The 272,879-nt window shown below is 50.6% G+C and overlaps 4 protein-coding genes and 1 long non-coding RNA gene across 10 annotated transcripts; 2 read left to right on the forward strand and 3 right to left on the reverse strand.

Moving 5' to 3' along the window:
• Positions 1 to 5,203: 5,203 nt before the first annotated feature.
• LOC118669931 lies at positions 5,204 to 18,301 on the reverse strand. Its single transcript, XR_004972179.1, has 3 exons — positions 18,050 to 18,301; positions 13,783 to 13,954; positions 5,204 to 5,387 (listed from the first exon to the last, which is right to left on the reverse strand). It is a non-coding gene; the product is annotated as an uncharacterized LOC118669931 (long non-coding RNA).
• A 2,259-nt stretch (positions 18,302 to 20,560) lies between these two features.
• Positions 20,561 to 155,458, forward strand: CRTAC1 (cartilage acidic protein 1). 3 transcript variants are annotated; one of them, XM_036336409.1, is made up of 15 exons: positions 20,561 to 20,800; positions 37,286 to 37,485; positions 99,610 to 99,806; positions 114,294 to 114,430; positions 119,474 to 119,630; positions 128,635 to 128,769; positions 131,974 to 132,119; positions 134,549 to 134,685; positions 139,375 to 139,457; positions 140,200 to 140,300; positions 140,784 to 140,952; positions 149,945 to 150,090; positions 151,774 to 151,816; positions 154,135 to 154,278; positions 154,739 to 155,457. In XM_036336409.1, exons 2-15 carry the CDS (start codon positions 37,286 to 37,288, stop codon positions 154,855 to 154,857), a joined length of 1,914 nt encoding a protein of 637 aa, XP_036192302.1. In that variant the 5' UTR covers positions 20,561 to 20,800; the 3' UTR covers positions 154,858 to 155,457. The 3 variants fall into 3 exon arrangements, with proteins under 3 accessions (XP_036192302.1, XP_036192301.1, XP_036192300.1); XM_036336408.1 differs by lacking the exon at positions 20,561 to 20,800 and adding an exon at positions 21,328 to 21,507 and having other exon boundaries at positions 154,739 to 155,455; XM_036336407.1 differs by lacking the exon at positions 20,561 to 20,800 and adding an exon at positions 35,646 to 35,882 and having other exon boundaries at positions 154,739 to 155,458.
• Positions 155,459 to 165,367: 9,909 nt separating this feature from the next.
• On the reverse strand, positions 165,368 to 196,519 carry GOLGA7B (golgin A7 family member B). Of its 2 annotated transcripts, XM_036336411.1 has the most exons (6): positions 196,408 to 196,519; positions 178,907 to 179,196; positions 171,897 to 172,022; positions 169,226 to 169,378; positions 169,042 to 169,143; positions 165,368 to 167,322 (listed from the first exon to the last, which is right to left on the reverse strand). In XM_036336411.1, the coding sequence occupies exons 2-6, from the start codon at positions 178,916 to 178,918 to the stop codon at positions 167,209 to 167,211; spliced, it is 507 nt and encodes a 168-aa protein (XP_036192304.1). In that variant the 5' UTR covers positions 178,919 to 179,196; positions 196,408 to 196,519; the 3' UTR covers positions 165,368 to 167,208. The 2 variants fall into 2 exon arrangements, with proteins under 2 accessions (XP_036192304.1, XP_036192303.1); XM_036336410.1 differs by lacking the exon at positions 196,408 to 196,519 and having other exon boundaries at positions 178,907 to 179,374.
• A 43,482-nt stretch (positions 196,520 to 240,001) lies between these two features.
• On the forward strand, positions 240,002 to 246,915 carry SFRP5 (secreted frizzled related protein 5). Its single transcript, XM_036336415.1, has 3 exons — positions 240,002 to 240,645; positions 242,641 to 242,718; positions 244,767 to 246,915. The coding sequence occupies exons 1-3, from the start codon at positions 240,123 to 240,125 to the stop codon at positions 245,111 to 245,113; spliced, it is 948 nt and encodes a 315-aa protein (XP_036192308.1). The 5' UTR covers positions 240,002 to 240,122; the 3' UTR covers positions 245,114 to 246,915.
• ZFYVE27 (zinc finger FYVE-type containing 27) lies at positions 244,872 to 270,388 on the reverse strand. 3 transcript variants are annotated; one of them, XR_004972166.1, is made up of 14 exons: positions 270,250 to 270,387; positions 269,948 to 270,157; positions 265,538 to 265,608; positions 263,209 to 263,395; positions 260,124 to 260,219; positions 258,685 to 258,797; positions 257,865 to 258,004; positions 257,192 to 257,263; positions 255,794 to 255,814; positions 255,492 to 255,636; positions 254,937 to 254,983; positions 254,674 to 254,755; positions 253,498 to 253,677; positions 244,872 to 245,007 (listed from the first exon to the last, which is right to left on the reverse strand). XR_004972166.1 is itself a non-coding variant. In XM_036336413.1 (13 exons), the coding sequence occupies exons 1-13, from the start codon at positions 270,285 to 270,287 to the stop codon at positions 253,613 to 253,615; spliced, it is 1,287 nt and encodes a 428-aa protein (XP_036192306.1). In that variant the 5' UTR covers positions 270,288 to 270,387; the 3' UTR covers positions 252,084 to 253,612. The 3 variants fall into 3 exon arrangements, 2 of the variants coding, with proteins under 2 accessions (XP_036192306.1, XP_036192307.1); XM_036336413.1 differs by lacking the exon at positions 244,872 to 245,007 and having other exon boundaries at positions 252,084 to 253,677; XM_036336414.1 differs by lacking the exons at positions 244,872 to 245,007; positions 255,794 to 255,814 and having other exon boundaries at positions 252,084 to 253,677; positions 270,250 to 270,388.
• Positions 270,389 to 272,879: the final 2,491 nt, after the last annotated feature.

Genomic DNA, 272,879 nt, shown 5'->3' on the forward strand with positions numbered 1-272,879 from the left:
GGCTCAGAGAGGTCATCTAACTTGTCCAAAGCCACACAGTAAGTGCATGGCAGAGCAGGGATTCAGACTCAGTTCTGATTTCAAACTCTTCTTTTCACTGACTTCTGTGGCCTGGAAAGAGGTAGCCCAGCCTCTCAGAGCAGGTGGTGACAACTCCGGGCGTGAGCTGCCTCCTGATTCTCCCAGCGATCTGCCTCCCCGAGGGTAGGAGGCTGGCACCAGGATCGGGGGAAGGAGGCATTTTGGTGAAGCGATCCTCCCAGGGATTCCTTCAAATTGCATCTCTTTAGGTGACTCCCTGAGTTTGCCCACAAAACTGGGCCGCAGCACCCGAGGTGAAGGTATAGGGAAGGTGAAGGGAATGGGAGGGTTTTAGATTCATCAAAAATACTTCACAGCATGCCTGGCCAGTGTGGCTCAGTGGTCGAGTGTTGACCGATGAACCGGGAAGTCACAGTTTGACTGCTGGTCAGGGCACATGCCCGAGTTGAGGGTTCAATCCCCAGTGTGGGGAGTGCAGAAGGCAACCAATCAATGATTCTCTCTCATCATTTATGTTTCTATCTCTCTCCCCCTCTCTCTTCCTTTCTGAAATCAATAAAAATATATTTTAAAAAATACTTCACAACATCAGAACCCAATACTTGCTCAGGTTCTGCCCAGTCTCCATAAGTCATCAGTGCTTTGAGAGAACTAAGTGGGCACTCGTCAGAATGACACAGCAAAAGGACATGCCGGTGCCTCTTGCGGGGTGACCCTTGCCCAGGATATCCCAACCCCCACCCTACAGGTGAGAGGTGGTCAGAGGAAAAGGACGAAAAGAAAAATGGGAGATGCAGAAGCCAGGATCCGGTTACAGAAAATAAGGGAGGAAAAGAGAGATAGGGAGAGCAATAGAGATCAGCAATGCAGCAAAAAGAGCTTTTAGTGATAATTAATAATTAACATTTCTAATGATGTCCCGGCGACAGGAAGAGGCCAGCACAGGGCTCTGGGGTACTCGGGGTGACAGTGACCTCCAGGAGGAGTGGTAGCCTGAGCCTCATTAACCTTCATGACCACCCCCCCCCCCCCCGCCACTCCCATGCAGCCCTGGTGGGCCGCCCACTGCTGCTATGGCCACTGTCATGATGAGTCCAGGGGAAGGGGGAGGCTGGGGGAGTGACTTAGGGGCGATCGGCTTCTGTTAGGAGACAATTGTTGGGAATTCCTTTTCTGGGCTCCCAGAGCCAGCTCCTACGAAAGTCAGGTGTTTGGTTTCCCTGGGCCAAGGCAAACAACGGAGGGAAGCATGTTCAAAGAGCTAGGACACAAAGAGGGAGCAGCAACACGCTAAGAGCCCAAGGAAGCGGGGAGAGCAGTGGAAGGGGGGAAAGGCGGGAGGCTGTCTGGGGTGGTGGAGGAGCTGTCCCTGGAGGAGGCAGGTATGGCTGAAGCCAAAGCTGAGAGCAGGAGGGACTGGTTACATGGTTATAGCTGCGATGGTGGCAGTCAGACTGGCTGGCAGATGGTGCCCTCAAAACGCACATGTTGAAGCCCTCACCTCACAGAGGTAATTAAGGTTAAACAAAGCCGCAGGAGTGAGGCCCTACCCTGATGGCATAGGTGTCCACATAAGAGAGGAGACACCGGGAGTCCCTTCCTTCCCTCCCACCCGCGCGCACACAGAAGAAAGGCCACGTGGGAACACGGACAGAAGGTGGCTGTCTGCAGCAGGCGAGCTCTCCCTTGGATCCTGGACTTCCCAGCCTCCAGAACGGGGAGAAAATAAACGGTTGTCTCAACTACCTACTCTCTGGTGTTTCTCAGAGCAGCCAGCGCAGACTAGCATGGTGGCGAGTGAAGTGACTGTGGCAATGAAAGCACTGGTAATAGGCTCTAGGGCAGCGGTTCTCAACCTGTGGGTCGCGACCCCTTTGGCAGTCGAACGACCCTTTCACAGGGGTCGCCTAAGACCATCCTGCATATCAGATATTTACATATGTAAATGTCATAATAGCAGCGACACTACAGTTATGAAGTAGCAACGAAAATAATTTTATGGTTGGGTCACAGCATGAGGAACTGTATTAAAGGGCCAGAAGGTTGAGAACCGCTGGTCTAGGGTGACCAACGGCCCCCACCTGCCCAGAGCTGAGGGGTTTCCTGGCAGGCAGGGCTTTCGGCCCTAAAATTGGGACAGTCTCAGGCACCTGAGACGGCTGATCACCCGAGCTGGTGGCAGTAACAGCAGCAGCCGCAGCTGTAATTAGCTGGTGCTTTCTATCACATTTATATCATATTTATTCACTTTTAAGCTGCCTCATGCCTAAAGGATGCTTTAAGCCATAAGGTGCTTTATGGATACAAAGCGTTTCACAAACACATCTGTCCTGCCAAACTTGAGCCAGCCCTTTGCCCGCCAAACTCAAGCTTGGCCCATTTTACCCAAAAGGCCAGTGTGGACTCAACCAGCTAGAGGGTCTCTCTCCTGCCAAAGGCCCCGTGGCCCCGGGGAGGCCTGGCCCCGTCACTAGGTGCCAAGCAGATGCCTAGGCCGCCCCCTTGGAGCGCTGACTCCTTTGCGCAGGGGGAGGCCGGGGCCTTGGCAGGCTTAGAAAACTCTCCGGGGGCTGCTGGGAGCGAACAGCGCTCCAAGCGTGCAGCAGCCGCTCTGTCTATGCTACATAAGTTAATTTGATTTGTCGTGACTTTTTATTCTGAAATAATGCCAAATTTACAGAAAAGTTTCAAGAACTTTATTTTAAAAACCTCTCAAATCCCCTTAGTCAGATTCACCAATTGTTCATGTTTTATCTCTTTGCTTAATATATTTTTTTAATCTAAAAAAATAAAACAGAAATTAAGCTGTCCTAGTGTGATTGACAGCAGGACATATGTAACATATAAATCAATGGGTTCACATATTTTGGCAGCTCAACACCTGCTTCCTAAGAGAGAAGGGCCATCATCACCTTCAGTGGCACAGATGATTGCCTGGGGCTGAGGGTGAAGGGGTTGACTAGGATGAGGGACAAGGAAGCTTTGGGGGATAATGGAAACATTTTATATCCTGACTGTGGTGGTTACACACGGATATAAATGTGTCTGAACTCATCCATCTGAATGTGTACTTACAATAGGTAATGTTATTACAATTTATACTTCAATAAAGTTGATTTTTAAAATGTGTCCATATATATATATTATCTATATATATATCTATATATCTATATATCTATCTATATATCTATATATCTATATATATATATATACACATTTTTTAATTGACATAGAGAGGAAGGGAGAAGGAGAGAGAGAGATCATGATGAGAGAGAATTGTTGATTGGCTGTCTCCTGCACACCCCCTACCAGACATTAAGCCTGCAACCCAGGAATCGAACCATAACCTCCTGGTTCATAGGTTAATGCTCAACCACTGAGCCACACTGGTTGGGCCAGAATATGTCTTTTTTTTTAACTAAGTTTAGTGGCCTCTGTTGTGAAGGACCCAGCAGATAAAAACGAATTCCTGAAGAAGTATGGATTTTATGCCCTTAATTATCATACATTTATATGGCACTTATATGTCAGGCTTTGCTCCAAGCACTTTACAAAAACTCACTTGATCCTGGCAACAAGCCTGTGAAAGGGCTATCATGGCCCCCATTTTACCGATCAGAAGAGAGGTCCGCTAGTAGCCCGCGATGGCACAGCTAAAAAGCAGCAAAACATGGCTTTGCACCCAGGCAGGCTGGCATCGGAGCTCCTGCTCTTTGACACTGTGCTCAGCTGCTTCATTATGTGATCGTGAGAAGCCAGGTTTGTCTAAACGTGGACTGTCCGCTCCACAGCAGAGGGACCCCCTGACCACCTGGGACCAGCCACCGGGCAGAGCAAAGCTGAATGTCCTTGGGCTTTAGGGGCAGCCACCAGACTTCCCCCCACTTTCCCATCCTGGACCCTCCCTGGGTCGCTGTTCCCTTCTCGAGGGCTTTCTAATTGCCCAGTGTTAGGAAGCCGGCAGAGAGGCCTCTCAGCCTAGGGCTGGAGACAGAGTTGGTCATTTGAGCCACTCTGTCTGTCTCCAAGAGATATTAACAGAAAACAAATGCCAGCGTGTGATTTCCTGAAGTTCTGGATTTCAGGAGCCGGGGCTGGTTTCCTGGCGACAGTGTAATTCCCGTAAGTCAGGGCTCTGCGGGGAGAGAACGCTGGACCAGACCTCGGGAGAGCTGGTTCAAGCGTCGGCTTCGCTACTGAACTGCTGTGTGATGTAGGGCAAGTCACTTCCCTTCTCTGGGTGTCAGTTTTCTCACCTAAAATAACAGGAGGGTTGATCAGATCCGAGGTTCTTGGCCTGTGGATCCCTAGGGAATCCATGGATGGCCTTCAAATGTTCTAGGAATCTCCCCAAATTGTATGTGGTGTTTTAGACGTGTAGTTAAAGGGGGAACATAGATTCATCTGGTTTTCAAAGGGATCCACTGTTCCTGTGTAATTTCCACACTCGCCTGCCAAGGTCCTTTCTAGTTCTAAAATTCTAAGATTCTATATCTTAATCTAAGTCTTTGTACTGCACCTCGGCCTGGAGCCTTCACTTACAGAGAATGACAAAGGAGAGCCAGGACATTCATCAAAGCAAGGACCAGTACGTGAATCTCCTGATGTGATCCAGTCTTTTACATTCATGTATACATTCAATCGTGCATTCATTCATTGTAATAATTATATGACATTCAAATAACTTTTGACCAGTAATTCCACAAATGCCCAGAGTCTCAACAATGCCCCAGGGTCCAAAACAATACCTAGCACACAGTAGGCATTCTCTATGTATTTGGTGACTAAAACAGTGAACTGGGAAGCTGACTACATGCTGGGAGTGGGACTACGGAGAGAAGAGGCTAACCCTCGCATCAGGAGACCCGAGTTTTTGCCTCAGCATGGCTCCACACACAGCCTCTTCCCCTTTGGACACTCCTCTTTTATCTGTGAAGTGAGGGAACTAGACTAGCCAAGCTCCCAGGCCCCTTCTGGACTTAATATACCAGGATGTCAAGACTATTCCAGGTCACGCAGTGGGTTCTGGGAAAGAGCAGTGCCTGGGGGTTCCCTGTCTCAGGGAGTTCTCTTGAGAAGTATATTATTAGTTTTCTATTGTTGTGCAACAAAGTAGCCTACATATTAGCAATTTACAACAATAAGTGTTTCTTACTTCACACAGTTCCTGAGGGTCTGGATCTGGGTAGTTCTGGCCAGGGTGGCAGTCATCTGAAGGCTCGACAGGGGCTGGAAGTTCTGCTTCCAAGCTACTCACATGGCTGTTGACTGGAGGCCTCCGTTCCTTGGGTTTCCTCCCAGTGATGTTCATGCCACGGCAGCTGGCTTCCCCCAGAGCAAGTGGCCTGAGAGAGAGAGAGAGAGTCACCAAGGTGAAAGCTGCAACATCCTTTTATCACCCAAGCTAGGAAGTAACATACTATCCTTTAAGTTGTATTTTACTGGTTGTATAGATCAATCCTGGTATAATGTATGTGGGAACTACACAGGGCATGAATGTTGGGGGGTGGGGAGCGTTGAGGGCCATCTGGGGGGCTGGTTACCACACCCAGGCCAAATCCCACAAGGCCCCCATTTAGACAAGGCCACTGTGCATAACTTTTCGGAGGGTGGGTCTCAATGGGACGAGTTTGGGCATAAGCCAGCCAGTATCATCAGTGCAGTGTCCTACCCACACCTTTCCAAAGCAAGCCCAGGAATTCTGCAAGGCTCCTCACTGAAACCCCCTGTCCAGCGCAGCCCTGCAAGGGTGAGGTCAGGGCAGTGCAGGAGGCTCACAGGACCACCCTAAACAACCCAGCAAAACCTCAGTTAACCAGAGCAAAGGGAGCCAGGACCATCACTTCATCATATTTTTTTATTCAACTTCCCCACGCTGATAAATAAGCCTGAATACTATGGTGGATGATAAAGAGACAAATGGCAGGCAAGTATGTTGCTATGAAAGATGTAAAGAATCCATTGATGGTTCTATATCTACAAGCTTGTATACTCTCTATGTCTGAAATATCGCAAGATCCTGCAAGATCCAGAAAGATCAATGAATGATCTGTTATCTTACTTTGTTCACTAAGGCAGAAAAATGAAGTCAAACATTTCAGGAAGTTTTTAAAAAATCAACATTTTAACAATACAGGCATTTTGCTGAATATTCATCTAATTAGGAAATGAAATTAACCAGACCATTTCACTTCCTCTGTAAATGGGGTTGAATTTCTTGTGGCAGCGACTCAGACTCCATTCTCCATTTCCCCGACATATCCAGCACTTCCACCCCGCCCTTCATTCCTCCTCAGCCTGGAATTCTTGGTGAACCCAAATGTGGGTTCCAGTTTCTGTTCCTTCTCTTACATTCGAGGCATTTAGCCTCTCTGAGCTCCTTTCTCCCCACTTAGAAAAGGAGATTAAAGGCCCTAGAGTAGTGGTTCTCAACCTTCCTAATGCTGCAACCCTTTAATACAGTTCCTCATGTTGTGGTGAACCCCAACCATAAAATTATTTTCGTTGCTACTTCATAACTGTAATTTTGCTACTGATATGAATCGTAATGTAAATATCTGATATGCAGGATATATTTGCATTGTTACAAATTGAACATAATTAAAGCATAGTGATTGATCACAAAAACAATATGTAATTATATGTGTGTTTTTTTAAAAAACATATTTTATTGATTTTTTACAGAGAGGAAGGGAGAGAGATAGAGAGCCAGAAACATCGATGAGAGAGAAACATCGATCAGCCGCCTCCTGCACATCCCCCACTGGGGATATGCCCGCAACCCAGGTACATGCCCTTGACCGGAATCGAACCTGGGACCCTTCAGTCCGCAGGCCAACGCTCCACCCACTGAGCCAAACCGGTTTCGGCTATATATGTGTTTTTTGATGGTCTTAGGCGACCCCTGGTGAAAGGGTCGTTTGACCCCCAAAGGGGTAGTGACCCACAGGTTGAGAACCGCTGCCCTAGAGGGCCCTAGCCAGTTTGGCTCAGGGGATAGGGAGTCAGTCTGGGGACTAACGGGTCCCAGGTTCAATTCCGGCCAAGGGCACATGCCCGGGTTGAGAGGGCATGCAGGAGGCAGCTGATCAATGATTCTCTCCTATCACTGATATTTCTATCTCTCTCTCCCTCTCCCTTCCTCTCTGAAATCAAAAATATATTAAAAATGAATCAATAATTTTTTTTAAAAAGGCCATAGCGGGTTTGGCTCAGTGGATAGAGCGTTAGCCTGCAGACTGAAGGGTCCCAGGGCACATGCCTGGGTCAAGGGCACATGCCTGGGTCGTGAGCTCGGTCTCCAGTGGGGGGCGTGGAGGAAACAGCCGATCAATGATTCTCTCTCATCACTGATGTTTCTATCTCTCTCTTCCTCTCCCTTCCTCTCTGAAATCAATAAAAAATATTTTTAAAAATAATAAATAAATAAAAGGAGATTAAAGTACGTGATGCTTTGGGTCCCTTTCACCCTAACATTCTAGGGCCCCTTACATGGCCCATTCTCTCCGTCATCACTTTCTGAAATCCAACTGTTGGTTTGTTTTCAGGATGCAAGTAAAACACTATCACCACCAGAGAGCCTCTCTTATCTCTGTGGACAGAATTTCTCCCTTCTTTATGATCCTGCAACTAATAGGTTGTTATATGTATTATGCAACAAGATACTAAGCTCGTTGAGGACAGAGGCCTGGTCCTTCTCATCCTTATATCCCTTAGCACTGCACCTAGCACACAGTAGGTGCTCATCCTGTGGTTTGAAAGAAGACCAAAAAGTGTTGTGATTTTGCTGCACACTGCTGTAGTGGCTGCCCTCAGCCAGCAGGGGGAGCACTTTGCTCCTTCAAAGAAAAAGCCAATTCTGAACCTGTGAGGAGCTGATGGATGGATTTACCTGTGAGGATGAGAAAGGCCCCTGGGCCTAGGATGAAGGCCGGGATGAGAGAGAGATTGTTCTTTCTGACTAAGAAACCACCATTTATTTTGCAACTTGGTAAACAGAGTAACATCTCAAGAACAGAGAGCAACCTTCATGATAAATTCAGAGCACTTCCTATCTCTAAGGCCTTCATGGAGTTACAATGCGGATACATTCTTGATTAAACACTGTGTAACTTGGGGCATTAAGTCTGTGATAAATTGGGAGGTAGAGGCCTGCAACCTCATTATTTTTAAGAATATTTAATTACAAAATTTTGTAACAAAATTACAGCCTTATTAAAACGGTTTTTCACCAAAGAAGGGGGTCTCAAAGGGTGAGATAATGCCAATAGGATAGGTTCTGTGCCTTTTGGGTTTTCTAGGAGCTCCCCTGTGCCACTGAACTTGGTTCAGATAGAGGAAAGAGGCTATAAATAGTTCCCTTCAGAACACAGCCCCTTGGGGAAGGCGGCCTCTCTCTTTACCTGCCACCACGGATCCTGGAGTGCCAGTCAGCTAGGATTCTAATAGAGAGAGCTGTTTGGTGGATAAACCAGCTTCTCTTCAAAAGAACAAACATCTTCATGTAATGGGTGGCTCGTTAGTCACTCACACCTTAGTATGAATTACAACATGGGGGGGATTGTTTAGCCTGAGAATGGTCAATTTAATTGTATATTAAAATAAGTCATAATTTTGGAGCACAGAATACTCTGCAGGAGGGAGACCAGAGTGATGAGCCTTTGCAGGGGGGCTTTGGGCAGCCAGAGAGTGGTGTGGTGGACATGGAACAGAGGGGAACTGAGAGGTGAATAACAATGCCAAGACCACACTGATAGCCACAGCCCCTGGACTGTTCATAGAGCCAGCTCCTCCTCACCAGTCAATGCATCAGACCACAGGCCCTAATTGTTCACTCAGAAAACATGGCTCCTGGCTTTTCTGGGAGTTAACAGCTTCTTTGCCATCTAGAAGCAGAAATGTGGCAATCCTGGTGGTTTGACCTTGGGGTACTTGTTTCAACTCTCAAAAATTGAGCCCTGATCTCCTCAACAGGCAAACAGGGAGAGGCATCTTACTCCCCTCCTAGGAGGTCCGCTGGTGAGGACATTACTCTGCCTGGTGCACAGTGAGGCCTCCGCTATTGCTGCTGCTGCTGCTGCTGTTGCTTTACTATTGTTGCTGTTGTTGTCAGTCTCTGGCACGTGAGAGGCCCTCGGTAAACCCTGGCTGGTATAATTACACAGTCATTCTGTGTCCTGCATCCAGGGTCGGCCTGTGACACAAGGTCTGCTGCTCATTACTTACATCCACGTTAGCATCTCACCCCTGAGCTGCCTAATTAGGAGCTAGAGAACGGTGTCGAAATAAACCAAGAAATCTGACAACCCCGGCTGTGTCCCCCCCCCCCCCCCCCCCCCCCCGTCACTGTGCAGACCAAGCAGTGCCCCTTAGGAGGTGAGTGCTACTTCTAGGAATTAGATACTCGGGAGCCCTGGTAGAGATGGTGTGTCAGTGCCAGGTGCCTCGTGGCAAAGCTCCGTCACGTTCTAGCAATGCCACTTTAGGCGTATCACTTAACCCCCTTTTTATTCCTTCTCATCTGCAAAACAGAGACCGTGTCAGTGAGGACCTGATGTCGAGGAAGAATTCAATCAACGTTAGCTTCCTTTCCGCCAGCCCCTTCCCCTCTCCCCCACCCTCCAGGAAAGGCCTAGAACATCAGAGCTGCAGGGAATCTGAAAGGCCAGCCAGCTCTGCCTTGTTTTCCCGGGTGAAGAAAGGACATACAGCGGGACAGAGGTAAGCCCAGATGAGAGGTCAGGTGGCCCCCTCCAAGTCCACGCTCACCCCCCAGTGCTGCTCTGCCTCCCTATCACCATGGTGGGGCTGCTGGCACAGAGCTCAATTTTCCTGGTCTGTTTAATTGGGGCTGTGGCTCTCCTCATTCTCTGACATTACATCAGTGGAGCTCTAATGACCATTAGCCACTGTGGTTTCTCCCTTCCGAGGCTGCTCATGTCTTTGGCCATAAACTCATCTGTAAGCATTTGTACTTTGCTCGTATTCGCAGCCCATCTTAGGAACGGTGCCTGGGTCTGGGCTTCTCCTTACAAGCACAGGACTCTATTCAAGTTCACAGGCCCGCGTCTGCTTCCTGGAGCACATCCAAGTGTGGGTGAGTGAGAACAGGCAGTTTATAATCCCGAGATGCTAATCTACCTTTCCAGGTCCTGAATGTGGTGGCGGAAGTAATAAAGTTGGAGAACAGAATAGGTTCCAGGCCTGAATGAACAATTAAGTCTCTTTTTAAATGACCAAGAGCAATATGTATTAGGTACAAACTAATTACACGAATTAACAGCAGCCGCTACCAAAAAACCCCAGACACTTCAACTATATCAAACGCGGAGGACAAGGAATAGAAAGCATCTTATTTTTCGTGCATCCTGTTATCTTAATGCCTACCTGTCCAATTAAACCAAGTCCTAGCTCTGGCCTCAGTTTACCTCTGGTCCAGGATGTATAGGGGAGTGGTCCAAAGAGGAAGGAGGCAAGGGTGGATAAGAAGACCTCTGAGTTTTCATGCATAACATGCTAGTCCAAGGGCCTCTTCTCCCCTGCCACTCCAATCATTCATCCAGTAAATCTTTACTTAGTAACTCTTCACAAGCATTGTACTAGGTACTGGGGAGGTAGCAGTCCCTGCCCCCACAGCGCTGACACGCCCAGTGGGGAATATAGATACCAAGCAAGCACACAACAAATAAATAAGCTCATCGCAGAGAGCGGTAAGCCCTGAGAAGGCAACGCAGTGAGTTAATGGGACAGTGAAGAGCTGGGCTTGCATGGGAGCACCTTGGATGGATGGCTGGCATCGATAGCATCTTTGAGGAGGTGACCTCTGTGAGCTGAGACCCGTGTCATGAGCAGCCAGTGATGAGCTGCGGGATGAGATGGGAGAGGCAGGCAGTGGCCCAATGGTATAAGGCATGGGGAGGCAGGGTGAGGAGTGGTGAAGTAGAAACAGCTCCTGGGGTCAGACAAACCCAGACTTTACACTCAGCTTTGAGACTTAACAGCAGTGTGACCTTGAGCAGGCTACTTCACCTCTGAGCCTCCTCTTTGAAATGGGGATGATGATAACAGGACCAATCTCACATGGCTAATGCGAGGAATAAATGAGAGAAGCCATTCAAAGCACTTAGTGGAGCACGAGCGTACGGTCAGTAAGTTATAGCTTCTATTGTGAACTTCATGTCATGGACTCCCAAGGCCAGTGCGCACAGGCCCTGGGCCCAGTTTCAGCCACCACCACAGAGGAAGCCACCAGGTGGCAGTCTTTCCAGCTTTTCCAGTTGCATCAGTGCCTGGTCATGACTGTTTCTTCCTTGTTTTTTTTCATCTAATAGGAGAATACAAAGACCCGATCCTCTGAAGACTGGTTGGGTACGGGGTTACTGGAAACATACAGGAATAGTTTCTGATTTCAGCAACAACATGTCATGGAGAGAATACCAGGCTAAGAGTCAGACCTGGATTCTAGTCACCACTTTGCCATAGAGCTTGGCAACGCATTTGGTCCATCTGGGCCCCAATTTCCCCATCTACCTACCCCATGGTATCATCGTGAGGCCCAACTGAGGTCCTGTGTGTGGCATGGCTAGAGGCTGTCCAGAGTGTGCGTGAGTGACTTGCTTTCTGTTCACTTAACCTTGGCTTTTTCATCTATAGAATGGACATAATAACAGAATCATCGGCTTGTGGGGATGACTGAAGAAGTTAAAGCAAGTGAACAGCATGCAGCACATGTAATTGCTGCCTAGGTGTGTGCTGTTACCATTTGCAAACATCGTTCAGGTGGGTCAGCTTGTGAACACAGGCCTTGGTGGCTTTAGTTGGGTGGCTGCTGGGGAACTGGAGAGAAAAGAGAATGGTTGACAGAGGATGACTCCTCAGGAATCATGATTAAGCAGAGAAAGGAGAGAGTCCCACATAGAGATGGAGATGATGGAGATGGAGAGGGAGAGGGGATGGTCACAGTAACCAAGTCAGGGAGCCATCTCCTGCCCCTGCCCCTGTTCCCAGGCGGAGAGTATAGGATGCAGGGGGGCATCACCTGCTGGCCCCATGGCCCCAGCCCGTTCCTATTCCTCCCTCTTTCTGACGAGTTGGGCATCGATTCCCTGCTGTACGGTACGCTCCTTGGAGGCAGAAAAGCTCTTATTCGTCGTCGTTCCCCCACTGGCCTAACACAGAGCCCGCACCTAACAAGCCCCGGACAAATGCTGGCTGGTGACCCATCTATCCTTGGCCATGCTGAGAACTGATCGCATTCCCGACGCCCCTGGGCTGTGCACTGAGCCAGAACTCTGCCAGCCCCAATCTGCCCGTGACCTGCAGAGGCTGGCGACCGTGCTAATGTCCTTATCTGTACATGTGTGCGGAGCATGTCAAAATCACAGGCAGGAAAACGGTACGGCACCGGCTGCATCTCCTAGGCTTCCCACCTGCCCTGGACCTGTCCCTCCCGCCTTGAAGGCTCTTAGGAGGGAGCACATGACAATGAGTGCCGTGCAAGGGAAGGGAACACGTGTGGGGAAGAACTGCAGTCACGGGGAAGGGCGGCAGGCACAATGGAATTGGCCCAGCGTGGGAAAAAGGGCACCCGCGTCCCTAATCCTGTTTTGCCACCTGTGAGTCTTGTTGCCAGGGAGGGAGCACGCCATCTTGGGCCTGTTTCCTCAACTCCACTAGAGGGAAAATGTAAACACCCACTTCTGTGTTACCAAGGACATCGCGCCTGACCCACAAAAAGCGCTTACCTGCTGTTGAATGACCGGACGAGACAGTGCATGAGACAATGCTTTGTAAATTCGAAAGCACTCCTGGTGAAACTTTTTCTACTCAGATACTCTAAAAGCCACAGAAAGGGCCATCACACACGCCCATCTTTTCAAAGCTCACGCTTTGTCTAAAACACGCATGCACGATTTTGCATTCGACTCCATGAAATATCCAGAATTATTGAAATGAAACGTGCATTTTCCATTTCTTATCTGTGAAATTACCTGCCACTCCTCCTCTTGCCCCCATTCCTAGCACATCTAGTAAAAATGGATACTCCAGGAAGATGTGGCACTTTTATCTGGGGTAATTCATGGACCTGGAGTCCTCCCCTAACACCCTGTTTAAGGAACATGGTGAAAGAGAGTTCTTCAGGTTCAGTTATTTGTATTTAATATTTGGGTGGGCCAGCTCTTTTGCCTTTAGGTCCCACCGACCCCTGAGGGTCCAGAATGAGCTCCTTGCCTCCACGCTGCAGGCTTAGCAGCCCCAGCCGGCAGGCAGCAATGGAACAGATCAGGCAACAGCCTGCGGGGCTCTCCACTCAGAACTCTGTTCTTGCTTCCTGACCTGACACGCACCCCATCCCCGTCCCCCCCCCCCCATCCCTGGGGCCTGCCCTCCCCTCCCTGCCCCACGCCCTGGCCCTGCCTTGGAGCCCTTGCCTGCCTCCCAAGGCATCTAACCCCTCCTCCCTGCTGCCTGTGCCCCAGCTCCACACTCACAGCCATCACATCCACCTCTCGCTGAAAAGCGAATTGTGCTCCAGCTCTTAAAGACCTCCAGGGGAGCAGTTTCTACAACCTCTGCAGGAATCTCGTTCTAACATCTCACAACTCGCACAGAGAAGAAAGCCTTCTTTTCATGAAATCTCAATTCCTTTCTGTTGCTATGAGCATGGAGCTGCTTTTATCCTCAACTAGTTTGAGCTACACTTAAACAACCATAATTCCTCGTGATTTTCTCCCTGCTTACCCGAGGGTGGAATGTTGGCTCTGCGCTGGTCAGCCCTCATTTACTGCGTGCACAGCCGTGGGGCAGGGCTGGGTCCTGCCTCAGACGCCCGAGCAGAGAGATGCTGAAGCCGGTGGACCCTTCCAGCAGAGGTGGGGCTGAGCCAAGGGTGACCCCGCAGTTCTTTGGGTGCCTGGAAGAAATGAATCAATTGACAGTGGCTGAGGGCCTCCTGTGAGCCAGACCCTAACGGTGTTTATGGGAAATATAAGGCCAGGCCTTTATCCTCAAGAATATCACTATGAAAGAAGCAATTATTCGACTCTGTGGGCAGTGGGCAATGCCCAAGACACTTGAATTTATGTCCCAGCTCTGCCTTTTATTAGCTGTGCCTCGTTAGACAAGCCACTTCACCTTCCTGAGCCTGCACTTAGGATCTTTTTTGTTCTGTTGAATGCTACACAAATGAAAGGAATACCATAGAGCTGGGTGAGGAGAAGATGAAGGCAGAGGCACCTACAGATCTGCCATCGTAGGAATACAACTTCCAGGGGCTAGAGGTCTGGGAGTAAAGAGAAAGCGATGAAAGTGAGCGACATTTCAAAGGAAGGACAGGCAGGCGGAGGTGACAGGCTGGAAACCGAGATTGGAAGACAGAGAAGAATGGCAATGGTTATCGTGTGCGGAGCGCTCACTACGCACCGGGCGCTCTGCTGAGTGCTTTGCATATATCATCTCACGTGCTTCTTAGAAAAGCCCCGAAATTAGTTCTATCATCCTCATTTTACCCTTGCATCTGGCAGGTTATAACAATACCTCCAGACCCTGAAGCTGAACCTGTGAGAAATCCCTTCTATCTTTAATGGAATTTGGTGTCAAGATGAGGGTGGAGTTTAGGACAAATCAGGGAAGAACCAAGAGGTTCAGAGTTAGGTGGTGGGGAAAGGGAGTGCTCAACAATCCCTGATTGACAAAATCCCTGGCCATTTTCAAACATGGGTCCCTTTTCCCAGAGGCCATCAATTCTTGCCCATCTGTTCTCATTAGCCCTCCACTTCTACCCTACTTACTCTCTGGATAGTCTATCTTCTCATTCCTCCTTCTCTCTTTTCCCTATGTCTGTCTGCCTACCTGTTTATCTGTCTGCCCGCCCCCACCCCCCAAACACACATACGCCCTGGCTCAATTATCCTTTCCATCTTCTTTTATGTCAATGCTTGACTCTTTGTTGATGAGAAGAATCTTCATGCTCAGCTCAGATATTCAATTCAGACTAGAAACATTCTCTCCACCCCCTTTGCTTCTTTCCCTAACATCCTCCCTTCCCTTTCTCTACTGATTCTTTCCCTCTCTTTATTTACTTCTTCCTGTTCACTTCCTCTCCTGTTCACTTTTCACCCTTTCCCCTCTCCCCTTAGGTTGAAACTGGCCAAGGCACCCCTAGACCAGGAGCTCCCTGGCATTTGCTGCAACTGCCTTATGCCAGCTTCTGCCTCATGCCAGCTACCACTCACCCCCCCCCCCCCCCCCCCCCCCCGCTACAGGGTTTTTCCCTTCGTCTTCTTTAAGCCACGACTGTGAGCCCATGGCTGTCAGAAACCTGGCTGGGCTGGTAGCTGGATATGCCAGACCACGAGGGGCTGGAACCTGGATCAAGACCTATCCACCAAGCAGGGCCAAGATCTGGGGAGGTCCTGGCAGCTGCAAGTGGTAGGAAGGGAGGCCAGGCTGGGGGCATGTCAAAGGAAGCTGGCATGAGGCAGCTGGCAGAGGCTCAAGAAGACAGTTGATATCAGGAATGTGAGGCAGCAGGTGGTAGAAGACTCAGCCACGGGGAGGAAAGTAGAATATCTGGACCCCAGACTCTTAGTCCCCAAGCGCCTGGATCCTAGAGGGTAGCAGGATAGGAAAATGATACAGACACCCAGTCATTGGAACTGGGGGTACCAGACAGAGCATTCTGTCAGAAGAGGAAGGTAAGAGCATGCACTAGGACTTTGGAACAAAGCAAAGCAGGTCCGAAACCAGCAACAGGGAGAGCCTTCAGATTCAAGTGAAGCTTCCCTGCTGTTGACCTTGGACCCCAGGGAGCCCCCTGACCGTGGAGAGTCTTGCTGACCGAGCACCGTAAGCAGGCAGAGAGAGCCAAGTAGTTAGGGGTTCACTGTGGCTTTCCTTTCACTGTCCTCCTCCTTCCTATCAAAGCCACCCCATCCAGTGTGGGAGAACCTCAAAGCACCCAAGCCCTCTAGACACAGATGAACACAATGAGAAGACATCCACTTGCAAGGCCGCCCCAGACTCCCAGCCCCAAGAAGTGCCGACTTTTCCAACCAGACTTTTCTGGGATTCCATCACGTCCTCCTTTGCTTAGCCTCCTTTTCCAGGCCGGCCCTCCCTCTGCCCGGAGAAGTTCGCCTGTAGCAAGCGCTCCGCATTCAAGCTTTTCTGAACTCCTTCTCACCACAGGGAAGTCCACCATGGCTTGTGGCTTCCCTGCAGGAGCTTCTGTCGTCTTCACCCCCACCTGCTCCCTCAGAAGTCCGCTCCTTATGTCTGCCACTTCTAAGCCACTGTTAACACAAGGGCACCTGAAACTCACAGCCATGTGACACACATGTGCTCCTTAGGAAAAAAAAACAAAACACAACTACAACCCAATGCAACTTGGCTAGAGAACAGTGATTTGCTCGTACCCCCTTAAACTCCCTACTTCGTTCACAGTTTATGACTTCTCATTTGTTACTACTGCTGCTTTTCCACACCCTCACAAAACAGCCATTTCTTTAGGGACAACCAAGCCTAAAATGCCATTCCCCAGTCCCTTCTCCGTAATTCTCAAATTCCCAAATCTCTGAAAACCAGAAGGTGGATTGTGAGGCTTTTTTGTTGGTTCGTTTTTGGTTTTTTTTGCAAGCGTAGTGCCCAAACTCACCTGGCGACAAATGCCAGACCTAAACTGATGTGAAGGTACTTGAGCCGCGTAGTGTGAACATTCATATATTTTACTGCAGAAATATTAACGTGGCTGATTACGAGATACTGCCCAAAACCTTGCAGGGGATGTTTCAGAATATATGGCACCTTCCAAATTCTAAAACACCTCTGGCTTCAAGCCTGGAGGGACTGTACCAACTTTTCTTTTGCAACTGATCTGTTGGAACAGAAGTATCTCAAAGATCCGAGCTTCCCCACCCTTCCCTCTCCATCTGGAGAGAGAAGATAGCCAAGCGGGAACCAAGGGTAGCGTGGCTTCTGATTTGGAGACTTTGTGTGACTCAGCAATTTGTGACGCCCCTCTGGCCTGGGTTATAGGAGAACTAGTTCCTGAGGGCCCCTCTCCAACAGGCTTTCGGGATGCCTGGAATGGCACACACAGAATGACTTGAGCTTTTAGAACATGAAGTGGCTACGTAACCTTTTTAGAATTTTTTTTTTTTTGAGGAGTACATTTGTTTAACTGTGTGTTCCCCCTGTTTCATGCTGGGTTCTGTAAGGTTGCCACTGTATAAGCTACAAACTCTGGACTTAAAGGGGCTTTCATTCTGACAGGAAGGCCAAGTTTTATGTGTAAGACACAATTAGGGAGAAAACAGAATAATATCCATAATATGCTGGCATGTGGCACACCTGCCGGAGATCTGAGGTGGCGAAGCTCTCTGGCTAGAGCAGTTTTGGAAAGTGGCGTGAGAGGTGAGACTTAGTTTGGGTATCAAAAGATGAAAAACACATTTTAGGAGAGTGTGCCAGAATCAATAAGGTCTGACTTCACAGGCGTGAAAAAGGCTGGAGTCAAAGTATCGGGAGGAGACTGAACACGCTGGCTGGGTAAGGAGTGTGCTGGAAATGCATATCTTCCCGCTGGGGCTGCCATAACAAAACACCACCTCTCCATGTCCTCACATGCCTTTTCTTCTTGTGCGCACAGACAGAGGGAGATTCCTAGTCTTTCTTTTCTTATGAGGCTACTAATCCTGAGGATTAGGGTCCTACCCTCTTGACCTCATTTAAACTTCATTGACTCCGTAAAGGCTCTCTCTCTAAGTACGGTCACATGGGGACAGTGCCCTCCGCAGTCCCGGTCTGCCTCTTGCTTCAACCGTGTTTGGACAGAACAGACACACTCCCCTGCATCTTCTCCAGCCACCAACTTCAGAACCACCTCCGGACCAGCCAACAAACTATTGTTGTGTTTTCTACCATAACTCCTTATTGCGAACAACCATGAGCTCCCAAATCCACCAGAATTATTCCACCGAGGTCGAGGCTGCGGGCCCCATACACCTACCTCTCTCTCGGCTTCTATTTCGACCACGACGATGTAGCTCTCCAGGGCGCGGGCCACTTCTTGCCTGAGTTGGTGGAGAAGAAACGCTTGGGCGCTAAGCAGCTCTTAAAGTTGCAAAACCAGCGCGGTGGCCACATTCTCTCCAGGACGTGCTGAAGCCTCCCCAAGATGAGGGGGCAAAACTCAGGACGTCATGGAAGCCGCCAGGTCCTTGGAGAGGAACCTGACCAGGCCCCTGTGGGAGCTGCAGGCCCTGGGTTCTTCCCACAGACCCTCAGCTCTGTGACTTCCTGGAGAAGCACTTCCAGGTGAGGAGGTGAAACGCATCAAGAAGATGGGCGACACCTGATTCACCTCTGCAGGCTGCCCGGCCCCCAGGCTGGGCTGGGCGAATATCCTTGGAAAGGCTCACCCTCCAGCTAGGAGCCTGGAGCCCAGAGGCCTTTGAGAGGCCCCTCTACATCCCTTGGTGTCTGGCTTTTACTTGAGCCTCTCCCCAAAACTGCTAGCCATTCTTTTAACCACCCTCTCCCATGCATTGGACCAAACGAAACAATAAAGCTTTTGGCAGCAAAAATAAATAAATACATACATACAGTCACATTGGAGTTAAGGCTTCAACATATAAGTCTGGAGGAGGGAGACACAATTCAGTTTATAGAGTGTTCATGTGCCCTGAGCAAGCAGGGCGTGTCTGTGCAGTTGTGAGGGTAAGACCTCTTCCATGAGATGGGCAGGGCAGGGCTGGAGCTTCAAGTGGACAGACATGAGCTGAACACGTGGGCGTGGAGGACATTAGAGAAATTAGAAATTATAGGACCAGGATAGCCTGGCTTAACCCTCACAATTTCAAGTGCAAAAACCAGATTCCATTTCCTGGAGAACTTCGAGGAGAGAATGTCTCCGTCATTCCCAGCACTTCTCTGTCCTTCCCCCGCACCTCTGGCCTGTTGCACCCTTCCTTGGCTAGCTGCAGGCAAGCGTGAGATCATTACAAAGCTGTTTTGTGCAGAGGGCCTATTCACATCTGGATGGCTAATACTGACCATTACCGTGCTCGTTATGAAATCCATCAGGTTTAGGTGAGGCGAGGCTCCACAGCTGGGGCTGCTGCTCACAGCTTCGCCCTCAGAAAGAGAGGTGAGAACAAAAACCAGGAAAGGTGTGCTCAGATGCTTGGGACTGAGTGAAGCTGGTTAATTACCAATCACTTGCTGTCACCCTGAGTTGGAGTTTCTGGGTACGGAACACTCACAGATCAGACAGAACATGACAACCTGCAACTTATTTTCACACAAAGAGGGTGGTGGGGACCAAGATGCAGAGGCAAGTGTGGAGATGGTCTCTCAGGTGCCAGGGCCATCACCACAGGACTCAGGTGCCCTCAGGCAGGGTGGGACATGACGCAGCAGGTGCAGGGCTGCCGAACTCTTTATGGAGGGAGCCCTTAGTGCCGAGTCTGTCTGCTGCGAGGTTTAATCTGGGGACCCTGGGTTAAGCTTTAAAGGATCCATAAACCCCTGAGAATTATATGTCAACATGTATGATTGAGCATTTTTTTTTCCCCCTGAGAAGCAGACTCATAACATTAATCAGATTCTTGAATGGCTCAAAAGGGTTCTAGGATCCCCCAAAGAAGGGCAATTATAAACTACTGCCTTCAACCCCTAGAGAAACAGGTTTACATCAGGCAGAGAGAGTTCTAAGACAGACTTGGGGTCCCTAATGATCCTGAAATTATACTCCAGGGGTGTGTGTGTGTGTGTGTGTGTAAATGTGTGTGTATTTTTCTAAAGAAAGGATTCAATAGTTTTTGCCAGATTCTCAAAAGGGCCCATAACCTTCAAAGGGTTAAGAACCTGAGCTAGATCCAAGGCCCCCCCAAAACTAGGATTGCCTGTGCTTACTTCTTTCCAGAGGACAATCACAGAGACCTCAAAACAGGGCCAAAGTAGGCCCTGGAGGCTCTGCGGTCAGGGGCTGGCAGGCCCTCCATAAAAATACATTGGAGTCATTTTAATAGCGACGTGTCCTGATGCCAGGGTGATGACGACAAAGCCGTCAATAGATGGGAAACAGTCCTCACTCCCTCCCTCCTCTAATGACTTACTACCAGGTCTTTCTCTTCCAAAGCCCTGTCCTTGCCCCAACTTACAGAGACCCAAAGACCTTGCTTACAGAAGCTCAACATTCATTCAGTAAACGCTTCCTGGGCGCCTATTAAGTGCCAGGCCCTATTCTAGGCGCGAAGTAAAGGAATGAAGTGTTATCGACCTAGGCTCCTTTCCTGCGGGCACCCGGGCATTTTGGGCACTGCTGACCAAGAGCGCTCTTCCCAAGCTTCGTCCCCAGGACCCGGGCCCGAGAAGCAGAGACCATCCTGCCCGTTGCAGCGGCTGGGGGTGAGGAGGGGGCAGCAGTACCTGTGCGCAAAGCGGCGAGGGACCCGAGCGGGTGGGCCGGGGGCTGGCGGGGTGGGGTGGGGGCGCAGCGGGCGGGCGGGGGACTAGGGGAGGAGACGCTGCCGCGGACGCCGCCGCTGCCGCGCCAGATCTCCGAGCCGTGCTCGCCGGCTCCCCGCCCTCCGGGGCCGTCGCGAAGCTCCGCGCTCCATACTGAGCAGTCCCCGGGAGGCGCTCGGACACGTTCCCCGCCGATAAAGATCGGCTCGGCGCTCGCTCTCTCCGCAGCGCGAAATCTCGCCATCTGCGTGGCTCGAGCGGCCGCTCCGGCCCGGCCCGGAGACGCCAGGTCGCTCCCTGGGGGGGGAAACGCGACAGCGCCGCCGCTCCCGCCGCCACCCTCGGCCCTGCGCGCGGGGGTGGCCGCGGGGCCCGGGGAGGGGTCGCCGCCCTTCCTTCCCCTCCCCCTCGCCTTCCTTCCCAGCGCTTCCTCCCGAGGGACCCCAGCTTCCCGCGGGCCCGGGGTCCCCAGCGTCCTGCGGGGCGCCCTCGCTCCCCTTGCCCGGCCCCGCTGCCTCCTGAAGGTTACGCGCCGCAGCAGCGGGGAGCAGGGGACCCCCGCCCTCGCCGCCGCCTGCGCCGCCGCCCACCCCAGCGCCGGCCGTGGGGCCCGGCCGGGCCGGCCGTGCTGCCGGCTGCTGCCACCGCAATCCCGACTCCTAAATCAGCGCGGGGCGGCGCGCCCTCCCCCACCCGGCTCCCCGGCTCCCCGGCTCCGATTGGCCGCGCGGGCGCCCCCCACCCGCGGGCCGCGAGCCCCAGCCGCAGCGCCATTGGCTGCGGGGCTCCGCCAGGCTTTACATAAGCCCGGCGCGCTCGAGTGGAGTTGTATAAAGCGGGCGGGCGACGTCGGGGCGGGAGGCTCGAGGCCAGCCCGGGACCCGCTGGGCGCAGGCAGGCGGCGGCGGCAGAGGCGGCAGCGGACGCCCGCGCTCCGACGCCCCGAGGCGGTGGGGGTGAGAGAGCCGGAGGAGGACTCGCAGCGCTGGCCGCCGCGTGAGTACCCGCTCCGGGCCCCCACCCCGTCAGGCCCCTCAGGCGGAGAAAGTTTCTCCCGCCCGAGGCTCCCCTCCCGATCTGCCCGCGGCGGTGGCGGGGATGCCGCCCGGAACCGGGAAGAGAGAGACCGCCAAGGTGGCAACGGCTTTGCTGCCAACTTGCCGAGAGGCTCCGGACTCGACTGGCGCGCAGAGCCTCCCCCGCGGGCCGGGGGCGAGGCGGGAACTGGGCCGGAGGTGGTGGAGAGGTGGGAGCGAAGGTGTGGGGCTACAGCGCTCCCAACTGGGGGCACACTGGAGGTCAGCGGTCCGGGGAGGGGGCGTTGGGGCCAGGAGGGGGCGGAGCAGGTGAGGAGGGATGTGCTGGGGGTGCTGGGAATCACCCAGCCAGGCAGGCTCCGCTCTGGGCCGGGGGAGCTCCTGTGCCCGAGCTTCCAGCGTGGGAAAGAACCGGGGGGCGGGCGCTTCTTCCCCGGGGAAGCCCCTCTCCCCGGCACGGCGCTGGCTGGCAGAGAGCTCCCGGAGCCAGCCCTGCTCGCCTCGCCGGGAGCTGCCTTTGCTGGACAGAGGTGTGGTCTCCTGGCGTTCAGGCTGTCTCAGGCAAGCCAGGTCCAGGCATTGCCCTGGAGCCGGAGGTCCTCCTTTAGCCCCGCGGGGACACATGGAGGCTTTGAGGGGTAAGCAGGCCAGGCTTGGGGGCATGCCCAGCAATGCAGCGCACTTCTCCACAGGACAGTGGTTGGGAGCCCTGGTTCGTCCCAGTTCTGCAGAAACCAACTCAAGAATCCAAAGTCATCCCAGCCTGGATGGGAGGCTCTGAGGGTGGCTGGGCAATGTTCCCGGGGCTGCGGGGCGCGCTCGCCCCTTCCTCTGGGCATGACTAATGGGTATTGCTGCTGCTGCTGCTGCTGCTGGTAGGGTGTGCACCTGAGGGGGAGGGGGGGGGGCTTCCGTGTGTCTCAGGAGGTGCTTGAGCCCTCCAGACAGGACACATTCCTGAGTCACACTTGAAATGTTTTCTGGGATGGGGTGTAGGACTTCCCAAGTGGAGCCATGTGGAAAGGAAGGGAAGAGGGCAGCTCGGTGGTGCTGGCTCCAGTCAGGAGAGAACAAGTGTAGGAAGAGAAGCGCTGTTGGCTTTTTCACCCTGATGACTCGGGGCTGGAGACACCCAAGACTGAATTAGATCCAATTCCGAGTCGCACTGTACCTCACTCTCAGCCACGAGGAAGGGGAGATGGAAGGTGGGAAGGTGGGAACATGGTGGTTGATCCAATATGGCCTTTGAGGAAGCATTTTCTCACCCTCTGACTTGATTAAAAACATCCTTCTGGCAGCAGGTCCTAAAGTTAATTTAAGAGGCAACGAAGAGAGTTGAGGGTCTTGATGCTGACAGTGGAACACGGTTTGAACATTCCGGTTTCCAGTTGGTACTAATGGTCTCCGGAGAAGGTCAAAGGGCGGGCTGCTCAGTTGGAGCTGTAGCTTTCCCCTGTACCCCATCCCTGAATATGGGGTTGGGGGGGGGGGGTTGAACTCCTACAGTAGCTACTTCAGCCTGGAGATCTTTTATGGGGCTATAATCCATATCCCCAAACCCAGCTATCCTGTGCTACAGTCAACATTTTCCTGCTGCATTTCCCAAGACTTTTTTTCCCCACTGGGGATTTGTACAGCAAAATACCTGCTTGTTACTCTTTCTTCCCCTTTCTCCATCTGGGCTGCACCTGGTGTTTTGAACCCTGATGCTTATTATCTGGCACCTTAATGTCTGATTAAGAGGTCCTGTCGCTGCACAGGAGTGCCCCTGTGCATGTGTGGGCCAATGGCCAGTGTAATTCTGAGTAGTGGAACATAGACTTTCATGGAGAGAGGACCACGAACCAGGAAGGTTGTCCTTTTAAAAGAGCTGTGACAGTCTCCTCCTGTTCTCTCAGTCTTCCTTGCCTCTGCTAATGTGAATGAAGCTGTCCTGCGGGCTCATTGGTCTCCAGTAGGGGGCGCCAAAGGCACCCACCTCAGGGCAAGGGACTCACTTCTTGCCCTTCACTGGCCATAGTAACTTAATGTTCCAAGCATGCTCAGGCCACAGCCCCCAACGGTCACCTTCAGGATTGAAACTCTTCTACCACATGCTTCCTGGACCTCAGGTGGTCCTGTGATCTCGGGTGCAATGGGGCAGATGCAAATACAACATTCCAAGGAAACAGCTGATCCTCAGCCCCACCCGCCCTCTGAGATCCTTCAGGCATGCTTGGTGTTGGTGTGTTCTTTGAACTCATTAAGAGCTCACAAAGCCAAGGAACATTAGAGCTAGAAGAGAGAAATCTTGAAGAGCATCTAGTCCAACCTCACTTCATCTCCTACACGCACATGCACACTTAATTTACAGATGACAAAACCGAAACCCAATAAGGGCAAGTATCATGTAGCTATTTCGTGTAGAGATAGGACTGGATCCTAGGGATTCCTAGTCCTCTACTCAGAGCTCTTTCCACCCCGTGACCTGCTTCCTCTTTACTATGGAGATGGACATGTGTTCCCTGCACAGTAGGTACTCATAATTCTGATCAGAAATAGGTCAATTATTGAATGTAGTAATTTGGGGAAATTTCCTTTGAACCTGTTATATAGAATGAGGAGGTGAGCAGCAGATAAAGTTCTTATAATGTACGTATACAGGCAACAGAAATTCCTAATTATTATTTCCCCTTTCTCCATTATCTTATCTCATTATTCCAAGTGGGTTTTTTAGGCAAAAGAAGTGCACTCCAGTTTCTGTTCCTACATTTAGGAATCAGAAGTGCCCACTGCCTCACAGTGTCTTGAAACCCAGGCCTGCAGCTCTTCCTTTCTTTCGTTAAGGTGTGCTGGGGTGGGGTCTCTCTGTCTTGCAGTCACATCGCAGCCTGTGGGACCTCCGGTACTCAGATCCCTGGGTGAAGTGGAGAGTTTCCGACCAGTATTTGCCCATTTCCCCAGTCTTGCCGCTCCCAGCTCAAGGTCAGAGTGCTAGGATGTTCTATTTTTGCAAAATCCTTGTGTTGGGACTTCTTGGGTGACTTGGAAGATACTACCATTTCCATTGCCCTTTTTCTGTTCTGTGAACCTGGCTGTCGACATCTGAGCTGGGCCTGGGAAGGAGGTTTGCTGAGTGGTCTGTGGGCTGCCCTCTCCGCTTCCCCTTCCACCCTGCTCCTTTGCACACTGTGTGACGTTCCCCTCGGACGTGGCAGTGACCCCCAGGAGGAACCAGTGCTGCCACACAGAATGCCAAGGGGTGGATCCTTTTCTGCCCCTAAGGCTTACCTAGGGGATGATTGTTGCCAGGGGAGATGCTTGAGTCTCCTCATCTCCTTCAGGCTCACAGAAAAGTTGGGTCTTTACCTTCAGGAGGAGGAGGGAGGCAGTAGGATAATGTGAACCACCAGGGAGCAACAGTTCCTCCTCTAAAGTGGGGTCTGAGAGGCTGTGCTTGAGATCCGGGCCAGCTCCCAGCTCTAGCTAAAGAGCTGTGCCAGCATTCCCAAAGCTTGGTCTGGGTCTGGACAAGGCCTGAGGAATATCTATAATAATAAAAGTGTAATATGCTAATTAGACCAGATGTCCTCCCAGACACAGCCGCTGTGGTCGGGGCCAAGGCAAAGGTGGCAGAGGCCCCTGCCCCCCCCCCCAACCCCACCACCACCACAGCGGCGGCAGGCAGGGGCTGGGGCCAAAACCCTTGCGTGAATTTCGTGCATCAGGCCTCTAGTAATTACATAAAAGGCAACTATAGCACAGGATCTCTGTTTTTTGGTTTGAATGGGGGAGAGGATTTAGAGTTTGAGACGTGGCATTAGACACCGAGAAAACAAGAAGTCGCCTCTTTCTTGAGCCCCACTAGAGAATTACCCGTACCCCACTCTCCCTGAGCAGACAGCCCAGTGTAGTGGGGAGGATACAGGCTTAGAATCTGGCTCCCCGGCTTACTGGCTTAGAGACCTAGACAAACTGCTCAACCCCTGCATGTCTGTTTCCTCCTCTGCAAAATGCTGAAGCTGGCGACCCTGGGATGAGGGTAGGATGGTGAAGATCAAGGAAGACAGTCTTCCACACGCCTCTGCCCTTGGTTAAATATGCAGAGGTATCGGCTGGGAGGAGATATTCTTGCAGGACCACTGGAAACCACATTGGGTCTCTTCCCAGCAAATGAGGCCGAGTGTCCAGGTTTGTACATCAGCCTCTGCTCACAGCAACATTTGGGCTGACGGACAAGGCCTTCTTGGCAGGGCTCCTTCCTTGCTGTCTTCCCTCCCCCGCCGTGGGGCTTTCATTTTGGGGTTTTGCCATGCTTGGGGAAAATAAATTTTACAAGTCCCAGGATAATTCTGAATGTGATGGAAGGCCCTGAGCTATTGATTCCTAGGGAAGGATCTTTGTGCTGGGAGAAGCCTTCCTCGGAGCCCAGTGATTTAAGAGTGCTGACAAATCCGTGTTCACCGAGCCTCCTGCAGGCTGCAGATACAGGCTTCCAGGCCAGCTGGGGCTCTGCAAGGGACTTCTGGGGAGCCTGGCTGGTTGTTTTGGGGACGTAAACCTATGAACTCTCTTTAGGAGGAAATATGAAATCAATTGGCTCATTATCACACCAAACGCACGCTGGACCACTTAGGGCATTTAAGAAATAGGAAGCAGCAAAGGGCTGGGAGGTTGTGTTTAGAAAGTGTGTGTAAAGGTGTAAAGGGGTTGCGGAAGAGAAAGGGCAGGAAGATGTTTTCCCACTAAATCACTCAAGATCTTGACCTTACTGAAGTCCTTGGGCAGTGACTTTAGGGGTTGCTTTGCATCCCAGACATTTGGCAATTTCTGGGGACATTTTTGGTTGTCACTACTTGGGTAGGGAGGGCTACTGGCATGTAGTGGGTAGAGGTCAGGGATGAGGCGAAATATCCTACAGTGCACAGGACTGCCCTCCAACAAAGAAATGTCTGGCCTAAAATGCCAGTAGTAACAAGGTTGGGAAACCTGGGGCCAGAAGTATTGCAGCACAGAATCAGAGCACGTGAGAGGCAGGAGGGGTCTGAGAAGTATTCTCATCCAACTGCCCCACTTCACAGCTGAGGACCCTGAGATCCAGACAGGTGAAGGCACTAGCCAGGGTCACACAGCAAGCAAGCAGCAAAGCTGGTCTGGAACTCGGATCTGCTGTGTCCTGAGATGGACTTCCCCCAAAATTGTTATGAAGATTAAATGGGAGCTGTGAAAACACTTAGAAATGGATACAGAGACTATTAATATTGCTATTATTAAGAATTGGGGAGTTTGCAAAGTTCTGGCTATGCCACTGACTCATTGCAGACTATTGGGTGCATCGTTCCCGCACCCCCATGCCTCTCTGTGAGTGTGTGTTCCGAGGCGGGGTGGGGGGGGGCAGGTGGTCTTAGCAAACGATAAGTATATCATAATCACTATCTTTAGAGAAAAGTCCAAAGATTTGCCCTTCAAAAACCCTAGGCGCTTAAAAGATAAAATTTTCCTTGAAAGAAATCATGTTGACTTGGTAAGAAGTACAGCATTTGCTTCTTGGAAAAGTTCCAGGACCCTAGCCTTGTAAGATGGTTCCAGCCCAGGAAATCTGATCAACATCCGGAGGAGAAACTGATAGCTCCACAAATGACTAGCCACTAGATTTGTCCCCACTCCTCCGGGAGGGGAGGTGGCGGCTCCTCTTCCACCCTTTCCTGCTCAACACTCTCGGCAGCGGGGAGTTCTGCAAGGAACGTCAAGGAGGGATGGCAAGGAGTGTTTGTTAATTAGTAAAACCTTATTTACTTAACAGGCATATACTTAAAGATCTCTTCCAAGGGACATCTAGACATATTACTTTAATTAGCCACAGAAGAATCGCAAGTGCAGAGAGTATAAAATGACCCTTGCTGTTGTTTCCAGTTACTCTTATCTTTGTTTGCACCCGACATGTACAGTGACAAGGTTGCAGGGATCACTGTTGAGCTCAGGGTGTCCCACTGACCAGGGGAGGGACTGCAGGACTCCCTTCCCTGCCAGCAGCCTCCACCCACCAGGAGAGCAGTCCCAAGTGGAGGTGTCTTGTTGGCACCCCTGCCCTGACCTCCTTTGGTAGACACATCATGACGTGCAAATCCAGACACAGCTCTCAGGAGGGACCACAGGCTGGGACCCCGAATCCTCCCCGCCCCCACATGGGAAGGGGGGGCGCTTGTAGAATTGGTGGGAACAGCCTCTGTGGGTGTTTTCATAGAAGGCCTATCCCTGGTCTTGCCCTCCTTGCACTCAGGAATGGATGTAGGGAGTCACTTGAGACTCACCTTAGAGGACCAAGGTTATACCGCTCCTTTCCCAAATTGGGGGTTGGAGGTCACTCCATAGATCTCCTTCCTGTTTCTCCATGAATGTTCTGCATGTCCGGGGCAGGCCCTTTGGCCTCGGGAGGCCAGTCCTTGTAATCAGAGGAGTTGGGCAGGAAGCCCTTTCATCACCAGCAGTCTCGGCTTTGAACTGTAGTCATGCACCTCACGTCTGAGAAGCTATGTATATCCAGGTGGGGAAATGAGAGTCCCCGAGGGGGAGGTGCAGCCATGTAAGTAGTGTGGGGGGAAGCACTGTGTCTCTGTTCTCAGCTGTAACTTCAGTGCCTAGCACGGTGCTCAGCATATGAAGGGGCTCCCTGGGTGCTCAGCGGGTGAACAAATGCATAAGTGAGCGCAGGTGGCCATTCTGGGGCAGAGGTGGTTCTTGGTATTAAAGCGGGTCTTCAAGCTAGACTGGGTCAGTGAGGCCAGTTTTCCTTCTGGCTCCTTCTCCCCAGAGCTAGCACTTGGCATCAGGGCTCTATGAACCTTCAAAAGTCCCACTGATCAAGCAGGACCCATCCCACGAGCTGGTGGCCAGCTCTTAGCCTTGAGCACAGCCAGGCTTCTCTTCCTCTTCACCATGCTCTGGATGCTTATTCCACTCCCTCTCCAACCCCCGCTCCTTCCCACCAGGCTGCCGCAAGGGGCTGAGTGCAGGTTCCCTGGCTCTAAGCAGATACATAGATGGTCATTTGGATTTCCACTGAAGACAGAAGACGGAGTAGATCACTGCTTTACAAAACGATTCTGGGCGGATGCTTTTAAATAGCAAAGTCCACAATGCATTTTAAATGATTTCGGAAACAATCTGACTCGTAGACATGCAGGCCTGGAAGAGAACTTTGGAGGTCATTCCCACGCCCTGCCCCACCCCCACCCCAGGATGTCCAGATCTCGCTCCCTTTCCAGAAACTCGGCCAGCCTGGTCGTCCTGCACACTGCTGCCCCAGATCTAAAATGCCCTTTCTTAAAATGCAAGTCCGATCATGTTTTGGCCCAACTTCAAAACCTCCCCACTGGCATGACTCCAGGCTTGGTACCTTGGCAAAGCAGGCTCCCCAGGCCCCAACGGCTGCCTCCATGCAAGACTGTCTCTGTCTTCTCCTGCATCCCACCTTCTTTCCCACTTCATACCCACTCCCCCATCCCAACACTGCATTACAGCAGCAACAACTGCATTTATGGCATGCACCAGTAACACACTGTCACAGCCATGCCTTGGATCCGTAGGTCTCCAGCACCGGGGATGCAGCTCCCATTGGAATCTCTGTTCCCCTTCTCCAGGAGCCCTTTCTACATGCCCGTCCCACCCACCTCACTAGTTCATGCCTCCTTCCTATGGCCTCCGTCTGGCCTTTGTACCTGTTCCTACAATGAACTTCTCCCCCTTGTGTTGTGACTCACTCCTGGTAGACTGCAGGCTCGTTGGTTTCAGAAGCCATGTCTTATTTATCATTTCCAACCTGGCCCACAGGCACCTACAAAATGCTTGAAGAATGAATGTGTATATTACAGTAAACTGAGGGGTTCCTCATTTGAAAAGCAGTATTTTGAAAGTCAAAGAACTCCACTAGGTTCCTAGACAAATTAGAAACAGAAGTAAGCCTATTCTTCAAAGTCTTACAGGCCCTTGCGTTCCATTCAGCATTTGGCAGCTACTCCTGGAAGGGGAGCACCTGGTGGGCCTGGACTCCACCTCCTGAGATGCCTTCATTCATTCAACCAACATTGATTAGCTGTAGTAATAGTCTGATTGTTGATGCTGCTGCTGCCTACCATGTATGGGCTTTCTGTTTGCCAGGCACTGTGCTCCGCACTTAACACTGTCTCATTTCATTTCCCCTGTTACAGACGAGGAAGGCTGAGCAGTTAATAATACTTATTAAGGACCTGCTATGCCTGTGCATAAGGCTAGGAGACTGCATTTGTCCTCTCGCTTTCAGAAATGCCATTTCATTAGCCTGCTGGTCTCTGTGGCACCTCCTAGCCTGGGTCCCTTGAGTTTTCATCTGCCTTTTCTGGAGCAGGACCAAGTCTCCTCTCTGTCTGAGTGTAGCTGCAGGCAGCGCCTGGAGCTCTCTCCAGGTAGAGGGGAAGAGAAGGCAGCCTGTATTTCCTTGGTGCTGGGAAGATGCATGGGTCATGGTGCCTCTGGGAGGTGGGAAGGTGCAGAAGGTCTAGCATTTGTCTTCCAGGCTGGCAATGCAGAGGATCAGGATGGGGACAGGATGGAGAAACACCAGTGACTAATGCCAGCAATTGAGACATTAGAATGTACACTCCCCGGGGGCAAGGACTTAATTTTATTCTTGCTGTTTTCCCAGCATTCAGAACAGTGTCTGGCATAGAGTAGGTACACAAGAATATGGAATGAATGAATGAGTGAGTAAGTGAGTGAATGACTGAATGGCAGCCTCCAGCTGTCTCTCCCACTTGAGCCAAGGCATTTGCTTCCAGTCCCATCCCTTTGGCCTTGTTCACACCCTTCTGCTACAATGTTCTTTCCTACACACCACTCTTGCCAGGTCATTCTCTAACCCTTCTGGCTCCTGTCTCTCTTGAGGCCTCCACAGTCCTTCCCAGCCTCCTAAGCCACACTCCTTCCACCAGTTGTCCTGCCCCCATCGCATGCTCCAGCTGCACAGAGCCTCATAGAATCACACAATCCTGCTCAGCCACTGTGCACATACTGGCCCCTCAGCCTGGAACACTTTCTCCACCTTATCCCTCTGGCCAGCTCACCACCGCCTCTCTCTTAGGCCTTCCCCTGCTGCCCCAAGCAGAGGTGCTTGCTTCTTCCACTGTCTTCCCATCTCACATGGTTTAAGACAAGGTTAGGGTAGTGAGCGAGACTGTTTAGTGTCCTAGAATACCAATCCTAGAGCCAAATGGCTTAGGCACAAACCCTGGCCCCACCATGTACTAGCTGTGTGACCTTGAGCAAGTTACTTAACCTCTCTGTGCCTTCGTTTTCTCTAATACAAAATGAGGACAATAGTAGTACCTACCTCATAAGGCTACTATGAAGATAAAATCTATATGAAGGGTTACAGTGTTATCTGGCACATATGGCAGGTGTTATTACTACTACCCATTCCTCACATAGTATGGTACTTGTCACATGAACTATTCCTCATATAGACTTGTTACATGAAATTGCAGTAAAAATTCCCGTTTGTCTTGTGTACAGGGTCCCATGAGTTAGGCTAAAGAGCGGCACAATCAGCTCTGAGATTTGGGAAGGGAGCTCTGATAGCCATGTGGAAGTGAGGTGAGAGGAGGGGGGAAGCAGTTGGCAAGTATTGCTGTTGTCGGGTGAAAGAAAGACAGAGGGGCAAATCCCTGGCAGTGGGGACAGAAAGACAGGGCAGTTTTGAGAGAGATTCGTGAAGCACAATTAACTCAGTGAGCCAGTGGTTGCAAAGAATGAGGAAGAAGAAAGTGCCAAATATGACACCAGATTTCCAACCTGAGTGGCAGTGTTGGGATTTGAAGGGGCCCAGGGAATAGCATCCCACTTCCCTTCAGAATCAGGATCAATGGAGAGAGAGAAAGGGGGAGGGAGAAGGGAGGAGAGAGGAGGGGCTCGGGCAGATGGAGATTAAAATGCATCATTACAGATACAGCTGTTTGAAAGACCAGGCTCTGGAGTGGGGTCCATGGGGCCTGCGGCTGGGCCTGCACCTCCAGCTGCAATGCTCCTGGTGGGTGGGGGCGGGGCTGACCCTGCTTGGCCAGGCTCAGCACATGGCAGAGAGTGGTCTGCAGGGAGGCAGGTGCCGAAAGGGCTCTCCATGCCCACTTCTTCCACACTGGCCAGTCTGATGAGTTCCTGCTCCTGCCCTGGGGAGGAGAGTGGAAGGGGAGGAAGGAGGCCAGAACATTGCACTCATCCAGGTCCCTCAATCTTGACATTTTGGGCTGGATAATCCTTCGTTGTGGGGCTGTCCTGTGCCTTGTAGGATGTTTGGCAGCCTCCCTGGCCTCCACCCACTAGATCCAGTGGCTCCCCCCATTCCCTGGCTGTGGAAACCAAAAGTGTCTCCAGATATTGACAGATGTTTGGGGTCGGGAGGGACGGGGAGCAAAGTTGCTCTCGGTTGAGAACCACTGCTCTGGTCTAATGGAAGTCCCTCCGGATGGAGACCTGAGGAGTGGGAAATGAACGCTTCCCCCTCACTCTCCTCCCAGGAATCAGGGCCTTTCAATAGGCAGAGCTAGAAGGGCTCATTGGGGTGACAGCTGGCTCCTCAGACCTTTGAGGAGTCTGCTCCCTGTCTTCTCTTCCTTCTCCTCTCCTCCGCCTGCCTTTCCTGTCCAGCTAACTTCTGAGCATCCTTTGAGGTTTAGCTGCACCCCTGCCTGGAGGAAGCCTCTCCCAGCTAATTTAGATATCCATGTTCCCGCCTCCACAGCACCCCTCACCCCATATTGCAAATGTTGGCCAGCTTTCTCCCTGTGACCCCGTGCTGCTGAGCACAATCCCGGCTCATCGAGGGTCCCCAGGAAGTGAGCTGTGAGCAACTGAGCCAGGGCAGCTTCGCGTAGCTCCTCTCCTGCGATGCCTTCGTTCTGGGCCTTCCTCTGTGGGTCTCTGTGCAGATCCGGAGGCCGGCACGTGCAGGGTGGGCTGCCCCTGCAGCTGCCCCTCTCCCGCCAGCCCCTGCCCTCCTGCAGCGTCTGGAAAGGCTCTGTGCCCCCTGCTCATTCCCAGTATCTGAAGCATTCAGGGCTGTTGCCTTTGTGAGAGCTCAAGGTGGTGTCCTTGGCTCTTTCGATAATTGCTAAATAACTGCTTGCCCTGGAAATTGCCCTGGAAGCCTCTCCCCACAGCTGCCTGGCCCCACATCAGAGACCTAGGTTGCTTGGTTACCAGTTTTCAGACCCAATTCAGGAAAGTCCCGAGGCCACAGAAAACTGAGTTTGGCTGCATGTGACCCATGGCCAGTGTCTAAAGGCTCTCTAACCTTAGCACAATCTGTGGAAGGAGAGGAGGCACGCAGTGAGCGCCGTCTTGCCTGCCCCCCCTGAGGCCTTCACTAGCTCACTTAACCCTAGGAACCGTGGTACATCAGAGGGTTCCCATGTTACAGATAAGGACACTGGAGATCAAAACGATGAAGAAACATACCCAGGGTCACCAGAGAGTTTCTGGTGGAGTTAAGATCCAAACTCGGGTCCCTGACTCCAGCCTTTGGGTTTTATTTTTTCTCTCTCCATCCCACTGAGGCGTGTTCAAGAAGTTTGCTTAGAGAGCATTTTTAAGAAATTATTACTACAAAGCAGTTCTTCTCACTGCCTGAAACACAAGTCCTACCATCTCTCGCCTTTGTTGAGGTCCCTCTTTGTCCCCTCCCCCATCTCCCCTGCAGGAGCAGACCACTTTCCTTACTGGGGCGCTGGCACGCTGGCCCTGCACCCCTCTGCCCACGCTCTGGATGTGTAGCCTCGCCCCCTGCAGGCCGCTCTGCCCTGGATGTCCGCCCCGTACACTTACACTCCTTACTACGCCGGTGCCTGCGAGCACCACTCACCACGCTCTGATGCAGGTGCTTGACACACATGCATTCAGGAAAACAAAGTTCAGTCCAACCTACTTTTTAATTCTATTTTTAACCTTTCTCCCGAAAGACTCAGATGTTCACAGGGATGTGAGAGGAGGTTCCCTGAGCCAGCCGTGTAAAAGGAGAGGTCACTTGGGGTGCCCACTGCCCCGTACTGCCTCAGGCAGCACCCTCCTGCGCTGCTTTCTTCCCCAAACTCCCCATTCCGCCTCCTCCTTGGACGCTCTCTAGCTAAATAGATTTTCTTCATATACTTCAACAAGCTGGTGATGAATTTTAGTAGCAGAAACATTTTTCACTTCAAATCAGATTGCAACTTACACTCCCATCTGGGGACCATGCGTCTGGGGCAGTGGCTCTCAGCCCCAGGCTGCCCATCAACATCATCTAGGAAGTTTCTAAAAATGGGCAGCACTCACCCCCCTCCCCCCCACACACTCCCGCCCTCCCCCCAATTAAGTCTGAAGGACCTGGGCAGCAGCATATTTCTAAATACTCCCCAGGTGGTTCTGTTGGGCAGCTCAGGTATAGAACCGTTGGTCTAGCCTTGCTGCTGCGAGTGAAGCCTGCAGACCAGCAGCCTGGGCATCGCTGGGCAGCTTGCTAGAATGCAGAATCTCGGGCCCCACCCCAGACCTACCAAGTCAGAATCTGCATTTTACGGGTGCTCTTCCTCCCAAGAGTATGTGTCTCCTAAACTCTAAGGGTCCCCATGAGACTTGCAACCAGGGGAGCAATGGGCAGTGGCAGCTTGTCCCAGGCTGACCCCTGAACCTGTCTCCAAGACCCCCTTTTCCCTGACTTCCCAGTGAGCCAGAGCAGTCCCGTCTGCGCTCATTCTTTCCCATAACTCTTCTAGGGAACCGAAGCAGAGCAGCACCGAGGCCCTCTCCCGTCGCTATCCTAAGCCCTTCCTGGTTTCACTGTCCCCAGCTTTCATAAATGTAAAAATAAAACATTTGCATTTTACCAAGATCCTCTGGTGATTTGTAAGCATGTTACACTTTGAGAAGCATTGTTTTAAGCAAAGAACAGTTTTTAAATAACTGTATGACACGTTGCATTTGAATCACCTGAAATCTTATTAAAACGCATATTCTGATTTAGTAGGTCTGGGGTGAGGCCCAAGACTCGGCATTTGAACAGACTCCCTGATGCGGGTGTGAGGACCGTTCTCAGCAGCCAGGACGCTGAGTTGCGTTTCAATGAGTTCCTTCATCTGAGCCCTGAAAGCAGAGGGTAGATATTTACAGACCTTTCCCTAAATTTCCTCACCATCACTGTTTCCTGATCCACCATCAGCGCCAGCCCACGGCTTACCCTCTAACGAGCCAGCGCTGAGCAGCCCCGGTGGGTGCATCGGTGCCTCTGTCAGGGCAGAGGGTAGAAATGCAAAGTGTATGCCCACCCTGCCGACCCTCGCCCACCCCCTCGGGGGAGGCCATGCATGCTCTGCCCAGGACAGGTGACTTCAGGTTCCACAGAAATGGTGGTTGGTTCCTCTCTGGCCTTGGCCCCCAGGAGGGAACTACTGAAAAGCCATTGAATTGAAAATATGTCTAATATGCTCAGATTTGTAGAGCTGAAAAGGAACTTCAGAGATCTAGTCCCAAACTTTCATTTTGGAGAAGAAAGCTGGGACCCGATGAGACTGTGGCTTGCTCTCAAGGTCACCAAGCAAAATAGGGGTCAGCCCATGGGTGTAGGATTTCTTTTTTTATCTTGCTTTAGGTTGTTTTTCTAGAAATGGATAGGAGTAGTTACTTCCTTCAGACGGCTCCTTTAATTAAGAGCTCTACTTTTCACAGAAAAGATAAATATCCAGAGGCTAGGTCATGGTTCTCGCCCCTCGTGTCCTTCAATAAAAAATTTCTAAGTTACTGGTGTCACCCTTTTCGGGGCCTGCCTCCCGGGGGGCAGTGACCCAAATTGCAGGTACGGTGCCCGGAAGGAACGAACTAGCTTCCGGAAGGCCTACCTGAGGCCACTCTTGTCTTTCATGCCCATTGCAGAGCTGTAAGCTGATCACAGTTCTCTTTCAAGCCACTGCCAATCAATTGGATTTGGATCTCGAGTTGAAACACTTTTGCCATCCCTACAATAGAGGTCATACCTTGAAAAGCCGAGTGACCTTCAGATCCTCACTACATTGCAGCATGTCTGCACGGGTTCGTAAAGACTCTAGCTTCTCATTTCCGACCCCTCCAGCTGCTCATTAATCCAATTATGAGTTTCCTTTATCCAACCAAACTTCCTGCCGAGTTGCAAACTCTCCCAGCGACGCGTTTGCCTCTGGTAATTAGCCAGCCCGGTAGAAGATGCTGTCTTGTTCAGACGTTTCTGTAATTTGGACTGACCTCACTCTGATCATGCAACAGCAACATGTGCCGTATGAGGACACTCCAGGAGCCTCCTTCCCACGAAGGCTCGCCGAGGTTAGCTTCTGCCCTGCTGCTGGAACCCTGCCCCTGTCTCTCTCAAGCCTCTCCCACGAGGTGGTAAGGAGGCTCCTGAGTCATGTTAGCTCTGAAGTGCGTGGACCCTTCATGTTGATCTCTGAGTCCCGAACCGGAGCAAGCTTATTTGCTGGCAGGCGCGTCCGTCTCCATAATGGGGAGTCAGTCTTCAGATCTTCTCTTCATTAAGACATCAGCCACACTCAGCCTTGCTCTCGGCTGCCAGACGCACTGACAAGGCAGCAGGAAAAGTTCCATCAGGAAGGGGTTTGCTGCCTCCGGAAGGCAGGGAGGCACCGCCTTGCCTGCGGGAGTGGACCAGCTCGGCCTGTGCGGGCCTCGTGCCAGCAGAGCCTTCTCAACAACACTCTGTGATTCTGATTCGAAGCCTGCGGGCAGAGTCTCAGGGTGGTGCCATCTGTAGCGTTCTGAGTGTCTCCCTTGCCAGTGAGGAGGGGGTGGAGTCCTTCCAACTCCTTGGCCATTCTCATCTGTCTCCTGGGCGTGTGCCACAGGCTCCCATGGCCCCAGGCTGCTTGGCAACACCCTGAGTTATGTTAGCGATATAATAATGAATTATACAATGGATTATACATAATTAATTTATAATAAAGCACGCACGCAACGCTTTAATTTCCCCAAGTGAATGATGTGCTGCCCGCCAGGTCCTGCTGGGATGCATTCCCTAACTGCCTCCTTGCTGGTCTGGAGGCCATGGCCAGCTGTCTAGGGAGGGTCCGTGGCCAGGGAAACCTGCTAAGTCAGGTTCCCTCCAGACTACCTCTGGGGTATGGGCCACAGAAGATAATCCTTCACGCCTCACTGTTGTTCTACACCTGGACACTCGTGGGAGTCTCACCCCACCCCTGGACCACTTAGAAGCTGTTATTTTCTTCATTCTCCCAATCCTCCTTCCAGAGTATGGGAGGTGCCAGTGTATTTATACTCTACATTCCCTCCCTTCATTCACCCACTCAACAAATACCTATTAAGGGCCTATTATGTATCAGATGCTGTCCTTGGCTTAGGGTACATGAGTGAACAAAACAGACGAAGATCCTTGCCCTAGTGGCACTTACATGCTAGCAGAGGGAGACAGACAACAAATAATAGACACGACGAATAAATGTGTTACACAGTGTGTCATATAGTGATAGGTGCTGTAGGAAAAGAAAAGGCGGGGCAGGGTAAGGGTGACCAGGCGTGATGGGGGCAGGATGCACGTTTAAAGAGGGAGGTCAGAGCAGTCTTGTGGAGAAGTGGCAGTCTAGGCATCGCCAGGCCCTCCGTGAACAGGGGAGAAAGGCACTTCTGGGTCTACCGGGGTTAGATTTTCCTGGGCTGCTTTGACTGTTTCAGTAACGTGTCACTTTTGGTTTCAGATGTTCAGGATGTTTCCTTTCCTGCTGCTGCTGTGGTTTCTAGCCCCCACCGAGGGGTCCCAGCGAGCTGAACCGATGTTCACGGCAGTCACCAATTCGGTTCTGCCCCCTGACTATGACAGCAACCCCACCCAGCTCAACTATGGAGTGGCAGTTACTGATGTGGACGATGACGGGGACTTTGAGATCGTCGTGGCAGGGTAAGTGCCTCCCACCTTGAGTCTGATAGATACATCAGTCAGCTTTTACTGTGATGAGGCTGAGTGACAACTCCCAAATCCAACGGCTTGCAACAACACACATTCTCACTCATGAGTCCTAGCTGGACTCAGTGGATGCTGGTATGCTACTTCTTTGCCTTTTGTTATAGCAGGGGGCGGGGGGCGGGGGAGGGGGGAGGGTAGATCCAAGAAAGGTGTTCATTCCACGCGCTTTCCAGAGAGAAAATTTGAATGCTTTGCTTCAAGGTGCTCTCTTCATATCCTTAGTTATGCAGGTGTAGTTACTTCCTTATCAGTGGAATTCTAGAATCTCTGTAGGAGGGGCTTCATGGTGACAATTAAGAGATGGGGATGCTCAGTCAGCCTTTGCACAGCATTTCACATAACACTAAGGAAACATTAATTGTCCATTTCAAAGAAGGGAGGAAGATGGAATTAGGAGGGATAGCTAAACTTCCTCTAAGACATGCCCTCGTCCCACTGCTCCCTTCTCTCCTGAGAAGCAACAGTGTGTAGCCAGAAGAGCATAGGATTTGGAGTCCAAATAACTTGAGTTCATGCCCTAGATCTACAGCTTTCTGGTGGCATGGTTTTGATCACTCCCTTATTTGCTGAGATTCAGATCATCTGGGGACTGTAATGCCTTCTCGCCCGGAAGCCTCCCTAGTAGGCCATTTATTGCATGGGACAGTGCATTATAAATTCTGCCAATTACATTAATAATTACTATGTACTGAGCACTAATACGTACCAGGCTCTGTGCTGAGTCTTTCACACGCATGGCCTTATTTACTCTTCCTGACAACACTATAAAGTAAGTTACTATCATCCCTATTTAGAGAAGAGGAGATTTGGGTTCAAAGACGATGAGTGGCATGCCTTCTGTCAAGGAAATGGCAAGTAGACGAGTCAGGATTTGAACCCCAAGGCTCCCCAACCCAACAGCTGCTAAAATACATTGTACAAAGTTTAGTTATCACTTCAAAAATCATCTTAATAATAAAAGGCTAATATGCAAATGGTCATCATGCTGTGATGCCATATTGACCCATCAGCAGGGACCTGAGGCTGCATGGTGCTGGGTGGGGCCGGGACCTGAGGCTGCATCCTCCTGCTCCGGCACCAGGGCTGGGGGACCTGAAACTGCGTCCCCTGCCCAGCAGGGCTTGTGGCGGGGGGGGCGGGGGGAGGCGGGGAGGGCGGCCAAGTCTTGGTGTCGCCCAATGGGGGTGGGGCTGGCTGGACACTTCTATTATACAGAAAATATAGCAATATTAAAATATTTCCTCTAATTAATTCCCTTTTAATGTGCATGAATTTTATGCACCAGGCCACTAGTTTAATCAATTAAAAAACACTACAGGGAGCTGTCAGCCTTCTTGTGGGAGGCCTGAGCTTTTATGGCAGCACTGACCAAAGTAACTGTCAGGTAACATCATTGTAGCAGTTGCAGGTACCAGTAGAAAGCATTGACCTTAGAAATGGAAGGCCTGGTTTTCATTCTAACCATATCATCCAGTAGCTGTGAGCCTTGTGCAAAGTACTTAGCTATGTAGTTCCCACAGGGTATGGCTGGAGGAGAGGCTGACCTTCCCTACCTTATCGCCTGATAGCCCACAGATGGGCCCTTTGGAACATGTTGAAATCCCCCGCCTACACACAGGACAGTGGTGAAGATCAGTAGTGATGCTGTATAAAAGAGATACTTTATAAAGTGTATTTCTTCTTTCTGTTCCCTTTTCCACCCTGTGAAGAGTGGAGGGGACTGCATTCTAGACCTAAAAGTCTGGATTAGCAAACCGTCCAGCAGAACTTTGTGTGATGATGTAGTTGTTCTGTGTTGGTACTGCCCAATATGGTACCCACTGGACACCTGTGATGGTTGAGCACCTGAAATGTGGCTGCTGTGACTGAGGAACTGCATTGTGAATTTTATTTCATTTTAATTATTCAGCCACCTTTAAATCAGCACAGGTCTGGGCTTTCAGAAGGAAAAACTAAAGAGCAGAGTGTGGTGGAAAAAGGAAAAATGGAAAAGGTTATAATGACCCTATGGCCTGAGGTGACCTGAGGAGGGTTGAGGCCAAGCAGCTTGTCTGTGTTCCTGTGACTGTCCAGTCACTCTCTGAATCAGAGAGAAGTGCTCCTGACCCAGTCCTGCCTCCTGCAGCCATGTACCACTCTGCCAGAGTCTCTGGTTAAAGTACTTCAATGCATTCGAGATGTTCTGGTTGGCCCTGCTTCCTACTAGGTAACACCAGCCTCCCCTTGTAGAGCCTAGGGCCTGACAGAGGACAGAGAACAGTGGGTAACCATCTGCCCCCTCCTCCTGGGCCCACAAGTTACTACTGTGAGCATGCTCTCCTTTCTCCGTGGACAGGGGGCTTTGAGCGCAGGTCTCCATCCCACCATCCTTAGATGAGCACCCGACCGCCACAGCTGCCATGTGGGCAGCTGCCATGTGGGCAGCTTCTTTCTTTCCAAACACGAGGCATTCGTTTCATCTTCCTTTTCAACTAAGTCTTTTGCTCTTTCTCTCCAGAAATTGGCTTTTGTGTCCTCTAAGGTAGAGAAGTTAGGCCATCATTTGTAACCAGCCTAGAGTAGATGTCTGTGTCCAGCTTGCTGCTTACTGTGGGTCGGGTAGCCCTTTGGATCCATCCTCTGGCAACCAGAAACAGACCATCTTGGGTTTTGATCCTGCATCATCCTGAGGTCAGGGAAAGACCCTGTCTCTTCTCCCAGGGCCAGGGTGATGTGGGCAGCCCCTGTCTGAGAAAGCCTGGGTTGCAGGGTGTTCTTCTGAAAGATGATACTGCTCACCCCAGCAAAGAAGAAGAGTTACATGGAGGACAAGATGGCAAAATTGGGCAGCCTCCCAGCTCCAGGTCAGGCCTTCTTTGTGACTATTATGAAGCATTGTGAGTTCTCAGGGCATCGGAAAGTCACGTTCTAATTTAAGTACCAAAATACACTCCAACGGCAAATATAACTTTTTATTATCTCCAGCTCAGGATGATTTGTCACTGTCTTCCTCTTTGGGCCGGATAACCACGGGTTGACTATACAGACGTATTTAAATCAGGACCTTGGGAGGTCATTCGGTTCACCCCTGCCTTGCCTTCCAGTTAGGCCACACCTATAGTTTTTGGAGGCTCCCTGCAGGTAGTTAGAGCCTTCCATAAGAATGTGTGCAATCTCTTTGTCATCCAGCTCAATTACTTATGTCAAGACTCTATTCGACTAATCTGATCCCTCATAGTAGAGCTTCGTAAGCCATTTCTTTTAACTTTAGTTTTGCTGTTGCCTTTGAAGATATAAACCAGAGGCCACCATCCTCTCAATAATGGCAGTGAGGATCACTGCCCTGCCTCTCATTCCCTATGCACTCCTTGGCCACATTTCTGGCTGATTTGTATTCTATTTCATCTACTCTACACCCACATTTAACTCTGTTTCTTCTCTGTTTGATTATAGACTCTCTGTTTAAGAATCACCTAGCAGGGATTGAAATTTTAAAAAATTGAATGTGAATGCTTTTACCTGGGGCACCTGCAGTCCAGCTCAATAGAGGCTCACTCTCTATTATCTTACAGACCTTCCCATTCGCTGGCCCCAGAAGGCATTTACGTTTTCCTCCTGGGATAATGTCCAGCTCTTCCGCTTACAAGGTGCCCACACTTGAACTTGTCTTGGGTTTGTTGACCTTGTAGTGTGTCTGATTTAAGCCCTGTTGCTTGGAGTATTTACTCTTTGAATAGGTTTGTTTTGTTTTGCTTTTTCGGTAGCCTCGTTCTGGGTATTGACGGCATTGATTCTGAGCATGCTGTGGGTGAGTTGTATTGTGTTTCTGATTCTTAAGTTAATTGTGATGGACGGTGTGTGCATACATCTGGCTCTGGGAGGAGCAGAAAATGACCGCCCTTTGTTCTGTGGGGAGGCGGGGAGGGAATGGGTCAGCTCTGCTCCCCGAACCTCAGCTGGGCGAGTGTCACTGCATGTGGAGAGCTTACCCATTGACCGGCAGGTGCGTGATTGCAATCTGTTTACAGTCTCCACCCTGCAGAGTCAGGGGAGGGTTTGGTCACCCCCAGAGAAATGTGCACATGCACAGACTGTTGAGGATCTTCAGGACTGGTTCCCCTTTTCTCGGTGGAACTAAACGCCCAACCTTCAGTTTCATGTCGTCTGGAAAGGAATTCCTGTTGGTGTCAACCTTGCACAATTCCTTTAGAGGAGCTTTTGTTTCCTGGGATATCCCCAGAGGTCTGTCTGAGGTAACCCCCCAAACCCTCCCTACCCTGTCAGTTTCCAACAGGAGTTTTGCTCAAATGGAAAGATTGTAGTGGTTGTAAACTTTAAATCACAATTTAGATCTTTTTTTTTCCCCCCAAAGAGCATTCATTTGATATAATCTTAATGCATTCTTCACACTTGGAAGGATTTCATTTAAAGGGATGCTACGTATCGGAAAGCTGGGTTTCATTTTTTTTCTTAATTTTGCAACTATGTCAGAAAACTTTTTTAATTTGCTGAAGTTAATTGAATTATTTAAAAGGAAAATTGTACTCAATTACCAGATTAATCATAATTACATAGGAGATATTTTTCCATGATACATAATAAAAACAGTGATAAAGAATAAGATATTTGCCTGTGATTTAACCAAAGCAGCATTTGCACATTTTATTATAAGTATATATAGGTAGATGAAACATATGTAGATATAACATATATAGTATGTATGTAGTAGATAGATGTAACATCCATATAAATATATTTAGATATATGTAGTATAGATGTACATATACACATATATACACACACTTCTAACGAAATGGGAGAAATCATTTTGAACTTCCAGTTCTAACTGCTGCTTTGTGAAATATAACATTTTAATAGATTTGATCACCAATTTCTAGAGCTTAAAATGTTATATTATTTCATTTAATTTATCTTTCTTTTTAAAGAAAATATATTTAAAATATATTTTATATTTGATAGCACTTAAATACATTTTATTGCAAAAAAATGCACACTGTATAGATAAAAGTAAAAATCTATCTTTACTAATCCCGACCCCTACTCTAAGCCTATCCCTGTCCTCTTCCAGAAGAACAACTGTTTTCAGTTTGGTGTTTATACTTCTAGAAATGTCTATGTAACATATATATATTTATAAAATATATTATTTTTGGAGGAATCAAACTGATGCATATTGTTCCAAACTTGCTTTTCTCACTGTATAATATGTTCATGATTCAAACATATAGCTGTGGCTTATTTGTTGCTCTGTGTGAATGTACCACATTCATTTTACCCCTCCTCAAGTAACATTTAAACTGTCTCTAATCTGTGACTATTACAAACATGGCTGTATGTCCATCCTTACACACATCTGCAACTATTTCTCTGGGATCAATAAGTGGAAAGGCCGGGAATGACATGTATGTTTCAAATCTTAGTACATATGGTCAAATTTTTTTCCAGTCTTAATCTTTTTCTGTTTATTCATAACCTAGAAATAAAAGGTGAGCTTTGGGATTATTGAATTCAACTGCTGCTCAAGCACCTACTGTGTGTACAGCCACATCTGCTCCAGGGCCTGACCTGCATCAATTTAGATCCAATAGTTCAAGAAGCAGGTAGGGACGAGGACCCCATTCTACATCTGCAAAAGGAGCTGCTTCTGTTAACTGGATTGAGGAGCTTCAATACTTTCTAATTTAAACTGCTAGAAGAACTTCCTCTAAAGCCTCCTCTACAAAAATATATTTCAAAAATATATTTCTTTAACCCTGGAATTCATTGTTGTCGGTATCATGGAAGAATGAAAGTTGGGGGCGAGTGCCAGTTCTTCTGCTTGGTTAGGCAGGGACTGCCCCTGATTTTGAATACTATTAAGACATGAGCTGGAGCAGGAGCCAGGGCTTTTTAACCCATTCTTAAAACTTCTAAAAAGGTTACTAAACAATGCATGGCTGGTTTTCCACCCTTTCTCCAGCCCTGGGCAACCATAAGCAATGGACAAAAATTCCACCCCCACCCTAAGTCACAGACAGCTCAAAGGCCTGAGGCCTCTATGTCATTACCCTAGCCACACACGCATGCTCAGAGCAAGGTGTGGTGATCAGAATATTGGTCTTCCAAAGATGCCATGTTCTGATCCCAGAACCAATGAGTATGTTACCTTGCCTGGCAAGAGAGACTTTGCAGACATAGTTAAGTTAAGGACCTTGAGATGGAGATGGGGAGATGATCCTGGATTAGCCCAGTGGGACCAATGTAATCACAGGATCCTTAAAGCGGAAAAGGGGGTCATAGTGATGCAATGTGAGGAAGACTCAACCCACCATTCCTGGCTGTAAAGGTAGAGGAAGGGGCCACAAGCCAGGGGATGTGGGTGACCTCTAAAACCTAAGGAAGGTAAAGAAACAGATTTACTCCTACGGCCTAGAGCAGGGGTGGGCAAACTTTTTGACTCGAGGGCCACAATGGGTTCTTAAACTGGACCGGAGGGCCGGAACAAAAGCATGGATGGAGTGTTTGTGTGAACTAATAATATAAATTCAAAGTAAACATCATTACATAAAAGGGTACGGTCTTTTATTTCAATAGTTTTATTCATTTCAAACGGGCCAGGTCCGGCCCGCGGGCCGTAGTTTGCCCACGGCTGGCCTAGAGCCTCTAGAACACAACCTGGATCTCAGCACAGTGAAGCCACAGTTGGCCTTCTAATATGCAGAACTGTAAAATAATCCATTTGTATCCTTTTATGCCTCTAAGCCCAGGGTCATTTGTTACAGCAGCAATAAGAAACTAATATAGTCGGGAAAGGTTGGGTGCTTGGTGTCATTTTTCAGAGAGGTGATGGCCATTACCTCAGAGAATTTAATAATATTATTTTAATAACTTCGCAGCGGTAACATAAATAAACCACCCACAGCATATTATTTAAAAGAATATATTTAAGATTAATAAACCACCAACTCAAGTATTATTTTTAACCAATGGCAATCCCCTGTCTTAGGAACATGTGAAGTTTGGGGAAGAATCCCTAAAATCACCCTTTATTCCTTGCTGACCACCGGTATCAATGCACCCTGCCGCTCACTGTGTGACACCCGATGCGGTGGATGGTTGGAGGTGGGAGAGTGATTCGGAGCTTTTAAAGCTCTCGCTGCCCCTGGTGGGAAAACACAGCCACATCGGATGAGGGCCATGAGGACGGCCTCGGAAGGACGGTGGCCTCTCTCCAGGTCAGGGAGACCTGTAGGCTTATTTGGATTTTGTGTTTGTTTTAAATTATTATTTTTTAAATAACATTTTTAAAAAACGGATTTTCACAAAGTAGTGAAGAGTATTTATAAAAAGCCATTCCAAAATAGTAATACAATTAAGACTAAAATTACCTCTGCTGAAAACGCAAAGCTGCTTTTGGTAGTCTGATTTTGTCATCCATTCAGAAAGTGGATGTATGCCCTGTCTCCAGTAACTTTCCTTTAAGTCTCTCTTCTCCTCATTTTTTTTAAAAGTCGTGAGCTGGCTGGGAGACCTTCCTTGTCCCCTGAGTCCCTCTTCAGGCTCCCAACGAAGGCACAGGCACACAGTAGGCTGGAGAATAGGCCGACCTTCCCCACCTTGTAGTCTTATAGCCCGCAGGCCTCCTTCCCACCTCCTTCCCTTCATCCCCTGCCCCACCGCAAGCACACCTCATAGTTCTCTTTGGAGCACATGCCATTTCCATTCCCAGGATCACTTCAATATTATTGATTTCAGAGATGAAGGGAGAGGGAGAGAGAGAGAGAGAGAAACATCAATGATGAGAGGGAATCATTGATGGGCTGCCTCCTGCATGCCCCCAATTGGGGATCGAGCCTGCAACCCTGGCATGTGCCCTGACGAGGAATCGAACCATGACCTCCTGGTTCACAGGTCGACACTGAACCACTGAGTCACACCAGCTGGGCAGATCATTTCTGCTTTGGGTGGCCAATCTGACCCAGCCTCCCTTTCTTGCATTTCCCCTCACATACCCCTTCTTCCCTGTCTCCTCCTGACCTGGTGAGTCACTTTCTTTCAAGAATGCTGTAGTTATGACAGTTTTCCCTCTGAGGAAGAAGTTACTTTGGTGGTGCAGGTGTCTAGGAAAACATGCTATGATATGAAGAAGCTAAAACAAACATTCCCCACTTCAGATTTTTACCATGCATTCCCTCGTGTACCTGTTTGCAGACTAAAGTTATAAAGGGACAGAGGGCAAAAGAACATATGTCTCGTATTTTATTTACATCATCTCATTTTAAACTATCACAGCAGCCCATACGGTATGTAGTATTTCGTTAAATCTAAATTATACATTTTTTCACATTTTAACATCACTAAAATTGAGATGTGACCTACACTTGGCAGCTTGCATTTAATTGTGTGTGTTTTTCCTTAGCGGTATGAAAAATAATGTTGAGTCTTATCAACGATGACACCTCAGATTTGATGAAAACATTGTAGATAGTGTTGTCCCCATTTTGCAGTTGGGGGAATTGAGGCCCAGAGACCTGCTGAAGGTTCCAGAGATGGTGAGAGGTAACTGTTATTCTGTATAATATGCCTGCTAAGTTTGTTAATTGTGTTGTTCAGGCCATAATCTTTGTTAATATTTTTCTTCCTATAAATAACGAAGAGACTTGTTTTGAAATATCCTACTGTGGTAGTGCGTGCTTGCTTTTTAAAGAAATTGATTGGTTGAGGGGCTTTTTTAGGAGGGGGGTGTTAAAGAAGATTCTTGTTTTCTAAATCCCACTTTTTGCCTCTATCTTTGTTCTGAAATCGTTATTTGTAAGGATATATCACAAAACCACCCTGGGTCTATCCATGTCTTTTACCCACGAGGAACCTGAGAGAATGGGAATGGTATCCATAAATAAGTAGTGGAGAGGATCCTGGAGGCATCAAAGCCATGGCTCCTGTCCCTGACGTCCCCAGACCTACAGGTCTCCTGCAGCTCTTCTTTAGTGCTGGGAGCACTTGGCATGCTCTAAAAAATCCTCCCACCCCCTCTTTTTTCTAGAGCTACTTTTCTCATCTAATGCCCAAAGTAATGACTTGTAAATTTAGGCAAAGGCAGCCCCTTTGTAGGCCAGAGCAACCACCCTATCTGGTGTGTGTTGCAGACCAGAACATAACTATACCTAGGCCCAGAGGAGATTCTGTGGCTGTCTAGTCACAGAATCTAGTCACAGATTCTTAAGAATATGTAAGAGCAGTTGACGATCTGTAATTAGTGTTAACCTGTGTTTCTGGAGGAGTTTTGCTAGCTAGGTACTATTTGGGAGGGGGGACCTCAAAACCAAAGAAATATCATAATGTTATTTAATTAAACAGTAAACTTCCTACATACACACATTGACCAAGAATTATTTCAGAAATTTCCCCTCTCACATTAGCTTGCAGACTCCTAAAGGTAGGAACTTTCTCCTAACCTGTGCACATAGTCAGTATTCAGTGAATGAATGAAATTAAATAGGCCAGAGTCTTATGGATGGATGGAGGATCTTAGGTTATTTTAAAAATTAAGCATTAGCTATACTCAGAAGGGATTGTTTCAAGAGCCTTAGGTTTGAGGGCAGCACCAATCAATTCAGTAAATAAATCCTACATCCCTACCTGCATGTGCATAGCTACGTGCTCAGTGCTTTGGCAGATACAAGAATACATTCCCTTCCTTCAAGCCATCTTAGTCAGGAGAGCGATAAGGCACATGTGGAAATAACAGAGCAGAATGTCATAGGAGCTATAGAGGAGATGCTCACTTCACGGTCAGCACACTTATCAGGTTCATTACCCAGTGAATATTCCAGTTTCTTATAAACACTGCATTTCATCGGAGATTGTGGCAATAGGCTTTTTTCGCCTTGTATGGAATTTCTCTATGAGGTTACAGGTCTGATCTTCTCTTATCTCTGTGTTCATTTCCCTTTCATGAAACCACAATCATTGCTTGCTGACTGAGTAGTCCCAAGGAACTGCCGTCATTGAGCCTCCAGTCCTGGTTCGTCCTGGTTCCTCTTTAACACCTCAGAGAGGCAGTGAAATGCTCCACGATGCACCACTACCCAGCCTTTTAAAAATTATACTTTTCCATCAGTCATCTATTGTTCATATCCTCCCCTCCAAGCTAAAGCAAAGTATGGAAGAAGAGGCGGGGGGAGAAATCTAGCCATTTCCTCTAACCCCCTCCAAATAAGATAGACCATAATTGTAGTCACTCCAGCATCTTTGCAAGTTGCTTCCCGAGTCTGGGAAGCTGCAGCCGCCCCAGCCTATAGAGTGGCTGCACTCCCCCAACTCCCCATGGGCCACTACTCCATCTGGCTGGCCTGGGAGGGCCTTGGTTAAAGATTTCAGCACCTGCTTCCTGGACAGCACCAGATAGATCTACGGACTAGGGGCCTAGGCACAGAGGCTGAACCCTGTCCTTCCCACCTTTAATACCAACATGCAAACCATTTTGCTTCCACAAATTAGGAAGACTTTGAAAAGTATGGCAAATATCATTATAAACGTTTCCTTTCCAGACAGTTTGTTAATGTCAAAAGGCAAGAACTAGTGACATAACAGATATCTCCAATTTCCAAGGACATTTCTAAAATCTACGTCAGCGCTGCCTGGTGTACTCTGTTGTTTGGAACACCATCCCATACATGGAAAGGTCATGGTTTTGATTCCCGGTCAGGGCACATACCCAGGTTGCGGGTTCAATCCCCAGTCGGTCAGGGTGTGTTGGGGAGGAGGCAACTGATCGATGTTTATCTCTCTGTCTCTCTTCCCCTTCCTCTCTAAAATCAAATTTTTAAAAATTATTTAAAATCTATAAGTCTTTCAAACATATCTAACATTTTATGGGAAAATAAATATTTAATTAAAAAATTTGGAAGTAAAAAAAAAGACAAGTTTATGCATGGTTCAAAAATTTAGAGAGCTAGCCCTGGCCAGGTTGCTCAATTGGCTGGTGTGTTGTCCGTGCACCAAAAGGTTGCAGGTTTGATTCCTGGTCAGGACACATACCTAGGTTGTGGGTTCAATACCAGTCTGGGTGTGTATGGGAGGCAACAGATTGATGTTTCTCTCTCACATCGATGCTTCTCTCTCTTAAAAATAAGTTTTTAAAAGCACCTAACATTTTCTTTTAATCTAGAGCGTTAAAGAAATTTTCAGGGACACTAGTTACTTTCTTATGTTGATTAAAGAATAATACCTCCTAGGTTGTGGTGAAGACAAATGAGATAAGGCAGGTAAATTGTTTATCACAGCACGTGGCACATACTAAATGCTCATTTGTTAGTGTGTTGAAGGTGATTATATTTATGTAATGCCTAACATAACAGTAACAATTTACCTGGACCAACCCTCATCTTAGAAAACCCAGTGTCTCTCCCTCTGTCCCCTTTTCCATCAATGAAGTAATATGGCACTGTGGAACATTTTTTGTTTCTTAATTAGAACTACATATCATCTGTTGTTAATTTTTAGCACAGTCACTTAAACATTTTTATATTGTATTGTCTGCGGACATGCAATTTTAAAATAAGTTGTCTTGTATTTTACTTGGTTTCCTGTAAATCAATGTCCCACCTCAGAGGAAGCTTATTTACCCCTATTATGTTAGTCAGCTCTTATTCATTCATTCCACAATTTTTTATTAAGCTACCATTTGCCAGGCACCTTGCTGAGCCCTGGAGGTCAGTAGTGAACAACAGCAAATCCTGCCTTCACGGTGCTCAGAGAGAATCAATATGCCTGATGAATTAAAGAAATTCATACTTTGGGAAAGAATTCAACTTCCTCTAACCAAATCTTTTTTCAGAATTCAGAATTTGTAACCAGGATCATTTCTCATTCCCACTGTCCATTCTTGCCAAAAGACGCTAATAAGAAATGGAATAATAAAACAAATGAGATAGAAAAAAGAAGGACATGACTGGGGCAACCTATGAATTAATCAGCCCCTGAATAATCAAGAGGTGATATATAAAATGTAAGTACCATAGTTCATGCCTTCTTAAATAATTAAACATATTAAAAGAGGGATAAAAAGACCACATTTCTGAAGAAATTAGTAGCCTGAAGGCAGAGGGTAGGCAAAAAAAAAAAAAAAGAACTCTGTAGTAGCATTTATAAGCCTTTTCTATATTATAATAAACCAACCAGGTAGCAGTAAGAGGGATGGTTATATGGATTCTCCCATATATTTTAAAGTAGCGGGTGCCAAACTAGAGATCACAGAGTTATTACAAGGCGTCTGAGAATTCATCTGTGCGTGGACATTTTATCAATAGGCAATAAAACACAGCTGCTATTATATGGACATTTTTTAACATTAAGAAGGTATCTTCATACTTGACAAGAGTTGAAAACCACAGTCTTAAAATATATGCTCATTTACTGTTGAAAAAAAATGGGGTTAAAAGGAGCCAGAGAAAGGTGATTAAAAGGAGAGACTATGAGAGACTTCAGACAAGAAATAGAGAAAGGATGAGAGAACGGGGAGTGAGAGAAGAGAGGAAAATTAGGACATAGAAGGGAAATTATGGAGTCATGCAAACCTGCATGAAGACTCCAGCTCCTTCTCTTCCTAGCTGTGGGACCTTAGAACGAGTTACCTGGCGTTTCTGAGTTTTGGCTTCCTCCTCTATAGAGGTCATAATAACAGTAACCTACTTCATAGCCCTGTGGTAGTAATGACACAAAGTGCTTGGTCCTGTGTCTGAGACATGGAAAGTGCTCAATATTAACTACCATTACCATCGTCATTATTTCTTATCATCTCACCTCACATCCACCCAGGAGATCTTTCAGATTACCTTTCAGCAAACACCGGAGTGCTACTTTCTGGTTAATTCTCATCTTTAACAAACTGGATTAGTCAGAACTCTTTTTTTTTTCTTTCTCTTAATCCTCACCCGAAGATATATTTTTCATTGCTTCTAGAGAAAGGAAGGGAGAAAAGAGAAAGAGACACCGATGTAAGAGAGAAACATCGATCAGTTGCCTTCCATACATGTCTCAACTAGGGATCAAACCTGCAACTCATGAAGTGCTACAGAATTCCTGGCTGGGAATCAGACCCACGACCCTTTGGTGCATGGGACAACGCTCCAGCCAACTGAGCCACACTGGCCAGGGCTATCAGAACTCTTTTGATTGCAGTAGATACTAACACTTGTTAACTTCTCCTCCTCCCCATGAAAAAAAAAAAGAGAGGATCTAGTGGAGATATATTGAGGTAACTCACATAACAAAGACAATCTGATCAACTGAGCCTCGAGAAAGCAGGCCCGAGGGCAGCATGGGGTGTCAGGACTGACAGGAGACAGAGTCCAAACATGGACTGATTCTCTTTCTTCCTGGCTTTCTGCCTCTCATTCCTGCCTCTGTATCTCGGCCTGTCAGCTTAATTATTTCAGAGCATTTTTCTTCCCTAAGCCTGGAGTCAAACCCACCAGCAGCTTCTGGGCATGTATCTTCCCAGCCTGACCACCAGAGAGAAAGTTCCCATTAATTATAAGAGAAGGATTCTGAATGGTATGTGCCCATCCCTGTGGTTCAAGGAAACTGTCTGGATGGGAAAGGGAGAATGCTGATCCTCCAAATATGATAGCTTCTGTTCCTAGATCCAAGAGGGCAAAGTGCCGAGCGTATACACACAGCAACGATACAGTCACCTACTCAGCAAACATTCATTGAACACCTACTGTGTGTCCACCCCTATATTCAACACTAGTGACACAGAAGTGGGCAAGATATTCACGGTCCCTGCTCTTACGGAGCTGACATTCTCACAGGGCACTCAGCAATAAACAAAGAAACAGGAAATTTGAATTTCTGTTGAGAAGCAAGGTGCACATACATGCACACGCACACACACACACACACACACACACACACACACACACACACCACTTGGGAAAATCTCACACAGCTTTGCCAAAATTTGAGAGGACTAGGTCACTTCTAGTTTTTGAGACTCTTAGTATATTAAAAACTGAAGCCTTCATCACCTCACCACCCCCAGAGGCCTCGGCAGACCCCTTACCCTTTCCAGGTCACCTGATAATTCCTCAGTTAAATAATCCACTTTAGCAGCCATTTATCTTCCTCTCTAACCCTCAATTTCAGCTGGTTTTTTTTATACATATATATATAAAAAAAACCTATTGAGATCCAGTGATGCAAAAAAGACACCAGCTAGAGTTCCAAGGAAATTTGCATGCTCAGAATTATGAACTAATGGTAGAGAGGTCCGGAGAAATGTTCCAGATGAACTCCAGCCAGGGAAAGGGAACAAAAGAGAAAGGAGATGAGTCAAGTTGGCGTGCCCGAGTTCTTGGAGTGTGTCATCCGCGAGAACTGTGGTTTAGGAAGGCGATAACTAGGCCTAAAGGGCTGCAGGGCCTCCGCCTCACAAATGTGAGATTCATGTATTCATACGGGATACGTTGGATATGTTTTTGTGTGTGGGTGTGTCCCAAGTATTTCTCTCTAATGTAAATATTGTTTAAAGGATGTGAATGATTTTGGCAATCCTGTTTTAGCTTTTTCCCCCCATTTTTTAATATACTAAGAGTTTCAAAAACTGGAAGTGGCCTGGTCATCTCAAATGTTGAGAGGGCCTGGCATTAGCATTTAATGAGCACCTACTATGTACCAAACTCTATGCTTTGTCCTTTCCATGTATTCTCATCGGCAGAGGTGCTATTGTTTCGAATTTATAAAGGAGGGAAGTGAGACCCAGCGGGCTGGTCCCTTGCTAAAGGTCACACAGTTATTAAGGACAGAGCTGGGAGGAGATTATGGCCTATTTGGCTCCAAGGCCCGAACTCTTTCCTCCCTGCCACTGGTTCCTGAGCCTGGCCAGTCTAGAACAAAGTTGTTTTCACTTTGTAGCAAAATTAACTAAATAAAGATGATGTAATTTTTTTCATAAACTAAAAAGATTCCATCTACAGGACTGATGTCTTTAATTCTAAGATTTTCTTGTATTAAAAATATTTTTATGGTTATTGCATTATAAGTGGTAGTTGTTGATTTTTTATTGTCCTGAGTTGGCAAAATAAAACACTGGCAATCCCACATGAGTGTGGCAAAGTTTGGGTTCTGAAATTTTACTGTGTCATGAAATCTCAAAGTCTGGAAAGCATGGCTCTATGTAACGTTGGCATCTCAGAAGGCAGAGCTGCCCTTCATTGGGTGCCTGCCATGTGTGCGCACTGAGCTGGATGGTTTGCATACATTACCTCTGATCAAACCACTAAAGGGAAGTCTTGCCCTGGTTTTACAGATTAGGAAACTGAGGCTTAGAGAGGTGAGGGTCCCTGCCGAGACCTCCGGCTCCAGCCCTCCACCTTCACTCTCTCGTGTATAGTGGCAGGCTGCTTGTGTACCCCGTCTCCCTGCCCTCTGTGCAGCTCACCCCCAAGCAGCCCTCCTCCCACTCCTGGGCCCTTGCATGAGACCCGAGTGTTCCTAGCTGGGGTACAGCAGCATCTTCCCTCACACTTCCTTTCTCCCAGGGCCCACCCCTTCCCCATGCACTGAAGCTTCGATTGCTTTCAGGACCTCCGTAAACAGCATTTTAGAGACGGAGGCCAGTTTTGTGACTCTGCTGGTACTCCAGCTTGGAAGAACTTCCTGGAGAAACTGAACAGGAAGATAGTGAGTTATTGGCCCGGAACTTTGAGGTCAAATGAGCTCCCCAGAGCTCTTGGCAGTTCACAATGAGATCTTATCTTCAGGCAGGGTAAGCGACTGTGTGGAGGTGGGGGAGGGGGTGGGTAGGTGGGTCAGCCACTGCCCAGAGGGCCTTGTATGTTCACAATGGTCTTGGTGCACGCAGATGGCCGTCCCCCATGTGCAGGGCTTGCAGGATGGTTTACCCCTGTACAGGCTGGGGCTGGCTTTCTCACTAGCTGCACACTCAGTCTGCACAGGGGACCTTGGCACTCTGCAGAGACAAATGTACCTTTGGGTTGACCAAAGGCTGTTCTCACTCCTGCCCCAGCTCAACCATCATCACAGCCTCATAGTGTGGCTTCATGTGACTGCCTGATGCAGCTGTGGCAGCCACACACGCAGACAGGAGAGTGCCTGTTCTCTTCATTGGGAAGACGAGAAGAACCGAGCTTGTCTGCTGGACTTGTGAGTGCTCGAGGGAGAGGGACAGAGTCTGGCTCTGCCTGGAGAAGACGGGACCAGACCGCAGACCCATGAGTTTTTAGGCAATAATAGACACAGGGGAAAGCCTCCATCAGCTTATACAACTGGAGATGGCTAAGGAGGCCACTGTAATTTACAGAACGATAAAAATGTTGACAAGTAGAGCAAAGCTTAATCTGACACATAACGTTATGCAGATCTATATATATAAAAGCCTAAGTGTCCGGTCGACTAGGAGCTATGACACGCACTGACCACCAGGGGGCAGACACTCAATGCAGGAGCTGCCCCCTGGTAGTGCGCCCCCACAGCAGAACCGCCGCTCAGCTCAGCTGACCAACCGGTGTCAGACGCCTGGCTCGTGGCTGGCAAGCCTCTCCCACGGACACTCCCCCTGCACGCCCCTCCCCCATCCGGACCAGGACCGGGATCAGGACCAGCATCAGGACTGACTGGGCACGAGCCCCAGCCACTTCTTGGTCATGGGTGCTTCTCGGTCATGGGCAGGCTGGTATCGCCCTAGGATGGGCGCACAAAGACTGCAGCAGAGTGGCAGCGAGCCTACAGAGCAGTGGCAACAGTAGGCACAGCGGGCCTGGATGAGCAGGGGTGGCGCTGGTGCCCAGCCTGGGCTCGGGCTCCTCCCCAGCCACCTGCTGCTTCACATACTACTACATCCTTTGGGGGATGTGGGACTGCTGGTTTCAGCCCATCCCCGGCAGGCCAGGCCGAGAGACCCCACTGGTGCACTAATCCGTGCACCCGGCCTCTAGTTAGTAATAATAGTGGGGCTTGACTATGGTACATGTTTGTCATTTTCTGGTGCCTAGTATTTACTCTCTCTTTCTAAAAACACTCACACTGCCTCGTGAGAAATGATTTCTCCCCCTTTGTAGGCAGTTCTGGAGAAAAGGTAACCAGGGAATCCTGCCCTTACTCTACAGAAGCCAAAAAGATCCCTGGAGGTCCTTCCATCAGATGCCAAGGAGTAGAGCCAAGAGGTGGGCACAAGCCCTAAGCACATCCAATTGGAATGTCCCCCGACACTGTCATTGTAGGAAGAGCAATGCAGGATGGAACGAACATTTGAAATTTAGTCATTTTCGCAGTAGCACCTGAGCTAGGCTGTCAGAGGTTTCTGGCTCCTTCAGGACCTGTCTTGTTCCGAGCCTGGTCTCTAACCTTCTCTTTGAATCAGCGAGCTTCTCCATAGTCTACCAATCCATTTCCTTTTTACATAAGTTAGACAGAGTCCGTTTCTGTTCCTGAGCAGCGCCTGCCCAAATTAGTGCTTTTCTCTTCTCGGTAGCCCTCTGGAAGGTCAGACACCTGGTCCAGTGGCGCTGCCATCACTCCAACAGAGCCGAGCCTCCTCGTCTGAAATGGCCTTGGGGGGCTGTTTCCATGCCACACAACAACACGTGACCTCGTAACTATGCCTCAATTTGGACCCAAAACAACATTACAGGCTCAATCAGCTGGTTATTCACTAGACTTGGCTACAAATGCCAAAAAGCTCTTTGACCATTTCCAAAAATAAAATCCAGCTTCACAGGATGAGGATCTGCCACCATTATGCTTATTCCAAATAATGCGGCATTGATTTGGAGAAAATTCTCCAGGGAGTTCCCAAAGTCTCTGGGACAATGGCAGCAGCCTTGATACAATATCTGGCACCTCTGGATGACTGCTTAGAAGGGGAAAGATACTCATTTGCATGGCTATGTTCTGGTATATTTATTACATAGCCCATCTCGTTATCTAAAAGTCACACTCCATGGTGGAAACATGTTTCTAAGCCTAAAAATTAGACTTTCTTTTAAAGACCCTTTGGAAAATCCACTACATACAACTTGAGAATACTCCCCCCTCAAATTCATCCTGTAGACATGGCCAGGTAAGGCTTTTCCCCTTCACATTGGAAGGGGGTGAGGTTTAACAGGCAGGGACTCTTACCTGTTATTCTTAAAGAGGATGTGTGTCCTTGGGTAGGGGATGGGCTGCAAATCTAAAACAAGAGAACACATAACATCCATCAGCAAATTCTGCGTTAGTGCCTCTTGTATAGGCGTCATGCTTCCTTGCTTTGTAAATTTCTCTTAGATTGGGGAAAGGCTTGCCCTTACATTCTCCCAAATAAAAATGTGTGTGTGTGTGTGTGTGTGTGTGTGTGTGTGTGTGTGTGTGCATGCACGTATGTTTGGATGACGCTATGGGCCCCAAATTGAAACATTATAATAGGTAGAACACTCCCCCACCCCCACTCCCACTTGGATGCGGTCACCTGGTTGTGTCCAGACTCATTCAAACAAGAGGAATGGATAAGTCCGCTGTCACCCAGCCCCACGCCATTGCCAGGTCCAGGGTCCTGGACCATCCTGACACTTTCAGGCAGGCGGCAGGAGAAATGTGGTCATTCTTGATGTTTCCTTTGATGGGAAAAAAAAATGGAAGAGTGAATTGACTTTTGGATCTTGGTATCTGGCAATTTCCATCTTTTTGTGATCAAAGATCACGCCCACAAAGGGAGAGAGAGGGAATCTCTACTTTCGGCAGGCTCCAAGACAGTCTTGGATTATTTATTTGTTCTGCAACTCATTTCTGTCAAACATTCTTTTTCTATCTCTTGTCATAAAAAATTGAAATGCTAGTTTCTCAGTGGATGTCTTGGCTTTAAGTATCTGTCTGACCTTGCACAAATTATTTAACCTCTCTGAACCTGTTTACTTGGGTGTAGGCACAGTATCTGACACAACGTAGATGCTCAGTAAGTATTTGTGGATGAATGAGATTATTTCGGAGTTCCCTTTCGGCTCTAACACCCTGCCGTTTTTTGAGTGGAGTCTAGTGATGGGCTCCCTCCCCACAGTGGACAGCACCATTGCCCCTTGGCATGTTTCATGGTCATTTGACATTTTTTCTTGAAAGCATTATTCTGCCATCCTCCTGAGCATGCTCAGTACTACTCTACACATATATAGTTCATCTCAGGAGTCTAGAATTGAAAGTCTACCTGGTTTATGAGCAGAATTGCTATTGACCACCATTGCTCAATGCCCCTGGCTTTTGCTTGTCAAAAGTTGCTTGCTTATTTATTCTATATATTTGAAAAACTTTTTTTGTGCATCAGCTCTCTAATTTCCTTCAACTTTTAGCTATGTCATGTCATTCATAACAGATAGGCAAGATGGTAAACTTTGTTCAAATGAAGAGTTGTTCTTTGCTTTCCTATTTCTCAGTTGGCCAGTGCCTGAATGTACACAATTGAGGTGTTTCTGGGGTTAATATTGTTCTTGTGTAAAGTTGATTTACAAAGTGTGTCCCCTAGAGGCTCACCCCTAATCTGAATTGTCAACTGGGGACAGCTAGAGATTGATGATGGGGGATTATGATTGTCTACGTGTTGCACTTTCATCCAATTTTCTGATGTGTTTTGGTAATGATGTTGACAGTTGGGTGAAGATCTGTTACTGAAATTAAAGCAGCAGTAGCAGCAGCATTTTTGCGCTTGATGATTAAATTTGATTAGATCTGAGTGGGTTTTACTTCTCCCCTCAGAATCAGCACAGATTTACTGCCCACCGACTGATTCAACTTCATGCTAGAAGGTGGTTAGTGACATAACTTACCATCAGAAAAAGAAATGTCAGGGAGCATTGAGATGAAAACCCAACCTTTTTGACTTTAGTGAGATGACCTTGAAGGGCTGAAAGTGTACATTTGATCAAAGATTTCTGCCTGTAGAGCATCACAGAGAAAATAAATGTTGACGTGTTGGTGGACCTTTGTATTGATGGGCATCTTCCAACAGTAGCTATCATTTGAGTGAGTCAGAGGCTTTTGTGAAATCAGATAAGGTGAAAAAGAATAGGATTATGGGTTCTGGATTTTTCTTGCCACTTGCAAGAGGTGAAAGTAACCATTCATAAGTCTGAGACTACATGACTTAAAGCCACAGATGCTGGGAGAAAGCTCATGAGCGGTCCTGTATAGGAATTTCCTATAAGGTGATATGTGTAATTTCACTCTACATAAGAGTTTTTTAAATAATCATAATCAGTAATTCACAAAAGAATAGACGCAAATGAACAAGAGACAAGAAAATAATATGCAATCTCACTAAGAATTTTTAAGATGGGAATAAAATCAGACTGTAATTTTCAGTAACAAAACTGGCAAAACATTAGGCAGATTATACTACTCAGTGTGGGCAAAGATGTTAAGAGGTGAATATTTTCAGGAACTGCTAGTGGGAGTTCAAAGTCTGAAGATAAATTTGTCAAAAGGTACTAAGATCCTTAAAAATACACAGATCCTTTAACTCTATAATTCTACCTCTATAACTCTGTCCTAGGTAAATAATCAGAAATATGTGATCAAAAATTTATGTGCAAGGCTATTTGTTTCACCTTTTAATAATAGCAAAAAAGAAGCAAATTTATTACCCATTAATAACAAAATGGTTGTTAATGGCAGAACACTAATATGATGAAATACTATGTGATCATGAAAAATTATATTCAAAGAATATCTAAGGACATGAGGGAAATATTCATGATATCACAATTAAGAGAAAGAAGCATAATACAAGACTTCATACAGTATGGCTGTAGCTTTGTAAAACATTTAAATATGCACAGAAAAAAAGATTAGAAGGAAATAGACAAAACTATTAATTATTCCAGGTGGTTGAGTTAGAGGTGATTTTAATTTTCTTCATTAAGCTTTTCTGTATTTTCAATTTTTGTACTATTTGCATAAAGCACATATTTTTTTTATAATCAGGAAAAACTTGTAATGTTCACAAGCACAATCACAGCATCCATAGGGTCACCCAAGAATTTTTTCAGCATTTTAGATCCTCAAGATGAGAATGGGGAGAACAATTACGTGTTTCTCTTTACCTAATTTGGAAAATTTTAGGAGAAATTCTATGGGCTCACTTCCTTGTTTTTGCAGCTGCTTGATGATTTTCTGCACCTTGTCAAGAATCAGAGGGCTTTCGCAGATTTCTTTTGTCTGATATTGCAGGATGGAGTTAAAAACGTGTTCCTCGATAATTGTCTTAACTGAGAAAGTCTCCGAAATGCTCATTCCGGAACCAAGTGACAGCTTCATTTTTACTTAGCGGCTCTGAACCCAGGAACAACAAGAGGGCTGGTGGCCACTCCATGTGCTTCGCGCGTGTATCTGACACTTAAATCTACATGTGTTATAAAATGTTGGAGGAGTGCTAGATGTTTCCATGGAGTCATTTTTTCATCTCGTTGTGCCAAATTTCTTTGAGCTTCTGCCCTGGTTTATAGATGTCTCAATTTCTCTCCCTCTGAGTTGGTGTCAGTTCGCTGGAAATTAAAAGCTTTCTCCCTCCTGGCTGTGGCGCGAGGAGGTTGGACTACATGATCTAAGGTGTCTTCCAATTCCAACCTGATTTGTTTTTATGACACTTGAGTCGGCCGCTTCCTCTAGCCCCTCATTTTTCTTAAGAAAGTGTGATGTTTTGTGGAAGTGAATCCCAGGACTTCCTCCCAGGCACTACTGAAAGTGGATTAAAGCCCACCCTTCAATCGGCAAGAATGGAACGTGGGGTGTAGAATATAGTATGGGAGGTTCTGAGTGCTTAGAAGCAATGGTAGACAAGGTTTCTGATTTAAAGGGAAGGCAGGACCCAACATTTGCCCACAACTGAAATGGAAGCAAGTGCCTTGCTAGATACAGCTTCCCGAAACCTACCTTATATGCGGGTGAAGGTGGCAAGTAATATTTATTGAGCACCTACTGTGTGCCTGGGGCTGAGCACTTTGCATGAATCTTCTCATGTACGCCTCAGCAGTCCTCCGAGGTTAAAACTATCCCCTTCCCATTTGAAAGATGAGGAAACTGAGGTTTCAGAACTTTCCTGAGGTTGATTTGAATTGCAAAGCAGTTTCATCAGTTGGTCCCAAGCTTGCTTAGAAGAAGCACCCAGAGTTTTTGCTAAAGAGACAGTCCCAGTCCCTTGAGCTTCTCTAATAGGATGGTCTGGGAAGAGATCTGGAAATTGATAGTTTTAACAAGTGCCCCTGGTGATTCTTATCAAAGAACACTGCAGTGGTTCTCAGTCCTGGCTGCAAGTTAGAATTACCTGGGGAGCTTATGAAAAAAGATCCCAGTGCTTGGCTCCACCGGAGACATTCTGATTTCATCGGGCTGGGGTGGGACCCAGGCATCAGTAGTTTAAAGCACTTCAGGTGATTCTAAAGTGAAGCCGGGGTTGAGAACCACTGCTCTGCCGCCGTGGCTGATTAACATTAAATCAGCCCGACGCTCTAAAACAGCGATTTTCAACTGGTGCGTCGCAAGAATTTTTAAAACATGCAATACCTTGACTATTTAGTCAGGGGCACTGACCTCTTTTCCCTTAGATTGTCAAGTAAAAAAAAAAAAAAAGATACAACAATAGCCATCCAATGTGAACAAATCAAAATTGTACCTATTTTTTGTCAGATCGGCAAAAAATATATATATATTTTTATATATATATATATATATATATATATATATATATATATATATATATTTGCTGTGCTACAGAATTTGAGTAGTTTTTGCATGCCATGAGATGAGAAAGGTTGAAAATCATTGCACTGAAAAAACACCGGGAAAGGAAGAATACTCACCAACCGGCTTCCACTGTAGCCCAACAACTAGAGGAAGTCATGTGAAGCCTGAAAGGAGACAAGCAAAATGCCCAGCAGGGTATGACACCGGTCCTTTCAGCCATTTGCTCCCCAGCTCCTGATTGAGCACCAGAATGCGATGCCCGCAAGGTGCTTCCTAGGCCAGAGCCCAGAGCGCGGACAGAGAGGGGAAGCCCTCCCTCCTTTCCGGCAGCGGGGCTCCAGCTGGTGTGAGGCAGTCCCATGGAGGGTGCGCTGAGGCAGTTGCAGGACCCTGTCCCACAGTTTCTGATGCAGAAGGTCCGGGCGGGGCTGGTGAGCTAGTCAGGAGGTGACCCTTTTCGGACTACTGCTTTAGCATTTTGGTTGTCACGGAATGCACGTGCCACGTGGACATAAGGATGACCCATCACTGCTTCCAGGTCAGAATGAGACTGTGCTTTAGAGGAAGAATTACTCTGAGGGAGCTTTCTGTTGGGTCTTAGACCCTTGGACCCTGACTTTTGCAGGAGACATCACTGAGGCATCCACACAGATAAGTCAGGACCAGCCTTATCCCCCCATCCCTGCCCTTAGTCATCAGTTGGTTATTACACACACTTCCAGAGACAAATGTTCATTCATGAAATTATTCAACAAACTCAATTCCAGGCAGTGTTCCAATAGCTGGAGGAATGGTAGACAAGTCAGACCAGATTCTTACCTTCATGGAGCTCTTATAGTGACCAACCAGATATAGGTACAGGTATATGTATAGATATAGATATAAACATAATTTCAGAGTGTGACAAGAGATGGAGCAAGCAAATCAGGGTGATGTGCTAGAGACTGGAAGGAGTAGGAAGGCCTTTCTGAAGGGAGGACATTTGAGCTGAGACTCGAATGACAAGAGGACCTAGTCAAGGACAATGTTTCAAGGACCAGAGAGAAGAGCCTCTATACCAAGAATGTCAAACCTGGGTGCTTAAGAATAATGAGAGCACAGAACCCCAAATCCAAGTGTCATAGGGCAGAGGAAGCAGCGTGTACAGAAGTGCCTGAGGCAGGAGGACTTGGTGCGCGTGAAGAACAGCAAGCAGCTGTGGTGGATGTGTGCACAGCACCACTGCATTGCCTACACTCTAAAGTTCTTCACATCCGTTCTTATGGGAGCCTCACAACAGCCCTGTGGTGTAAGAGGAATGAGAGTATATATATATATATCCCCATTTTTAAAAAATATATCTCCTTTGATTCCAGAGAGGAAGGGAGAAGGAAAGAGAGATAAAAACATCAGTGATGAAAGAGGACCATTGACTGGCTGCCTCCTACACGTCCCCTACTGGGGATCAAGCCCACAGTCCAGGCATGTGTCCTTGACTAGAATCAAACCCAGGGCCCTCTAGTCTACAGGCTGATGCTCTATCCACTGAGCCAAACCAGCTAGGGCTATATCCCCATTTTTGTATGAAAAAAAATAAACTGACTGGAGAGAGGTCAAGGGTTACTCCCCAGGTGACAGGCCAGGTAAGAAATGGAGCTTCAGGCAGTGCACCTCAGACTTTATGTGCACACCGACCACTGGGAACCCGCTTAAAATGCAGAGTCTTACTGGTATGTCTGGAGCAGGGCTTGAGATTCTGCATTTCTGACGAGCTCCCAGGCGATGTCACTCCTGCTGGTCTGTGGACCACACTTGGGGAGTAGCAAGGCCTTAGGTCATTATTCCATATTCTGGCTATTTGAGCAGGTGGACTATGTCCCTGGAATTCCACCTCCTACCTACCCAGAGGGTCCAGTGTCAGAGGATGAAGTTCTCCCAGACACTGATGGAACACGTAGGAAACAGCTGGGGGACTGCCGTGCCTCCTCAGGAGCACCAGAAAGGCCAGCCAGAGTCCTGGCTGCTGTGAAATCCTCCCTTTGTCTCAGGCAAAGCCTCTGTGTCAGGCCATACATACTGATGACCGCAGCATATTGGCTCCCTGCCACTCTGATTTACACTCATGAAGTGCTCATCAATTCCCACCGGCAACTTCTTGAGTTATTTTAGGTTTTCAGTTGTGATAGCAAAAATCAGCTCCATAAAGCCAACATTTCTCGGTTAGGTTTCCAAGGATGGCATAGCTGCCTCTAGTTCTCTGGTTGCCTTGCTAACTAGATCTGGTTTCTATCAGGACCTCAGAGCTGATGTCCCTCCCCAGGGTTCTTTGGGCTTAAATTTTCATTAGTACTCCGGAGAGTCCCCAGTAAATTCTCCCAGGAAAAAGGTGTGTATAGCTCAGTGATGGCGAACCTATGACACCTCTGACACGCGAACTCACTTTTTTGATTTTTCTTTGTTAAATGGCATTTAAATATATAAAATAAATATCAAAAATATAAGTCTTTGTTTTACTATGGTTGCAAAGATCAAAAAATTTCTATATGTGACACGGCACCAGAGTTAAGTTAGGGTTTTTCAAAATGCTGACACGCCGAGCTCAAAAGGTTCGCCATCACTGGTATAGATAGTAAACATCTGGCTTTCTTTTTAACAGCAGGAATGGCATTGCACTAACTAGCGACCATTATCCAGAGAAAAGGAAAGTGACAAGGTTTGATTTGGGAGACCTCACAGTGGCCTGCCCCCTTGGGTGAGCAGGGCCGAACCTAGAAAGGAACCGTGGAGGTGCATTAGCAGCTCCTAAGCCTGGCTCCTGTCTCGCACATGTGTCAGACAGTGTTCCTGGAACTGCTGGCCTCCTCCCCGACCCTAGCATTCCAGACATCACAATCCAGCTCCAGTCCTGGTGAGCAACTTGCCAAAAGACTTCTAGAGCTTGTCATAAAAGATGCCTCAGAGGAGGCCCCTTTGTCAGTCACCCTGGGCCCGCTGAGCTGTCATGGGCCCACCTGGCCCAGCTGTTTCGAACTTACCCATAAATTCCAGGCAAACCAATACTAATTCAGCAGGAAACTGCAAGTGAATACTAACTGCAGAATAATGCTTGGCAAATACTCCCACTTCTCCTGAGACATCCTGAAGGTCTGGCAAAGACTCTTGAGCCACTCAGGGAATTATCTATTTCACACCTTTTGCTGAGATGATCCATAGGCTTAAATTAACAAAAATGACTGGGCTGACCTGTATTTGTCTACATTTCATCCTATTCAGCAAATACTTATTGAGCGGTATAAAGGAACCTTGCTAATCACTTGAGGAGAAACAAAGATGTATAAGGTGCAGCCCCTATCGTCAAGAAGATGGCAATCTATTAGAGTAGAGCCCATAGACACATCCACAAATATCTGGCATGCAACAGAGAATGCGATAAATTAAGGATTCGAGGCAGGAACAGAGTGAGGTTGGGAGCTGGGTGGATGAGGAGATTAATTCTAATTGGAGAAGTCTGGAAAGATATTATGAAAGGGGTGGCCCTGAATCTGGTTTGCCCATAGGATAGACAGAATTTCAACCTGGAGATAAACATTTTTAGTGAAATGAGCGATATCTGACATTTATTAAGCTGTTACCAAGTATCAGATGCTGTTCTAAGTGCTTTACTAGTAAATGTGTTGGCTCATTTGCTCATCTCATTAACCCCGTGAGGAAGGGACCTATATTATCACCCCCATATTACAGGTGAGACAGGTGAAGCCCAGACAGGTCAGGTAAGCTGCCCTGGGCCAAAACTAGTGGAGGGCGTTGGGGGAGGAGTAGAATCTGAACCTGGGCAGCCTGGAACCAGTGGCCAGGCTGGAAACGACTGAAGTCTGTTGCCTCCAAGTACAAGACATTTGGTTTTCCTTTTTATTCCCCTCATTTTAAAATCACTAATCAACTCTGTTGAGCTTTGTTAGAAGCCGAGTAAGCACTGAGGACCTACTGAAAATGTTTGTTTACTCCCTCACTGTGGGCCTTTCAGCCAACTAATCAGCGAGGCCCTCTGGGGGAGCTCAGCTTAAGAGAACGCCTCCTCCCCTTGTGAACGTATCTCGCGCACACACCCCGCAGAGCCAGCCGTTTAGAGGTTCTTGGAGGGCAGCCCACCTTTCTGAGCTCTAGAAGACCAAGGATGGGCTCTCCCAGCTGGCCACTCCTCCACCCTGGAGAGTCTTTCCGTCCTCAGAGGCCAGCCAAGCCCGTCTCTCCTTCTCTGGGGCTTTGGGCTCAGTGTCCATGGTCCCCTTAGAGCCCTAAGATGTAAGATGTGGTTGTGGGAGGAGGGGGGCACACCCAGGGGGGTGATTGCTCTTTATTCCATGGTTTTATGGTTTGGGACTGTTCATGGCCCAGGAGGCAGCAGCGAGGAGGTTCCTCACCAGATGGACCCAGGACACTCGGCCAGGTGTCCCCTGTTTCCTTCAGAGGATTGGGGGAGGCGCTTGGTGCAGAGGAGAAAGTAGCGTTTAGGAAGGGCCTCTGCATGTGTGTTGGGGCTCACATCCTCCCAGCCCCGCCCACTGTGTGTGGCTGTGCCGGCCTGGAAGGAGCACCTTTAGGTCATTGGCACAAGGGTCCACTGGGACTCTACAGAGATGAGACTGACAGGCTGAACAGAAGTGGTGCCACTGACAACCTTATGTCCTTAAGGAAGAAGAGACGGCTCAGTTCTGACCTGGGCCAAGGCGCCAACAGGGTTAATCCTCTTTCTCCTCTTTGATGCCAAGTGATGTTGCATCTCTCAGCTGCTTCCCTGAAGAAAAGGAAGAACACAGTGTCCGCAAGCTCCCCATCCCCGCCCCTGCTGGCCCCCCACAAGCCAACATCTCTGTACCCAGGAGCTGGGAGGTCTGAAGGCTTTTGAACCTTCCAGCCAGAAGGCAGGTCAGGCACCAGAGCTGCCCCCTCCCCCGCCCCACAGTCTCTGAGAGGAGAGCGAGGGCCAGCCCAGAGTCAGTCAGCCAGGCCCCAGGTCCCTGTCTGTCCTGGGATTGGTCCAGGAGCATTTTGTGTTAAATGCCGACATCCAAATTTGTGGACGTTCCTGGTGAGCAAATTGGATTCCTTCACACAGCCCTTAAGTGCTGCCATTTAGCCAGATATAACAGGAGGCTGTGGCCATCCCCGGCCCCCACTGCCACCCCCTCTAGGCTGACCCCTCCAGAGTCATCCCCTGTGGATCCCAGGCCAGCGCAGGAGACAGCCAGGGCTCAGGCACACTCCAGCCCTCTCTGCCGCTGCCAGCACATCCTCTTGGCTTCTTCCCCGCCACTCTCCGCATTCTCCCTCTCTCCTCTCCTGCCTCCCGCTCCTTCCTCCCAGCGCCTCCCGCCCGCCGCCCCTCTTCCCTCCAGTCTCTCCCTCCTCCTGTCTGCGCGTGGCAGCTGCTTCCAATGCAGCGAGATGCACCAATTCATTCAGCCTCGCAGACTCTTTAAGGTCGTTACTAAATATATCAAGCAGAAGAAAGGGGTCTTTTTTCCTATCTCTGAGCAGCGAGCATAATGCTGGCCTCAGGATCCGCGCTGGTCCTCCCTGATCCTTAACGGGAGGAGCCCAGAGCCGCCCCTCCACCCACTGGCAAGGGGGGGACCCCCACCCGCAGAAGAGGGCCAGAGGTGAAGCAGGGTGGGGTGCAGGGGAGGCCGGGAGATGCCGAGAATTAGAGATGAAGTCTATTTTCTATCTTCGAGTGTTGAACAGTTCTGGAGATCATCTCCACCAGAGCTGTTTCTCCCTCTAGATTATTTTTCTTTATTTTTGAGGAGATGGGAAGCGTGAAAAGAGGCTGACTTGCCAGTCAGGGAGAAGGGCTTGTACTGGAATGCCCTAAGCACTGTTGTCTCTGAGGTTTGTCTACGTTGTAAGCAGATGACCTTGCTGCCTGAGCAGTAACCGGTGTTGAACTGCCAGACCTCAGTGCGGAGATTAGAGGAAACGCACAGCCAAGTTAGCATGCGTGCTGCACCGTGGGGTGATCCCTGGCCGCTCCCTCCTCCTGGGTCATGGTTTCATGGCCGTTCCTCCCTAGATCCGATCCTCCCTACTACACACAGACACCCGCTTCCTGGGAGTCTGCGACTTCCCCCCCTCCTCCTCGAGTGTGTAGGCAGAGCAGGCTGAGTTGTGATTTAAGAGAAACGCCTCCTCCCCAAGCAAAAATATCTCCCGCACACACCATGCAGAGCCCGCCGTTTAGAAGTTCTTTGAGGGCAGATTAAAATGTAAGTGGCATTTCATCTTCAAATCAGAGGTAGATGAGGTCATTGGAGAATGTGTAGGGCAGTCATTTTTTAACCTTTTTTCAGTCACGGGTCTTTTACGAGACAAAGAATGCTGTGGCTGTCTCCCCAATTCTGTCACAATCACAAAATTCTGCATAGTTTTTGGGGGGGTCCATGAACCCCTATAGGGCCTGTCCTTAGACTCGCTGGACCTCCAAACAAGAAGCAGGGGGCCAGAAGTGGGAGGCCGGGGACACTGGCACTGCTGTGACTGTCTAAAAAGGAGATGCAGTGACAGTGTCAGGAAGGAAAAGTGACGTGGAGAAGAAAGAACATTCGAAACAGCGAGGTGTCACTGAAGCCACAGGCCAACGGGTTACAAATGGTGCCCATGCGATGGATGCCTCAGAATGCTCAGAGGACAAGAGGACTGAGCAGTGTTCATCAGAATGAAGAATTCGGTGGGGAGAGGGTCAAGACTCACATGCTCAAGGTGTGGCCCACCAGCGAGACGGTGGGGAAGGGAAGTGTAGACTCCGTCTTCAAACTCTTGGCCCAGAGGGTGAAGAAACAGCAACAACTGTTTTCAAAACATCGAGGAGGGAACTGTTCCTTTCTGGGTGGGGAGATGAGAAGAGAGATTTTTTTTTTTTTTAGATGATGGGTCATTGAAAAATGAGGAGGAATTCATCAGGCTGAAAAGGGGCCGGGGAGGGCACTTCAGGCAGGAGGAAGAGCATTTTCCCGGAGATGGACGCGTGGAAGACCTGGCTGTGTTCGGAGATCCAGGAATAATGTGTTGGTGCTAGAGCGTGGGCGGATGAAATCACCGAAAAGCAGGCAGAAGCCAGAGGGCACGGGGCCGAGGAGTTCGTGCTCCATCCTGTCTGGCAGTGCGCAGTCACTGCAGAGATATTTTTAACAAACTTCCCTCCCTTCCGATTCCAAAAGCAATACAAGCTCATTATAAACTTCCTTTAAAAAGGAAAACTATTGAGACACACACACACACAAGATTCCTGTGAACGCTTTGGCACAGGACGTCTAGTCCTCTTCCCGTGCGTTAAAATCTGAGACCCCATCGTTGGGGAGCACGCTGTTACTTGATGTGCCACTAAGAATGTGCAATTACATTTGATACAATGCTTCTTTTCAGAGAGAGTGAGACCCGTTCCGTTTCAGAGAGTTAAAATGTGGGGGGAAATGAATCTGTGCCTTGGAGTCGATGAAATGAGGCTTTTTTTCCCAGTTAAGTTCTCATTGTATTTCAAATGTTGTATCCTACTTTTTCGCTTAGAATTATACCTCAAGAATTCCTCAGGTTGTAAAAGTATTTGTAAAGATGATTTTTTTTTTATCAACTGCATAATGTTCCATTGTGTGAATGTTTCACAGTTCATGCAGTCCTTTCCCTAGCAATAGGTATTATGTCGATTTCTTTTCCTCCCTCCGTGAAAACCGATGTGCTTTAAGTTTTTACTATTTTGTTTTTTATATTTTTATCAGAGATAACGGTACACTGCGCTAAACACTGTAATGGTATAAGACTGATCTTTGACAAAAATATGGCCTTTTTTCTCTCCAAGAGATATAAATAAACTATTGGTGAACTTAACAGTAGCTCTGTGTTGAGTCCTGTGGCTTTTTTTCTAATTGTGGTAAATGCACATAACATAAAACTTAGCATCTAAACCATTAACCGCTCTTAAGTGTACAGTTCGGTGTACAGTACATTTGAACACACAGTGTTGTGCTACCGTCTCCTCGGATCATCCACAGAACTATTTTCATCCTGCAAAACTGAAACTGTGCCTGCTAAACAGTAACTACCAACTTCCCTTCCTCCAGCCCCTGGTGGTCACTGTTCTACTAATCACTGTTCTGTCTCTATGAATTTGGCTACTCATATAAGAGGAGTCATACAGTATTTGTTTTGTGTCTGGCTTATTTCACCAGCATTAGTTCTCAAGGCTCATCCATGTTGTAGCATGTGTCAGAATTTCCCTACTTTTTAAGGCTGAATAATATTCTGTTGTATGACTATAGAACACATTTTGTTTATCCATTCATCCATCGGTGTGCATAATAAGCTTTTATCTGAATTTTGGACTCTCTGTCTAGATTAGATTTCTCTAGTTCATTGATCAAAAGATATGAAAAAATTTAAACTCTTGATACATACGTGAAGTGCTTTCCAAAAACTTTATACAAATGTAGACTCCCTCTGTCAGTGTATATGCATGCATGTGAGCATTGGATATTGTTATTGGGTTTATTTTTTTATACTAAAAAAAACAACATCGTTGTTTTAGTGTGCAATTTTTGAAGCCTTCTTAATGAAGATGAACTTTTTCTTACACTTTCCTTAGCCAGATGTGATTCCTCTTCATAAGTTGTCTTTTTGTGTCCTTGATCATTTTCCTATTAAAGATGTAGTGTTTTACTGATTACTTTATATGTGCTCCTCAGAGATGAATGGTTCCTTTGAACAACCACCAGTATTGTTGGAAAACCTCCTATCTTGCATCAGCCACTGTGTAGGCATTAGAGATACTGCTGTGAACCGTCAAACAAAACCCCCTGCCCTCATGGAGTTGACATCCCAGTGAGGGAATGAGACATTACACAAGATAATAAGCCAGTGATGTAATACGTTAGATGGTGTAAGTGCTAAGGGATAAAGATAAATTGGGAAGAGAGGTAAAGTGTTGAAGCTGGGTGTCAGGGAAACCTCACTGAGGAGTCTGAGGCCAGCTGTGGGGGAGGTGAGGGAGGGAGCCATGGTCATCAGGCAAAGGGTTCAGTTCGCACAAAGGCCCTGAGGCAGGAACACGGGGGCTGTGGGATTGGCGCAGAGTGAGGAAGGGGAGAGGAGTGAGGAATCAGGTCTGAGTGTGGCCGGAGCGCAGACTGTGCCAGCCCTGAGGGCTGCTTGCTTCTTTCTCCTAATGAGAAGGAGCCCGATAGGCGATGAATTTTGAGCAGAGGGGCGATGTGACGTGACCCACACTTTAGAGGATAGCTCTCATTCTATGTTGAAAATAGACTGAAGGAGGGAAAGGAGGGAGACCATAAGAATTGTTGGGAAGTCCCTCCCTCCATTAATCCATATGAAAGATGATGGGGGTTAGACCAGAGCAGGAGAAGTGTGAGAAAGGACCAGAATCTGTACAGATTTGAAGGTGGAGGTAGTGGGGTTTGCTAATGAGTTGGACGTAGCATGTGAGAGGAGTCAAGCAAGACTTCAAGCGTTGGGCCTGAGCCCCTGAGGTCAGGAGCTGCAAAAAGAAAGACGGTAGGAGTGAATCTCGAGGGGCGATTGGAAGCTCAGTTTTTGACAAGTAACATTTGAAATGTCTATTAAACATTCAAGAGCAATGTCGAGCAGGCAGTTGGATATATGAGTCTGAAGTTCAGGGAAGAGGTCCTGGTTGGAGATGATATAAATTTGGGAGTTGTCAGTGTAGAGATGGTATTTAAAGCCCTGATGCTGTGTGAGGTCACCACGGAGCGGGAAATGGATGGGAGAGAAAGGAGAAGCCCAGTGACTGTGCCTGCTGCCTCCAAAGTCAGGCGAGATTTGCACCTTTCAGCATGGTATTGGCATCTCAAGGGTTACAAGTCTGGGAGCAGGCAGGGGTGGGGACAAAGATGGGATCACATCTGTGTTTCAGATCAGTGGCTCTGCAGAGTGGGCCTGCAGTTTATCCCATCTCTCTTGAGTGTGGAGAGAATCTGAGAGCTTCCCATCAGAGGTCCCCAGCAGGCAACGGTTAATGTCTCAGATTTCCATGGTTACTTTTGACCAAAGATCAGCTAACTCTTTAATCTCGAGAGCCATCATCAACAGGGCGATTCACATCGACAGCCCTTTGATATTGACACAGGAAAATGTAGGAGGAAAAAGAGAAAGGAGGAAATAGAAAGGAAGGGCAAGGGGCCCAAAGGGAGGCTTGGGCTGGCATGGCAGCAGTGTCGCTATGCTATGCTATGCTATGCTATGCTATGCTATGCTATGCTATGCTATGCTATGCTATGCTATGCTATGCTATGCTATGCTATGCTATGCTATGCACAAGCTCCTTCCTTAAGCAGTGATTCTTAAAGGCCTGGGGAAGGGGAAGGGAAGAGCACCTGGGGAGCTTTATCGACCTATTTTTCCTTGCCCCCCCCCCAAACCCCTGACCCCAGAAGATTCTAGAAACTTCTCCCTGCCCCAATATGAACCTCTCCCCATCCCCAATGGAGAGCCCTCACGCTCAGTAGTGAATATACTCTCCCACTGGAGCAGGGATGGAATAGCAATGTTTGGCCAAAGGGATACCTTGCAGATACGTGATTTCTTCCCTGTGTGGTTCAGGGACTCATCAGTATTAAGAAGAGTGACCATATAATTTGTCACTCAAACCAGGTCACTTTTTACATGGGAGGAAGGGGGGCTGTCCTGGGCAAACTCTGGAACTAAGAGCACCAGTGTAGCTCCAAATGTGGTTGAGAAATCCCAGTATCAGCATCACCTAAGAGAGATTATTTTACAAATAAATCTCTGAGCCTGTTTCCAGATGTACTGGTTCAGAATCTTTGGGGGCAGGACGATTGAGCTCCCCATTGCCCCTCTCTATCCCTTCATCTCTCTTTTTCCTCCAGAGGTGATTGATGGTCTTTTTTGGACAAGGCTGTGGCTGGAAGGAAGAACTGCTAGTTGAAGAGGGGTTCCTCTTTCACACAGTGGGGTAGCCATTCCATTTTTGTCACCCTAAAATGGGGCAGTGGCACCTTGCTGGGAAATTCAGCCCTCTCTGTGTGTTCAGGACTGTCAATCCCTTGTTTCTTTCTCTTGGACTCTGGGCTGCCGCATTTTCTGTGGGCTGTGGTCATAAAACATAAGGAACCGTCCCTCTGACTGTGGACACCCAAGACTCTTAAAGAAACAGAGGGATTAACTCCTTAGACGTCAGTCCCCTGGCACGTGTAACCAGCATCACTCCCCTTTCACAATCCATTCTGGCTGACATCTGTGAATTTAAAATCTCTTTTGAGTTTCATTTATATTTTAAGACTGTTTTCTCTTCTTTGGATTACAAATGCCATAAATTTCCTACCTGTTGAATAGTGCCTCCTTTATTTGTCATACATGCCAGCTCTTTCTCTTCGCCCAAATCTTAGACTTCTGGAAGCTAGAAAACAATGAATCTGTCTGGGAAGCCATACATACCCTCTCCTTCTGTTTCAACAGCCATAACACTGTGAGGGACCCTGAACATAGTCAAGTTTGAACTAACTTTTCCAGTTCCAACCACCAGATCTCCCCTTTCCTTGTAGCTGCCCAGTCTGCTTGAATGCCCTCAGTGATGGGATACCCACCACCCCTAGAAGCAAACAGTTCCACCTTTGCAAAATGTTATTTTTAATGTAGTTTCCCCCAGCTTTACTGAAATATAATTGACATATAACATTGTGTGATTTTAAGGTATACAACATGATGATTTGACATATGTGTATATTGTGAAATGATTACCATCATAAAGTTAGTTAGCACATCCATCACCTTACAGAATTGTTGTTGTTGCTTAACAATCTGCCTCCCCTCGGATAGAATGATGCATGTGGTAATGGATTTGAGTTGTAGACATCAGTGTAAACTCATGTTTAGCTTAATATAGATGCGCATGATTACGTTTCCAAGTCAGATATCTTCATCTCCTTCATCAGATCTTCTGAGTCCTGGTTGCCATGTCTCTCACTGACCAGATCACCCTCATCCAAAAAAATCTCAGCTAGACAATTGCCTCCCAAGTTCATTGACTTGCCCAGAACTGAACATAGCATTATGTCACCTCCTTCGATTCATATACTATATCTCTGTTAGGATAGCCCACAGTGATTTCAATGACTGGTACTTTGGGGAGCAGGCACCTTACATTAATATCTCCAACTCAACTACCCCTGTTTAAAATACAGCGTTACTACAATTGACGTAAGAAATAACTTTCTTTAAAGTTGAAGCCTACCCCCAAAAAATGAGGGTAGGGGAGTTGCCTCTGGGGGCAGTAGTGAATGTTCTATCGATGGAGTATTTGTCAAGTACACTTGGCAGCTATATACAAAGAAAGGGGAGATTTGGTGGGTGGAACTGAAGAAGGAAGTGCAGGCAGTAAGTTTCCTGCTCTGTGCCCTCTGCCTTGCGAGGGTACCACAGGAAGATGGCATCTGTAAACCAGGAAAAAGACACCAGAGGTGCTGGCACCTTGATCTGGAACTCCAGCTTCCAGAACTGCAGTACTTTCATGGATTATTCTCTAAGGCTTACTGTTATAGGGAAATGTCTGCATGAATAAATAAAAGAAGAACTTCTAATATAGAGATATATTGGGGAAAGAGATGTCACACAAGGATCCTGCGACAGGATCAAAACCCAGAGTCTGGGAAGCACCGAAGGCCCACTCTCCTCCAACCCTCAGGCTCTGTTGCTGGGCCTGGTTTTCCTGGAAAGACTCCTTCCCTTTGGCTGAATTCTGTCTCAGGGGCTCTGGCACCTGTCCTGCAACCCACCCTACTCTCCATCGGACTCTCCCGTGTATGGTTAAGCCTACATGTGGGAAAGGCCTCGCCTCCTCCCCACACCAGGAGGCTCCTAAGCAGAGGGGAGTATTCCTTAGGGTTCCCTGACTTTTAATGCAACATATGACACATGTGATCCAATCCTATTCTCACCCAGTCCAGACCCCAGTGCATCTTCAATCAGCAAAACAAATAAAAATGAAAATAAACAATCATTACTATAACCAAAAATGTATATATTTAATAAAATACTAAATAAATAATATTTAATAAAATATTTATAGTCCCTTGGACTAGTTAATTGCTCTTGCCTCAGTTTCCTCATCTTAAAAATGGGGATAACAACAGAACCTACTTCACAGGGTGTGGAGAAGTAAATGAATTAGTATGTTCAAAGTTTCTTAGAACAGTTTCTGGCCCCAGGCCTCTCTCTGTAAGTGTTTGCAGTTATTTTAAGTTACTATTTAATATTTGTTTTGAGGATGGAGGCAGTCCAAATGTAAGATCTGCCATCAGCCCCTGTAAATTACTCCTGACTCACAGATCCCTTTTGGATCCTGGCTTCCTCCCCAGCTTATGTCATCTGCCCATTTGATCAGCAGGCCCATCAGTGTCCCCTTTCAATCCATCTGCGTGCATGTTGAATAGAAGGAGATGGAGGCACAGAGCCCTGCGGTGAGTGCGATGGGGTGATAAGGCCGGGTCTCCTACCAGCCGGCTGGTGCTGTGCCAAGCAGAATGAAATACCCTCCATCTCTGGCTGCCAGACTGGTCTCACCACAAATCATGACAAGCACCTTACACATGCTAATGACCAACTTCCTTTGGTTTTAAAGACCAATCATTTCAGGAACATCAGGGTAAATGATGGGCTCAGTAGCTATCGAGAAAGAAGTTAGAGGTGCTGGCTTCTGAACTTAATTAGACTCCTGTGCTCTTTATACGGCCTGATAAGGTCAGGCAAATACATTCAGCGTTAATAACATTATCGGCACTGCGTGGTTGGCAAGCCTTGCCAAAGTCGATATGTCAAGTTTTTGTGGCTCGAAACTTCTGTCTTCTCTTCACACGCAGGCTTGTTTCTTGTGTGCCAACAGTTGGTGCCACATCTGGTAAGCCTGTCTCTGCCGTGGCTTCTTTTCTCTCCTATGAGTGTTTTATGGGACACCCTACCCCACCTCAATCCTATTCATAGAAAAGGGCTCACTCATTCATTCTCTGATGGCCTGTCACGCAGCAGCCCTGTGGATTTGCTGCAGGGACCAGTGTGGACAAGATGAGCTCACACTCCAGGGCAGTGGGTCTCAGACATCACTGTGCAGAATAACTATGGGGGAGCAGGATGCTTAGGACACACTCATTTCCTGACTGTCCCCCAAGTCCCTTGTGTTAGAATTGGGGTTGGGGGTGCATGGCCTGGAGCTCTGCATTTCCAGCATGCCTCCAGGTTATTCTGATGCAGGTGACCTGAGGACTGCATTTCAGGAGATACTCACTGCAGGGTTTTTAGGCTCCCATCAGCCACCCACCATAATGCACTGGCCCGTTCGTATAATTAGCAAGTAGTTCATTCTGTTTTTCAAAAAGTATTGGGTGAGACTTCGAGAACACTTGGAGCACAAGCCAAAGCCTGAGAGAGGTGGGCAGAGCCTAGAAGGGACATTGCGATCTGATTTTGAAAGGAAATACATTGAAAGCATGAGCCTTGGAGATAGACAAACCTGCACTGAACTCCAGCCCACCACTTGGTGCTTGGAGATCCTTAGGCAAGTTCCATAACCTCGCGGATGGTTCCTCATCTATAAAAGGCACCTACCCAGCTCTGTCAGGGTGGACAGGTTAGAAAAAGAAAGAAAAAGGATAGCATAATACAGGGTACTTACTAAATTGTGCGTAGATTACTCCACAAATGACAACTACTAAGAAATAACAACCAGATAAATATTAATCTACCTTACTGAGGAGTTTCTAGGTTATTTTGTATAGGCCATGAGTAGCCATCAAAGTTTTAAAAGCAGAGGTGATAATTCATTTACTCAGTCAATAAGTATTTACTGTGCACCTACTATGTGTTGAGTTGTGCTAGGCACCTATGCTGATTAGGTTTGTGTTTTAGAAGGCAGCTCTGGTGGCAGAGTGGGAAATGGATTGGAAGCGGGAGACTTACAAACTGTTGCAAAGAGTCCAAGTCAGTGGTTCTCAAACTTGAATGTGCATCAGAATCACCTGGAGGCCTTTTTGAAAACATAGATGTCCAGGTCTCATGCTCAGAGTTTTGATGGGAGAAGTCTGGGTTGGGGTTTGAGAAATTTGCATTTTTAACCAGTCCCCAGATAATGATGATGCCACTGTTCAGGGGACCACAATAGGAGAACCATGGGTCCAGGCAAATAAGAGAACATGGAAACATAAAGAAGATACAAACTAGGGTCATTGGGGAAATGGTTCTAGGCAAGTTTTAGGGGTGGAAAGGACAGGAAGTGGTGATGACAGGGCCCCAGGGACATCAGGACTGGGCCACCTCAAGGTCTTGCCTCAGGGTTTGCTTGTCCCTGGATTTTCTGCACACCCTTAGGGTCCTCCCTCCCTACCTACCAGCTTCAGGGCGAGGTGGAGCAGCTGCAGTGTGGGTCTGGCTGTGCCTTTGGAACCCTCAGGCCTGTCATCCAAGTGGGGTTTCCCACTGTGGTCTCCCTTTATCTCTGTGTATGTTCAGAGGAGAGCCTTTATTTGTTTTCTTTTCTATTCCTCCGGGGATGTTGATGCTGGCGAGATGCACTGGTAACGTTCCGCAAGAGTGCCTGAGGTGTGTATTGAATTTCGGTCCCAGATCATTTAATGCATGGTGGCAGAAAGAGTGGATGTTGCTTGGATTCATGTGGAACTCTACACCTTTTCCATTTTCTGTAGAAAGACCGCAGAGCCCTGCTCAGCAGCCGCCCCTGACTTCCTCGCCTATAAGAACCTGGGGGCACCAGGAGCCCCTGATCCCCACAGCATCACCAACGCTCCTTGTGAAACCCAGTGGAAAATTGGAACATTCGTGCAGGTCTTCAGCGCATCCGTTCCATTTAAAACTCTCCACAACCCGAGCTGTGACTGAATTAAACATCGAAACAAACAGCAATCAATAGCGTAATATTATGTTCTGAAATGTGTTCTTTAATAATGACTGTGAGGCTCTCTGAGGGTGGAATGAGTCTGTGTGCGCACTGGACGGTGATCGGCTTTCATTCCTTTACAGCTGCTAATTTTGAAAAATGGTTCTGAGTGTTTCTTACTGATACAGAGTGTCCTGTTTTCCGTGGATCAGAGACTTCCCGTCGGAGGCTGGCTGTGACCCACCCCTCGTGGTCTTGTTCGGGAAGGCTGCTTCTGATCTTCTCAGTCTCTCTCCTTTCTCTTGTCTGGGGTGTTGACCAGGAAATTGGGCAGAGAGCCCCAGCCCTTGTGACCTGAGGCCCATCTGCAGACGGGCACTGGGTGAAGGAGAGCCGCAGGCATGGAGCCTGCCCGGCCAGGGTAGGGATGCTTAGTTGCAGGGCTTTCTGAAGAAAGTGAAAGGCAGGGAAACGGTCTTCTTGGATCTTGTGTGCTAAAAAGAATACCAGCAACAAGGGTAGACACAGAGGAGACAGAAGCACTAATACATATGGAAATTAACCAGTTCTTATTCAAATTAGATGCAAGCCTGGGGTCGGTGCTTAGGGAAGGCATAAGATCGATACCTGTGAGCAGTGAGGTGTTAGCTTAAATGGGGTCAGAATTCTATTCCTCAGGTCACCACCACCCAAGGGGAGGGAGTGCTAGGAAAAAGTGCATTTTGGCTTTTGGGTTCAGGATTGTAAAGCCCTAGAGAAGTTGATCATTTTCTCAAGATCTTGTGTCTACTTGGTTTATTTACTTCCTGAATACATGCCTAGTCTCTCCCCTCCTGTCCTTCTGACCCACGATCCAGACTGATAACTTATGTTTTCTAATATTGCTGAAATCATTTTCATTGTGTTGTTGTTGTTAATCCTCACCCCAGAATATTTTTCCCTTAATTTTTAGAGAGAGTGTGGAAGGGAGGGGCAGAGACAGAGAAACATCGATTCGAGAGACACATCAATTGGTTGCCTCCATATGCACCCAGACTAGGGCTGGGGATTGAGCCAGCAACCAAGGTACATGCCCTGGCTGGAATCAAACCCAGGACACTTCAGTCTACTAACCAAACCAACTAGGGCCAGTTTCATTGTTTTTTTGAAAAAGAAAACAAAAAACATTATACTGAAGAATTTTAAACATACGCAAAAGTAGGCAGAATAGTATAATGACTCCCCTGTAATTTTGGTGGGTTTTAATTACTGTGTTTCCTAATTACTGATGTCCTGGAATGCAGTGTTGCACGTTGTTATATTTCTCCTTTGACATAACAAAGGATAGGTTGTTGGGAGTGGGAGTAGAATATAGTGTTCAAGTGATAGAAAGGAGGTAGAACTTAGAATTTTGGTTGACTTCCATCTTCTCCATGAAGGGGGCCTTCAAACCTGAACAGGTAGAACCAATAATCTACTAAGGGAACTGCAGCCAAAGGCAGGTGAGGTGCACATCTGGTCATCTGACATTAAGTCACAATCAGGTGCATCCCAGAGGCTGGGGAACCCACAGTCAAAGACGAGAACAGGCAGCTTGTTTCAAACAGAGAACATTTAAAAAGAGTGTATCTGTCAATTAAAGAACATTAAGTTCAAACAAATGGCTTATAAATTTTTAAGACACAGTGTGTGATCACCAGGAGCCAGCACTGGCTGCAGACACAACGAACCTTGTTTCCTTGCAAGCAAGCATTTGCCTGGTGGACTGGCAGAATGCTGGATACATCGTTTATTTTTGTTTTAATGAAGCAGTTAATGGCCTCCTCACATATTATTGTAGCTGCCATGAGGCAGATGATCATTCCTTTAGCAGAATCATCCTAAAGGTTGATCCAAGAGCGTTAAGTAAAAGGAGGCTTTAAGGCAGCCGTGGGCAAACTACGGCCCACGGGCCGGATACGGCCCGTTTGAAATGAATAAAACTAAAAAAAAAAAAAGACCGTACCCTTTTATGTAATGATGTTTACTTTGAATTTATATTAGTTCACACAAACACTCTATCCATGCTTTTGTTTCAGCCCTCCGGTCCAGTTTAAGAACCCATTGTGGCCCTCGAGTCAAAAAGTTTGCCCACCCCTGCTTTAAGACAAGTGCCCGGGGCTCTGTCCTTGGTCCTGACATGATGAACCTGTTTTGTTTTGTTTTTTAACAACAACTCAGTTGAAGATACAAAAAAAAACATGTTAATTAGAGTTGTAAATGGCAGACTAAGACCAGAGATGAGAGAAGAATCATTCAATAGTTGAAGAGGAAAAGGTTTATTATGTGAGCAGTTACTTTATCTTAGATACACACTTGTGTGTACAGGTATGTGTGTGCACACATGTCCTTCATTTTCTTTTTCTTTTTTTAATTAAATCTTTATTGTTCAGATTATTACATTTGTTCCTCTTTTTTCCCCCCATAACTCCCCTCCTTCCAGTTCCCACCCCACCCTCTGCCCTCACTCCCCACCCACTGTCCTCATCCATAGGTGCACGATTTTTGTCCAGTCTCTTCCCGCATCTCCCACACCCCTTTCCCCCCCAAGAATAGTCAGTCCATTCCCTTTCTATGTCCCTGATTCTATTATAATCACCAGTTCATTCTGTTCATCAGATTATTTATTCACTTGATTCTTAGATTCACTTGTTGATAGATGCATATTTGTTGTTCATAATTTGTATCTTTACCTTTTTCTTCTTCTTCCTCTTCTTAAAGGATACCTTTCAGCATTTCATATAATACTGGTTTGGTGGTGATGAACTCCTTTAGCTTTTCCTTATCTGTGAAGCTCTTTATCTGACCTTCAATTCTGAATGATAGCTTTGCTGGATAAAGTAATCTTGGTTGTAGGGTCTTGGTATTCATCACTTTGAATATTTCTTGCCACTCCCTTCTGGCCTGCATAGTTTCTGTTGAGAAATCAGCTGACAGTCATATGGGTATTCCCTTGTAGGTAACTGAGTTTCTTTCTCTTGCTGCTTTTAAGATTCTCTCTTTGTCTTTTGCTCTTGGCATTTTAATTATGATGTGTCTTGGTGTGGTCCTCTTTGGATTCCTTTTGTTTGGGGTTCTCTGCGCTCCCTGGACTTGTAAGTCTATTTCTTTCACCAGGTAGGGGAAGTTTTCTGTCATTATTTCTTCAAATAGGTTTTCAATATCTTGTTCTCTCTCATCTTCTGGCACCCCTATAATTCTGATGTTGGTACGCTTGAAGCTGTCCCAGAGGCTCCTTACACTATCTTTGTATTTTCGGATTCTTTTTTCATTTTGCTTTTCCGGTTCGGTGTTTTTTGCTTCTTCGCATTTCAAATCTTTGACTTAATTCTTGCGCTCCTCTGGTCTGCTGTTGGGAGTCTGTATAGTATTCTTTATTTCAGTCAGTGTATGCTTAATTTCTAGTTGGTTCTTTATCATAACATCGAGGGTCTCATTAGATTTCTTGAGGATCTCATTAAGTTTATCAGCGGCTTCTAGACAGTTCTTGAGAGACCTTAAAAGTGTGGTTCTGAACTCTATATCTTCCATTGACAATTTTGTCCTGTTTCTTTGTCTCTGCATTTTGTTATGCTTTCTTGGTGCACCCCCTAGTGGTCTTTGTGCGCAGTCTTGTTGTAGTTAAGCCTTGATTGTTGTAGTTGATACTGAGGGGATTTGACCTCCAGGCCAACTGGCTGTGAGAATCAGCTGTGTCTGTAGTGGGAAAACTTCTGTCCTCTGGGGAGGTGCTAATCTAGCCTTTGCCTGAGGCTATCGGCAAATGGCTCTGTGCAGGGCTTGGGTGGGGCGGGTCGCACAGGATCAAACAGGGTGGGTGGAGGGAGCAGTTATGGCTGCTCTCAGTCCTGTCCCCAGAGGCTCTGCCTCTCAGAGTCCCAGCAACCGTTGCAAACCTCAGAGAGAAAGCTGCCCTCGCGTTCTGACCGATGACAGACAGTCCCGCTTCTCCCGTCTGAGTCCGGGTCTCTAGAGACTCGCCCAGAACTGGAGCTCAGGGCCTGAGCCTCCCTCCTGATTGAAAACGACAACCGCACCCTCAGCCACCAGCCCGCTCCGCGCAACCTCAGCACCTTTGTATTTTCCACACTGCGCCTCCTCTGTGTCGCGGTATGCTGTTCTCTTTGCTTCTAGTTGAAGAATTTCCCCTCAGCCAGCTTTCCTGTGGTTCTGGGTGATGTCCGTTCCGTCTTTTAGTTGTATTTGTGGAGTGGTTGTTCGAGGCAGCTAACTCCGGTGTTTACCTATGCCGCCATCTTGGTTCTCTCCTCCAGCTTTCCAACTATTAAGACTCCTTCATTTTCTAAGTGGTACCTGGTTGGACTTGGAGGACACCAGTGTCGGTATGCTGAGCTCTCCTCCTGTAGAGAAAGGTGCAGAACTGCAGTGCTGCTGGTAATGATAATTGCAATTTATCGAACATCTACCATGTGTCAAACAGTGAAGCAGGCTGGGCAGAAAAGGGTTAACAGAGCAGGCCATTATCCTTAGTAAACCCCACTTTCAAGGTTGATCTTTGGCCTGCGGATGGGAACTTGGATTTGGGGAGAGTTCCCACTATCCCCAGGACCGATACCAGTAGCTCACTGTACCTAAACTGCCTACACAAACTGTGGTTTTATTCCAAATACCTGCTTTCCTTCTGGGAGTCTGGAGTATTGGTATGTGCTAGGCAGAGTGTGCCGACGTGACCAGCCTCCAATAAAAATCCTGGGCGCCGAGTCTCTAATGAGCTTCCTTAGCAGACAGCACTTTACACATGTTGTCACAGCCTGTTGCTGGGGGAATTAAGCACATTCTGTGTGACTCTACTGGGAGGGGCCTGTTGGAAGCTTGTTCCTCCAGACTTCGACCTGTGCACCTTTTCCCTTTGTTTATTTCACTTTATATCGTCTCACTGTCATAAATCTTAGCCATGCGTTCTGGATGCTGAGTTCTGAGACTCCTTCTAGGGAATCATTGATCTGGGGGTGGTCTTGGGGACCCCTGATCCACAGGCTCGATGCTTATTACATCATGTCATTCTTATAGCAATCCTACACTTACTGCTGGTAACGTGCAGATCCTGGGCTTGAAACCAGAAGACTCCCAGGCTCCCGTGATCTGCAGACTCTCACAGTAACCCGATGCTCTTCAGGCTCAGTGCTAACACGGGCCCTGAGATTTGAATGGACAGTCCTGCTGCTGCCGGATTTCCAGTCTTCCAGTCTCATCTCGGTGTCTTCTGGGGTGAAAATAAACCACGGAACAGTCTACCTTGAAGCAGCAGGTGTGGGGAGGGGTCCCTTTTTTTTCAAGCCGTGGAATTGATTCTTGTTAGTTTCATCCCTGTGGATTCTCTCTGCCTCTCTTCTCATTATATGATCCCTGGGAGACCAGTTGATTGTATTTTCTGGCAAAAAAGGTGTGAGTGTGAGCACCAACGAGGGGTTAGGGCAGGGGTGGGCAAACTTTTTGACTCGAGGGCCACAACGGGTTCTTAAACTGGACCGGAGGGCCGGAACAAAAGCATGGATGGAGTGTTTGTGTGAACTAATATAAATTCAAAGTAAACATCATTACATAAAAGGGTACGGTCTTTTTTTTTTTTTAGTTTTATTAATTTCAAACCGGCCGGATCCGGCCCGCGGGCCGTAGTTTGCCCACGGCTGGGGTAGGGGCTCGTGATAACTGCAGCTTCTCCCTACTAGATGGCCACAGCCAGTCATCTTATGTGTTTTCCTATCAGATAAAAAAGGGACATGCTCCAAAACCATAGACTGTGCCACCAAGAGTGAACCCTGATGTAAACTATGGATTCTGGGCAATAATGATGCACCAGTGTAGGTTCATCGATTGTAACAAATGCACCGCTGTGGTGCCAGATGTCGGCAATGGGGGAGGTTGTCGGTGTTTGGGGACAGAGTGTATATAGGAACTCTCTGTACTTTTCTGCTCAATTTTGCTGTGAATCTAAAATTGCTCTAAAAAGTAAAATTTATTAATTTTAAAAAAACGACACGCTCTAGATCTCCAAGTATAATTTAAGGTGTAGATTAGGGCAGCAAGGGACCGCTGCTGACTTAAAAGGGTGACTAATTTCTAATGTCCCCCACTGCTATTGCCAATAAATGCACTGAAATGACTTTGAATGAGACGAAATTGTCCCCTTTCTTTTGCCAACTGGCATGTGATGTGCCCATCTTCTCCTCTAGCCCGAGAAGGCACAGAATGCCCAGTTCTGTCTTTAAAACGCATCCTTCACCTAAGGTGCCCTGGGCTGAGGGAGCCAGAGGTTTACCAGGGAATTACCACTTGTATTAGTATCCTGTTTCCAGTAGCCCCCACTTATCTGCTAGGACTGTCACAGGCCCCTTGCAGGGGTTAGAGGAGACAAAGAAGGGAGAGTTTCCCCTATGCAGTCTTGGTGATGGTACAGGGGTGGGAAGGAAGAGAGCCTCATAGGCCCTGCCCCAGTCCCCCAAAATTCAAATCCACTCTGATCGACACAGAAAGTGGTAAGAGGTTATGATGCATATTAATGAATGTCATTGTCACTTCCTGTTTCTAAGCCTGTCCCTATCACCTCCTAACCCACCCCCTACTCAGTGAGTCTCTCACACATTTTAAACCCACTTCCTGTGTGTGGAGAGTCCATCACACTATAATGCAATAGATGTAGTCAATGCAAGGAGGCAGTCCTCACTGCATCAAAAACGTACTATCTTCAGGAGACTAAGTCCAGGGACTAGCCAGGTGAAAGGCAAGAAGAAAGCTGGGTAAGAACATGAGCTCTAGGATCCCACAGGCCCAGGTTCATTGAATGGGCTTCTGCTGCTTTCCAGCTGTGCAACCTCTGCCAAGTTGCCTAACCTTGCGGAGCCTTAGTTTCATCATCAGTAAAATGGGACTAATAATAGTTCCTACCTTATAGAGTTGTTGTAAAGATTAAACAAGACCATTGATGTGCACATCACTCATCAACAAGTATTCAGTGAATATCAACTGCTGCTTCTACTGTTGACAGATATCATTAATGCTGTTAAGAACAAGCCCACCTTCCCAGGGCCACAGTGAAAACATGCTCCTTCTGTTATCACTCACTGCATTTCGTCACACCTCAATTCAGTTACCTCCTTCTCCTCACTAACATGTCTACCATTGCCCCCTGCAGAGGGCCCGCCAAAGCCAGGCACACCCTCATCCCAACGTCTTTTTGGAAATTTCCTTCTCTTAGAGTGGTGCCTCTTTTCTTAAAATGAGTGCCCTGCTTCCCAGCATGCACTTTCTAGAAAGTTCTCCGTCATCTGAGAGCGTATCTGTCACCCTGGCCCACAAGTGTGCCTTCAGAGAAACGGGTTAGGTCTGTGTTAGTGCTTGTTCCTTTTGGGAGCCTATAGTTGTAGATTTATGCAATTTAGAGAAGAATCTGGCCCAAGGCAAATTTTTGTTAGTTTGGGTTTTGTTGATGGTGGCGGTGTTTTCTTGTTTGTTCTGTTTTGCAAAATTACCACAGCTACTGAATAGAACATTCATTTTTAATGATCAGGATAAGATCCCGTCCAAAACGAAGATGCACAAGGGCAGGCAGTGTGTATTCTTTCCGCCCGGGTCTTAGCGTGGCGTCTCCAGAGACTCCCGCAGAGCCCAGGCTGCACCATGCACCTCGACTTCACAACTAAATGACCTTCAAGGAGTCCCTTGGCCTCCTGTGCCTCATCTGTAAAAAGGGATAATAGATTCATTTGGGGGAACGTGAGAACATGCAGATAAAGTCCTCAGCCCAGTGCCTGGCAGGTGGTAAGCAGTCAATAAATGCTAAGCTCTCATTATGACACATTCCAAAATTCAATCAGAACCTGTACTTAAAGCAGCTGTTTTGGAATATGTTGAAGAGATTGGTGTCAGTCAGCCTGCCTCTTGGAACTCACGTTTCATTCATCTGGAAGCAAATGTAATCATAAGCCCTTCACAGAGACACATGAGCATCCCTTTGCCACTTATGTAGCACTTCACGGTGAGTTGCGCTTGGCCACTGAGGCAGCAGTTGCCTAAGGTCATCTGGAACCCCACAGATGTCGATAAATAAATCTTTGCAATTATTACAGATGTCAATAAAGTCCCACACCTTACTCCAGGGCCCAGCCTCTATAACAGCGGTTCTCAACCTGCGGGTCGAACGACCCTTTCACAGGGGTCACCTAAGACCATCGGAAAACACATATATAATTACATATTGTTTTTGTGATTAATCACTATGCTTTAATTATGTTCAATTTGTAACAATGAAAATACATCCTGCACATCAGATATTTACATGACGATTCATAACAGTAGCAAAATTACAGTTATGAAGTAGCAACGAAAATAATTTTATGGTTGGGGGTCACCACATGAGGAACTGTATTAAAGGGTCGCGGCATTAGGAAGGTTGAGAACCACTGCTCTATAAGTTTTGTCATCACAGCCTCTTTGGGGACTCCTGTGTGAGTCTAGGGCTGCACCTGGAATTCATCACCATGCATGTGACTCAGACCCTTTGGGTATAGTGTGGATGTCAGCGTCCTCTTCCATGAGCCGGGAAGAGTGACACTGCATATCACTGCCCTGGACTGATGCCACCCGTCCTCTGAAAGTGAGGGAAAAACAGCTGGACTCACCTATTCTGGATAAACATTTCCATTTTCAAGAGATCCCAGATTGAATATCAAGGGAACTGATCAGTAGAAGAAACGCATAAGCCAATGAAGATAACAATGAAATTAATAGCTATTCTTTATGGAGCACTATTTAAACATTTGAGGGGCGTTATCTCATTCCGTTCTCACGACAACCCTTTGAGGTACATTCTATTATCATTTCCATTGCACAGGTGAGAAACATGCTGCTCAGCGAGGTTAGCTAACTTGCCCAGGGACAGAGAACAAGGTTAGGAGAGAAGAGATTTGAGCCCAGGCGTGTCTGCCTCCAGAGGTGGGGCTCCTGAACCTGGGTCCCTGCCCAAACAATGCAAGGCTGTGAAGTGCAGAGCTGTGTCTTGTGAACTTTTTCTCAGTGTAACCCTTTGGAAGATAAAGGAAATCTGTAACCTCCTACCATCTAAATAAGATCAGAGTGGAAATGCTATGTTTGAAGGTTAGGGGCTCATCCTCTCTTCTTCCCCAAACACACAGACCGAAAATCTTTGGAGAATCTGAAGGAGTATGGACTTCAGAGCTTTGTTCTTTCTTTGTGATGGGAATACAAATATTGGCTTTCCCGAGTTGTTGGGAAAATTAAATGAGCATATGAAGCACCTAGCACTCTTCTCAGGTACTATTATTGTGATCCTAACTGATAATTTATTGGGAAAATAAGAGTTAATTCAGAGGAGCCTGTAGTGGGTTGAATGGTGCACCACCCTCCCCCCAAAGATGCATCCATGCCCTAGTCCCTGGGTCCTGTGAACATTACCTTATATGACAAAATATGAGATTAAGTCAATGATCTTGAGAAAAAAGAACTTACCCTGGATTATCTGGATAGGCCCTAAATGCAATATTGCCTTAAAAGAGACAGGCAGAGAGGGTTTTGAGAAAGGAGGAAGCAATGTGACCATGGAGACAAAGGTGGAGTGAGGCGGCCACAGGCCAAGCAATGCCTGTAGCCATAAGAAGCTGGAGAAGGTTCTGTCCTAGAACATCTGGAAGGAACTCGGCCCTGCCCATACCTTGATTTTGAACTTCTGGCCTCCGGAGCTGTGAGAGAATCAACTTCTATTTTAAGCCACGCAGTTCCTGGTAATTTGCTATGGTGCCTTAGGAAACGAATACGGGGCGCACTGCTCCAGCTGGGCCCCAGCCCATGCTGTGAGTGTGGGTATTGTCTTCTACAAAGATGGAGGAGCCCATGCCGGAATCCTGAGAATAATAATACATACATCAGAGGTGCACACATCACTCCTGGATGCGGGCAAGCAGGCTTTGGAAAAGTCCTCGCAGCTCTTTCAAGATCCCTCCTGGCCACTGTGGATTTCCACTCAGGTTTCCACTTTGCTCCTGAACCTCAGCTCCAGCGATCATGACGTTGAGTCGGTTATTTGCAACAGCCAGATTGTCATTTCTGACAGCAGGTCTGCATTTATCTATTGAGCCCAATGATGGTGTGGACAGGAGCCTTATTTGTGCTGTCACCGTGGAGCTTCATCACCATCCACATCCAGGCCTGGAGGGGTCTCTCAGGGCGAGCAGTAATGCCTCCTGGATGCTGCTCTCTCTGCCGCTCCTCCTCCCTCATTTCACCTCACTGTTTGCGTGAACATGGAAAGTGGAGCTGAGCCACGTTAGGGCTGGGCTGCCACACGGGGCTGGTGTGGTCCAGAGTCCAGCCTGATCTTGCCATACCCTTCAGCTGCGATGACGTTCCTCCCAAGGTGATTCCACGGCAGCCAAGCTGTGGCATCTTCTCCACGAGAGCCATCTGGCATTGATTTTTCACCTACACCTCTGAGAATTTGCCAGAGCTGCAAAGTAAAGAAGCAATAACTCTTTTTTGGCCACTAAACCTGCTGAGGGGTTATCACGTGCTCATGCTGCACTCACTGGTATAATATGGAGCGAGCTTTGCCAAAAAGAGTCCCTGGTCTAGTTAAAATAATATGTTAGTTCATGAATAGAAGACAAATAAGGCTTGTAGTTGGAGTTAGAAGAAGCAAATTCAAGGCTCAGCCCTGCCACTTTCCAACTGTGCGATGGGCACATGACTAACCTCTGGTTTTGCATTAAAGGGGGAGGGAGATAAATAATGACCCCACCAGATTGGATCAATGAGGGAATAAAGTCATAATGTTGGTAAACCAGAAAGCACTATGTAACCACATATGAGTCCTGAGATCTGGGCCAGGTTAGCCCAACTTAGACACTGTTTCACTAAAGGACCAAGGTTAAGGGCCAGCCTTCATGCCATTTAAGCTCTGAGTCAACAGAGGCCTCAGCTTGGCTCCTATCACATGTTCCCCATCTCCACTTGTCATACATTGAATTCTAAAAGATGCTGGCTATTTTTCTCTTATCTCTAAAAGAGAATGTTATGGTTCATGCCTCTCTCTTTCTAAAGGAACAAAATGCTGAGCCATGGGCTGAGCTCTGCCCAGTAGCCCAAAAGAATGAGGGGTCCCTTAGGTGGAAGTCCACCTGGCTCCAGGAGAAGTAGGAAGGATGAGGACAACATGTCTGTTTTTCTCCCCCTCAGGAAGAACATGTATTCAGTGCAGAAGGGAGACTCAAATGCATCGTGAATTAGTCAATACCATAATCCTTCTCGGTATTTATGCCGTAGCTTGTCCCCTACATGTTCAGCTACAGCAATGTCGCTTTAAACCCCTAAATGGCAGACACGATATCCATCCAAATCCTTTTGCAGTGGACTCAGAACATCGAATGTGTCAACTCGTCCTTAATAGATCTCGATAAGATAGGAAGGACTAGGGGTAGGTCTCACAGTTCTGCGAAAATAAAAACCACCTGGGAGTTTGTTTGAAATGCTGATTCCTGGGCTCCGTGTCTGGACATTTCTGATTCAGTAGGTCTGGGTGGGGCTCAGGAATTTGCATTTTTAATAAGCTCTCCAGGTACTTCTAATGTACATGGGCTACAGGCTACTCCTGGAGAAACACTGACCCAGACCAGCCCTTCTCAAACTGGAATGTGCATGTAAATCACCTTGTCATCTGTTAAAATGCAGAGTCTGACACGGAGATCTGGTGCCTGAGATTTTGCATTTTTAACCTGCTCTCAAATGTTGCCAGTGCCACATGTCCCCACCCCCACTGTGAGGAGCAAGGATTTGCCTGCTAGTCTTGTGTAATCAGGATGCACCAGCTCGAGCAGGGCTTTAATCTAGATGGATGGTTCAAATATAAATTGTCTGTGATACCTAATATCTTAGATTATAGTCATGTACCTTTCATTTGTAATTAAAATAACTGTTTATTTTAACTGCCAGCCAGATAGGTCATTTTTATACTACAAGCACTTTAAGGAATAAATAGGTATGTTTGGTACTTTCTCACTAATACTTTACACACATTTTCTGCCCCTAAACTCGAGTGCACATTTGCTCGCACAGCCAGATTCTGATTAGTACTAATGCGTGGCTAAGGGAATTCAAGCCAGCCTGGCAACAAGGACCCCTGCGAATGAATGCCTTTCATAGTTGGCAGCTTAATATTTTTTTAAAGCAAGAGTGTCTTCTAGGACTATTGCCTTCAAATCAAAATGAAGAGTTTAATTCATCAGTTAACACTTCACAGCCCCTGGAAGGCTTTTGCTGCTTCCTCCAACCATTATTTCACAAGATACAGCCAGGCGTTGCCCCATGGGCTGCAGCATGAGGGAGAACCAGAGGAACTTGAGCTTCCCATTGGGATGGGATCCCAGGATGAACAGGGAGTGGAGGCCGGCAATCAGGACAGCATATCCACAGGGTCTGGAAAGAGTGTATGGAGATCCAGACAGTAGCCTGGACAGCCTGGCCCATGTATCCTGATAGGCACAAGGGACAGGGGGGCTCCAACAGTAACTTATATGAGAAATTCCAAGCAGATAGTCATTATGGGGGAAGCTCATTGTCACGAAGAGTGGCCTGCTACCCAGCTAGAGAGTCTGGGCTAAGACTCTAATTGGACACAATCCTGGGCTAGAAGGATGGGGCTTTCTAAGCTAACGATGGCCATCTCTATTCCCCCATGAGCTGGACCAGCAAGAGGTCACCTGGTCCTTGTCTTCACACACCTTCACCAGGCAAGACCTGTCCTTGGTTCCTCACCACGGCCTGTGACCTGTCTGGTGACCTCTATTTCCTTGTTGTCCAACCCAGGCATCAGGCCAGGCTGACTTAAAGCAGCCTCTTGTCCAGCCCAGTGCCCAGCTCCAGACTTCTTCCCTGCTGGAGAAAACCACAGCCGCCTTCTGACGAGGCCCTCAACAAACTCCTATCATCTTCCTTTCACAGGGCATTCCTGCAGCTCAGTGGGCCTATCACTCAGCTCCTGTCAAATGGGGTAGAAGAGCTTGGGCTCCCCGGGGGGGCCAGGCACTGCCTCTGCTGCAGACAGCAGTCATATATCGTGTGGGCACGCGCATGCGCATGTGTGTATGTATATGCATGCGTGCAAAACCTACAGCTCTGTCACAGTTTGCATGCGTTATCTCATTTGACCTTGAGGTAGAGCAAATATTATTAGCCCCACTTTATAGATGAGGAAACTGAATTCTAGTGAATGTAATCAGGTTCCTTTATCAAACATTGTGTTAAGAGCCAGAGGAATAAAACATATTCCAGAACTCCACAGAGCTCACAGTCTCCTGTGCTCAAGGCTACACAGGTAATAATCATAATAACTCATTCTTTCAAAAATATTTATCGAGTTCCCATTGACTGAGTGTATATGGGAGAAGAAGACAGACATACTAACTAGTGCTTATTGAGTGTTTTCTCTGTGCCCAGTACTGTATTAATGACTTTATAGGTATTATCTTAATTCTTGGCAAAACCCTATGGCAGGGGAGCTGATATCAGGAAACTGAGGCTTGGAACAGTTGGGTGACTTGTCCAGGAAAACCTACACAGCTGGAGAGTTGCAGAGTAGGGGTCTGCCCTTGACTCCTGAGCTACGTTCCTCACCACGGAGCTCTCTTGCCTCTCAGCCTTCCTGTTCTAACTCCATGTCCAGGGCACTTTCTGCTGCCCTTTGTTGCCCCCACAGAATCCACCTCACACCCAAGAGTAGATGCTCCGGCTTCCTTTACCCAGCCACTCTCCAGAGCCAAGAGCAGGCAGCTCCCATTTCAGATCTGAGGCCCTGAACACCTGCCCTCACCTGCTCCCACCCTGAACTCGGCTCCCTGAGGCAGCCCTGCCTCTACTCCACCTTACCCTGTGCCCTCTGGTCCAGGTTCACTCTCTGGGCCCTGTTCCGGCCTCCCTGCTGTGATTGCTTCATTCCTGTATCTTCTGTGCAACCTGTAACACTAATCCTATCCCACCGCCTGCCCTCTGCATCTCCCAAATTCAGCCTCATGGTGTGCACCCTGCATGCCCCATTTACCATGGAAAGGGGCCATGTATTAGCCCCTCGGTTGCTATTCCAACTTCCTCATTCCTCAAGCTGTGACTTCTGCACCCTCCTCTCAGCTAAGAACCTCACTTCTTATTTACCTATGAGCAGACCAAGGTCTCTGGGCATCAACTTCCTAGTCACTATCCTCCACCTCATCCTGTCTTCTTACCCATCCTGGCTTCATCTCCTCTTCTCTTGACTTCAAGCCTAACCCGTCTGCTGGTAGTTTACCTGCTGTTGCCCTCCACCTTCTGCACATCTTGCCTAGGTACACTCTAAATCCAATGCCCTCCTGGGTCTCTTCCTCTTGCCACAAACATGCACAGGCCCCAGAGCTTGATGAAACCATCACTTAACTCAGTGTCCCATGGCCTTACTGAAGTATCCATTGGCTATTTGCCTCACTAAATTGGCCCACCTCTTCAAACAAAAGAGAGAGAGAGACCAATGGCTTTTTAGCTAACGCTTCCAGAGAGTGATAGCATGAAGGAAGAAAGTTTGAATAGAGATTTTAAAGTATTTTGTGTCCAGGCAGTTAAGTGATTTGCCTGAGTCTGTGGAGAGTTGATCACAGAGTTGGGCCAGAGCTCACCTTGTGTCCCCTCATGCCCCACATCGGGCTTGTCGCTGCCAACTCTCAGTGCCCTCCCGCCTCCCCACAGCCAGCAATGCTGCCTGGAACAGAGGCTTCAGGAGCAGGCAGGAGGCCAAGAACCCTTTGTGCATCCACTTCCTGTGTTTACTTCTTTCTGGGGCTCTAGAGGGGGATGGGAGGATCTTGAGATGTGTCTCCAGGACACAGGGACTTGGTGGTTCTAGGGAGTCATTGCCTTCCATCAGTAGGCCCTGGCAAGTTTGTCTCCAGAATGTGCAGACCCAGATGGATGACTGTCTATCTAGAGACACATTCCTCATCTCTTCCTGAAAATACATGGTTCCTGAGATGCTGCTTTCACTAGGTTTGGTACTAGTTGAAGGCTGTCAATCATAGACTCCCAGCTCTGAGGATGGACATTTGACCCAACCTGGGCCAATCATAGCCCTTCCCTGGAGTTTTTCCCATTGGAACTGAGGAAAGATAGCATCTCCACTCTGTGCTGAAGCTGAAGTATGAGGCTGAGAGTGTTAACACCGGTCAAGCCTTGTGAAGCAGGATGGTGTGAGAGAATGAGGTCAAGAGACAGAGAAAAGAGGAGGAGGGAAAGAGAAATGAGATCCTGAAACCTTCTGGTCAGAACCCTGGTTCCCATCTACCTGTACCCAGAAGACTACTTGTACCCTTGATGCTCTGGTCGTTTGGACATATGAGCCAATAAATTATTCAACTAGTGCATGTGGAGTGATTGCCACTTGCAACGAAAGAATCCTGCTTGCCATAGCCTCCATCTGTCACCTGAATTCCTTCTTTGATATTTTATGGAACTCCTGTCTCCTTGTCTTCCTCGTTTAGTGAGAGAAACATGTATTGAGGAATGGAGTCATGGTCTTTATCATCATCATCATCAACATCACGACCAGAGCACCTGTTTTTTCTGGCATTGTCCACGTATGGTGGGGGATAGAACTGCAAATGGTAGTCTGGGCGCTTCCTTCTGGGTGCTTCCGTGCTCATCAACATATAAGAAATTCCAAAAGCACAGAGCTCATGCTGAGCACAGATCTCTTTTAGAACAAGGTATAGATCAATCAGTCTGCATGGAGTTCTTACAGACACTCATCACTGTAGATTATTCTGACCTTTTGGTGCCAAATATTCCTTTCTTAAAAAACTACCCACCCCTTAGGACAAAAGGTTTTTATTGTTCATCTTAAAGTTACCTTCTCCTTCTTTTCCCTTCATTTGTGAGGTCTTCTCCAACCTGGTTAGCTCCTAACTCGGGATCAAATTTGTTTGTTTGTTTTCTGGGATGGATGCCCTTTCCACACTTATCCAATTTACTCTCCTTTAAAATCCCTACCCCCAAAGTTTTCACCACACCTAGAACTTTCCCATTACCAAAATCTCCATTCCTTTAAACTGGCCTCTGGATATATCCTATCCTAGGATACAATTTGTGAATCTTTTGTTTGAATGCTTTCCCATGTGTGTGCTGGTCCTATTTAACTTCAATGGCTTTCACTGGATTAAATATGTAAGCAAAGAAAAAAGAGCATGACACACATCTACAAAAAATCATCTATATTAAAGGTTGTACATTCAAACTAGGAAATGGATATGGCTAAAAGAGAATGAAGAATGAGAATGAGGAGTAAGAAAACGGGTTTCTGGAATCCTTGTATTTCTTATTACCCGTCTACCCTCAGGCTCTGCACAAATTCTCAGATATTCTGAGATGCAAGTATCAACTCAACAGATCCAGGCATCCCTTGGGGAGACCTGCCTACTGGAAATTCAAATGGCTACCCTATAGAATTTCACTGACTTATGAACAGTACTTTTTCTTACTTTCCAGTAGTAAAATTCCTTTTCCCTTTGGGTCTGAAATCATAGGTCATCATTATGTACTTTCTTTTCCAAAAATGTAGTGGCTTAAAAAGAATTTGTCATTTTTCACAATTCTGTGGGTCAAAAATTCGAGCAAATTCATTTGGATGGTTCTTCTGCTCCACGTGACATCTGCTGGTATCACAAACTCAGCTGCATTCAACTGCTGACGAAGTCTTCACTCACATATCTGGAGCCGCCGTGCCCTTCCCCAGGGCCTCTCCATGAGGCTAGATTGGGCTGTGTCAGAGCATGGTGATCTCAAGGTAGTGACATTTCTATCATGGTGACTGGCTTTTACCAAACCCAAAGTAGGTCTCTTAACGGCTAGATCCAGAACTGGCCCAACATCACTTCTACCATATGCTGCTAATTGAGGCAAGTCCAGATTCATTCAAGGGGAGGTGAAATAGATTCCACCTTTTTCTGCTTGGAGTAAGAAGTGCCCACAGAGAAAAGAGAAGATGGCCGCCCTCTGTGGAGATCCTCTACCACACCCCTTTAACCACTTCATTCATTGCGAGGGAAGGAACATGCTCTTACTTCTAAGCCTTAGATAAGCCCCATGTAGAGAACACTGCTCTCTTCTTAAGCAACTTTTCTGTCTCTTTTCTCTAAAGATTATTTTGCTTCACAGTCTCCATTCTAAGACCTAACGTCTTCCTTGCATTCAACCAATACTCTCCCTGAAATACCATGTTATCTCAAAAAAACTGTATTTCCAAGTACAGACTCCCAATGTAATTTTTACTAACACTATTCTAATTTTGAGTTCTGTTCTGATATTGATCACTTAGAACTTTTAATATACCTATAATATAAGGCTGATAACCCTTTGAGTCAGGGATAGGAAATGTTTTTCTGCAGAGAACCACATGATAAATATTTTCAACTCTTGGGCCATACATTCTATCATAACTACTGAACTCTACAGTAGAGCAAAAGCAGCCATACTTAATATACAAATAAATGAACATATCAGTGTTCCAAAAAAACTTTATTTACAAACATAGGCAGCAGGCCAGATTTAGTCCAAAGGCCATACTTTTGTTGATCCCTGCTAAGGGATAAGTTTGCCTTTGGTTTATTTTATCTAACAATTAGCTATTTGACTTTCAGAAAGTCGTTTTTTCTGAAACTCGCTTTCTTCACCTATAAAATAAGGGTATTGAAGTGACATCCTTATGCCTTTAGAGTAAATGCTGAAAATGGCCACAGAGATGGGTTGTTTCTCTATGATAATATCTCGGGTTCCTGTTGAAATTCCCAGTGGTCTCTCCATTTGTCTCTACAGGTCTGCATGTCCCCTCTTCCGTGTCTCTGTGTCTGTATGAGCCAGTCTGTCTATGTTTCAGCACGTGTTTTTCTCTCTCTGCTCGGGGTTTCATTCCATTTCTACGGTTGTTTTTTTATTTTATTTTATGTGTCTCTATCTTTCATTCTTTGTGCATACATACATCTGTTTTTTCTCTCTGCCCTGCCTCTCTCTCCTGACTATAGTGCTGAATAGCTATATATTTTTCATTATTTTCCTTTCTAAATGAAAAAGGTTTCCTATACTTACTTTTCAAAATAGAGTGATTTATATATCTTTCAAATTTAAAAATTTTTATTCAGGTATAATACTTAGCACAGTATCGAACATATGGCAGGTACCCAATAATTATTACATCCTATTATCTAGTTTCTCTTTAAGTAACTGTCTAAGATTATTTTTTCACATGGGTCAATGATTCTGAACAGAAAAAAGGTTGATTCTCTGTATCTATAACATTTTGTTATTCTCTCTCACTCTTATCCAGGACACCAGGTCTTGGCATCCTCTCTGTCAATATGTATATCTTTGGGGAACAATAAAAGTGGAGGGCAAACACCAATCAAAAGACTGTTGGCTCAGTCAGGCTTTTGCTCAGCCACCCAGTGGTGATCTGGTACCTTCTATAGGCTACTTCTCTTTCATTCACTCTACAGGTATTTATTGAGCACTCATTATGCACTGGATAATGAGAAGATTGCAATGAACAAGGCAAACACAGACCCCACCCTCATGAAGCTTATTGTTTACTGGAGAAATGGGCAATACCTAGGTAACCAAACAAGAGTGGGACAGTGGATACCCTGAGGGGAAGACTTTTCTGAGCTGCTTTTGATGGTGAGACCTAAAGAATGAGAAGAAGCCAGAGGGAAGTGACGAGAGTGTCCTAGTCAGAGGGAGCAGTTCTGTGAGAGGCCAGGGACTAGAGGAGGTCAGCGAAGCGGGCAACCAACCAAGCTGGGCTCCCAGTCCGGGCATGATAAGCGTTCTGGGTTCCATTCCAACATAATGGGGAGCCACCAAAGGGTTTAAGGCAGGAGAATGGCTGTCCCGATTTGTGTGTTAAAAAGATGACTGTGGCTATGGTATGGGGGGATTAGATTGATGGGGGCAAGTGATGAAAGAAAGAAAGAAGCCTCTTTGGTGGCAGTGGGGGAGGTAAAAAGAGAAAAATTTGAAAGATTTTTTAAGAGGTGGAAATGGCAGGATTGGCTGATGAATTAGATATGAAGACAAGGGGGTGGGAAAACCAAGGCTGGCACCAGGTTTCTGGCGTCAGTACTTGGGAGTCCATTGCAGGGCAGGGGGATGAGCGATCGATAGTTCCATCAGAGATGACTGTGCGGGTGCAAGGAGAGATGTCAGGTAGGCAGTCAGATATATGAGTCTGAGCTTGGACTGGGGATTTGGGTAGGAGATATAAATTTGGGAGTTGTCAGTCTTGAGAACGAATATTATCCCCTAGTGAAAGGGGACAGAGGGGAGAAGAGGACCCAGGACCAAGCCTGGGGATTCCAACATCAAGAGGGCAGAGAGAGGAGGAAGAACCTACAAGGGGAAAAGGAGGGGGAGGCAGAGAGAGAGAGAAGGAAAACCAGAGGAGGGTGGCAAACTCAGGGGCAAGAGAGCAGTGTTTTAAGAGGGAAGTGGTGTGGTGGACACTGAGGGAGACTGGAAAGGGTGTCCTTGGATGTGGCCACACAAAAGCTCCCAATGACAGTAACAAGAGTGGCTTGGCTGGAATTGGGTGCGGGGGAGGATGTGGGTTGGGGTGGGGTAAATGGGTAGAGAGACAGTGGAGACAGCTTGTGACGACAACTCTGAGAACTTCAGTTATAAAGGGCAATAAAGAAATATACCCACAGAGGATTAGCGATGAGGGTGGGATGTTTTTGGAAGAGAAATACTAGATTGCGTTTGGAAACTCTCAAAATGAGCACTGGAGAGTTCTCGAGATTGTGCTTCGGTTGTTTCTGTAATAATGATGAGAACATACAACTGTGTAACTCTTCACAGTTTACCAAGTGTTGTCACACACTCTTATCCTCGCAGCTATCCTGTGAGTTATGTAGCCATAGATGTAGTAGAAGTAATGAGGAAGCTGAAGCTTGGAGAAATGAGTGTCAAGCCCAAGGTTAGCGCCAGAAAGTGGCAGGGCCAGAAGCCCGCGCCCAGGCTGCTCTGGACCCAACCCCCAGGCCCCTCCCTGCCCATCGCAGCCCTGTCCCAGCAGACTGGCATCAACATTGGATGGCACTCACATAACTATGGGTTGTGCCCTGCTGGTGTCTCTCGAGCAGACTTTCCAGTTGCCTCCAAGCCCATCACTTCTGCCTGCTGGCCCAGCCTTGGAGATTATGAAGTCACATCTGCTTTTTGAGAACATGGACCCTGTCCCACTGCCTGACCCCATATCACTGAACTTCTAGAGTTGCCCCACAACCTCTGGCAGGTGTCACAAGAAGAAGCATGAAATCTCACATACCGTACATCCAGCTCCCCCGGCCGATTGGTGTGGGAACTGACATCCCTTTTGTGACCCTCTGATTTCGTCCAAATCTCTTGTTTTGTGGAAGAGAAGCCCAGAACATGGGTTTCTGACCAGCCAAAGTCACAAAGCTAACCTCTGGCAGAGTCAAGACCTGCGAGAAACAAATGAAATCAAGGATGAGGAGTTCTTTGTAAATTGTAAAGTGCTGTAGAAATGTAGGGTTATTATCTCCAGTGTTTACATGAAATCCTCAACCATTGCTCACCATCACTACTCTGGGAGAGGCTGCCAGAAAAAAATTTAAAAATGCAGAGAACTGCCCGACCAACGTGGCTTAGTGGTTGAGTGTTGACCTATGAACCAGGAGGTCACGGTTCAATTCCTGATCAGGGCATATGCCCAGGTTGCGGGCTTGATCCCTAGTTGCAGGCTCAATCCCTAGTTGGGAGTGTGAGAGGCTGTTGATCAGTGATTCTCATCACTGATGTTTCTATCTCTCTCTACCTCCCCCTTCCTCTCTGAAAGCAATAAATATATATATATTTTTTAAATGCAACCCTAGCTGGTTTGGCTCAGTGGATAGAGCATCAGCCTGCGGACTGAAGGGTTCTGGGTTTGATTCTGGTCAAGGGCACATACCAGGGTTGCAGGCTTGATCCCCAGTAGAGGGCATGCAGGAGGCAGCTGATCAATGATTCTCTGTCATCATTGATATTCCTCGGTGTCTCTCTCTCTCTCTCTCTCTCCCTCTCTCTCTCTCTCTCTCTCTCTCTCTCCCCCTCTCTCCCTCTCCCTTCCCCTCTGAAATATATTTTTTAAATGCAGAGGACTAAGAGTGCTGGCATCATAGACAACATGGCAAGAACATAGGATTCGGACCCTGGAGACGGTTAGAGGCCCAGCACTGCCATGTATGAGCTGTGTAACCTTGGACAGCTCACTTTGCCTCTCTGACCTTCAGGGGTTTTTTCTAGAAAAATGCCTTACCTACCTTCTTTCTGGGATTATGTGGGGTTCAGGTGAGACAATGCTTATGAAAGTGCTTTTAACGAGACCCAGAACCCTAGGACTACGTGTCTTGTGAGGATCAGTAGGGACGGTGGCACACAGAAGACCCAGAGGCTTGGAGGCCTCATGTTGAGCACCCAGAAGGCACTTCCTGTCCCTGGGGGCTGGAGCCAGCTGCTGACAGTGCTGGAACCCGTATACTGTCTCTCTTGCCTAGAAGTGTCCCCAGGTCATGCTGTGTCCTTAACACAGACCTCAGACGATCTTTGACAAGACGTCTAATGTGCGACCTTCCATCACCCGGTGCTGACTCAGCCCCCGGTGAGCTCTGTCTCCCCTTTCACACACTGTGGGTGCCAGAAGGCTCCCGGCCAGTTGCTCAGCATCCCCCAAATTTCACTGGCTCTGCACTTGGTGATGAAGGAGAGGGCCAAGTTGGATCTGTTTCAAGGAAGCAAGAAGTGATTTCTCTCAAAGACCTTGGGGAGTTCTTCCCGCCCTCCAAGTGTTCTCTGCCCCGGACCATCCAGAGGCTGGCAGCTGAACTCAGGATGCTCATGCCCGGGTTAGAACAAAGGCAGGAGACGAGGGACTAGTGCATGGAGGCTGGCCAGGTTCCTTTGGAGAGCCTGGCAAGCTGGTTTTCCAGGAGCAGTAAGAGGCCTTCACACATTCATGGCTGTGCTGTCTGGGGGGTGACCTTGGAGCATGCCACTTTCTCCAGATGGAAACGTGAGGGGAAGAAATCGACCATGGGGCACCTAAACCCTTATGACTCAGCCGTGAGCTCTGAGGTCTCCCTCATTCAGTCATTCAACAAATATTTATTGAGCACCTCTGTGTGCCAGGCACTATTGTAGGCCCTGGGGAACAAAACAGACAGAAAGCTCTGCCCTCGTGGAGCTGACATTCCAGTGGGATCAGACAGAGAAGGAACAGATGACCAAGAAGAGACAGATGGTCAGCTGGTGGTAACAGCCATGGGGGAAGAGCAGGGGGCAGAATAAGGAGAGTGGGTGGAAGTGGTTGCAGATTTCAGGAATGTGGGCAGGAGGGCCTTACTGAGAAGCAACAATTGAGCCAGGGCCTGAGGGAGGTGAAGGAAGGAGGCACCCATGTGGACGTCTGCAGGAAAAGCATCCTGGGCCGAGGGAGCAGCAAGAGCCAAGTCCCTGAGGCAAGACCATACCTGGGGCCCATGGGGCTGCGGGAGTGAAACGGGAGAGATGAGGACCGATGAGAACTTTAATCTTTTGGTTTTGAGTTTCATAGAAATAGAAACCAAGCAGGTTCTGCTAATGACTTTAGATGTATTCATAATCTCCCGTCTGAGATGCGAATTTCATACATACTGTTTAAGCGCTGGGACTTCCGTCAGGAGAGAGTCATCCCAAACCTCACCCACAAAGCCTCTGCTCCTCCTTGGCTCAGTCACGCAGGGGCTCTTGGGATAGCAGAAAGGGTCCGAGTTCAAGTCCCAGCACCTGACACTTATTTGCTGTGTTACCTTGAGAAGGGCACTGAACTTCCCTGAGCCTTTGTTTCCCTGATGAAGCTCACCAGTTGCTTCATCTGTAAAATGGGTTAATTATACAGCCTTCCTCACCACCCTCCCCTAATTGTTGTTAGATTTAAAAGAATGAGATCATAAGTGTGAAAGTGGCTTTGGCATTGAAATGGGCAAGCTAAGTGTCTGGGAGGTTCTTGTTTTCTTCGGGATAGCCTGTGGTAAAAGGCTTGTCCCTGGTTTCCCACTCCCCTCCACTCCCCTGCTCCTTATATTGTGTTCCATGAAGGTGGAAAGCAGGAAGAGGCCCATGTGGGCCCAGTTGACTCTCGCTTTGCCGGGGCCCATATCTGATTCATGGACACTCACCAAACACCCAGGGACCCCCAGGGCAAGCTGCTGAGGGCTCCCCAGGAATTCTGTGGGGCTGAATTGCCCCACACTGACCTCTCTGGGAGGACTCTGAGCCCTTTGCTGGTCAGGTGGAGGCAGGTGGCCCAACCGCCCCTCCCCAATGTCCCCTTCCCGTCCCCCATCCAGGTACAACGGCCCCAATCTGGTTCTGAAGTACGACCGGGCCCAGAAGCGGCTGGTGAACATCGCAGTGGACAAGCGCAGCTCCCCCTACTATGCGCTGCGGGACCGGCAGGGCAACGCCATCGGCGTCACAGCCTGTGACATCGACGGGGATGGCCGTGAGGAGATCTACTTCCTCAACACCAATAATGCCTTCTCAGGTAAGGGTTTGGGGCCTCGGGCCTCTTCCTGCTTTCCACCTCCTTCCTCCCAGCACCAGCTGGGGGCAGGGCCTTGGGGACCCTGGCCCTCCTCAGGCTACTGTCACGGGCCCCCTCCCCTAGACATAGTCCCCTGCTGCCTCCAGGACCTCGCTCTGTCCCAGCAGGAGAGCCCCTTCTCCTCTTGTGCATGAAGCTGGCCCTCATCTCCTGGCTGCTGGGCCTGGAGATGGAGGGCCTTGAGCAAAAGCCTGTCCTTACCTTCAGACTTTGTCCTCTGGCCACCCGGTAGGTAGGAGCAGCCTCCAGTCCTCTAGCCCCTCCTCCCCCCCCTCCCTCCCCACTGCTCCGGCCAGGCTCAACCACGCAGCACTCTCGCCCAGGTGGCCACCATAGCAACAAATGTTGCCCGTAATTGCCCTCCATGCTGTTTCAAGGGGGCCTTTCTAAAATGCTTTGAAATCCTTCAGTGGCCTCACAGCTTTCAGCGCAGCTCATTTATTCACACCACAGATTCCTGCCGAGCACCTGCTCCATGCCAGAGGTGCTGGGCAATGGGGGGACAACTTTAAGGAAGACAGACCTTGAGCTCATGGAGCCTCTTCTAGCCCAGAGTGTCCATCCTAGTCACCTGGGGGTTTTGTGGAAATGCGAATTCTGACTCAGCAGCCGAGTGGGGCCCAAGATCCTGCACTGCTCACATACGCTTGGGCTATGATGATGCTGACGGTCCAGGGACCACACTGAGTAGCAAGGTCCTAAGGAATGGAGGAAAGAAATTGATGCACAGAAGGCTAAATAACAGTAACAAAAATGGTAACAGGTAGTACGTAAATAGCAAGCAGGCCCTGATCTAAGCACTCTATCATAATTATCTCACTTAGGCCTCACAGTAGCTTGATGACGTTAGGTACTGGTGCATCTCACTTTATAGTTGAGGAAACTGAGGCACAAAGAGATCACATGACTTGCCCAAAGCCACACAACTTGTAAATACCAGGACTCAAACCTAGGGGTCTGACCCCAGCTTTATCCTTTTAACCAAGACACTCTACAGTGGTTCTCAACCTTCCTAATGCTGGGACCCTTTAATACAGTTCCTCATGTTGTGGTGACCCCCAAGTTCATTGTTACAAATTGAACATAATTAAAGCATAGTGATTAATCACAAAAACAATATATAATTATATATGTGTTTTTTGATGGTCTTAGGCGACCCCTGTGAAAGAGTCGTTCGACCCCCAAAGGAGTCGCGACCCACAGGTTGAGAACCGCTGCCCTAGGATGAAGTCTTCTCCTGTGGGGCCATCACATCTGCAGGGGAGTCCCAGGCCAGGGCGTCCTCCTGAAGGATGCAGGACCTCATGTCCCTGTGAGGCCCGCTCGGACGTGCACTGGATTCTTCCAGATGGCAGCAGGCTCTTGGTTTGGTCTGAATGATACCATATGGTTCATACCTGTGTATTCACGGTCCTAACCTCCTGGGGGCAGGTGATTGCCTGGCTGTGAGAACCACCTTCTCTTCCTCTCCCCAGCCCCATACTGGCTGTCCCCAGGCCCATCGTGTGGCCCCTGTTGGTTGTTGAGCCCAAGCCAGGGTCCAGACCGTAGTCTGCCTCTGATGTTGAGCCCTGCCACTTGCATGAATGGGAGGGGACAAGGTTGGAGATAAGGTTGGGGCTGGTGCCAGGGGCAGGGGCGGGCAGGGCTGGCTGGCTGACAGCCAGCCTTGTGCAGCCAAGAAACAATGAGCCACAGCCCCTCGTGGTGTTTTATGGGTTTTCATCTCATCTTGCCACCAAGTGAGGCCTGAGAGATAGTAATTATCCCTACACAAATATCGGGGCATGATTACCCAGCTGGATTTACTGCCCTCTCGCCAACCAAGCCAAGATTGGATTAGGGCACATTTAATTGATGGGCTGATCAACCCTTTAATGTGGGGCAATGTCAGGAGGGGGGCAGCAGCAAGGGACGGCTGAGGAGAGGGTGAGTCCGCAGGAAGATGCTGGAGGGCAGGGAAACAGAAACAAGGAGAACTGTGGGAGGGGGTGTTCAACAGGGGCTGTGCAGGCAGGACGCCAGAGGAAGGGCAGGCTCTCCTCCCCGCTCACTGAGCACAGCACCTGGGAGGGGACCCGTCAGATTTCTCTCAAGCAGCAGCCCCTCCCACTCTCTTAGTCTCCCATTGTGAATCCTAGAGCAGTGGTGCAAGGCCAAGGCTGTGCATTAGAATCCCCTGGGGAGCTTTTATCACTCCCAGTGCCCAGTGTGTGCCCCAGTCCAGCCCAATCCAAACCTCTAGGGATGGGACTCAGTTATCAGATTTCCATGTGTATTGGAGAAAGGGGGGCCACTATCCCAGAATCACCTTAGTTCCATGCTCAGCCTAACCATAGCCCCTTTCATTCACTAATGCGTTCATTCATTGGACAGATATTTATTAAGCACCTACTGTGTGCTAGGCACTATTCTAGACACTAAGAATGCCCCCAGTGAATGAAACAGAAAGATTCTGCCCTTATGAATTTTACACTCTTTCCCCAACATGACCTTATATTTCTCTAGGTACCTGACAACCCTTGCCCAGCCCCTTGGACTCTAAGCTCCTTGAGGGCAAAAATCCCTGTCTTGGTCATTTTGTGCATCCCTCTAGCCCAGCCAGACCTTGAGCATCCTAACAGCACAATTAAAACTTGGTAAGTGAATCCAGGAAGAACAGACCAGACACAAGCCATTAGGCCTGAGAGAAGGTTTTGCCAACAGAGGGCAAAATAGAGGAGACAGGCAAAATGGAGTCCTCCCCACCCCACCCCCACCCCCGAAGGTCCTGGGCTTCCTGGGTTTGACGGCACAAGTGTTCCTCAGAGAGGCTGGGGCTGGGCCCCCAGGGCTGGGGTGAGGAAGATGGTGCCCCGCAGCCGCAGCCTCAGGCGTGCACCTCCCTGTGACCTTCTGTGGGTTTGAGGGATGTCTGTGGGTTTGAGTTAATTTTTCAGTTGAGTGATTCAATTGATTCATCGACAGTGGGCGGGGTGTGGACTCCGGACATTTGTGCTGTGTCAGCACTTCCCAGGGTCCAGCTGGCATGACACTCAGACATTGCCACCCTACCCACCGCGGTAACCTGAGATCCTCTCCAGGAGCTCCCAGCCAGCCCCTGCCTGCCCAGGGCATATGACTGGGGGCTCCTTTAGCCTGTGGCAGAGCATCAGAAGGACCTGTGGCAGGACAGTCCCTGTCCTCTCGCTCAGCCAGTCTTTGGAATGTCAGCACTGGAGTGCCCAGAAGAGGGTTGAGACCTGTATCCTACCAGTGCTGTGAGGGGGTCAGTTTGTACAACCTGGGATCTTCCTTTATTTACTGGGTACCTTGGACAGGATCTTTGAGTCTGAGTGGTAAAGGTATGATTTTAAGGTGAAAATCATAGTCTCAAACTGATTCTCTGTCTCAAACCCTTCATCTGTAGAACAGGAAAAATCATATCAATTTCATAAGCTCTTATATGTGGTTTGGGGGACAAGAAGAGATAAACCAAAGCACTTATATAGAGTCCTGGTGCACAAAATTCGTGCATGGGTAGGGTCCCTAGGCCTGGCTGGCAATCTGGGCCAATTGGGGCCTTCTGGCTGCTGGCCAGGACCTTCCTTCATTCCGCGCCGCCCCCTGGTGGTCAGCACACATCATAGTGAGTGATCAAACTCCCAGTCTCCCTGTCAAACTCCCAAGGGAACACTTTGCATATTAGCCTTTTATATAGATACTAGGGGCCCGGTGCACGAAATTCGTGCACTGGGTGGGGGGGGGGAGTGTCCCTCAGCCCAGCCTGCCCCCTCTCACATACTGGGAGCCCTGAGGCGTTGACCCCCATCACCCTCCAATCGCAGGATTGGCCCCTTGCCCAGGCCTGACGCCTCTGACAGAGGGCAGGGGACCCTCATTTCCCCCCATCACTGGTTCTGCCCCCAGCCCAGGCCTGATGCCTCTGGCCCAGGCATCAGGCCTGGGCAGGGGACCCCCAGACCCCTCCGATTGCTGGCTCTGCCCCTTGCCCAGGCCTGATGCCTCGGCCAGAGGCGTAGACCCCCATCACCCTCCGATCGCCTGATCGGCCCCTTGCCCAGGCCTGACGCCTCCGCCAGAGGTGTCAGGCTTGGACAGGGGACCCCCATCTCCCCCCAATCACTGGCTCTGGCCCCCGCCCAGGCCTGAGGCCTCTGGCCCAGGGAATCATGCCTGGGCAGGGGACCCCCATCTCCCTCTGATCGCTTGCTCCACCCCCTGCCCAAGCCTGATGCCTCTGACCCAGGCTTCAGGCCTGGGCAAGGGGACCATCATATCCCCCCAATCCCCGGCTCCGCCCCCCACCCAGGCCTGATGCCTCAGCCAGAGGAGTTGACCCTCATCACCCTCCAATCACCAATCACCGGATCAGCCCCTTGACCAGGCCTGAGGCCTCCGGCAGAGGTGTTAGGCCTGGGCAGGGGACCCCCAGCTCCCCGCGGTTGCAGGCTCCGCCCCTGCCCAGGCCTAACGCCTCTGGCCTAGGCGTCCGGCCCGGGCAGCGGGGACCCGCAGCTGCAGCAGCCCCGCGATCGTGGGCTTCACTTTAGGCCCAGGCAAGGGACCCCTGGCTCCTGGGACTGCCAGCTTCGACCGTGCCCAGCTCCCATCGCTGGCTCCACCCCTACTTCCTGCTATCACTGGCCAGGGCGGCAAAGGCACCTGATTCTCCGATCATGGCTGGGGGGCAGGGCAAAGGCGGCCGCCTTTGCCCTGCCCCCCAGCTCTTAGCTCCCCCCTGGGTTTCCGATCACTGTCAGTGGCAGGGGGCTTCTTCCTGCTTTCCCTTTCGCCTCCCTGCATTGTGCCTACATATGCAAATTAGCCGCCATCTTTGTTGGCAGTTAACTGCCAATCTTAGTTGGCAGTTAATTTGCATATAGCCCTGATTAGCCAATGAAAAGGGTAGCGTCGTACGCCAATTACCATTTTTCTCTTTTATTAGTGTAGACTAGAAGCCTGTTGCACGAAGATTCGTGCAATAGGCCTTCCTTCCCCTGGCTGCCAGCACCGGTTTTCCTCTGGTACCCAGGACCCAGGCCTTTGGTCCGGCCGCAGCGGAGAAGCCAAGCCTCTTCAGTCTTCAGTCTTCAGTCTTCACTCCATCTGGAGCCTTCAGTCTTCGCTCCACGCCTGTGTATGCAAATTAACTGTCATCTTTGTTGGGTTAATTTGCATACTCATCTGATTGGCTGGTGGGCATAGCGGAGTGACACCAATTTGCTTGTTTCTCTTTTATTAGTGTAGATGTATAGCCCATGGACACAGGCAATAGCGTGGTGAAGACCTGGCAGGGGTGAATAGGGCCTGGGAGGACAGGGGTAAAGGGCGTAAATGGGAGACATCTGTAATACTGTGAACGATAAGAAATATACATTAAAATTGTTTTTCATAAGCTCAACTACAATGGCTCCATAGACTCTCTCCGAAGTCTTGATCATTGCCTACAAAACCCTCCTGACGTGAGCCAGGTTGCCTTTCTGACCTTGTTTCCTCCACTCTTCCTTTCACTCATTGCATTCCCACCTGAGGCTTTTGGGCATGCTGTTCCCTTTACTTGCTTTTCCCACCACTGTTCTCAGGGCTCATGCCTTCCCTTCACTCAGGCCCCTCCTCAGATGGACACCTTAAAATCATACCTTTACCACTCCGTATACCCTTCACTTGCTTTATTTCTCTTCATAGCCCTTCCCATTGTCTGAAAGCATGTGATGCATTTGTTTGCGGTTCACCGCTGCTTCTCTTCTGCTCAACTCCATGGATATGGAAACATTGTCGTGTTTACAGCTGTATCTCCAAGACAACGTTCTTATGTCACTTAGTAAACATTAAATACATCTATTTGAATGAACAAATGAGGTAATAAAGGAAAAGCACTTATAGTGTCTAGGACTGAAGAAGTGCTCTCCAAGCAATGGTTGTTATGACCCTGTGGCATGAAGAAAGCCAGAGCCTCCAGCAGTGTCATGGGCAGAGGTTCCATAGGCCTCCCTCCTGGCCCTTGAGAAAGAGAGACTCCAGGAGCAGAAAGAGAAAAGGACCATAGTGTAAACAACAGGCCACCCAGATGATGGTTCCAGATGGGATGAGTCAAGGGTTAAGACTTGGAGAGTGGGTGAGAGGGAGGGAACAGAGAGAGGTTGACTACAATCCCAGGAAGGCCGGGCCCCAAAAACCAGCTACGGCTAAACTGATCTGGAAAAACACAAGCCAGTTTGTTGCAGGCAACACTAACTTGGTGAAAACCACGTAGAAGAGCGTGCAGGACAAAGGGGGAGAAAAGGCTGGTCCCAGCACCTCCTTCCACATCCAGGAACCCAGGACCTCCTACAGTGCCCGGTCAGAGCCCATCCCCCAGGAGTCCTGTGCTGGCCACCAGCTGCTGCCCTGCACGGCCCTGAGCTCGCCTCCTTATGTGATCTGGGGGTTACAGGAGTGTGGGTACTGGATGAGTCGGCATGAGCTGTGAGCCCCACCACTTGTCATTTCATTGAGGAGAATGGCCCCTGACAATCTGCTATCTTCAATCTACACATACCTCCCTCCTTTTCTACACAAATAGTAGGATGCTCTTCTCAGTGCCGCCCCTCATTTTTTTTTCATTTAGCAATAAATTTTGGCTATTATTTCATGGCAGCACACAAAGAGATGTCTCATTTTTTGTGGCTGTAGAGTACTCCATGGTATAGATTTGCCACTCGTTGAATGGGTCCTTTATTGATGAACACTTAGATTCTTTGCAATCTTTTGCCCTTACTAACAGTGCCACCAAATCAATAAGTTTGTATAACATGCCATTTTCCACAATTGCAGGTGTTTCTCTGTAAGTTTGTAGAAATGAAATTGCTACATCAAAGGAATATCCGTGTGCAGTTTTGATAGTCATTGCCAAATTGTGCTTCAAAGGGACATTCCTAATTACATTCCATCAGCCCTGATGCAAGTGATCATTTCCCCACATTCTCACCAACACAGTGTGTCATCGTTTTTAAAAATATTTGCCAATCTGATAGCAAATATTGGTACCTATGTGTAGTTTTAATTTTCATCTTTCTTAAAATGAATGAGGCTGAACATGTTTTTGTACAGTTGAATCTCTTGTCTGCTCATAGCCTTTGCCCATTTTTTTCTTATTGATTTGTAACACTTCTTTATAAATTAGGAAAATTCGCTCTCTGACTGCAAAACAAGTTGCACATAGTTCCCCCTTGTTTGTCATTTTTCTTTTGTCTTCGCTCATGGTGGGTTTTGCAATGCGGAAAATTTTTATTTTTATGGACTTGGATTTATCACCCTTTTCTGTGATGGCTTCTGCGCTCTGTGTTATACGTAGGCCTTCAGCAGGGCTTTTGTAACCTCTCAGAGAGGAGGCGTCAGTCAGTGCCAGAGAGAAGAAAGGGAGTTGGGGGCGGGACGCACTTCCAGCCTCCTCTGCCTACACAGCAGACGCGCCATCTGCTCCTGAGAGTGAGCACACCCACCGTCCGGGGCTCCGTCACCTGGACCCAGGTCCCGCTGCATCCAGGTACCTACCTCTTGCTACTCGGAGGGTGTTCCGAGCAGCACTGGCAACAGCTGGAAGCTCATATGTACGCAGAATCTCAGGCCCCACCCCAGACCCACTGAACCCGAATCTGCACTTTAACCAGATGTCCAGGACTTCCCGTGCCTGGCAAAGCCTCGGATACACAGCCCTGTGCCTCTGCCCTCTTTCCCCAGGATCCTCTAGGTTCCAGGGTCCCCTGTCCCCCCAGTGATGTTTCCCTTAAATGCACAATCTTGATTTCCAGCTCACCCAGCATGGCCCACTGGGGGAGATGAGCTCATGAACAACTCAGCTCCCTGCCCCACCCCCACCCCTACTGTGCCTCATTCACATGCCCCACCCCCTCCCCTTATGCAGCAAGAATGGGTGAGGCTGTCAAAGCAGCACCGTAAGAGCATGGGGCCCCAGAGGACATTTCCTCCGTCATAACACAGACCTAGGATCCTAGGAAACGGAGGACTTCCCTCCACCAGCGCCCCCCACCCCAGGTCTTTAATATGGGGGGAGGGGAGCAAAGGGGGACCTGGCAGTCAGACCACGATTTGAAGTTCAGCATTGCCACTTGACAGCTGTGCAACCTTAGGCAAACGGTTTTACCCTCTGAGCCCCGATTCCTCTCTGGAAAATGAAGGGTCTATCTTCCTGATACGACAGTGAAGAGGGCTAAATAAGCTAATGTGAGCGAAGCACCTGCAGGGGTTGGTCAGATTTGCCTCCTCATCCTGGGGTGGAAGACAGGGCTCAGAAATTACATCGGCCGGGGGGGGGGGGGGGGGGGGGCGGGGGGGCGGGTGTGCTCGGGCCAGGGAAGGCTGGGTTCATTCTTTTTAAAACTGTTCTTTACCTGAATTCATTCTTCCCCGGGGCCATCACTGCTTGCTGGCTTTTCACTGACTACGTCATGTAAAGCATTTTACACTTAATGTCACAGTGGCCTCCTGGGGTTAACTCATGAGGACCTTCAGTGGTCATGCCCTGTAATTCCCTCAATGATGATGATGATGGTGGTGGTAAGAGAATGAAGAAGGTAATGATTGTGAGGATAAGGATGCTGATGATGATAATAGTATTGTTGTTATTTATTGAACTTATCATGTGCCAGGTATCGCTCTAAATATTTCACTTACATGATCTAATTTAATCCTCACAACAACCTGATGAGTAGGTGGCCATTCTCATTATCCCATGCTACAAAGAAGAGAAATACAAGTTCACGAATTGCCCAAGGTCGACCTAGGCTACCTCCCTAGCCCTACTGTTAGGCAGTAAGCCCTTGGCCTTAGGAACCAGGTTGGAGCTGAGCCTCTGCCCTGCCACACACATTCCCTCACCGATACCAGGCCATGAGTCAGGACATCTCCCTGAGCTTGGGCAGCCTCGGGGGTGGGGGGGGGGGGTGGGAGGGGGGTGGGGGGGGGGAGGCACTCAGACCAATGATCCTTAGAGCCTTTTATGGCCCAAACTTGCTCTCCCAGTAGCTCCAAGTTGCCCTCTGGGGGCAGAGCTGGGTGTGGAGGGGAGAAAGGGGTGGTGAATTGCGTGCCATTTGCTTGACTGACACCACTGCCCTCGGTGCAGAACCTCCTTTTCCATGTTTGATGCCTCCTCCATGTCTGCCCCTTCTTCTTCCTCCTACACTCAATTGCAGCTGCTCCCTGGGACTCAGTCTGTGGCTCTGGTCTTTCCCTTCTGCCCCAGCTCCAGCCTCGCCGCTCTGCACGCTGCCATCCCTCATGGCCGGTGACCTCTTCACCATGCCTTCCACAGCCACCCTGTGACCACCTGAAATGCAAACCGTCTGAAGGCAAGCTCCCGCCACCCCAGCTGGCCCCATGCCCCTGCTCTGTCCCTGCCACCACATGGCGGACCACTCCCCTGCTCTGACCCACCACACCCAGCTCTGCCCTCCCTGCTCCCAGCACTGCTTCCACTCCCATTGTCATACCCCAGCTCAAGCATGAGCTACTGCAAGAGTGGCCACCCCTTTCATTTGCTCTCTGGCTTGCCCACCACTCACTCCACTGCAGGGTAATCTTCTGGAAACACTGTCTTCCCCAGATCAGGAACCACCAACGACCCCTCCGCCCTCAGCACTAGAAGTAGGGGGTCTCGCTGCCCTGCCATGCTTCCTCCTCCACCTGCACAAACCCTCCTCTCTAGGCAAACCCAGTGCCCCTCTGTGCCTTTGTCTATGCTACCTGCCTGCCCAGTGCACCACCCCCTCCTCTGCCAGGCTAAGCCATATGGTGCAAGGCTCAGAAGCATAGGCTTTGGAGTCAGTCCTGGGTTTGAATCTCTGTCCCAACCATTTACTAGCTCTGTGGCCTTGGGCACTTAACCTCTCTGCCCCTCCATTTTCCACCTGTAAAATGAAGTAACTATCTCTCAGGGTGGCCACAGGATGAGTCAAGGTGATGGTTGTAAAAAAGGAATGTTTCCTGTAAAGCCTGGCTACACTAAGTGCTCCATAAACCAGAGTCACTGCTGTTGTTACTCTGGCCCTTCAAGTCCCCGTTCAGGTGCCTCCTCCATCATGAAGCCCTCCCTGATCACTGTAGCCTATTCCATCCTGATTTCCCCACGATTCCAGGATGTGCTGTCTTGCCCTGCCCTGAGGGGTTCTGCTAGCTGTGGAATCTTAGGCAAGTCCCGTGTGGTCTTTTGTGCCTCAGGTCCTTCATCTGTAAAATGGGCATGAAAATAGTACCCATCTTGTGGGTTGTGTTAGGGTTGAGTGAAGGTTAATATGTGACATGCCTGGCATATAGACATGCGTGTAGTAGACATGTTAGGTAGTAGTAGTTTTACTACGATCCCATGGCACCTCCCCTACCTGTCTGTTCCTTGTGCTGTCAAATGGACCATCAGTGCCCTGGGTCACGGGCAGAGACTTCCTACTTTCCTGGGGCCTCTCAGAGCAGCCGGCGCTCACCAGAGCCTGGTGGGCACCTGAGCCTCACCCACTGGACTTTGGGACCTTCAAGGCTCCTTTAATGCCAGGATGCCAAAGTCAGGGGGGAAATGGAAGTCCCCAGAGGTGCCTCTCACAAGGGCGTGACCTCCAGAGCCTCCTGCCCTGCCCTTGAATACCTTCCCGTTTCTCTCAGTCCCCTGCCCTCTCAGCATCTCCCCCAGGGACTCAGGAGAACCCCTCTCTTCTGCAGCTAGGAGCCTGTCCTCTCCCGAGCAGCTGCCCCCCACCCCGACTCAGTGAGGGACCCAGGGCAGAGTGCAGCTACAAGGAGCCAGAGGCGGGATTAGGTGCTGACATGGGCCGGGGGGCCAGTGCGGGGTGTTTATTGCCAGTGCCATCGACCCGCACAGCTCGCTGTTTATCTGTCTTCCTGACATACCTAATTACCCAGGTTGCAGCTGCCAGAGCGTTTGCTCTTCCTAAATCACGGGCTCCCGTCCCTCCCGTCGCCCAGGCCTCGGGCCTCTGCCTGCAGAAGGGCTGCCATTGATTTTGCCGTTCCCATTTATGATCTACAAGGCTCCGCATCGCTGCTGCACATTTTACCTTAATTAGTTTATTCTTCTGGGCGTCCTCGGTCAGCCCGGAAGCCAGGAGGCTGGAACGGAGGAAGAGGCTAGCGGCACTGGACGCCCTACCCCTCTGGCCAGATAGCAACACCGTAGGACAGCAGTTTGCTAAGAACAGCCCTAGTTCCGCAGGACGCTGATAGGTGAACTGCACAAAGGGGTTCCGTGACCAAGCTCGTTTGGGAAAGGCTGGATTCCATAAAATGATGCAGGTCATTTATGGCAGGACCTTTCAAAGTTTTAATAGACTCATGTTCATTGTGAAGTCTCCAAGAGGGTGATGGAAGGTATGGTCTTCGCCGCACTCCGATGATCACGAGGTCTTTTCTCCAGGCAGCTCACAGAAAACAGGGTTCCACAAAGCACACTTTGGGAAATGTTGTCTTGGGAGTGATAAGGCAAACAGAGGGGGGTAGAGCCACCCCGGGCCCGTTTTCTCCTCTCGTCTCGCTGAGGCAGGAGCTCAGCCACTGAGCAGTTTCTCCCACGGAACGCAGAGGTGCCCATCAGAGCCATGCAGAGCCCTGGCTGCCGGCAGCTGCTCTCTCACCTGGCCCAGGCTGTGGTCAAACTGAACCTCAGTGTTTCAGGGGGACTGGACTAGCCGGAGGACAGTCTATAGGGGCCCTGGTTTGACAGAGAAGGGCAAGGGTCACTGACTGTTGGGGGAGGCTGGCGAGCGGGCAGCCTGCAGGGCCATTAGAGGCCCCCCAGGCGCCAGGAAGCGATGACAAGGCTGCCACTGCCTCCGGTACAGCAGCCGCGAGGATGGAAGTCTGGGTTCACAGTCCCTGTCCGCAGTCCTGAAATCCAAAACGCTCTGAAAGCCTCAAGTGCTTTTTCTAAGTTTGCTGGAAAAAGAGTGGATAGCAAAACCTGTCCTGAACTGACGTGAGCTATTTATGGCTTTATTTATCCCGCTTCATGTAAATATTCATATATTTCACTGCAAAAATATTAATGTGTTTAATTATGGGGTGCCACCCCGGTCCCTGCTGGGCGTGTTATGTAATAAACGGTGTGTGCACTGTTACATTTCTAAACCAGGAAGGAAAAATCTAAATTTCTAAATGCCTTGGACCCCCAGGGATTACGACGAGGGTCTGTGAACCTGGGGGTGCAGGGCTTCTGGTGAGCAATTGGGGGTGCCGGACCTGGGCCAGACTTCAGTGCGATTTCTCCTGTAATCCCCACAGCAGTGCTGTGAGGGAGGGTGCGCAGCTGTCACCCCCGACTCTCACAGAGGAAACCAAGGCTGGGAGAAAAGAAAGGACAGGCCAGGCCCCTGGGCTCCCCAGTCAGAGTTGCACCTGTGCTTCTGTCAGGACTCGGCTCCGCGGTTGCCCCAGGAGCATCCCGCCCCACCCACAGCAGCTCTGCACAGAGCCCGCTGCAGCTCCCAGCCCAGGCCTCCACCTGAACAAACACCTGCCGGTCTCCCGGGCCTGCTTCCCGCTCTGCTCACGAAGGGCCTTCCCTCCCAGGTATCTGGAGAGCATCCCTGAGACCAACTCCAGACCCCGCAGCCTGTGCACCAGCCTCCATGGGCTCCTGAGGTGTTAGGCCACTCAGAGAGCAAACCGTATTGTCCTCTCCAATCCTTTATACACCGCCCTCACCCACACACACTCACACTCACTTTCGCACACCCACTCATTGGCACACTCACACTCCCTTCACATGCATTCACTCTTACTCTCTCACTCCTCAACTTCACACGTTCACTCTCCCACTCTCCCTTGCTTACTCTCACATACTCATTCTCATTCATTCATTCCCACTCTGACTCTCACAAACCCCTGCAGTGCAGACCTTATGTCCCTAAAGCACCTTAAGAACACCTCATCTATGAAATTGGAATCATTATTTCTGGCTAATACATACCACTTTGGGGGGGGGGGGTGCTGGGCCAAACCTTTAATGTGCATCATCACATTTATTCCTCATGGTAAACTTGAATGCAGTTTGTTTGTTTTAAATATATTTTTTATTGATTTCGGAGAGGGAGAGGGAGAGAGAGAAACATCAATGATGAGAAGGATCATTGATTGGCTGCCTCCTGCACACATGTGCCCTTGACCAGAATCAAACCTGGGACCCATCAATCCGCAGGCTGACGCTCTATCCACTGAGCCAAACCAGCGAGGGCTTGAATGCAGTTTTTGTCATCCCCATTTACAAATAAGAAAACTGAGGCTCAAAGACGCTAAGCACCTTCCTCAAAGTCAACAACTAAAACCTAGAAGTACAATCTGGATGGAGCTGAGACTGAGCCTTGGGCTGGTTCATTCTAGACCCTGAGGTCTTAACCACTGTACCACACTTCTCCCTTTACACTAAGCCCATTGCCTCTCCCCCGAGGCAGCCAGAGAGTCAAGTCCAGGAGCTCTGTCCCCAAGCCCACTCTTCCCCAAGCTCACCTTCCCGATTCCTGTAGCTGCTCCTCTCTTGTGTTTCCAGTGCGAGTCCTTAAGGGTAGAATATGATCCCTCCTAAAACATGAATGCTCTGGGTCTCACATTTGCAAGAAATGAACGAAGGGTGAGGGCAGAGGGGAGAGCTCTGCTTTCATGGTCTCAGAAGGACTTGAGCTCCCACCACCGGAAGTTCCTCACCATGTCCCCAGGAGGAGCTGCAGGAGGCCACGGACCTCCTGCAGTTACATATGGCATATTGTGTGGTGCAGACTCCCTGAGCTCAGGGGCCTTAGCCTCCCTCCAGCTCTCGAGGGGATCAATATCCTCTAGGACTCCCCAGTCCTGGGAGCAGGGGCCTCCCAGGGCTGCCCGAGTGCTAACCCTACTGCCACCTGGTTCCCTGAGCGTGGAGGTGATAGACCTGTCGGAGATAAACTTCCAGTCCCTTCCTTGATCAGAACTTGGAGACACACCCGGTTTCTTCTGAGACCCCAATCAGGTCCTGCAACCCAGCAGAGAATGTAGGTAGGGGACAGCTCCTGGAGAAAGAGCCATTCTGGGTTGAGTTTGGGTCCTGAAATAGTGGCAATCCTGGGTCTCCCTGAGGATGATGTAGGAGCATGTGCAGACAGTGACATCCCAATCTCGAGGCTCATCTCAGACACATAGTAGCAGTAACGTCACTTCCATAGTTTCTGAGGCCGGGCTGGCCATTGTGATAGGCCTCAGAGTCTCTGCTCTCAACTGAAAATACCTGAGTGCCCCCAAACACAGGAGTCTTCCCTGCCTGAGTGAGTACTGCAGGAGTGTTCACCTTGAGCAGATGACCCATCCACCAGAGGCCCCAACCCCTGTGGCAGGTACTCCAAGACATATCTGGGCCCTGGTCCACCAGCCTCCCTTTCCTCCTCTCTCCAGGGGTGGCCACGTACACAGACAAGTTATTCAAGTTCCGCAATAACAGGTGGGAAGACATCCTGAGCGACGAGGTCAACGTGGCCCGCGGCGTGGCCAGCCTCTTTGCCGGGCGCTCTGTGGCCTGCGTGGACAGGACGGTGAGTTCAGGGGTGCAGGGAGGACCTGGGCGGGGGGCGGGGAGGAGGGGACACAGCAATGTGAGAGCTGGAGGGGAGCCAATAGGCAGATGTCCCCAGACAGAGTGTGGCTCTCAAAAGCAGAACCAAAGGCTGGGCCATCTCAGTGCTCCCAGTGTCTTGCACGTAGTAGGTGCTATAGAGTAACAACCAAGACTTGCAGGATGAGTTACAATATACTTTCACAGCCTTTCTCCCATGAGGCCCTCCCAGCAACCAGTGAGGCAACTGGCTAGGTGCTGTCATCCGCTGGACAGTGTCACCGAGGCCCAGCTTAGGGCAGTGACTGGCCTGAGGACCCCAAATGGATTGGTGGTGTGGCCAGGACCTGAATTGCAATCTTCTAGCTGTAAACCTTGTGCACTTATTCATTCATTCAACTAACATTTGTTAAGTTCCTACTGTGTGCCAAGCATTGAGTCATAGGGCCCCCAGTAAATATTGATCCAACAAATGAAAGCATGACAAAGGGGCTCACAGGTGGGTGAGTGGGAGGCTGCCACAGTGCACAAGTACCTCCGTTAATCAATATCTCTATCAATACTTTTCTGCCCTGCTGGTCCACCCTACAAGAAGGACGGGAAGAAAGGCCAAGTGGGGAGCAGGAGGAGCAGCTGCAGCCATCTGCCCTGGGGGACCTCCTCCCCCCCCCCCCCCCACCGGGCATGCATCCCAGCAGCCCCAGCCAGAGCTGGAGGCATCCTGTGGAGGTGATTTATCCCTCATGTCACCTGCTCCCCTGCCGCCCCATCCTTGACTTTACAAAACAGTCCTCACTAAATCAGGGACCCAGCTGTTGCCCAGCTTCCACAGGGTGGGGCAGGGGCAAGGGGGCTGGCTCATTTCAGGAATGAGATGGCACAGAGGGGATTGGGGATTCAGCGTGAACCTTCACAGCAGGGGCTCCAGGACCTGGGAGAAGGCAGGTGCCAGGTATAAATATTTATTTCTTAACAAGCTGGTGCTGAGAAGAGGAGCCAAGCTGGGCTGTGAAGCCACATTTAGCCCTGACCTGAATCTGTGCCACCTGGACTCCTGCCTGGTGGGAGGGAAGGGGAGGCGGCTCTGTGAGCGGCCCCAGGGAGTGGGGAGGGTCTAAGAGGTGCCAGGCCGGCTGCTGCTGGGGACCTGGACTCAGTATCCTGCTGGCTTCCTGTCTCAGTCTTTCAGGAACAATATTTTCCACACTCTGCTAAGGTGGGAACCTTCTCAGAGCTGGTGGGAGGGCCTGAAGGTTAATCACAAAGAGATGCACTCTCTGTCCTAACAAGGTCATCTGCACACCCACACATTTAACCACAGGACAAAGGCACCGTGCAAAATGCAAAATGCAAAAAAAAAAAAAAAAAAAAAGCATGGGCACGCAGCACAGTAGACAGGCACCTAGCTGCTCACTCAGTCCCTGCCCAGCCCAAGCCTCAGCCCATCTGCCGCCAGCAGAGGGGTTGCTTTCTGAGTCCACCACCACCTCGCAGTCCCTGGGGCCTGAGACCTGTGGAAGCAGGGAAGAGGGAGAGGTCAGTGCCAGCCTGGAAGCTGAGAGATAGGAATGCAGCAAGATGTAGGAAAATTCGAGAGCAATCATAACAATAATAGCGATCATTTATTAAACTAAAAACATGCCCAGCCCTGTGCTAAGTGGTTTATAAGCATCATCTTATTAAATCCATATACTAAGTCTACGAGGTAGATACGCTCAGCATCCCCATTTTACAGATAGGGAAACTGACCCTTGGGACAATTAAGCAACTTGACCTTGGTCACAGGCAAAGCCAAGAATTGAGTCCTGCCCGCCTGAAAGTGAATCAGATACCCTTTCACTCCTCAGCTACCCTGCCTCTGAGTGAACCAGTATCCGGCACACATTTCCAACCACGACTCCTATTATGGCATTCACCCTGCGCCTTCCTCAGCCCCAGACCCTATCTAGGGCCTTTTAGTCTACCTAGTCAGTGTTGTTCAGAGTGTGGTTCCCAACCAGCTGAATCAGCACTGTTAGACACGCAAGTCCTCAGGCCCCAACCCAGTCCACCCTCCAGCCCTACAGCATCAGAAATCCTGGGGGGAGGGCCCAGCCATCTGGGTTTCACCGAACTCTGCAGGTGAATATGATGCAGGCTCAAGTTGGAGGACCATCTCGCCAGATAAATGCCTCAACCCTCCCATCTGCCGTTCCCTCCCTCCCCCCTTCCAGCCCCCACTTGTTCTCAGCCCCAAACCTGGAACACCGCCTGCCCTTCATCTTTAGCTGCCTCGTCACTCACCCACCTTTCTGGATCCAACTCAAAGCCAATCTCTTACAAGAAGCGTTCCCTGATCGATAATGATTATGCCTCATGTTTATATAGCATTTTTATCTTTCAAAGACCTTTCACATACATTGTCTCATTTTATCTTCTCAACAACCCTGCCAGGAAGCAGGGAGAATATGATCCCCATTTAACGGGTGAGGAGATGCAGTTGAAGGGGGTGAGGAATCTGCCCCAGGACCAGGAGCCAGTTAGGAGGAGAGCCTGGACTAGGAACCAGGCTAATAGGCCTGGACCAGCGGTTCTCCAAGTGTGGTTCCTGGACCAGTAGCATCAGCTTCACCTGGGAACCTGTTAGAAATGCAAATTCTCGGAGCTCACTCCGGGCATCCTGAGTCGGAACCTCTTGGGATGGAGCCCTACATCCACATTGGAACAAGCCCTCCACGTGCCAGGCTAACTGGTGGGGCCTCCTGTCCTAGCCCCAAAGCTCTAGAAACATCTTCCTTTTCCTGGAATGACCTCCATCTCAGCTTCCCCAAAATGACTGTGGTCAAGTTCACACGTGAATTTCTGCCGTCTCCTACGGCTGTCACGCACCTATGTTTGCCAGCTTAGTGTCCCCCGAATACATTGAAGTCAGGAAGTAGGTATAAGTGAATTTTATAAATATCCTAATTTCTAGCAGAGTGCATCTCAATTTACTTAGGCTTTAATTGCACATTTCTGCATGAAATTGCTAACAGCTGGTAGGGTCAGGAGCCGTGACAGTGATGGTGACTTTCCCCTTTGGCCCCATTCATTCACTGTGTACCCAGTCATTCCACCCACGTATGCCAAGCTCCTGTGATGGGCAAGAACCTTTCCCAGTTCTCCCCTAACCATGAAGCCATGTTGTAAAGCCGTGCATTTCAAACTTCCATGCACATAGGATCGCCTGGGGGTCTCGTGAAATGCAGGTTCTGTTTCAGCAGATCTGGGTGGGGCCTGAGAACTCTAACATGGGGGTGGAATCAGATGACACCAATGCTGCTGTTCCAGGGACCCCTTTGAGTAAAGAGGTTTGTAAAGCATCAATTCCCAGGCAGCAGGAGAGAGACCCAGAAAACCAAAAACGAAAGGGTGTCCAAGGCCCTAGGGAGCAGCATCGCCACCTCCTCCAGCGCTGTCCCCTGGCATGCCTGCCTCGCGTTTTACATTCCAGCACCACTCAGCCAACTGCTGTGGTTTCCCTACATACATCATTCTCTGTCTCGTCTCTGCCTGGAAGCTTCTTTCCCCTCTACTTCACCTGGCTGATGCTCCTCTTAGAAAACCTTTTCTGAATTCCCAATGACTAGGTGCCCTTCCTCTGGGGTCGGAGCCCCTCTTCTGTTACCCAGGAAATCTTGTACACACTTTCTCAATCATATACATATGATGATGCCTACGGTAGCATGGGCCCTGATGCCCTCATTGAAATGGACCCCAAGGCCAGTGACCTCTCCTGGGGCATTCTGGGGCTGGGGTCAGCAAGTATGCAATACCAGGTATTTATATTTTTATATATAAATAACATTTATATATAATTGTATGATTCTTGATGTGTCAGCATCCCCCAGGACACCCTGAGGTCCTTTGTCGGCCTCACCCACCAAGTGGCTCTTAATTAGCTTTCCCGGAGAAAATGGTCCCAGAGAGGAGATAAAGTCAGTGACCAGTTAGTTGGAACGGGGTTCTGCCCATGGGGTCTATGGGTAAGAAATAGAAGCAAGCGGGAGAGTTGAAAAGGGGGGCTGACAGAGCACACTCTTGTCTTGGACTCAGCAGTTTTGTGTGTATGGCTTGCCTTTAAACCCGACTAGAAGAATGAAGACTTGAAGTGCATAGAGCAGAGCGCCTTGCATGTAGTTAGAGCTCAAGAAATATCTACTATCTGATTAATTGGTGGGAAATGTTGAAAGGGGTGAGAGGAAAGCTAGAAAACTGATTTCGCAGCTGTGTGGGTCTCTTGGGGGAGAGGAGGCATCCAGTGGAGAAATAACACCATTATAATGATGGGCAGAACAGACCGTCTCATCAGCAGTGGTGCGGGCTACAGACGAGAATGACTATGGCAACAAGGAGCGTGCAAAGGGAAAACATTTGAGGCCATGTTATAAAGGCAGAAGCAGTACAATATGTCTTTCTATATAATGTGGGGAAGACAAAGGGAGGGAAGGAGGACCCCTGCGTATCCGAGCCTCCCGTGCTACCAAGATAGAGGAATGAAGAAGTATAGGGTGGGCAGGGGGAGGGAGATGTCTCAGGAATTTGCTTGTCATCTTGGCTGGAGTGAGCTTGAATGAGAGACAGAGAGAGAGACTGAGAATAATGGGAACTGGTAGATCAATCAATCAGCAAATATTTATTGAGCAGCTACCCTGGCTGGCAGCTGGAGAGAGCTCAGCTGGAGGGAGGCACATTAGAAAATTGTCTATAAGAAGGTGGTTTGGGGGAGAGGGAGGGATGTGTTCTTCTGGAACAGGATAGAGAGAAGGAGGGTGGCTTTTTTGTGGGACTCCAGGGGCATCATGCCCTCTGTAGCCTCCGTGAAAAGCACTCTGGAGTCGTGCAGGGCACAGCCCGCAAGGCCGTTGCACGCCAGATCCGGGGAGAAGAACCCCACCCCGTAAAAGAGCTGTGGTCCTGCTAGAGGAGGGGGAGAGCTGCTTTCTGGGGGGAAGACCTCGATGAGCCCAGATGGGCCTGCTCACCTCCTTCCCTTCCTCCTCAGGGCTCCGGACGCTATTCTATCTACATCGCCAATTATGCCTACGGTAACGTGGGCCCTGATGCCCTCATTGAAATGGACCCCGAGGCCAGTGACCTCTCCCGGGGCATTCTGGCGCTCAGAGATGTGGCTGCTGAGGCTGGGGTCAGCAAGTATACAGGTATGCAGAGTGACATGGGAGGCTGCGAGCTGGAGGGGTCAGGGCTGGGGCTGGGGAGTGGGCCAGTTCACCAGAGACCACAGGAGAGGATGGATGGGTGTCCCTGGGGAGGGAGGATGAAGACTTTACTCCATCCCTCCACCCACAGAGGGCTCCTCCAGCAGTGCCTCTCCAAGGGCTGACGAGATACCTGGCAGGTGAGGGCTTTAGGGGGCCTCTTGGGGTACAGAGGACACAAGGTGTGAACACCGTAACATCACCTGTCCTTAGAACCTTTGCCCCATTCCCTGCTGTGACCCACATGACGGGCGAACAGGTTCTGCAGGAGAAAACGGGCAAGTCACAAAGGCTGAGGTTGAAAGCATTCTTTACTGCCAAGCAGCAGATGAAATTATTTACTCACACATAAGCAGCCAGGAATTGAGTGCTAGCTAAATCCCTGAGCTTCAGCTGGGTTCCGTCTCGGATAACTGGGCTCAAAGAATTGTGTTCTTGTTCCAAAACCTCTCCTGCACTTTTTTGGAAGGCAAGCTCTCCCCGCATCGCGCCCCCCCCCCCCCGCCCCCATATTTCTAGATGGGAGACCAATTGTCAGAGTCTCTGACAGGGAGATCTTTCTAGGGAAGGCTGTTTTTCTAATGCCAGCACGGCTGCTGACCAAACTCTGACAATCTGCCAATAGACTGCTGATGGCAGAGCGATCCAGTTCCTGTTTTGGGTGCCAGAAATCAGGAAGCCAGAGCTGTGCACAACAACTTCTCACGTGAACTCCAGCCTCACTCACACCGCGTCCGCCCTCTGGACGGAGAAATTCTCTCATTGGTCGACCTTCCCAATATAGCCATCCCAGTCTGCACCACAGACTTCCAGGGGGGCCATCTGCCTGAATCCGAATCCTGGGGATGGGAAGACACTGGAGGGGTCATTTGGGCTGCCCCACCCCCTCTGCTTCCAGACACCGGGGTGGTGGCATAATCCCACTCTCCTACCCAGAAAGGCTTGTCACAGCCTCCTCCGAGTTTATGATGCCTTCCTCTAGCCCGCTTTCCACCTCGGTGAAAAGGGGAGATGGATGTCGGCCTGTCTGACAAAGTTTGGGGGAACATATGACTAGACAATAAAATCGTCTGCACAGCTCCAGCCCGGCAGAGCCCTCCAGAGCTCCGCACGTGGATGTGCAGAGGGAAGGCTGAGTGTCAGTAATAAACTATGTTTTCCCGGGAAAAGGAATAAACACGCAGGAGCTTCAGCCTAGATTTGTACAATCTGTTTTCCGGAATAGGTCCCAATTCTGCGCACTGGGCTGGCTTGGCAATTAAGTGCCTTGATCTGCAGGAGGAGGAGGGTGGGCCGGGGAGATGTAGCACTTGAAAATGATGAGATGGAAGGGCGGCGAGGTCTGGGAAAGGGTTCCACACAGAATGAAAGAATTCAGGAGGTGCTAGCTGGGTTTGAGCATGAAGGGGACATTGTTCTCGCTGGCTGGGCTGGCAGAGGCTGGCAGGAACCGAGGAGGGGGAAGGAGGGGACCAAGAAGAGACAGCTGAGGAGCGGGGGTGGGGATGGGAGCACCAGCCAACTGTGCCGGGCTGTGCTGGAAGGACCGGGCAGCTCAAGGAAGGGACGGCAGCTTCTGTGGAGCACACAGGCAGGCCGGGGCAGCTGGCATGCCCAGAGGACACGTTAGAGCAGCTTTGCAGACCTCCAAAAGCCATTTGGCTGACAAGAACGTATTTGGCCCACCAAGTTACTATTATGTCTGCCCGCCTTCCGCAGCCCACCCTTCCCCTGTCTGCCAAGCCCCCCAACAACTCTACCCGGCAGGCCCTGTTGTCATTCTATTAACAACTCGTGGACATCTGGCTGGAAAACGAGCCCTGAGCACCCCCCTGAGTCCCAGGAATGGACCCCAAATGTAAGGACCACCACCGCAGCCCAGTCTGATTGCCAAGGCTCTGGCACATGGCCAGTGCCATGGGGCTGGCAAGGGGTGAGGAAGCAGGCAGTAGGGTCAGGGCCCTGAGCGGGCTGGGAGGGTAGCAAGCCACAGCCAGCTGTGCAGTCAGGGAGCCGCAGGTCCCAGGAGCCAAGCCACACAGCCCCCATCTGCTGGACAAACCTCAGAGAACTTCCCGTTTTACAAAAAAACAAACGGAGGTCCCCGGGCAGAAGGGACTTGCCCAAGGTCACCCGGGAGGGTGTAGAGAAACTAGTAGTTACAGCCCGCCCCCACTGGCTGACCTTTCCGATGACCTCCAGCTTGAGAATCCCGCTCCAGCCTGCAAGACAGTGGGCTGGGGAAGGAGGAAGGCCCGCCCCCACAGGAACACAGCCCCAGGGACTGACACTCAGACTTTCATATGGTCCCTGATTTTTGTGACTGAAGCAGCCGCCTGGCCTGGGGTGCCCAGGACAGCAGGGGGAGGCCCAGCAACCAGGTCAGCCGGCCGGGTGATGGCACTGCCCGCACTGGCTGTCCGGCTCCTCTGGAGGGGGAGGGGAGACCTCTCCAGGCTGTCTCTGCTGCTGCTCTGCTGGGTCACAGTGCCATCTAGCGGCCAGCGTGCCCGCTCTCGGGGGATTTGGGGGACTCGAGGGCCCCTGGAGGGACATTGGGAGAGCCAAGAGTGCACCCCATGGCTTCTGGTTCGATGAGAATCCCAAGCCCCGGCTTCCTCAGCTGCTCACAGCCTCTTGGAGCCTGGGCAGTGCGGGGAACTCTTCATGGGAATCCTGAGTTAGTTCTCCCCATCGCAGAGGCCGGCATGGAATCCAAGGAGGGGGAAGGTGGGGACCAAGAGGTCTGCACTGCCTCTGGGGCCCAAGTGACCTTGGGCAAATCTCTTAGCCCCTGTGAGCACTCTGAACTAGCCATCTCACAGCTGCCAGGACAACGTCTGGAGCCAGAGTACCAGGTGCAGATCCTGCCTCCACCATGTCCTTTCCAGGCAGCAGTGGAGGCAGGATTTTACCCTCTGTGGGCCTCAGTTTTCTCCCCTGCAAAATGGGGGTGTTGTGAGAATGAAAGGAGGTAAACATGGGACATGCCAGGCACCAGGCCTAGCACACAGGCTGTGCCCACCAAATGTAGCAAACAGCAACACACTACTCCCCTGAAGTTCCAACAGTGATGCCAGGACCCTCTGTTGCGCATCTCCTTGGTGTAAGGAGCGCCATGCTGGGCACGGGGTGAAGCACAAAGCCAGCAGGCCAAGCCCTTGCCCTGGAGGCATTCTCCATGTGTGCCCAAGCCCCCAACTCTACCCTGCAGCCCCTGTTGTGAGAAAACGAGGTGCCCAGCCCTGGGCACAGACGTGGGCCTCTTCATCCCTGTCTCCACCCGAATCCGTCTCTTCCCTTTTTCCTGACCCTGCCTCCCCTCCTCCCCAGACTCCACCCCTCCCCAGGAACTCTGCATTTTGGCCCCACCCTTTAAGGGAGCATCTGTCCCGGCTGCAAGGTGGTGATTAAAGAAGCCTTAAAAGAAATTTGGAAAGAAAATGAAGGTGGATTTATGATGTTGGGTGGGAATTTTGCTGTTGGCTGGGAGCAGTGCAGAACAAAGCGAGGGCAGGTCTGATTTATAGGAAGTCATTATTGGAGGAGACGGAGATGCCTACAGCCCAGCTGAGGCCTTCTGGCGGGTCCCCACCAGCCAGCTCTGGAGAGGTGACCAGGGGCAGCAGAGCGGGGGCCGCCGAGCCTCCCAGCTTCCCGGGGGGTTAGGGGGGGCGGGGGGCTCTGGCCTTGCAGCGGGAGTGCAGCCAGATCTGACAACCAGGGACAGCCTGGGCTGGAGTGACAGGCCCCTCAGCCAGGGCCCGGGAACCCTGCCAGGGGTACCCAAAGCCCTGAGATACACAGGCTATCAGATGCATTAGATGATTGACAAGAAGGGACATCACTTTTTTTTTTCCAAAACAAACACAGATATGTTAGACAATACAAATGTAATTTGGTACACATTTTCTTTAGCTAAAATAAGAGACTTTAAAGAAATGTCAAGCCTGGCTACAGAAATACAGATGGCTCCTCTGCCAAGAGGGAACTTTAGCAGAAGTGTTGGAGAGAGCACTGTGGGGTAGCCTAGGCTCGGGGGCACCCAGACACGGGTTTGAACTGTGATCTCTTGCCTGCTGGCTGCTATCATGCCTCCCTGGGCCTCTGTTTCCTCACCTAGACAAGGTGAGGTGAGATGAAACGTGTACAGTGCCTGGTACACAGGACTGAACAACAGGTTGCCAGCAGAGTGACTCCTGCCACTCCTTTACCTGTCCTCTCTCCTGAAACAGCTTCTTCCAGCCCCTCACCGCCTGGGGTGGAGGGGGGTAGCGCACAGTGAGGATCAGCATCCCTCCTGCAACCACCTGGTGCCCCAGGTGTGGGAATCCCAGCAGACAGATGCTGGAGCCTGTCCTCCTGCCCACCTGCCTCTCAGCATCCTGCAGGGATGGGCAGGGAGGACAGGGGACACAATAGGATTGTGCTTGTCTAATGCCCTGTTCACTGGTCCACTCGGAATCCTGCCCAGCATCTGACAGCTCACGGAGGCTGCGGGGGAGACAGGCAAGTCTAGCACCAACACAGTGTGTTTGCGTGTTAGAACTTTCAGGAAATTTAGGGTGAGAGACCGTCACCTTCCTGCCCTTACCCTCACCCCCCCCTTCCCCAACACACATACATGCACACTGTCCACTCCTCCACGCCTACATCTTCTAGCATCTTTGCTACTCTTTTACAATGTCTTGGATGTGCTTGGCAGCCTGTAGGCCTTGGCGTCCACCAGCATCGTATTTCTATCAAGGTCTCAGCAGACTGCTCTCACACGTCCAAGTTCCTTGGTGGACAGGCCTCGCCCGAGCCCCACTGTGCCCAGTCTAGATGGGCCCACGATTCTATTCCCAACCATGTTTATCCTGCAGCCCAGCCTGAGGGATGCACTGAGGAGGGAGGTGGAAGGAGCCTTGGGGATCTCATCCCCCCACCCATTCCCAGGGAGTGGGACCAAGGTCCGGAGAGCACACTCCCAAGTTCCCGTGGCCAGAGAGGGTGCAGAGGCAGGGCAAGAACCTAGAGCAGGGGTGGGCAAACTTTTTGACTCGAGGGCCACAATGGGTTCTTAAACTGGACCGGAGGGCCGGAACAAAAGCATGGATGGAGTGTTTGTGTGAACTAATGTAAATTCAAAGTAAACATCATTAAATAAAAGGGTGCGGTCCTTTTTTTTTTTAAGTTTTATTCATTTCAAACGGGCCGGATCCAGCCCGCGGGCCGTAGTTTGCCCATGGCTGACCTGGAGTCTTTCCCTGAGCACAGAGAGTCCTCCTGCCTCTCAGTCCCCTGGTCCTCAGTCCCGTAGTATGGGGCAGTTCAGCAGCGCACACCCTCTCCCCCAAAACCGCTTTCCCTTCCTCACCCCACAACAACCCTACACCCTGGACCCCCGTGTGCTGACCCAGATGTGGTCTGAGAGGTGGATGACCTATACCCCAATTGGATTTGAGTCCGCATCACCCAAGTACAGGGTTCAGAGGTTTAGGGTACAGTTTTTGAGGGTGAATGGGGCTAGGCCCAATGAGCAAATCATCAAAGGGAGTGCCAGAATGTGGCAGGAGGGAGAGGGAGCCGTGGGGACACATTTTCCCGTGACTCCACCTCTCACCCCGCCTGGTGGGTGGAGAAGCCTTCAGGAAGGGGTGGGCAGGGAGCAGCATCCACACCCAGCAGCAGAACCAGGAGAACTTGGAAGGGACCTTACTCACCCAGCAGGTGGGAAATAGTCCCAGCTAATGACTGTGTGGCACCTGGCATTTTCCCGGGTACCTTCCAAAAGCCCGCTGGGACAGCCCTGACAAAGACTATTATTATCATTATCAGTCTTTCTCTTGTGAGAAAACGAGATGCCCAGAAAGGCCCAGTGACATACCCAAGGTCACACAGCTTGAACTTTCTGCCCCTCAGTCTTTCCCACCAGCAGTGCTGCCTCCCCAGCCCCAACGGGGAACTGCTTGTCCCCAAGAGGACACCCTGCCTCCAGTAGATAAGAACTCACGATGTCAGGTAGACATCACTATTGGGGCACATTCTCCTAGGCCAGATAAAGATGCTCCTAACTGCCCTCTGGGTGGCCCCATAATGTGTGTGCTAAACCTTAGGAAGGGGGGACAGGGAGGCGTGACAGAGGAGGGGGGAGGCTGGGGAGGAGGGAAGGTCCAGGAAGAAGATATTTGCTGAGTAAGGGCCTCTGTCATTGACCAGGCCAGGAGTGGGAGTGTCAGGCTGCACTTGGGATGGATAGATTTTATTGGTTTAAAGGAGATTTACATGATCGACCTGGGAGAAGAGTTTCCCCTGCGGCACCAGTGCGGGGTACAGACATCTGGCTGCCCCTGCCTCAGACCCCAGGTTTCCCCACCCCCCAACCTGAGGCTGCTGGAGCCAGTGCCCAAGAGGCCAGCTCCCCCAATGTCAACTCACCTGCTCCCAACTGTGCAGCAAACTTGCCAAGGAGGAGTTGTGGGTAACATCTCTGTTATGGTCTGATTGCCATGGCAATAAATTGTCACTAATTAGTAGTGTGGTTACCATGGCAATTTTCTAGTAATTACAGGTTACAAATGGTGGAAGGCTTCAACCCAACCCAATTAGTTAATTAGAAAGATTTAGAAATTTTTCCAAGAGGGAAATAACCTGCTTTGTAGAAAATGAAGGGAATGTGTCACAGCTTGGGAGCCAGAGGCAGAGAGGAAATTGGAGGATGCTAGGGGAAGAAGGATGGAGATATGGGGGCAAGTCCCGGAGCCCCACCTGGAATTTCCAGGGGTTCCGGCAAGGCCTGCTGCTGGGCTGGATGGCGTCTAGCAGGGGCAGGGCAGGGACAGCTGCCAACAGCCACTCAGCAGCTCCTCTGAATGGGCAGCAGTGGTGCCCAGGTTGTGGCCCAGCACCCCTCCCACTGGCTTTAGGAACGGCTTCTGAAAGTTTCCCGCCCCGCACTGGGGCTCTCCTAATGAAAAGCACTGGCCGCATCTTGAATGATGTTCCCCAGCAGCGTCGTGGACTTAGTGGCTTAATTTTTATGAGGCTCGGGCTCTCTTTGAGAGCTAATTAGATTACCCGGAAGGAATGGGGAGGCACAAGGCCCAGTGTCCCCAAACACTGGCCTGGTGGTTAGGCTCCACCTATGTGCCCAGATGAGAAAGGCCCACTGATTTCCTTCAGGGGCCTCTCTCGGAGAACAGGAGGGGCCCGGAGACCAAGAAAACCTACATCCTCAGCTGGCACAGTCACTTTGTGGAAACTTCTGCTGCACCCAGAGGCAGCAGGCAGGGAGCGCCTGGCCCAGCATAACTCGTGTCTGCCTGAGCTCTCTGTTATTCAAAACAAATCAAGTTCTTCTGATTCCCGTATAATTATTCTGCACGGAAAAGTCCTTCATTTTAGCACTTCTGACTTCACTGTGCGCAGAATCCACCCTGGGTCCTGTTGGAATGCAAGGCCTGACCATTCTGAAATCTGCATTCTAACAAGCTCCAGGCGATGCCCCCACGGCGGGTCCAAAAGCCTGACTCTGAGTAGCAAAGACCTTCCACGTAGCTCATCTCACTTGATCCCCTAAAAAACCCAGAAGCAACAAAAGCAGGTCACACTATTCCCATTTTGCAGATGAGGGAACTGAGGCTAAAAGTGTAACGCAAATTGCCCAACGTCTTGTAAAAAGCCACGCTGGGGCTAGAATCCATGTCCTGGTCCTGGTCAGGCTGTTTTCTGCATGGTATTTCCTATGTTTGGGGTGTGGTTTTCAGGGCTTTTTTTGAACCCCACCTGTTGGGGTGGTTTGTTCAAGATGTCTAAAGATTGGACTTGTTGACATGGATAGCCCAAATTTGATCTTGGAGACTTCAGATCTTAATGCTGGCTGGCTTGATTTCTTTTTTTTTTTTTTAAATATACTTCATTGGATGTTTTTCTTTTAAACTAAAGAAACAATTCTTGTTAGAACAAGCTAAACAATATAAAGACGTTCACAAAAAAAGCCAACTATCATTTTTTCTTCCTTCCCCAAATTTGATCCCACCCAGTAGCCAAGGTGGCTCAGGGTGCAGCTTTTCCCACTTTTCCCACACTCAAGAACAAGTTTGCACACACATGTTCAGAAAAATCATGTATTTTCCTTTTTTTTTTTTTTAAGAAAAGTAAGATCACAATACAATTACTTGGCAAATTGTTTTTTTTTTCCCTTTTAATCCTTACCCAAGGACATGTTTCCATTGATTTTTAGAGAGGAATGGGGAGAGGGAGAGAGAGAGAGATGAGAAAGAAACATCAGTCAATTGCCTCCTGTACACTCCCCAACTAGGGGATTGAACCTGTAACCTTTTGGTGTATAGAACGATGCTCTACCCAACTGAGCCATCTGGCTAGGGCTGAAATGCTTTTTACTTAAAATGTGTCAAGGGCACTCCTCCAAGTCAATACATATGGATCTACACCGTCTTTTTAGTAGCTACAGAATGGTTCGCCATATGGGCGTACCATAATCCAACAGCCAGTTGCTGTTGATGGACATGCAGGTTGTTCCCAATCGCTCACAATGTCGAACAAAGCAGGGTGAGCATCTTGCACCGATAGCTGGAGCCTATTCCTATAAATTCTTAGAACAGGAACTAGCCCCACGTCTGTGTGACTTGGGGTGTGGGTGGGGTGTCAGGCATGGTGAGAGCTGGGTTTAGGGATTATGGTAAGTCAGCCATCTCTCTGCTCATGGACTCATTCCTTTAGCACAGGGTGACTTGGTCTTGCTCCTCACTTGCCTCAACATCCATGTGGCCACCCTCCACATGGGTTTGGGGGACTTCAAGCCCTGATCTGGGCTCAGGGAAGCCTCTGGAAGGCTCTCCTGAGGCATCACAGTGCAGCTTTCTGCAGGCCTCATAGGCAGCCAGTCCTCCACACAGAACAGGGGCGCTGCTTCTGCCACTGACTGTGTCCATGTCCTCTCCAGGGGGCCGGGGTGTCAGCGTGGGCCCCATCCTCAGTAGCAGTGCCTCGGATATCTTCTGTGACAACGAGAATGGGCCCAACTTCCTCTTCCATAACCGGGGCGACGGCACCTTCGTGGACGCAGCTGCCAGCGCTGGTAAGTGTAGCCGCTGCTCTGTGTCCCTCGGTCCCCCGGACCGATAGGGACTCTGGGCTGCCCCGCCCCCTCTAGCATGACCCACAGGCCCCTGAGAGAGCGGGACAGTCATCCTCTGCCCCACACAGGGGAACGTTGCTTGTCATCTCCAATTGCATCCCCCCGCCCCCGCCATGGTTCAGGCCACAGGGGTGTTTGCTGCTGGAACTCCTGATTACTCTCCATTTTCTGGCAGCTTGACTAGGCCCATGTCCCTCTGAGCTCTGCTTAAGTCTCAGCATCAATTCCCCTCTCTCCATGTCCCCTCCCCACATTTACCTTAAGCATTCAGTTCAATCCAATAACCATTTATTGAGCTCCTGCTAACTGCCAGGCTGGTGCTGAGCTGGGCATGCTGACCTGAATGAGGCTAAGGCCACCATACCCCGCCCTATCTTACACATTCACACAAGGCACTGCCATTGTAGCTGGGGACGCAGACAAAGACACAAATAGCTATCACAAGAAACAGGATAAAATCCACTCAAAATTAGACTCCAGGCTTCCAGTTAGTTCTGCTTCCCTTTCTCCCCCAGGGCCTTGGCACCTGCTGTCCTCTCTGCCCGAAGTGCCCTCTCTCCCTTCTTTATCTGCAGAACTCAGCTCGCGTGTTGCCAGGGAAGACTTTCTGTGCCGCCCGGCAGGGATTGGCACTCCCTGCTCTGTGTTCCCACTGCCCTGGCACGTAGCTCTCACTCAGGCTCCTACGTTGCTGTAATAATCTCTGTGTCTGCAGGACCGGGCTCTGCACTATTCATTCTTGACATGACACTCAGCCTGCAGTGGTCACCCAGGACATTTTGCTGAATGATAGAAGGGACACAGTACCAGTCGATGGATATACTCAGTCTGCCCTCCAGCCACTTCCCCCTGCTCAGGCCCCCCTGCCTTGCCCATGAACGGAAGATTTGCCTTCCCCTCCTTCTTGGTGGCCTAGGGACAATCCCTGGCCTCCAGAAGAAGGGGTGAGCAGGGACCTAGAGTCATAGATCAACGGTCTTACAAGCTCCAGCACCTGCAGGAGCATCAGATCCCTGCGTCTGTGCCAATCCGTAAGAGTACCTCTCCCCAGCTCTCTGCTCAGAGTCCCCGTTTTGACCACTGCCCCTCCCCACCCCCCCACCACCCCCCACACACACTGGTAGCTGGTCAGCTCCCCATCCTGCCTCTCCCTCTCCTTCCAGGCAAAGCTAAAGTTGGAGGCAGCTCCCCTGGCCTGTCTTCCCCATCAGCTCGCCCCTCCTAGAGCTGTACACTCTGGCAGCAAATTTTCTCATTGCTGAAAAGCATAAGATGAAAGCGAGGTGGTGGTGGAGAGAACCTAGAGGATTTGATAAGGTGTTAAAGAGATGGAAGCAGAGGTGAGCCAACGAGTTGGAGTGGGAGAGGGTAGCAGGCGGGAGGAGAGAGGAGAGGTGCGAGGCCCCGTAATTGAAAGTCAGAATGATTGCAGGGGTTTAACAAGACATGTCAAGAGGGCATTCATCACCCAAACAGATGCTGCTGTGAAATGCAGCCGGTACCGATTATTCCCGTGAAAGGGAACCAGCTCCTTGTCAAGGTGCCTCGTAGGTAGGAGAGAAATGGGCCAACACAAAAGGCCACTGGCGCTAGGGCTGGGGGTTCTGCAGAGAATTAATGGGTTATTCATCCGAGAGGCTGGAGGCCACCCCCATTTCTTTGCAAACCCTCTTTCTCAAGCTTGGCTCTGCCTGCCTCTTCCCCCGCGTCTCCCACCCCCACCCTTCCACCCTCTCCCCCAGAGGATGCTCAGCCTCCAAGGCCCTTGGGTGGGTGGCACCCCCCCTTCTCCGGGCTCCTGGCCTCAGTTTCTCTATGTTTGCAGCTGGCAAGAGCTCCCTGTGTCCTCTGGTCTGTGACTCCCACTCCCCATTATATTGATTGTCCTGTCGCCTGCCATCTCTGACGGCCTGATGACCAACAGCAGTTTGCCCCCCGAAAGAGTCAGCGTGGGTATTTAGAGCCACATCCACCATCTCTCAGCCAGGCCAGGCCGCCTGGGCAAAACCCCCCTCCATCCTCCCCCAGGATCAGCTCTGTCCCACTGGCCACCGGCAGATTCAAGGGCAGCATGAGCAGGTGACATTGGGCACACCAGCTTCCGCCCCCAGACCGCACAGGGCACGCTGTGGGCTTCTCTGTCATGGTGCGGTCTTTCCTCTGCTGTCACCAACATCCCCAGTTGCCTCCTGGTGAATTATTTATGCCTCTTTATTTATTCAGTAAGTATTTACTGAAAACGACTAAGTCACCACAGGCACTGAGACAGATGCCGTGTGAACGCAGGTGAGTAGGAAGGCGGTCTCTGAGGACCAGGAGGAAAACTGACCCTAAGCAAGTGAAGCCCAGAGGAACGTGATTATGCGTGTGATCTGCACGGCGAAGGAAAAGACCAGGGAGGGGGCTGTCGGGGAGAAGACAGAGTGGGCGGGAGGGCTGTTCTCATGGGAGTGACCAGGGAAGGCTCCCCTGAGGAGGCGACATGGTGGCTAATCGCAGAAGGAAAACAAGGGAGCCAGGGACCCAAGAGCCAGGAAGAGAGCATTCCAGGAGGAGAGACCAGCTTGAGCAAAGACCCAAGAGCTAGAAAGAGTTTGGTTCATTTGAGGAACGAAAGGAACATGGGATGGCCAGTGCTTATGAGTAAGAGGCAGAGAGCACCAGATAAAGACCAGCCAGGGTAGGCGGGGACCTGTCCTCCCCCCCCTCCCCCCCCCCCCCCCCCCCCCCCGCAGCAATTTGAACTTGACCCAAGAGTACTGGGGAGCCACTGAGAGACTTAAGCAGAAGAGTGCTGGTCAACTTAATGTGTCCAAGTGGTAGTATTGGGGTGGCTGGGGAGAGCTTCAGTGCTCCAGAATTTTCCCAAGTCTCCCCCAGGCTGCCCCAAAACTGAGTAAAAATAATGTGCCTGCTGGGCAAATGATGCCTGAAGACAAGGTTCTGATTCCTTTGCAGCTGGACGGCCGTCCCACCTCTGACCCCTATGGAAAAATTCTGAGACTTGCAACTGTGTCTCCCCATCCCAAGGGGCGGGGGCAGCAGAGAGCCACCGCCCTTGCTGCTCATCACGGAGCCCCCACGAGGTTAGTGTCTCTGGAGCCACAGGGGCGCCGCCCTGAGGGTTCCTGCCGTCCCTCCCAGGTGTGGACGACCCCCACCAGCATGGGCGAGGTGTGGCCCTGGCGGACTTCAACCGCGACGGCAAGGTGGACATTGTCTACGGCAACTGGAACGGTCCCCACCGCCTCTATCTGCAGATGAGCGCCCACGGGAAGGTCCGCTTTCGGGTAAGAAGGGGCCTCTCTCTCCACCACCCTGCAGTCCTGGGATTGCAGCCCCGCCTGTGCCTCCCACCAGGCAGAGCCTGGGAGTGGGGTTGGGGAGCCACAAGGAAGGTAGCATCTGGGGGACAATGATGGACTCTGGCCCTGGCTGCTGTAGCATCTCTAGTGGCCGGAGCAGAGAGAGCCAGTAGCAGAGGAGGGAGGGCAGCCCCCCAAGGTGGGCAGAGCAAAGGAGGCTCTGGGTGTGGCAGAAACCCCATCTGTAGCCCTGCCTGAGCTTTGCAAAATGAGGTTCCGGCCAAGGGTACAGTGGGGAGTAGGGGTGGAGGAGGTTGAGGCCACAGATCCAACAGCTGCCCCCTAAGGACAATGGCAGAGGGTGGACAAGCCCCTCTACTCTGTGCGCCCTCTCTGAGCTGTCAGATAGACGGGGATGCCACAAATTCTGTGACGGTCATGCCACCAGCCTGATGAGCTGGAGTTTGGGGCTGTCTCGAGAAGGGTAGTGGGTGGCTGAAGCTGATCTTGGGAAGTCAGGGTTGCCCTGGAGGTACCTGGGTCTTGCCAAAAACCCCTAAGGGAGTGAGAAAGTTCCAGCGTTTGCCTGAGGTTCCATGGTTCCAGGGAAGTCTCTAGGCACCTCTGTTGGGGTGACTTCCGCCAGCTCCCTACCCGTAGGCAGCCACCCTGGGGTGCTCAGGCCCAGCTGCTCACTCCCTGCAGAGGCTGGAGAGCCAGCTTGCTGGGTGGGAAGGAGGTGTGCCCTGAACTCGGGCCACTGATCCTGGGATGTAGATGATTTTTATTCAGCTTTTTGTTCTAACTCAGGTTCCCAACCAGTAGCAATGTTGACCCCACCCGAAGACACTGAGCAATGTCTTCCTGGTTGTCACCAATGGGCAGAGCATGCTGCGGGCATCTAGTCTGCAGAGGCCAGGGATGCAAAGAATGGCCCAGCCCCAGTGTCAGTGCCTAGAGTGCCGAACCCTGCCAACCCTCTGATGGCGCCTCCCCAGAGCTCACAGGAGCAATAATAATAATAATAATAATAATAATAATAATAATAATAACAGATGCAACATTTATCAAGTGCCTTCCATGGGCCAGGAACTGCACAAAGCACTTTACATACATTATCTTGGAAGCCCAGGCATCCCAGGGGTCAGCCTCACGGGGACTATACAGGTTTCCATCTTTACAGGATCAATAGCATAATAACGAGTTGGAGATACTGAGTCCTCTTTGTTCCCCAGCTCTTAAGGCCCTGCGCAGCCCTCCCTGGCCAGCTGGCCGGGCTCTTCATCAGCCTCATTACTGAGCTGATGGGGACAGCCTCCCTCCTTGGCCTCCCCACAGCAGGCAGCTCGCCAGCGGTCCCAGGCCGCTCACTCCTGCAGCCAATGGAGAGGGCCTGCGGTACGAGGCCCAGGGGCAGGCCTGGGCGAGGGGCAGAGGGGCACTCCCAGAAACACCACTGTGCCCTTCCCAGCCCTCTCCACGTGGGCCCTGGGATTTAGGCAGCATTCCTCCTATTTCCGAGGCAAGCCCCACACCTGGGACCCTTGTCCAGGCCCTGTCCACACTTTGGGGTCCCAGCTGGGCTATCCAGAGCCTGGGGTCCCCCTGAGCCATGGACAAGCATCTATGCAACCTTCCAAAGCAAATGTCTTTTTAAAAACGTCAAGAGACGCCCAAGAAACAACATAATCAAACAGAGACAGCAAAAATGCAACCGAAGGCAGCCTCTGCCCCCTTCCATGAGGCTGAGAGCAGGAGCAAGGCCAGGACAGGCTGCCGGAGAGCTAGCCCTGCCCGCTCTGTGCCAGCCATTTTACACGCAGCCCTCGAACCCGGGCCACTGTTACTACTCCCCGATGAGGAAAGTGGCATCCGACGGGTTTAGTAACTTGCCTTAAGATCACACAGCTCCTCAGCGGAGAAGTCTGGATTCCAGTGCACAGCCCTTTTCTGTATCCACACCGCTTCTGACTCTCACAAGGAGGAGTAAGGATGTGTACTGGAAAGGGCACAGCACCTGGAATCAGAAGCCTTGGCTATAGCCCCACTTACTAGCTACGACTATGGGCTCTCCAGGACTCAGTTACCTCACCTGTAAAATGGGAATGCTAATGTCTGTGCTCCTCAGGTGAGGGTGAGAAGGCTACATGTGATAGCAATCAGGAAAAGCCCAGCGCTTCACTGATGTGAATTGGAACTATCCCTCTTCCCTCCTTGTTCCACAAGCAGCCTGAGATTTCCGTGGTCCTCAGCACAGCCCCCCAGGTCCCTTACCTGGGAGGTGAGAGAGGAGGCGTTAGATCGAGCTGCCTTATCTTGGTGCATGCACACCCACGCAGGGGGACAGTCGCCCTCTCACCCGCTCCCATTCTCCCACGTATCTGTCTGCTGACCTGAAGCCTCTCTCCTCCCAGGACATCGCCTCACCCAAGTTCTCCATGCCCTCCCCTGTCCGCACAGTCATCGCCGCCGACTTTGACAACGACCAGGAGCTAGAGATCTTCTTCAACAACTTTGCCCACCGAAGCTCCTCAGCCAACCGCCTCTTCCGGTAGACGCTTCAGCGAGGCTCATGCCCACTCACCTTTGGCAGCTAGGGGGTCAGGAGGAAGGTGCAGGACTCAGAAGGGGCGTCCCAAGAGCTGAGGTGGAAGATGGTACCCTGATGAAGGAACAGAGAGGAGGGAAGAACAGAGATTGAGCAAGAGGTTGTAGGCATGGAGGGTGAATGCCGAGTAACAAGCGGGCCTCCTGGTGTGGCGGGGGGGGGGGGGGGGGTGGCGGGCGGGGGGGCGGATAGTGGGCAGAAGGATATGGCCCAAAGTGTGCCCAGAAAAAAACACAAAAAGCGGTTACAGAGTCAAATCTGTCTAAGCACGCTTGAGTCAAGCAAATACAGGCAGGTGTTTTTTTACTGCAGGACTTCTCAGAGCCTTTAACATGACCATAAGTATTTTTACCTCCCAAAAGGTGGATAAAATATTCCAAATAGATTTGACCACAAAACATTTTTTTCAAAGATTTTTCTATTGGGATTGGTGGTCTGCAAGACATCCTTTGGGAAATGCTGGATGAGACCTTAATGGTAGACGAGTACATGAAGTGACCGAGTGAAAGAAATCTGCAAGCATCTGGGCATTGTGCCTAGGCAGGCAGGACTGGGTTTGTGGAGGCAGCCCTTGTCTAAGAGGGCTCCGGAGAATGTTGGCATTGGGTCACCCAGAGTTCTTACTTAAAGTAGAAGCCCAGGGGCCACCTCGATCTCCTGAGTCAGAATCTCAGGATGTGAGGCCCAGGAAGCGCGCTCTCTCTCTCTCTCTCTCTCTCTCTCTCTCTATAGATATATATATATATATATATATATATATATATATATATATATATGATTTCAGAGAGGGAGAGAGAGAAACATCAATGATGAGAGAGAATTACCCATCGGCTGCCTCCTGCACGCCCCACACAGGGGATCGAGCCTGCAATCTTGACTGGATGTGCCCTGACCCGAGTCAAACCGTGACCTCCTGGTTCATAGTTCGATGCCCAACCACTGAGCCACACCAGCCAGGTGGAATGTCTAGTTTTAACAAGTGCATTAGGCATCAGACATAAAGTTTGAGAACCACTGTTGGGGAGCAAGCCTCAGAACCAAGATGGCCCTGTCCCTGGTATGGAACATGCTAATGGGGCTCAGGACCAGGTGGGGAGAAAAGGGTAGGCCAGGGGCCTTGGATTCAGGAAATGGGCCAGATCACCTGCTGGGCTCCCCAAGGTCCCATCCCCTCCTCCAGGAGGGTCCCAACTATTAATAAAAGGTGAGAGCTGTGACTAAGTGCATTTAAAATATAAGTATTAACAAAGCATCAATCTTTTTTTTTTTTTTTTTTTTTAAAATATATTTTATTGATTTTTTACAGAGAGGAAGGGAGAGAGATAGAGAGTTAGAAACATCGATGAGAGAGAAACATCGATCAGCTGCCTCCCGCACATCTCCCACTGGGGATGTGCCCACAACCCAGGTACATGCCCTTGACCAGAATCGAACCTGGGACCTTTCAGTCCGCAGGCTGACGCTCTATCCACTGAGCCAAACCGGTTTCGGCAAGCATCAATCTTTGACTGGATGTAATCACCCCCCAGAGGCACCAGATTTACTAATTAGGTGCCTTGCAAAAAGCTTATTCACAACTTCCAGATTAATTGCGGAAGATCAATTACTCGTTAACAGAGACACTGCTTTCCTTCTCAGGCTAATAAAGTGTCACTTGCCAGGGCCCCTGATCACCAAGGAGCCCAGTGCTCTCATCTCTGAGGTCCAAGAACCCAGACACCTCCTCTACCCACTGGCCTGCCTGCCCAGCCCCCCTCCCAGCCTCCCTCTGGGCAACCCCAAGGGCCGGCTGGCACAGGACTGTCCTCAGACAGTGTTACCACGCAGTTGCCCCATGAATTCATGTGTTTGAGTCTCTACAGCAGCCATGGAAGTCACTTCCCAGGGACATGGCTGTGCCCCAAACCCCCTGGCAGATGGTTGGGTCTTGAGCACCCAACTGAGGCCCCCACGCAGCTGAAAACTGGAAATCTAGCCCCGACCCGTCCCTGTCCCGAATGGAACACAGTCTCTGTGTAGGAGGCCCTGGAGCCTCAAAGCTTCACCGCACTTGCGTCTGCAGGTCCTCCAGCAACGCTCAGGATGACCACGGAATGCAGCACCCAGACCGGAAGCTTCATCAGAGCACAAAGGTCCTGTTAATAACGGCAGGACAGCAGGCACTGACTGGACGTACACGCTCACACCACTTACCCATCTAAACACGCCTCTGTTCTGTTCTCATCTCTCCACCCTCTGCCACCCCCACTCTCTCCCTTAGCAGTGGTTCTCAACCTTCCTAATGCCGTGACCCTTTAATACAGTTCCTCATGTTGTGGTGACCTCCAACCACATGTGTGGCACAAATCTGGGGGCAAACAGGGGGCTAGGGGGGTTCTTAATTACTGCCCCCTCCAACACACACACATTGCAGGTGACTGCTGTCTGCCCAAATCACAGAGTCACCAGAGGGCTGCCATGTGGCCAGTGCTTTCAGGAAGGGACTGAGTCCCCTGAGCTGGAGCCAATGGGGTGTGGATGGCAGAGAGCGTTGGTACAACTGCAGGGTGCCTGCAGGGTGAGCAGATGCCCTGAGTGATGTCCTCCATCCACACCGGAGAATGTTGGCATTGGGTCACCCAGACCCAATATTTAATTATTTTCGTTGCTACTTCATAACTGTAATGTTGCTACTGTTATGAATCGTCATGTAAATATCTGATATGCAGGATGTATGTTCAGGGGTTGCGACCCACAGGTTGGGAACCGCTGCTAGGGGATTCCTGTGCCCACCTGCAGCCTTCTCCCTGTGTCTAGTCCTGCAGAGCAGCAGTTGAAAAGGCAAATCTGGCCACGCTCCTCTTCCACTTGAAACCTTTCAGAAGCCTCCTCTTCGGCACATCCCACACCTACCAGCTTTGTCCCCGGCCTCCACACTCGCACTTCCCCGTTTACCAGTAGGCACCAGGCACCCCAGCTTCTCTCCGTTCTGGGCTGTGCCAGCCCCGGACCCTCATGCTACCCACTCCCTCTACTTCGCTCCTGCCTCTACGTCTGAATGCCATGGACTCACTCAGGACGCTTGTCTCAGCTCAGCCCTTCCCCTGGGAAGCCTGCCCCGGTTTCCCAAACCTGGATGAGCTTGCCCAGCTCTGCCCTCCCCTCGCCCCTCTCCCTGTCTGCCTTCGGCACTCTTTCTACATGAGGTTTCCTGTCGTCATGGGTCCTGAGCTCTTCCTCCCTGATGCACAGCATAGCCGCAGGCCCCCACGCCGTGCCCAGCACACACAAGGTGCTGCAGAAGAACTTGTTCAGCGAATACATATATGCAATGGAACTGCTGGGTTTTATCCTCGGGAACCCTTCACTGCCTGGTCACCTGAACCAAGGGGTGTGTCTGCCCAGATGTGGCGGAGTCGGCAGGACCCAAGTAGTCAAAGGAACAGTGGGTGTTCGCAGGCTGAGCATACACACCTCCAACAGGTGTGCACACAGCCAAGTGCACCCAGGCTGCTCACAGGGACGTCAGCACAGGCGCCCCATGTGGATGGAGGACATCACTCAGGGCATCTGCTCACCCTGCAGGCACCCTGCAGTTGTACCAACGCTCTCTGCCATCCACACCCCATTGGCTCCAGCTCAGGGGACTCAGTCCCCTCCTGAAAGCACTGGCCACATGGCAGCCCTCTGGTGACTCTGTGATTTGGGCAGACAGCAGTCACCTGCAATGTGTGTGTGTTGGAGGGGGCAGTAATTAAGAACCCCCCTAGCCCCCTGTTTGCCCCCAGATTTGTGCCACACATGTAGAGCACCCAAGGCTGGGAGAATCTAACGAGTGAGTAAATTTAGAGAGGAAAGCTCATGGCCATCGGCAGCAGCCAGCTCTGTGGAGAAAGAGCAGGACTTTCGCAGTGGACTTTTCTGGAACAAATATTACTGTGATTCCGAGTCAACACAGACAGAACCCCTGCAACCCAAAGGGCCCCATTTCCTCCCTTTGCCTCTGGAATTCATCTGTGTATCCCACAGATGTGTGCTTGGAGCGCTCTGAGAGCCAGACACGATGTTAGATGCTGTGGGAGATGCAAAGATGAATAATACATGGTCCCAGCCTGCAAAGAGCTCGCAGTCTAACCGGGGAGATAAGACACATTCATACAAAGCTTTAACACAAGGCAGGAAGTGATAAAGGCCAGGCAAGTGATAAAGGCAGAGCAGAAAGGCATTGCCTCTAGTGGGATGACCAGGGAGAACTTGGGGGGGGGCGGGGGGGAGTTGAACCCTGGGTACCATCCAGAACTTGAAAATCCAGAGCCACTTGAAGGAAAGGGAAGGGCATTTGAAGGTAGCTGTGTCCTTGTCCCTTCTCCATCAACTGCCTTCCCAGGCTGTCTATAACTCATCCATTAGGAAAGGAGAAATCCATTTTTACCAATGTAAATTCAAACCCAAGAAGAGAACAGGCAGGGTGTGGCCAGGGCCTGTGAACCAAGTGTGGCTCCGTGGCATGCAGGTGGCAGCCCCTGCACAGTGGGACCCGAGATGCTCCCGGGGCCGAGACTGGAGTAAGAAGTAGGTCTCGAGGTCCAGGTGCCGACTCAGGCCTCCGCAGCTAGTTACTCATCCATGAACAGCCTGTCTCTTCTCCTACAGCGTCATCCGCAGGGAACACGGTGACCCCCTCATTGAGGAGCTCAATCCTGGCGATGCCTTGGAGCCTGAGGGCCGGGGCACAGGTGAGGGCACCTCAGGGCTCGGCCTGCATGCCCTGTCTCAGTGCTTCCCATTGTCTGGGACGAGGGAGGGAAGGATGAGGCAGCCAATCCCACTCTGAGGGCTAAGACCCTAGAGCAGGGGCAAGAGTGGAGAAGGGGGAGCTGCCAAGAGTGTCAGGCAGGAAGCAGAGGCAGGGGTGGTCCATTCTCCCAGTCCCAGGGCAGCTGGGGGCGGGGCCGGGCCGAGAATCTGTGGGCAGTAGGTTCTCTGGCGATGCCCTGCGGGCAGGGATAGAAAGGAGGGGCTGGGGTCCTGAAGTCTAGCCCCTCCCCTCTTGGCGCTCAGCCTGGTGTCAGAGACAGAGTGGTCTTGGAAAGGGTACTTGGTCTGGGTCTTGTTCTCCACATGTGTAACATGGGGCCAATTACATCTGCCTTCTCACCTCTCTGGAGTAGTGAGGACCCAAGGAGACCATGTGTATGCAAAGACTTAGTAGATTGATAAAAGCTGTGCCAATATCACAGGCGTGTATAACACAGAGGCCAGAAGGAAGTCCTCATGGTCTGGATAATAGTGCCGCCCATTCCTGTGCCAAAGCCCCAGGGAAGGAAAGGGAACCGTCTTACGTGAATTCCTAGCGCGAGGTGGCTGATAGAAAGGGGAGGGCGGGGGTGGTAGCCACAGTCTCAGGCCCAGCACCTCCCCACTCGGCTGCCCCGGGGTCCCCCGGCCGATGGCCAGAGCGCAGTCCGTGTGTTGCAGGGGGTGTGGTGACAGACTTCGATGGAGATGGGATGCTGGACCTCATCTTGTCCCACGGAGAATCCATGGCTCAGCCGCTGTCCGTCTTCCGCGGGAATCAGGTGTGCATGGACTGGGGGACCCTCGGAGCCCAGCCTGGGGTGGTCCCCTGGGCCTAGGGTGGAGGAGGGCAGAGGAGCCAGGGGTCCATGGCAGGAAATGGACAGCTGGGGCCTGGAGGAGGCAAAACACTCCCAGCAACATCATAAACCCCCCAGAAGGGCTGCCTCCCAGGAGAAGCCCTCCGCCCCTCTGCCTTCCACGGGCACTTCATAGACTGCTTTTCCCGAGTCTATTGACTCCCCCGCCCCCCCCTCTTCTCCACTGTTTCTCTTTCCAAACTTTAGCCAACCTGTCTGCCTCGCTCACCTTCCTGCCGGCCGCCTCCTCTCTCTTTCCTCTGCTTCCTCCTTCTCCCTCTCTCCCTCTCTCCCTCTCTCCCTCTCTCCCTCTCTCCCTCTCTCCCTCTCTCCCTCTCCTGCCCTAGGTCCCTGCTCCTCTGCCCACCCCGCTGACGCCTAGCCTGCCTTCCTGCCTCCCTACAGGGCTTCAACAACAACTGGCTTCGAGTGGTCCCACGGACCCGGTTTGGGGCCTTCGCCAGGGGGGCGAAGGTCGTGCTCTACACCAAGCAGAGCGGGGCCCACCTGCGGATCATCGATGGGGGCTCGGGCTACCTGTGCGAGATGGAGCCCGTGGCACACTTTGGCTTGGGTGAGTCGGGGCCAGGGGAGAGGGTGGGCAGTGAGCGGCTGGCGGGACAGTGGGTCCTGGAACTGCATCCCGCATCATGGCGACCGATGCAGGACTCACAGCTCCAGCATCTTCCGGGCCCCACGGTGCTGAGCCGCGGTGGCGACACCAGCCATTGGGGGCCACCCTGCTCTGAGGTGAACCTGAGCTCAGGAAGGAGGGCCCGCCCCTTACAGAGGTCCTCACCCCAGTGCCTCTGTCAGAGTATTCACCTTGGGGTCAAAGTATTCAATTCTCCATTTGTCCAGGCTGCAGCCTTGTGCTTCAAACACTGGCCTCCACCAGACTGTTTCTCTCCCTGGCCTCTTGAGAGTTGGCTCGGTGACTAAAGTGCCTCACCAAACCCCTGGTGACAACAGCAAACGCTGGCAAGGATGCAGAGGAACTGGATCTCACACATTGCCGGTGGGAATGTACAACGGCACCGCTATTCTGGAACATACGTTGCCAGTCCTTTTAAAAACAAAAGCCTAAACACACAACTACTATCAGACCCAACAATTGTACTCCTGGGTATTTCTCCCAGATGAATGAGAACTTATGTCCACACAAAAGTCTACACAAGAGTGTTTGTAATAGCTTTATCTGTAATAGGCCAGACTGGAAACAACCTAGATGCCCTGCCATAGGTTAATGGTTCAACAAGCTGTGGTCTGCCCACACCATGGACTATTGCTCAGCAATAAAGAGGAATGAAGTATTGGCACACACAACCACCTAGATGGCTCTCAAGGGCGTTACGGTGGCGGCAGGGCGGGGGGAGGGGGGCAATCTCAGAAAGTCACAGACTGTTGATCCCATTTCTGTAACATTCACGAAATGACAAAATGGTAGAGATGGAACATAGATCAGTGGTTGCTGGAGGGGGAGGGGGAGAAATGGTGAAAAGGAGAGGGGTGGGGGGGACTGTACGGGGATAGCCCCAGGAGGTCTTGGTGGTGATGGGCGGTCCCGTCTCTCGACTGTGGTTGCGGTTGCACGAATCTGCACAGGTGATAAAATGGCATGGAACTACCCACACACCTTGTGCCAACATCCACTTTCTGGTATTGAGCTTGTGTGATAGTTCCGGGAGATGTAGCCATTGAGGGGAACCAGATGGAAGGTACACAGGATCTCTCTGCACTGTCTTTGCAACTGCCTGTGGCTCTATAATTATTTCAAAATAAAACATTTTTAAAGAAACACAATTGAGGAAGGGAATTAGGGAAAAAAAAAAACTCTAAAAAGGCTTCTTGAGGAAGAGGGGCGATCATGGAAAAAATGTTGAGAAACACTGGGGGTCGGGGTGGGGATCCAAGAGTGTCTTTACTGAAACACGATGGTTAGGAAAGCATTTGAGTGACACATACCTAGGCTCAAAAGCAGACATCCTCTCACCTGTGTTAGCACCTCATGAGGTGCTATAATATTAACATAAAAAGAATAGGCAATATGGCCTCAAACGGATAAATATATGTATGTGTTAATATTATTAACACAGCATATCACATAGAAAATACTTCAAGAAAATGCAGAAAGTGTGAAGAAAGATTCGAGTGGTTGGACCAATGTGGTAACTGTTACTCCTTGTAGGCACAGAGACACTTCACTCTTACTCTTCTCGCCATCCTCACGATTGCCTGTGAGATGGGTATTATTTATCCCCATTTTACAAATGGGAAAACTGAGGCTCAAACACTTAAGAAACCTGCTCAACCAAGACCACGTAATGGGTAAATGGCAGAGATAGGATTCAAATCCAGACCTGCCTGAGTATGGGATTTTTATTTTCTTCCATATGATTTTTATGTGTGTGTGTGTGTTTTCCAATTTTTATAGGAAACACATAATTTGTCTGTAAAAGACGGATAAATATTTAAGGGACCCAAGGCCCAGTTATATGAGCATGTTCTTGGGCTATTTCGCCCTGGGTGGGTTGGCCTGTAATCAGAGGCAGCCATTTGCTATGCTAGTCCTTAAAGTACAAGTTGACTTTTAAATGCATAGTCCTCTCTTACAAAACAGCAGTACCGACATGAGCTGAGCACTTAGTATGTGCCGAGCACTGGGCTAAGTGCTTTACTTAAAATGCCTCATTCATTTCTCACCACAACATGATGAGTCATTAACCCCATTTCACAGATCAGGAAACTGAGGCTGAGATTAAGCAACCTGCCCCAAATTACATCTTCAGAAAGTAGGAAGGGCTGGATTTGGGTCTGAGCTCTTGACCACTGTGGCTTGATTGCTGGACCTCCTATAGCTGTCTGTGTGGGGCCGGCCAAGGTCCTCCTGCTCTGCCTCTTTCTTCTTGGAGATCCACATCCCTTCAGTTACCAGGTGACCCAAGTGAGATCTCCGAGGCACCAAGGTGACTGCGATGGTATCTTAGGTGGGATGTTCACCAGGTATCTGGCTGGACATCAACCCTCACCCTATTGTACAAAAAGGGGAATTGAGACTCACAAAGCAAGTCAGTGGTGAGGCCAGGACTGGGGCTGGTTCTCCTTCCCCACTCCCCATGGACTGTCTCTGCTGTTTTAAGACCTGTGTTATGGGTGTCTCTGGTTCTCTGCCCTGGCCAGTATCTGCCCTTCCGAGATAACAATCCTGCTCTTCACCTGGGCAGCCCGGACCAGGCCATTTGGTGGGATCATGGGGGCCAAGAGCCTCGGTGCCTATTCATGACCGTCTGCCTCCCATGCTCAGGAGTATGGACGCCGCACCCAGCTGGGAGCCCCTCCTGACTGCCCATCCTTGCATCTTGCAAGCCCTGGGGTTTGTTCCGGGTCTGAACTCTGGTTCAAACTGCTCCACGGGCCCCCTGCACACTCCTCTAGTGCCGGGATCCACTGCCAGGGAGGCACTGAAGGAAGGCTGCTCTTTGAGACGGGCCCTTTGGGTCAGCCATGGGCTTGGCAGTGAGACTCCCCAAGGCAGCTCAGCAGGCGGCAGGCCCAGCAGCCTGGGACACAGCGAGAGGCAAACAGGCTCCATCCCTGCAGCTCGAAGACTCCCACATTCATGAGGCGCTTCATGGGCCCAGCAGAGCGCAGGCCCTCCTGACTGATGGAGGGGCCAGCGATGGGGCAGGACAAGAGGGAGCCAAGGGGAAGGCTGGGCGGAAGGAAGGGCTGAGGACAGAGAACAGGGTGGAGATAGACTGAGACAGGGCCTGGGGGAGACCAAGAGACACAGAGACGGGGAAAGAGACAGATGAGACGAAGAAGAAAGGCTCCCTGCCCTCCAAGCTCACAGTCCATGAGAGAAGCAGATGGACACAGGGACTCGGTACAAAGCAGACTCGGATGAGCCATCATCCTGGCCCAGTGGCTGTGAGAGGACCCGGGAAGGAGACATTCGTTTTACTCTGGGCAGTTTTCCCAAGAACCTGGGCCTGGAACTAGGTCTAGAAGGATGGTGGGAGTTTAGAGGGTGTGGATGGGGGCTGAGGAGAGCATTCCAGGGGCAGTGCTGGCTTGAACAAAGGCCCAGAAAAGGGGGTACTCAGTGAGTCCACAGAATGGGAATGGTCTGGTGGGAGCAGAGCCTGGAAAGGGAGGCCAGGGTCAGACTGTCGGAGCACCAGGGCCAGGCTGAGGGCAGGTGGGATGGAGCAGGTCTAGAGAACTGGGAAAGCCCAAGCAAGGTTGGCGGGGGGGCGCTTTGAAGGAGCCCAGGGCCACTAGCAGGGCTACCAGGTACAGTATTTGTCATTCTCTGTCTGACTTACTTCACTTAGCGTAATACCCTGTAGGCCCATCCATGTGGTCACAAATGGCAAGGCTTCATTCTTTTATACTGCAGAATAATATTCCACAATGTGTGTGTGATGCATCATCTTTATTTATTAGCGATTGATGGACATCTAGTTTGCTTCCATCTCTTGGCTATTGTAAATAATGCGCAATGAACATAGGGGTGCATATATATACCTTTCCGAGGTAGTGTTTTTGTTTTCTTCGGTTAAACACCCAGAAGTGGGATTTCTGGATCGGATGGCAGCTCTGTTTTTAATTTTTTGCTGCACAGTATTTCATTGTGTGGAAGCATTCATAATTTATCTAGCAAGTCCCCTACTGATGGATAGTTTGACGTTTCTCAATCCTGAGCAGTTTGTTTTGTGATGTTTGGGGTAAGAAGGGGCATGTCTAGAGCGTGAAGGCAAGAAAGTCCTGCCTTAAAGGTGCAAAGTACCGAGTAGATGTGGGGCTTGAAGCTCTGCTGAAGGCAAAGGTCTCTAAGGGGCGAGGCTGGCAGGAAGCTCCCCTTCCGGCACTCACAATGTGCCTGCTCACCCCACCTGCCCCTGCTTCCTCCCTCCCTCCATGGATCACCCCGCCTCCTCCTGACTTTGCAGCCAGGGGTGATGAGCATGTGGACATGTATGTGGGTGCATACGTGAGCCTCTCAGCAGACAGCCTCTGGGTGCTTCCTTCTCCTCACACCCCCTCTCCCCCCCCCCGCACCAGCACATTCTCCAGCTCATCTCTGCACTGGCAGGAGCTGCAGGCCTTGCTCAGTCAGCCCTGAGCTGTGTGTGGTTAGAGGACTCAGGTTCTCCGACCCTCCCATGTACTCTCAAATCCAGAGGATCTGGGCTGTGTGGAATCACACCATAAAAATTCAGGTGCCTTGCTGGATCTTTCATTGTTCAGGGGGTTCTCAGAGGGCCCACTCTTGCACAGAGCGCTCTCTGCTTCATTCTGCAGAACTGTCCCTTCTGGAGGCATCAGCCTCCACCCCAGCCACCCCTGCTCAGTGGGCCCCTGGCCTCTCCCTGCTCCTCCTGGTGCAGAGGGCCCACCAGGCTCATAAATAAGTGTTTCCACTCACAGCCCTTGTTGAGTGCCCCCGCTTGCTTCTGCACACCCACTCCTGCGTATCCCACACACTGGGTCTTCATTTCCTAGCTAGCAGAGGGCTGAGGCAGCTCAACAAAACCCAAAATATGAAAACAAATACCAATAATCTACTTGCTCCCCCCCGCCATCCTCCATTAGGGGCTCCCCAACTCGGCCAGCCCACCTCGAGCATTGAGGGTAACACACACACACACACACACACACACACCGCCTTCCTTTCAGCGAGTTGTTTGCAAGTGACTCAGAGCTGCCTTCATGCCGGCTGGTGCTCATTTAGGGAAGGAAAATTCAGTGGCCCACATGAAAATCGCTTTATTAAAGTGCAAAGATATTCCGCCAACTGTATTCCCACCATCTGCTTCACTTGTGATTCTTCTGAAAAGCACAGTTCTCTGTGCCTCCTTGGCCTCTGTCCTTTCAAAGCTGCCAGAGGGCTGTGGCTGGTTAATGGGGCCACCTCTGCTCGCAGACCCACAGGCCTGGCATACAGGCCACGTAAAGGCCGCCCCATGCAGTGTCTGGGGGTTGGGGGAACCCTGGCTGTGCAGCTGCATGAAGTCGGCAATGTCTGGGGCAGAGGGAACAGCCAGGCCTGAGGGCCAGGGCCTGGGTTTCCAGTCCTAGCACGGACCCCTGCAGCTCACTTTACCTCGCCAAGCCTCAGTGTCTGCATCTGAGAAGTGGGGATAAAACGCCCCCTTGCAGAGTCGTTGGGAGGGGGCAAGTGGGCCACACATGTGAAGGCTCCAGAGTCCCCTCCCAGTCTCCTCTCCCACCGACCCCACCCAATACACATTCTCAGGCTCTGCTTCCCCCAGTTTGAACTTCTCCTGACCGTCAGGCGCACAGGCCCTTGCCACACCTCATGCCGTTGCCCGTGCTGCACCTCCACCTGGCACGCTCCTTCCTCTCCTTCCTCTCCTTCGCTGCCTCACCAACTCTCACGCTCCTACAGCACCTAATTGAAACGACTATTAACACCCGCCTCTCTCGCCTGGTGGTACCCAGGCTACGGCTGCACTTTCTCGGCTGCTCATAACATAATCACTGCCCGCCCAGGACTCAGGTCCTGCAGGGCGGGGCCAGGGTCTGTCTCCTTCCTGCTGAGTCCCAGACCCTGGATGATGCTCAGCTGGCTGTGGGGTGGGCTGGCCAGTAGAACAGGGTGTAGCAGGTGTGGGTTTGGGGATCACACATTCCCTAGCTGGGTAGCTGGGCAATTCACGTCACCTCTCCAAGTCTCAGCTCCCTGCACTCTAAAGTGGAAATTGTAAAACTAGTACCTTCCTCATGGAGCTGCCATGAGGATCTGAGGTGCTAACTCGGAGAGTCACCCGGTTGAGTTTGGGGAACATATTGTCTTATACTGTTGCCAACAGTGAAAGCCCTTTGGGAACTGCAAGGTGCCCCATATCTGAGATGACGAGGGTGGAGATGCTGAAGGCGACAGCCGGGGCAGGGCTCACAGTCCAGGGAAGAACTGTGCTTCCGTGAAGTGCTAGAGCTCAGGTCATACCCCCACCTTGCAGATGGAAAAACTGAGGCCCCAGTCAGCAAAATAATCACCGGCAAGTCCCACAGAGATGTGCTCTCCCGGCTTTCTTATCTCAGAGCCTGGCCCCACCCTGGGCCTGGAGGAAGGAAGGAAGCAGGACTCAGAAATATGTGCAGCAAACCCAGGATGTAAATTTGTGATCATCTATGAATATTTGGCGACTCTTTTGAGTTATTTGTGGCACCTCAGCCAGGCTGGGAGATGTATTCATGGAGCTGTTCTGTTGGCTTAGGTGACAAACAGTTGCTTCTCTTTGTCTCCCTTTTTTTTTTAATGGAAAAATGTTTACTTTTTACATAAGGACACTGCACACCCTGCAAATGCCAGAGCCTCCAGAAACTGCTTCAAACCCAAAAGAAGTCTGTCGCTGCCACCCACCCCCATTTCTGCCCCCTTCCCCGAGAGGAGTTATTGTAGAATGAGGGGGTGGGGCAGTGGAGGGGTTCTGAGACCTGCCTCCAGCTGAATAAAGCAAACCCCGGAGCCCGAGGGCGGCCTGGGAGGGAGGATCTGTGTGGGAAGAAGAGCCGCACTGCGCGCGGGCGTCTCTGCTCCTGCTGGGAGCTTCCGGCTGGCACGGCTGCCCACCTGCCCACAGAGGAGGGGCCGCTCGCGTTGACCCTCCAGGGTGGCAGCTGGCCCCTGCCCTCACTTACCGGAAGCACAGCAGCAGGGCAGCTGGAAGGTTCCGGGGAGACTGGGCCTCCCTGCACCCCACGCGGCCTCAGCCCCACCCCAGAGCCACGGCTGCACAGGAGTCTACACAGCATCTCTCCCCAAAGTCTGGGCGTGGCTCCCACGCCTGTTCTGAAACACAGGAGCCCTTTGTATACAGGAAGATGTTTCACAAACTACCCTCTGCCCCAGAGTATCTACCACTGTAAAATCCCTGGATGGACAAGGCTGACCAAAGCTACTATCAACTCAAAGGCCCTTTTCGGTCCCACCTGTTTTCTCAGTGTCTGTAGACATTAAGGGGAAAGGAGCGCCTCCGTTGGGTGACACATTATGTATTCAGCCCACGAGTGATGCTGGGGGTGGGGTGGGGAGTGTCTGAGAGTGTGGACTCCTGAGCAGCCGCCCACATCCGGTCAGCGTGGGTGGGTGATAACAAGGGGCAGCACCCTCTCCCCCTCCCTCCTCCCCAGGGAACTGACTAGAACAGCTTCTCTCCGCAGGCGAGGCCCAGCTCCCTCTCCTCTCCACCCCAATCCATCACCATTAGCCTGACCTTGCCACGGCGCCGTAAGCAGGGAGCCGGGCCGGTTCTGACAATGCCTAAACACCTGACAAATCTCTCCAACTTGTTTTCTGCCAATGATGTAATGCACGGCTCCGTGGATGGGTGCGATGGATGCAGCGGGGATGTTCTCTGAGCTTCTCTGTCAGCGTCTGTCCACGTCTCGGCTTCGCAGCGTGGGCTTGCTCCTGTGCCGGCCACCTTCTGGGTCTTAAGCGCCTCAGCTCTTATTTAGAGCTCAGCTCAGATGCCTTCTCCCCGAGACCCCATCCCCGACGACCCCGAGCCCAGCCAACCCCAGTGCCTCTTCACTTCATTTCCCTGTTTTCATTTTCTTCATAGAACCTGTCAGTAGCTGACACTATTTACTTGTTCATCTGTTTGCCTGTCTATCCCAACTAGAATGGAAGCTCTCTGAAAACCAGGACATTCCCCAGTGACAAAAAGAGCCTTGCCCGTAGCAGGCTATAAACATAAATATAAGCATAAATATAAATCCTATATAATAAAGATGTTGTATGCAAATGGTCATTACGCCGTGAAGTGTAACGACCAGATCACGGATCAGCAGGAGAGTGGGGCAGCAAGCTACAAGCGGGCAGTGGAAAGCTACAGGAGGGGGCAAGGCAGCAAGCTATGGGGGGAGGGAGCTACAGGAGGGCGGGGCAGCGGGCAGAGAGCTACTAGAGGGCGGCAGTGAGCTACTGGCAAGCTACTGGTGCACAGATTCATGCGCAGGGCTACTAGTACAAATATAAAGATAAATATGTGACATGCTCCCGATTATGCAGCAAGTCAGCTGCAGAGCTGGGCTATGTCCCTAGGTCTCCCAGATAGCCACCCCACCGTGTTCTTTCCAACCTCCCAGGTAAGTGGTACAGCCAGGACTCGAACCCAGGACTCCACAGCCAGCTGCTCATCACCAGGCTTTACCCTCTCCCAAAAACAGCCTCCTGCTGACTGGCCTGTCCACTGAAAGTTCTAGCGTGCCACTGTCCAATAGGGTAGCCACTAGCCGGAGGAGCTATTTCAGTGTAACTTCATTAAAACTAAATCGAATTTAAAATTCGGTTCCTTCTTACACTAGCCCCACTTCCCTGCTCCACAGCCCATGTGCTAGTGGCCGCCGTGCTGGACGGCACAGACGGGACGGCACCGTCACTGCAGTGCTGCTGGACTCTGCACGTTCGCGGCTCCCCCGGCACTTAGAACAATGCTCAACTCATATTTTTTATTCAGTGAATGAGGAAATGAACGAGAACCCCCTCCCGCTCTCCTCTGCTGCTGACCTCTTCTCCTTCTGTCCCTCAGGGAAGGATGAAGCCAGCAGCGTGGAGGTGACGTGGCCGGATGGCAAGGTGGCCAGCCGGAACGTGGCCAGCGGGGAGATGAACTCGGTGCTAGAGATCCCCTACCCCCGGGATGAGGACAGACTTCAAGACCCAGCCCCACTGCAGGTGAGAAAGGCATCTGGGCCTGATGGCCAGAAAAGAGGCCTCATCCACAAACCCATGGGCTGCAGCTGGATTCCTGGGAATCTGCAGATTTTGCCTCTAGAACAGCAGTTCTCAACCTTTGGGTCGCGACCCCTTTGGGGGTGGAACGACCCTTTCACAGGGGTCGCCTAAGACCATCGGAAAACACATATATAATTACATATTGTTTCTGTGATTAATCACTAGGCTTTAATTATGTTCAATTTGTAACAATGAAAATACATCCTGCATATCAGATATTTACATTACGATTCATAACAGTAGCAACATTACAGTTATGAAGTAGCAACGAAAATAATTTTATGGTTGGGGGTCACCACAACATGAGGAACTGTATGAAAGGGTCGCGGCATTAGGAAGATTGAGAACCACTGCTCTAGAACGATGGAAATCCTAGCGAAGGGCAGGCTTCATGATGATCCCACCATTTGTAGTTTGCACAATAGTACCACATGCACATCTCTTCTGCTCCTCACAGACATCCGGGGGTATTGGCAGGACAAGTATTTTTGCACCCATTCTACAGAGGAGGAAAACTGAGACCAAGTGGGAGAACCCACCGGGCTGTACAACCAATTGGGAGCAGAGTTAAGAATTGACTCCAGGTCTCCTGCTTCCCTCCCAGCTCTTTCCAAATATCTGACAAGCCTTGTCTTAGTTCTGAGGGTGGGGTCGGGCCTCTGGGAGCTCTTGGAAAAAGAGCTCTAGATTCCAACTCTGATGGCGGTCACGTGGTTGCAAATAACAGGAACCCACCTAAATTCACACCGAAGAGGGGACCTCTAAGGAAACTTCTAGGGGAGCTCACAAAGTCCATGGAAAGCTGAGGGTGAGCAGGAACCATGTAGCTCAGTGGCCTGCGCCCCAGGACCTCAAGGACCTTTGTCATTAGTGCACTGGCCTGTGGGTGAGGAGGTCATTACCCCTCCCTAATAATCCCCACGCCCCACCCTTGTCCCTCGGTGCTGACAGCTGACATTTTCTGTCTTGTGTAGAGTGTTGTTTTGAGTCTCCCTGACCTGCTACCAGTCTGCTGCCCCCAAAACCCCTATATAGACACAGCAAAGCCCCCACAGCCTGGAGTCCCCAAGTCTGTTTCCAAATCCGTCTCAGCCTCAGTTCAGATTCTAGCCACAGCGTCTTTGACTCATCCCTCCTGCTGGGATGCCCACCCCTGGTCCAGCTGGCCTTGCCCAGAGAGATGGGGGGAGGTGGGGAGCCTGGCTTGCAGGTGCCACCCCTGTGAGTGGGGAAGGTTCTCAGAGAAGAGGGTGTGGGGAGTGAGCAGACACCTCAGAAAGCTTCTCCCAACCCTCATTACCCTTTGCCTCAACTGAGACCCAGCCTCGATCTCAGGGCAAGGCCACAGAAGGACCCGTTTCTGTTACCTGTCCCTGCTCAGACATGTGGGTCCCACATGAGGGGAATGAACAGGAGTTTGGACAGAATCTGTTCTTGGCCTTCCCCAGTGTCCTATTCTCAGTGCCAGGGAAGGAGTCCTGGCAGGGAGGGGCTCCCTCCAGGCCCTGAGCTAAGAACATCCCTCCTTCTGGGGCCGGGGTGGCAGCTGCTTTGTGGCTGTGATAGGGCCTGAGATGCCATCTTCTCAACTCACTAGTGTCTCTGCTTCTGCCCACTTTGCAGTGCGGCCAAGGATTCTCCCAGCAGGAAAACGGCCATTGCATGGGTGAGTTGCCTGCAGGCACCGGGGGATGGAGCAGAGGCCAGAATCTCCCTGGGGACGGTCCACCTGAGTCCTGGCAAGGCTCAGGTTGCTGACAGGGGTAGAAAGTGGGGAGGGGAGCCTATTGTTTGTCCCTGGGGCTCCAGATGCCAAGACAACAGCCAAGTGACTCACTGAGGTGGGAGCGACATTAGCAACCAGCAGGCTGAATCACCACAGTTCTGGGAATTGGCAGAGCTTCCGTGCCATGAATACAGAGAGAATGGCCATGAGACACACCACGGCCTGGACAGTGCTCACAGGGAGGCCTGACTGCTGGGGGCGGTGGAGGCTGGGTTGGCACAGGGCCCCGTGGAGAGCTGGCATTTTCAGCCTGGCCACCGGTGGAGCAGCAAGGGCACTGGAGCAAACCAGGGTGTGGGGTATGGTCTCAGTACAAAGAGGTGGCAGCCTTGAGCAGTATGGGCGGAGGTGGGCAGGTGGCTGTGGCACTGCCAGGAAGGCAGCTCTGGGAAGGTCCGGTGGCCTGGAAGTCCCCCAGGGACTGGAGTGGGAGGTGGGCAGCCTAGAGGCTCGGCATCCAGAAGGCTCACAGATGTCTTCCATCCCATTGGCTGACAGTAAGGGGTCAGATCAAGGATGCCTTCTGCCTTTCAGCCCTCAGAAAGCATCCTTCCCAAGTCCCCCCTGCAGATGTCCGCCCGCCCAGGCAGATGTGTTTGCTACTGAGATACAAGAGTAAACACGACAGATAGTCCCTCTCCAGGGGTTAGAGCTCATGGAAAAGGCGCACGAGTTAACAGCGATGCCCACAGAGTGTGAGAGGCTGGGGTGGGGGAGGGAAGGGGCTGTGAGGTGGCAAAGAGGTGGGGCCCACACCAGTCTAAGGAGGGTTCAAGAAGATGCCCCAGGAGATCAAGGTCTAAGCTGAGACCTGAGGGGTGATGAGGAGTTTGCCAGGCCAAGAGAGGGGAGAAAGTGTTCCGCTGGAGGGCACTGTGTGGACAAATGACCACAGGTGAGAAAGTGGAGGAGGAGGGCTCTAAGAGGCTTGAGGAGAAAAGGAGTCCCCTCCACTCTCCATGTCCCCACTCTAGCCACTCCAAACGGACGGTGCACACACGCAGAAATTCCAGCACCTTCCTTGGGCACTGGAAGGTCCCTGTGAGATCACCAATCCAGCCGCCTCTTCCTTTTCACTTTCCAGTGGACATATATGTGCCTCCCCCACACTGGGCCCATGTGGGGAGCTGGGAATGCAGGCCAAGCACCTCCCCTGGAGGGTGTTCATCCCAGTCGGGGGAAACAGACCATCACTCGTGACCCAATAGCTGGACTAGACGAGTTAAGAACCCGTTAAGCAAGGAGCTCTATGGAGACTGTTCTAGACAGAGTAGTCAGGACGGGTCTCGGAGGAGGGGACCTTTGAGCTGAGACCTAAAGGATGAGAAGGGCCTGGCCATGGAAATACCTGAGGGAAGAGCGAAGACCACGAGGCAGGTGAAAGGCTTGGAATGTCAGAGAAACAGGAAGGAGGCCGATGCGCCCAGAGAGGACAGAGGAGCCAGATCCAAGTCCGGCAGAGCCTTGAAGCCCCGGAAAGGTGTCTGGACTTTGCTCTAAGGGCCTGCAAAGTTTACAGGAGAGTAGCATGGCGGGGTCACACTTTCAAAAGATCACGCTGGCTGCCAAATTGCAGATTGGATTGGAGGGAGGCGTGGAAGCCAAGAGGCCAGTCAGGAGGCGGCTGCAGAAATCCAGGCAAGAGACGGTGCTGGCTGGGAATGGCTGGTGGCAGAAGAATGAGAATGAGAAGCAGGTGGACAGACAAGGGGGATACCGTAGGGGCAGAACTAATGGGATCTGTTGTTACATTGCCTGCAGAGATAAGGAAAAAGAAAGAATTGGGTATCACTGGTTTCTGCTTGAGTTAGGGAAGGTGGGAAGAGGGGGCAGAAGAGGTTTGAGGACTGGAGGGAATCTAAAGTTCCATCTGGGACCTACTAAGTTTAAGATGCATGTTAGACACATTCATGAGTCGGGAGCCCCAGGGAGAGGTTGTGGCTGGAGATAGGAAGTCTGGAATCATTCATGTATGAAGGGACCACCTAGATAAAGTATGGTAGATAGAAGACCCAGGACTGAGCCTGAGCACCCCTAACATGTAGAGGTCAAGCATAGTAGGAGTCAGCCAAGGGGACTGAAGTGAAGAAGTTGAGGCCCAGAGATAAGGGACATGTCCCAGTCACAGAGTGGGTGGAACAGCAGAGCCTGAGCAAGGACCTACGCCCTCCTGAGTGAGTGATTCTCTTCCCTTTCAGACACCAACGAATGCATCCAGTTCCCATTCGTGTGCCCTCGAGACAAGCCCGTGTGTGTCAACACATACGGAAGCTACAGATGTCGGACCAACAAGAAGTGCAGTCGGGGTTACGAGCCCAACGAAGATGGCACAGCCTGTGTGGGTGAGTCAGTCCCGGCCACAGTTCAGTAGCAAAAAGACTTTGCCATCTGCTAGGGAGCTCTGGGGAGGCCCCAGATCAGGATCCCCAGTCCCTGCCTTCTCCTGGCTGGATGGAGTCTCCTTAGACCCCTGTTGAGTCTCCAGGAAGACATGACAGAGTCTTGGAGAAGCTCAACCACTACTGCCACCAACTGAAGGGCCCCTGGGTGCTGTGCTCTCCGGCCATTGCTCTTCTTATTTCTCCCTTCTCACATTTTCTAAAACAAATGCTCTTACCTGGAGGCCAGCCCACCTATTCTTACCTGGGGTTTAAACTAGCTCCTACTCCGTATCTTTGCCTGAATTTCTGAACTGGTATTGATTTGTCTTCTTCCTCCCAAACACCTTCCCCCTCCCCGGCCCCACCCCCACCCCTTTTCTCTTTTTCCCATTTTCTATCTCTGCTCCATCCTTTTTTGCAGCTCAAGTGGCCTTTTTAGGTGGGTATCCTTCTGCCGCCTTTAGAATCTCAGAGCCTCTCTCTCGGGCCTCATATCTTTCTCTAGGCCTTGGACTTTGCCTTCAGTTCTATGCATTTTAAATTCCAACAATAAAGGGAAAAAAAAACCCAACAACCTTTGTGGAAAACTAAGTTTCTCCTGCTGCCTGTCTCTCTCTCCACGCCCCGAGATTCTGCTGCAAGCTCTCTCTGAATGGACAGCGGGGCGGCCATCTTTGAAAAGGGAATTTGGAAACATTGATATGTGTGTAACCTTAGTTGTGTGTGAAGCCTTTCTTTGCCTGTTTCTGAGAAAACAGGGAAGGAAAGTCTCCCCCTCAACCCCAATCCAGCCTCCCTCACTCTAGAAGAATACAGATAGTCCTGTCTCTCCTGTATCCTCCTGTATCCTGAGCGGCTCATCTTGCCCTTCACAAAGCTGGCTCTCAGGTGGCGGTTGCTCCGTTGGTTCGATGATGTATCATGTGCCTGCTGGTTTGGCCTGTGCTGTTCTGCTCTGTGCGCCCTGACTTCCTAGCGTAGAGAACGCCTGATGGGGGTTGGTGGTGGCAATGGGAGGAGAAAAGGGTGGCCCTTTGGGATTCTTGATAAAAATGTTAAAGTTTGAACTTACTAAGTCTTCCAGCCTCTTTCTGGAGAAATTATGCCAATAAACTGTCTGCCTAGCTGGTAGGGGAAAAAATGTGTCCAGGGCAAAGTCGATGCTGGTTGGAGTGCCAGCTTAGCAGCAGCCCTTCCATCATGTGGTGCTTGGAAAGCCAATCATGAGACAGGGAACGTGTCCCTGGGCGTGAACAATGGTTTGGGCATGTGCATCGATGCTCACCTTTGGGCGACGGGGCTTGCACCAGGTACAGAATGTGGGATAATCAAGATCCAGACATATCCTAGGCCTTTTACCTGGGGAAAGCCAGTTCTCCACTCGGAGCCTCGGTTTTCCTCATCGAAGTAAGAATTGGGCTGGTGTGTCCCTAAGACACCTCAGTGTGTGGCTGGACACAGGCATGGCTGTCTCAGGTTACCCTGAGTTCTAGAAAGAACCTTGCAACCTGGTCTCCTCTGCAATATGGCCAGCCTCGGTGTGAAAGTTCATTATTAATCACAGATCTATTCTTCACGGAGAAGAAAAGTTATCCCAAGACATAATAAAATCACACTTAAGAATGCAGAAGCCTTTTAAAAATATATTTAACCAAAAAACTACCATTTTCTGATATAATATTAATACTCCAAATAAATCACAAACTATGAATGCCTTGTAGCTAGTGCTGTTTTTACACTCAGCACAGGAGCTTAAAAGAAAAGTTTTTCAGTAAAAATAGCTACAATTTCACAGAAAAGCGTACATCAACTTAAAAATCACTCCACTTCCGGGAAGCCCACTCCTGAATGTTGACATAGAATTAAAATCTCAAAGAGCGCCAGAGATGGGGCTCAGCGCGATGAAGTGCTCTGCCCAAGGTCACAGCGAGCTGGTCTCCGAGCCAGAACCAGAGCCCTCTCCCACACACCGTCTTGTCGGGGTGGGGGTGGGGGGGTAACAGACTGCCCTGTCACTGTTCAGACTATTCCCGAGATATCCCGCAAGATGCTGCCTTTTTAGAAACAAACAAATGGATCTAAGATATAAGATAAGGAAAACCCAAAACCCACAGAGGTGATGGCTCCAAATGCAATGGTAAATGACAAGACAATAGTGTCCATTGACTGGCCGCACACACAACACCCGTAAAAGGGACAAGACAGCTAGTGAGGCGGCCTGCCAAGGACGTCCGCGATTCAGGGTGACAGCAAACTCCCGAGGACGGCTTATCGGCAGTAACCACGGATCCCCGCACTTGGAGTTTCTTACAAGAGGGCATATTTGTGTTGCTTTATCCTACTTGGCCAGTGACGCCAGATGAGTTACTAAGGAGTTCAAAATCTCTCCAGCTCTTAAGAGCACAACCACAGTATCCTGGAGGCTTTTCATTAGATTCATTCATTCACTCACTTATTCATCAAATGTTTGTTGAACACCTACTGTGTGCCAGGTGCTGAGCTAGGCTCTGGCATACGGTGGTAAGTTGCTGTCCCCACACTGCCTTCCTCCAACCATAGCCCAGCGCATGGGATAGGAATGGGACTCAGGGGGGCTTTCTAAAAGCTCTAGTGTAGGGGTTGCTATACCAGAAAGCAAGCTGTCTGCATTCGTTCATATATTTATTTCACAAGCATTCATTGAGAACCTCCTGTGTGAAATCGTCAGCCTCCATCTCCCCGCCCCCATGAAGAATATGACAAGGTCCCTCCAATGTGTGGCCAAGTCCCCTGACCCCAAGATGTTTGTGTTGGGAGAAATATGAGGCTAAAAGATACAGAGGACAGGTGGGTAGTGAACCAGCTCAACATTATCTGCTCTGAAATAACAGGCCTCCCCAGTGGGCCAGGAGCCCAGCGCCTCAGTCCAGGACATGGACTGTTCTGTGCTGAACCAGTCCCAGATGGGTGGGCACAGAACAGCATCCAAGCTATGAGGCTCAGGATCCCCATCCCCCTCTTTCTTCTAACGCCCCCTCCTCTGAGGCCCTTGGGGGCCCAAACTCTTGCCTTCCCCTTCTAAACACAGACAATTCAGTCTTTCCTTTACCCCCTAGCCCCACTCCTGACATCTTTATTGGCTTATGCTGGATTTGAGTTTATAACAGAAGTATTGAATGCCTTGGGGCTGACAAGTAATGGAATGGGCCTGGGAGGGCCCATGCCGATGCAAGAGCTGAGCCTCTCGGAAGCGGGCAGCCAGGACTCACTCCAGCAGAACCGGAAGGTGGGCCAGCATTGCCAGAACGTCCTTTTTTTCCCCCAAGAAAAACCAAATAATAAAAATAATTCCATTTTCATTCTGCCCAAAAATACTGCTCTTCCCAGGAATGTACCCTGTAAAATGACAATAGCTTACATTCAGTGAGCTCGGAGGGTCGGTACCGGTTCTAAACCCTTTACAAGAGTCAACCCGTTTCATCCTCACAACAACCCCCAGAGGCAAGTTGCAGAGATGCTGAGTGGTTTGCCTGGAGTCACACGACTGGGACAGACAGTGGCAAGGCCCGATCAGGGCAGTCCAGCCCCAGCCTGTGCTCTGACCTCTGCTTCTTCCTTCTCCATGTGGGGTGGCTAACCGGTTAGGCAAAAGCCACCATCTCTCAGGCTGCCCAGGGTCAAGGGATGGGTTGCTAAGGAAGGAAGGAATGGAGCCCCTGGAGGCCCTGGGATCTGAGACGGTCTCCCCACGGTCTCGTTTGAGCTGCAAGAAGAGATGGCAGTACCCGTGTTGAGTTCTCTCACTGGGCCACCTTGGCCAGCCTTCGTGGACACAGGATTGTGAGTCACCCGCAGGGCCTCCGCGAGCATCTACTCGGTTGCCAGCCCTGCTCTGGGGAGGTGCCATTCTGAGGGCCAGGAGTTTGATTATGTGTCACTCTGGCTGCTATGGCCCCCTCCCAGGGTCTGGGCCTTACACCGTACCAGCACCACTGGACTGCAGCCCCACCAGAGCTGCATGGAGATGGATGGATGAACTTTATTTTCTCAGGGAGCCAGCTGGGTTTTTCCAGCAGATTCCAGGATGATGCCCCACCCACACTGTCAGCCAGGAGGCAAACCTCCCCAGGGTCAGCCATTGTCCCTCTCCTTCCATGTGGGCCAGACCCCAGCCACATTCTGTCAGGGCTGATGCTACGTCTCCTTGGCAACAGGCACCTCGTGAAAGGAGGGAGAGGGAGGGCGAGGGAGCATGGGCTGGTTAATTCCACAGATAACGCCAGCCCCTCCTTCCACGGCTTGTCCTCTTAAGGAACCACTGGCTGAACAGCAAACTGGTCAAAAGGGTCAACCGTCAGAGAAAAATGAGAAGCAAGAAGAGAAAAAGCAACCTTCCTCGGGGAAAGAAGCTAACATTCGTGGAATGCCTACCATATGCTAAGAACTTTCCATATGTATCTCCATTAATCCTCACATCCATCCTAGGAGAGACATGTTATTAGTCTATGTTATTACCAAAGAAAATAAGGATCAGAAACAAATATGTTGCAAAGGTCGCATGACTAAGTGGCAAAAGCTATGATTCGAGCCCACACTGTCTGGCTCCAAAGCCTGTGTTCTTGAGCCTTACGGGCAGCCACCTCCAGGTAACTGACACCGGAGCAAGTTATCTAACCAGCTGTCACTCGGCACGCACTGGCTGGCTGGGGACATGCATCTGTGAGCAGCATGGGCAACGATTCCTGACGGCTCCGATCACTCGTGGCAGGCACTGACCAGCACAGTAAGTATATGGTGTATCAGAAGGGGGTCAGGGAGAGCAGCGTTAAGGCAAGTCGGGAGTGATGGGATAGAGGCCCGAATGCCATTTTAAATAGGGTGGGTCAGGGCGCTGAGAAGGAGGCCTTTGAGCAAAGACTTCAAGTGGGTGAGCTGTCCTTGAACCTGTTTTCTCATCTGTAAAATGAGGGTAACACCCACCTCGCAGTTACTGTGTGTGCTCAGCTCAGTTCTCAGGCCGAGCCATTCCCAGGGAGAACAGTCATAAAACAAGGTACACTGAGCAGGGAGGGTGTGGCATCTACGGCTGATGGAGCAGGAGTCACTGCAGGGAACCACGTGCCCTGGAGACCCAGCCCTGGGCCATCCCTAAATCCAGAGGCACCTGAAAAGTCTTCTACTCCTGCCCCATCCTTTTCAGATGAGGAAACTGAACCCCCAAAAGGAGTAGTGACTTCTCGAGGACACAGCCTCGCTGGGAATCCGACTCCTTCCTGCCCCGGGCACCTCCTGGCCCGCCGTCCAGAAAGCTCAGTGTCTCCCAAGCACAATGGTGTCACAGCCTCAGGTGCATGGGGGCAGCGCCTGTTCTTCCCCTGTGCTAACCCAGAATCAGAGTCGGGTCCGTGCCCATCACGTGGCCAGAGGAGCCATGCCTAGGCCTCGGAGCACAGCCAGAAATCCTACACCCTCCCTCCCTCTCTCCTTCCCCCTCCCCCATCCTTAAAATTATCTCTTTCCTCTCTGGCCAGTGTGTTGGTTGAGTGTCATCCCATGCACCAAAAGGTCGCCGGTTCAATTCCCAGTCAGGGCACATGCCCAGGTTGCAGGCAACCAATTGAGGCTTCTCTCTCTCCCTCTCTCTCTAAAATCAAATTTTTTAAAAAAGTTATCTCTTTCCTCGAGACTCTGGAATCAGACGGACCCAGCTTTAATCCCAGACACGCTGCCCACGCACTCTGTAAGGGACTCCACATAAGCTGTGTCACTTCTTTGATCCTCAGTTTCTTTCCCCAAAAAACAGAGCCCTGACAACCTCACAGAGCTGTTGTGAGGTAACCATGTCAGGTGCTCAGTGCAGCGCCTGGGTTGATAAAATGCAGGTAATGTTGTAAAATCTGTTCCAGGCCCTTTAACCTCCTGGTTCTGCTTCCAGCAGCGCCTGCTTTGACAAGAACCCGTAAGTCACTAACTGGGGCGATGCTGGACCGATAAGAATCCTTCCCAACAAGACACATCTATCACTCAGAGTTACAAATGTGGGGTTCGCTTGGGGGCCGGGTTACCCAGCATCTTCCCTGTGGAGAGCTCTGGCCCTGTCTTTGGATCTGCGCTGGGGAGCACAGGGCCCATCAGTACCCATCCATTCACTGCCGCTCCAGGGCCTGCGAGCATCCATCTCATGCCAAGCAGCCCTCACAATCACCTCTGACCCATCAGTCATCTTCTGTATCCATCCACTTATCCACCCATCTATCCATCCATCCATCCGTCTGCCTGTCCATACATCCGCTTATGGTACGTCACTCTCTAGGACTCCAGGCCCAGACTTTCCAGGCAAAACACTCAGCCCCACCAGGATGTACCCACCTCAGAATCATGGTGTTCAGGGAGCGCGGGCAGGGGCTGAGTGGGTGGGACACACGTCCTCCCTGCCCTCCCAGGACAGGTGGGATCATGAGCAGAGCCGCCAGGTCACAGCCCCGGCCACGGTACTGAAAGCAGCTTCCGGCACAGGGGCCGGCCCGGGTCACTGCGGCTACCCTTTCATTGAGGTATTTGGTGACCACCTGCCGTTGAATTGGATCACTCAGTGACCACTCACCTGTCTGCACCTGCTAAGCTGTTCTCGGCGGCACAGGGATTGCCCCCAGAGCCTGAGGATCACACACCTGAACGTGCTTATCACTTCCTGCCAGCCTGTGATGGGCCGCCTCTCCCACCCCCCTGCCGAGGGCGAGGCGCTGTGACAGGCACGGGCACAGGGCGAGGGTGCTGGTGGAAATGAGTAAGACAGGCTCCCCGACCTCCAAGAGGTTACTGGGGAGCTGGGCACAGAGAGAAGGCCGTCACACACACGCTGTCTTGTAGGCGGTGCCACACCTCCCTGCAGGGCCTCGCTCAGCACTGCTCTCAGGTGGTAACTGGCCCCCGATCACTTTGCCATTACAGAAATCGATAACCTGAATTACCCCAAAAAACGAGCCCCGTCGTGGCCCTGCAGAGCTAATTTTTCTGTGTCAGCATTTGCCCACATGCTTCCCTTTGGGTGTGAAATCTGTCCGTAGGAGTCAGTCCGGGCAGAGCAGAGTCTTTGACCGTGACACTGGACGAAGGAGAGCGGATCCGGGTCAGACACTTAGGTCCAAGTCTTTGCTCGTCGCTGTGGGCGCTGGTCAAGCTACCTAACCACCTGGGCACCAGCGTCCTCACCTATAGAATAAGGACCAGAGCGTAACCACCCAGCAGAGTGTTAGAGAATTAAGTGGAATACTAATGTGCGCAAATATTCCTGGCACATATTAGGGCATCAGCAAACCCTTGGATAAATGCCTGTTTATTCTGTGGAAGGATCCGAAACCTGGCTATAAATCTATACGATGAGGCCGCTGCATAATGAGGGCCTAGTGTAACTTCGGCAATAACAATAATCTCTGACGCTGGAGAAACACACTCCCATTTGTGAAGAGGCATTGGCATAACGCTCTCATTTTACAAATGGCAAAGCCGAGACCCGGGATAGTTACGTGAAGTCCTGGGGGTCCGCGATCGGTGCAGCCCCCTGACCGCCTTCGCGCTCGCCCACCTCCTCCGTCATCCCTGACTCGACAGCGCAAGCCCCGGCACTGCTCCAGGACGCTGCCCACCAGGCTCAGCCACCCAGCAGGTGCTGAAGAGACAGGCCCTCGTCTGGCCCCTCAGAGGAGGAGCTGCGAGCTCGGCACAGTCTGCCCTGGGCGCTGCCAAGGGAACAGATCCTCCCGCAGTCGCCTGAGCAGGGTCCTGTGGGAACCTCAGAAGGCCGGACCCTGAGGGGAAGGGAAGAATCTGACACCAGGCACATTCGCAGCCAGGCCTCACCCACCGCTCAAAACCAGTTGTGTCCAGCCTTTTGCTGGGATGCGGGTGGGAGGTTACATACCCCTGATGATCTCCTGAAAGCTGTGGATTCTGTTCCCCAGATAAAGCTGCATCGTTTTGCACACAAGCGCAGGAGAGGAGGGTCACGGTGAAGAGCTCCTGGCATAAGCCTGCGCTGTGTTAAGATTTTCTTAAACACTAAGGGCCTTCTCTCTTAGACATCCCACCCCTCATCATACCAAATATTTTCATATCTATCCACAGCCACTCGCGTAAACACACACACATACACGAGTCTATTGAATTGTAGCTGACTGGCACCATGTTGTCTTCTGTAGATATGTAATAAAACACTTTCAATTTTGTGCTTTCTTTTTCTGTTTTGGAGCCAATGAACGTTTTCAGTTAATGACATTGAAATGTATCAGACGTTTAGAAAAAGACACAGATCCCAAATGAACAGCTCAGTGGATTCTCACGAGCATGCGGTACAGCACCCAGAAGCCCACCAGGCCCCCTCCCCCCAACCCCCAGGGCAGCCGCTATCCTGACTTCTAACACCGTAGATTGGTTTCGCCTGTGTTCTAATTCTTTATGAGTGGGATTGCAGAGTTCACACTCAGTTTGAGTCTGGCCGCTTCCATGGACCCCACATTCAGGTGTCAGGCATTGTCAGAGGCCTGTGAACAGCTCCTGGGCTCCGGGTACTGCTCAAACCAGGCGCTCTCGACCTTGCCTTATTTTTTTAAAATAATTTTTTGTTTTTCCATTACACTTGGCATACCATATTATATTCCTTCCAGGTGTATAACCCAGTGGTGGGACATTATATAACTTACTAAGTGATCGCCCCAATACCCGTAGTACCCATCTGGCCCAGAACCTCCAGGGGAGCTTTGAAAAACCCTAATGCCCAGGCTGCACCCACACAACAATGAATCGGGGGGAAGGCCTGGCATCGGCAGTTTTTCTTGCTCCTCGGATGACACCAGTTGCAGCCGAGCATGAGCAGCACTGGTCTAAGCAATTCTGTGAAGCATTAGTATCCCTGTGTGCACCTGGGGAAACCGGGGCCCCAGGAGTCTCCACCGCATGCGAGAGTCATGGAGCCAGATCCCGTTCAGATCTGACTCCGAGTGCACGGGGCCTTCGTCCTCAGTGAGCAGTAGAGCCAAAACCCGGCGGGGGGTGCCTCCTGCAGAGACTGCTGCAGCTGTGGCGAAGGGAGGTGGGGGTTCCCAGCTACACACAGGAGAAAGGCAGCACCCCAGGGCTGGCTGTGGGAGACTCACCTCATGGCGTCCAGACTCCACCTTTGCCCGGAACCTCTGGAAGCCACAGTAAAGTCTTTGCAGGTGGGACAAGCTGCTGGTTGGGGGTCCTGGGGAAGTTACCCACAGCTGAGTACTAGCTCTGACCCGGGCCTATTTCCGGGCACCGTGCACCATTCCTCCACTTGGGGGCACCACAAGCTTCTGTAAACTGAATTTTTTCAACACACCCCCTTCCGCCTTTGGCCAAAGGAAGTCAGAAAGTGGAGTCCGGATAATGAGGGGGAAGCAGCAGCCCAGAAGGTGGGAGGCGGGGCGGAGGAGGTTCTGCTCCTGGGGCCTGATAAAGCCTGTCTCTGGCTGACAAGGAGGATGCAGGCACAAGGCTGCAACCGGACCCAGGAGAGAGGCCACTCCCCCCATAACTAAGCCAGCAGAGGGAAAGCCGGGCTGAAAGCAAGCACGCCAGGTATGGTGGCTCCAGCCACTGCCCTTCAACAGGCTGCCCCTGTAGGGGGTCCATGAGGAGTGCAGTCCACCCACACTCCTGGCTTGGAGGTACCAGACCTACCTCAGAGTCCAGGCACAGCTCCAAGCCCTTCCCTGGGAACCTGGGAAACCCTAACCTTAGGATGGCTGAGGACCTCAAGCTGCTGGGGGGGTAGGGGGAGGGGGTGGTGTTTGTCTCTGAAGCTGGATCTACCATCCTCCCCACAGTCTGGAACCAGACTGTCTAGATTCAATGCCAAGCACTTCCTAGCTGTGTAGCTTTGGGCAAGTTACTTAACTTCTGTGAGCCTCGGTCTCCTCATCTGTAAGATGGGAATAATAGTCCTCAACATAGAGGGTTGTTGTGAGGATTGAACGATGCATTATGTAGAGTCTTAGCCTAGTGCCTAGCACACAGTAAGTGCTAAATAAACGTTAGCTACTATTATTTTATTATTACTAACAATATAAAGAATGTGGTTGCAAACAGGACGGACACAATGAACCTGGAGGAACAGCCTCCATTGTAACAATCTCCACACACCCCAGGTTTGAGCAGAGGCCGAGAGTCCAGCTTGCCCATGGCTCAGGCAAAGGCCCAGCTGCCCCTCAGAAACAGTAGGTATGAGCTTCAAAGCCACCCAGCGTGTTGTCCTGCACAACCCTGAGGGAACCCCTCCCCAGACCTCTACCCAGAGGCTGGAGCTGTTGTTCCCAACGTTGGGTGAGATCCTCTCTTGGCCCAAGCACTTGCGTGTGTGACCCTGCCTCCCTGCATCCTCAGGCAACTTCCACCTGGGTGCCATCCCCTCGGTGTGAGAGCGAGCACTGGCTCAGGAGACCTCGGCTCTAAACTTGGCATTATCATCATCAACCAGCTGTGTGACCGGGAGCCACTCACTCACCCTCTCTGGGCCTCTATTCTACCTCATTTAGATGATCTTGAAATCCCCTCCCAGCTTTAGCATATGGTTTTAGCAAAGTGTGTGGCACACAGTAGGTGTTCAGTGTTATTTTATGAAGTCCAAGACACAACTCTGCTAGGTTTCAACACCCACATACTTTTTTAGTCTTTAGAACTAAACGATGTGCGATCCAACACCTGACGGCCCAACCCAAGGTAAGAGCTCAAGAAATGGGTATCTATTGAGTTAATTCACTACTTACCTTTGACCTGGCTTTCCGTCTAACCTGTTCCCCCACCTAAGACCGCAGTGCCCCATATAAGCTGCAGATTAGAGGGTCTGGAATGCGGCCTCCCCACTAGACCACAGGCTTAAGATGACAGGGTCCGTCCTGCAGCGTCAGGCCACATTCAGCCCGCCTGCTCGGCGTGAGGTGGGTGGGCAGCCTCCCCTCCCCTCCCCTCCCCTCCCCTCCCCTCCCCTTGCCTCCCTGCGATCCTGGGGCAGAGAACTGTCCTCCCTCACAAGGAGAAGCAGCACAGAGCCTCAAGCTCAGCAAGTCCTTTTATTGGAAAAATAACAAAAGGCCATCGCATCACCTGTGCCCAGCCATCCCACTGGAGAGGCACAGGTGAGACACAAGGCCCAGTCACACAGTGGGCCAGGGTGGGCTCAGGCCGGGGTCAGGGGTCAGGGGGCTGTGGAGGAGTCCCCTGGACTGCAGCTCTCTCGGGCGACTCCTGGATCAGAACCCACTTGGGCTCGGGAGCTGGGACACCCTCTCTAGCTCTCTGGGTGGGCATCTGCTTCCCACATGCTGCTCCTGTGTCCGAAGACAATCAGGCCCCTCTCCGGGCTCAGAAAGCTGCCTGCAGTGGCTGGTCTCTCCATCGCCTCCTAGCACCTCCTGCCACTGAGGCAGGCAGCCTCCAACATGCACCCTCAGGGCACCCGGACGGGGCAGCTCCTTCCCACGGACACCCTGAGCCTGGGCAGCAGGGACCCACGGTCTGGATGTTCCTCTTTCCTTTCAAGAAAGAGGTTTGCCTTTTTCCCTGCGGGTTGCCGGCTCCCTTGAATGTCTGAGAAGCCTCACTTAGTCTTAGAGAATCCCGAAGTGGGGGCGGGCTGAGTATGAGCGTCTGTGGCCCTGCTGTCTTGTCATGGGGGCTGGGACAGGGGCACGGAAGGCCCCAGGTGGGCTCTGCTCTCCTAGAACCCCAACTTCTCCTCTGCTAGAAGGTACACAGTAGAGTCAGAAGGTGAGAAGAACCTTTCAGGTAGGGAAAAGGCCTGGAAGAAGAGCCAAGCTAGCAGCCACGGGGCACGGGGCAGGGGCAGGGGCAAGGGGCTTGAGGACATGTATTTACAGGGGGCAGGTTGGGCCCACGCAGAGAAGCAGCCACAGCCGTTGCGCTGGAAGGTCAGACAGGATGCAGAGAGGGGCGGTCATCGGCCTGGCAGCCAGGGGGAACGTACAGTGCACTCACACACACGTGCACTCACATGCAGTCACACACCTACACACACGTGCACCCACACACACAGTGCACTCACATTCATCCTACATGCGCCCCCACTCATGCTCACATACATACGGGCTCTGACCTCGGGAAGTTGGCTTCGGTTCTGGAGGGTCGAGCCCCCAAGGCTGCATCTCTCCATGGAGCCTTTCTCCAGACCCCACATCACCCCCCAGAGCCCGAGGCTGTGTCCCAGGCCCGACACCTGGTTGCCTACAGAGTCTCGGGAGTTGGGTGCTTCTTGGCAAGGCCATGGTGGCCTCAGGCTTTGGGTGGAGGGCAGGGAGCCACAGGTCTGAAGGAGTTCAGGAAGGGATTGAATAGCTAGCTCTCCACCATGGCGCCCACGGTCTGACCACTCCCATCTCCCCAGACCTCAAGTTAGGCGGAGGCAGGATCGCAGACAGGCAGAGGCCTGGGGTGGCATCAGGAAGCACAGACACGGGGAGTCAGCCATGGGGAGCAGGGCCCAAGGGGAGAGTGTCCTGGGGACTGGGTGAGGAATCATGCAGGATGGGAATTCTCTACGTAACACACCTGGGCCCTCTCGGGGTGTTGAGAGAGCTGCTGCAGAAGAAATGGGTTGTTCAGATTGTGTTGTCCCCACCCCAGCCTCCGTGTGACCCAGACCAGCCTTATGGGGAGGAGCCAGGTCAGGAAGGGGACCGTCCTTCCCCGGGGGCCATGGCAGGGTGCGCGGATGATGGCCCGCAGCAAACACTGGCCAGTCACCCTCCCGCCCACCCTGGGGAGCAGGTGGGCCCACAGAACGACTCAGAAACGGGTGCTCTGGTAGCGCAGCCGCCGCAGGTCTGCAAGGCCCTCGGTCCGGCCATATACCTCCCGGCAGGGAGTCCCGGCCAGTCACCGGGACCCCGCCCCACCACCCCCACCACTGCTGCTGCCGCTGGCGCTGCTGCTGCTGCCACTGCTGGAGCTGCCACTGCTGCACCGGTCCTCGTAGATGGAGACCTCGATCTGGGGCAGCGTTAAGGAGGGCTGCCAGCTGCCCACAGGGAGACAGGAACCTTTGATGGAGGCCAGCTGGGGAGCAGGAGGCACAGCTGGTCCTGCCTCCTAGACAGTAAGAACCTGAGAGGAGGGAGCCCCACTGCACACTCAGCTCCGTTATGGAGACGGGCAGGGCCAGGCACTGTGAGGGTGCACAGAAGGATCAGGAGCTCACTTTCTAGTGTCTAATTACTGAATCCCAGGACAGCCCGTCCTGGAGACGTGGTGCTATTATACAGGATGTGCGAGGCCTTTGGTGTCCTGAGTTCAAATTCCACCTCTCTCACTCTAAACCAGTCACTTGTTGCCTGTCCGTTTGCATGTCTGTAAAATGGGTATAATAATAGAATCCTGGGGTTGTTGTGAGGCTTAAATGAAGTAAAATGCACATAGTACAGGCTCAGTCATAACAAGCGCCTCTCGCTGGACTTTGTTAATGTGAGGCTCTGGAATTTGCGTTTTCTTTACTCTTTCAATTTTCTATTGAAATTTATTTTTTAACCATTCTCTTCTTGCTGCTGCTGACCAGGGAGGGAAGTGTGCACACTTGACCAGGTGGAGTGAGCAGGCCTAAAACCCACCCCTCGGCCAGCCACCACCAAGGCCTCGTTTTCCTCATCTGTGAAAGGGGGACAACAGGACCTCCCATGTAGGATTAAGGCGGTTTATATGATACTAGTGACCCTGTGCACGGATTTGTGCACATTGAAAGGAAATTAATTAGAAGGTGACTGGTGGGGCAGGACTGGGTGAGATGTGCTGGACACACTCTGGAGCCAACCTTCCGTGGTCCCTCCCCAGCGTCTGCAAAGTGAGCACGGTCCCTCCGGCAGGGGGGCGTCCCTCAGCCTGGCCTGCAGGGATCGGGCCAAAACCAGCTCTCCAACATCCCCCGAGGGGTCCTGGAGTGTGAGAGGGCACTCTGCAAAGTTGCTGTTGTACAGTGTGGAACTCAAACGCAAGTGTGCAGTAAACCAGATTCGGGGCCGACAGTGCCCCAGCAACAACATAGCCCATGGCCAAAGGTAGACAGCGTGTGCCAGGCCCTGTGAGGAATTAGGCTCCCTCCTCTCTGGTTTCGGGGTGCGTCACCCTGAGAACCGCCACTGCCAAGTCACTGCAGCTCGTCAGCTCCTGAGTTGAGCGTCTGCCCCCTGATGGTCAGTGTGCATCATAGCGACCAGTCAGACAGGCGGAGGGACACTTAGCATATTAGCCTTTTATATAGATAGATTGTAAACATGTAAATGTAGTTGGAGATTTGCATATTCCCTGAGGGGCAGTACAGCCTTGCAGTTAAGAGTGGGCCTGGGCTCAAAGCCATGAGTCAGTGACTTAACTTCAGTGTGCTCATCGATAAAGGGACATAAGTGACCCGCATTATAGGGGTGTTGTGGGTGTTGTGGACCCATAGTTTCAAAGCACTGAATATGCTATCTGGCATGTGCTAAGCACTGAGTAAATGCAGCTCAACAAATAAAAGCAAACCCTGACATTCACAAACACCAATAACTTATGGTGAAGGGAGAGGGTTGGTGACCAGACATGTGAGGCACCCTAAAAACCTTGGGTGGTCCCATTTCCTGGCAGCCTCACCACAGACCCCACTGGTTGGCAGCTCTGTGCTCCACACACACACACACACACACACACACACACACACACTCAGAACAGATGGAAGGATACAACCCTCATCCCACGCTCAACGGGGTCCGTGAGCAGGAGGCCTCGAGGGGCAAAGATCTTCTCATTCTGCTCTTGGATGTAGCGTGTGATCTTCTTGAGAACCTGCAAGGAGAGGGGCCGACTGAGGATGAGGTGCGGCAGGGAGCCCTGGGAAGGGGGTGCAGGGTGGCCAGGGAGGGAGCACCTTCTCGTAGTGGGTCTCCATGCAGAGGAAGATGAAGTAGGCCGTGGCGCAGGCCAGGCAGCCCTCCAGGTAGGAGCTGCCCCCAATCTTCTCCGCTTCTGCGTAGAAGCCGTTGAGGGTCTTCACAGTCTCCTCAAAGAGCTGCCGCTCAATCTGGAGGGAGAGAAGGTCAGAGAGAGAGGCTCAGAGATCCAGACCAAGTCAGCCTCCCTGGGGTGTGAACAGTCACCGGCTGAGGTGGGGGGAGTGGTAGGACCACACCAGGGGTGGGGGCAGCACACAGGCAAGACCAAGAGGCTGCAGGCACCGGTGGAGCAAAAAGAGCACTGGACTGGAAGTCAGGAGAGCTGGGGTTCAGACCTGGCCATCAACTAGCTATGTGACCTTGGACTAATGATCTAACTACTCTAGCCTCCGTTTCCACATCTATAAAATGGGAATGAAAATGCTACTTGGGCCCTAGCTGGTTTGGCTCAATGGATAGAGTGTCGGTGTGCGGACTGAAGGGTCCCAGGTTCAATTCCGATTAAGGGCACATGCCCGGGTTGTGGACTCGATCCTCATTGATGTTTCTATCTCTCTCTCCCTCTCCCTTCCTCTCTGAAGTCAATATAAATAAATAAATAAATAAATAAATAAATAAATAAATAAATAAATAATATTTAAAACAAATAAAGATTTTTTTTAAAAAAATCCTACTTGGCTTCCCTTGGAAACAGGAAACTCCTACACTATCCTAATGTGAATGCATTAGACAAGAATCCCAGTGACTGTGTCACCCCCACCCCTGTTTTGATGGCTGAGAGAGAGCTCAAGGCCTAATTGGTAGGGGCTCCCCATGTTTCGAAGGGACTTCAATGTCATGAGAGTCATTGGGTGAGACCTCAGAAGTGTCTTTCCAGGAAGGGGCACTTCCTTCTAGACAAGAGTTCACGCAGAACACGACAGTCCTGTGTGTTCAGACCACTGGGAAGCTGTCCCACCTGCAGCTGTAATCATCACAGCTAATATTTACTCGGCACTGTCTCCGTGCCAGGCTTTTTAAATGTATTCTTTCCTGTGACCCTCATCCTTCCCTCAGAGAAGCAGGACTATCATCCGCTTCCACAAGGGAGGACTGATGGGAGCTCCAGCCTCCTAACTGTCTTCCTTGCCCCCAGCCCAGCCAGTGCAGCTCTGATCAAGAGCTCCCCAAGCCGTCCATCTATTTCCAGGCAGGATCCAGGAGGCCCTCCAGTGCCTGGCCCTGGGTCCCGCTGAGCCCGTCTCCTACTCTGCTCCTCACTCCGGCCCCACGCCAGCCACACTGACCACCATGCTGCCGTGTCCTGAACACTCTGCTGCAAACTGTCCTGCCAGACACCCCACTGTCCCCTGCCACCCCTCCCTTACTTCCCTCAGGTCTCACCTTGTCCAACAGGCCACCCCCCAGATGCCCTACCTCTAGCTCTCTCTATCCATCTTGCCCCCCCCCCTTATTTTTCTAGTATTTGTGATCACCTGAGCTACTATATATTTACTTGTGTGTTTTTATTTTTGTACCCTCTGGTAGAAAATAAACTCCATCCGTTTGCTCCTACATCCCCAGTGCCTGTTGCATAGTGGATGCTCCATAAATACTTGCTGAACGCTGATGGACTTGTCCAAGATTACACAGCTCTGACCCGAGTCTAGCTCCTCCCTGGGCCACCTTACACTGGACACCTGGGTTGGGAGGTCATGCTCCAAACCCAGCAGGTGTCCAGGTGTCTGTCACCCCATTTTTATACTCTACAGAGCACCCTGTTCCCCACTCACCCCCACAGGGCTAGAACTGCCCATCACACAGGTTAGGAACCTCCCACAAATAGAAGCTTTGGGGTTCCCAGCCACTGTCCCTACACAGACCTGGAGTGAACACAGATAAAATTCTGTCCATCTGGCCCCTGACCTAAGCTTTACTGCTCTACCCCAGGGTCACCCCACCCCAAAGAACAGGCATGCTAAGATAAGGGGACCCACATGGCTCCCAAAAAGCTGGTTAGGGGATCAGATCAGCAAAAGCCAGGCCTGTCTCACCTTCTCAAACCCACTTAGATCTGCCTGGCTGCTGGATGAAAGGGTTAGGGTCTGCCCTCTGACTTCCCCCAAACCCAGGTCAGTTCTAAGCAGCCTGGGATAGAGGCTACACACACCCCCAGAACCAGGAGCAAAACTCCGCCGAAAAAGCTGATGCCTTACAGGGAGCTGAGTCTGCAGGGAGGGCTGTGGGGAACAGCCCGGGTCTGGGGTCTTTGAGGGCTCCCCAGAAAATGCTAATGTGGGTGAGAAATGCTGCTAAAAAGTGGAGGTTCCTGAACCCAGTCCAAAAACGGAGCCGGCCTCTCTGATAACACCTAATACCATCCACCAGGACTTGGAAATTTACATTTAACAAGCTCTCCCGGTGGTTCTCGTGCTACTGAAACTTGAGAGCTGCTGGACTTGAAACTGAGGTTTCTTCCGTGCTGACTTTCAGCGAAGCGACAGCGAGGCCATGTTAAGAACGTCTTTTGTTTTTAATTCTTCCACGTGAAGTGGCGGAATAAGTATGTGTCATATATCCTGGGCGGGGGGTGGGGGAAATACACTTGAATAAGCCCCTCAGTTCCATCCTGGCCTGTGTTCCCAGCTTAGAAATAGACGTCCTTACCCGGCCGTCTAGCTCTGGGGGGAACTTGGTCTGGAACTGACAGATGGTGCCGTCGCTGTAGTCTCTCTGGATGAAGATCTTGGTGGCCAGGGACGCACTCCGCCGCAGCTCCTGCAGATTGTGCACCTGGGCAGATGCAGAGAAGGCGCGAGCAGGGTGACCATCCTTCCCAGTCTGTCCGAGACTGAGGGGGTTTGGGGATGGGGTCTTTCAGCGCTAAATTCAGGGACCTTTCTGGGAAACTAGGACAAGTTGGCCCCTACATGTGCTCCAGGAAGGTCACAGGACTGTAGAGTTCACCCCAGGAGATGCCCGGAGCAATCCCAGGGAAATCTAGAAAAAGCCTGAAGCAGAGCCAACACTGAGCCAAAATGAGAGGTTCTGGAACCATCAACAGAGCCAGAAACAAATTTTAACGAGAGGAAAAGACTTCCTGGTGGCTGGCCCGAACCCCTCTTCCCTCCCCACCCCCCACCCCCACCTCACCCTACACACACACACACACACACACACACACCCCTACCTGGTGGGGCCTTCCATACTTTCATTCATTCAGCAAGCATCAAATGATTACAATTTGTCAGGCCTTGGCTTAGGGGACCCAGTACTGAACAAGGCTGAAGTGTCAAATGCTGAGTGGAGCTTACAGCAGGTCTGGGAGAGGGGCGTGTGTCGGGCAGAGAAGTGCCTGATGTGCCCTTGAACTCAGGGAGATTCGGGTTCAGGCCAAGTCAAGTTATGGCCTGGGTAGGAGAGCACTATGAATGGTTTTCAGGTCCAGCACTTCTCACCATAGGAAAGGGGAGTCCCACAAATGCCCAAGCCCCCAGAGAAAATTGTGGATAAAGTGGGCTAAAGCCAGAAACAGAAGAAATTCCTTGCCCTGGTAGGAAGGAGGGGGGTGACTTCTGTCCCCTGTCCACACCTGCAGACTTGACATCGACACAGACTAGCATCTGTGGGAAGTGGACTCAACTCCACAGAAGAACAGGGCCCCTTTCTTCCACTTCCAGCCTCTCGTCCACGTTCCAGACAAGCAACCCACTGGGTGAAATATGCCAGACATTAGAGCCACGTGGAGACCAAGCCCCAGAGGCAGAGTGAACACCAACCAGTTCATCCCGGGTAATTAAAGTGAATCCATCCAGTCACTCAGCTTCCATTTATTGAGTCCTTACTATTGCCAGGCTCCAGGGATGCTGAGCAGAAGACAGTCTGAGCTACAGGGAGGGAGACGGGTAAATATATAATGAATTCGACTGTGATAAATGCTACAGAGAAGTAACCTCTTACCCAGAAGCACTGACTCAGAAAGCCTTCCTGGGATCCTGTTGAGTCATAAAGGAAGGCCCGGAGTTACCAGGGGCAGGGGCAGGGGAGGGGCAGGGAGGGCAGGGGCAGGGGCAGAGGCAGGGACGGGCAGGGAAGGGGCAGGGAAGAGGCAGGGGAGGGGAGAATAATAGGGAGGAAGAGGCAACCCAGACAGAGGGAGAAGCTTGTGCAAAGTAATGGAGATAGCAGAGAAGGCGGTCTATGCCAATGAGTAGACTTCACTGGAGGCAGATTTCAGCAAGTATGGAGTTGGTTTGCAAATCAGACAAGAACACTGGGAATAGTATAAAGAAGAATTAGATTTTTTTAAAAATTACTAGAGGGGTTTTGGAGGGGAGGATTGAAGATGGAAAAGAGTTGCTTAAACGCTGGGGAAAGAATAAGTAACGTGAAAAAGATTGCCAATATGGTAGTAGGAGCAGATAATTGGTAGATCAAGGGCCTGAAAGGTACAAATCAGAGACTGACCATTATTCAAGACCTTCCTAAATCCAGGTGAGCCTTGTTCTGCCTAAGAGACACGATCCCAAGGGATTGGAATTGGATTAAATAATGTATAGATACTCCTCTAGTCTTAATAGTTCTTGATTCCTCTAATCAAGGTTTCCATTGAGTAAGTCTCCTTGACATCTACTAGGATCCTATGATGACTTTGAACAATAAAGAATGCTTTGCTTATATAAATAAGTTACTCATCATTGTGTCTGCTCTAGCTGGTTATGGTTTTATACTGTTTTATTTTTTAAAGAAAAGGGTGGTGGCCTTTTCCCACCTTCCTAACCCAACTGACATGCGCCAGTCCATCTTGAGGATGGACTCCCCTCCCCTGGAAGGATCATTCTGGAAATTTTGTGAGTGGTGCACAGGAAGTGGGCATGACTGGGGTAGGGGGCCTCTTGGAAGGTTGACTAAAGTGGGTCCAATTCCAGAAAAAATGTGGTGAAAATGGAAAGAAAAGGAAATGCCAGTGCTTCAGCCATTCTGACATGGACTCAGCCTCCTCCCCTCCAACATCCTCCTCTGTCTGAATTCACACACATGCCCTGTGAGCTACCAGGAAGGCATGTGTCTCCAAGGACTGGCTAGCTGTTGGCCACAGCCACCTCTTCTTCCTCCTAGGCGCACAGCTAGATTAAGTCCCATCCTCCCTGGCAGTTAGTTAGGTGTGGCCATGGGACTGAATGAAATGTGAGTGGAAGTGATAAATGTCATTTATAGGCTTGGCTCATAAAGACCAGCCACTCCCCTGAGGTCTTGTCCCTTCCACAGAAACCAAGGGAGGCTAGTGTGGAAATGAAGATGGTGGAACCACAGTTGGAAAGAGCTTGAGTCCCTGAATCGCAGCCTAGAGGAGATCCACCTGCTCGCTGATCAGGAACACGGGTCTCAGTACCCAGTGGGAAATAAACTCCTACTGTATCACGCCATTGAGATTTTAGGGTGCTACCTTACGTAATGCGGTCTCATTTTCTCTTGGCTTTTACCCACAGGTTCTCAAAGTTGCCATAGTGGGAGGGGCCAACACCCTTTCCAGCCCTAACCTTGTCCTGAGCTTTAGAACACTGTCCTGGCCTTGGGGGACCGGGATCCCCTTCCCTCCCTGGAGAGTGTTTGTGGGGTCTTGAGGAGTTGCTGGAGGACAGTATCAGATACTCTTTATACGGCAGAGCCTTCGTTTCCAAGATCTACTTATAAGTACCGCGCGCTAACCGATTGCGCCACTGGAGCTCCTCCAAGATCTACTTAAAGCACACACATCACAAACTCGTCTGTAGTTGGTGAAGAGTGGGACTCAAGGCAAGGCGGTGTCTCCTGGCCCTCTCCAGCCCTGGTGGCTCAGTTGTGAGACACCGAAAAGCTCTGATGGAAAGATGGGCCACTGGGCCAGGAGCAGGAAACCAGGTGCTCGTCCTGGCCACACGAATCTAGAAAGTCCTTCCTTCTCCAGGCCTCCATTGCTTCAACTAGAAACTGAAGAGGTTGGAACCAGATGTAATCATTAAAGCCCCTTCCAGCTCTGACATTCTAGATGCCTCATCAGGGATTATGAATGCAAATGTTTGCGGGGACTAAGCATGTAAGTGGGCCAGGTGGGGACTGTGGCTAATTAGAGAACTCCTGTCCTCATGTCTCACAAAAACACCTGATCATTGCCATGTGAAGGTGTGCCTGGGTTGTGATTCTGATTTTTAAAGAAAAGCCATAAATCCAGACACCCTTAACATCAAATAGCATGATTTTTAAATATTTCAAAGAAATGTTTTACATTTATAAGCACTAAGCAGACCGAATAAGGCACACCTGGGAACCAGCATCATTCCTAGAGCTGCCAGTTCAGGACTTCTGAGTAAGGAATCCCATGGCAGGGAGCCCTTGGGCCAGAGCAAGAGCCAGGTATCCAGCCACTTGCCAGCTTTCAGGAGGCGGGCAAGGGTTTTTAGCCAAGATCTTGATGCTCTGAAACCCCACAAGAGGGTCGCAGAACATGCACACACCACTCCCGGGGGTCACAGCTTCTGTGTCTCCCCTGGGCGGTCCCCCTGGACACTGACCCAGAGACCTGGGCTTCTCATCCACTTCTTATCTTCCTCAACCCTCCCCTCTCTCCCATCACTGTTCCCAATAGAGTCAACCTGGTGCAGGTGGGAAGGAGCAAGCACTGAGTACAGATAAGCACTCCCCGGCCTGGTCTGCCCTGGACACACCGGAGGCCCCTTCTGGCCCACAGCTCTATCCTCACTGAAAACAGCCAATTCTGAGGATGCTTTTGAGGCTCAACTCCGGGATCAGGAAATGCAGCGGATGAGCCAACAGCATGCTCCCTGGCCAGGCTGTGGGGGAGTGAGGACCGTGAGTCACAGGCAGCCAAGCGGGGCCTCAGGATGGAAACCTGGGCACAAGGCCTTCCTGCTTCTCAGACGACAGCAGAGCCCAAGCCCAGCCCATTGCCTGCTGGTCGTTAATTCATGCCTCGAAGATCAAACCTTGGGACATGCTACTTGGACGCATTTTAAAGTCTCCCAGGAGCCAAACTCCACCTCTCGGAGAAGCCCCTTTCAGCCAGGCATTCCTAGCTGCCTTGGCCACCTGCTCCCAGTGACACACATTCACAGAGATTTGTCGCTCAGGATATGGGCTCGTTACCGTTTCCAAATGAGGTCAGTGTATCACTCAGGAGGCGTCTCCCTCCTCTGAGTTCCTTACACACACCCCTCCCTTAATGCTGACTCCTAAACAGAAATTAGGGAGCAGAAGGGTCCTGTTTCCATGCCTTCCTTCCAGGGATCCAGGGACAGCCAATCTTGCAAATCTCTCACTCCTCTCTTTCTCTCTCTCTCTCTCTCTCTCTCTCTCTCTCTCTCTCTCTCTCTCTCTCCCCTCCTCCCCTTCTGCTGGAGCTAAGGACTTCCACTTCAGAATCCTAAGGGAATGGCCACAGGAGGTTGGCATGAGGTTTCCTTTTCCCAACAGGTTTTTCCTGGTAATCTTAACTCACTCCTAACATTAAAAACAGCCCGGGGAGGATGACTCACTCTGCAGCCCAGATAATGCGCACGTCCTGTGCCTTGGCAGGGCTAAGGCTTCCTCCCTCGGTGCTGCCATCAGTCCACCCAAGGCAAAACTGGGCAATGAGCAATGTCTGCCCTCAGCTCCCCCTCCCTTCTGAGCACTCCTCTGTCCCTCTGCCCGCAAGCTGACCCAGCCAGGCCGGTTCCCACACTCCGGCCATTCCTGAACTCCTTTGCACCCATCAAAGCTTCACGTCAAGATCCCCTAAGTGCCCACCTCTCTATTGGGCAACACGGCCGGCTAATTGATACACCTGGATATAGCCAAGAACTCACGGACCACGGAGACAGAAGACTCAAGCTCTAGTCCTGGCCCTGCTAATTTTTAGCCATATTTTCTTGGACAAGCCTCAGCTCTCCAGTTGCATCATCTGTAAAATGAGATAATGATGCCTTCCTTGGCTCCTTCACAGGGACCAGGCAAGCTTCTGAGTCTCCACTGTCTCATCCTGTTAATTGGGGATAATAACACCATTCTTGCCCACTTCACAGGGTTGCTCTCGGACTTGAAGGAAACCACGCATGTGATAGTGCTTTGAACACAGGGAAGTGCCAGATTCAAGAAGTGTGATGGGGAGAATCACACATGCCTAACAGCAGCCTCTTGGAGACAGTGCCTCGACCTGGAGAGGTGAGCCTGCGGTTTGGAGTCTGGGAACCTTAGGCCTGAGAGGGAGGTGTGCTGGGGCAGGCGGGCCTCTTGGAATCTGTGAGATGGCATCACAGATGCAGCTGTCTTCTCTGCCCACACCCCTGGCCTAGTGGTGCCCACGTGGCTGAGATTTCCTGCCTGCCTGACACCAGCAGCCTCCGCTGCAGTCTGACAGCCCTGTCTGGAAGGTGACCTGCTCCTTGGCCATTTCTCCTTGTTCTTCCTGCTCTTCCCAGTGTCTTTGGCACTTCCGGAGCATTCTGCATCCCTCCACCCTAGAAAGCAAGCTCCATGGGTCTGCTCAGGGCTCGCCCCTCACAGGGTCCTGGGGGCAAGCTCTCCTAGCTGAGCCTGAGCCTGAGCCTGAGCCTGGCCGGAAACCTGAGTGATGCTGAGCAACTGCACCTGGTTCTGTGGTGGTGACAACAGCAGACTAACAACGACACTTAGTATTGATGTCACGCCGCCCACCAGGGTGCCCGGAGGCACTGCACAGAGCCCTTCCAAAGCTCCTGCTGTCCCCGTGGCTTATGTCCCAGCTGTGTCGGAAATGGGAAAACACCACAAAAGAAGCTGACAACAGAACCGGGTGTCCTGGGTTCCACTCCAAAAATCCAAAGAAAGAAACGTTCAGCTCTACTGCTGACATGCTGTGTGAGTTTCAAGTAGATCCTCCCCTTCTCTATGTGCTACTTAAGTGGGAACATAAAGAGCTCCATTTCCCTGGTGAAATGAGGGGGTAGAGGAGGTAATTCCTGACCTCTTAAGTATTGCACACAGATTCTGACCTCAGCCAACAGGTCCCTTGGTTCAACTTTCAAGTCCCTTGAAAGTAACACACCTATAGGCACACCTTGAGGAAGGCAAGCTCCTCTCATCAGACACATGGGAGAAATGTGGACACCCTGGTGCAGGAAACTCGAGTGTGGAGAAAAAAAAGCAACCAAGGGCAGCTCATTAAAACCAGCCATTTGGGGTTTTGGCTTGGAGATTCCTTGTCTTCCTCTGGCCCCTGAAGGAAATGCCATCCCTTAGCCAGGTTTGTTGGCTCAGAAGCTGGATGGCTGCACCGCATAGCAACAGCTCCAGCCGCATTCCCTCTCCCGGGCTCATTTCCAACCCTCCAGGGTAGGCAAGCGGCTTCGGGACTTGCAGTCTTAGGGGAAGGGGAAACCCCAGCTGAAGTGCGGGAGCAACCCTGGCGCTAGTGCCAACAAGTGGCCCGCACAGCTGCAGGACTCAAATGGGGCAGATTGACAAGCCAGGGGTGAGATGCGCCCCTCTCTTCCCCTCTGCCACTGCACCATCCACCCCTTCCGCCCCCACCGACCCTGGAAACCACCTTACCCACCTCACCCCTACCCTCCCACCCACCCCCGCCTCCTTTCCCGCCCAGTACGCCCCTAGAGGGGATCTGTTCCCGCACAGCCGGGCACTGCCATGTGCTCGCCCCCTACCTCGGTGGCCATGTTCCGGGGGTGCTGACCGCTCAAGCCGACTGAGGGGTTGGGCAAGGAGGCTGTCCGCGGTGCCGTCCGCAGGTGGGCTGGCGGCGGCGAAATGGGGTCCTGGGCGCTGTCCGTGGTGCTGATGCGGGCGCCGGGGTCCCGGGCGCCGGCGGGCAGGTGGCCCCGCGGGCCCCTGGGTCAGGCCGCTGTGCTGTCCGCGGTGCTGATGCGGGCGAGGCGAGGCGAGGCGAGGCCGCGCCTGAGGCTACTCCTCGCCGGATCGCCCGCTGCCGCCGCTCCTGCAGGCAACGGCTGGGTGTGTGTTTGACAGCGGCGGGGGTGGGAGTGGGGACGGCGGCGGGAGGAGGGGGCAGGCGCCTCCGCCGACCGGGAGGGGGAAGCGGCGGCCCCCAGACTCCGGCGCCCGCCCGCCGGAGAGGAGTCCCGCCCGCGGCCAGCGGCTCGGCTCCCGCCCCGGCGCGGAGGCTCCGCCTCTCCTGCCCTTCCCCCTAGCAAAGCGCCTGGAGCTCTGCGCTCGCTCCGGCGGCCTCCGGGACCGACAGACACGGAGGAGAGAGCGGCAGGACAGTTCTGGGGCAGGACTCTCCGCTTGCAGAGGCTAAGGGTCGTCCTCGGCTCCCTTCCTCTCCTGCACCCTGTCCCCTCCAGCCCTCCCCACCGTGGCCCAGGCTGCCTGTTCTGTATATTTTTCTTCTTCCTTTCCGGTTCCTTCTCTGTGCCCCCTCCCTCTTCCCCCGTTCTCTCCTTTCACCGCCTTGGAACCTATTAGCTAGAGGAGGATATGCAGACCGCAGAGAATCATTTTTCTTTAAATACGTTCCCGAGTTTCCTCCTCTGATACCCTGGCCCCTTTTTTCAGGGAGCTCCAGCATGGAAGCCAGTCTCTCCCTGGCCCTGGCCCCGCCCCGCTTTCCTCTGGTCTCTGCACCCCCAGAGTTTACACACACACACACACACACCCGCCACTCAAAAACCACAAGCTGGTGGTGCCAAACCGGTAGGCCCACGCTCTAAGGATGGCAGGCCTGGCTCTGGTGTTGCCTTCGCATTTTCGACACCACGCGTTCCAACCAGATGACCTATTGGCTTAATAAACCAAGGAAACACCAACACGGGGGCCTTTTTGCCCACCCTTACTGCTCCTTGTCTCTCTGAGCGGGAGCTGGGCGTTCCTCGCTGCTCACTGCTGCCTGAGGGTCCAGAGCAGCAAACAAAGGAGAGAGGGGCAGCCCGGAGAACTGGGCTCAGACTCCCCAAGCCTCACCAGCTGAATGGCCTCAGGCAAATGCTTCACATCTGAGCCTATTCCTGGAAAACGTGTGGGGCTTAGCGAGGCTATTTGTAGCGGTGTTATTTCTCCCTTCAACCTTGTGTTTTGAAATTTTCAAACATACAGGGACGTGGAAAGAATAATACGATAAACTGAACTGTCTATCTAGCTTCAATAGTTGTTAACATCTCACCATATTTGCTTCATAGACATTAGTATAGAACAGTGATGGCGAACTCATTTTTTTGGTTGATTTTTCTTTGTTAAATGGCATTTAAATATATAAAATCAATATCAAAAATATAAATCTTTGTTTTACCATGGTTGCAAATATCAAAAAATGTCTATATGCGACACAGCACCAGAGTTAAGTTAGGGTTTTTCAAAATGCTGACAAGCCGAGCTCAAAAGGTTCGCCATTACTGGTATAGAAACATGGAGGTACATTTCACTAGATTACTAGAAAGTGACTGACATTATGAGGCTTTATTCTTAAGTACTTCACCATATGTCTCCTAAGAATAAGGAAATTCTTCTACACAATCACAATATTACTAACACACCTTGAAAGATTTCGTATCATCTAATATTCTAGCTTATTGCTCCTAAAACACATTAATAGCAATGATCCCCTCAAAACTTCCCCGAGAACTTTTTATTTTTAATAGCTAACATGTACTGAGCACTTACTATGTGCCAGACCATATGTGATGTACTTTATGTGTATTACCATATATGTAATCCTCACAATTATTATTTGAATTTAAAAAGTATTGAATTATTAATTATTTAACAATAAATAATTAAGGGATTTATTATTCTTTTATTATTCCCACTTTACAAAGGAGGAGACTGAATAAGTTGCCCAAAGTCGTGTGGCTTGTGAGGAATGGAGGCAAGATTCAAAGATAGGCAGTCAAGCTCCAGGGTCTGAGTGGTGGTACTGCCTCCCTCCAGCACCTTGTAGACCATAAAGTAGCCAAGCAGTAATCACATCTCCAACTGCCTATTTCACAGATAAACACCCTGAGTCCCCAAGGATAGGTGACATGCCAAAGTAGTGGCAGGCAGGTGTTTTGTTCTGCCTTAGAATTTGACAAATGAGTTGACATCAAGGAACAACCTGAAAATAACTGTGAATACCATGGTGGTCACTGGTACTAAATAAATGCATAATCCGATTATCTCTACGCATAACTCTCCTGTTTCCTCACACTTGATTTTGATCATACTAATTAGACAAACGTCTGGAAACCACTCTCTTCACCTGATGACAAGAGACCTAGGTGAGTTTATTCAGTAAATCCATTCATTCAACATATGTTTGTCGAACACTTACTATGTATCAGGCACTCTTCTAGGAACTTGGGATACAACAATGGCTAAATGCACAAAGACTGTTCTTTTGAACTTACATATTAATGTGGTTAACAATCAATAACACTTAGCAAATAGTAAAAAATATGTCCAGGTATGATCATTGGTAGGAAGAAAAATAAAGCATAGTAATGAGAGAGAGTATGTGTATGACAGAGGAGGGGTTATTTTAGAAAGAGTAGCCACAGCTTTTTTTTGAGAAGGTGAAATTTGGGCAGAGGCCTGAAGGAAGTGAGAGAACTTACCATGCAGATACAGAGGGAAGGGTGATAAGGTCTAGAGGACAGAGTGCAAGGGCCCTGGGGCAGGAATGGGTTTAGCATCTTCAAAGAATATCAGGGAAACCAGTATCTAGACTGGTGTGTGGGAAAGGGGAGGAGGGTGGGAGCTGAGATCACAAAGGTAGCTGAAACCAGGTCTTAGAGGGCTGGTCGGCCCTGATAAGGTCTTAGGGTTTCATTCAGCAAGTGAGGTGGCAAGCCTTAGGAGATTTAAAGTGGAGGCATGGCATTATCTAATTGCAGTTTCTTAAAAGATTACTCTGGATACTAGTGTTGGGGAAGGCAAGGATAGAAGCAGTGAGACCAATTAGGAGACTGAGAGCATCATCCAGGCAAGATATGGTGGTGGCTTGGACTAGGGTGGAAGTGGTGAGAAGCAATCATACTCTAGATATAATTTGAATGAAATGCTGACAGGATCTGTGGATAGATTGGGGGTGTTGTATAAAAGAGAGTCAATAATGATTCCAAGTTTTGAAATCTGAGCCACTGAAAATTTGAGCAGGGAAGACAAAGGGCTGAGTTCGGATGGAGAATACAGAGCTTTGGATGTGTTTAGTTGATTTGGGTTTGAAGTTTGATATGCATGTTATATATCTACGTAGAGCAGGCAGTTCAGGTTCAGGGGAGAGGTAGAGGGTTGGAAATATAACTTCAGGAGTCATCAGTATGTGAATGATATTTAAAACCATGGGACTCAATGAGATCATCTAAAGAGTGGGTATAGCTAGGAAATTTGTCCAAGAACTGATCCTGGGCACTTTGTTACTTACAGGTTGGGAAGACAAAGGGAGACTGAGAGGAGTGGCCAGAGAGGTAGGAGAAGACCCACGAGAGAGTGATGTCCTGTAGCCAAGCAAGACACCGGTAACAGAGCCTTACCAGCTGTGCAGAGTGGTTGGTGCTCACCTGTAGAATAAGATGAGGACTGAGAAATGACCATGGAAAGCCCTGCCTACGAAAAAGTCTTATAAGAGTTTATTTGATGGCATTTGCAGGGAAGCAAAAACTTAACTGATTGAGAAAAAAATGCTCTGGAGAATGGCAGTTTTGCAGCTTATTTTATACATAGGATCAAAGGACGAAACCTAAGAAGGATTCCATGAAATTCATTGGTGGTAGATTAAGGAGGCGGGAGAAAGCAAAGCAGGGAAATCTCAGCAAAGTGAAGAGAGGCATACTTCTTTTCCACTGGTGGGCACAGAATGGCTAACACTTACAGCACATAGAGATGGTATTCGGGCAACAAGATAGCAATGTGTACTCTGGTTATCTGGTGCTGTGTCTTCGAGGGGTCTGGAAAAGACAATTACTCCGACGTTTCAAAGGAAAGGTTTGTTATCTTAGATGCACAAAGACAAGTGACAATTTCAAAAATAAAGCTTAACCTTTGTCAAGAAAGCTACAGGCCTCGACGAGACTACCCAGCCGCCATGACCTGCTTCTAATTAGGGAGCGTTACAGTCAGACCACACTGTGTGGCTCCTTCCCATCTCTGAGCTTGTGGGGTTTAGCTTGTGGCCCCTTTTCCAACTACAGCAGCAACAAGGTCACTGGTGAGCTTGATAAGAGCTGTTTCAGTGGGAAGAGAGGATGGGATCCTCATTAAGGTAGGTTTGGATCAGAATGAAGAAGAGGAAGCAGAAATGCTGAGAGTGTGGACAGCACTTTAGAGACATTTTGCTGTAAAAGGAGCAGAGTAGCATGGCGGCTTGAGGGAGGGGTAGAAGCAAGGCAGGCTCTTTTAAGATGGGAGGCATCAGAGCTTGTTCGTATGCTGATAGGAATAATCTATTATAGAGGGAAACATTGATGGTTCAGAAAAGAGAGGGTTAATTGCAGAATCAAGCCCTTAATAAGTCAGCAGATCATGGAATCCAGGGCAAACATGGAGGGGATGGCTTTGTAGAGGAGCACAGACAGTTTTCCCATCACGGTAGAAGCAGCATAAATGGCCAGAGATGTGAGTTAGGATGTTGTGTAGTATAAGCAAAGACTTGAGCTCTACTCCTCCCTCCACTTCAACTAGTCAGAGACTTCATGCCTCATGACCTTCATCAATAAGTACATTCAGCCATCATATATGGAAAGTTTGCTATGTGCCAGGCATGGGCTGGCACTTTCCTGAGTCACCCAAAGAGAGTCCTCCTGCTTGTAATTGAAATTGCAAGCCTAAGACAAGAACCTTTCGATGATCCACACAAGGATGAATGATCCTCCCTAGTCAGTTTGGCTCAGTGGGTGGAGCGTCAGCCCGTGTACAGAAGGGTCCCAGGTTGTCAGTTGCAGGCTCAGTGTGTGGGAGATGTGTCTCTCTTACACTGGTGTTGCTCTCTGTCTCTCCCCCTCCCTTCCACTCTCTCCAAAAATCAATGGAAAATATCCTCAGGTAAGGATTAACAAAAACAAACAAACAAACAAACAAACAAAAGGATGACGATCCCTTTTAATATCCAGCTCCCCTGACTGGAGAGAGACCCTAACAGCTTCAGCTTTTTGCCACCACATTGCCTCCAGGGCTGTTATAACAATCTCAACAGACCTCAAGGCTTGGAGGCATCAAGTGGAGGCCGTGCAGCAAGGCCCACATTTGGGGCGGGGAGAGTTTCACACTGTGCTGCCTCGCGGCTGAGGCGGGATGCTGCTGGATGGAATGTTCCCACACTCCAGTCATTGGGACTTGAACTTTTTAGGCAGGAGGAGATGTTGAGATTTAATCTGACTAATCATTATTACCCAGCGCCTTGGAACCAACCAGTCCTGTGCGAGAGCCTAGCTCTTTGATGTTTTTGTCATAAATCAATGAGCTTGCCTACAAAGTAACATCAAAGAAGATCCACTAATGAATTCAATCGTTATCATTCTCCAATCAAGGCTGCCTTGCAAAGTCTCCACAACCACCACCACCACCACCATCACCACCACCACCACCACCAAAAAGGACCACAGCCAGAGGAAGAAACCAATGGAAGGATTTGGAAATCATGATATCTGGAAAGAGATGAGAGAAAAATGAACTCCTGCAAACTGCAGAAAAGACAGGAAAAGATCCAGCAAATCTCAGGGAAATGAAGAAAAAGCAGGGGAGCCAGGGACATTCTCATCACTTGCATCTGGAAGGAAAACAATTGCATGAATGCTTGAGGGGGAAACTGTGGTCTGGAAAGTTAAATGGTGTCTTCTCAGAGCGCATTGCGGGGACTAGGAGGAAGTGTGTGGTGGGAAACAGTGTCCCTCGAGTCAGATGGCATGGGTGCAACCTCTCGCTCTGCTATTCACTATGTGAATACAAGTCTCAATCTCTCTGAGCCTCAGTTCTGTCTCATCTATAAAACGGTGGCAATAATTCTCCCTCCCTGGATAGGATCCCTCCCAGCATGGGGAGCTTTGTCTAGATGTTACCTGACTTTCCCAAATCTGGTCTTTCAAGAGGAAAACAGGAAAAGATTTGTAGAGATGACTAGCTGGAGATCTTCCCACAGTGACATTTCTTTCAGGCTCAGCAAGATTTCCTAACTTTCTAAAGTCAAAATTTCCAAACATGCTTCATTTAGCTCAGTGAGCACCTACTGTATGCCAGTCAGAAAGATGACCACGGGGTGTTTCCAACTCCCCAAGGATAACACAATATAATTGAGCAATGACCAGGCTCTGTGGTAAGTGCTAAGGTGGAAATAGTTGCCTCAGAGTTGGGATTCTTTTCTGAAAAGGTTTTACAACTGCCTGATGTTTGAGCTTGAACTTCAAGGACTAGTATCATACACCCAGACAACAGATAAAGAGACAGGTGTGCATAGCCAAGAAGGCATGAAAATTGCCTGGAAATGCAGAACCTCTGGAACCTCAAACTCAAGAAAGCAGCTTCCAGGCAGCAATAGGGATGATTGCAAAGGCCCCAGAAACATGAATGAAGGGAACCCACCCTGAAAAACAGTATCAGAGCAGCAGACCATGACACATGTCTGGAAGTGGAGTCATGAGGAGGTGTCTAAGCTATGGGGGGGCTGCCGCCCTTTCTTAACTTTATTCATAGTCTGTCTCTCTCTCTCTCTCTCTCTCTCTCTCTCTCTCTCTCTCTCTCTCTCTCTCTCCAGAGGAAGTGGAGTGGGAGGCAAGTTTCTATAAGAATTCACAGCCACACCAGGAGAAACTGCAGATACTGGCATGACAACAGGGAACTCTTAGCCAAAACCTACCTGTCATACAGCAGCCACTGTGCTGGATGCCAGGGAGAGTACCCAAAGGCATAGGCCCCTGTTCTAACAGTGGCTCCAGAGTAACAATCATCAAATGATTGACGGCAGGGTCTCACTTCCATACCAAACAAACTGGCACAAACACACCAGTCACTTCAAACCATAGCCAACCGGGGGGAAACTGCAAGGCTGCTGATTCAATGACGGAAATTCTTTGAGAAAGCATATATAGGCATGGGCATAAAGGGTAATGGGTGCTTATAAAGCATCATTAATTATGAGAGCCAAAAGGGAGCAGGGAGTCCAAACCAATTTCACCTGCAGAACCCTTTGTTCAAACAAAATCTTGCATGAAAGTCAGATTTATAAAACAAATAAAAGAAAGTGGGTTTGAATGAAGGGATGCAGAACTTACCTGCCCTACCACCCCCTCACTCCCTACAAAAGCCCCAAGACACACACACCCCCCATGGGCTCCCTAGGGCTCAATAGAATGTGTTTTTGTTTAATCATCAAAGTAACACATGCCTATGATTTTAGAAACATACTAAAAGGCTTACAATAAAACACAAGAGTCCCCTGCCTACTCTACCTGCGCCTTCCTACCTTCAGTCATTTTTTCCCTAGGAGAAATGCCTTTCCACTCTTTTGACTGTTTCTGCTTTAAATTCTTCCGATAGTTATCTTTACGTTGCTAATGATATGTGTGTAGTTGTATTTCTTGACTTTTTAACTTTAGAAACCTTGTCCTGTTTTCTGTAAGGACAGAAAAGAACTGAGCTCACCCTGCCACCACCCCCCACCCCCACCCCCTTATAGTTACAGCACTGTTTGAATTTAATTTTTATCCATGTATTCATGAAATTCGTTTGAAAGTCCAACCAGGAACAAGGGCTTATAAAGAAAAACAGCAGCCCTTCCTAGTTCTTCCTTCCCTCTCATTCTCCCCATCCTTCTTCCCACTAAAGTAGGCTGGCTGGTGGGAATAGTGAACTTCTCTGTTTACTTCCCCTTCTTGTTCTTCTTCTATAGCAATCGTCACGTTTTCTGGCAAACAATGTCACTTATTCTGTCTCCCGCTTGTCTTGCCTGCTACAGTGTAAGCTCGGGCAGGGAGTTTGTTATGTTCACTGATGGATCCCAAATGTCTAGAATAATGTCAGGCTCAATCAGTATTTGTTGAATTAAAGCAAAACTCTCTGGAAAAGGGAGAGAAAGAAGCAGGGTTCCTTTGAACCTTGTTAAAACCAATCATTTTACATCTGATTTGTTCTATGGGAAGGAATGTATATAAGTAAACATTTTATTTTGTAGAAGATACACAATTCTTCTGGACAGTGGGAGAGGCACTATAATGAAGACCTCAGTTCAGACTTATTGGCTTTGGACAAGCTGGTCCAATTGCCTTGGAAGGAAAGCAGCTTCCACGCTGCTTTCTGTCTGGGTAGGAAATGAACGTTGAGGAAATGGCCTTTGTCAACCCCCCTCTCCCAAGGACAGCTCCTGCTGTGGAAGGAGAGGCCCAGGTGCTTCCTCCAGGGGCAACAGCCACCATGACACCCAGAGCCAGAGGCCATTGGCCAAGGCCTGGGCACTGGGCACTGGGCACTGGTGGGAAGGAGAGAATGCCGTCCTGAGCCAAGCCCACCCTCCAGAGGCATCTCACAACCCATCCATCCCAGGAACACTTTCTTGAACCATCCTATTCCCGACACAAGGTTTTGTAGGCGCCTTTCTTATGGCCTTTCTCTTACCGTGCTGAGTGGCAACCTCCTATAGAGCTTTTGAAATTCCTGACCAGGGTAAGGTCACAGGGCAGGTTCCGTGATTGGAACGTCTCCATAGTCTTCGGAGTTCTGTGAGCTACTGCACCATTCCCTGCCTCTGGGTCATCTATTGCTGCTTCTGGCCCCCTGCTGCCTCCCTGTACCTATAGCTTCCTTCCCTAAAGCTAAAGCATATAGCTCTCTCTTCACCAAGGCCACACCCCCTGGGCTCCTATTGTTCCAGAGATCCAGCCATCTGGCCCCTGCCAATCATAATCACGCCCAGGCCCTTCTCACCACTTCTCTCCCTCACACCCTCCAAGCCAGCACAGCCAATTGGACTTCTGCGCCTCCACCCTCAGGTGTGCCACGCTCTGTATCACTTCCTAGCCTTCCTTCATATATGCTCTGTCTGGGATGTTCTTCCCTCCTCTTCACCTGGATAAATCTCTTCAGATTCCAATGTAAAATTTACTTCCTTGAGTAAGTACAGTTTTTTCCTTTTTTTCCCTATATTTTGTTTATTCTGATTATATTTATTAAAATTTTACTATTTGTTGAAACTATAATAAAAATTGAGACTTGTAAAAAATAAAATAATAAAATTTACTTCCTTGGGGAAGCCTTCCCTGGCATGTTAGCTGCGGTTAGGTGCCCCTTTTATGAGCACCCTATGAGTGCCCTACAAAATAATCATATTTTCCAAAATTTATGTCTGTCTTCCCTTATTAGAACACTAGAGGCCCAGTGCACGAATTCATGCACAGGTGGGGTCCTGCTGCCCAGGGTTGAAGGGGGGCCGATAGTGGGCAGGGCTGGCCAGGAGGACGGGAAGTTGGCGGGCCAGCCCTGCCCCCTAGTCCAACTCCTGGTCAAGGGGACAATTTGCTTATCAGCCTTTTGTTATATAGGATAAGTCCCTCAAAGGCAGGAAGTGTGTTTCCTTAACTGCATTCCCAGTGCTCAGAATAGTTCCTGGAACATAGTAAGTGTTCAATTAATATTTGTACAGGAAAGTGGGTGTATTTACAGGAAAGGGAATGACTCCATTCAGTTCTCCAACCTTGAGCCTCATGCAAGGAGAGGCATAGCCCCAATCCTAAAGGACTTTACAGTCTTGTTTGGGAAATGCAGATAAAACAGGACACAATGAACAACTGACAGGTGCCCCAGTGACCCATAGAGACAATGAGGGTTGAGGGAAAGCTGAGAAGGGAGAGGTCCCCGTGACTGGTGACAGAGTCGTCCCCTGGCCCAAGGGACCAGAGGAAGTTTCTGAAAGATGAGGTGTTTGATACTTAGAGGCTGACAAGGAAGGTATATGTGAAACAGCAGACCATGCTGGCTGACTTGAACTACTCCATAGAGAAACCAGGCTGCAGTCAGATAATGAAAAGCCATTAAAGAGAGACAATGGGGGCCTGCAAGGGAGCCAAAACAGTGAGGGCACAAGGAAAGCAGTCTACTGGAACAGGTCACCTGGGAGCATCCCGGGATGGGTTGGAGGGGAGGGGCTGAAGCAGGAAGAGCAGGAAGAAAGCTACTGTGCTTGCCCAGTTGGTGGGAATGGGAGGCGCAGGTCACTGCCTAGGAATGAGGGCAAAGGAACAGACTCAAGAGACATTTTAAATGGAATTGCCACAGGCTGCTGCTTCCAGCTGAGCACAGGAGATGAAGAAGGGAGGGGAGGACACAGAGGACGCAGGACTGTCCATCCATCTCTGTGGCTGGGAGATGCCCTGGTCAGAAATCACAAGGGCAGACCAGGAAACTCTATCTATGCCAGATACAAAGGGCAGGAGAAGCTTCCGTGATTTTTTAGAGATAAAAGGACTGCAAGACTCTAAGTTAAGACTTGAGAGGTCTCTCTAAAAAGTAATAGTTAATGCCATAAGAAGGGGTCTCTTGACCTTGGGAGCTAGGAGAAATGGACCAACGCTGTGTGGCCTTGGACAAGATGGTGCAATTGAAGTCAGACGCCTCAGATCAGATCCCAGCGTGTCACTTACTAAGGGAACACCCTTGGGCAAGTTAATTAACCCTGCAGAGCCGAGGCTCCACATCTGTGAAGTTGGGATGATAATGCCTAAGTGGAAGGGTTTTTTGTGAGGAGCAAATAAAATAACCTCTGGAAACAGCCATGTTTGACTCCTCGTCCACAGCAGGCGTTCAGCCAGGGCAGCTGATGGTGAGAAGTCAGTGCAAGAGGGAGAGAAGGTGGCAGGTGGAGACCCAAGACCCTGGAGAATTCATCACAGAAGCCCAAGGAAGCACAGTCACTGGAAGGTGGATGGATGGTGTCAAGTATTACAGAAAATTCAAGAGCAATGGAGTGGCAGCAATCACATTACCAAGTGAATACAGAGTGCAATTTGGAGTACAAGAGGCACTAATGAACAGAATAATAAAAAAATTTAAAAAAGCAAGAAAAAAATCTACACAAAGACAGTCTACCAGTCAGATGTTTGGATTGCAAAAAGATTATCCTACTAACATGGTTTGAGCAATAAACACATTTAATTAACAGGAAGTCTGGTGAGGAGGGTCTCCGGGTTTAGCTCAGTAGCTCAGCCGTGTCCTCAAGAACCCAGGTTTTTTTCATCCTTTCCCTAGAACATCCTAAGCACTTTGGTTTCTCATCCTCAGACTGATTGCCTCATAGTTGCAAGTGGCTGCTGCAGCTCCAAACATCCATGGCAGGAAGGAAGGGGGAAAGCCTACTTCCTTTTCTCAGGAGATAAGTCTTCGAGAAAATTTCCCAGAAGCCCCCTAACAGACTTCCTCTTACGTCTCATTGGCCAGAACTCAGTCACATGGCCTCTTCCAGCTGCAAGGGAAACCAGGAAAGCATCTAGCATTTTCAGACTCTCAAGGCAGAGGAGGCAAGGAAGAAGAGGTTGCAAATAGCCAGAGATTAGATGTGACCAAAACTTTCTACCATAAACTCATTTATGAAGCCTGGAAATCACAAGCAGAGGAATGCTGAAGATAATAAGAAGGCATGGAAGGAGGGGGATCATAGAGGAGAGAGGACAGGACCAGGTCTGAGAGAGGACGAAGGTTATAGTCTCTGCCATAGGCAAGAAGGGTAGAGGTGGGCATGAAAAAAAGATTCTGAAGAGAAGAGAGTAAATAACCTCAACTTCAGCAAAGCCAAAAGTGGCTGCTTTGGGGAATACACCAGAAAATCAAGGGAAATACAGTGAGATACCACCTTCTAGATTAGACTTACAAAGACGGTCAAGGCAGGCATTGGGCAGGCTGTGGAGCAATGCAAGCATTTATATAACGCAGATGGGAGTATCAGTAGGCACAGCTGCTTTGGAAAATACTTTAGCACAATCCCATATAATTCCAGCAATTTCACTCCTAGATTTACACCACTGCGTATGTGTGTTCAGTTATGAACAGGAATGTTTATAGCATCGCTGCTTGTACAAGAAAAAAAACAAAACATCCCAACTATCCTTAGGCTGAAGAATGAACAATTAAATCATGATCTATTCCTACAATGGAATACTATATAGCAGTAAAAACACGCACAAATTATAGAAAAATAATGTTGAGTTAAAAAGGCAAGTGGCAGAAGAATATATATATATATTTTAGAGGCCCAGTGCACAAATTTTGGGGGCAGGGGGTCCCTCAGCCCGGCCTGCTCCCTCTCTCAGTCTGTGAGCCCTCGGGGGATGTCAGACTGATGGGAGGTGGGAAAGGCTCCCGCCACCACTGCTGCACTTGCCAGCTGTGAGCCCAGCTTCTAGCTGAGTGGCCCTCCCCCTGTGGGAGCACAGGGGGCAACTCCTGTATTGAGTGTCTGCCCCCTGGTGATCAGTGCGCATCATAGCAACCGGTCATTCTGCCGTTTGGTCAATTTGCATATTAGCCTTTTATTATATAGGAGATATATATATATGGTGTTTCCTTTTATATAAAGTTTCAAAACATGCAAAAACTAAAACAATGTTACTTAGGTATATACACAAGTGGCAAATTATTAAGAAAAGCAAATATATACATTTCAGGAAAATGGTTAGCTCTAGGGAAGGGAAGGGACCAGCATACAGGAGACTCCAAATGGGAGGCAGCATTCTTATTCTTACATTGACTGGTGGGTACAAAGACATTTGCTATGTGCTTATTCTTTATACTTTATGCATATTCCAGAAGTTATTACTTTCATACCTGCTGAATAATTAAAAGAATATAAAGATACAAAGAAGAGAGAATCAAGGTGAGATGCAGGCATCTCACAAGGGGGGCAGAACCCTCCCATCACACCACCATGTGGAGCCTGCAGAGCCCAGACAGTGGTGCTTGTTACGGCTGAAACCGGACCAGCTCTATCTGTACGTCAGTCGGGACTGGGAGGCCCCACGTTGGAGAGGAAGGGAGTGAGGACAGGCGCAGGGTGGGGAGAGAGCCAGGGTGTTAGGATGTTTTTCTTTGAGTAACTGGGGGTGAAAATAGGAATAATAAGAATTGCTTCCTATATGGAGAACTCACCCTGTATTTTTCCTAGATCTCATCGAAACCTCCTGATAAGCTTATGAAGGGGAATTACTACCTCCATTCCCCCACAGAAAACAGAGGCTTAACGAAGGTAAGTTACTTGCTCAGGTCACCCAGTGAGTCTGTGGGAAAGTCAGACACTTACAATAATCCATAAACTCCTCCAGTCTGAGCTGCCTCCCCTTCCAACCTCAGCTCACACCACACTGACCACCCACTCCTCCAGGTCTCTGCTGCCTAGAACTTGGCACATCCTGTCTCCCCTTCCACAAACCCACCTCCCCACTCTTTCCCTGACAGAGTCCTCACACCTTCTGGTCTCAGCTTCATGCCCCTGCTCAGAGGCCTCCGGGACCCCTCACTCCAGGTGGCCCCTCTCACTCTCCTTCCCTGGACTCCAGCCTCCTTGCGCTTCACCTGCTCACCTTCCTCTGTTGCTTTGCTTGTTTCTTGTCTCTCTCAAGTAACATAAGCTCCTTGAGGACAGGCACAATATGCCTCTTGTCCACCACTGTATCCCAGTGCCCAGCTCTAGGTCTGACATGCAGTGGGCATTTAATAAACGTTTTTTGACTGAATAAAAACCTGGACCAGGGTGGTGAGAAGAGGCTGAGAAGGGAGACATGGAGACAGATTCAAACCCACATCCCTGCTCAGAGAGGGCTCTGTCCACACTCTGTACCGGGGAGGTGGGGGGCATTGGTAAGCCCCCTCTGCCTTCAGCCTGGTGTCTGGGCAGCCTGGCTATTCAGGAAGAGAGAAGAGAAGACCTTCCAGATGGCCCTGTTATTGGCAGCCTGGGCACAACTCTGCCCCGGGGGGTGGGGAGAGCCTCCCTTCCTTTATCTGCTCCTAATGAGATCTTTCCTGACTGCATCACGGGGTTCTTGGCAACCTCTGTTCCAGAAAGATACCCTGAAATCGGAGGCTGTTCAGAGATGAAATATCTGAAACCATGCAGGACAAGGGGAATAGAATAATTATAACAAATGAAAGGACCCACACTCTGGGCTTTGCCAAGTGGAGCAGAATAGGATAACTGCATGCAAGCATGTGAAGCCCTCCGGGGTGGAGCACTCCGATGACCGGAGGGGATGTGATTGTGTGAATGGAATCGATGAATCAATCCCTGGGAATCTAGGCTTAGTGCAGGAACTATTTCCTCCTAGTGAAAGCAGTTTCTAATTGAAGGGAGTGGGTGCCATCCCTAAAGGCATTTAAACCCATCTTACACCAAGCCAGGCAGATCCTAAAGTATGATGGCCTTGTTCTAGAAGGCTGGGGTCAGGTGCTGGAGAGGAAGGTGGCCGTGTGGTGCAATGGTTAGTTGCATAGTCTCTGAGGCGAGAGAGGGCCGGAGTCCAGCCCCAGTCCTGGCTGTGGGGCGCAGTGGAGAGAGCACTGGATGAGGAGCCAGGAACCCCGGGGTTGAATCCCAGCTCAGGGTCTGACTAGCTGTGTGACATTTGACAGGTACCTCTCTGGGCCTCAGGTTCTCCATCATTTAAAAGAGGAGGGGGGGCCTCGTGACCCTAGGGGCTCTCCCAGGCGTGGCACCCTGGGGTCTGCAAAGTCTGTCTTACAGCTGTTCAGATGTGTCTGGATTTCCCTCCCTCTTTAGGGTCATTTTACACATAGGTCAGCAGGAAATTGGAATCTTTCCGGAGGTTTTCCTGACACTGAAGTCACTTAGTGTCAGAGGATCCGTCCAACACCTGAGCAGGGCTTCCTCGGAGCTCTGGGGTGGCCCACCCCCCAGAGGCCCGCCTAGTCAGGCAGAAAGGACAGGTGGAGGTGGTGGCCTCCCCCTCAGGACCCCACTTCTGCATAGAGAGCCACAGCTAGTCAGAAGCTAGTCCCTGGGGGGAGCCCTGGCCTCGTGCCCTGGATAGGGACTAGGGGGCCAGCGTTGATTGGGACAGGCTGGGATGGCGGGGCTCAGTGCTCTGTGGGAGGGGGACAGACCCGCCTCCTGTAGCAGCAGTGGCGCTCTCATTAGCTGAGCCCTCACGCTGCGCCCCAAGCTGAGGACCTCATATCCATCATCTCACTTAATCCTCACAGCCACCCTAAAAGGAAAGTGGTACCTTGGCTACGCCCAGATTTCAGGTGGGCAAGCAGCTTGCCCAAGGCGACACAGCTAAGTAAACAAGTCAGGATGCCAACCCTGGTCTATCTGGATGCAGATCTCGTCCTCTTTCCAGGGAGTCTCTGCTCCCCTGGAGGGAATTCAGAGACTAAAGGCCGGCCTATCCCAGAATCTCACCCCTGCCAGCCTGCAGGTCCAGGAGCCACACCTGGGAATTAAAGGTATCCCCTGAAGGACACAATAAATAGGAAATGTGTTAGACTGTCAGGCACTCCCACAGGCCATAGCCAATGGGACGGGAGCTATCGGTAGGGAAGGGGAGGGGACCTTACAGACACCAGGCTGTGCCAGGCGCCCCCTGACCAGGGCCTGAGTTTGAATGGACTGCAGAGCTGAGTGTCTTGTCTTGGTTCTATTTCCCTCAGAAGATACCAGAACCCTTTTGGCACGGGAATCCCAAAAGCACGATGCCCGGCATCTGTTTCCTCGGCGGCTCCCGGGACGCCATTGGTCCAGGTTCTGTGGCGGCTGCCAAGGCAACCGACTGAGCTTCGTGGTCCTGGTCTCCTGAGGTTGCCATTTGATCTTCATCTACTATCACCATGTCAGCAGTTGCCAAATGCTAGAAAGCTGGGGTGACACATTTAGGGTAGGGGAAGCTGGGATACTCTTAGCCCCAGCCCTCTGAGGTCAGCACCACAGAATCATAGAGTCGAAGAGTCGACACAGGGGCCATGTGGCTCAGAGCTCCAAGCCCCACCCTGGGGGGCCCACTCAGTAGGCTGGGGGGACTTGGGGGTTTGTATTATTGACAAATTCCTCAGGAGTCCTGAAGCCCGCTCAGTGGGGAATCCCTTCCTCCTCATCCTCACAGAAGAGCGTTCATTCAGGGACAGGGCACTCACTACCTCCCAAGGTAATATATGTCCTGGTGCGGGACGTGCGGGCCTGAAACCAGCTTTCTCTGGGACACAGTCAAATGTCTCTGCTCCCCCGGGGACACTCATCGGGCCCTCCCCAAGCACACCCTGCGGACCCGGCCCCCCGTGGCTGCCACTGGCCGGCAGGCTCCCTTGCCGACTGGTCCTGAGCAAGGAGCGATTCTCCTTGCCGAGCACACGGAGCTCCAGAGGTGGGCGACGGCTCCTCCTGTCCCCCACCCCCCAGCACACACCCCTGGGGTGATGTGGGATGGCGGGGCACCCATCCGCACTATAATGTGCCAGAATCAAAAATGGGACCGCTGCACAGGACCTCAGCACTCACCTAGTTCAACTTCTCCTCTTACCCAGAGAGGGGCAGGCACTCCTCCTGGGCCACCCAGCACGTGTAGCTCACCCTGGCTCAGTCTGCCCAGCAGAAACCCCCAATGCACGCCCCCCCAAGAAGGCAGGCACACTGACAACATCATAGCTGAGAGGAGGACTCCCGGGGGCCCCGGGATCACTGTAACCCCAACTACCAGGACTTGGCGGCCCTCCCAGCATCCCTGGCCCTGGCTCCTGGTCGGAGTCAGGTAGCTCTGCCCTGGCGTCCAGGAAGCCCGGGGCCTCGGTGCCGGCCACCTGCTCCCAGAGTGTGGAGGTCGGGCGGACAGCCCCCGTCCCTTCTCCAGGTTATTTATAAAGTGTTTTCGGGTGAGTCAGGTGCCCAGGCCAGTAGAGACTGTTCCCTCGGAGATGCTATAAATGACCTGGGCTCTGCAGTCCCACCCCAACCCTCAAGAGCTCCTGGTGGAAAGGCTGAGCCAGGGAGCTGGGACCAGCAGGGGTCTGTGGGCTGTCCTGGTGCCCCTACTAGTGGTCTGAGCCCCGAGCAGGCTAGTCCTGTGGGGGGACAGGTGGGAGAACCCCGGCAGGGGAAGGAGGACCTGGCCAGGTCCCCTCGACCACACGCCCCTTGCCAGCCAGTGCAACTCCCCTGCACCTTCCCAAACCAGACTGACAGACAAGCCCAAGAAGACAGCTCCCACCCCCGCGCCAGGCGCTGTGCTCCCACCTCTCTTCCTGTGTGTACTGCTGCCGCCTCCGCCAACAGACCAGCTATTTATATCGCTCTGCGCAGGGAGCGCAGGCTCCACGCCTCTCCCTCTTCCTGCTCCTGGCAGCACTCTAATTACTTCCTCAGCTGGGTGCCGCCTGCCACGGGCACCCTGGCTGGGCCACGTAAATAACTGCCCCTGAGCTCACACCCGGCTTCCCTCAGAGGCCGGAGGCCCAGATGGCCCCGCAGGGAGCAGGAGCCTGACCAGCCAGCACGGCCTGAGAAGATGCAGGTCCTTTCTGAGCCTGAACTGAGGGCACGTGGGGGTCTCTGGAGCCCACCCCCTCCTCTGCGGCCCCAGCCACAGCCCCAGAGGAGCCACGTGTGTGCCGGGCACCCTCCACAGGAGTAGGGAGGACAGCAAAAGCATAAGCCCTGTCCGCCCTCAAGGGAGACAAACACATAAACAACTCATTATGCAGCCAGAAGAATGAAGTAAGTGCTAAATAAAGATACAAGCTGTGCACCAGGCCTTCAGAGCCTCAATTCTTCCCTGCTTCATTTTTCTTATTACAAAATCAATTCATATTCGTTTTACAAAAAAAAACAAACTATAGATGCAGATAACAAAAGGAAAATGACAATGCATTCATTGTCCAGCCACCCATGGACAGCCTGTCCCTACCTGAAGCTGACTTTTAAAACAGTGCAAGGTCAGGCTTCAGAGCTCAGGGTCCCAGGCCCCTCAGCCTGCCTCCAGCACAATCGCCGGAACGATCAAAACTTACAAGAAAGGATAGTACGATTTCAGAGCAAGATAATATGGATAGTATGGCAGGTTTATGTAAAAAAAATTCAAATCCTATACAAATGCCTAGAAAATGTCTGAAAGGATATAGACCAAACGGTTAGCACTCGTCAGCCGCAGGGGAAGGAGTAGGATGAAACACACAAAAGAGACTTCTTTTTCTTCTAGAAATTTCTTTAGTTGAACTGTCACAATAAACAGGCACAATTTTAAAAATTACCTTAAAACAAACAATTGCTCAATAAATAATTTCTAAATTATGGTATTGTATTATCTTTGCACTTAGAATAACATCATCTTCAAACTAAAGGGAAGTATAGTGGCTGTAGAAAACAGTTTGGCAGTTTTTCAAAAGTTAAACATAAAATCACCATATGACCCAGCAATTCCACTTCTAGGTTATATGCTCAAAAGAATTGAAAACGGACTCACGCAGACACGTGTCCCCGAACGGTCATAACAGCGCCCTCCACAACTGTCCAGAGGTGGGAACAGCCCACTGACCATCCGGGCGAATGGGTCAACGAGCTACTATACGCATACAATTAGAAGGAGCTGAGTGCTCATTCACGCTGCAACTCGGATAAACCTTGAAAACACCTTAAGTCAGCGGTTCTCAACCTATGGGTCACGACCCCTTTGGGGGTCGAACGACCCTTTCACAGGGGTCGCCTAAGACCATCGGAAAACACATATAATTACATATTGTTTTTGTGATTAATCACCATGCTTTAATTATGTTCAATTTGTAACAATGAAGTTGGGGGTCACCACCACATGAGGAACTGTATTAAAGGGTCGTGGCATGAGGAAGGTTGAGAACCACTGCGTTAAGTGGAAGAAGCCAGTCGCAAAAGGCCACACATTGTATGGTCCCTATTATAAGAAGTGAGTGGAATAGGCAAATCCATGGGAAGGGAAAGCAGATTCGAGGTTGCCGGAGGCTGGGGGAAGGGAGGGAAGGAACGTGATTACTTAATAGACACAGGTGTTCTCGGAGGGAGAGAGATTTTGAAACTAGAGAAGGGTGGTGGTTACACAGCATTGTGACTGCACTAAATGCCACTGAATGGTATGCTTTCAAATGGTCAACTGTGTCGTGTGAATTTCACCTCAGTTTAAAACACACACACCAATGAAACACTTAAGAACCTCAGTCTCACTGTGCCCTCACCCGGACCCTCCTCTCCCACCGGCACCGCCTGAGGGTCATGAAGGAGAATCCTGCCCCTGCCCCCTGGCAATGCAGAGCCACAGGCTCCCAGGCCATGATGAGGCGGAGGAGGGTGTGCAGGATGAACCAATGTCACTGAGTGAGAGAGGGGACAGCAGGCTCAGGAGCGGGAGGTCAGAGAGAGAGAGAGAGAGACAGAGCAACTGGGCATCCCATGTCAGCATTTTATTAAAAACTGCCTGGCTCCAGAGCCTTGGGGCCGCCACCAGAGGTCAGTACCAGTACCCCGTTCTTCAGACAAGGAAACGAGGTTCTCTGTGACTCAGCGCAGGGCTGCGACTCCGCCTGTGGAGCAGTCAGGGGACCAGGGCACATCCCCGGAGGTACCCCTCCCCTCCAGCTGGCCGGGTAAGGACATGGGGACGGAGAAGGGGGTGGGTGAGGGTGGTGCAGGGATGCCCTGCCTGGGTGGAAGGTGGAGGGGCTTGTCCTGTGTTCATAGCCCCGTCTCCCCTCCTGTGGAGGCCAGTGTAACCCTCTGCTGGCTGCGGCCTTCCCTGTACTTCATGGTGAGGATCATGTTTAAGGCTTGGGCTCCGCTCTGGTCTTCCTGGGTCTAAACTCTGACTCAGTGGGTTAATGGCTCTGTCGTGTGGGGCTTCCATTTCCTCAAATGTTAACTGGACATGATGATATGAGCTCCAGCCAGGTGAGTCTGATAAATGAGAAGAGGCTCCAAAACGCCTTAGCACCATCATAGCCGTACTTTTCTTCTAGCCAAGCACCTGCTGGGAATACCAGCACCCCTGGGGCTCACTGGCAGAGGCCCTCAGTCCAGGCCTGTCTCCTCTGCAGCCGAGGGGAGCCCCCTGGTTCCCGCAGATGCCAGCAAACTTGCCTGGAGGCTGTGAGTGCCAGTCCAGGCACGAGCTCACTGATGTTTCTGGGCCCCCCTACTCTGGCCAGCCCCTACCCTGCCTTTCCTCGAAGCCGCTGTGTGTGGCATTTTCTTTCTCTCTTGAGAACCAAATAGTTCAAACCCAGATGCCTGGCTCTTTATAAGGATTCAGACAGTCTAATTTCTAACAATTAAGATCTAACGACACCTGTACCAGGTTTTACAGTCTACAAAGCACTTTTCCAGATATTATCTCACTTGGTTCTTACCAAAACCCAATGAGGCAAAGACCACGGGTCCCTATATTGTAGATACAGATTAGATATAGATATAGATCACCCAGGTAAAGTGCTTTGTTCTAAAATCTACTTGTCTGATATTAATGCAGCCATTCCGGCTCTATTTTGAGGAGTGTTAGCATGGTATATGTTTTCCATCCTTTCACCTTTAATACATTTGTGTCTTTATATTTAAAGTAGGTTTCTTGAAAACAATAAAAACAGAAAGACAACCTATGAATATTTGCAAACCAGGTATATATAAACCAGGGGTTAATATCCAAAATACATGACAATCTCTAAACGATGTTTAGACCATTTACGTTTAATGTGATTATTGATATGGTGAGGCTTGAGTCTCTGATCTTGCTATTTTTTCCTATTTGTTCCATCTGTTTTTTATTCCCTTCTCTCACCTTCTTTTAGATTATTTATGATGATTCAATTTTTATATCCTTCGTTGGCTCTAATCTTCTGCCATTTAAGTGGTTGCTTTTGCATTTATAACATATACCTTTAACTTATCACTCGAATCTACCTTCAAGTGCTATTGTACCACTTCACATCCAGTATGAGACCCTTACCGCAGTACACTTCCTTTCTCCCCTCCTGGCCTTCGCCCCTCTCCCTGTGCCATGACCTAGGAATTCTCATAGGCAGTTAGCAGAGATAATCCATGATCTGGGGTCACTAAACTTTGTGGCCTAATGTCCAGTGTCTTGAAAACCATAGTTTGGTGTATTTGGTCAGTTTGTTTGTTTTTAATTGTTTCAGGTGAAAGAGTAAATCCAGTCCCTGTTTCCCCCTGTTGGACAGAAGCAGAAGTCCCCAGTGTGTTTGTGAGGACACCAGGACTCAGGGGCCAAGCCCCTGCTCAAGGTGAGGGAGACAGTCAGTGGCCAAACAGGAGTCCAAACAGGCAGGTCTCCCCACACGAGACCTGATGGTCTCTCCCTACCCCGCTGTTCCTGCAGGAACCGCCCTGAAAACGCAGAAGGAGCTGGCAGCAGAGCCCAGCGAGCTGCCACCACTGCAAAAGCTGCCGCCGGGGTGGGAGCCGTGTGATCATTCCTTTGCATACAGTTATCTAATAAATAGCAACTTTCAGCATCTTTCAAGCCTCACCTCAAATGCTCCCTCCGCATCTCCAGAACCTCTGTGACATGTTTCTGGGCTTTTACTGGTATGTCTGTCTGCCCGGAAGGGAGGGTCTGCCAGGATGCTGGGACCAGGTCCCCACAAAATCACGCAGTAATCCAAAACATGATGTGACTGACTGACAGGCTCCCCCACTTACCCTTCCGTGAGTATTTTCTGGTTGAATCCAATGACCTAGTTCAGTGGTTGGCAAACTCATTAGTCAACAGAGCCAAATATCAACAGTACTTCTTCAAAATAGACTCACCCAGGCCGAAAACCGACTTCTGCACATGGGCCACGAAGTTTCAATTGCACTGTACGCGCACCCGCACGTGATATTTTGTGGAAGAGCCACACTCAAGGGGACAAAGAGCCGCATGTGGCTCGAGAGCCGACCACAGACCTCATTGGTAGAATTGCAGCAACTCTGGGATGCACATGTGTGAATGTGCGTGTTGATTTGGAAGCGGGGGAGGGGAGTTGGGGGGGCTCTTTTTAATCACACTATTCAACTTGCTTTAGGTTCAGGAATCTATTTAGCTTAAAAGAGAGGGAGAGAGAAACTGGTACTTTCTTTAAAACCACTTGGAGCCACTGGCTCAGGCCAGACTCCAACCAGAATCTGATGAGAGAGGAGAAACTAGAATAGCCTTTACTCCTACCCTCCTCTGTCCTGCTGGCCGAGAGGAGCTGGGAGCTCGATTTTTTGCAAAGCCAGCTTCTCCACCAGCCGACTCCAGAAATGCTTTGTTTGAAAAATTAGTCTGAAAACAACAGTACTGCCTTTCATTCCTACCCTGACTTGTGACATTCGCTTCTCACGTGTCAGTTTCATTTATGGCTCTGCCACCTCACAGCGCCTCCACACAGACGACATCGTCAGTGTGGCCAAGACTCGGGAGGGCTCCTCGTGGGTAAACTGAGCCTAGGAACATTCCCCTCCCGGGGCTGGTTGTTAAATAACAAGATGCACCGGCACCGACTGGGAGCTTGAATCTAGGCTTTCTTTCCGCTCTCCTCCTGTCCCATCCGCTGGGGGCTAGGTTTTCCTGTATTGCCCGTGGAACCTACGTCGTGTGTGGCAGTCTGAAAACCAGTGAGAGGGAAACGGGTAAACAGCCTGCCCTGCACAGTCTAGATCAGAGGCTCTCACACTTCGCTGCACACTAGGATCCCTGGGGAGCTTTTAAAAACCCCAAAGGCAGGCTGCACCCCAGGTCAATTAAATCAGAACCTCTGGGGGTGGGGCCTAGACGACAGGAGTTTGTAAAGCTTCCAGGGCAGGGGTCCTCAAACTATGGCCCGCGGGCCACAGGCGGCCCGCTGAAAACATTTATCCGGCCCGCCGGGTGTTTTTGCCGCCGCTGCCTGTCCTGCTTAGCAGCCGACGCGTCCCGGGCCCGCAGGGCACATGTGTGGAATGTCTGAGGGACAGTGAACTGGCCCCCTGTTTAAAAAGTTTGAGGGCCTCTGTTCCAGGGGTTTCCCATGTTCAGCAAAGGCTGAGAACCAGTGGTCTCGTCCTGGAGACAAGAATGCTCTTGCCCAGCCAGCGTGGCTCAGTTGTCGAGCGTTGACCTACGAACCAGGAGGTCACAGTTCGATTCTGATCAGAGCACATGCCTGGGCTGTGGGCTTGATTCCCAGTGAGGTTCGGGCAGGAGGCAGCCAATCAATGATTCTCTCTCATCATTGATGTTCCTCTCTCTCCCTTCCTCTCTGAAATCAATAAAAATATATTTTAAAGAAAAAGAGTGTCTCCGATGCCTCACCCTCCCCTCCTTTGCTTTCAATCCTGGCACATCTCACAGACACCCCCCCTAGGGCAGCGGTTCTCAACCTGTGGGTCGCGACCCCTTTGGGGGTCGAACGACCCTTTCATAGAGGTCGCCTACGACCATTGGAAAACACATATATAATTACATATTGTTTTTGTGATTAATCACTATGCTTTAATTATGTTCAATTTGTAACAATGAAATTGGGGGTCACCACAACATGAGGAACTGTATGAAAGGGTCTCGGCATTAGGAAGGTTGAGAACCACTGCCCTAGGGGAAGGCAAGTGAGATGACATTGAAGGAGGCTCTCGCTCAGGTTCTTGCAAGTGCAAGGTGGCCTCATAGTTTGTTCCCTAGGCTCCTCTCTCAGCAGACACTCACGCTCAAGGTCACTCCCCTTTACTTGCAAGACCCTGAGAATGAGTGCTCCCTTCTCACTCCCCACAGGCCACTGCCCTGGCCACCCCAGCAGACAGCTCCCACCACCACAGTGGAAGGCTCCAGAGGGAAAAGCAGGCCAGGGCCCTTACTCTGCCCCCAACTCAGGACAGCAGCTTCTCCTTGAACAAACCACCAAATCCTCCTCCTCCCCTGCACAGGGCCATGGTCCAGCCCCCTGACCAGAACCCAGCAGCTGTCAGGCCACCTGACTGAGAGGGTGAAGGGGAGACAAGGTGGCCCTTACCTGCCCGCCAGCCACTGTCCCACTCCCTGGAGTTGGCCCCCTGCCCAGGGCACTGTTCAGAGATTCAGGGAAATGACAGGGCTTGGCAAAGGCCAGCGTGACCTTTCCTCCAGGTGCAGGGGCGGGGCAGAGAGGCTGGAGAAGATGTTTCCTGTGCCCTTAGCGTTGTGAGGGCCCCAGCTGTGCCCAGAAGGGGGCTGTTCAGAACAAGGCCCCATAGGCAGGCAGGAAGATGGAGGGGGTTCCCAGCCTTGCCCTAGAGGCCATGCTTTGTGTCTGACCTCACTGCCCTCTAAGCCCCAGCCTCCTCCTCATTGTGGTGCTCGAATTTGAATGACCTCAGCAATTACCTGGGTTCGCCCCAGATTCCATGGTAGGTCAGCATTTTGAACAGTATGGGGCTCTGATCCAGGTGGCCCATACTTTGAGAACCTCTCCCACATGCCTAAGTGGGTCGCCTCAGCATCTACTCTCCCGCTCATCCCCCCCCCCCCCCCCCAGCACAGCTGTGAATCATCTCTCAGGAAAGGGTCTGATGAGCTCAGCCACCCTCAGGAGAGGAACTGAGAAGACTGGAGGCCGCAGTGGTTCTCAACCTTCTGGCCCTTTAAATACAGTTCCTCATGTTGTGACCCAACCATAAAATTATTTTCGTTGCTACCTCATAACTGTAATGTTGCTACTGTTATGAATCGTCATGTAAATATCTGATATGCAGGATGGTGTTAGGCGACCTCTGTGAAAGGGTCGTTCGACCACCAAAGGGGTCGCGACCCACAGGTTGAGAACCATTGCTGGAGGGGACCGCACTCCAACAGGAGATCAAGACCACGGCCCTCCTCTGTGAAGCCTGCCTGATTCCTCCCATCCAACTAGCTTCAGTGTCTGCAGGGGCCAGGAGAAGTACTGAGTACAGAAGACCAGGCACGATGCCACAGGGAGTGGTGCAGGGGCAAAAGCCATCAGAGTCTCACAGCGGCCCAGGAATGGGAGGAAGGGCCCATCTGGGGCCACTGGGGGGATCCACATGTCCCGGGACAGCTCCTGCTACAGGAGGACTATCTGAGGGTTCTGTCCCTCTCAAGGGACAAAAGACTGGCGTGGGTGATGTGCCAGAAGGAGGAAGCTCTGCCCATCAGAAAGAGTGGCTGATAGGCTGCCTGAAATTGATCAGAAAAAAAGAGAAATAGAAGTGAAGGTATTGAGGGGACAATGTGAGGTTCAGGGTATATAAGGCCACCTCATATGAAGTTCAAGGACAGTTTATGAGTGGTGTGAGCACAAGTTGGGTCAATGGGGTGGGGACAGAGCAGAGGGCCTGTGGGGTAGTGATAGGCAGGGGGACGAGAAAGCCTCCTGGGGTGATGGAAATGTTTTATATCCTGATCTGGATGGTATTTACACAGGAGTATATCGATGGAAAAATACCACACCGCACACATAAAAATGTGTGGCCTTCGCTGTGTATAAATTTTACCTCAACAGCAAAGGAAAACAATAGTAACGGAAGAACAGAGAGAAAAGGCCTCTCACTGATACCCACAAGTCTAGGGGCTGGAGACCTGGCAACAGCTCTTTGGAAAAGCTTAAAAAGAGGCAAAACGGCTATCAGCTGTCCTCCCCAAATGAGCCATGGAACTGGTTTCTAAAAAGTTAGTTAGCCAGTAGGCGGCCAAGTTCAAATGCAAATACATAATTGAAAATGTGCTCATGAAAGAAACCTTGAAAGCAAGACATATCCGTGGCACCGCAGAGCCCTGCAGACTTCTCCCTTTCAAGTTCTTTGGCCTCATCACCCCAGTTCGTCCTGACGGCAACCTCAGGGGGTGGCTACTCTGTCTCCCATTTAGACGGGATAGGCAGAGACCCAGGGAAGTTCAAGGACCTGAACTCCTGGCCCTGCCAGAACTCAAATCTCAGCATCCAGCTACGGAGTCTGTGCCCATCAGAAGAAACCATGCCGCTCCCAGGAGAGCAATGCCAACATGTGGAATTCTTTGTCTATAACAACAGCCAGTTTTAGAGACAGTCATTTTACCCAAATTTGATTTGGGAATAATCTGGTGTGGGAACGAATGGTCAGCCTTCTCTTCAGAAAAACCTCAAGTCAGCAGTCTGTGAGGCGTGTCAAGGTGAGAGCTGCTTGTCTCACCATCTGTGTCCTGCAGACCAGGAGAGAGTGCAGCTCCATGGGGTTTGCTGAAAGAGGACATCTCTTCCGTTTGACAGACTTTATAACCTCAGAGAGGACACAACAGCTACACAGGAGGCTGTGACAGGCCGGGCTGTGCCGCCTCTACCAGAACCTCAGGTCTCCTCACACAAGCCTGGAGTGGATCCGATAACGTGAGCCAGTAGGTTGACGGTGACACCGGAAATTAGACAGACTGTGGCAGACACTGTTAGCACCTACCCTCCAGCCTCACTCCCACTTCCTGTCTACAGACCCTGACTTTGCTGTAGCCCCAGGAGATGAATCGTGACTGGGCTAAGGCCAACAGTCATTTCATCTGGTTTCCCCAGATTCGCACTTTCCCAGTTTCCTTTGTGATCACCATTCAGGTCTAGCAACAAGACATAAAGACAAATCTGATTAAAGGATTCTTGCTGCCTGATTAAAAAAAAAAAAAAAAAGACAGACACTTAATGGAAGAAACTACCCCTTCCTCCTCCTTCCTGCCTTGAATGTGTCTGGGAGGAGGGCATGATGGCTGGAGCTGTGGCAGCTATCTTGTCATCAAAAGGTAATAAGCTTAAGAAAAGCAAGCACAGTGAGGATTGCCGAGCAGAGAGATCAAAAGAGCCTTGTTGACGTTTTTGAGTTGTTCATCAACTCTAGATAGGACTTCTTACTGAGACGATTCACTGTCATGATGGTTTAAGCCACTGTCTACTTGGGTTTTCTGTTACATGTATCCTATCTGACACAAAGGACAGAGGCAGATAGACACGGGTTGCAGGATTAAAGTCACATGAATGAGACCATTTGAGAAGCAGGGACAGGCCAAAGATCTGGAGGTCGGCAGGAGGCGTCATCTGGCCAAGGGATGGTTTCTCAGCATTTCCTGGGCTATCTGACCTACCAACAGAAGGCTGACCCTACTAGGCCCACCGCTGTGATACTATTCCAGGTGTCTCTCATCCATGATTACCCAAAGCTGGCTCAAAAAGAACTGCTGCCCTTCATAGCCACAGAATTACAGGGATCTGAGGTTCTGACATACTGTAACCTTGGACCAAGGAGAGAAGCTAACCTGCTGGGCAACGACATCTCTTTTTCAGTTCAGCCCATTAACTAAGAAATAGCTAGTCATTGCAAATGCAGCCACGCCTTAATCAATAGGGCAGCTGTGGAAGTTCTCTGTATTCTTTCCTGATGGAACGTTAGTGTGGACTTTCATTTTATAATGACCTATAAGTCAGGAAGTCAGCTGCAGAACCCACATGAATTAAAGATCAGACACGCGGCTCCAGCAGCCGCACTCCTGTGGCCAGGGGTGCTCTGGGGGAGGAGGTGGAGGCTTGCAGCAGCCTTGAACTAATGTCTCAGCAGGGAGGTTTATCCTCAGAGCATCCAACTGGGGCAGGTCAGAATGGGTAACTCAACATCTATAAGATAAGGGAGTCCAAATTCGGGGCCAGAAAAAAAAAAGCCATGAAGCTAGGGCTCAGTTCAGATCTATATGAAGGGGAAATCTGCTGCAGGGGTAGAGCTGAGCCTTGAAATCCAGAACCACGTAGGACAAGGCCATAGCACCAGCAAGAAGAAATAGAAGCGTCGCTGGAGAAAGACCTGCTCTGCCAGTGAGTCTCTGCAGCAGACCAGCCGAGACCTGCAGAGGGAAGAAAACACCTTAGCTGGTTAAGGACAGGTGGCAGGGATGTGGCTGCCACCAGGGTGCTCACAGCGTTTGGTGCCTCGGGAAGCATCATCACAAAGGTTTTGAGAGCTTGCCACGTGCCAAACACCATGCTGAATGTCTTTTCAAATCTTCACAAAACCCCGATGATGTAGGCGTTACTATCATCCCTACTTAACAAAGGAGAAACTGAGGCCAAGAGAGGTTAAGCTGGTTTCCCCAAGCCTCACTGCTGGTAAGTGGGAGAGGTAGGTTTCAAAGCCCAAGCTCTGAATCATGTCTGCAACCTCAAGTCTCCCCACGCTCGGCAGCTCCCACTGAGCGTGCGCTTCTCTCCCACCTCCTGGTGCCCGTGGGGTCGGTGCTGAGTTATTCATTGCTGCCATGTGACTTCGGGAGACCTGGTGGGCTCCTTGCCTCCCCAGCAGCACCGTAAACTCTTTAGGGACCATAACAACTAGGAGTGCCATGAGCTGCCAGGAACAGACGTCCTAGCTCAAAGCAGCTCCAGTAATAAGAACCAGTACAGCCACGCACTGCACAACGACTTTTCACTTCACCTGGACCACATACTACAGAACAGGTCCCATGCGGTTGTAATGGAGCGGAAGGATTGCTGTTGCCTAGTGAGGTAGCCGGCACAGTCATTCATTATTAGGTCGTTAGTGCAACGCGTTATCACCTGTTTGTGGTGATGCTGGCCTTGCTTTCTCCCACCTTCATGTCATCTTCCTTCTGTTCCCTCCTTTGTTCCAAATGTGTAAAAGAAACTGGAAACTATCATTCTTGGGAGCATTTGAGGTCTTGCCTCCTGGCAATGTCACCAGTTTGGCTCAAATCATCTCTTAGGAAAATTATCTACAGATTTGGATGTTTTTACACACTGGGTCCTTCTTTGGGGGGTTGATCTGTTCTCTAAAGGTGGGGATTTTAGGTGAAGTCTCAAGGATTTCAATAGACTATTCATCAGCTCTCTGGGTGTCCTTTCAGGGTTATGGTCTCCACTGATTGGTGGGTACCAGGACAGGGGTCATTAGTCATTGCAGCTGGTCCTGATGCCAGCCATGGCACCCCCCTCTCTCCCCACCCCAACACCCACACCGCCCTCCCCCCCCCCACCACCACCACCATTTCCCGCTCTCTACCACTTTGCTGCGTTTCTGGGCCCGGAGCTGAAACACACTGAGGCCTAGATGTTATCTCTAGTTTGACCAAAACTCTGTCTCTGTGTTCAACAAACCGGAGGCTTTGTTCCTAAGATTATTTGATGCAGATCAGAACCTCTTTGTCCTGAGAGCTGAATGCGTAAGGGAGTGACCGTGCAAAGGCTCGTATGCACGTTTCATTTACCCATAGCATAAAGAGAAAAGAGGCCACAAAATACACCTTGTAAAGGTTAAGGTTGATCCCAAAGGCTTTCCCACTGTCTCCCCGTACTAGCAGTTTTCCACAGAAACTACAAACCGATGTGAGCTCCACCTCTAGAGACAGCAGATGTCTCTTCCTTCTTCGGTGAGGCGAGCCTGCCCCTTGTCTGTGGAGTGGCTTTTCTCGCTTATCCTCTCTGCTCAGTAAACTTGCTTCCACTTAACCTTCTCGTCTGGCTTGCATCTTGAATTCTTTCCTGCTCGAAGGCAAGAACCCTCTTGCTCAGGGCCCGCGTCTCCCTAAGGGACTTGTCCCACCTCGCCAGTGTTACAGTTACTTGGTGTAGGAAAAACCACCACACGTTTGATGACCAGAAGTGTCAGGAGCGAAATATTGAGAGGGGAGTGTTAAGAATGGAAACAGAGAGGCTTTCTCTCCTTATACACTCGACTCCTGATGCCTCATTGGCCAGCGTTGCATCACATGCCTATGTAAGGCAACCACTAGCAAAAGGGCTGGCATTATTATAATTAGTTTAGACCTGCCCCGAGTGCACATTAGGATCACCTGCCGCCCCCCATGCACACCTTGAGAGTGAGCTCATTGGTCTCCTCATATCATAGTTTAAAGCCTCCCTGGGTGATACTAATGTGCAATCAGGGGCGAGAGGTTTGACATCATTGACATTTGGCCTTTGTTAGTGGGGAAGGGATTATGACGCACATGGCCATCCAAGACCCGAACAAAATCTGAGTCAGTCTGTAGGGAAGGGGTTTGACTGTGAGTGGACAGCCATAGGATCCGACATAGGGACCCTCTTCTTCTTATGTCATAAGTGCTCAACAAACGCTAGTGGTATCAAATGGCACCAGCCACTCCCAAGGTGGTTTGAAACCTCCCCCAGCAACAGCAAGTTCAGTTACAGTATTTCAAGTTTGTAAATGTATTCCCTTTGATATAAAGCGACTATGTTTGTCCATAAATATATGTGTCTCTATATATTTCATATTAGGTAGGAACAGTGTCAAGTTTTAAGAATAACATCAATAATAATATTAACCAATGTTTCTTTTGGCTGCTCACTATGTGTCTGCCAGCCCCTGTGCTAAGCAGCAGAAGTTCTGGTGTAGGCATGACTATTATGTGGGAAGGCAGGATTTGGCATAACGAGTAAGAATACAGGCTCTCTGCCTGGCCAGTGTGGCTCAGTGGTTGAGTGTTGACCCATGAACCATGAGGTCATGGTTCACTTCCAGTCAGGGCACATGCCCGGGTTGCAAGCTTGATCCTCAGTGTGGGGAGTGCAAGAGGCAGCCAATTGATGGTTCGTTCTCATCATTGATGTTTCTATCCCTCTCTCCCTCTCCCTTCCTCTCTCTGAAATCAATAAAAATATATATTTTTTTAAATTAAAAATAAAAGTAAGATAAAATGATTTTTTTAAAAAGAATACAGACCCTGAGGTCATATCCCAGCTCTACCACTTCATGTTGTGTGATTTAAGTAAGTCCTGAACTTCTCTAAGCCTGTTTCTCCGTCTCTGAGATGGGGATCGTAATATAGCTCTGGCTTTGGGGTTCTAGCCAACCTCAGTTTCAAATCCCAGCTCTGGCGCAAACTAGTGTAACATTAGGAAAGTTTCTTTGCCTCTTTGGGCCTATATTTCCTCATCTGTAAAACGGAGATAATAAAGCCAACCTTATCAGATTGTTGGGAGGATTCAACGAAGATACACAGACGTTCACAGCACAGAGTTAGCATTCAGGAGAGCAAAGTGAATCTACACTAATAAAAGAGAAAAATGGTAATTGGCGTATGGCGCTACCCTTTTCATTGGCTAATCAGGGCTATATGCAAATTAACTGCCAACTAAGATTGGCAGTTAACTGCCAACAAGATGGCGGTTAATTTGCATATGTAGGCACAATGCAGGGAGGCGAAAGGGAAAGCAGGAAGAAGCCCCCTGCCACTGACAGTGATCGGAAACCCAGGGGGGACCTAAGAGCTGGGGGGCAGGGCAAAGGCGGCCCTGGGGCCGCCTTTGCCCTGCCCCCCAGCCATGATCAGAGAATCAGGTGCCTTTTCCGCCCTGGCCAGTGATAGCAGGAAGTAGGGGTGGAGCCAGCGATGGGAGCTGGGCACGGTCGAAGCTGGCAGTCCCAGGAGCTAGGGGTCCCTTGCCTGGGCCTAAAGCGAAGCCCACTAGCGGGGCCGCTGCAGCTGCGGGTCCCCACTGCCAGGGCCGGACACCTCAACCAGAGGCGTCCTGCAGGGGCAGGGGCAGAGCCCGCACCATCGCGGCACCCCCCGCTGCCACTGCAGGTCCTCACTGCCCGGGCCGGACGCCTAGGCCAGAGGTGTTAGGCCTGGGCAGGGGCGGAGCCTGCAACCGCGGGGAGCTGGGGGTCTCCTGCCCAGGCCTGACACCTCTGCCGGAGGCCTCAGGCCCGGTCAAGGGGCCGATCCGGTGATTGGTGATCGGAGGATGATGAGGGTCAACTCCTCTGGCCGAGGCATCAGGCCTGGGCGGAGGGCTGGGGGTCCCCTGCCCAGGCCTGATGCCTGGGCCAGAGGCATCAGGCCTGGGTGGGGGGCGGAGCCAGGGATTGGGGGGATATGATGGTCCTCTTGCCCAGGCCTGAAGCCTGGGTCAGAGGCATCAGGCTTGGGCGGGGGGTGGAGCAAGCGATCAGAGGGAGATGGGGGTCCCCTGCCCAGGCATGATTCCTGGGCCAGAGGCCTCAGGCCTGGGCGGGGGCCAGAGCCAGTGATCGGGGGGAGATGGGGGTCCCCTGTCCAAGCCTGACACCTCTGGCGGAGGCGTCAGGCCTGGGCAAGGGGCCGATCCTGTGATTGGAGGGTGATGGGGGTCAACGCCTGAGGGCTCCCAGTATGTGAGAGGGGGCAGGCTGGGCTGAGGGACACTCCCCCCACACACACACCCAGTGCACGAATTTCGTGCACCGGGCCCCTAGTATATAATAAAAGGCTAATATGCAAATAGACCAAACAGTAGAGCAGGTCAGTCACTATGACGTGTGCTGACCACCAGGGGGCGTGCGCAGAACATGGCCGGTGTCGGCCTCAGTGGGATGGTGAAGCAGGTGAGCGGAGGCACCAGATCAAGGCGTGGCGCCAGTCGCTGTCATTGGGGCAAGCCTCTGGTGGTTACTGAAAATTCTTTGCTCCCCCACTCCACAGTCCTGCCCGGTGCTCACAACTGCTGCTGGCAATGGCCCCGCTCGCTCTGCGCCATCAGTGGGTGGGAGCAGCAGCGGCAGGAGCGGGGCTGTGGGCAGACAGAGGACAGGGGCCGCGGCGGGAGGAGCTGGGTGGGGGCATGGAGGATGGGCTGAGACCTGCCCCTGTGCCCACCACAGCCTCGCGGCCCACAGTTCCTTTCAAGGTGCACAAATTCATGCACTGGGCCCCTAGTAATAGGTAAAGACGAGTCAAAAACTCTCGGATCTTGGTATGACAGTAGCCTTACACGTCTGAAAGACAGCCACTGGGAAGAAGCACTGGGCTTGCTTGGTGTGACTCCAGGGGCAGAACCAGAGCCCTGGGGCATAAATCCCAGGGAAGGAAATGAAGCTGTAAGTAAGAAAGATTCACCCTCTCCACCAGCCTCCTGGTAGTGAGGCACCAGCAGGCGGAGGCCAGAGCCAAGGTGCCACTGTCTCTGGGTGCTAAATGCACGAAATCCAATCCCGGAAAACTCACCCCAGCTCCCCAAAATGTGGAGGAGCTTCTGCTTCATACAGCAGTCCTCCAACTTTTACACCCGTAAGAATTACTGGGGAGCCAGGCACGTCCAAAAAGCTGACTTCAGGCCTCACTCTTGGAGATTCAGATTCCATAGAGCTGAGGCGGGGTCTGCATTTACTGTCAACAGGATGATGCAGGCTCACAGGGTCCCAGACCAAACTTGAGGACACCTGGTCCAGTTCGCAGCTGCTGCTGTTTCACAGCCCCCAGTGTCGGAGCGGAGCCCCCAGTTAGAAACACTGTATACAAAGAACCGCTCCGAGCTGAGAAAGAGGAGCCCAGGGAACCATCCCAGCCCTTGGAGATGCCCAGAGAGAGAACAAAGCAGGCGCTAACGAATTCTGGTCCTAAGTCAGGAGGTGTGGCATGCAGGCACCAGGCAGGAGAGAAGTTATTCAGTGCGATCACCAGAAAAGTCGGTGATGAGACAGCGTCAGGGTGCCCTCCAGCAGGCACCCGCACAGCCAGCCCTTGAACAGAGCCTTGGGGTAGACCATAACCCGGTGGACGAGTGGCAGGACACAGCTCTAGAGGGCGCCACTCGCCTTGAAATCTGTGCGGACGGCTCCCCCCTAGGTTGCTCACTACTGGGTCCCTGACATGCCAAACTCCTTGGCACAGAATTCAAAGCTCCTCCCTCAGTCGTCTCAGCCCACCCTACAGGTGCCTTTTCCCCTGAGTGACCCTCCTGGAGCTGAGTTATTTGCAAGAAACTGGGAAGTCTGTTCCCCAGCCCTGCCCCTGGGTGCCTTGATGAATCCCACTCAGCATTCAAGACCCCAGCAAATGTCTCTTCTCAAGTGAGCCTTTCCCAGCGTCCTGGACACACATGCACCTCGATCTGTCCTTCACCTCTGCCCTCCTCACCCCGCCCCCTCGGCCCCTGCCCACTGTGCTGTGCTCCAGAGCAGCACTAAGCATGCTCCCATGTATCCCCATGAGGGCAGTGGTCTTTTTCTGTTTTGCTCACAGCTGTGTCCCAAGTGCCTAGGACAGTGCCCAGCATATAGCAGTGATGGCGAACCTTTTGAGCTCGGCGTGTCAGCATTTTGAAAAACCCTAACTTAACTCTGGTGCCGTGTCACATATAGACATTTTTTGATATTTGCAACCATAGTAAAACAAAGACTTATATTTTTGATACTTTTATATATTTATATTTAAGTGTATTTTATATATTTAAATGCCATTTAACAAAGAAAAATCAACCAAAAAAAATGAGCCCGCGTGTCACCTCTGACACGTGTGTCATAGGTTCACCATCACTGGTATAGGAGATGCTTTTGTTGAATGAATGAATGAGTGAGTGAGTGAATGAATGAATGAATGAACTTTGCAAAACAGAAGCTGCCGGCCACTTCCACCAGATGAACCAGCAAATCACGTTGGGACCAATGTTCTCAGCGGGGAGAAGGGGAAGACTCCCGGGAACCCCTCTTGCAAAGGTGAAGCGAGCAGACATTCATTGCCCAGGACTACCTGTGGCCTGTCAAAGACCATCGCTCCCAATCTCCCTTGGTTTGCAGCAGGGATTACTGAGGAGCAGGGGGGTAAATTTGTAAAGGGTCTAAAGTAAACAGTCTCCTGCCCAGGCCCTGCACCCTCCAAGACGGATGTGGTGAGAAGCTCCTCAGTGAAGAGATTGGATAGTGGCCAAGATCAGCTTGCTGGAAATCACACCACAGGCACCAAAAAGAGGGGGGAGGTGCATGCCCGGAGGCTAATCCTAATTCTGGGCCCTGAAGTCTCAACAAAGAGGCACAGCTTGGGGCCAAAGCTGATCCCCTCTTACAACCCAATCCCTTAAGCACTGAGTGAGAACCAACTGAGAGAATTAGAACTTCAGCCCTAGCCGGTTCGGCTCAGGGGATAGAGTGCAGGCCCTCAGACTGAAGGGTCCAGGTCCAATTCCAGTCAAGAGCACGTACCTCAGTTGCAGGTTCCCCGGCCCGGGTTAGGGTGCCTGCAGGAGGCAACCAATCGATGTGCCTCTCTTACATCGATGTTTCTCTGTGTCTCTCCCTCTCCCTTCCACTCTCTCTAAAAATCAATGGAAAAATATCCTCAGGTGAGGATTAACAACAACAAAAAAAAAACAACCAAGAATTAGAACTTCAAGAGCCCTGCAACCTGCAGGAGAACCAGGCCCAGCGACCCTGCAGCAGCAGGTGGGGACGCACAGGACCAGCTGGACTGGGGCCAACAGCTCACACCCCGAAAGCCAGGTCCTCTGAGTGGACAGGTCACCCTCGCCAAACACCTTCCCACTCAGCACTTCACAGCACGACGGAGCCTGTTGGAGCGAATAAGTGCCAGGGATTCCTGGATAATTGAGGAGTAGTGAGGAAGCCTCACTAGGGGATACCAGCAAATGGATTTATTTAAATTTTTTTGCATGATTAATTGGAAAAATAAGAGCCATGATTGCATTTTGGCAAGCTGGTAATTTAGCACCCATTCAAACCATTGTTTTACACTATTAACATAACGTGTATTCAGGGAGGATGAGGAGAAACTGATTTGCTCTTATAAAACTTGAATACCTTTCCTTAGGTTCAAAATAATGGATTTATTGTATGCATTTATTATGGGCAATTTTCTAAACCAGACAGCTTCCCGGGAAGCAAAGACACCATTTAAAATTTAGATGCTAAAATAAATCACTTGTTCCTACTACACAGCACTGCACTGGCATTCATCGGAGTCACGGTCTCAAGGCCTGGGACTGGACCTGCAGGGACCTGCGGAGCATCTGGGGGTTGGGGGGCTGCTGTATCATGTAACCAGCATGTACTCATGGGGGAGGGGGACACAGAACTTGGTCAGCGTGTGAGGTGGGTTGCGAGTTTTGTTTTGTTCTGTTTTGTTTTGTTTCCACTTGAGCACACTTCTTCAATCTGAGCCAAACCAGTTAATGGAGACCAGGGGTCGGCAAACATTTTCTGTAAAGGGCCAGAGAGTAAATATGGTAGGTTTCGCCAACCAAGAGGAAAAATTGAACAACTGTTCTAGGGAAAGGCTATGTGGTCTTTTTTCACATTTACATTGAAAACTGCTCTCAGCTCCCAGGCTGTACAAGACCAGGTGGTGGGCTGGTTTTGGTACTGGGCCATCATCTGCCAACTTCTGACTTAAATTAGGTAGTTATTGAAGGAACATGCAGACCTGTGTTCCCAGGCACCAGGTGTATGAGTTATTAAAGTGACATTTGGCCCCTTTATCAGGGCAGTTTCATAGCTGATAATCCCTTAAAACAATTCTGAAAAGAATGATACTACCTGCTGTTTGTAGAGCACTTTACAACTTCTTCCTCATCTAAATAAATGCCATCACCACCCTAGCTGGTTTAGCTCAGTGGATAGGGTGTTGGCCTGCAGATCAAAGGGTCCCGGGTTCAATTCCGGTCAAGGGCACATACCTCAGTTGCAGGCTCCTCCCTGGCCCAGGCCCTGGTCAGGGTTCATGCAGGAGGCAACCAATTGATGTGTTTCTCTCACGTCGATATTTCTCTCTGTCCTTCCCTCTCTCTTCCACTCTCCCTAAAATCAATGGAAAAATATCCTTGGGTGAGGAGTCACAAAAATAATAATAATAATAAAATAAACGCTATCACCACTAAGCAAAAAACAAAAAACAGGAGGCATTCTTAATTCTGTTCTGTTCACTGTTGTACCTCTGGTCCCTAGGAGAGCGGACAGCACAAGATAGGGGTTCAATCAATCACCATTACCATTGATTGAATAATGGATGAACTTACAAATATTTGTCACATCCCTTATTCAATTAGTTCTAACCACTCCCCTATAATATAATCAAGGTCAAGGTATTTAAAAGCATTTGCCAGTGAACAAAAGCAGGCCCAGGAGGGCTCACATCTCACAAACGTTATGTCAGTCCAGCACGTGACCATGGAGTGGACACAGCGGATCCCGTCCCAGCCTCTACCCTTTACCCGCCATGTGACCTTGAACAAGTCACTAAGCCCTCACCTCGCAGTTTCCTCTTTGGAAACATGACTGATGGTGCTGTCCTCATAAGACCACGCGGACTCAAGGAGGGAGTTCATAAATAGCACCTGGCATAATGCCCAGCACGTAGTAAGCACTAAAAACAAGTAGCGATTGTCATTGTTAGCTCACATTCATTACTTATTCCCTGACATCTGTAATGACAGTGCGATGATTATTGTTCACTTAAACGTTACACTCGGTGATAACGAATGCGGGACCCAGCCCTGGTGCTCGGTCTCTGACCTCAGACCCAGCGCATCTGCCACAAGCCCCGCTGCCCGCAGCCACTGTCCTCGCTCTCCCCTCCACACTCCAGCACCGTGAGCTGAGGGCAAGCAGGGGCAGGTGCTGTGCAGGGGGGCGAAAGGTGCCCCAATGGTGGCTGTTGGCCTTGCTGTGTGCCTGCAGGGCTCAGCCCTGCCTGCTGGCCATCAAGACCCTCTCTGCATCGTGGCCAGCCTTCCCCAGGAACAGGCGAGCCAGGCCCTGAGCTGCCGGCTAACTCAGGGGAGCTCATTCCTGGGCCCCTGGAAACGCCCTGCCTATGGCTCGGGCGGCTCCTACCTCGGGCTCCCGGCACATGTTCTGAGACGCAGCGGAAGGCAGCACTGTAGCCCTGGGTGCGAGCCTTCTGTGGCTCTGTCTGCCCAGGAGCAGGTGGCAGAGTGGATCTCTGAGTTCCTGACCTATGATGGGCACAGCTGAGGGCAGCTGGCGGCTCAGGTGCCCACTCATTACAGATGTCAGGTGCCCAGATTGGCTGTGCTTGCTATGTGGCCGTGGCTGGTCCACTCCCCACTCTCCCTGGGACTCTGCTCTCCCGCTAGGAGGGGTGAAGAGCACAAGCTCTGGCCACCGTGGAACTTTGGGCAATTGCTTAAACTCTAGAAGCCGTACAGTACGCACTGAGTCCCCTGGCCAGGACCTGAGACGGGCAGCGCTGCCCCCGCAAGACCAGGACTGCTGCTTACTGAGCGCCCACCGTATGCCAGGCACTGTTCTCCAAGCCCTGCCGTACTGAGCAGCCCTGTGACACTATTGTCATCTCCACTGTGCAGCTGAGGGAGCAGAAAGGTCTTGTCCAACGTCACACAATGAGTGTGGGGACCAGGTTTGAATTCAGGCAGCATGACTCCCACACTTCCTCCCTCTGCCCCCCTCAGAACCCACAGCATGAGCCACCTAACTGCCACCCTGGCAGGGACGAGGGGCAGGAGGGGCTGGGGCCAGGTTCTTTGATCAGCCCTGCCAGCTGTAGCATCTGCTGCCCCAAAGGTCAGGCGGGCCCCACTGATGAGGTCCTGCCAATGGACACGGAGCCACTAATGAGGGCATCATGACAGATGAAGGCTAGCGTGCCAGCTCCTCAGGAGGTGGCTCTGCCTCCACCTCTAATGCCAGGGGCAGGGGCAGGGGCCTTGGGAAGGGCAGTGGGACCAGACATTCTGGGTTCCTGCCTCCCCTACCGCTCACTCCTTGGAAAGTTCTGTCCTGGTTCCTTCCTTCCCTCCTTCCTTTCCCTTCTCTGACCACCTGCAGGCCATGGCCTTGACTCTAGCTACATGATGATCCCTTTCTCCCCACAAAGCTGGGGACTTTTGCATTCCCATCTTCTCCCCTCTCCTTGCCCATCCCACAGATGAAGTTACTGAGGCCCACGCATGATAGAATTACAGACTCTCACAGAATGCCACCCTCAGAAGGGCTTTAGACTCTTCTTGTCTAGGGATTCTCAACAGGGAGTAAGCGGTACTGTCCCCTGGGCAGTTAGAAAAGAGTGGGGCTGTTTTGGGGCTCCCCATGCAGGGGGTACTCCTGACATGGCCCAGGGATGTTCAGTGCCCTGCATCCCATCAGAGCAGTTCTGCACAGGAAAGAATTGTAGCACCCAAAATGCCAATAGTGCCGCCACCACCACCATCAGTGCCTACAGAAGAGGAAACTGAAGTTCAAGGAGGAAAAGTGCACCAAAGTCCCTGTGCCTAGCAATTTCCCTGTTCCTTGTCTCCCTTAGAAAAAGACCCTACAAATAGCCCAGGCTCAGGGAGTCTGCCTCCCCGCTGCCCCGGCAGCTCTGCTGTGAGCGCATCCAAGGCCCAGTCCATGAGATGGAGCAGGTGTGCTGTGCAGGGGTACCAACCACTCCCACTGAATGGGAGGGGTGCCCTTTTCCTGCCCTTCCTCCTGCTGCCTGAAACACAGGTGGAGCCGGAGCGGCCTCTTGGGCCGGAGGAGCTGCAAGGTGGAAGGCGTCCAAGGCCCTGACAGATGCGGAATCGCTACCCCAGCCCGGGACTACCTGCCTCCAGACCTCTGTCTGCAAAAGAGAAATGAACTCTCTTTTTAAAGCTATTGTTATTTGGGAGATATTTCTAGTATATGCAACTAAATTGATATGAAGCTGGTTTTGATTGATATTCATCCAACATCTTTGGCATCTAAACATGTCAGGCAGCATGTTGGCATTTTGACAGGCATCCTCTCTGATTTGTAATCCCGTGTTGCAGAGGCGCTATGTAAAAAGAAAGCAAAAGGGGCGGCACTTCTTTACCCACGGCAGGAAATGAGCGCGTGGCAAAGCCAGGACTGAAGTCGCATCTCTTCACTCCTGGACTATTGCTACTTCTGCTTGTGGTTGGGCCAAGAGAGTAGTTATATGAGGCTGGCACTGTTTGTCCTGCATGACTGAGACAGATGTGTTCTTGGCCTCTCTGGGTCTCTTTGTGATCAAATAAGCCCAGGAAGGCGACAGCGCCTCTCCTAGTGAATAAGGCCGGGGTTGCTATGTTTCAAGTAGTCAGGTCAGAGTCACTCATTCATTGTGTGAACGAACTCCTGGTCACAGTAAACCAGGTAATTCAGACCAGGTCTCTCCTGAGGACAATGAAAGGATGTTGGGACAAAAATTGGAAAAACATTTTTTAAAAAAAAAACACCAAAGACTACAAACTACTGAGGAATTGCTGGGCTAAGTTCTGGGAGAAGACAAGAATCCCGAGATATAAGCCCAGCCTGCAAAGCTGCTTTTGTCTGAGGACATTTGCGTAAACAGGAGAAATCGGTTCTAAGGCAGGAGCTGGGCTTTGAGTATCCTCCAGGCTGGGAGGGAAGAGTGAAAACCCAGAGCTTGTCAGGGGTGGGAACCCTGAAAACCCCCGCCCGACCCTGCAGTAGAACAACACCCCGTGGGGTGCGAGAGCCGAGGCATGAACCTGGCATAAGCCGGTCCTTGTTTGTACCAGGAAACAGCAAATCTTAACATTGAATTGTGATGGTCCCAGAATGTTAACACCAAGCATTTGGCTGGAGCCAATAAAAATATTTTCCACAGTTTGAATCCAAGGCTTCAAAATATTATTCCAACGTCCAGGAGAAGAACCAAGGAAACAGCAGACACTAGAAAATTGTACATCAAGTCTCGGTATCATCCGTGTAAACTCAAACATAACTGCGCTTACCATGTTCAAAGAACACGCTACCTACTGTGTAATCCCAACTCCATGACATTGTGGGAAAGCAAAACCACTGAGACAATAAAAAGAACAGTGGTTGTCAAGGGTTGTGGAGGAGGAGAGATGAAGAGTCAGGGCACAGAGGTGCTGGGGGAGGGGCCGTGACACCATTCTGCCTGACACTGTAATTGTGGGTACATGTCATTCTGCATTAACCCAAACCCACTGACTATACAACACCAAGAGTGAGCCCTAATGTGGACTATGGATGCGCCCATGTAGACTCATCGGCCGTGACAAATGCACGGCTCTGGTGGGCAATGTCTGTAGTGGGGGCGGCTGTGCATGTGTGGGGAGAGGGGCTCCATACTTCCTGCTCAATTTTGCTGTGAGCCTAAAACTGCACTAAAAAAATAAAATGTGTTGAAAACAAAAAGGTTTTAAAAGGATATGAGAAAACAAATAGTTCATTTCCTGCCTGTTAACAAGGCCTGGTGACAGGGATGCCGCGTTCAGGGACATGCACTGGAAGATGGAGAAGCCCTGGCCCATGGGCTGCGGGGGACCACGAGCAGGGTAGTGAGGATGGTCCACTGAGGTGCAGGCAACGCAGGGGTGTAATTTCAGATCATTTAAAATCAATAGTGCCCTGGCCGGTGTGGCTCAGTGGATAGAGCATCAGCCTGCAGACTGAAGGGTCCCTGGTTCAATTGTGGTCAAGGGCACACGCCCGGGTTGCAACTCGATCCCCAGTAGGGGGCATGCAGGAGGCAGCCGATCAATGATTCTCTCTCATCATTGATGTTTCTATCTTTCTCCCTCTCCCTTTCTCTCTGAAATCAATAAAAATATATCTTAAAAAATAATAAAATCAATAGTAAAACAAAGCAAGAGCTGGTCTCCATTTTATTATCACCAAGCAGAAATTTTAAACTCTATAGTTTTAAACAATATCAGATAAAATACCCCTTCACTAAAAAAAGAATCTGTTGCTGGTCTAAATTCTAAACAAGAACTTAGTTCCAAACAGGAACGGTGGTTACTTTGGGGCTTTAACACATGTTAACTTCCAATTAGCATATTTTTATTACTTATCCTTCAGTAAGCGCCATATTCTGACTGACAGTAATTCAGGAAGCCCCCGGTTATTTGGGAAGCCTGTGACACACAGATGTAGAACCCATGTGAATTTTTTGTTTTTAATTAACAGACTATTTTTTAGAGCAGTTTTAGGTTTACAGACAAATTTAGTGCACACAGCTTCCACTATTATTAACATCTTCCATTACTGTGGTACATTTGCTATAATGGATGAACCAATCTGATACATTATTATTCGCTAAAGCCCATCATTTATGTGAGAGTTCACTCTTCGCATTGTATGTCCTATGAATTTTTTAAAAATATGTTTTATTGATTTTTCACAGAGAGGAAGGGAGAGGGATAGAGAGTTAGAAACATCCATGAGAGAGAAACATCGATCAGCTGTCTCCTGCACACCCCCGACTGGGGATGTGCCTGCAACCAAGGTACAGCCCTTGACAGGAATCGAACCTGGGACTCCTCAGTCCACAGGCCGACGCTCTAGCCACTGAGCCTAACTGGTCAGGGCTGTCCTATGAATTTTTACAAATGTGCAAGGTACCCCCAGTCTAGTATCTTTTCTAACAGTTTCACTGCCCTAAAACCCCTGTGCTCCACCCGTTCATCCCTCCCTGCCCGTGGCAGCCACTGATTGTCTTACTCTCGTGCCGGGAGCCGGTCCATGCTTGCTGTTTCAAGGGACCTGGCATATATGGCATACTGTTCTTAATATGTTTGCTCACCTTCTTAGCACTATGTGTTTTAACCAAGGTCTCTGAGAAAGGTTGTTTCCCCAGGTAGGGATTTTCCCCTGGAGTTAGGGAGGGAATAAAACCTCTTAACTAGTGCCAGGTGGGTAATTAATCACTTTACGAACAATCATGCTTAAGCTACATAATCTTTACTCCCTGGAATGGAGATAAGAAACGCCCTAACCTTTGTAATAGAGATTGATAGGATTGAATCAACTGGTATAAATACAGATGTAATAAGACAGCAAGACACAGAACTTAGAATACGGAACCAAGAGAGCCAGAACTTAGAACACAGAGCTTAGAACACAGAACTAAGAAGACAGAACCTACACAGAACGAGAGACAGAAGAACTTCGCTGGAGAGAACATGGCAAAAGATCCTGGACTGAACCTGACTACAGAAATGGGCAAGAGAACCTGACTAGAACCTGGTGACTGAACCTGGCTGGAGAACCTGCACAGAACCTGCCTGGAGAACCTAGCAAGAGAACATGGACACAGAACCTGGCTGGAGAACCTAGCGAGGGAACATGGTAACAGAACCTGGCTGGAGGTCCGAACCAGAACTTCGCTGGAGATCCAGACCAGAACTTGGCTGGAGATCCTGGCTAGAGATCCTGGCTAGGCTGCTGATCAACTGAACGCTGTCTCCGTGTCATTCCTTCTTCGCCGACTCCGTCCACACCTTTGGGGACCCCTGGACCTTCTGGTGCAGCTTGGACTTTTCCAGAACGTTACGTAGTTGGGGTCCTGCAGGATGTGGCCTTTTCAGATGGGCTTCTTCCCTTTCGTAGCACTCACGGAAGATGCCTCTGAGTCTTTTCATGGCTTGAACGCTCATTTCTTTTCCTCACGGAGTGAATTCCATTGTCTGGATGTACTGTCTGTCCGTTCACCTGCTGACGGGCATCTTGCTCATGTTTCTAGAATAAGTTCCTAACTGCTCAGGCTCATTCGCGCTCGCTTCAGGTGCAGCTTGTGTCCCCAAACCTAAGGGACTGCACATTTCTGCACTTAAACAGCACATTCAGATTTAAAAATGAGAGCCCGCTGAGTCTGAAAACAAAAGAACAGAACTTGAGTTCCTTCCACATCCTAAGGACCACTTGGAGGTTTGCCTTGTGTTTAAAATCGAAAACGGGGATGCAGAGTAGGAGCTGAGAACTGGGGTGCTTTTGCTTGGTAAGCACAACTTTGGTAAAATATTCAACTGAATTCAAACAATGTCTTTAAACCTGAAAGATCTTCTGTGTTTGTTTTTTTCAAAACCAAGGGACAAATTAAAGTAACTATTACTGATAATGACATGATTATTAGTTTAAAATATTTTTGTCCTGTTGGTATTTCTAAGATGGCCCCCGAGATTCCCGCCCCTCGGTGTACGTGGCCTGGATAAGTGGCCTCCCTTTGTGAGTGGGTGGGGCCAGCAAATATAACAGCATATTTCCTCATTTAACTTTGAGATCATCCACAGGAGACGGTCTGGGTGGGCCTCACCTAATCAGCTGAGCCTTTTTAACGGAGGTGAGATGGCAGAGAGGTCTTTCCTGCTGGCTTTGAAGATGCAGCCTGCCTGCGCTCCACAGCTGCCAAGAAATTAATTCTGCGAAAAATCACGTGACTTTGGAAGAGGACCTCAAGCCGAAATGACACTCACTCCCCACTGATGCCTTGATTGCAGCTTTGTGAGACCCTAAGCGGAGGACCCAGCTAACCTGTGCCTGGGCTCCTGACCCACAGAGCTGTCACATGATAAACATGTGTTGTCCTAAACCGCTAAGTTTGTGGACATCTGCTGTAGCAGCAACGGAAAACCAACACACATGCCTAAGGCCTCACAGCTGGCCAGAGGCAGAGCGAGGACGGACACAGCCCAGCGCTCAGACTGTGCAGGGGTCCTTATCACTGCTTTGCAGATGCCGGAACGGAGCAGTCAGGTGTCTCAGCCAACCAAGGCCACAGAGCTGGGAAGTGACCAAGCCAGACGAGAAGCCAGGCCCGCCTGACTCCAGGCCTCCGGTGGGTTTGCTCCGTGGATGGTCCTGCCGGAGCCGAGGGATTACACGCCCTCCCTGCTGTCACTGCCAGGTCCTTATGGTGATTCTGGTAAGACAGGAGCCCGTGGCTCAGAAGGGCAGTTCCCACTCAGACTCACAGGCTGGCTCCACTCAATCCCACGTGGTCGTCTAGGTGAACACAGGCCCCAGTCTCGCCTACCCCAGCCCTCTCTTTATTTCCTTCCCGTCACATTTGCAATTACTCCATCTTACCTTGTCCTAGCCCCCGACTCAAATGTCAGCCCTTTGAAAGTCCATATCTGACCTGGGCGCCCAGTGCCTGCCAGGTGCCAGGCACATGACAGGTACGCAAGGAACTATTACTGATTATTACATGATTGCTGAATGGATTGTGGAGTGAACGACAATGGCTTCAGTTCCTCTGGATCCCAAGGGAGGCAGGGGCTGAGATCAGACATCTCTGGCCCAGAAAACACCACCCTTTCTCTTCCTTTTCCACAACCCCATCTCCCGGGCTCTAGCGCTCCAGAGATGACTCCCTTGGTGGGAGGCAACGCCCCCAATCTTGCCAGCTCTGCTCCAAGTCATCCCACTCCGCCCCACCCAGGAGTACCCCCTGCCAGGCCTCCTGGAGCTTCCCAGGTTCCCAGACACAGCACCTGCTCCCTCTGCTGGTGAAAGCAGGTAAGTGCATGGAGATCCCTCCAGGCTGAGACCCTGAAAACGCTGGGAAGGCAGGAGGGAGAGGCTTGAAGGAGCTCCCAGCCAGGAAGTCTGGCTTCAGTCTCGCCTGTAGAGGGGCCCCCTTGCCCTGAGGCTCAGCCCCTACCCTCAGGGCTGGCAAAGCAACCACATGCCTCAGACGCTCTGTCTTTGGTGAGCAAGGCCTCAACGGAGGACTCCAGACCAGGAAGGGGGACATTGCTCCCACCAGGAGAGCACGTTACCAGCGGGAAGGCAGCCCCGAGAGCTACCTGGCCCCACCCCTGACAAAAACAGCACCACACATCCTCTTCCTCCTTTTTGCAGCAGCCAGGCAGATGGATACCCGCTTCTACCATACAGATGAGGAAACTGAGACACAAAGCAGTGGGCTCAGAATTCAAGCCCAGCTCAATGTGGCTCTAAAAATCCCTGCTCTTCCCATACCCGAACGTGTGTGCATCACCAAGTGTTTCTAATCCTTCATCCAAGGAGGACTTGTTACCCTAGGTCAGTGGTTCTCAACCTTGGCTGCACATTAGAATCACCTGGGAAATTTAAAAAGATTCCCAGGTGATTCTCATGTGCAGCTCGGCGTGGCTGACGCTGGTGGTGTCTGGGGTAGGGAATGGCCTGGCCCCAGATTGAGCGAGTCACTTACCTCTCTGAGCCACTGTATTTTAATCCATAAAAGAAGCATAATTCCTGATTTAGAAAGTAGTTGTGGGGATTCGCCATCGCGTGTCAGGTTCCCAGCACCTAGGCACAGAAGAGCTGTTATTGTTGTGTTGTTGTCATGTTACTGCATGTGTCTGTCTCTGACATGGTCCCTCCCCCTGAGGGTGGGCTGGCCTCGGCGACTTCCTTCCAATGAGTAGAATGAAGTGGAAGTGGTGGTGTGTGACGACAGAGAGCCGGCCATGAGAAGGGCTGCACTTCCGCTGGGGCCGCTGCTGAATCGCTCACCCCGGGGAAGCCAGCCACCACGCCATGGGGACACTCAAGCTGCCTGCAGGACCTCTGGCCAGCCGCCAGCCACACTGAGTGAACCGGGAGCAATCCTCCAGCCCCGGGCGAGCCTTCTGATAACAGCAGCCCCGCCAACATCTCAACATCTTGGCTGCAGCCTCCTGAGAGACCCTGAGTCACAAACCCAGGTCCATGTGGCTCTAAATATCCCTGAGTCAGACACTCCTGGATTCCTGACTCACAGGCACTGTGAGGTCATAAATGTTTGCTGTTTAAATTTGTTGTTTTTAGTTATAAAAGTATAACACATGCCCTTTATCATCAGCATCCTTGGACCAGCAAACTCTTTGGGGTCCAGCTGCCCCGGTCTCCTCCATATCTGTGGTCACAGAGATTGAAAAGGTCCAGCCCTGGGAGCTGGCCATGAAGGAAGGAATAAGGACTAACATTTACTGAGCACTTGTATCTGCCAGGCACTGAGCTAAGCACTTTACATTTATTTCCCTAACAAAATCCCAACAGGGGAATATGATCGTCCTCATTATACAGATGGGGAAACCAAGGTGCCAAAAGGTTGAGTGGCCCACCCAAGATTACACAGGAAGGTAGCAGGCCTGGGACTTGAATCTAAGTCCATAATTCCACCCAGATATTGCATGGCCCCCTGAAGGGCAGAGTGGCTCAGGGGCCTATTCCTGCCTCCCATCCCACCCCAGTTCCCACCACCATCACCACCATCACCACCACCCACTTGCTGTCCAGTGAGAGGACTGCTCAGCCGGTTGTCCCTTGGCCCAGCAGTGCCTCTTCCCTTTCCCTGCTGTTAGGTGAGCCCACCCCTCACCTGCTCCAGGACTGGTCACGTTTATGGTGAAAGAGCATCTAGTCTGGTCCCCCTCCCATCCGTTCAGACCTAGAGGCAGGCCCAGAGAGGTACAGTGGCTTATCTAGGGCAAGGGAGGAAGCACTGAGGCCGGAACCCAGGTCTCCTGGCTCCTCTCAACCTGGCCTGCACCCAGGGACTGCCTATCCCAGCTTTCCCTGACCCAGTGCCCATTGTAGACTCCGCCCACCCCCACCTCGGATTGGAACCTGAGGCCAAACTTCCCAGCATCCTCCACTGCCAGACCCTGAGGGAGCCCGGAGGAGGGGACTTATCTCCACCTGGGAGGGGGTGGTGTCTCACCCCACCCCCAGCCTCCCCACCAGGCAGCCTTGATTAATGAGCCGGTGCTATCTTATCTCCCAGCTGCAGCAGTTAAGGATTAATAGGTGGTGGCGGGACTCTGGGAGGGCACATTCTGCCCCCCAGATCAACCTAAGAGCTGACGGGAGGGTGGGGAGCGGGAGGAGAGGGGACCAAAAGGGTCTGTTCTCTAGCTGCCATCTTGCTCTCCTACCTGAACCAAACTGGCTGAGTTACCACCCAATGTGGAAAGCCCAGGGCAGGTGGGGGCTCAATCAACGGTAGCCGTTGTTACCGTCTGCCATTGTTAGCTCTCGGAGGCCTTGGGCTGTGCCTACCTTGGGGTTGAGCTGCCCCACTTTGCCAGCCAGTCTTCACCAGGGGACAGCCCGGGGGCTGACTAGAAAGTCACCTCCCCCCTCTGCCTCGGGGTGCCTCATCTCTAACATGGGCACAGGTTTGGAAGCAGGGTCGCAGATCTAAGGTCATTTTATTGAGCGATTTGAGAATGGGTTCTGGGGTTTACTTATCCTGCTGTTAGGCGTCAGCAAACAGCCTCGATCCCCACGCCTGTAACGGCGGTAAGGCGATCTCTGCTTTTTGCCCTCCACACAGCACTGTTAGGCCGAAACAACTTCTGGAAAGGCCCATCGGGACTGTCCCATGTCATGCTGAGATGTGGGCTTTGGGATTCCAGAGGGGGTCAGACCCCAAATTCTGACCGATGGGCTCATGTTGATGTGTGTTGCTGCTCACAGAACCAGCCCCAAATGCAGGCTCAGCTCCGGGAGAAAGGCTGCCAGTTACAGGGTCACAGTTTAGGGCTGAGAAAGGGGTACCAGGTGAGACAGAGAGACTCCATCTAACCTTGAGCCAGGGCCAGCATGCCTACAGTCAGCCAATTACTCCACCAGGGCCATGCAGGGGCCAGACTCGGAACCCATGGAGGACTCCACCAATCTCAGACCTGGGCTCAGGGGACTCCCAGCAATCTCTTCCCTGGCTTTCTCAAGAAACACATGGTCACCATAGAGTGGGGAGGAAAGATATGAAGATGAGTGAGGTCTGGAGAGGGAGAGAGGGAGAAGGGAGGGGGAGAGGGGAGGTGGAGGTGGACTTTCAGAGGAGTAGCTAGAACAAGGGGAGAATGGAGGGATGGAATGAGAGAGGAGGAAAGAAAAACAGATGGATAAAAGGGGGAGTGAATGAATGGAAGAAAGGATGTTAAAAGGAAGGGGTAAAGAGATGGACAGATGAGGGGAGGCATGAAAAGGGGAATGTCAGTCTCACTGGCCCCATCCCTGTGGCAGGGCACAGCCAGCAGGGAGCCCAGCAGAACACTCTATTCCAGGACACACAGACTGACTCTTTGGGGCCCCAGAGAGCCAGTCCCCCCGCCCCCACTCCAAAGACATTCCTAGGACCACTCCTTCCCCTTCCCTCTCTGCCTCTTCCCACTGCCCCTTCCCAAAGGGCAAAGGGCAGCACAGCCGAGGAAAGCTATCTGCTATCAGCCCCATTTATCCCAGCCTGTTTACTCTGGGTCTGCAATTAACAGAGGCTCCTTCCCAGATCAATTAATAGTGGGGGGCCCAAAGAGGGCCCCAGGAGCCCCGGCAGGCCAGGTTACTCATTGATAAACGATGGGAAATTGGTGGAGGTTACTCCCTAATCCTGTTCCGAGGTGTCCCATCTGCCACCCTTTCCTGACTCCCAAAGAGGCATCCACGTTCCAGGCGGCTCTCAGTTGAGCAAGGCTGACGTGGGATGGCACTAGAAAGCTGCCTCATGGTGTGGGAGTCTGTGCACATCTGTGCGGGTCTGTGTGGGTGCAGCGGGGGTCCTGGATCTGCCTCCATCTGGGCAGCTTCTGGATCAAGCTAAAAAGACTGTGTAGCCTAGTGGTGAAGATCATGGGCCCTAAGAAGGGACCAGACCCAAGTTCATAGACCCATCCCTTCCCACTTCCCAGCTGTGTGACCTTGAGCTAGTGACTTAATCACTCTGAGCCTTAGTCTTCCCCTCTGTAAACAGGGATCATGGTAGGACAGACCTACATCAAGGGCTGCTGCGGGGACGGGACAAGTTAGCACCCATAACACAAGTAGCGTGGTAGTCATTGGCCACAGCTGCAGGCTCCTTCGGGGAACCTGGGGCACCCTTCTCAGCGTCCAGGCTTCTGCTCGCCCACGGGGACCCTCAGCTATCAGCAGGCATTTGGAGGTGCTGTTTCCTCACTTGCCTGGAAGTTCAGAGGTGCTGGTTGTCCAACACAGTGGCCACCAGCCACGTGAGCTGTTTAAATTTAAATTAACTAAAATTAATATTACTCAGCCCTTTGAAAGGAATGCAGTACTGATACACACTACACTGTGGGTGGACCTCAAAAACATTCTGTTGCCCTAGCCAGTTTGGCTCCGTGGATAGAGTGTGGGCCTACGGACCAAGGGGTCCTGGGTTCGATTCCGGTCAAGGGCATATTCCTCGGTTGTAGCTCCTACCCAGCCTGGCCCCAGTCAGGGCTTGTGCAGGAAGCAACCAATCTCTCGCATGGTTTCTCTCACATTGATATTGCTTTCTTTCTCTCTTCCACTCGCTCTAAAAACAAAACAAACAACAAAAACAAAAAACATTCTGTTAAGTGAAAGAAGCCAGACACAAAAGATCACCCGCTAGATGACTGCATTTACACGAAATGTCCAGAAGAGGCAAATCCATAGAGACAGAGAGTGGCTTGGTGGTTTCCGGGGACTGGGGGAAGGGCCATGGGAGAAACTGCTTCATGCGAACAGCTTCCTTGCGGGGGGACAAAAGCGTGTTGTGACCGGATAGAAGTGGTGGTTGCGTATCACTGTGAATGCATAGGTGCCACTGGATTGTCCGCTCTAAAATGGTTAATTTTCGTTCTGTAAATTTCATCTCTCTGAAAAAAACGGTGTTATCATTTAAAACCTGGTTCCTCAGTAGCACTAGTCACGTTCCACGTGCTCAGTAGCCACATGTGGTTAGCGACTACTGCCTTGGGGAGCACAGATATAGAAAATGTCGGTCATTGCAGAGTTTTATTCAACAAACTTGACCTTTAGGTCCTCAAACAATGAGAGGAATAAAATCTCTTCATAGACATGATCTCATCTGGGCCTCTCAATAGACGGGCATTATTATTTTCCTCTAAGAGACGGGGAAATTGGGACTCAGAGAGGGTCAGTGTAACCCCAAGGTTGCACAGGAAGTGGCAGGCCAGGGACTTGTACTGGGGTCTTGCATCGAGGGGTCCTTTCTGCCTCCCTCAGACATGAGCGTGGGCCCAGGAAGTAACAACCGGACTCTCTGTCTGGCTGTCCTGCCCATGTATCTAACCCTTGGTTTCCTCTCAGACTTGCTTTCCCTGAAAGGGGCCCTGGCAGCAGGTGAAGGCGGGAAAGGGTGTGAAAGTGTGCGGTCTGGACGCTGAAGGGTAATGATTCCTGTTTGTTTGCAAAAACTGTGGGGAAGAGGACTTATTGCCAAGCGATTTGGAATTTTAACAAAAATTCCAGGAAGTCAGAGGCTGGGTAATGCGAGTGGAGGGGAAAGAATGCACCTTTTCCTAACCCGGAGTTGCCTGGCCACATCACTCGGTCAAGAGTGCATGGGCCTCTTGGTCTCTGACCCTGGGCTGTCTGCAGAGCCCTCCAGGGTGGGCTGGGAGGGACACATCTCAGGCTAAAAAGACCTAAACCTTTTCCTGACCTTGGCACCATCCACACTCATGGGACAGTGGGAAAGCATGGAGTCAGAGCCTTGTTTAATTCCAGCTCCATCATTACCGCCTGGGTGCCCCTGAGTAAGCTACTTAACTCCACTGAGCCTCAGTTTCCTCATCTGTAAAATGGGGACTGACTGTGCACAGCTCCCTCCGATGAAACAAAATAACAGATGTGACTCCCAAACACCCTATAAAGGTGAATCATTCCCATCAGGACCCCAGCAGTTCTCAGCTGCATCAGGATCTCTCCTCCAGCACCAGCCCCGGGCAAGTCTTAAGACTCAAGTCCTCATTAATAATGACACTAATAATAGCACCATGTCAGACTGAGGGGGGAGGGAGGGGGAGGGGTGATTATGAACTCCCAGATGGAGAGATGGGCTGGCTGTCCGGCCTGTATTTGGAATGTGTGCACTGGCGTCAGATCCATCCGGAAGTGTCCCAGCTCAGTGACCTTGGGCAAGTTCCCTAATCACTTCTGATTTCTCACCTGTAAATGGAGATGACAATAACATCAATTCTTGGCATTGTGGAGAGGTTTAAATGAGATAATAAAGCACTTAGCACAGTGCCTAGACAGGCAAATGCCTGCTAACATCACTATTAATCAGAGCCCTGAGCTGGGTGCTGAGCAAGGTAAGATGGACATGCACCGACTGACTAAACATATCCACAGGCAGAGGGGCAGGCTGTGTGGAGATTCCAGAAGGGAGAGTTCTCATTTCAGCCTCAAGGAGGCCCAGGAGCCTTGGAGAGCGGCTGTGACCAGCAGGGGAGGTCTGGGAGAGGGACGCAGGCACAGCGCCCTCCGCCCTCCGAAGCCAGCCTTTTTCATCCTGGTCCCCAGACCACTGCATCAGAACCATCTGGGAGTGACTTGCATTGAACTGGAGTCTGCAGGTGGCCCAGCCATCGGAATGTGTCTTTTAACCCGTTTCCAAGGTGATTGCTTCCCACTGCAAATTTGGGACCCTCTCTCCTCTCCTGGCTGCCAGGTGTGCCCTGTGATGTCACGTCAGCCAGTCCACTCCAGGGAGGCCCAGGAGGTCAGGGACTATTGGCAGCCACGGGAGGTTAACCCAAGCTTCATCTGCCCATCATACCTCTAACAATTAAACAAAAATAAAAAGCCATGGGGTACACTCAGGGGTGCATAGCACAGCCACTGACCAATGCCATCAGATGTCCAATGGATCAGGACAGGCACCCAGAACAGCCATAGAGAGCCCAGTCGGCTGCATGGGGCTCTGAGGGGGTTTGCTCTGGTCAGGGGCCACCAGGGGATATAAGCATGCGCGAGGGTAGGGCTCGGGCCCCACCCCAGCCTAACCACACATTCCCCTCATCTGTTTTATCAGCTGAGTTCCCACAGGCCACATCATTTGAAAACAAGATCATCTTACTTTAAAAACACCCGTGGTGAAAGGCACTGATCTATGAGTGCTTCTCAGCAGGGGCTCTCTCTGCCATTATAGCAGGATACCTCTTGGCCGAGCAGGGCTGGGCTGGCCATTGCAGGAAGTTAGCATCCCTGGTCCCTGCCACTAGCAGCCAGTAGCAGCCCAGTCACCCTGATGACAAAGCCCAGCTGAAGCACTTCTAGCTCAACTCCCCTCCTTTTATAGTTGCAGTTGAGACCCAAGAAGCCAAGCAACTGGCCCATGGCCACAGCACAGCAGGGCGAGTGGAGAATCAGACAGCTCCAGTCTCAGGCCAACCTAACCAGGGCCTTGGTTTCCCAGAAGTGGGCAGGAGGCAAGTTGGAACCCCTTTTCAGAGGGCCTCTTTGGGCAGCCACACCCTGAACTGCCTGTTGGGAGCTACGACCAGGTAGGCCCTGCTGTGGCCTGAACCCTCAGCGTGGATTACAGAAGAGCCATTCTGGGGCCAGGCAAAGAGGCTGTGACCACCGTGGTGTCCCTCTGGGCAAGAGCCCAGCAGTTCCCAGGCCCATGCCTCAGCTCTCTCCCCTCAGAGGACAATTGGGCCTTTGGCTTGGGTGGGGGAGAGTAGATTCACTCGCTGCAGCTCTGCCCAGCTCCTCCCCACCCGCACCCTCTCCTTAATGAGGCCATTGTTTGCCCAGGGTTCCCTCAACAGCTGGCCCCCACCCCTACCACTCCTGCCCTGGGTTTCCCCTCCAGGGTCCTGCCCTTGGGAACCTCCTGGGGCTTCCTGACTTCCTCCCCCGGGGCCTCTCTGACCTACCCTTCCCCTTGCTAGGCCACTCACTTTCCTCTCCCAGACTCTGTTTTTTAAATTAATCAAAGATGCATGGACTGCTGATCGACTTCTGTTCAGCATGAGAGGAAAGCATGCAATTCCAGCCAAAAGCAAATAAATCTGCTCCTTTATTTACGGGCAAATGAACCATTCTGTGTTGATTTGGGGAAACATGGAGAATGGTTTATGAACCTTTAGTAGTGACTTCACAGACCCTGGGTGGTCAAGAACCACCAAAAAGAAGATAGCTTTCAGCTGAAACAGTTGATAAATCTGGAGTCTTGAGGGGCCCAGCCACAGCTTGACTGAGCGGGGGGACCGAGCTTTGGCTGCTTCCTGTGACTGCACGAAACTGAACACTTATACTATAGCATGTTTGAGCATCTTGGGATACTTCTCATTCAATACTAGTGGCCCAGTGCACTAATTCGTGCACATTGAAAGGAAATTAATTAGAAGAAGTATTTTAATATCGCTATTCACCCTTTCTCTATAATAAAAGTGTCAATCAAATTCAGGATTGACAATGACAGATGGAAATACACACATGCAATTGGCACCAGCGAGAGCTTTATATGTATCTCGCATATGCAAGTCAACTTAGCCTTTTATAGATATAGCGTAAACTTGCTTAATTAGACCTGCTTTCTCATTTAGCTAAACTTTTTCCAATCCGGTGAAGCACCCCAACTTCTCCTTCAGGTACTTGTCAGAAATACAGCAGTAAATATCAACACAAAGCAGATTATTATTGTAGATCACACAGGGAGAACAAAGGGTAAAATATTTAACTGCAACAGTGTTTTTTGTTTTGTTTTGTTTTAAATATATTTATTGATTGATTTCAGAGAGGAAGGGAGAGGGAGAGAGAGATAGAAACATCAGTGATAAGAGAGAATCATTGATCGGCTGCTTCCTGCACACCTTCCCTACTGGGGATCGAGCCCACAACCCAGGTATGTGCCCTTGGCCAGAACCGAACCCGGGACCCTTCAGTCTGCAGGCCAACGCTCTATCCACTGAGCCAAACTGGCTAGGGCTGCAGCAGTGTTTGGCTATATTCTGCGCAGTGAGAAAACCTGAAGTCATTTTCAAGGTCCACTACTAGTATTTCTTACTTCTTTTCAGTGTACTAGCAGCACGGAAAACCGAGACGAACAAGGTCTTGCCCTTATGGAACTCAGTCTACTGGAAAACCAGAAATTGAGAAAATAAACTCAGTAATATGCTGAGCAGTTACATGAGGAGGGCTGCAAAAGGAGGTTTGGAGTTCTGCCAGCATGCCCAGCGAGGAAGCCGGGCCCACCTGGAGGGTGGGGAAGAACTTCATGCGAAGAGCAATCAGAGCAACTGAGGGTCTCGAGTTGAAGAGCACGGCTATCCAGTGAGCGGTTTGAAATGGTCACTTTGCTCCACAGGGTGGAGAACCATGAGACCAGAGGCCCAGAGCAGCAAGGCAGGACAGGAGCGAGGAGGGAGAGCACAGTGGATTCAGCCTCTAAAGGCCACGGTCACACCGTCCTTCAATACTATTAACTAACAACACATAAGTAGCTCCTCCTGTGTGCACCGTTCTAAGCAATTTTTAAATGAACTTGGATGCTCTCACTAATCCTATAATGATTATTGTTACCATCCTCATTTTACAGACGAGAAAACTGAAGACAGAGGTTAAATAACTTGCCCAAGGTCAAGTAGCATTGCTGAAATGAGAATCCAGTCCTGCTCTAGCGTGCATGCTCTTAACCAAAACATTTGACTGCTTCTCTGATAAGCTTTTGGTCTGGGTGGCCCACTAGCCACAGCCTCGGACTCCAGGTGTGCTGGGGACCCAACAGGAGAGCATTACTCAGCCTTTGCTCCATCCCTGTCCCTGTCCAGAGAATACCAGCAGTGCCACCGCCCACCCCCCATTCCTCTTTCTTTTGCACTTCAGACAGGCACTCTTAGAGCTAGACCAAGCCCCAGGCCCAACACAAGTGGGCCTGCTTTCGTTCCAGAGCCACATGAGATCCAGTGTCCAGGCTCATAAAAGGGAAGACTAAGGCTTGCCTTTCTGGCCACTTGAGTCAGTGACAATGAGCCTAGCTCCAGCCCCTCTACAACCAGGCCCCACTGACACCCAGGCACCCGGAGATCCTGAGCAGGCCTGCTTGAACTGCTGCCCAGAGCACAGCACACAGGGGGCCTCTGGGACAGATGTTGACTTTGCAATCAATAAAGCGAAAACACTGGAAAGGAAAACAATGTGTAGGTGTGATGGAAGGAGCACTGAACGGGGAGTCAGGAAGGCCAAGTTCCAGTTTCCTCTTAAGAAAATGATGGTGGATGGAGGGCCCTGGTGGACAGTTGCTATGGGTCCCGGCCTGCACTAAAAGTTCTTTTAGTTACACAGACCATTGACCCTGGGTTTTGCTGAGCACTCAGGAGCAGCTTCTGTGAAGGCAGGTGTCCTGGCAGGGGAATGCTGAGCTTGTAAAATGCAGATAATCCCAGGAGGTTAAAATAAGGACAAGATTCATTCTGGCATCCCAACTGTGAACCCAGGAGAATGCCGGGAGAGACACCTACTAAGAAGAGCTCCTGGTGGCTAATTGGGCTCGAATTAAAGAAAAGAAAAACCTAGCAGCCATTTCTGCACAGGGGCCTGTCATGCAAGCTGCACTTCAGAGAAGCCTGTGCTGAACTGCCCACCTGCACTGTAATTGCCATCTGAGCCAGCCCTTATAAATTTCAACCAATAGGATTGAGGCTTTCTCCATCCAATCAGAGCTGAGCAGTTCTAACCAATCAGAGTGGAGAGTGGCTCTATTCTGACCAATCAGGACAGTGCCTTTTGGACAAATCAAACTGCAAAAATGTGGACTTCTAATTTGCATGAGGATAGACCAATCAGGAACCAAGGGTGGGGACTTCTGTCATATAAGCCAGCTCCCCTGTGGCTCCAGGAGCACCTTTCAGCGTAAGAAGAGATCCAGGCTGCTCTCCCAGCCAGAGCAGAGTAAAGCAGACCAGCACAGAGCAGGTGGTGGCTGAGCAGAGCTATCTAGCCAGAGAGGGGCCTGGCCCCAGAGTTGTTCTACAGCTTTGCTGTATCACAATTTAGCTGTTTTGTGTTGAATAAAGTTTCCTTCTTCACTGCACCCCAATTGGGGCTTCTTGTTGGAGCTGGATTGCACCAGTGACCATTGGTTGACACAATCTTCTTCAGATGTGGGCAAGTCTATGCTGGCAGGACCTCCTCACAGCAGGAGACGGAAGAGGTTCCCCACCTCAGGCCAAGGACAGTTAACCTCACCTCCATCATCAGCCCAACCCCCTTCCTTTTCATTATCACATTTGATTCTCCAGATAGCCTCATGGAGAACGGGAGTCAGAGGTGGTCCTCCCATTTTATGATGAGGAAACCGAGACTCAGGTGGCGGCGGGGGGGGGGGGGGGGGGGCCTTGCTATTAAATTGAAAACACAACTCAGATCTTCTGAATCCAAGCTGGGTGCGCTCCCCACTGCCACACTGCCTCTCCTGGTGCTCTGCATGGCTCGAATGGGGCAGATCTCATGGCTCATGGCTCTGTTGAATCACTTTTCACAGACACCAAGGACTCCGCTGAGTGCTTCTCTCACCCCTTATCTCAGTACGTTTTCACTATCACCAAGTAAATAAGTGTTATTAACCCCATTTTACAGATGAAGAAAGTAATGTTCAAAGTCCAACAGACAAATGTCCAAGGACACGCTGCTAGGAAGTGGTCACCATTCACCACCAGTATGTCCGACTCTGAGCCCAGCCTCTTCCTGCTACACTACGCCGCCTCGGTGTGTTCATGCTCTCCACGGGGACAGGGACGGAGACTTTCACTGTATGCCTGCCCATAGCGGGTTCTAGTTACATGTTGGTTTGTAGAATTATTATTCCCAAGACGAAAGCCTTAAACAAAACAAAGAAGGCTATTTCATACAGATAGAAATTACAATCCAACCAGACATATAATCATGAAACTTTATGCTCCTTACAACATCACTTCAAAATAAAACTGATTCAAAAGGGAAAGGGGAAAAATTAACAAACTCATCATCAAAGTAGATTTAATACACCTCTATCAGAAGTGAACAGAATAAATAAACCAACAATTCTTAAACGTTTTGGTCTCAGGACCCCTTTACACTCTTAAAAATTATGGAAGTTTTTCGATTAAAGAGCTTTTGGTTATATGGGTTTGCACCTATCAATAATTGCCATGTTTAAAATTAAAACGGAGAAAAATTTTAATTTATTTAATTTGTTTTAAATGACAATAATAAACCCATTATATGCTAACATAAATTTTGTGAAAGCTAATTACATTTTACAAGACAAAAAAATTAGTGAGAGGAGTGGCTTTGCTTTACATTTTTGCAAATCTCTCTCATGTGTGGATTAACTGAAAACGGGTTCTCAAATCTCCTTCTGCACTCGATATGTTGTTAGATACTGTTTTGGTTGAACTATATGAAGAAAATTTGGCCTCACACAGAAACGTAGTTGGAGAGTATTTTAATAGACTTTCAGATATTGTGGATATTCTTCTTTAATACTACCAAAAAAACGGTATGTGGCAGTTCCTTAAATGTTGGTTGTAATGTAGAATCTGAATCCATATCAATGAACTTTTCTTACTGTTAACTTAAACTCTATCGGTCTATCTTGTACTTTGAGTGGATCTTGGAATTATGTACTATTTTAACCTTGTAGACTCCCTGAAAGGGACTTGGGGACCCTCAGAAGAATCCTGATTACACTGGGAGAACCACGGAAGTAGGCAATAAAAAAGTAGAAAACTGGAGGAGTTGATAACATAATTAACCAAGTTGGATCTGCAAGGTATCTATATAGGACTTTGCTCACAACAGACCATGAATAAGCATTCTTCTAAACAAACTATGCCCTCTACCAGCTGGGGGAAATGTGTGCCTGGACAGACTGCAGACACTCTAAGACGGACAGATAGATGCCCAGCACGCCAGGTGTTTCACCCAGCTGCCTAGGCCCCGGAACAGCTTCATGGGGAAGGGGCGCCACCGCATTGCAGTGCAGCCTCCTGCCTTCTCGGGCTGCACAGCCAGGATAGCCAAATGGCGGGGCCTCAGAGGGAGAGCGTCCCTGAGTGACCGCCCCAGGGCACAGCCACCACCTGAGCACCATTCTTGCGAAGAGCTTCCCTCCTGGATCTCATCATGGATTCGATGCCCAGAAGCCTTAAGGGTCCCCAAGGCAGAGTCCAGCCTGGCCTCTCTGGCCCTCAGAGCCCCTGGAGCTGCCAGGTACAGACTCACTCTGCTCTCGGACCATCTGCAGTTCTTACTAAACCAGCAGCAGGAACAATGCCTCCCTCAGTCCAGACCAGGCACTGGAACTCCAAGATGACCAGCTGCCCAAGGAGCCTGCACCTTGTACAACCACCTGGGGAGCTCCAACACGCCCCCCGCCCCCCCCCCCCCCAGTGCCCAGGGCCACACTTCCCCTGGAGTGCAGAAGCCTGGGCCAGCCCGAGGGGGGGATTAGGGGTGACCTGGAGTGCAGAGAGCAGAATCCCAAACCAGAGTCAGGGCCAAGGTGTCTGGGGGAGCTTTCAGAACACACCCCGAATTTAACCCTATAATTACACATCCATCCCTTGGAGATCTGACATGCCTAGGTGCCTATTATGTGCTGGCACTGTGTAGGGGGCTTTCTTTCCATGCATCCTTTTGTTTGCCTCTCACGTAACTGCTGAGGAGGTCCCAGCTTACAAACAAGGAAATGGAGAGTCCGAATGGCGAGGTACTTGCCCAAGGTCACTCAGTGAGTATGCACTTGGATTTGAACCTGACTTTTTCTGTCTGCAGTTCGGACTCTTGCACCATTACTACACTGTGTTGTCTGACCCTGCAGGGACCAGTCCTTCACCTCCTCAGGGTCATCCACAGAACCTATTCCTGCTGGGAATTGGGAAAGGGAATAGGGGGAGAAAATACCCTCAGCTTGTTCTTCCTGGACCCAACCGAGTCATCCTGGTCATCAAAAGGGAGTCTGTGCCACCCCGGGTTCCGTCTGCTGCATTTTCTTCTGCTTCCTCTGCCTTGTCTTCTTCTCACAACTAGACCAGAGGAAGCAGAGCCTATGTCTTCTGCATTTCTGCATCCCTTTTGTGTATAGGTGCTCTGTGTGTGGTGAATATTAAGAAGCGTGGTCCTTTGTCTCTCTCAACTACCGCTGCGAGGACAGACCCATGGGAAGCCAGGAGGCTTGGGAACATCAGGAGAACTGGGAGGCTGGGGCCGGGCGGATAAGAGCAGGTGTGGAGGGGGGCAAACGCCCCAGCACTCCCACCTCCCAGCGGAGGCAGCCCCCAGAGCACCCAAGCCCTCCTATAAGATACCTCCCAGCGTACCCTCCCCAGCAAAGGCTGGGAGGTCAAGTCCAAGCCATCCCACCCACAAGCCTCTCCTCCAAAACTCCCACAGGAAAGCCAATGAAAGGCAGGACCCAAACAGAAGGAAAAGACCCCAAACTTAGGCTCATGAGGTTGCCTCCTCTCTGATGCCTCCCTGGACAGCCTCCTCAATTCCTTCCTCCTCCCAGCTCCCGGAGGAAGCACATTCTCCCACTGTTTCCTCGCCTGGCGCGGGATTTATCTTAGGGCAGAGTGGTTAAGTCCTGGCCCTTGGAGTCCAACACCTGGACTCGAATCCAGGATCCTTCACCGATTAGCTATGTCACCAAGGACCAGTTACGTCCCCTCTCTTAGCCCTCCATAGCCATTAAGCCTTCAGACTCAGAATCCAGACCTCTGGTTATATCTGGGCTCTGACTCTGGTTCAAATCCCCACACCGATGCTTACTTAACCTCTCTTAACCCCATTCAATGCCTGTATCTGTAAAGTGGGATTATTAATAGTTCCTACCCACCTGAGAGCGGTTGCTGGGTAAATTAAATGAGGTAATGTATGCACTCTGCTTCGAACAGACTTGGCCCGCAGTGATCCCGTCAGTACTGGCTATCATTAGAAATAGTAGCTGATAAGGGTGTGACGTGCTGTGCAGTGACTTTGGCGCTGAGGAAGAACTCACTGAAGAGTAGTTATGGCATAGTCTTCGCCTCCACTACGTTATGATGCTCCTGGAGATGGGTTTTGCGTCACATCCACCTCTGACTCTCCAGCAGCCAGCCCGGTGCCCAGCACCAAGCAGGAGCTCAAAAAATGCTGGCGGACCGAGAGGGCAAGAACTGACCGCCTGAACCTGGAGGGTGTGGGCAGGCAGGAGCCTCCTGCTGGGAGAAGGGAGATCGGAGGTGTCGGGAAGAGAAAACAGAGTGGAGGGGGAAAGGCCCAGACGGAGAGATAAGCAAGCGGAGTGAGTGAGAAAAGGAACAGGAGAGGCTGAGTCAAAGAGTGATAAGGAGGAAGAAGGACGAGGGCGAGGGGCGAGGAAAATGTCGAGAGAAGTGAGGGAGCCTCAAGAAGAGGCGTGGGGCGAGCCGGTGATCCGCAGAGGGGCGCAGGAGCGGACTCTGGGCAGGAGGCGCGGGAGCGGGTGGGAGGGGCCGATGGGGCTCCACCCTGCCTCCCTGCCGCCTTGGGGTGGGGCCCGACGGCCTGAGATTGGCTGGGGCGCGCGTCGAGGCCGGGCTGGAGCCCCGAGGTGGGAGGCGCCAGGATCCCACTTGGTGCGCTCGGGCGGGGAGCGAAAACGGCCACCCACTCCGACGACTCCGGCTGCCGTGTCTGGAGGGGAACGTGGTGGCGGGAGCACAGGGGGCAGCTGGGGGCGCCGCGCACCGAGCAGCGGGGACCGCGCAGCCATGCGGGCGGCGGCGGGGGGCGCGCGGGCCGCGGCGATGGCGCTGCTGCTGGGGGCGCTGCGCTGGGCGCCGGCGCGCGGGCAGGAGTACGACTACTACGGCTGGCAGACGGAGCCGCTGCACGGGCGCTCGTACTCCAAGCCCCCGAAGTGCCTCGACATCCCCGCGGACCTGCCGCTCTGCCACACCGTGGGCTACAAGCGCATGCGGCTGCCCAACCTGCTGGAGCACGAGAGCCTGGCCGAGGTGAAGCAGCAGGCGAGCAGCTGGCTGCCGCTGCTGGCCAAGCGCTGCCACTCGGACACGCAGGTCTTCCTCTGCTCGCTCTTCGCGCCCGTCTGCCTGGACCAGCCCATCTACCCGTGCCGCTCGCTGTGCGAGGCCGTGCGCGCTGGCTGCGCGCCGCTCATGGAGGCCTACGGCTTCCCCTGGCCCGAGATGCTGCATTGCCACAAGTTCCCCCTGGACAACGACCTCTGCATCGCTGTGCAGTTCGGGCACCTGCCCGCCACCGCGCCTCCAGGTAGCGCCGCCCCCCGCCGCCCCCACGCGCTCTGATGGCCCTGGGTGCCCCAGAGCTGGGCCCCGTACAGATGCCGCTCCCCCATCCCCTTAGCACAGCTCTGCGAGCCCCCCACAGGTGTCAACCCCTCTATACACACACACACACACACACACACACACACACACACACACACACACACACACACACACACATATACCTATTCGCTTAGCCTTGAGCACCCGGGGGATTGTCTCCCACAGCCGGGATTCCGCCTTCCCACCAACGCGTGGACTGCCAACGCAGAGCCTCCCTGCGGCTCTGGACCTTCCCACTGGTTCTCCCCACTTCAGCTGCCTGAAAACCCTCCAGGCTTCTCTCCCGGCACCCACCTTCCCAAAAGATGGAACCCCTGGGGTGACCCCAATACAGTCCCCTCATCCTAGGGCATCCTGATAAATGCCTTATTGCCTCTCTCAGGCAAGAATGTTGGGGGATAAACCATGCCTTTTACCTCCTCCACAAACCTGGACTCCAAGGCATCCAGACAAGGATTCCCACCCAGTTTGGGGAACTTGGGAGGGAGGAGGGCTAAGGGGAGGGATGTAGTGAAAGACTGGGGACTAAGTGCACACCGGGGCTGATTCCATCTCCCCATTTTCTCTCCCTAACTTTCCCCACTCTCTTCCTCAGCCCCCGGGCTGCGAGACCTTGGGCAAGGCTCAGTGCAGAAGAGCGAGCAGATAGTCAGGCTCTGCCCCTTCAGCATCAGTTTCCCCATCTGTAAAACAGAAAGAGACCCAGGGTCCTGAAACCGCTGACATCCTAGGTGTGGCCTCCCACATCCCATTACCCCTAATACCTCCCTGGCCTCCGCCTCCCCTTCACTGTGCACCCCCTTCAACCTCCCCCGTCTGCCCAACTCCTTCCAAACAGAGTAACCCTGAGCTGGCACCAGACAAGAGGATAAACCCGGGCAGTGAGCAGGAAAGCTTTGCCTCGGCTGTTAACCCGAGAGCCTGAGGAGCCCCCTGACACTGGGACTTCCCCAAGGGCAGCACAGCTCTCCTTCCTATCAACCTGGCCCCAAAAAACAATGTACCTCAGCGTGCCAGGGCTAACCTCACCAGCCAAGCCCCGCGCCCTACACATCAGGCCCTCTCCTGGGAGTCATGGCTGGGTGGGGACCCAGTGACTGAACCCCCTCCTCGGGTTGAGAATGGGACAGGGAGGCAGGGGAGAAGGAGGCAGCTCCAGGAGAGACGGCTTAGTCCCCAGCTGGGAGCCCAACCATTTACAGTCTGGAAGCCAGGGAATTCCACCTGGCCCTCCCCTGCACTCTGCCCTGAGCCCCTCTTACCCCCATGTTGGGGGGCCCACCTGGAGACAGAGACATAGGGGAACAGAGGCCAGCTGTTGTGCAGTGGCCTCAGGAACAGCAGTTTTAGTGTAACAGATAAAACTCATTATTTTGTATAAAAAGACTTTTGGCTCCCTTTGAAAAGTCAGAAATCGTGGCAGTGCTAAGGGGTGGGTGCTCCTCTTCACAGCCCTCGCCCTGCCAGCGACACTTGTCTACCCACACGCCTGGACCCTGTGTTCCTAGGAAGACCCCATGAACACCCCTCACCCCAGCTCTAGCCTGGGAGCCACAAACCCTGAGCCCTAAGCTCGGTCCTCACATCTTTGCAGACTTGGGTAGCCACTCTGAGCCTCAGTTTCCTTGTCTTTAAAATAAAGAAACACCCACTTCTGAGGATTAAGTGAAACAGCTGCAGCTGCCAGGGTCATGGGCAGTCATGCGGCAGTTTGTCCCTGCACAACCTGTCTCGCTCCCGTTCATAACTACTCAGTGAGCAGGTGGTGTTCTCACTGCTACCATCCCATTTCCTGGTAAGAAATGGAGGCTGGGCGGGGAGGTGGCTCGTCCGTGGGCAAGCCTGCACCCTAAGTGGTTCTTTGGACTCTGGTCCCCACACCAGCCTCGCTCGACCCCACCCTTGCTTCTCTCTTCAGTGACCAAGATCTGCGCCCAGTGTGAGATGGAGCACAACGCGGACGGCCTCATGGAGCAGATGTGCTCCAGTGACTTCGGTGAGTGTGGAGCCCACGCAGCCACCCCAGCCCCTCCTCCTCGACATGCACACATATGAACACATGTGTCCACACCCATCACTGTGAACCCTAAGTTTTTTGCCTTATGGACCCCATTTAGACTGATGATAACCATGAACCCTCTCCCCAGAGAAATGCCCCTTTTTTAGTATCATCTCAGGGGCTTCCGGCCATGGTCCTCAGGCCCCAGAAGCCATCCCTGGCCAGGGCTCCTGCAGCCCTCGCTTGGCACCATCCACAGAGGGGCCTCCAGGGCTGGGTTCTCTGTGTGGGGAGCAGGCTTAGCCCTGAGATGGATGGGGGCAGCAGGTGGGAGGAATGGGCTCCGGAACAGAAGTGCAGCCCCCTTGTCCCTGGGGTCCTCTTCTGAGGACCCGATGTACTCTGGCCAGGGGCGCTGTGGTCACCTGCCCCACAGCTTCATCCTGGAGCCTCCCCACTACTGGGCAGCTGAGTCAAGTCCAGTCAGGCCCTGGCTCCTGCATGGACCACACAGTCCGGCTTGTGATCTTTGCCAAGTCGGCTCCTGTTTGGTGTCTTGGCCTCCCTGTCCATGAGAGAGAGAGAGAGAGAGAGAGAGAGAGAGGTGTGTGTGTGGGGGGGGGGGGGATGAAATCCTTATGTCAGCAGGTCTCTCATGTTGCTAGTCTGTTTGGAAAGAGAATATCACTATTCTATCACAAGGTAGGTGTGTGTGTTCAAGAGAGAAAATGAGGAGGTGAGGGAGAGGGAGGAAGAGAAGCGAAGAGGTTTTGTAACAATTTCCTTCCCTGGGTGGAAAAGTAGTTCTCTGGCTTCTCCCTGGATGCTCAGAGATGGGGCCCAGAGGCCTGAAGAAGGGAGGGGAGACTAGCCCAAGTGACCCCTCCCCAAGCTCAGGACTCCCTATTCCCAACTGTTAGGCTCTCTGTGGTCACCTTGGAGTGCCCTGGACACTCTCTGACCACCTCTTCTTCTACCACAACCCTCCCGCGCCCCCCCCCCCACTCTCTCACATTCCCACACACCACACCCGACTCTCATATACACAAAGCACACAGCACCACACACACACACTCCCACCCACACTACACAGTCTCACGCAGGTTACAGTGGTGTGTTCACACCAGCGAGAGCTGGTTGTGTGCTGCGCTTCCCAGCCTTGTACTCAGTGATGCGGTGCATCATAGAGGGGTATTTACCCCACGGAAACCGGTGAAGGATACAGGACAGGCCCCTCCCCAGAGCCAACTGTCAAACACTTAGCAGCCCACATTCACGCCATGTGGACTCAAACACACACACACTGACTCATACCCACCACATACACTCCACACCACACACACACACACACACACACACACACACAGAACCAGAAATCCCATTCAGAAACATCCCCAGAGAACATGAAGTCCAGCCTCCCTCCATCTCAAGGACCCCTCCCCACCAAGCCCTCCAATTGGTCACCACACCTCCAATATTTCCTCCCTGGACAGCCCAACCCCGCGCCCCAGCGAGAGCTCACTGTGCACTTCGTATTGGAAAAGGTGTGGATTTGGGTCGACCAGACCTCCCTCGATCCAGGCTCTAGCACAGGGGTGGGCAAACTTTTTGACTCGAGGGCCACAATGGGTTCTTAAACTGGACCGGAGGGCCGGAACAAAAGCATGGATGGAGTGTTTGTGTGAACTAATATAAATTCAAAGTAAACATCATTACATAAAAGGGTACGGTCTTTTTTTTTTAGTTTTATTCATTTCAAACGGGCCGGATCCAGCCCATGGGCGGTAGTTTGCCCACGGCTGCTCTAGAATCAGGGCAGCTTACAACCTCTGCAAATCTTATTTCTCCCTACTACCCACACCTCCAGGATTCAATGTGATAATGTCCGTGAAAGTCCAACACATGATAGGAGCTTCATAAACATGAAAATGTGTGTGTATTGCTCCACCCTGAAGCCTCAGGCACGAGCACCAGCAGTGGGGCCACCAGCATCCTGAGCAAACCTGACCATTCTCATGCTGTCCTCTGTCCACTCCCATACACAGTGGTCAAAATGCGCATCAAGGAGATCAAGATAGAGAATGGGGACCGGAAGCTGATCGGAGCCCAGAAAAAGAAGAAGCTGCTCAAGCCGGGCCCCCTGAAGCGCAAGGACACCAAGCGGCTGGTCCTGCACATGAAGAATGGTGCGGGCTGCCCCTGCCCACAACTGGACAGCCTGGCCGGCAGCTTCCTGGTCATGGGCCGCAAGGTGGACGGACAGCTGCTGCTCATGGCCGTCTACCGCTGGGACAAGAAGAATAAGGAGATGAAGTTCGCTGTCAAATTCATGTTCTCCTACCCCTGCTCCCTCTACTACCCCTTCTTCTACGGGGCTGCTGAGCCCCACTGAAGGGGCCCTCGCAGCTGTGCCTTGCCCCGTCCCTGCCCTGGGGCACATTGTCACCTCCTGCCCTGAGTGCCAGCACAGGCCCTGAGGGATGGGCATGGAGCTCAAGCTGTCCTTGACTGAGGGCTTTTGGGGTATCTGGGAGCTTCCTCTCTTAAAAGTCTTTTTCTTTTGAGGGGAAACCCCCGGGGTCTCAAAAAGTAGGCAGGGAGGAGAGACGGAGGGAAGGGTAGAGGGGCTATGCGCAGCCGAGGCGGTTTCTGTAGGGGACCATGGTGCAGCTCCCCTCTGCTGGGGGAGGGGTAGGGGGGCCTCGCTTTGGAGAGGGGAGTCTGGATATGAGGCTGAACTACTTGGAGGAAGTTCTCCACCCTCACTGCCCCTCCATGTGTCCTCTCGTAGCCCCCAAAGGCACTAGGGTCACAGTGCCCTCCAGCCACACCTCCCTACTGTCCTCATCTCTGCCAGGTCCCTTCCCCCTAGACTGGAGAGAAGCCCTGCCTAGATCCCCTCCCATAAGCTCGCTTCTTGGGGTTCATTCCTCAGCCCCTGCATGTCCCCTTTATCTTGACGAGTAACTTATTGCTACTGCTGTGAGGCCACAGGTAGACTGATGCAGGTAGGGTTTGGTGTTTAATGGTTTGTTTTTTTAAGTTTTTAATTAAATCAAAGAAAACAACAGTTGGTTTTGACCAGGTGGTTTCTCTGTCAGGCGGTTCCCCAGAGCTAGGGAGAGGGAGGTTCAGAAAGGACTTTTAGAAAGAGGCCCTTGTCATAGCCCACGGCCTGTCCACACAGACATACTCAGAATGCCTAAGAGCAATGTCCATGCTTGTGCAGGATCCCCCAAGAGCACACACAAGGGTCACCCCAATCATCCCCACCAATGGGGGACGGAGCTGGCCATCTTTTGTCTCTGAGGTCAGCTAAGTTCCCCAGCCTCCTCCCACGGTCAGAAGGCTCCCACAGTCCTGAACAGTCTCCCTCCCTCGGGCAATGCCTCCTTCGAGGAGCCAAGAGGCTGGGCCACGGAGCTACTTGGAGGAGCCAGAGGCCTGCACGTGCTGCTCCTACACTCTCTGCACACAGACACCACTGCACACTGGCCCTGACGTGGAGATGAGGGTGCAGAATGGTGGTCTCTCAGTGTGGTCCCTGGACCAGAACATCAGCATGAAGTAGACGCTCAGGCCCCACTTCCCACGAAACACTGGACCTCGCTCTAAAGCAATTATTTCCAAATCTCTGGAGGCTGTTCAGAAATCAGCATTCCTCCATGCTCGCTGGGGTGATGTGCAGCCCAGGTGAGACACTCCATCTAGGTATCCAGATAAGCCCACAGCTGAGGCAGGAGGAGGGCACTGGGCCTGCATGCATGGAGGGGACCAGCTAGGATGCCCGAGGGGCTTCTTCAGTGAGCCCGGTGCAGATGGAGGCTGCTCCCTGAGGGGCAGGGAGGGGACAAGCCTTGAAGTGGAGGCAACAGGCTATTGCCAGTCAAATGTCCAGCATTTGGAAGAGGTGGTGTCCACCTCTGCTAGGAGCATCCACCAGCAGAGACTGAGGGGCAGGGCAGATGTGCCCAGAGCAGGGAGCGGGGGACACCCCCAGAGGGGCTCCCCTCACCAGTGAAGGTACAGCTGGAATGCCGAACCCAGTCACGGCCCGCTGCTCCTCCAAGACAATGAGGCATGTTCTCCCAAGATGAGACCAACCTTGGCTCCCTCGGCTCTCAGAGACCTGAGGAGGCCGGAGGGCCCACCTTCTGCTGTGGACAGTGCGAGCTAACAGGTGGTCTGACAGCCTGCCCATAAATCAGCTCCGGCCGTCAGGTGGCCTCCCCACAGGTCAGGAGCAGCAGAGGCCGCTTGTTTCTCCTCACCTCCGAGGAAGCCACCACCACCCACCCTCGCCCAGCCCCGCCGGCCCACCTGGCTCCCTGAATCCGCCCCTTGTCTCCCAGCCTCCTACCCTGACCAAATGTTTACGGACACTTCCATGGTCAACCAGGACCAGGGATGATTTTTCCACTGAACCTACAGGACTGGGCCTCTTCTGGCTGGAGCACAATACTGACCTCTGTCAGGTGCTGGCAGCCATGAGGGAGCAGGCGGGGAGAGCTCCCTTAGCCCAGCCCAGCAAAGCCCTTCTCACCCAACCCCCACAAAGGGGTCAGGCCTGCTCTACACGCCAGTTCTGTCCCCTGGCAGGATCTTCCCTGGGACCAAGAAAGATCCTCCCAGAGACCAGGGAGGCCCTGGAGCCCACCCTTCATTTCCTCAGGCACGGCGCTCCCTCCTGGTGGCTCCCTCCTGGCCGGTCTGGAGTCAGCCCAGCAAGCATCTGGGCTGTGTACCATGAAGAGCTGCATCTGACTGTGTGGAACAGCAACGCCAAGAAACGGGGGCTTCTGCACACTAGAGCTCTGGAGACGAGCAGGGAAGGGTCCGTGTCCCAGACTAGTCTGTCTTCCTGTTCTGCCCAAGGGTGGCTTTTGTGCTCATGGTTACAAAATGGTGCCTCCTCCCAACTTCTTGGCCACAATCGGGCAGCAAGGTGGGGAAGTGCTAATAGCAAAAGCAGCGTGTCAGCTGTCTCTGGCCTTTTTGATCAGGGAAACAGTAATTTCCCAACACATCCCACATGGTAGATTTCCACTTCTAGCTCACCAGCCAGAAGTCACATGGCCCAGAGAAGTCAAATGTTTCAGCTGGGCACACTCAGAGTTCTGAGAGAGAATAGGAAGGGTGGGGCTAAACACTCAAAATCAGGTGAGAAGAGGTAGCAAAGCCCAGTTCTGGTGTCCAATCCTTTGACTTAGTGGCTATGTGACACTGAGAACATGGCTCAGATGTAAAATAGAGTCATCATGTCTATTTCACAAGGTAGCTGAGTGTTAAGTGGAAAATTGTATGGCTGGCTCAGTGGTTGATCATAGACCTATGAACCAGGAGATCACGGTTCAATTCCTGGTCAGGGCACATGCCCAGGTTGTGGGCTTGATTTCCAGTGGGGGGCATACAGGAGGCAGTCGATCAACGATTCCCTCTCATCACTGATGTTTCTATCTCTCTCCTTCTCCCTTCCTCTCTGAAATCAATAAAAATATATTTAGAGAAAAGAGTACCTGGAAACAATGCCCAGCATTAGAAGATGTTCATTAAATGGTAGGTAGTTTTTTACCACAGGCCTGCATATGATATGTGCTCAATAAATCCCTAACTGACTTATTAATCAACTAAGAAACCACTACAGATAGGAAGGCAGGGAAAAGACAGGAAGAGCTTATCTAAAAGCCAGAACCGTCGCTTTCAGAAGGGGAGTGGAAGCTACATTTGGACTTCTGCTTCAGGAAAAATATCCCCAATATAGGGGAGAGACATATAATACCAGTAATCAATAAGTGTCAAGCCTATGCTGGGTGGCAGGCACTACTTAAAGCATCTTAACATTCTAATGTAAGCTTCCCAACAGCCCTTTGAAGTAGGTACTATTATTATCCCATTTTAATAAGGTGGCTCAGAGAGGTTAAGAAATTTGTTGAAGGTCACACAGCTTGTACATGGTGGTAGTGCTAGGATCTGAGCCAAGGACAGGCCAAAGGGATACAGGCAGCCAGGCTTCTGCCACCCCACCCCACCCCTGCTTCATAGGAAGATAACTGGGAGCCCTGCTCCAATCCCACTCCAAGAGCCCCGACAGCAGCAGAGGAGCCAGCCTCAGACTGTGGCTTTTCTTGGGACTCCCAGAGCAGCCCACCATGACCCCCATTCCCTTCTCAGCCCCGTCAGCATTCAGCCTCCTGGGTCCCACAAAGGAAGCTCACATCCCACAACTGTTTAGTCGGCTGTAATCCTAGCTAAAGTTCACTCCTTGGGAAATACAACGTGGGGGGTGGTTGCTCCTGGAATGTGTGTGGCTGAGACCCAGTGTCCCAACCCAGACAGCAGGCTCTACTGGGGCCCTGAAGAGCAGCAGCCAGGGGAATCCAGAGTCCCCAGCCCCCAGTTGTGCCAGAGAATGGAATGTGCTGCTCTGGGTGTTAATGTTAAAACAGAACCAGCCAAGGAAGGGGGGGGCGCTGGGAGTTGGCAGAGTGGGGAGAGCTCTACCACAAGGCTGCCTCTGTTCCCCTGGAGGCTGAGCCCACTTCGTCAGGGCTGGGGGTGGGCAGGCCCCTCCTGTTAGCTCAGTGCTCAGAAGCTCCTGGAGCTAGAGGGGCAAGGCAGAATAGGGGAGACTGACAGGGCAGCTGTTCCCCAAAGTTTCTCTTATGAGGCATCTATTGGTACCTCTGGCACAATTCACATCCCGGCCCAATGGCTTCCTAGCTATGTGACCTGGGGCAGGTTACTTAACCTCCTCAGGGCCTCCATTTACCCATCAGTTACATGGAATAAATAACAGAACTACTTTGGGGACTTTCATAACATTTACATGAAAATATGCTCAGCATGTTGCCCGGCACAAGTGCTCAATGAACATAGGTATTATTGTTATCTTAGGGCCACCTGCAATAGGATAGATGCTGGAGCCAGGGCCCCTCAAAGGGGTTGCCTCCTTGAAGGTTCCATGGAGACAAGGGAATGACAGTGGAGCTTCGTTTGGCTTTAGTATCGAAGGTGATCAAGGACCACAAAGATCCTAGAAAGCATGGCCAGTATCAGGTCTCCCAGGGCCACTAGAGCCTGCTTCCCACCATTACCAACCCCCAAAAGATGGGCAGAACCCTCCAACCCAGCCAGGCGGTGGGAGCTGGCAGCCCATTGCAGGTCTGTCCAGCAGGCACCAGGGCTGTAGCGGAACCTGGCTCCTGTCCCCTCCTCCTGGGTGCTCAAGAACTGGAAGGAATCTTTTAAACAGGCAGCCAGCTCTGCAACGGACAGTCTGTCTTCCAGGCCACCCCATGTTCAGCCCTCTCCACGCTGTTGACCCCGGCCAACCAATGTAAGGCACAACGCAGCCCTGATAAATCCCTCCGTGGTTTCACGGTTCCTGTCCTCTAAAGCGTCCATCCCCGGCCTGCCTCACGGAGGCCCTCACATACACCACCGGTAAAACAAGGAGGTGGCCCTAGCTTCCCTTCTGTGGGGCTGCCGACCTCAGATGAGGGGAACCATGTCTGTCCTGTATCCCATGCCCCGCAAGCTACTGGGCTACAGACTGCATCTCATCAACATTCGGCACTGTCTTCCTTTTCCCAAAATAAAATGATATTGACCCGGCTTATTCCAACTATACTCTGGCCACTCTCTGAGATTCTTTCCTGAATAACAATCTAAGATTATTTTCTGATGTATTAAAAAAAAAAAATCGCTGTTCTAAGCCACCCAGGGCAGAGTGTTCTTTCTTTCTCTGAAGATTGCCAGAATAGTGGCAATAAGCTGGCGTTTACTGAGCGCTTACTATATGCCAGGCACTGCACTCCAACCTCACACGGACTATCTCATTTAATCCTCACAAGTGCCCTCTGAGACCAATGTCACTATCATCCCCATTTTACAGACGAGTAAAGTAACATAGAAAGGCTCGGGGCAATGCCCCTATGGCAACTCAAATGGCGCCACTATAGCTGATAGCAGAGCAGGCCCACAGCAAGCACCCTTCCCTACCCCCTCCAGGACACTCCCTGACTAACGCAGGCTCTAAGTCCCCTGCTCCGTGTAACAGCGTGGGGAACACGTATCCTCCCATGGACAGTGTCACCGCTGCGTGAGAGGACAGGCTGGATGATGTCGGAGCAGCCTTCCAGCTGACCTACCTTTGACACACCCCCTCATGAGAAGTGCTGGCACAGCCCCAGCTGCCTCTTCCCTAGGCCTGTGCTCACTCCTTTTGCTCAAAGGCTCTTCCTATTTTATTTTCCACTCCTCCACCTGATGGCCCACCAGACTGCTAAGGCTGCCTTATATGTTTTGTGGTGGTGGTTTTGGAGAGAGAGGGAGAGAGTGAAACATTGATCAGCTGCCTCCTGCACACCCCCTAGCATGTGCCTTGACTAGGAATCAAACCAACAACCTTTTGGTGCACGTGACGATGCCCGACTGAGCCACACTGACCAGGGCTGCCTTAATACTTTTTAAAGTGAATAAGCTCATCTGTAAAAACTGCCAGGACAAGGTCCTGCTGCTTCCCTGCCTCTCAGGACCCCTATGGCGCTGCTGGGCTCCTCCACACCAGGGGAAGCTCCTGAGCTTCACAGAATCCCACCTAGACCAGACCAGGCTGCAGCATGCTGCAAGGACACCCGACAGCTAAATCCGAGTTGCACGTGCATGGGGCTGCCACATAACCTAACTCCCTAAGACAGGGTCTCACACTCCCTTCTTCACTGCCCCATGCCTACCATCTGGAGGCATAGCTCCTGTCCAGCCCTGGTCTGCCAAGTGCCATGCTGAGCCTTTCCCAGCCACTGCTTAACTTCCCTGGACCTCAATTTCCTTACCTGTAAAATGGGGAGAAGTATAGCACCTGCCTCATAGGGCCATTGTGACGATTAAATGAAACAATGTGTGTAAAGCACTTACCACAGTGCCTGACAACCAGTAAACACCCCCCACACCCCGGCCTTCAAGAACTACTGATACCCCCATCTCACAGCCAATCCTCTTACCGGCTGGCTCTCAGCCTCACCTAGGGCAGATCCGTTTTTGTTTTCTCAGAAGGATTAGCTAAAATCTTTCCATTCTAAAGCCTGCATTGCTTAGTTTACTGAATTCTGGTCCCAACCAACCCCAGCCCCCACAATTTGGTCACAAGACAGAGCCTCAAGTCAATCCAACAAACATGTGCTGAGCCTGTCCTGTGCAAGGCACAGCTTTCCTCCTCCTGCCCCCGGCTCATACCCAGACTTCGCCTCCATGCCCATCCACCCCTGTGCTGCAAGCACAACCCAGGCCCGCACGCTCGGCCAGCACTGGGGGGATCGGCTCTCTGGCCTTAGGGAGAGGATGAGCGCAAGGACCAGGTCAAAAACAAGAAGCTTGAGGCCTTTTTATTGATAATTCTCCATATACACAGAAGTCCTTTAGTTCCTCTCCAGTGTAATAAAGCACAGGGTACTTAATGCTCATCTCTGAACAGGACAAAGGAGCCTGAGGAAGGGGGACACCAAGGCCTGCCTGGGTCCCCAGGGACTTGCCCCTCACTGGCCTGGAGCAGGCCCCTGTCTTCCCAGCCCAGGCTAGACTGTTGGCCTGGCGAGAAAGCTGGTCTAGAATGGTCCTTGCCTCCCCAACCTGCCTCCTGGGTCCCTGCTTAGGGTGTAGGAACATCTCCACCTCCTATGGGCTCTGAGTCCCAGGACTCCAGGGAAGCATCCTAGGGCCAAAGCCCCCATCCTCAGCCCATTGCCTGTGCCATGTTCCCAGGAACCATGAAATAAATAAATAAATACTTCAAAAAAGCAGGGCAGCTCCAGGGAAGGGAAGGGGTGCCTGAGCCCGCTCATGGCTTAGAGAGACACAAAGCCCAGAGAGCACATAAATGCGTGTGAAACTGCTGGAGAGAGGATGGGGACCCTAAGTGGCCTTGTCCCATAACTAAGACTGTTTTGCTGGAGAACAGCCTGGAACGTAGGACCCAGCTCGGCAAGATCACACGCTTCCCAGGCCCCCGAGGGTCAAGGGCTCAGGACCTCTGCTCCGGTCTCACACTACATGGGACGAGGTGCTGGGGAGGGGAAATGCAGCTCTGAGCCAGAGGAGGGGTGCCCGAGGCTCTGAGCAGTGGGAGCAGAAGTGATCGGAGTGCCTGGCATCTACCCACCAGGGCTGAGGGCAGCTGTGAGCTGAGATCCTGCACGTCAAGATTTCTGCAACGTGGGGCTGAGGTCCTTTGAGCTGCTGGGACTCCTATGTTTTGCTCTGATTAATACAAGGACTCTGCCAGGCCCTCCTACTCACAGCCTCCTCTGGGGGAACTTCGGAACTTCAACCCTGTTTCTAGAAACACTTTTGGTCTTGTTAGCCTAAAAGTGTTGGTGGGCAAATAATGAGATCCTGGTGCCTGGAGGGACATTCACACAGCAGAGCTGGGGCATGGCACTCCCAAGCCTGCACAGACTCTCGAGGCAAACGTCTTGGCCCAGTACCCCATGGGAGGAGGAATCTCTTTTCCCAGTTTCTGATCTCCGGTCTCAGAGTATTCCCAGCTTTGTAGAGCCTCCCTGATCCTCAGAGACCCCAATGGAGACCAGGAGTGGCTCTCTTCTGCCCTCTAGCTTATATTCCCTGCCCAGGCCAAAGTCTACTAACAGCCCAGGACAGAGCAAGGCAAACCTATCAGACCCCCCAGGGGCTCCTCTCCCCTCTGGTGACCATCTGCAGGAGTGGGGAACAGCTCCAGAACCCGGCTGGAGACAGCAAGGGCAGAGAAGGGAAGCCTACCTAGCGTTCGGGCCACATTTGCCCAGCACACGCCACACAGGGCTAGGGTAGGGAGAGTGGGGTCTACTGCTGCTGGCCCAGGGACCGGCGCTTGCTCGGATCCTGTCCCCTCTTCTCACTTGTTCAAGGTCTGGTTACACGAGGCACACACAAACACAGTCTCTCTCTGGGCTTCGGGGGCTGAAAAGGGGGAAAAACTTGGTGAGACGCTTCCTCGTGCCCTTTGGCTCATGACCCCAACTACCAGAACCACCTCCCCAGGCCCCAAAGCCCACAGACCACCCACTGCTCAGCCCATACCCTTGCCAACTCAGCTCACTAGCCTGCCCTTGGAGACATCTTTTTATGGGAACCAGGAACTTTGGGGGTGACCATGCCAACAGCAGGCCTCTCCCAGGTGTTCTATGCATTAGAAATTATTTTGCCACCAACTCAACACCTATAAAAATGTTTTTTAAATAAAGAGTCAGAAGAAAAATTTCCAAGATGTTTTAACAGTGGTTTTCTCTGGGTGATAAGATTACAGATTTATTTTTCTCTTCCTACTTCTTCTGTATGGTAATTTCCAAAACTTCCAGTATAAGCACATGCTACTTGCATGACCGGAAGGAAAGACAAAAACCCTTGATTCCTCATTGTAACGTATTACAAGGAACTGTGTGAAACAGGCTCCCTTTCTAGAGCGTGCATATGCGTTTATCCTATGTGCATGTGGAGCTCCGCCTTCTGCTCATCTGTACGTTGTTTTGTTTACAATGATAATGTACAGCTTTTATAGACGGAAAAGACATTCTTCTTTATTTTATCGGAAGTATTACCAAGGCAATGAGGAAAAGAATGAAATTCAGGATGGTGGTCTCTGGGGAAGGCAGGCGTGGCGTTGGGAGCCCATTGGTGTGGCTAACGCTGCTTTAACTTTGAAGTGTTTTAACTTCAAAGAAGCCGTCACAGTCATTCATTATCACCCATCATAATTTTGATAGATCATATATATTCTTTTGTGTTTTTTATTGTTAACGGTGATGGAGGAGATGTTACTACAGGCCAGACCAGGATCCCAAGTTCCCTTGACCTATCACTGACCCCTCACTCCTATCCCACAGGCAGCACCTCCTCAGAGGTGGGAACAACCACGCCCTTGCCCTGCCCTGACCCTCAGCCGCCTGCACCACTCACCTGTGGCCCCCATGGAAGACTTGGGCACCTTGAAGGAGCAGCACCGGGAGCAGAAGCTATTTCCACAGTTACTGCAGCTCCGCTGCCAACAAAAGCCAAGGTCAGTATGCGACCCATCCCCAGCCCCAGGCACCTGGAGCCCTCAGCACCCCCTCCTGCCCACCCACAGATCCCACCCAAGGAACCTGGGACATCTGTGGACTGGGGAGGTGCCCAGGTGGGGCAGGACTGAGACCCAACAGGGAACCCTCAAGGAGACTTACCCTCTTCTTCAGCACTGAGAAGGTGGCCGAGCAGCCTGTACAGCTCCCTGAGAAAGAGGCAGCAGCTCAGCCTTGAGCCTCTCAACTCTCACCCGCTCCTGAGTCTTCCAAATGGGGACTCAGGACACCAGCCCAGACTCCTTGGCTGGGAGCAGTGAGTAAGGGAGCAAAGTCCAGATCCAGAGACAGAAGGAAGGGAGACTACAGAGCTGCCAGTCCCTATACCCTCCTGGGGCTTAGAGGCCCCACCTGCAGGCTCAGCCGATAAAGAGGAACATCCAGCAGAATGTGCCCCCTGGAAACCACCTGAAGCTGACAGGGTCACCACCCTCTCTGTGGTCCAGGGTGGCACTTCTGGAACCCAATTCCTTATCTTCCCACAAGCTCAATAAGGACAGGGGGATAAGAAGTAACCCACACTCACTCAACAATCCCACTATGTGGGTCCCATGGACACCGCAGTACCCCTCACTCTTGTCACAAACCCATACCCACAATTCCAAGACTTTGGCCCTGTGGCCACGGTGCCCCGCCCTGTCCCTGTCCCGACTGTACCGAAGTTGTTGGTGGGGTACCGCTTGCGGAGCCGCTCTGTGAGCCGCGACACCTTGCTGCGCAGCACTTCATTCTTGCTCAGGAACCCGTTGTCGTGCAGGGCCAGCTCGTCCTCTACCGGGCACGGGGCACCCTCATCCTCCTCCTGTAGGAACAGCTCCTTCCAGTCCCGCCCACCTTGTGGCAGGGCTCCAGGGCCGGCATGCAGAGGCACCCAACACAGCGGACCCCACGAGGTGTGGTGACTGTGGCCACCCTCCCCCTGCCTGGCCCCCGCCCACCTCATCAAGGCTCCTACTTACCAGCACCACCAAGTGGGTCTCCTGCTTCCCGAGGTGCAGGGGAGAAGAAGAAAACAAGGAGAGAGACAGCAGGAAGGAAGTTGCTATGAGGCAGCCCCCAGCAAAAGGAAACACTCAAGTGTTACTCTGAGTTCTGTCCAAGCAAGTCCCAAAGGGTGACATTAAAAGAGGTCCCCAAAAAAGGACCCCAGCATCAAATAAGCTTGGGAGGAGCTGTGTCCTGTTTTTCAAACTGGGTGAGACTGATTAAGTGGGTCATTCTTTTAACAGAATAGAACAGAACAGGAAAGAAAAGATCCCTTATGATGCATCTGTTGGGAAACTTGTTTCAGTTCAGCTTTATCCGTATTATAAACAAGTGTGAACTGGGCCAAGATGTGCGTGTGTTTCTTACTGTGGGTTATAAACAGAAATGCTTGAAAGCACCACCATCCAGATTCAGAGTCTACAATCGTGTACGAAAGTCTCAGGGAAATCTTTCAGTGGTTGAAAAGTAAATGGACCGGGCTGATGTAAAAATGAATGGGCTAGGTGAAAACCACAGGCCCGGTGAAAACACCCAAGACCCCATTTCTTATGTCTCAATTTTCCCACTTTAAAAGAGAAATTATTTCCTCCTCTAAGGAAACAATAGCGCAAATGTAACAAAATGACAGCTGCCACTAGGACTCAGTGACCAGGGAACATGAGGAGGGGTAGGGGAGGGGACTGTGTGACTTTCTAAAGGGGACAGTCACTCCTCAGCTACACGGGCCACTGTGGACTCAGGGCTACCAGAGCTGCTTAAAAATTGAAAATCCAGTTTTCACTGAAATCTCCCCATTTTTAAATATTGGCTCAAAAAATATAAGGTTTGTATGCCAAATAAAACACTGTAAACTATCAGCTTGAACTACTGGGTTCCAGAAGTGCCACCCTGGACCACAGAGAGGGTCTTAAAATCAGAAAAACTGTTTAACTTTCTCTGACCTAGAACTTGGCCATGCAACCACTTTCTCCAATCTCCTCTCCCTGCCCCCCAAAGGGGCATCTTTCAGCCCTCATTCTGCCTAAGAGTAGTTGGGGACCAGGCAGTGCCCTCCCCCAAATCTGCCTTCCCCACACCAAAGGTGCCAAGTCCACAACTGCAGCCAATCCCCAGCAGGGCATTCCCAGAGGCTTCCAGAGCCATCCCTGCCCTGGGCAGCCAGGACAGGTCACTAGATCAGCAACAGGACAGGCACAAGTTCAGTGACCCCCTTCACCCACTGAGTTTGAGCTCAGAGCAAGTTTCAGGTTCTCACTTGGATGTAAGAGAATTTAAGAACCCAGATTTGGGATGTGAGAAGCCACATAGCTCCAGGACCACCCAATTTCTGGCCTGGTCAGTAGAGGGTGCTGGGGAAAAGGGCCACCCACCTCAATCGCATCTTTAAATTCCTCATCAGGCTCAGCCTCCTCGGCCTCCTCCACGCTGCCTGGCGTGAGGTCCTGGGAAGAGAGATTTTACTGAGAAGGAGAGGAGTCGCAGCCTGACACCTAAGGCAGAGGCCACCTCCCCTGAGCCAGCACTCAGGTTTCCCAAACTTCTATTCCTGCCCCGGAGGAAATGGCACAACTGCAAGAAAGAAGGAAGTCATGGGAAAGAAGTGCTCTCTGACCTAGCGGGGACAGGGAGATAGGACCAAGACCAGGGTGGACCTGTGGGGGCTTCAGCACAGGGGTTGAGAGCATGGACTCTGGAACCACAGGGCCACCTGAATCTTGGCAACACCACCCTCCAGCAACCACTGTGCCTCAGCCTTCTCCTCTGCAAAGAAGAACAAAATCTCATCCCCAGAAATAGCCTACGCCTCATGGGGTTAATATCTATAAAGTGCTTGGAACAGCAGAGTAACTACTCAGTAAGCACAGAGTAGCTATTATTATTACAATTATTACTATCAAGCACTTCAGAGGGGATGAGGCCTAGGGAGAAACAGGAACTACATAGAGGCCAGCCCAGAAGCTATGTGCTACGAACAAGCTGGTAATAGGAAGGTGCCGGAACCTGCCCACAGCAGGCTCTGCCCTGACGGTGGGGGACGCTCACCTCTGTGGGTGTGGGCGTAGGCGTGCAGTCTGGCAGAACGCCCTTCCCTCCAGCATCCGGGGATGGTGGGCTCTGGAAGGTGCCCTCTTCCTGGCTGGATTTCATCCGTCGCTGCAGACATGCCCTGTACTCAGACACCACTACTCAGGGCAAGAAGAGTGGGATGGGAGGCAGAAACAGGATGGAATGAGTGGTACTTTGGGGGTATCCATTTCTGCTGCTGGCTGCCTCTTCCTCCAGCATCCCACTCCTAATTCCAAACAAGTCACCTAACCTAACCTCATAAAAAAAGGCAGAGATACCACCACCCACCCTATGAGATTACTGTAAAGAGACTAAACGTAGTAAGTGCTTGATAAATTAGGGATTCTGTAATTAATTACCCAACCACACCAAGTAAAATAAATATAGCAATCAGCCAAACATATGTAAAGGCCCAAGCGTCTATGACTCAGGGCCTCTCCAGCCTGCCTCATTGCTTTAGAAGCCAGACGGCACACAGGGACTCTGGGATCACACAGAGATGTGGCAGCAACTCCAGGGGGCTGTGTCCTGAAAATCAGGTGGCAGCACTGGGAAAACATCCCTCCCTTACCTCCCAGAAGCCACATATCACCTAAGCAGTGATTCACCTGCTTCAGAAAGGCAGAGGGACCGCTACTGTAGCAGCCTCCCCTGTGTCCCACCAAACATCTCAGAGAAGCAGAGCCCAGGGGAGCCCGCCTAATGTGGTGCTGCCCCCTTGTGGAAAGAATAGCAAATAGATGATCAGCGATAGAGACAAGCAAGGAGCCCATCTGTCAGGCTCTCCAGGGCTTACCTCGGAAGAACTCCACGTTCCCTAGAAAGAGTGTGCTGTTTAAAAGGGCAAGGACCCAGCACAGCGGCAACAGATACAGCATGCAAACTGTGGCCAGAAGAGCTCCATAGAACCTGGATTGACAGAGGAACCACAGGATCAGAAATTCCTAAGACCAGAAGGAAACAATTTGGAGCACCCCGCATAGACCTCGGGCAAGAAATAGCACTGGGCAGTTAGTAAACTGACAGGATCTGCTGATCAAACAAGTGGACAATAAAGCAAAGTGGAAGGCTTGACAACCACCAACAAGTCACTGGTTGCTAACAATGGATACTGGTGAGGCCGTCGCAATGGCTGAGGCTGGGCCACGTATACTGGTTCAATGCTCATCACTCCTCAGGCTCTAGACTCTGAAGTCTAGAATAAGACAAACTTGGCTTTGCATCCAGCTTTGCCATTTCTTGCTTTGTGCCCTTAGGCAAGCCCCTTGGTCTTTCTGTGTGTCACTTCCTACACAGGTAAGTGGGGATTAAAATAGTGCCTGCCTCCTAGACTTATTATGAAGAGTAAGACAATACATGGCAGGTGTTGAGCACAGGGCCTGGCACAAGGGGGAAACTAAATAACTATTTGTTGTCATTATTATTTATATATAAAGGACCTAAAGAACATTCCTTCCATTTGATCCAGTAGTTCCATCCTTGAATTTATTCTAAGAAAATATTTTCAAAAGCTAAACCCATACAAATGTTCACTACAGGGTTAGTAATAAAAGTAAAACTGGCTAAATGTAGAATAGAATGGTTCCATATATCATAGCATATGCACCCTCGATATTAATCTGGTATTACAATAATCCCAAAAGTCATATGGCAACAAAGAAAATCACTGATGATATAGAATGGTAAGTGAAAAAGAAAAAAAAGGGAATCTCACATACGTTGTGAAACTATAGAGTATATATGCACATGACCAACCCTAGAAGTCGATCTAAACATGGTATCAGCCGCTATATCAGGGTGGGAGACGGCATAGTGCAGTGGTGGCGAACCTTTTGAGCTCGGCGTGTCAGCATTTTGAAAAACCCTAACTTAACTCTGGTGCCGTGTCACATATAGAAATTTTTTGATATCTGCAACCATAGTAAAACAAAGATTTATATTTTTGATATTTATTTTATATATTTAAATGCCATTTGACAAAGGAAAATCAACCAAAAAAATGAGTTCGCGTGTCACCTCTGACACGGGTGTCATAGGTTCGCCATCACTGACATAGTGATTTTTCTGTTATTAAAATATATTACCATACACAAAGCAGTGCATTCCCACCTGTAAGCCTCTCTTCCCCTGAGTTAGGGGCCCTGGGGCCCTCAAGGCAGCTGGCTTTGCCTGGGGCTCAAGTTACAAATTCGTCCAGGGCAGTGGGAGTGGGAGTGGGAGCAGAGGGGCACTCACTGTGAGGACACGGTGGGGTTCTCCCAGCGCAGCACCCGGTAGGCGGCTTCACAGGTGCAGCACAGGCGGCGCAGGAAGGCCTCCAGCTGGATCAAGCTGCAGACACAAGGGGCGTCTATGAGCCGCATGCCCAGCCCCACTCACCCAAGGGGCCTGACCGAACTCTGGGGCAGCAGAGCCTGGGACTTCACAGGCACAGCTGCTAGGGATGGCCAGTCTCTTCAAACCCGCGGGAGGGGCCGGAGAGCTCAGGAGAACATTCATACATTTCAGTCCCCTTTTTGGAATCCCTGCTGAGGTGGAAATAGGACAAAGGTTCCTGCTCTGGCCTCTTTCTAACTATTACTATGAGGCCAGTTACTTACCTTTACTTAAGAGGGCTGCCGTTTTCCTCTATAAAATGAGGAGCGGGGTACCCACCTCACAGATACTCTAGAGCTGGGAGGATAAATGACAGGAGGTAGACAGATCAATGTGCCTCCACCTGGTGTGTAAGGCAGACTCACTTGGAGAGCTTTTTTTAATGGATGCACCACAGAAGCAATGAGCACAAGCTGTACAATGAGCATCCAGGCCTTGGTTTCCGAAGGGCTCCTGGGGAAAATGGCTGATTCTAGAGCCAGGGCAGGGAAAGTATAAGATAAATTTGAACATCATTTAGTCCCATAAAGGAAGCACTCAAAAAAGATGGGGGCATATCGAAAGAACACAGAAGCCAGTTCAAAAGAGACCCTACTGGCCAAATCTAGGACAATTTGAGATCAAAATCTTTAACAGTAATACATTATAAGCCATTAAATTAAGTTTAAAAATCTTGAGTTCATACTGATAATAAGTAAGAATTACAGTAGAATGCCAGCTAATCATGACAATTACAAAATCACCTTTGCAATCATCATAGGAATAAACTGGTGAAGGCAAGACTCATCAATGGATTTAAAAGTAGGTAAATATTTGATAAGGAACAAGGTATTTACTTGTGTACCCCCCTCAGATTACTAACTCTAAAGAGTGAAAGGGTCATCTTACCGTGGAGAAACCTTAACCAAGGGATCAAAGATACTACCTCCCATAACAAGACAAACTGACATCACATATCTCCTGATGCAACGCATTGACAATGACATGTCACTTGTCATTTCCTGCCAACAATGCACAACCTGAATCTAATCATGAGGAACTAGGTAACCCCAAACTGAGGAAAATACCACAAAATAATAAGTTTGTTCTATTAAAAAGTGTCAAGGTCTCGAGAAACAGAAGTCTCTGAGGAACTATTACAGGTTACAGGAGACTAAAGAGACATAAAAATAAATGCAATGTGTGATTCTGGATTGGATCCTGGATTAGGAGAAATTTATATAAAAGACCTTATTAATACAAGCGGTAAAATCTGATTATGAACTCTGTATTAAATAATAATACTAATGTTAATGTTACCAATGTAAATATCCCTAATTTTGATTACAGGACTGTGGCTACATAAGAAAATGTCCTTGGCCCAACCAGTGTGGCTCAGTGGTTGAGCATCAACCTATGAACCAGGAGATCACGGTTCAATTCCCGGTCAGGGCAAATGCCTGGGTTGTGGGCTCAATCCCCAGTAGGAGGTGTGCAGGAGGCAGCCGATCAATAATCCTCTCTCATTATTGATGTTTGTCCCTCTCTCCCTCTCACTTCCTCTCTCTGAAGCCAATGGAAACGTATTTTTTAAAAAAAGAGAGAATGTCCTTGTTCTTAGAAAATACACGCTGAAGTATCTGGGTAACAGGCATGATGTTTGCAACTTACTTTCAAATGGTTCAGGAAGAAAAAATAGTGTAAAGAGAGACAGATGCAGCCAATGTGGCAAAACGTTGATAATTATTCTGAGTAAAGGGCACATGAGAGTTCTTTGTATTATTCTTGCAACTCTTCTGTTAGTTTTTGTTTGTTTTGTCTTTTTACTTTCACAGCCTCATTTTAATTAGTCATACATGGGCTTACTAACTACAATCTATACCCTAATAAAGATTGAACTATACATTCCAGTTGACTTTAGGTTAAAATCATTTCAAAGTAAAAGATTAAAAAAAACCCAGATATTCAAACCCCACTCCAGATAACTCAGACTTTCGGGGGGTGGAGGAGAGGGGCTCTGTTTATAACTGTTTTTTGGCTGCCCAGGGAGGGATGAGGACCCTGCTGTATGTCAAGAGAACCTAGTTGAGGGAGGGCGCACCAAATGGCAGCTGCCACTGAAGTGATGTTAACATTATGCACCAGGCTTACGGTGCTTCTTCAGCAGTACCAGCTCTGTCACATCTAAGAAGTGTCTCCATAGTGCAGTGAACACGACTAATATTTACTGAACGCCTCCTGGGTACTAGACACTCATTTAATCTGCACAGCCACCTATGAGGTAAGCCTATTATTATCTTCTTTAACAGATGAAGCAGCTGAGGCACAGGAAAGCTAAGCAACCTGCCCAGTGTCACACAGCAAGTAAATGTAAGAGCTAGGATTGGAACATGGCTGTGGCTCCTGCATGCACACGCTAAGTCAAGACCCTAAACCAGCGGTTCTCAACCTGTGGGTCATGACCCCTTTGGGGGTCGAACGACCCTTTCACAGGGGTCGCCTAAGACCATCAGAAAACACATATTGAATACATAATTACATATTGTTTTTTTTGATTAATCACTATGCTTTATGTTCAATTTGTAACAATGAAAATACAGTTATGAAGTAGCAACGAAAATAATTTTATGGTTGGGGTCACCACAACATGAGGAACTGTATTAAAGGGTCGTGGCATTAGGAAGGTTGAGAACCACTGCCCTAAACTCTCTCGAGTGGAGAGAAAACAAGCTGTGAAACCAGCTGGATCTGGATTCTCATCCCAACTCCGTCCATTTCTAGCTGTGAAAGCCCCTTTCCTCATCCATAAATGAAGGATAATAATAGTAGCTACCTACCAGAACTATTAAAAAGATGAAAAGAAATGGACATCTGTGGTTTGCCTAATACAATGCCTGGCACACACAGTGTGGTGGGAGGTGTGACTGTGACTGTCCCTCACCTCCCTGGCTCCTTCCATACTCACAAGCACTTCACCTCGGCCACAGCCTCGGGGCGAGACAGGCGAACTCTCTGCAGGTCCTCCTGCCTCACGCTATGATACTTCCTCCGCATGAGCTCAGATTCCGGCAGCCGTGCCCGGCAGACCTCCTGCAGGTAGCCCAGAAGGGCGGGCACTGAAATCACCAAGGCACCCACTGAGTACCACGCACCTGTGGGATCAATAATACTGTAGGTAAACAGGTAGCAAGGTCAGGCGTTTCACCCACCCACATGTCCACATGCTTGCTCCCTCACCTCCTCCAGAGCTCTGCCCAAGAGGCCTTCTCTGATCACGCCACAGAAAACAGTGTCTCCCCCCTCACTCTCCAGCCCCTTGCCCCAGCTTTATTTTACTTCACAGAATGTATGGTTGTTGTCTCTTTCACAAACGTAGACTCTTAAGGGCTGGGCCTTTGTCTGTCTAGTCACTGCTGTGGCACCAAACGCATGTTTTTAATATTAAGAAACCTACACTAGCATACAATAGGTGGCTCATGCCTGGAGTGGCCACTGGGGCTTCCCGATGACTGACATTCTGACCGTTGGACCACTGGGGCAGATTGGAAACCTTCCCTTTGCCTTTTAGGATATCCCAGACCACCGTGGACTGAAAAATGGAAAGGCTGAGAGAAAATCCAAAGGAACTCTGGTACCCTGGAGGCAGGCTAATAGAGCACTCACTGGGCACAGAGTAAATGCTAAATATCTCTTCTATGAACTAATTTACTTTGGAAATACGTTCGGAAAAACCTAACAGCCTGGGAATGCTATCTGAGTTCAATCAGGCAAAGAGCCCCACTGAGAAGCAACAGGAAGCCTTATGTGAAATGGGTTTATTTTCAACCCACTGAGTCCATCTCTCCATAGAAAACCAAGGAGACACTTGAGAAATGTGGGTTCAACAGAAGGAATACGTGAGTCAAGGACCCAGCTCCTCAGAACAATCTGTCCCAGGTCCTCCACTCATTTCCCCTGAGGGTTCAGCTGTTTTGTTGTTTTGGGTTTTCTTGCAGCCATCTGCCAGTTTCAACAAGAAAAAGAGCTGGGTCACAGCCCACCTTGTCATAACAGTTCCCCAGGAGACATCACTACCCAGGACCCATCCTGCCACCCACCTGTCCACACATCTACCTCAAAGGCATCACACTAGACTCCTTACTGGTGGTGACTGTCCAGCAACCCCTGCTGGGCTCATTTGCTGAGCCACAGAAAATCAACAGATGTGGCAAAAATCCTCCTCAGCTTACCTTTCTGTCCCCTCACCCCATATCATGCCCCAAATGACCCCAGAATCAGCTTGGAAGCCAAAATGGAAAAAGCATTCAGTCAAAAAGGAAACGATAATAATAATAACAACACAGAAGACCCCCTGAGCTGCAGGGAATATAATCCATGTCCCCCAGTGGATACCTAAAACCGTGGATAGTACTGAATCCTACATAAACTGTTTTTTTCTATACATACATACCTATGATAAAGTTTAATTTATAAATTAGGCAATTTCACAGACAGAAGATTCGTGCTTCCTGTAGAGCTTACCAACCTCAGCATACTTGATTTTCTTAAGTCAAGAACTTTCACCTTTTCACTTACAGGAAGTACTTTACAGTTTCTCTCTGGCATATCGAAACTGCCAGCACCACTCCTCTTGTGCTTTGGAGCCTTTATTTAGTAAAAAAGAGTGTTACTTGAACACAAGCACAGCAGTACCATGCCAGTCAAACTGATAACCAAGAGGTCAGCTAAGTGACAGGTAGCACATACAGAGTGGATACACTGCACGGGGATGATTCTCATCCCGGAGGGACAGAGAGATTCCATCAGGCTACTCAGACTGGCACTCAATTTAAAACGTATAAATTGCTGATTTCTGGAATTTTCTATTTAATACTTTTGAAAATATTTTTAAAGCCTATGCTAGCACACAGTAGGTTGACAGTGGACAACTGAAACCATAGAACACACAACCGTGGATAAGGGCGGACTACTGTCAGGTATTGGCCGCTTACTGTCAGGCACTGAGCTAAGTGTTACACACAGGTCCTCTCATTCCCTACAACTACCCTCTGTGGAAAGCACTGTTATCATCCTCCCTTTCGACATGAGGAAAATTAGGTATTAGGGCAACCCCAACCCAGCCCGGATTCTAGCCCAGAACGTGTCTCTCCAGAACCTGTGTTCTGACAGCATGCAGACACAGAGGAAGGCCAGCTCCAGGGCAAGACCAATGGCTCCTTCACGTGGGGCTGCTTTTCGGAATTCCTCCCCACATTCATTCACACAAAAGCCCGGCCCCTGAAAGCAGTTCTTACCCTCATTCAAGGTGAGGAACAAGACGTTGAGGCCCAGGCAGGTCAGCAAGGAACACAAAGGCGTCTGCCACCTACAACACAGAGAGTTCTAGTCACTAAAGACCAGCCAGATGCTCCTCCAAGTGGGAAGGGGGGGTGAGCCAGCACAGGTGAGTCATTAAAACCAGGAGCAAGAGGAGAGGGCCTGAGCTCAGGGTGTCAAGGAGAAATGAAAACTGGGTCTCACTTGGACAGGTGACTGGGAGAGGAGTTAAAATCACATATTAGGTCCTGGGGTGAGAAAAGGTATCCTCTTAGAACTAGAAGACCTGTAGCACTTTCTCCAAGGAAGAGGAAACATTCATAACATTAACTACTAAGAAACCTAGTGAAGAGTACACTCTCCCATTCTTCCTAAGACTGCATTCCCTTGGCTGGAGCTGAAACACCAAAGATGCCTCACTGGAGCAGAGCAGAGCAGAGCAGAGCAGCACAGGGCAGAGCAGACCTGCGCAGAGCAGAGCAGAGCAGAGCAAACCATCGAGGAGCAGGCAGAGCTGTCTAGCCAGAGAGGAGCCTGGCCCCCAGGCCGCCTCACAGCCTGCTGTTTTCATAGCCAGTGCTGTGTTACTATCGAGCTGTTTTGCACTGAATCAAGTTTCCTTCATCACTGAACCCCAAATTGGAGATTCATGTTAGCACTGAATTGATGCCAACAACCATCTGTTGACAGTTGTTTGTGCACATTCGCCCAACCCCCTAGGGCACTCAAAAAAAAAAAAAAAAAAGGAAAGAAACCTAGTTAATACCAATTAACCTGTGTTTTGAAAGGTTCTATGGTTCTATTCTCTTTAAAAGGTGACAATGAAAGCATTCTTTAAAATTTTCCTTTATTTTATTGAGATATAATTTACATATAGCATTCTTTTTTACAGTTTCATAGAACATATATTCACTGCACAAGAATCATCTAATCCAGAAATCAAGAGAACAAAACATAAAGGATTTCTTTGACCCCATTTGTAACTTTCTCTTATTTCTGCAATTTTGAGTTTATTTTATACATATGTTATTTCAAAAAGAGAAAAATATCTTAACATATTAAAAAATGAAGACAAAACCAGAGTGTAGCATTCTCAGCAAACATGCCCTCAATAAACAGGAACAGATGGAAGCAAACACAGACCTAACTCCCACCATCACCACCTAATGGCAAAGCAGAAGCCTCCAAAGAGGGAAGAAAGGCCAGAGACTCAGGCTGCTGAAGACAAGCAAACACTGCTGGCTTAGTCCCTGATAAAAGACGTTTAATAGGGAAAAAGGATGTAGCAATGAAGCTACTGGCTCCTATAAAGAGCAGCATCAGCCGGGCTGGCATGACTCAAAAGTTGAGCATCAAACTATGAACCAAGAGGTCGCAGTTTGATTCCCGCTCAGGGCAGGCAGGCCAGGAATCGCCAGTGGGGGGCATGCAGGAGGCAGCCGATCAAAGATTCTCTCTCAGCACTGATGTTTCTCTCTCTCTCTCTCTCTCTCTCTCTCTCTCTCTCTCTCTCTCTCTCTCTCTCTCTCTTCTTTCCTCTCCAAAATCAATAAAAATATATTTAAAAAAAAATAAAGAGCAGCATCAGCATATTTAAGGTCATCCATCAGAGGAGAAAGACAAATAAAAAAATAAACAGGTAAGTTACTGACAAGCAATGTATTCAGAACTTAAATGTGTGGGGTTTTTTTTTGGGGGGGGGGGTTGCTCTAGTTTGGATATTTCAGAGTTACTAAATGAGGTTAGCTACTTTAGGTGCTGCTTTTATTTCTTAACAGTTATAGCAAGGAAATGAATGACCTCTCTCTGCCTATTTCTTAAAATTCAAAACATTTCAACTGTACCACCCTAATTAGGCCTCCAAACCATTTAGTGGCAGCTACTAGGGTAAAAGCAGATTAAAAGCCAGGTCTAAGTCAATCCCATTTCAGAAATAAAAGCATCATACAGGCACTGAAGTCACTTTCATTTCAAAGCCTCTTCCATTCTATCTGTCTTCACTGACACTTTGGACCATCGGGACCTACCTACTGGAGTCACTGGTCCCAGAGGAGAGGAGTTGTTTTAAAAATCTACTGCAGCTGTCGGCTTCAAACCTAACAGCCACAGCTCAAGATTAGGTCTCTCTTCAAAATCAAATCCTCTTTACTAAGAACAGAACAATCAAACACACAAACTAATCTGACAGCCACTTTCACAGAGCAGAGCAGTCGCCCAGTGGCGTAGAGACCACAAGCTCCTGAGGGCATTTTAGGCCTGATGCTACTTCTCCATCCAGCTTTAATCAATCCCACCACATCCTCAGATTTCTTTTCTTGTTTTTAATATATACTTGATTTCAGAGAGGAAGGGAGAGGGAGAGAGAGAAACATCAATGATGAGAATCACTGATTGGCTGCCTCCTGGGGATCAAGCCAGCAACCAAGGCATGTGCCATTGACCAAAACTGAACCTGGAACCCTTCAGTCTGCAGGCCTACGTTCTATCCACTGAGCCAAACCAGCTAGGACCACATCCTCAGATTTCTAATTTCATAAAGGGAAAACTTCTAGTACGTTAGTGCTAAGAATACTAATAGGCCAGAGGCAGAAAAGAGGGGCCAAAAAAGGGCAAAACACATACATACATATACATACGTACATATATCTACACTCATACATGCATACACCCACACACACAGTAGAAAACACCAGAGAGCACAGCTCCATGCTCTCCAGAGCCCACCCTCTCCCCTAGGGAAGACTGACGTTCATTTCAGATAGTTGGTCCCACCATGACTATAAAATGAGCCCCTCCTCATACTATCTCACTATCCCTTTCACCAAGAGTAGAGTGATCTAACAGTAGAGAACATTGCCCCGGAACATTGACTAGCTCATCTCCAGAGATAATGCCATAAATTAAAGGGGTTCTGGGAAGAATAAGAAAAATAAGGGCCTTGGTACAAAAGTTAAAAATGAATCTCCCACTATTTCCACACTGAGGTAAGAATGATTGCTCACAGCACACTTAGAGGTTAACCCAACTCAACTCACTCTGCCTCCTACCTGTCTCTCTTGAGCATCTTAGAGGGTTAAAGGTCCTTTATGAGAATCTAATAAAATTAGAAGCTTCTCCCTAGAAATACACACGTGCCCACATATAATTTTTCATTCCGTTTCAGGAGCTTCATATGCCCCTAAAGCCCACTTCACAGGTTCCAGGGTAAGAATGCCTGCTGTTTATGTACTCCCACTGAGGTGCAATATTAAGAACACAGGAGTTTTGTAAACAATTTTTTTTATTTAAATCTAATCCTTTATATCTACCTTGCAGTTTGCACCATGAGGAAGTAACCAGACATATCTGTGTAGGAAGTTCCCCAGAACAGTGAGCCCATAAAAGAAGATTGAGAAAGACAAGAGACAGTAATCACAGAGAATGTATAGTCTGGACTAGAGCCTGATTTGGTCCAAAAATTGTAAATGACATCCTTGGAACAACTGAGGAAATCTGAATAAGAATTGGGTATAGGAAGATATCGTAGAATTATTGTTAATTTTGTTAGCTATGATGTGACTTTGATTATGAAAAAAAAAAGTCCTTATTTAGAGACAAACAGAAGTATTTAGAGAGTGAAATGGCACATATCTGTAATTTAAAATACATTTATGCCTGGCCGGTATGGCTCAGTGGTTGAACATTGACCTATGAACCAGGTAACGATTCAATTCCTGGTCAAGACACATGCTTGGGTTTCAGGCTCAATCCCCAGGAGGGGGTGTGCAGGAAGCAGCCAATCAATGATTGTCTCTCATCACTGATGGTTCTATCTCTCTCCCCCTCTCCCTTCCTCTCTCTAAAATCAATAAAAACATATTTTTAAAAAATGAAAATTAAAAAAATGAAATATTTCTTATAAAATGAGCTGAAAGGAGAAAAAGACAATTATATAGGATGAAAACCAAAGCAGAATAAGAAGAAAAAAAATTGAGATCTATAATCCCAAAGGATTAGGGAAAATGATACCTGCTTATTCATGGGTATTTGTATTTCTTTAACTTAGGTTTAAATTATATTCTAATTTTATTATTAATTAGGCTATTACTGGAGGGGGAAAAGCCTACTTTAGATACAGAAGGCCCAATAGTCAAAGTTCGCTCACAATCCGAGGGTATGAGCTTATTCAACCACAAAGAACAAACCCTAGTGAAAGGCCAGATGGTTCCCAGTGCCGGCCTCTCCTGGGCTGGGCCTGAGACAGAGTGGGCCTGGAACAAGCCCAAAGGCCCAATGGCCCTTCACTAGGGCAGAAAGGACAGCCCAGCCACTGCCCAAATGGCCAGCACAACTACAGAGCAGGAAGACAGGAAGCCCAGCAGGTCAGAGCAACTCCACCAAGTCTGTACCTGAGCAAGTACCGGACACCATCACCTGCGTCCTTCAGGGGTTCCAGGTAGATCTCCAGCCTCTTGTAGGACAGAACCAAGTTGAAAAGATCAAACGTCGGGGACTTGGCAGGGGACTTGGCAGGAGCAGGTGGAGACTCCAGAGGAGCCTCAGGCATCACGCTGGGGCTGGCCTCCGGCCCACACCCCTCACGCTCAGATGACTGCATCCTGTAACCATAACAATTCCTGACATTTGTATCACACTTCCAATGCCCCACGCACTTCTACTTGCATTATTTCAGGTACTGCCTACAACCAACCTGTGAGGTAGGGGCAGGACTATAGGTGGAATGTCCATTTCACAAAGGAAGAATCGAACATTCAGGAAGGTGAAATGAATTTTGCAGATATAAACTCCTGCTCTTCTGACTCTCCCTCTAATGCAGCGGTTCTCAACCTGTGGGTCGCGACCCCTTTGGGGGTCGAACGACCCTTTCACAGGGGTCGCCTACGACCATCGGAAAACACATATATAATTACATATTGTTTTTGTGATTAATCACTATGCTTTAATTATGTTCAATTTGTAACAATGAAATTGGGGGTCACCACAACATGAGGAACTGTATTAAAGGGTCGGGCATTAGGAAGGTTGAGAACCACTGCTCTAATGTCCTTTGTCCCACTGACCCATCGAGAGTAAACCGTAAAGACCAAGCTGAAGGGAGGCAGCCGGGGGTCTCAAGAGAACCGATGTCCTGAAATATGTTTCTCCCACGGTTTACGGGTTGATTCCTTCTCCTTCAGGTCCTTAGCTTACACATCACTTCCTTTGCCAACACATCCCTCCGGACTCAGGGGAGACCCTCCCCAGAGCTCTCACAAAGTTACGCACCTACTCCAGCAGCATCGATCACACCAACGTGCCACCCCCCGCTGCCCTGCCAGGCTACCCTCCTTCCCTTTAAGCTCCACCAGGACAAGGACTGTGCCTTCCACGCACCACTGTTTCCGCTCACAGTGGGCAAGTGACTGAATGGACTGCCCACCCTCAGGACCCCGTGCTTCCCTCCGCGCCTCCCCATTCTCTCACGCCTCCCTCTCCCTTCCGTTCTCAACCTTCTGGACCATCCCTGCCCCTTGCCTCCCCCTTTCCTCCCTCGGACCCCGAGGAGCAGTCATCACCTCCTGAAACGCCCAACCTCCCTTCCCCGAGGAGAGCCACCGGAAACGCTCACCCTCTTTCCTAATTTCAAAGTCCTACCCAAACGCTAAGCAGAAAACAAGGGGGCGGGACCTCGGCGCACAGCAGCGTAAACCCATCCCGGGCAAGGGGCTGCAATCCATCGGCGGGGGCCGGGGCGACGCCGGGGCCACGGGGGCCCGAACCCCCCGCAGGCCCAGATAGGATGGAAGGACCCCGGGCGGGCGCGAGGTAAGAGCCCAGGAGGTCAGCGCCGGCAGCGGCCTGGACCCTGGCGTCCGCAGCCCTAGGAGCCAGACGGGGCCCCGCGGCCCAGACCGAGGAAGGCCACGCCCAAGGTCGCTGGTACAGCAGGTGGCAGCCCCCTACTCCGCACGGTCGGCGAAAGCGAGGGAGTAGGGAGCGGGTGGCACCTCACCTACCCGGTCGCTGGGTGGATTGAGGGAGGGGCGGGGACGGCCAGGGGGCACTGATAGGGCCGCGGGGCCCCGTAGCGTTCCCTCAGGCCCTCCCCACCCCGGCAGCGCGCCTGTCTCCAATGCCACTCAGAAGTCGCAGGTCCGAGAACCTCCTCCGCCTCCCCCGCCGCCGCCGCCGCCGTCGCTTCCTCGCTGCGCTGCGCGGCGGCGTGCCCGTGACGTCATCGCGCTCGCCCCGCCTCCGGTCCGCTCCCGGGTTTAGCTCCGCCCACTCCGGCCAGGTAAACGCTCTCGTCAGCACTGCGCCTGCGCGCTTTCCCTCCCGAGCCCCGCCCTGACTTCGCTCTGCGCCTGCGCAACATCCCTTCGCCACATCCTGCGAAGCCGTGGGGCAGGCGCTTCGGAACCCGGCCCCTAGCCCCCTTCGCTTTGCTCTGGAAGATTCCGACAGGGAACAGTTGGAAATAAGATAAACTGAAGAATTTACGCCTGCATCCTCCTCCCCAACTTTGGCACTTAACTCCCCTCCTCGGGACCTTGCGCCCACGAAAGGCAGAAACCTGTATGCCTTGTGAGCCTGGCAGAAAATACAATTCTGTTCAGTGTTTCCTGAGCAGCTACTGTGCATAGGTGCAAGGGCAGGCCCTTCCCAACTCAGTCCACCTCTCTGGTTGTCCAGTTAATCTCCCCTAAAGCACACACCCGATGGCTTTGCATTAATAATAACAATGCTAGCACCTGGCTGGTGTGGCTCAATGGTTGAGCTTCGGCCCATTAACCGGGAGGTCACAATTGGATTCTGGACAGGGCACATGCCTGGGTTGAGGGTTAAATCCCCTGTAGGGGGCGTTAGGAGGCAACCCATGGATGAAGTTCCTCATCGATGTTTCTATCCCTCTCCCTTCCTCTCTCTAAATTCAATAAAAATATTTATCTTTTAAAAGTTAAAAAAAAAAAATGCTAGGACTTACTGAGGGTTTACCAGCCACCAGGCACTGGACTAAGCTCTCCATAGGCAATATCTTAGGTAGTCCTCCCCCAACAACCCTGTTAGGGTTATCGTCGTTTTCAGTTGAGGAATCGGAGCCATGTTAAGAAACTTCATCCATGTCACTCAGCCAACATGCAACTGGAAGCATGATTTGAACCTCATGTGTCAACGCACTCTGGTGCACCAATCATGCCGCCGCCATTCTTAGTTTTAATTTACCGGCCTCATCCCCTCCTCCTCCCCTTCAAGAGTCTCTTAACGTAAGCCAACTGAACCCCTCCGCTGCTTGGGCGCTGCCTCGCTTGTGCTGTGAGCTTGCGGAGGACTGCCCTTCCC

The sequence above is a fragment of the Myotis myotis genome, unplaced genomic scaffold, assembly GCF_014108235.1.
Source record: "Myotis myotis isolate mMyoMyo1 unplaced genomic scaffold, mMyoMyo1.p scaffold_m19_p_15, whole genome shotgun sequence".
Classification (NCBI taxonomy): Eukaryota; Metazoa; Chordata; class Mammalia; order Chiroptera; family Vespertilionidae; genus Myotis; species Myotis myotis.

Excerpts from the sequence above, each read along its gene's own strand:
- CRTAC1 (XM_036336407.1), top strand. The coding sequence starts at position 35,766 with ATGCTGTCTTGTTCAGACGTTTCTGTAATTTGGACTGACCTCACTCTG. Across the intron at positions 139,458-140,199 it reads GCCTGAGGGCCGGGGCACAG|GGGGTGTGGTGACAGACTTC; the intron begins GTGAGGGCACCT and ends CGTGTGTTGCAG. Across the intron at positions 140,953-149,944 it reads CGTGGCACACTTTGGCTTGG|GGAAGGATGAAGCCAGCAGC; the intron begins GTGAGTCGGGGC and ends TCTGTCCCTCAG.
- GOLGA7B (XM_036336411.1), bottom strand. Across the intron at positions 169,379-171,896 it reads CCCCAGAGCTAGACGGCCGG|ATTGAGCGGCAGCTCTTTGA; the intron begins GTAAGGACGTCT and ends CTCTCCCTCCAG. Across the intron at positions 167,323-169,041 it reads TTGAGCGTGGGATGAGGGTT|ATCGAGGTCTCCATCTACGA; the intron begins GTATCCTTCCAT and ends ACGCTGCCCCAG.
- SFRP5 (XM_036336415.1), top strand. The coding sequence starts at position 240,123 with ATGCGGGCGGCGGCGGGGGGCGCGCGGGCCGCGGCGATGGCGCTGCTG. Across the intron at positions 240,646-242,640 it reads GCCCGCCACCGCGCCTCCAG|TGACCAAGATCTGCGCCCAG; the intron begins GTAGCGCCGCCC and ends TTCTCTCTTCAG. Across the intron at positions 242,719-244,766 it reads GATGTGCTCCAGTGACTTCG|TGGTCAAAATGCGCATCAAG; the intron begins GTGAGTGTGGAG and ends TCCCATACACAG.
- ZFYVE27 (XM_036336413.1), bottom strand. The coding sequence starts at position 270,287 with ATGGACATTCCACCTATAGTCCTGCCCCTACCTCACAG. Across the intron at positions 257,264-257,864 it reads CTACGCCCACACCCACAGAG|GACCTCACGCCAGGCAGCGT; the intron begins GTGAGCGTCCCC and ends CTCTCTTCCCAG. Across the intron at positions 253,678-254,673 it reads GTCTTCCATGGGGGCCACAG|CCCCCGAAGCCCAGAGAGAG; the intron begins GTGAGTGGTGCA and ends CCCCCTTTTCAG.